General features: G+C 39.7%; 2 protein-coding genes and 1 pseudogene across 2 annotated transcripts; 2 read left to right on the plus strand and 1 right to left on the minus strand.

Annotated features, from left to right (window-relative positions):
• The first annotated feature begins 55,803 nt into the window (after positions 1-55,803).
• NPTN (neuroplastin) lies at positions 55,804-90,823 on the plus strand. Its single transcript, XM_068993384.1, has 9 exons — positions 55,804-55,831; positions 56,375-56,722; positions 61,594-61,765; positions 65,284-65,378; positions 77,857-77,990; positions 81,126-81,399; positions 88,406-88,427; positions 89,246-89,320; positions 89,842-90,823. The coding sequence occupies exons 1-8, from the start codon at positions 55,804-55,806 to the stop codon at positions 89,304-89,306; spliced, it is 1,134 nt and encodes a 377-aa protein (XP_068849485.1). The 3' UTR covers positions 89,307-89,320; positions 89,842-90,823.
• A 111-nt stretch (positions 90,824-90,934) lies between these two features.
• Positions 90,935-202,244, minus strand: REC114 (REC114 meiotic recombination protein). Its single transcript, XM_068993397.1, has 6 exons — positions 202,086-202,244; positions 171,137-171,226; positions 109,143-109,226; positions 100,826-101,014; positions 93,720-93,797; positions 90,935-91,099 (listed from the first exon to the last, which is right to left on the minus strand). The coding sequence occupies exons 1-6, from the start codon at positions 202,242-202,244 to the stop codon at positions 90,935-90,937; spliced, it is 765 nt and encodes a 254-aa protein (XP_068849498.1).
• Positions 179,582-179,844, plus strand: LOC138074241 (small ubiquitin-related modifier 1-like; annotated as a pseudogene).
• Positions 202,245-203,217: the final 973 nt, after the last annotated feature.

Consider the following 203,217-nt stretch of genomic DNA (forward strand, 5'->3'; position numbering starts at 1 on the left):
ACTCAGCAGTGGCCACAGGCCTGGAAAAGGTCCGTTTTCATTCCAATCCCAAAGAAAGGCAATGCCAAAGAATGCTCAAACTACCGCACACTTGCACTCATCTCACATGCTAGTAAAGTAATGCTCAAAATTCTCCAAGCCAGGCTTCAGCAATACGTGAACCGTGAACTTCCAGATGTTCATGCTAGTTTTAAAAAAGGCAGAGGAACCAGAGATCAAATTGCCAACATCCACTGGATCATGGAAAAAGCAAGAGAGTTGCAGAAAAACATCTATTTCTGCTTTATTGACTATGCCGAAGCCTTTGACTGTGTGGATCACAATGAACTGTGGACAATTCTGAAAGAGATGGAAATACCTGACCACCTGACCTGCCTCTTGAGAAATCTGTATGCAGATCAGGAAGCAACAGTTAGAACTGGACATGGAACAACACACTGGTTCCAAATAGGAAAAGGAGTACGTCATGGCTGTATATTGTCACCCTGCTTATTTAACGTCTATGCAGAGTACCTCATGAGAAACGCTGGACTGGAAGAAGCACAAGCTGGAATCAAGATTGCCGGGAGAAATATCAATAACCTCAGATATGCAGATGACACCACCCTTATGGCAGAAAGTGAAGAGGAACTAAAAAGCCTCTTGATGAAAGTGAAAGAGGAGAGTGAAAAAGTTGGCTTAAAGCTCAACATTCAGAAAACTAAGATCATGGCATCTGGTCCCATCACTTCATGGGAAGTAGATGGGGAAAAAGTGGAAACAGTGTCAGACTTTATTTTTTGGGGCTCTAAAATCACTGCAGATGGTGATTGCAGCCATGAAATTAAAAGACGCTTACTCCTTGGAAGAAAAGTTATGACCAACCTAGATAGCATATTCAAAAGCAGAGACATTCCTTTGCCGACTAAGGTCCATCTAGTTAGTCAAGGCTATGGTTTTTCCAGTGGTCATGTATGGATGTGAGAGTTGGACTGTGAAGTAGGCTGAGTGCCGAAGAATTGATGCTTTTGAACTGTGGTGTTGGAGAAGACTCTTGAGAGTCCCTTGGACTGCAAGGAGATCCAACCAGTCCATTCTGAAGATCAGCCCTGGGTGTTCTTTGGAAGGAATGATGCTAAAGCTGAAACTCCAATACTTTGGCCACCTCATGAGAAGAGTTGACTCATTGGAAAAGACTCTGATGCTGGGAGGGATTAGGGGCAGGAGGAGAAGGGGACGACAGAGGATGAGATGGCTGGATGGCATCACTGACTCGATGGATGTGAGTGTGAATGAACTCCGGGGGTTGGTGTTGGACAGGGAGGCCTGGCGTGCTGCGATTCATGGGGTCACAAAGAGTCGGACACGACTGAGTGACTGAACTGAACTGATTATTATTTCACTCATATGAAATTCTAGGATAGACAAAATTGCCATAATTATAAAAATTGGAATAGTTGCTTATGGAAAGGCAAGAGATTGTGAAGGAGCACAAGGGGACATTCTGAGGTGAACAAATGTCTGTTTCCAACAAAACTGATTAAAGAGTCCATTGAAGATCTATGATTTTCACTAAATATAATTTACACCTCAAAAAACATGCTTATTGAAGGCATTTAAAATTATGAACAAGCCAAGGATGAATAATATCCCCACCTCTGTTCAACCTTAGCATTAGAATAACACAAATTAAAAAGTGAAGAAAGAGATTTAAGGTTTGGAAAAGAGAAAGAATATAATTATTTTCAAAAGATAAATGTGATCATATGCATAGAAAACTCAACAGAATATCCGATAATTTTTTACATTAGTAAACCCAGTTGCAACAGTAACAAAATTTTAAAGTCAGTAGCATTCCTCAATGGCAACCCACTCCAGTACTCTTGCCTGGAAAATCCCATGGACGGAGGAGCCTGGTTGGTTGCGGTCCATGGGGTCGCTATGAGTCGGGCACAACTTAGTGACTTCACTTTCACGCATTGGAGAAGGAAATGGCAACCCACTCCTGTGTTCTTGCCTAGAGAGTCCCAGGGACGGAGGAGCCTGGTGGGTTTCCGTCTATCAGGTCACACAGAGTTGGACATGACTGAAGCGACTTAGCAGTAGCAGCAGCAGCATTCCTCTATATCATTTGTTAACAATCTGACTATGTAATAGAAACTCAGATCACATTCACAGTAGCAATAAGCACTATATAATATTCATAGAAACTAATCTATCAAAGAACATACAGGAAAAGCTTTAAATCTCTAATGAAAGACATAAATGAAGACCAGGATGTTTGGAAAGATATACCATGTTAAAGAGTGGGATATTTTAACACCACAAAGATGTAAATTATCCTTCATATTAACAATAATTTGAGTAGAATTTCTATCAGAAATAATCTAGAAACTTAACAAATTGATTCTGAAATGTATAGGAAAGAATAGAAGATCATAGATAACTAAAAACTTTGAGGAAAAGCACAAATTCTCCCTAATGTGTATTTACATATTATACAAAACTGGAGTGGGTTGCCATTTCCTTCTCCAGTGCATGAAAGTGAAAAGTGAAAGTGACATTCCACCTTTGTAGAACTGGAGTGGAAGCAAATAAATAGTTCAATGGAACAGAAACAGATATCAATAAGTTTTAAATATAACAAAGATGGAATCAGAAATCAGTGAAAAAATAATGAATTTTGAGAATATTGACTCATTTTGTGGATTATGATAAAAGATCTCTATACCTTTAAAAATGAATTATTTAGATATATATAAAATCTAAGCGTGGAAAGTATATATATCACATCTTGTGACCTTGGGATGGGAAACGATTTCTTAAACAAGATCTCCAATGCAGAAAATTTAATCTGGGAAAAATTGATGACTTATCTACATTAGCATAAAGGATTTCTGCTCAGTGAAGGACACCATCGACAAAGTTAACAGTTGAGCAATGGAGAGAAGATCATTTCAACATTTAAAACTGATGAGGTAGCAATATCTTCTAGACCCTACGGACCTCTAACAAGTAACAAGAAAATAATAGGAACCAGAATAAAAATGGAAAAAGTATATGAGATTGGTAGTCATTAGTTCCACTCACCAAATATTTTTCTTTTTTTGTTGTTTGTTTATTTTTTAATTAATTTTTATTGGGGTATAGTTGATTTACATTGTTGCATTAGTTTCTGCTATACAGCAAAGTGAATCAGTTATACACATACATATATCCACTCTATTTAGACACTTTTCCCATATAGGTCATTACAGAGTACTGAGTTTCCTGTGCTATACAGTGGGCTCTTATTCAGTTCAGTCAGTTCAGTCACTCAGTCATGTCTGACTCTTTGAGACCCCATGGACTGCAGCACGCCAGGCTTCCCTGTCCATCATAACTCCCAGAGTTTGCTCAAACTCATGTCCATCGAGTTGGTGATGCCATCCAACCATCTCATCCTCTGTTGTCCCCTTCTCCTGCCTTCAATCTTTCCAGGCATCAGGGTCTTTTCCAATGAGTCAGTTCTTTGCATCAGACGACCAAAGTATTTTTATGTTATCTATTTTTTATATATAGTAGTATATGTGTATCAGTCCCAATACATTTCTGTCAACTTTTACAAAAACCTTCATCTCTTCCTGAACCAATGGGCCCTTAAAAAAAAAACAACTTTCTAATTATTGAAGCAATAGTCATGTGAAGGAGAAGGCAATGGCACCCCACTCCAGTACTCTTCCCTGGAAAATCCCATGGGCGGAGGAGCCTGGTGGGCTGCAGTCCATGGGGTCGCTAAGAGTCGGACACGACTGAGCAATGTCACTTTCACTTTTCACTTTCATGCACTGGAGAAGGAAATGGCAACCCACTCCAGTGTTCTTGCTTGGAGAATCCCAGGGATGGGGGAGCCTGGTGGGCTGCCGTCTATGGGGTTGCACAGAGTCGGACACGACTGAAGTGACCTAGTAGCAGTAGCAGTTATGTGAAAAAAGTTGGAGGATGAAAAACAGATGCAAAGGAGGAAATGACTTCTCAGAGATAAGTCTGGTGAACAGTTTGTCACCAAATATTTCTCATTTTCCTCCTGGGTTTGTGGTACGATTACAGTTTCTTGTCTCCATGAAGTTAGGTGTGACATGTAACTTGCTTAATTTCGGTAAAATTTCTTTGGAAGTGACGAGTGTCACTTCTAAGCAGAAACTTAAAGTCCTTAAATGGTTCTGCAGAAGCAGAGCCGCTGTGCAGTTTACCACATTTTTCCCCCCTTTGGTGTCCTGACAGGCAGTATTAGTGATGGTGGTGATTCCGTTAGCCTGGGTTTCTGAGCGGCTCTGATAAGTGGAGACTCCTGCTGACTCGCAGTGACCCAGAAATACTGCTTTGTAGCTTCAAACTGTTAAGATTTCATGGTTGTCTGTTATATTAGCGTAATTTAGTTTATCCTGACTGATACAGAAGTGGGGTCCTACCAAACAATATTAGCTAAAATTTGTGCAATGACTTAAAACTGGTCAGCAGATGGTGAGGACACTGTGAGCACGTGTTTGAAGATAGCAGTTCGTGTTATTTTGTGGCAAACTATTGGGTAAAATTGCCACCTGCAATAACTTGGAAGGTAGGTCCTTACACCTTATACACTTTTAACCTGAGGGGAAAAGAAGATAGTAGCAAGCATTAGTTTCTGTTGACTGTGTTTGAAATAATCTCAGAAAATAATTGACATGTTTCCAAGCAGGAATGGAAGGAAATTGAGAGGGGCCAGAAAATTGGGCTCTTGTGAAGTTGGAAGTGATAACTGCTTCTCAACCCTAACAAGTAAAAGGAAAATGAGAAGGACTTGAAACGTCAAAAGCCAATTAACAACTCAGCGTTGGGACTTTCCTGGCGGTCCAGTGGCTAAGACTCTGAGCTTCCAACGCAGGGCACCCAGGTTTGATCCCTGGTCAGGAAACTAGATCCTAAATACTGCACTTAAAAAAAAAAAAAAAAGGCTCAGCTTTTGGTCAAGGATCAAGTCAAGTTTATGGCCATTTTATCCAGTCATAAAAACTTTTGAATGGATGAAGATGTCTTAATTTGAGGGTCCAACTACAGGTGAGGTATCCGGTAATTCCTTTTGATTGGACGAAAGAGCTCCCAGGAAAGAGTCTAAATGTGCAGCTCTTCCACAAAAACTGAATACCTTATTTGCAATTAAGTGAAAGGGAAGGGGTGGGAACTGGATGAGAAAGAAAGAATGTAGCAAATCCAAGTTCATTTAGAAAATAACCGTGGATGAGCTCTGTCATATGGAACTGACTGGAATCAAATAAATAACAAGGCTACTGTGTTTTACAGAGCATTGTATTGCCAAAAAAATTTAAGTGTTAACTTTAAAAGTCTGTGACCCTTTGAAACTTAAAATGACCCTAGGGCCTGCAACCATCAATGGACAGGAAATGTGTTGATGCCTACATCAGATAAGGCCAAAGAAGATGATAGAGAGGGAAGAATCTTCCAGAAGGTAGAACCAGGGGTTGCAAAGAATAAAGGACAAGGTAGCTACCCCCATGGAAGGAAATCTGGGTCAAAGCAAGGAACATATGCATCCCCCAAGGAACATATGAATAGAAGGTGGGTATGACTGCATGGAATATACAGTAAACCAAAATATGTTACCCCAACATGCCACTTTGGCAAAAGGACTGAATTGAGCTGAAGTCAGTGGAAAAGAAGCAAATACAAAAATAGTTCCCTGCCCTCTTCCTACTTGCCTTAAAGCAGGATATAAATTTTCAACGGTGTCCCCTCTCCCTTCTTTATGAATAAGAAACAAAAATTAATCACCAGAGGTAACTTTGGACCCTATCAGTCGGGAAACACCAGAGGAATCTACATAATAAATTTACTAACTAGCCTCTGCCTACCTTTAATTCCCTGTATATTTATCTTCCTGCAGTTTGCCCTAAGAAGCCTAAGAAATTTTCTTTGTTCTGTCATTTTTCTATGAATTTATTTTTCTTTGTTGAAGATGCTATATGAGCTGAAATTCTAAGCCCCCTCCCTGAGTTACTCTACCTTGAGTTTCTCCCATGTATATATATGAAATATTTATGGGAATAACCTTCTGTTTGTTTTTCTCTTGTTAATCCGTCTTTTGTTACAGGGGCCCCAGCGAGAACCTAAAAGAGTAGAAGGAAAAAATTTCCCTACTTAACAATGTTTAGACAATTCTCTTAGGTGTGTATCTTATGAAGGGGGAAAAAAAATCTGAATATTTGTTGACTAGAAGGACAGATGATGCTTGGTTACCAAATATTTTCAGTTCTCCTTCTGGACAGTAGGATTGTACTTTCCCATATTCTTGAGGTTAAATGTGGTCATGTAACTAGTCATAGCCAAGAAATGTGAGTGGAAATGGTTTGTATCATTTCCGGGTGGAAGCTCCAGAGCCAATGCATGATTCATCATGTTCTCTTTTCCTCTGGGATAATGACTGGCAGTGTCCAAGATTATGGCTGCTTCAACACCCCTGGTCCCTGAGTGGCTAAGGACTAGAGCTCCCCTGACAATCACTATGGACATGTAGCAAAAACAGAAAATAAACATTTCTTTTTTAAGCCAAAAAGTTTTTTTGAGTAGCATAATCTAGGATATCCTGACTAACAGGCAGTTTGCAGATGGGAAAATCCAAATGGTTAACCTGTAGATGGGAAGAGATGCTCAAGAAACATAAATTAAAACAGCAATGAAATACTACTTCATGTCCCTCCGATGGGCAAAAATTAGAAAGCATAAAAATAGCAAATATTGAAATATATGGGGAAATAAGAATCCCTATGAAGTGTTTGTGGAAGTAGAGAGTTGTAGGTAACCGAGGTATTCAACATGGAAAAATAAATAAACAAATGGAGTGGAGGATTATGATGGGCCGCTAGATTGCACTCTAAAGCATTAATTGTATATTTATAGAATATGGTGGGTATATATTTAACAGTGTTGGCTGAAAAAAGAAACAAATCTTTTTAGTACCATTTATGTAAGTTAAAAATACATAAATGCTTAGTCATTCGTGTCTGACTCGTTGAGACCCTTTGGATTGTAGCCTGCCAGGCTCCTCTGTCTGTGGAATTTTTCAGGTAAGAATTCTGGAGTGGGTTGCCATTTTCCTCCTCTAGGGGAATCTTCCTGACCCAGGGATTGAACCCATGTCTTCTGTGTCTCCTAAATTGCAGGTGGTTTCTTTACTCCCTGAGCCATCAGAGAAGCCCCCAAAATACATGAAGTAAAAATAAATTCTTCCTATAAAGAAGAATAGAAAAAAAAATAAAAAGAATGGGGTTGATGGGACTTCCCTGGTGTTGCAGTGGTTAAGACTCTCTTCTTCCACCGCAGAGGGTGTGGGTTTGACCCCTGGCAGAGGAACTAATGTCTTGCATGCTGCCCGGCATGACCAAAAAATTAAAAAAGAAAAAAGGTTGGAATATTGCATGAAGACCAAAATAAATAATAGTAATAGCACCAATAGCAGTACCAATAGATGGTGATGATGGAATATTGTAGACTGATGATATCTGGTTACTGTGAACTGAGGATTAATTTAGTCCGATGCACCAAAGGCCCACAAAAGCAAAGTTCAATTAATGAAGATAGCATGCAATTGATGGAGAAAGCACAGCAGAGCAAATCACATGCTAAGCAAATATAGCAGTAATTTAAGACATAAGTTAGAGATGTATTTTTCTCAGAGCTTCAAAGAGTTAACAAGGACAGGGAGCATGAGTGGACCATGGGTAACTAATTAAAGGTCTGCCCTGGAAAACTCAGCCAGTCATCATCTCCTCTATATATAGAGCAGCCGGCTGCAGTGTTTGGCCTCAGGATAAAGCCATGATTACCACTCTCTAATCAAATTGGAAAATCTGCCTGAGGGGGACTCCCAGTCGGGTCTTGGGATCAGAGAATCAGATTATGTGGAAGACAAGTGTTTAAATTCACAACATTTAAGGAGGAAAGAAGAAAGAAAATTTAAAATGCAGTCCACTCATGATTAAAATAAAGCACTCACCTTGAGTAAAGTCTTCCCTTTTTTAGCCACTTTATGAACTTTTCTGACTGTTTCTTACCTAGAGCCTTTCACCAATCCTGCAGTGAAGGAGAGATAGCAGTTGTGGAAATATAGCTTCAATTATTAAGAGAATGACTATAAAAAAGCTATATATCAACCTAGTCGTGCATTAAAAATATAAATAGATAATTAAGAATCATTAGACATTAGGAAAACCAACAGCATAGAAGAGAAGGACCAAGATGAACAAATAGGACATTCAACCCTAGAGGAAACAGTTAATTTAGGAAACAGAATTTTAAAAAAATTAAATTACCGTTCTTGAAGATAGTCAAGCAAACTGCATCCATAAAGTAAGAATATGTGGCTATGAAAAGGTAGCAATAGAAGAACAAAACAATATTACTGACATGCATTAAAAAAGAGAAAAACCATTGGGCAAGCATCCAATGTTGTTTTCCATATAAAACATTATTTCATTTCTAAGAAACAGAAATGGGCTTAAGCAATAACGCAACAGAAAGTCTGGATGTAGGGGGTTCCAGAATTAGTTGATTTATTAACTCCGTGATACCATCTGGAGCCCAGGTTCTTTCCATACCTGCGTTCTGCCATCTCTTAGTCTCAAGCTGATAGCAAGATGACTGTCACAATTTTAGATGTTTTCCTGTGTTTCTTTCCTCTTAGGAATAAGAAAATCTTTACCAGAAGCCTTTTATTAATTTATCCTTATGTCTTATTACCCAAAACTGACTCACATTTCTGACCCAATCACTAACAAAATGAAACAGATTATCATTTTTTTTACCTGCTAATATTTAATTAACCAACTTTTCTTTTCTTTTTTTTAATAGAGGAAAATGCTTTACAATGTTGTGTTGGTTTCACCATACGACAATGTGAAACTGTCATAATTATATATATCCCCTCCTTCTGAAGCCTCTCTCACCACCCCACCATCCCATCCCTCTAGGTTGTCACAGAGCACCAGGGTGGGCTCTCTGTGTTATACAGCAGCTTCCCACTAGCTATCTATTTTACACAGGATAGTGTATATATGTTAATGCTACTTTCTCAGTTTGTCCCATCCTCTTCTTCCCCTGCTGTGTACACAAGTCCATTCTCTATATCTGTGTCTCCATTCCATGCCTGCAAATACATTCATCAGTCCTATTTTTCTAGATTCCCTATATATGCGTTAATATACAATATTTTTCTCTTTCTGACTTATTTCACTTTGTACAACAGGCTCTAACTTCATCCACCTCACTGCAATTGACTCAAATTCATTCTTTTTTATGGATGAGTAATATTCCGTTGTATACATGTACCACAACTTCTTTATCCATTCATCTGTCAATGGACATCTATTTGGGTTGCTTCCACATCCTGGCTACTGTAAATAATGTTGCAATGAACATTTGGGGTACATATATCTGTTTGAATTGTGGTTTTCTCAGGGTATATGCCCAGGAGTGGGATTGCTGGGTCATCGTTATTCAGTAGTTAAATTGTGTCTAACTCTTTGTGACCCCATTGATTGCAGTATGCCAGTCTTCCTGGTCCTTTGCTCTGTCCTGGAGTTTGCTCAGATTTATGCCCATTGAGTTGATGATGTTGTCTACCACTCCCTTCTTCTTTTGCCTTCAATCTTTCCTGGCATTAGGGTCTTTACCAACGACTCTGATGTATCAGGCTCTTTGTATCAAGTGGCCAAAGTATTGGAGGTTCAACTTCAGCATCAGTCCTTTCAATGAATATTCAGGGTTGATTTCCTTTAGAATTGACTTGTTTGATCTCCTTGCAGTCCAAGGGACCCTCAAGAGTCTTCTCTGGTGCCACAATTTGAAAGCATCAATTCTTCAATGTTCAGCCTTCTTTATGGTTTGTATTACTGATCTTGTAAAGAAGGAAATATAAGTTGAATACATAGCATGGGACTGAGAGAAGGGAAACAAACATTGTGAGTCCTAAAATTTTCCCAACTTACTGCCCTGATGAAGTTTTCTCAGTGCAGGAAGGGAGAACTCAACCAGAATTGGTATTGCCAAGTTGAAGAAACAGAGATTTGAATTTGGAAAGGCTGTCATGGCTAGAATTTGTGGGGGACTATGCCAAAGCTCTTGACTGTGTGGATCACAATAAACTGTGGAAAATTCTGAAAGAGATGGGAATACCAGACCACCTGACCTGCCTCTTGAGAAACCTGTATGCAGGTCAGGAAGCAACAGTTAGAATTGGACATGAAACAACAGACTGGTTCCAAATGGGAAAAGGAGTACATCAAGGCTGTATATTGTCACCCTGCTTATTTAACTTTTATGCAGAGTACGTCATGAGAAATGCTGGACTGGAAGAAGCACAAGCTGGAATCAAGATTGCTGGGAGAAATATCAATAACCTCAGATATGCAGATGACACCACCCTTATGGCAGAAAGTGAAGAGGAACTAAAAAGCCTCTTGATGAAAGTGAAAGAGGAGAGTGAAAAAGTTGGCTTAAAGCTCAACATTCAGAAAACGAAGATCATGGCATCTGGTCCCATCACTTCATGGGAAATAGATGAGGAAATAGTGGAAACAGTGTCAGACTTTATTTTTTGGGGCTCCAAAATCACTGCAGATGGTGACTGCAGCCATGAAATTAAAAGACGCTTACTCCTTGGAAGAAAAGCTATGACCAACCTAGAAAGCATATTCAAACGCAGAGACATTACTTTGCCGACTAAGGTCCATCTAGTCAAGGCTATGATTTTTCCAGTGGTCCTGTATGGATGTGAGAGTTGGACTGTGAAGAAAGCTGAGCACCAAAGAATTGATGCTTTTGAACTGTGGTGTTGGAGAAGACGCTTGAGAGTCCCTTGGACTGCAAGGAGATCCAACCAGTCCATTCTGAAGGAGATCAGCCCTGGGATTTCTTTGGAAGGAATGATGCTAAAGCTGAAACTCCAATACTTCGGCCACCTCATGCAAAGAGTTGACTCATTGGAAAAGACTCTGATGCTGGGAGGGATTGGGGGCAGGAGGAGAAGGGGATGACAGAGGATGAGATGGCTGGATGGCATCACTGACTCAATGGATGTGAGTCTGAGTGAACTCCGGGAGTTGGTGATGGACAGGGAGGCCTGGTGTGCTGAGATTCATGGGGTCACAAAGAGTCGGACCCGACTGAGCGACTGAACTGAACTGAATACTGGAAAGGAGGAAGTTATGCAAACAGAAAGCTCTAGAGCAGGGAACCCTAAACCTCAGTCTGCAGACCAGTACCGGTCTGAGGCCTGTTAGGACCTGGGCTGCATAGCAGAAGGTGAGTGCTGGGTGAGGGAGTGAAGCTTCATATGCTGCTCCCCATTGCTCTCCATCACTCGCGTTACCACCTGAACACCGTTCCCCAGCTGTCTTCCATAAAACCTGTCCCTGGTACCAAAAAAATTGGGGACTGCTGCTCTAGGATCAGCAGAAGGATACTTGAGACTAGTCTCTGGCTGAGTCTAAGCTGCACATGACTAGGGTGAAATCAGAAGGTTGGGGAAAGAACCACTGGAAAACAATATGCTGAATAGTTCCCGGAGCTCACACACAGCTGGGACTAGTTTTTGTTCTCACCGGCCAGAATGAAAAGACTGTAAAATGAGAGGCATCCTCAGAAGAAGAACACCTTAACAGAGGGTTTTAATAAACCTGGGGAATAAACATCAACTGCTCTGATGTTATGACAACTCAGAAAAGCAAGCCTCAAAAAGATCAAATTGATCCACAATAATTAAAAAAAAATTTTTTTGGATTATAGTTGCTTTACTATGTTGTATTAGTTTCTCTTGTACAGAAAAGTGAGTCAGCTATACATATATAATCCTCTTTTTCAGATTTCTTTCCCATTTAGGTTATTATAGAGTAGGGTTCCTTGCACTATACAGTAGGTTGTCATTAGTTACCAATTTAAACAGAACCCAACATGCTTTAAAAAAAAAAAAAACAACAAAATGCAACATAAAACAAGTTTTCATGTAGCGCATGTAAGGAAAATGACCAGGCAAACAAATTAGCAGGAAAACAATGACACAAAGCCAGGAGAAAAAATGATCGATAGAAACAAACTCAGAAAAGACAGGGGTGATGGAATAGCAGACAAGGACCTTAAAATAGCTATTGTAATACAAAAATAATGAGACAAATGAAAAATATATAAAGACCCAAGGTGAAACCTGCAGGTGAAAAACACAATGATCTGAAGTGAAATCTGTCTAGGATTGGATTAAGAGCAGATTTAATACTGAAGAAGAAAAGAGATCAGCAAATGTGACGACAAAAAGAACAAAAGCTATCCAGAATTAAGCACACAGAGAAAAGAAAAGACTGGGGAAAAAAATGAACAAAGCCTAGTAATCCTATAAGACACTATTAAGGGATCTAAAGTAGGTGTAATCTGAGTTGCAAAGGGAAGGGAGAAAGAAATTTATTAGAAGAAATAATGGCTTATTTTCCAAATTTGATGAAAGCTACAAACCTACAAAGCTAAGAAGCTCAATGAACTCCAAGTATAAAGAAACAAACCCACAAACAGCAAGGCACAATATAATTGAATTCCTGAAGAAACAGTGATAAAGAGAAAATTTTAAGAGCATCCAGAAACAAAAAGACACATATGTTTAGAGGAACAATAGCAAGAATTACAGATTTCTCATCAGAAGCATTGCAAACTAGAACATAGGCAATGACATCTTTCATGGATTGAAAAAAAAACCTGTCAATTTGGAATTTTGTACCTGACAAAAATGCCTTCCAGAAGAGACAAAAGCCTGGAAAATTCATCACCAGCAAATCACCACTGTAACAAATGTTAAAGTTTATTAGGCAGAAAAAAATGATACCAGATGGAAATTTGGATTTTTACATAAGAATGAAGAGTTCTAGAAATGGTAAATATGTCAGTATAAATATAATAAATACTTTTTCTTATTTTTAAGCCTTTTAAAAATGTAACAGACCACTCAAATATATTTTAAAAGTCCATTAAAATTTCTTCTTGTGTTATTTTGAAAGTATAGTGTTCAATTTCCAATTATTTGGAGAATTTTCCAGATATCTTTGTCTCATCCACTTGTAACATATTTCTTTATGGCTTGGTGGCTCAGTTACTAAAGAATCCGCCTGCAATGCAGGAGACGCAGGTTTGATACCTGGGTTGGAAAGATCCCCTGGAGAAGGAAATGGCAACCGATTCCAGTATTTTTGCCTGGAAAATCCCATGTACAGAGGAGCCTGCTGGGCTACAGACCACGGGGTTGCAAGAGTCGGGCACAACTTAGTGACTAAATCACCACCACCACCATACTTTGTATGATTTCAACACTCGTAAATTTGTTGAGATGTGTTTTATAGCCTCAAACATAGGCCATCTTAGTGATGTGTACTTGGAAAGAATGCATATTCTGCTCTTTTAGGTAAAGTGTTGTATGAAAACCATTAGGTCCAGTAGATGGATAGTGTTATACAAGTTTCTATATGCTTATAGATTTTTCTATCTACTTGTTCTATCAATCACTGAAAGAAAAGTGTTGAAACCTCTAACTATAATCTTGGACTTGTCTTTCATGCTTCAGTTTTATCAGATTTTATTTCATGTATTACAAAGCTCTATTTGTATGTACATACCATCTCAGATTATGTGCTCTGGGTGAGGACTCCATTATTATTATGCAATATTTCTATTACTCCTTGGTATTATTTATCCTTCTGAAGTCTATTTTGTCTGATATTAATATAGCCATTCTAATTTTCCTTTAATTTTTGTCTGCATAGGATACTTTTAAAATTCTTTTACTTTAAACTTATCTGTGTCTTTATATTTGAAGTGGTTTTCTTATAGATAGCATATAGGTGGGTCTTGTTTTTTATTCTATTTAATCTGACAATCTCTGTCTTCTAATTGGAGTACATACCTTTAATATAACTATTAATTTGAATGGGTTTTAATCTATCATATTACTATTTGTTTTCTCTTTGACCCATTTTTTTCTTTGTTAATTTTCCTACTTTCTTGCCTTCTTTTGAATTAATTGAGTATATTTTAAGATTCTATTTTATTCTCACTATTGTTTATTAACTCTATCGCTTTTGTTTTTTAGTAGTTACGCCATAAAAGTTTTAGTTGATCACAGATTTCCTCCAAACAATATTATATCACTTCACATGTAAAGTGTGAAAACCTTAAATCAGTATATTCATCTTTCCCCACCCAAACCCTTTATATTATTGTTGTCATACATTTCACTTCTACATAAGCAATAAACCCCAAAATACATTATTATTTTTGCTTTAAATAGTCAATTATATTTTAAAGATATTTAAAAATAAGAAAAAACTTTTTAATATTTACAAGTTTATTATTCCCAAAGGATTTTCTCTATCTAATTTTAAGGCTTGGAATAAATTTATAGGAGTCAAGCCATGGTTTGGTAGAAGGCTATACACATAGATCAGTGGAACACAATAGAAACCAGAAATAGACAACACATATACGGACAACTGATTCACAACAAAGATGCCGAGGTAATTCAGTGGGGATAGGATAGCATTTTTCAACAACTGCCTTAAAAAAAAGAAGTCTTGATCCTTACCTCCTACTATATACAAGAATTAATTCTGAATGGATCATAGACATAAATGCAAGAGCTTAAACTTAAGGCTTCCAGAAGAAAACACAGGAGAAAATCTTTATGTCTTTGGGTTGGGCAAAGATTTCTTAGATAGGGCATTAAAAAATAAACATTAAAAGAATACATTGATAAATCGATTTAATCAAAATTAAAACCTTTTGCTCTTCAAAAGGCACTATTATGAAAATGAAAAGCAGGGTAGAAAATGGAAAAAAAATGTTTGTAAAAAGTACATCTGATTTACGTTTAGAATATATAGAGAATTCTTAGCACTCAATAATAAGAAAACTCAATTAAAAATGGGCAAGATGTTAGTAAACATTTCACCAAAGAAGATAAGTGAATTGTCAATAAGTACATTGAAAGATGTTCAATGTCATTAATCATGAGGGGAATGCAAACTAAAGCCACATGGTTTACCACATACCTATTAGAATGACTAAAACGTAAGAGACTGACCTTGTGAAGTGTTAGTATAAAAGAACCAGAAGTCTCAGATGCCACTGGGAGCATAGTGGTACAACCAACTTTGGACAGCAGTTTGGCAGTTTCTTAAAAATTAATCATACACCTACCATATGATCCAGTCATTCCACACCTAGGCATTTACCCAAGAGAAATAAAAGCATATGTCCAAACAGAGTCTTGCATAAATGTTCATGGAGCTTTATTTGTAATAGGCATTACCTGATAACAACCCAATAGTTCATCAACAGGTGAATGGATAAACCAATTGTGATTTATCTATACTGTGAAATACTACTCACATAAAGAAGGAAGTATTGGGCTTCCCCGGCGGGGCTCAGTGCTAAAGAATCCACTTGCCAATGCAGGAGACACAGATTCAATCCCTGGTCAGGGAAGATCCCACATGATGCGGAGCAACTAAGCCTGTGGGCCCCAACTACTGAGCCTGTGCTCTAGAGGCCATGCACCGCGACTACTGAAGCCAGGGCCCTAGAGCATATGCTCCGCAAAAGGAGAAGCCCCTGGAATGAGAAGCCTGCACTGCAGCTAGAGAGTAGCCCCACTCGCTGCAATGAGAGAAAAGTCTGCACATCAACGAAAACCCAGTGCAGACAAAAATAAAAAGAAAGAAAACTACTGACACATAACAATATGGGTGAATCTTGAAATAATTATGCAGCTGTCAAAAAATAATACATATCATATGGTTCCACTTATATAAAACTCTAAAAGAAGCAAACTTACAGTGACAGAGAGATCAGTGGTTATCTGGGGTAGGTGGGGAGAGATGGGAGAAGGGACTATAAAGAGGCCCATGGAAACTTCTGGGGGAGACAAATGATAGGGATTTCACTGGTGTATAAATATGCCAAAACTTATCAAATGGTATACTTTAATATGTGCAATTTGTTGTCTGTTAATTATACCTTAATAAAACTGTTTGTAACATTTAATGACATGCTTCTTTGTGCCATTTACTATGTTGGTATACTGGTTCATTAGTTGCTAAGTTGTGTCTGACTCTTTCGACCCCATGGACTGTAGCCTGCCAGGCTACTCCATCCATGGAATTCTCCAGGCAAGAATACTGGAGTGGGTAGCCATTGCCTTCTTCAGGGGAACTTCCCAAGCCAGGGATCCAGCTTGGGTCTCCTACATTGCAGGCAGATTCTTTACCATCTGAGTCACCAGGGAAGCCCATATTTACTATTCTAGATACTGGGGAATAAAACAGTAAATAATGCCCCTCCATGAACTCACAGTGGAAAGGGAACATCCTTATTTCTTGTTAGTCAGCTTGATCCTCTTTCTGCAGACTGGTTTCTTACACATGACAGGACTTCCATCCACTGACACCTCAAGTCTCACATCTCATTGTTCCTATCACTGAGGATATAAGTGAGATACTGTCCTTCCTAAATTTTAATCCAAAAATTTCCCAGGGCTTCTGAGTGGCCTTGCTGGAGTCTGGAGAGCTCCCTTGAACAAAACGGGAAAGGGGTCTTGCAAAAAAGAAGTGGTCTGATTAAAGCCATGTGGATCAGAGCATTTCTCAGGAGAAAGGGACAATACTAAGGAGACACGCTGTTACCACTATAATTATTAACATGGAGACACTGGACATGTGTTTCCCAATTCATTCCCAACAGTGGGAAGATCAGGGACCTAGAAGCAACTTGGGCATTCTGATGCTAGCTCTAGTGTTGCAGACTCTATCCCCTTTAAAACCAGAACCTAATAATCCTCCTTTAAAAAAATGTTTAAAAACTTTTTAATGTATTTATTTATTTTTTGGCTGCACTGGGTCTTCGTTGCTGCATGTGGGCTTTCTCTAGTTGTGGCAAGTGGGGGCTACTCTCTAGCTGTGGTGCATGGCCTTCTCATTGCCGCGGCTTCTCCTGTTGCAGAGCAGGAGACTCAATATGCTCTGACTCAATACCTGTGGCCCATGGGCTCTAGCGCTTGGGCTTAGTTGTTCCACAGGATATGGGATCTTCTGGGACCAGGGATCAAATTCTGTGTCCCCTGCATTGCAAGGCAAATTCTGACCACTGGGCCACCAAGGAAGTCCACTTTGTCTTGTAGAGGCCAGTCTCAACGTGTGGTCTCCAAACCTAGAGCACCATCATCACCTGAGTTTGTTAGAAATGCAGATTTTCAGTGCCCCACACCCCCAGACCTACTGACTCTGAACCTCTGAGAGTGAGTGTGATGAGAAAACAGCTATTGTGAACTGTTATCTAAGCGTTTTACAGTATAACAACTGTTTTCACACTTAGACTCTGAACATTAAGATGAGGACTTGAGTTTAGGATCCCCACCATGAGTTCCCACTTTGCTTTTCCTGTTGCCCCTTTTAAAATAACCACTTAGATTTGAGGCCAAGGAAAGTTAGTGACTTCTGCCCCAACCACCTTGTAAGGAGTTTAGTGCTTGCTACCCTGTTCTCTCCTGCTCCTTCTTGTCCTGAGATGGAGAAGTGCCCTTCCTCTCATTCATTTCCCCCCAATCCCTGTTTCTGGAACTTGTGAAGTACTAAATCTTGTACCTTGACTTCCTTTGTGTGAATATATTGAAACTGTGCTTTCAGTCAAAACTATCCAGGATTTTCACTTCCTCAAAGTGGAGCTCAGATACTGAGGGAGCTGCCTGCTGCCCCTGTTTGGGTGGTTAGTGCCTTCTCAGTCACAGGTCATAATCTGCATTTCTTAATTTAATAAGCCAGCGATGACCCCCCTCAAGACAATGGGGCCCAGAAATCTGTGTTTTAAGTCTTGTCATTCTGCTACATACTTAGATTTTTTTCCCCCAAGATTGCATTTGAACACTTGTTCTTAATTTTAGCTGCATATTGGCATCATCTGTGGATTTTTAAAACTGACGCTTGGATCACCCCTCCAGAGGTTCTGAATTGGTGCAGTCTAAGGACTTGGATTTTCTTAGAGTTCCCAGGTGACCTAATGTATATCAAAGTTTGAGAAGCAGGCATTATAGCACATTAGAGCTCATCACACAGCTACACATGCTGGGCCTCACTTCAGATCAATTAAGTTGAAATCTCTGAAGATGGGACCCACATATTTATCTAACTATTTGCACATATGTATATATACTATTGTATTATACAGCCCAGAGATTTTAAATACATATACATAATTATATATATACATATATGTGCGTGTGTATGCTCCATCGTGTCTGACTCATTTATATATATAAAATAAAGGGGGACACAGACTCCTATGTCTGTTTTAGTTGTGTCCATACTTGAGCGGGGATTAAAAGGGGCTTATATATTGACCCCGAAAGCCCATCTTTAACACAAGCTGTTAAGTTGCTGTTAAGTTTCCCTGTCCTGTCCTAGCACTGGTCATCATAGCAGAGGTGGTACCCAAAGTGCCTTCTGAAGAAATGATGAGCAGCCCAAACTCTAGGCCAGGAGATGAGCCAATCTTATGCCAACCTCAGCAGACCTTGCCCAAGGAGATTACTTCATCCTCAGATAAGATTCATGAATCTGAAGAGGGTCATCTTAGGAGAGACTGACTTCTTCAAGACGATGATAGCCACCCTCAGCATTTTCCCTTTGGAGTCAGTCCAAAAGATCTGGGTTCAAATTCTATTTGGTTTTATTACCTGCCAACTGAGGATACTGAATAAGTTGTTCTCCTTTCTGAGCCTTAGTCATCTTGCTTATGAAATGGAGTTTTGGTGACCAAGTAAAATGATGGGATATCGAATGTGGAAACGCCTTGTAAGCTGTGAAAAACTTTAAAAGGGTTTTAAAATGAGCTCATGTTCTAGATGGGGAGATTGGATATGGAGATATGTTAACTCATCACACAAGGTTTGATAACAGTTTTTAATGGTACAGAGAAAGGAAGCACTGAGAGCTGGTCATCCTTGGCAATTGCTGGAGTCTTTTTGGAACAGCAGAGTGGAAGGAGTACTGGACCGAGAGAGAGGAGTCTCAGGTTCTGGGTCCAGCTATGTGACTCATCTATTTACTCATGAGCTAGTCACTAAATACCCCATGAATGGCAAATACTGTGTTAGGTACTGGAGATTCAGTGGTGAATAAGTTGGTCACGGTTTCCTCCTCCTGGAAGTTTAGAAACTGAGACAGGTGTGAGTCAAATAACTGCACAAATAAATGTAAAATCCTAACTGTGATAAGCGATATCAAAAAGAGGCAAATGGAGCAATGGGTGTATATTATACCAAGGTTTAATTGAGTTATGGAGCCCAGAAAAGTCTTCCTTAACAATGGACAGTTTTGTTTTGCACGTTTTTGACTGAGGTATAATTTCAATGAATTTTGACAAATGCACACCCACTGAAATCATCACCCACTTCAAGACATAGAAAATTTCCATCAATGGAAAAATTCCCACATGATCCTTTCCAGTCAGTCTCCCAGGAAAACACTGAAACTGATTCAATTTCTATTAATATACATTAGTTTTGCCTACTGCAGAATTTTATATAAGTAGAATTATACAGTATATACCTTTTTTGGTCTCATTTCTCTCAGTATTACACTTCTGAATTCATCCATATAATGGCATGTATTATTCTTTTAGTATTATTATATTTATTATTATTCTTTTATTAGTCTTTTTTATTATTCATTTTTAAAATTCTTTCTATTGCATGTGGTTCATTCTTTTTTAATTGGTGAATAGTACTCCATTGTATGAATATACCATAGTTTGTTTATCCAGTCACCCTGTTGATGAATGTTTGGATTGTTTCTTGTTTTGGGTATTATGAATGAAGCTGCTATGAACATTCCTGTTTAAATTATTTTGTGAGAATATGTTTTCATTTCTTTTAGACAGTAGGGATACAAGAATAGAATTCCTGGTCATAGATTAGATATATATACTTAATGAGAAGCTGCCAAATAGTTCTCCAAAGTAGTTCTGCTATTTTTGTATGAATACCAGCAGTATATGTATGGGAGTTCCAGTTGCTTTGTATCCCCACCAACATTTGGTACTGTCAGTTTTTAGAAAATTATTATACTTGAGTATGTTTGTAAAGTGGTATCTAATTATGGTTTTAATTTTTCATATTAAGGAGGGATGATTTGAAGCTGACATCTGAAGGATGAGAAGTAGACCAGGTAAAGAGGATGGGGGTTGAGCATTCCAGGCAAAGAGAACAGAATGTATAAAGGTGCCAAGGGAGCAGAGCAATCATAAAGAACACAAAAGGAGTGGGGTGTAGGGTGAGGCTGGTGAGGGGAGTGATGGGAAGTATCAAACCATTCACTTTCAAGGATCATGTGGGTCTGGGTCATGCAGACACCAGCAGTGAGTGACCAGAGTGAACTTAAAAAAAAGGTCACACCAAAAAACTCAGTAATGTCCTGGACCGCATAACACCCTAGAAATTTCCTATTATTCTGGGAAGTAGAGAGGGAGGCTCATTATGACTAAAATTGAACTTCCTGTCTTCTTGGCAGAAAGGTGCTCAGAATGGATTACATTTCATTCAAAGAAGTGAAAGAAACGAGCATTTCTTGCATGTGACCATTGCAGTTGCAAATTCATGCTTACTTCAAATGAAAGAGTAGGATTTCTGGGTGGTGTTGAGTATGCGTTTGAGGTTTGAGACCATGAATTTAAAATGATGTCATTCTCTGTATGATTTTTTTCTCAGGCAACATTCAGCTGCTCAAGCACATGGTGTGAAACCTCATCTCAGAGGTTGCTTAGCCAGGTTGTGGTTTTTCTAGGAAAGAATGTTGGCGATTAAGGTGAGTAAGGAAACAATTATAATGATGAATCTTGGGCTCTAAACTGGACCAGGAGGGAAGTGAAGAATGGACAACGAGAATTTGTGGGATTAATGGATTAGTGGTCTCAATGAGATTGAAGAATGACAGCAAATGAGGTCCTAGAACATGGAACTGAAAGGATAGAAGAGTAAATGGAAAGTGAGATCTATTATATTTTCATATTCCAAAGATGGAGCCTTTTATGGATCACTAAAATGTTGAGGGTGTAACCATGGAAGTGGTGGCTCAGTTGAGAAGGTTTTTGGAGATAAGAGACCAAGGTATTGACTAGATCATAAACATGAATACTGAACTCACCCAGAGTTCAATGATTGTGCTAAGAGTTGGAAGGAGCAGGGGACAAATTACTTTGGTGCGTCAGAAGATGATAGCAATCAAGATGGGCAGGGTGGTATATCTGAATGGAAAGAGCAGATCTTTGCAGAGAAAAGAGTAGGGAAACCAGAGGGAAGTTCAATGTCAAACTCTATTAACACTTGTATCCTTCCAAAGACAATGAACCACACCAAAAACAAATGAATGAACCAACCAATCAACCAAACCAGGAAAGCCTTTCAATTGAGAATGCTCTATCTTGTCACTAAGAGGCACTATCAATACTGGAAAACCAGATCTCCAAGCAGTCCCTGGGATGGGAAAATCTCCTGGAGAAGGGAAAGGCTAGCTACTCCAGTATTTTTGGTCTGGAGAATTCCATGGACTGTGGTCCATGGGGTCACGAAGAGTTGGACATGACTGAGTGACTTTCACTTCACTTCACTTCACTTCAAGCAGTCCCTGGAGGCCAGGAAAATGTGTTTTAGCCTGAGCCCTGAGGACCTCTAAGTCTCTTATGAGATATTACAAGGAGTTCAGCCATCCTCCCACACAGCTGCACATACCTGTAGAGAGAATGTTTATGTGTAATATAAACCTTAAAAAAGAGGAGAAAGTTAAATTCCTTGTTGTTCAGTTGCTCAGCTGTGTCCAATTCTTTGTAACCCCATGGACTTCGGCACACCAGGGTTCCCTGTCCTTCACTATCTCTCGGAATTTGCTCAGACTCATGTCCATCGAGTCAATGATGCCATCCAACATCTCATCCTCTCTCGCCCTCTTCTCCTCCTGTCCTCCATCTTTCCCAAAATTAGAGTTTTTTCTAATGAGTTGGCTCTTCGCATCAGGTAGCCAAAGTATTGGAGCTTCAGCTTCAGCATCAGTCCTAGATTCCTTTAAAAAAGGTACTGAGTTATAAGATTTTTTTTTTCCCCCTAAAAGGAGGTCTGAAATCACAGCTACTATCATGGGATTTGATGACATTTTCTTCCAGGTAAAAAGATTCCTCATAACTGCAGGTTTTTAGAGTTTATGGTAACACTATACTTTAAAATTTTCTTCCTGAATCACTTTTTGTAAGAAGCATGACACAGTGGGAAGAGCAGAGGGGCTGGAGTTAATATTGTAGCAGCCGCAGCAGCAGCAGCAGTAGCAATAGTATTTATCATTATCACCAACATTTGAGTGTTTTCATGAACCAGAAACCGATCTAAACATTGTACATAAATTTAGTCATTTACTGCTCTTAAATCATATGAGTTAAGTATGTATCAATACTATCATTAACATCATTTGACAGATAAATAGGATCCAGAGGGACAGGTCCCTTGTCCAAGCCACAGTTAGTTGATGGTAGTGGTAGTAGTGGGGTGGACTTGTTTTCCCTAACCAGAATAGTCCAAGTTATGCAAGAGAAAACACCTCTGAATCTCAGTAGCTTAAGTCAATAGGAACTACCAGTTTGGCAGGAGGTCTGGGGTTTTCATGCTAACTTAGGAACCCAGGCTGACATAAGCTTCATTTTGACACATGCCAGTGGTCATGATCACTGATCTCCACGCAGGGAAGAGAGTATGCTCTGGTGTCTTCAACTGAAAAGAAATCCTGCTTAAAAATGATGCATGTCACTTTTCACTGGCCTGGTGGAAGCAAGTCACATGCCATTCCCCACTTCAAGAGGGAAAGGAAAGGCACCCCTGCTGTGTTCCTAGAAGGAGGCAAACCAGATTTTTTTGGTAGTAATGATTACCAAAACCATTCAGATCCTGGGTAATTTATGCCTCTCTCAGTCTCAATTTCCCAACCCACTAAACGAGCACCATTGTTCTGTAAGGATTCCTTGTTCAAAGTCTCCCCATCAGATACAGATTTTGATGATGAGGCAGGATGGTTGCATCTCATCAAAACTCCCATCAGCTGAAAATCCTGGTCTCACCAGGAGCCCTGTAGCCCTCCAACCAGAGCTGTCTGCACAATGGCCTTTGTCCAAAGACACATGCCAAGCTTTTTATCACTCACTCACCTGAGGTCTTGAAGGATAATGCTTCATTTAGGTCAACAATACGCCATAGTTGTAGCTTGCTAGAAAGCTCAGGCTGGAACCACCAGGTGTCTGGTTCACACTGAAAGCTTGAGACCACTTTGGCTTGAGTGAAAGTCATGGCGAATGCTCCTTCTTTCAGATTTTTCAAGTTTTCACTTCAAATTGAGTCAGGTCACCAGGACTGCTTACTTGGCCCCTCTCAGTTTCATTCCACAGACACTCCCCCGGATGTCTGCTCTGAGTCAGGGATGAGCTAAGACCCAGAAACTCCTTTAGCAACCAAGGACTGATGATGCTCAGGTTGTACCAAAAATACCCTTAGAAAGGGCATTCCTCAAACTTCCATCCAAACAGTAGTGACACTGCCAGAGCACCCAGCTGGTTCCTTTCCAGTGGGTCGTTTTGCTGTGCAGTCATTTGCGCTCTTCCTCGCTCTTCTAATAAGCTGGGTTGTGAACTTCGTGATAGTAGGGACCACTTTTTCACGTAGGTTTCACGGCACACAGTAAGTACTCAATAAATGTTTGCTGCACAAAAATACTTCTGAAGATATTTCGTATAGTTAATACATGTTGACTTCCTTGTAGAATTTAGTGCCCAAACTGCCTAACGAGCAATTAGTCTAGTTGATTTTCAGGCCTGAGATTCTAGGTAGTTAAAATAAGGCCAAAATGGGGGCGGGGGAATAGAAGGGCGAAGAAAAGGAGGACATTTCACGCAGAGGGAGATGAAGCAGCAGTAAAGCACACGGTAATACCAGGCACGCGGAGTGCACCACTTAGCCTAGAAGGTTAATACAGGGGGTTAAAGTGGGAGGTTGAAGCCAGATGCGAGGAATAGGTCTAAGGTTAAAGTCCAGAAGGAAGTCCAGAAGGAAGAAATAATAGGAGTTTGATAGGGAACAATACGAGTAAGGCCGGTGGTGCATTAAATTTTGCAGCCAAGAGCTCCAACTAATGAAAGGCAGGATGGGCGGAGGAAATATATTCTCAAAGCTTCCTCTTATTTATGGGAGCTCCGACTTCACAGAGGAATCAGCAGAACATAGAATTGTCGGTTCCCCAGGGCCAAGACAGCCGGAGGAGCCCCGCCTCGAACCGTCACGTGGCCAGAAGCGCCCTTGGCACGTGACCCACCTCCCGCTAGGCCAATCAGCCTCTGCAGGGGCGGGGACGCGGAATCCGAGGGGCGGGGGATCGAGTGAGCCTGCCTCTTCTCGCGATCCTTGATGCTGTCGCTCCTCAGCCGCCCACGGCCCGGACCGAAGGTCTCGCGAGGCTTGGGCGCTGCGGCGGTAGGAGGAGGACGGGGAAGGACGGAGCCCTGCCACGGCTGCCTCTCTCGCTCTCTCCCTCGCGCACTCGCCCGCCCCCTCCCTCCCTCCCCTCCCTTCCCCGGCCCCGGCTCCGGCCCCGGCCCATTCGCTGTTCCGTCTTCTGCAGGGAGGATGTCGGGCTCGTCGCTTCCCAGTGCCCTGGCCCTCTCGCTGTTGCTGGTTTCTGGCTCCCTCCTCCCAGGGCCAGGCGCCGCTCAGAACGGTAAGCAGGGCGCCGGGGGCCGGCCGGGCGGGGGCTGAGGGACGGTGGCGGCCGGAGAGGGCATTTCGGGGCCGGAGGAGGTGGCGGAGTCCGGGGAAGGGGGCTGGTCGAAGTCTGAGGTGCTGCGGGCCCGACAGGACCAAATGCCGGTCGCGAGTTCGAAGAGGCGCGCGGGTGTGAGAACCAGAGGCGCCTGTCCGAGAGCTGGGGGCGTCCGATAAGAGCTTGAGGTGTTGCTGATTTAGAGGCTCCTCACCTTGGGGCTCGTCGCTCCGAGTCGGGGAGGGGTCCCCGAAGAAGCCGACCTGAGGAGCTGGAGTAGCGGGGGCGGATGAGGAAGGGGTGCAGTGTTTAAAGAAGGCTGCACAAGACCGACATTTGTCTTTAAGGTGACAGAGAGTGGTATCAGGCTCCACAGATGAACGGGGGTCCCGGGCGCTGGAGTCGTCCAAGGTTCTTCTGGGGCCCTGTAAGACTGGTGACATCCTTAAAAAATAATGAGACGTTGGGGGAAGGGAGTCCTGAAGAATACTGAGCAGAGTACTAGAGCCCTAAGGAGGGGGTAAGGAATCAGGGAGCCTTGGCTGTGGAGGTGGCGGGAAGGTGGGTGGAAAGCCGAGGTAGTGGGTTGACTGCAATAGGGGATCTGGAAAGAGGAGCAGCAGAAGCTGTAAACGAAGTGGGGGAAGAGGGCTGGGTTTGCTAAGGAGGGTGGAGTGTTGGGCATTCTAGGGTAGTGGTTGGGAGAGCAAAAAGGAGTTTCTAAATAAGGAGAGGAAAAACGAGCAGAGGATGGGGAGAAAGGGTTGAAACTGAGGTAGGGGGAATTATTTGTTAGAGAAATAAGGATGCCTGGCTATAGAAATGGAAGTAGGGGAAGACAGAAAATAAGGGAAGGGAGTAAAATGCAGGAAGCCGGGGGTGTAATGTTGGTTTGCAGTGTGGAGGATATATTAGGGAAGGGAGGAGCTGAGTTTTGGCAAGTGCTGTATGATATTGGTTGGGCCTTTCACACAGCTGAAACTGCAGTGGTGGGATTGAGGGCCGGCACTGGAGAGAGGGAGATGGAGGGAAGTGTGTTTTTAAGGTCGAAAAGTTTCAAAACAGAGGAGACATTATTTCTGAGGAACATAAAAGTAGTCCCTGGGATGTGTTCAGGGTACAGTGGAAAGGAGATGATTGAACTGAAGATAATTGAACTGGGTTTTGAACTGAAATCCTTTAGAGAAGATGGATACATGGTGGGGAAGCGTGGTGATGGGGGATCTAGACAAAAAAGATTCTGATTGTTAAAGATATGTGTTAAAATTCAGCTGCTGAATCAATCTTTTAGAGAGGAGATTAGAAGTATTGTGAACCAGTTTCTGCTCTTGTGGAGACAGCCTTTAAGAAATTTCAAGAATATTTTTCTAGGAAAAAAACTGTGAGGTTGAATTCATTCATGACTTTACTGGAAATTCTGTAAAAAACTGTAAAAAAATTCTGAAAAACTGTAAATTCTCTTTGCTAATTCTTTGGTGTTTCTTTGTTGTTATGCTAGAATAGTTTAAAATTACTCTTGTTGGAATAGCTGAAATTAAAATGGCTTTCATTAAAAAATAAAATCAGTGATAAAGCTAATGGAGTTAAGCATTCTAAGGAGAATGCATGCTTAAAATGCTGAAGATTACACTGAAAATATATCAGTCAAGGTCGAAAAAGCATCAGTTAAATGTAAGTGTTTGTTGTACCAAATCATACAAATAAAATCTTGTGTATGCTTCATGGCTTTGAATGATCACTGCAGGGGTCAGGAAGGAAACATTCTTCTATTTCTAGCATTGAATTTGTGAAGCATATTGGGTATTTTACACTTCAAAGCATGAGGCCACTGTGGAAGGCAAGGTAGAGTTAGTCTGATTTGTCTTATCAGTTTTTTGTCTGTGTTACCAATAATTTCAGCTATTCAATTTGTGGGAAAAGCAAGGTTTCATTAGGTACAATAGGCGAGAGATTTTTGATCTTAACATGTTTAATCTCTGCGCTGGCACACAGCTTCTTAGAAAATTTATAATACAGTGAAATTGTAGTTTCTTAGCAACTAAAGCAAGGCTTTTGCATAGGCCTATGAAGACTCATCTGGCTATTCTCAGTGATATGTGTTCTAAATACAGCATAGTGCAGCCTTTTCCTTGAAATGAGCTTGAATTCAGTCACGTGACTCGTGAAGTGAAGCTGAGCTTGTAGTTGACCCAAATGAATGTAAATTTAATTCAAGAAAAAAAGGCTGTTTTTTGAGTTTGAGTCCATATAGGTAAGGATGCCTTTTTATAGCATGTCTGTAAGATTAAAGTTTTCTGTTGGTAATAGCTCTTCAGTAGTCTGACCTCATGTCTTGGGGTTTGTATTTTCTTATAGTGTTTCAGAAGTGGATACTGTGTTCTAGATGAACTTGAAAAGTTGGATTATCTATTTAAAATGATGACTTTAAAAAAGAAACCTCCCCAGACCTTGAAGTATTTCTGGTTTAAGTATGTGGTAGTTTAGGTTGAGTGTAGATGCTTTTCAAAAGGTCTGTTGCATCATTCCTAAAGTGAAGAATTTGAATTAGATGACCCTTAAGGTCTCCTCTAGCTGTGATCCATTGCCAGAGAGATTCAGGGCTTTTCATTCAGATAGGATTTGTTTCCCATCCAGATAGAGACTTGTAGGATCATAGTTTCAAGTAAAATGCTTATTTAAGGTGTCATTTTAAAGGAAGAAGCCTGACCTAAAAAAGAAACTTCCTGGTAAGACTTTGAAAGCTTTAGACTGAAACTAAAATTGAGTTTAGTGTAAACCAGGCAGTATTATATGATGGTCAAGAGCACAGACTTTGGATCCTGATAGACCTGGGTTTGAGCCCCATCTCTTGGACTGAGTGACCTTGAGTAATATGCTTACTACTTCCAAGTCTCAGTTTTATCATCTGTAAAATGGGGTTTATAATAATGCAGTGCCCTAGGGATGATGTGAGAATTAAATGAAACAGTTTTAAAGCACTTGGATTTCTGCCTGGCGTATAATTAGTTTTGGGGGAGTAAATTTTTACTATATGTAACACTTGTTACTATATGTAACATATGTTACTATATGTAACATATGCTACTTTACTATATGTAGCATAACAGTATTATATGTACTAAGTGTAGCATAACAGTACTATATGTACTGTTTGCTTACTATAGTGAGTAAATGTTAGCTGTGTACTGTTATTATCCTTTAGAAATACCATTATTAATTACTTATTTTTCTTTGTGTATATATTGAGCTTTGTTAATGCTGCTCACTGTCATCTTGAATAAAGTTAAATAGGGCATTTGAAGGCCCCAGATTTGTGCTTTTTGCTTATGTAACTTTATTTAGAAAAGTGACCAGCTGTGTTGCGTCTGCATTTGTAGATTCTGGTGAGGAAGTTCATATTTCCATTTCATTGTCTGGGAGATTTCATGTTTTTGTTTTGTTTCAGTGAACTAAATACCTTGTAAATAAGAGAAATAGAATGTAGTGCCTGGACCACAGTGAAGTGTTGGAGGTGTTAGCTGATGAGTGCATGTGAAGTGTGAAAATGTAATATATTCATATTGAAAATATAAAAATAGAGAACACTGTTTAGTGGGAGAAAATGAGTCTAATGAATTTTATTATTAATGATCTAAATTTTAAGAAACCATTTTGCTTGGATGATACTAAATAGTTGTGAACATTGTGTAAAAATGCCAGTATTTGCATGAGATGATTCATGAATCTTTTTCTTTTCTGTCAAGTGCTGTTTGCTTCAGTGGTTTGGCAGTTTTCTCTCCTTGAGTATGTTTTTAGACATTTGCTGTTGATTGTGCATCTCTCCTTTGGGTGAACTAAAATGAGCAATGGAAGACATGGTATCTATGGCAGCTGTGGCACAAATAACATGCCAAATATCAAGCAACAAATCTTAACATAATTAGTCCAAAAAGAGATTTTAAATGACCAGAAGAAATTGTTTGCCTTGAAATTCATTAGCATTTCCTAAGGAGATCATAAGCCTCCAGACCCTCATGCAACTGACAGCAGTGTCACTACTGAAGCAATGAAGCACCCAGGCACGAGAAATTGGTCAGGGGACCAGGGTGGAAAGGCCATGTTACAACATCAGGATCTGTTTCTGGGCTGTTAGTCTTTGCTTTTCAGGGTTCCTGGATTCAAATTAGAAAAGAGATGCAGTTAGGTTTTTGTGTTGCCTGACATAACAGAGCTTATCCTGTTAGTATTCCATGGTTTAAAACAGCAAAAGACAATAAAAGCCTTTACATGTAAATGTGCCCCACAGTCCAAACATTTGGCGTAAATTAAGATTGAAGTTCATTACAGGTCTGGTTTTGTGTGAGTTATGCAAATCCTCATGAAAAATTAGACTGCTTTGTCTTAAAGTAATTCCTTGATTTTTCTCATTAATACAGTTTTGATGGGAAACATTTTCTCTTGTGGAGTATACATTTAGACATTAATAAAAGGCAAAATGTCATTGTGTTGTCTTTATTCATATTTTTAAAATAAAAATAAATATTTAATGGGTCTGCAAAGATAACCAGATATGAGTAGAAAACTGCTCTGGCAGTTTGGACATTGTTTTTCATTTATTTAGGTTGAGCTGTTTTTTCAAAGTTAAGATATTTCATATTTAAAATCTGAAATTTTTGCTGGGTCCATGTAAAGGTATTTTTACAAGACAGTTTGGGAAGAAGATAAGGTGTTCATATCTGTACAAATGAAGCATGTAGAAAAGTAAGGAATGATTGGGATATCACACAGGAGATGTTCAATGAAAGCTTGAATAAAATTTTGCAAAGAAATTTTGGAAAAGAGAATTCTATGAAAAAGTGTCTGAGGCAGTCTCTTTACAGTGAGCACATTCTGGGTGGGATCAAAGGTGGAGAATGAAGTTCTGAGAGAAAAGACAGAAGAAAGGCTATAGTTCTAGTACATGGAAGAAACAGGAAGCAAGAAATGAGAAATGAATCTGATGAGCATCTGGATAAATAGAATCTGTTAGAAAAGACCAGGGTCCTCTGGAGTAAATCTGTACATCAAAATTAAGATATGTAATGATGAAAAATCATCTCCTGAGAACAGTTGACCTTGCTTTCAGTGTGCCTCTTTAAACAAAACACTGTCATTTTACATGAATTTTTATAAATGCCATCGATGATATGGGGCTTAATTTTAAGCACCTTAGATAATGCATTTTTAAATTGTGAGGTTTTGATGGATTTTTTTCCCCTGAATTCCTAATTTTAGTTGATAAGGATTAGCTTTGTAAAGGCAGGAAACCTCTCCAGTAAAACTAGTTGAAAATAAACTATTACATTCTATAAGCTTTTATACAGAAAAGTAAACTTCTCACTGAATTTAAAGTAAAATATTGTAGTGATCTATGTAAAAGCATTATTCCAGAGGTATTGATATGTACATTAAAAAAGTTGAATACACAAGTAAATTTTATGTTTTTCAAGAATTTATTCAAGAGTCAAGATTTGTACAATTCAGGTTTACTGTGTAATCTAAAATCGAAAGTAACCTAAGTTTTTATTGTTTGTTTTTGTATATATGCAAAGACAGATGTTTAATAGTCAAACCTAATTAACTTGAGGTTATTTTTTTCTTATCATTGAGAACTTTTAATTGGTCTGTGTGGAAATGGGGTTTACTAAATGTTTAAAGAGTTCCCCTAAGTATCTAGATTATTTGCATACAGTAAGTTAGTTGTAGATTTATTTGATGTCCCTCAGACATCTACTGGTTGTTTTGTTTCTTGTTTCTGTTGTGTTTCAAATTAAAAAACCCAGTCTTACCTTTTCATTAAAGCTGTATTAAGTTCCTTTTTCTTTTGCATTTCTGAAAACAATTGTGGAATGTTTTAAGACTAACCTTTCCACATCCTGAAACCTTACAGTATAGTAATGGTTTTTTGCAGAAGCATGTCAGTTTGGATGTGCTTTGCTTCCCTTTGCTTTGTCTTGATTTCTATCATTGTTACATCCAAGTATTCCTTCAAACTAACTAGACAGCGAAACAGAATGAGATGACTTGAAGTCACTCTGAATGTGTCAGGATTATACATATTATGTAAAACTATTATTAGAAAACATTAAGTTCTAAATTGTACCAATAATTTTAATCAATTTCAAATGTATACTCATATTCTAGAGATGATTAAATATAAAATACAAGACAGGTCAAGTCCTTTCTGATAGAATACTAACAATGCAGAATGTTTCATATGCTGCTAAGTTGCTAAGTAGCTTCAGTTGTGTCCAACTCTGTGCAACCCCAGAAACGGCAGCCTACTAGGCTCCCCCGTCCCTAGGATTCTCCAGGCAAGAACACTGGAGTGGGTTGCCATTTCCTTCTCCAGTTTCACATGCAATGAAGTGAAGTCGCTCAGTCGTGTCTGACTCTTTGCGACCCCATGGACTGTGGCCTATCAGGCTCCTCTGTCCATGGGATTTTCCAGGCAAGAGTGCTGGAGTGGATTGCCATTTCCTTGCCATTTCCTTCTCCAGGGGAGCTTAAAATCACACAGTTCTATTAACTTTACCATTTAGAAGGCCTAGAGAGAGAATGCTTTGTTTTAATGAAGTTTAGAAACTTACTTTTTTGAAATTAAGGAAAACTGACTTTGAGGCATCCACTGTTTCGAAATCCAACTGCCTGTAAACCTGTTTCAGATGACACTTGTAGTTTATGTTTCAGGGAAGGCAGAATGGTGTATGTTATAGAGATCGCATATTAAACTTGCTGGGAAAATTGCCAGTGTGAATGAAACAATTAAGAAATGAAAATCACTCCCTGGTAGGTAGATATTTTGTGTTTTCTCTGTTGGTTGAAAAGTAGTTGGCTACTGAAGAGGCAATGAAAAGACAGTGAAGCACACTTAACTAATTGTATTTTTATGTTATCATTTGAGGAGCTTTGCTTTCTATTTTTGAATTAATTTCTCCTGTCCCTTATGCATTTTTTAAAGACCTTTAAACCTGTTCATTATAGTTGAATGGGTAAACCCAAGCATTACTTGAATTTCTGAGGAAGTTTGTAGATTGATATTCCTTAGAAACAGTGTCAAAGTCTCAGATTATAAATTTATTCATTATTTTACTATAAATTGGTTAGGTCCATTTCCTTTTTTTTTCTTCTGTACATTTTTGTCAGAATTTCCAACTTGAAAAAGTAGAATGAGTAATGTAATAAATGTCCATATAATCATCATCTAGTGTCAGTAGTTATCAGCCACATCCTTGCTGGTTATTAATTTAAAAATAACCTGAAAAATTAACATTACAAATTAAAATTTTCTAGGTGTTGAAATGTAGTTAAGGATTAGCTTATATTCATAATGTAGAAATAATTTGGTTCATATACAATTATGTTGTAATGACTTTAAACATATAAAACTTTTTAGCAAGACTTTCAAACTTTTGACCCAGATAAATAGGTTTTATTTGTGACTATATGTAGAAATATGTAATGTTTTGTGAAACAATACCTTTCCTTATGCTGTAATATATTTAAAGGAAATTATTGTTACATTCTAAATTGATTTCATAATTCATTAACAGGCTTTGAGATTCATGTTTGAAAGACAGAGCATTGTCACGTATGGAGTAGTTTTATTTACATATACCATGTACTGTGGAGCAATATGATTTTTATAAGCATAATAAGGATTTTCACAAGGCATTTATCTGTAATATCAACATGTACTGTTATTAGTCATTATTAGTAAAGAGAATACAGCATTAACAATACATTACCCATTACTTACATAATATTGATTCTTCCATCCCATTTGAATTTCCAAAAAAGGGAAGGCTATAATAATTTGAATATCATGTTTAGTTGTCCTTTCTTTTAAATTAGAGCTAATAGTCATTATTCCCTAGCCCTACCTTTGAGTTATTGGTTGAGTACAAGACTGGAACGCTGCTGTTTTTTCCGAGCTGAATGCTTACTCTGATGCTGTTGTTTGAGGCACATTTCTGGTGAGTACAGAGTAACTTGAACACTGGCCAAGGGAAGGAAGGGAGAGGGAAGCAGAACCATCACTGAAGAATTATTTGCCTTTCATGTAAGATACTAGAGTAGCAAGTTTATTTTCTTGTCTTTAGATATCACTGCTACTTGAAGGAAAAAAAGGCAAGATGTCTTGTCCTGTGTTGCCAACTACTTTTGAAGTAATTTTCAATCCATAGACTGAATGAAAATGTTAAATTTAAATTAGGGTTTTTCAATTTTATAAGTTTAACAGGTTGGAAGCCATTGTGGACCAAGTAGAAAAAAATAGCTAAGCAGCTACAGCATTGAAATTATATCATTAATCCTGAATCTCAAATAATTCATCAAGAAGGATGAAATAAATGGCTTTAATGCAAACCAGAAAGGGCTGCTACCTGGAAAAGAGCAAGTATCAAGAGGTTTCAAGTAACGTGCAGTGAAATGTCATTGAATTACTCTTAGACCAATAAGATAGTGATCACGTATCAAAATTATGGTTTCTATTTTCTTACTAGGATTGAAGTCCAAATAGTTATCAACACATTCCAACCACATTTAGGAAAAGATGCAGATAGTTTTACGCTGATGGTAGCATAAGACAGGAGAAAAACCTGAAGGAGCTAAATTTAGGAAAAGGGAGCACTAGGGGGATGTGATTATCTATTAATACCTTCAAGGTAGCAGTGTAAATGAAGTAAGGGAATTAGGTAGTCTCCAAAGATGGATGGGCTGTATCAAAGAGCAGTGGCTTAGACCACTGGGAAGAAAAAGCATAGGTTTAGTATTAAGAAGATGATTTAAATGCAACTAGCAGAATAGAGTTATTTGCACTCACTTATAATCAGAGCCATTATAAGTAGGGCAAAGAATGGGTTGATAGGGACCTCATAAAATAGAATATCTCTTTTTGTTATATCTAGTACTTGTTTAGGAGCTCAGTAGGAGAAAAAAAAACCTCTATGGGAATGAATAGGCAATGAGATGGATTTTGAAGAAAGGTTTTTTTTTTTTTGGCCATGCCCTTTGGCTTGGGGTAATGTCTCCTCCACCTGGAACTGAACATAGGCCTTCTGTGGTGAAAATACAAGAGTCCTAACCCCTGGCCTGCCAGGGAATTCCCTTTCCAGAAGTTTTTAAGGGTCAAAAATTAGTTTGTTTCTAGCTCTAAATTTCTGTGATTATGATTCAAGAAAAAGAGTAGATTAATTTTGGAATCCATTAAAGCAGCTTTTAAGACCTGCTGGTAATACTTTAAACAGAATTCTGTTTATTATCCTTCGTAAGCAACTTCTTTTTGTTTAGTTATTAAAAAACTGAAATTTTCCCAATGTCTGTTTAAAACATAGAAGCATAAGCTTCATAAGAGTTCATTCATTAGACTGGAGCCTAGTAAAAGTTTAACCTTTGGCTCTTAGAAATTAGGTCCATTTTAGCTGTTAAGAAAGGCTTATCAGGAAGTGAGCACTTCAGATTAATTCTTAAGGCTTTATCAGTCAAAATACTGCTGTGATAGAAACCCCAGCCTGTTTTATGAGTGGAGACGGTGGTGCAATACTTTGGTGGAGATGGGAGCTCATTTTAATTATCTGAAGGAGTGTAGGGTTGCCAGATCAAAATGCGGGATGCCCAGTTATATTTGAATTTCAGAAAAATAATGAGGAATTTTTATTTGGCTCATCTGGTGATCCTAGAAGAATGTCTTTTTTGCTATTTTTACCTTCCATTTAGAACTTAATAAAGAGTCTTGTAATTTGATAAGTTTTTGTGTAGTAAAGTAGTATTAGAATCACTCAGTCGTGTCCAACTCTTTGGAGTTCCACAGACTGTAAAGATCCCCAGGCTCCTCTGTCCATGGAATTGTCCAGGCAATAATCCTGGAGTAGATTGCTATTCCCTTCTCCAGAGGATCTTCCCGACCCAGAGATCAAACCTGGGTCTCCTGCATTGCAGGCAGATTCTTTACCATTTGATCTACAGGAAAGACCTGTGTTGTGTATTCAAAGAAACCTTTAAAAAGTAGATTTAATATGAGCAAAATCATGTTACATTGCAAATTCTGTATGAGTAAATGTAGTTTGAAAAGTGAAAGTGAAGTTGCTTAGTCATATCCGACTCTTTGTGACCCTATGGACTGTAGCCTACCAGGCTCCTCCCTCCTTGGGATTCTCCAGGCAAGAGTTCTCGAGTGGGTTGCCATTTCCTTCTCCAGGGGAATCTTCCCGACCCAGGGATCGAACCCCGGTCTCCTGCATTCCAGGCAGACGCTTTAACCTCTGAGCCACTGTTACCTCACATTTCTATATATATTTTTTCAATTCTATCTTATATTTGACAGTTTTTCATTTATTTTTTTAAAAATTAAAGCTATTTTAAGGTGAGGTGAGGGTCTCAGGCTTTTTTTTTCCCGCAGTTCCCCTTTTCTCTTCTTACCTAAGTGAAAAGTGAAAGTCACTAAGTAGTGTCTGACTCTTTGTGACCCCACGGACTATACATGTAGTCCACGAAATTCTCCAGGCCAGAATACTGGAGTGGGTAGCCTTTTGCTTCTCCAGGGATCTTCCTAACCCAGGGATCAAACCCAGCTCTCCATCATTGCAGGTGGATTCTTTACCAGCTGAGCCACCAGGGAAGCCCAAGATTACTGGAGTGGGTAGTCTGTCCCTTCTCCCGCAGATCTTCCTGACTCAGGAATGGAACCGGGGTCTCCTGCATTCAAGAAATACAATCATTGACCTTCCCTAGTAGAGGGGGATAATTCAGTGAAAAGGCCAGTCTGGTAACAATCATCTGAAAATGCGTATTTTATGATATGATAGAGTCATAACCAAACCTGAAATAATCTGGCCCTTTTCACTAGAACTTTATTTTCCTCTTCACTTTGCTATGAACTATTCAAGAATCAGCTGGCAGATTCTTTACCAGATGAGCTACCAGGGAAGCCCCTCCTTAGCTAGAGTATTTTAGAATTTAGGACACTATTGTTTGAGGGTATATGATAAAGATGGGGCTCTTCGTTCAAAGATTGTCCCTTCCAGTTTTTCCTTAGAGTTTTGGAACATATTTGCTTTCTTGTCTTGGAAGAAGAAAAGAAATGAATGAAGATATGACTGCCCACACCCTTTTCTTCTTAGTGGGTTCAGAATAATTTTTAACTTGCTTAATTATAACCACCTGATTTAGAGAATTAGGGAACGTGTATGTGGGATGTAATTTTTCTATAGTTAAATTTCAGTACTAAGAAAAAATCATGGTTTCATGAGCTTTATTATAAAGTCTTCTGACTGGAGATGTGTTGCTGTGTATCAGTCTTTCAGTATAAGAGATCTACTTCCTGTCCTTTTGTTGTGGTCTGGGATGAGGTGGCTATAAGAATGATAAGAATTGAACAGTACTAGCCTCCAGGGTTAATGATACTAAGTATTAGGTAGTATAAAGATCATCATAACTATTCTTATACATATTTATTTGAAATATATTTAAGGTAGTTTAACAAAGTATTAAAAATAATCCATGGTTTTATGAAACTAGAACATTAGTATATTTTAAATTTGATGCCTAAACTGAGTTGGAGACCATAGTACTGGGTAAGTGAATTGATAATCTGAACATTAGTATATTTTAAATTTGATGCCTAAACTGAGTTGGAGACCATAGTACTGGGTAAGTAAATTGATAATCTGTCACTGTTGTAAATGAGAAATGTAAATAAAACCTATTAGATTGCCTTCTGGGACAGTGTAGTTGAATGGAAAAGGGTGCTCAATTTGGCAGTAGCTCTGGATTCTACTTCTGTTTAAGTTCCTGTGGTTTCTCTTTTTAAAATTAGTATAATACTTAATCTGTAGGGGTTTTATGAGATAAGCTAGTAATATATGGAAAATGCTTTATAAACTGGTTTACTGTAGCGAGTCACATAGGGATAGCTTTGAATGATAAGACAGGTACTTTTAAGTTGTTTACTTTTAATATGCTAACTACAACTCTTGTAGTTTCATAGCAAAGTGAAGAGGAAAATAAAGTTCTAGTGAAAAGGGCCAGATTTCAGGTTTGGTTATGACTCTTATCATATCATAAAATATGGGTTTTTAGATGATTGTTACCAGACTGGCCTTTTCACTGAATTATCCCCCTCTACTAGGGAAGGTCAATATTGAATTTCTTATAATCCTTGATAAACTTCCCAGGTGGTGCAGTGGTAAAGAATCCTGCCAGTGCAGTAGATGCAAGAGACACAGGTTCGATCTTTGAGTCAGGAAGATCCCCTGGAGTAGGAAATGGCAACTCACTCTTGTATTCTGGCCTGGAAATTTTCCATGGACAGAGGAACCTGGCAGGGTACAGTCTTTGTGGTTGCAAAGAGTTGGACATGACTGAGTGACTAAGCATTGAGCAGCCATCCTCACTTTACATAGTAACTTCATTCCTGGAAAATTGATAATGAAAACCGTGCAAGAATACTTTGTGGTGTATTTAGAAAAGAGTTAGATTCTAGGCTAAGACTAAGTGTTCATCTTGAATACCGTTTGAAAGTTGTGTAGAAAGAGGGACAGTTCTTTGTTGTGCAAGATACTTTGTGGGTTATTGAAGATCCTGGTCCCAGCCCAGGCTATTAATGATATGCAAATTATTGTGTTAACCAAAAATACACCTACAACTTTACATGCTTTGTAAAAGTCAGAGCAGCTTCAGTTGAGAACATCTTCATTTTGTGCTTGCACTAAAGTATCCTCTGATAATGGGTTATAGTGCCTAGTTCCTGAGACAACCTCTGGTCAAAACCACACCTCTTCTAGGAATGGAAAGGCAAGGAGAGCAGCTATTGCCTTGTTTTTATTGTCTTTGTTGACATGTATTAAAGCAGGGATGCAAACTTGTTTACCATAGGAGCTAGGCAAGTACTGTTTGCTAAAGTGGAGAATATGATAGATGCTTTGACTGAATACTGGACTTTTAAAAGTACTGTATGGGTCCTACAGTGTAGAACATGGAACTCTGCTCAGTGTTAGGTGGCAACCTGGATGGGAGGGGGGTTAGGAGAGAATGGATACATACATATGTATGAACATGAACCCTGGTAAAGTCTGGGAGATGGTGAGGAACAGGGACACCTGGCTTGCTGCAGTCCATGGGATTGCAAACAGTCGGGCATAACTTAGTGACTGAACAACAGCAGCATATGTATGGCTTAGTGGCTTTGCAGCACCTGAAACTATCACAACATTGTTAATCGGCTATACCCCAATACAAAATAAGGTTCTTAAAAAAAAAATACTGTGCTGGTCAAGTAAGACTGTCAGTGGCCCCCCGTTTTGTGTCCTCTTCACCAAAGAATTATGTTACAGATTTTGAAGCCTAAGAGATTGGATTGGAGTCTTGATTTTTGCTAACTCTCTTACTCTGTTTCCTCATCTATTTATTTGGGATAATACACATCTCACAGCTTAAAATGAATGGCATGCATAAATCAACTGGCATGATAGCTGACACAGGAATGTGCTTGATAAGATTTTCTGTCACTAATAGCCTTCAGTTATCGTGGTTTACTTTTTTAAATTTTATTTTTAATTGAAAGATAATTGCTTTACATTGTTGGTTTCTGCCATACAACAGTGTGAATCAGCCATAGTATACATATGTCCCTTCCCTCTTGAGCCTCCCTCCTACCCCCCCACCCCACCTCCCCTTTCTAGATTGTCACAAAGTATCAGGTTGAGCTCCCTGTGTTATATAGCAACTTCCCATTAGCTTTAATCTTAGCAGAGCAATGATCTTTATTTAGCATATTTATTTTTGAAGTAATGTTGGAGCAGGTAATTTTGATAGTATTATAGTACCTTATTGCACCTTCAAAATTAGATTATGCCATAGAAGTGACATACTTTTATATTTGTTGCTTGAGCTAGAAATTTAGCAACATGGTTTTTACTAGGAAACTGATTGATGATTTTCTTTCATTTGCCCAGTGTCTTGAAAGCTCTACAGTTTCTTGATTAGTGTAAAAAACCTTTAGAGGCATATACGTCTTATTGTATATCTTGTTTTCATACTTTAGCAGCAGAAATTTTTTAAACTTTTATTTTTCTTCAGTGAAGTGAAGTCGCTCAGTTGTGTCCGACTCTTTGTGACCCCATGGACTAGTAGCCTACCAGGCTCCTCCCTCCATGGGATTCTCCAGGCAAGAGTACTGGAGTGGGTTGCCATTTCCTTCTCCAGGGGATCTTCCTGACCTAGGGATCCAACCCGGGTCTCCTGCATTCCAGGCAGACGCTTTAACCTCTGAGCAAATGGTTAAAGCAACACTTGTGCTTTATTTCCTTGTTCCTGTTCTTCTTACTTCTGTTGTTCATCTTTGTTTTCCTCCACAATATTATTTTCAGCCTTATGTTATAGTGATAAGTATGTATTATTTTTTATAAGTTCCCCTCTCCCCACTTGGCAACCCACTCCAGTATTCTTGCCTGGAGAATTCCATGGACAGAGGAGCCTGGCAGGCTACAGTCCATGGGGTTGCCAAGAGTCAGACACGACAGAGCAGCTAGCACACACATCTTAACTTCAGTGTTCTTACCCATTTCTGCTTGGTCCTGTCCTTTCTGGTATTTTCAGTTGTTTCTAGATAAACATTTGGCACTTTTAAACTCTTTGTCCTGTTTTATTTGAATCCCTTTGAGACAGAGGGGTAACAAATTCTATTATACTTCTAATACACAAAATTTTGTTTAGTTGACTGATGTTTTGAGCTGATACATTTGCATACTGACTTCTGGGTATTTTTGCTTTTCCTAGTAGATGTTTACTGAGATTTTTCTAACATGCTTTTTTAACCCCCACAGGGTTGTATAAAGTCCATATTTTTCAGAAACAACCTAGGTAGTCTTTCAGGCCAGTTACAAAGGAAATTAATTCCTGAAGGAACTGGGGACATCAAGGCAGAAGGAACTTCAGGCAGGCAGCTGGTAATGAATATTGATTGTAACCTGTGAGGTACTTGCTGTGGGCTGGTAAATTTTAGTGCTTCCCTGCAAGACTGCCTCTTAACTGTGGAGTGCACATGAAACATTCTGAAATGTCTGCCCATGGAGCATGTAATTTGCTCCTCAGTGGCAGGTAGACATTAAAATTCAATTATGGGTTGGGGGTAGTGTTAGTGGTAATCAGATTTTACAGCTGTAGGATGAAAAGACAAATTTTGATGTGCATTAAAGGAAAAAAAAAATTAGAGTATACAGAGTAGTAAGTGAAAACTGCTCAGAAATAGCCAGAAGTATGAGCTTGCTGGCATTTGTATTTCAGTAACAGGTATGTATATTTTACCAGCTGTTTAAAGTCAGAATGGGAAAGAATTTGAGTGGGACATGTTTTTAGTAGTGTCTTAAGAGTGTCACCTTACCATTCTGCAATACTGTCCATTTGCCACTGAAAAAGCTCAAGAAGTGTATTGTCTTTAACTCGCAAAATACACCATTGGAAAAACCTGACAGGCCCAGTAGTACCAAGTGAACCTGCAGTAACCAGATATATAAGCTTGTGAGCTGTCTCTGCCTAAAAGGTAATGAAGTTTTCATCAGGTTGAAATTTCAGAGAATAAATATAGCTAACTACTGGAGGCAGTATTAGAGGCAGAGAGGCTGACTCTTCCTACCTTGAATAGTGATTAAACAACATTTTGACATGGAATTATTTAACTTAAAAATTTTTTTATTTTTTAAAAAATTTATTTTTTTTAATTAATTAATTTATTTTTTATTTTACTTTATAATACTGTATTGGTTTTGCCATACATTGACATGAATCCACCACGGGTGCACATGAGTTACTAATCCTGAACCCCACTCCCACCTCCCTCCCCATATCATCTCTCTTTTGAAAAAGGAAAGTTACTGGAAAATTAGGAAAGGACTTGCTTAACATAATTTCAAATAATACTTAGGTATTATAGGTAAAATATTAAAGTTCTTCCTTTCACCCCTCGATTCCCATTCCTCAGGATAAGCGCTGTTAGTAGTTTGTTGTGTTTCTTTTCAAAGCTTATCCTTTTAAAAACATGAACATTTACAGGCTGTAGTACTTTGTTGTCATTGTTTAGTCACTAAATTGTGTCCATCTCTTTGCGACCCCATGCACTGTAGCCCGCCAGGCTCTTCTCTCCATGGGATTTCCCAGGCAAGAATACTGGAGTGGATTGCCATGCACTCTTCAGGGGATCTTTCCGACCAGAAATCCAGCCTGGGTCTACTGCATTGCAGGCGAATTCTTTACCACTGAGCCACCTGGGAAGCCCCTGTATTAATTATGTTATAATTCATTTTGATATTTATAGCCTTCATTTTTTAAGTATAGTACTTGGAGTGACAGAGCCTTTCATTTATATTAATGTATGGAGTCTCTAGGATACATCTGTTGTTATTGTCACTGAAGGGAATTATGTTGATGATGACTGAATTCTTGATAAGAAATTGGCTCACTGAGAGGACCTTTCTCATTCCAAACAAGGAAAAGCTTCATTAAATGGAAGAAGAACAATATATTGCTGTATTTTTATACTCAGTCATATTTTTTTGGTGAAAATCTTAAATGTTTATACATTTACTATTTGGCATGTAACTAATTCCTGGGACAACTCTGCTAATTTTTTTTTTTTTTTTAACTCTGCTAATTTTTAATGGAAGCGTACTGTATACAGTTTTGCTATCCCTTTTTAAGAGAAGCATACTGCCTGTGTTTGGGGCAGGAGGTAAGTAATATAACCTGATCCTTCTCATTGTGGAGGTGGAGGTAGTACCTAATTGTGGAGTTATGAGATAATGAAGACTGAAACAAAATGATAAGAGTGTAATTAAGTAATTATGAGAGAATAGTTTTGGATTGTTGACTGAATATTGGGATTTCCAGAGGAATTGAGGAGGGAGCAGATTTTAGTAGATAGAACATTTGTGAACAGGAATCAGGAATTTTGGATTCTAGCAAGGGTTTTCAGCTACATTCTAAGCCTCTTTGGACTATGATATCTAAGTGTTAGATTGGGGTGAGAATTAGATTTAGGAATTTTCAAACTGTAGCAGGTTTTTTCTTTTTTAAAAAATAGAACGTTAATTTTTAATTAGATAAATGTAGAGCTGTTTGGGGGACAAGGAATCCACTAACTGTTCCAAAGAATCCTTAGGACCCAAGGAGCTGGGTTTTAAAATTATTGAAATAGATGACCCCTTTGTGGACCTACTTCTGAAGTTTTTGCACAAGGATGTTTCTTACCTTTGGTTTACAGTCTGCTTGGGCAGTCTTGGTATCTGTGGATACTTTGCAGAGTAGACGATTGAAATATTTTTACTAATACATGTGTCCACAGTTGAAATAAGACCAAAAGAAAGGATGATCCTTTTAAGACAGTCTTATTAGACAGCCATAAGCATAATCATCCTATGCAAAGTGTACTTGATAAAATAATTTTTATTGTAAAGTTTGTAAGCTTCTTTGTGAGAAAGAGCTACCTGTCATTTGTCCTGAGTTTTGAAATCCAAATGCAAATAGGAGAATACAGAGGTGTGCTGTTGAGACTCTGCTTGGAAAAGGATTGAAAGTGCTATTCCTTTTCATCCCTTAATGGGAAGAAAATCTTAGGGGTAGCAACCACCTTGAAGATCTGCCAGTAAGAACTGGAGATCTACCACTAAGTTCCAGTTTACTATTTAGGAGTGCCAGCTTAAAACAGTAAGTCACAGTAATGTCAAATACTTTTTAAGCTCACAGGCCCACACAATTTCCATAGAGATAACAGATAATTGGAGATGGCTGTGTAGTGATAAAAGCCTGAACTGGTAATGTCTATGAGAAAGAAGTAGAACATACTGTGTGATGGTCATTCTAATATAAAATGTTTTTGAATTAAATAATGTATGTAGGATGTTAGTTCTAATTGTTCATAGTAAACAAAACATTTCTATTAATGATAGTTTAATATAGTGTTTTGAACTCTGGAATTGTAACTACCAGAGAATGCATCCTGCCTCTGCACATCTGTAGAATGACAGTACAATCTTAAAGGGTAGTGAATTAAATTGTATGATATACCTTGCCTGGTGCCTGACATATGTGAACATCAGTAAAACTTAGCTCCTGGTAAAATAATTAGGTTTCAGAGATGTTCAGTTATGCGTTTAGTAATCTATTTTGAGTGTTCTTAAAATAGAAAAAAGAATAGTTGGAAAATGTCCTACTCCCTGCCCCTTCCCCACAGATGTTTTTCTTAAAGGTTATCATTTCAAAGAAGGAGATTTCTAGGCTGTTTTTGATTCTAGAAGTACTAGAATCATCAATTCTAGAATTGATGATAGGCAGCATCATTACCTAATTTGAAAAAGAATATGAAAGTTGCAGTCTAACTATAAAGTAAAATCTCAAATGAGAAATCTTTTACACTCAGTTTTTACTTCCTTGCCTACTAGGATTAAAAGATCTTTGATTGTAACTGACTATATTACCTAACATCTTGGGGTGTAACTCAAAGATTGATTCAATGGACATGAGTTTGAGCAAACTCAGGGGGATAGTGAAGGACAGAGACGCCTGGCGTGCTATAGTTAATGGGGTCATAAAGAGTCACACACGACTTAGCAACTAAACAACAAAAAATGAGGATTAATGGATGTATAGCAAGAAAACAAACTGACATTAGGGATTTTTTTTTCTAATAAGAAACTTCTAGGGACTCTCTGATAAATTCAAATATGCCATAGCCTGGTCTCCTAGAATTTATGATTCTGTTGATACTCAGAAAAATGGCTCTGATATGAAAAACTCCGCTAATCTAAGACGGTTTCACTTATTTTGCTGTTCATTAACATAATTACTAGTACATTATAAGTTGTTAATAGGTTAAATTTAATGAAAGAATTTTAAGGTTAATTCTTGGTGAGTGAGAATTGTGTTTCTCACCATTCATTTAACAAATATTATTGAGTGTAATATGTATAGCAAGGTATTGTGGGGATACAAAATTAGAGACATTCTGTGCCGTTGTTGAAGTAGAGAATCTTCTTGGTCGCTTGCCTGTGTTGCTGTCCTTATTTTCCAAAATCACATCTGGTTAATAGTTGCAGAAATATTGAAGTGGACCAGATGCCAGGAAAAAGAACATAAACATTGCTTCAGTTCAGTTCAGTCGCTCAGTCGTCTCTGACTCTTTGCGACCCCATGAACTGTAGCACGCCAGGCCTCCCTGTCCATCACCAACTCCCGGAGTTCACTCAAACTCATGTCCATCAAGTGGGTGATGCTTGCTAAGTCACTTCAGTTGTGTCTGACTCTGTGCATCCCCATAGACGGCAGACCATCAGGCTCCCCCGTCCCTGGGATTCTCCAGGCAAGAACACTGGAGTGGGTTGCCATTTCCTTCTCCGGTGCATGAAAGTGAAAAGTGAAAGTGAAGTCACTCGGTTGTGTCTGACTCTTAGCGACCCCATGGACTGCAGCCTACCAGGTTCCTCCATCCATGGGATTTTCCAGGCAAGAGTGCTGGAGTGGGGTGCCATTGCCTTCTCCATGGTGATGCTTGGACTTGGATAAATTTTGCCACCATCACAATTTTAAGTAATGGGAAAGTTGCAGTTTCAACATATTGTTAATATGGTCCATAGTTAAAGGAGTAAAATTTGTCTGTTTTCATAAATCCTTGTAAAAAAATGTGAAAATAAAACTCAGTTTAGTTCTGTTGAGTATCCGCAAAATTTTAAATTTAGGGATCATTGAGGCCCAGAGTGGGGAAGGAAATTTCCCATTCTGTGCCACTGTTGAAGTGAAGAAACTCTTGCTTGTGTGTTACAGTCCTTATTTTCCAAAATCGTATCTGGTTAATATTTAAAGAAACATTGAGGAGGACTAGAAGGCAGGAAAAAGGACATAAACATCACAAACTTAATGAACTTTATCACAGCATTAAATAGGAACTATAATTCTTGGTTTTTTCTTTTTCACTGGAATCACTTGGTCTATGGCATGTTGGCTTTGTTTCATTTCAGTCTCTGCTGCAGAGTGCAGGATGAGAGTTGGTTTAGCCTTGGGCTTTAGGCTAAGAGTGTACATTTTCCTTTTTTAAAAGTTGAGAAAATTTGTTTGGGATTAAGTGTTAGCTTTTTCAGAGGAAAAGCATTTCCCAGGGTACTCTTTGGAACCAGATAGGTGCTATTTTTATGAAAGGTTAAGGATTCTTTGTTAAGGCATTACATAGTCTACTCAAGTAAAGTCTAATGCTGCTGTGGGAGCTTCTGGCATGGATGCTGTGTCAGAATCTGAGTCCCTGACAGCAGAACCATGAAAAGACCCCTGTTAATCTTCCAAAGCAGAATAATAAATTATTCACGTGAAGTATTGTCCAGATAACAGGATTGTCCAGATAATAGGATTAATTCCTATTTTGGTGTATTTTATCCTAGTAAAAGTACATTACATTCAGTGGTGAATCATTGGAAAGAACTGTTAGTTATGTAGAAAGTTCCATCCTCAGTTCTTTTTCATCCTCTGAGTGATCTTATCCCTTCCCATGGCTTCCACCTAAGCTGATAATTCCCAAGTGTATATTTGTAGCCTCTGATTCTCTCCTGAATACCAGATCCATGTATATTTTTTTATGATAATATCTGAACATCTCACCAGCATAGCCCATCCTGTATGTGTCTCCAAAGCCAATTCTCAGCTTGCCTGCCTTTATTCCATTTATAGTATCACTCTCCACACCATAGTCAGTAGTTTCAGTTAATTCTATCCTGTAAACACGTCTTAAATCCGTCATCTTCTCACCATTTCTACAGCTTCTCTACACTAGTTCAGACTCATTTTTCATTTGGATTAGTGAATGAGTTTCCTAACTCCTTCCCCAGTTTGGATCCATTCTTCATAGAGCCACCAGTCAGATCCGTCATATCACTTATTCTGTTGAAAGAAGTCCAAGCTCTTAGCCTGTAGGATGCTTGTCACTTTCCCTAAATTGTGAGGCCTTGAGGCTATAGATATCTTATTTTTATGAGTAGCATGAACATTTGACAAGTGCTTGGCATGTAAAATCACTCAAAAAATGTTGAATTTTTTTAGCTTTGTTTAGAACTAATTATTTCTACCACTTCTCAATACTGCATTCAAAACTATTTTCTTTTGGCTAGAGCAAGGCCTTGTCCCCCAGCTGACAAGGCTACATTCAGATTTTTATGCCTGAGGTTTCTATGCATATAGCAGCCCTCTCCCCTCAGTAAAATTAGTAACTTCTTTTATGATTTTGTTGTCTTTCACATGTCTGTTATAAAAGTGGCCTTTGCCAATTGTATTGTAATTGTTTTTCTGTCTCATGTTTTACAAAATTAAGTCCCTTTAGGAACAAGGTTTATTTTAGTTGTCCCTGTGCACAGTCCTTGCTAAGTAAGCCCTCAGTAACTTTCTCTCAGCTTACAGATAAGTTGAACAAATATTAGATAAAAGTCATTGTTACGAAGTCATAGTGAGTGACACTTTTTAAGAAACCATTTTGCCCACATTTCTTCTTTTGGTTATGAATCAGACTCATTACTAGGAGAGTCTTTATATGGTTTCAGAAACATCTGTGTGGTTCCTTTGCCCCTATTTTCTTCTGTTTGAAAAAGCTAAAAATTTAGCAGTTTCAGACTCTCTAAGACAGTAGTTGTTGACGTGTGATCTACGAACCAGCAATACCAGCATCACCTGAGAACTTGTTACAAATGCCTATTCCTAAGCCCCATTCCAGATCTGCTGAATCAGAATTTCCAGGGATGGAGCCCAGCAATCTGTGTTTTAACAGGTGATTCTGATGCATGATAGTTTAAAAAATCACTGCTCTAGGATTTTGCCATCTAAAGAAAGTGTTGCCTTTAATATATAATAATAACAAAGTTCCCAGTGTGATTTCTACTATAAACTATTTATACTTTGGAAGTAATTCATCAGCTGGGAAGACTGTAACTGACTATATTGCCTAACATCTTGGGATGTGATTCAAAGATTGAATTTTCCTGTGTGCAAAGTGTTTGATTCTGGCTTCTGGGAATGGCTATTTAAAAGAAGGTAGGAGAGGGACTTTTTACCTCTTCAGTTAAAATATCTTCTAGATATTATCTTCTAGATTAAATTCACACTATCAGCTCCAACTACTTGTGTTTGCTGTCATTCTCATGGGCTATATCAGGATGAAAGAATGAGATAAATGAGATAAATTGTATTATCCTCTGCAAGAATGTGCTGAATTGTGTTATTTTTAATATTTAAATCCTGGTTGTTGGTATGTTGCTATGTTGTCAGGCGCTCACAAGCTCACAAGAAAGTGAGCTCATTATCAAAAGTTGTATTGAATCTGTGATGGTGCTATGCATCCTCAGTTTTGTCTCACTCTTTTAAGACCTCCTGGATTGTAATCCACCAGGCTCCTCTGTCCATGGGATTTCCTAGGCAAGGATACTGGAGCGGCATTTTCTTCTCCAGGGGATCTTCCCTACCCAGGGATCAAACCCGTGTCTCCTGCATTGACAGGCAGATACTTTACCACTGTGCCACCTGGGAAGAGAAACTAGTAAACTAAAAGAAAAATAAATTGTGTAATCTTTACTTAATTACTTTTCTGCAAATTTCACTTGCCTAATACAGAAATTTGCAAAGAAAATAATTAGTGGAGATTACTAATTGCCCATGGCTTTTAGTGGTGTGTGTAAGGATCACATAATGTATTTTTCTCTTAGTTTTACTAGTTTGTTTTTGTTTTTGGCAGTGGCTACAAGTCTTGTGGGATCTTAGTTCCCTGACCAGATATTGAAATCTTAGCAGTGAAAGCATGGAGTCCTAACCACTAGACTGTCAGGGAATGCCCCTCCACTCCCTCCTTGATTTTGAGAATGGTTTATTTCACTGGAGTATTCAGCCTTTCCAGAATATTGTTTTCATTTTGTCTTTAATAAATCCTAAATGAAGGGTCAGTTGAGGCACACTCTTCAAATACTGTTACTGTGTCTCTTCTCCAGAAACATTGTTTCTGGCTTCAAAATTCCATTTCTGTTGGCCCACAGGTAGTTTTCACCATCTCTTGGGCTAAGAGCTTTTGTTAGGGTTTGCTTAAATATGTAAGGGTTTCATTGTTTGAAACCAGACCTTTCATTAAGAATGTTCTTTGAGATACTGCTGGTTTGTACGCATTGTCTGTTTCCTTTGGATGAAACATCTGTGGTTTTTAATGGCTAGCAAAACTAGCTTTTTTCCTTTGTGTATTAACAGTTTAAGTACTGTTTGTAGAGTTAAAAAGTAGATTTTCTGCAGTTCCTGAAAAGATGAGCTTGACAGCAGTTTGTGGCTACTGCATTTTTCCCCTTGGACACATCCTTAGTTGAAAACTAAGGTTATGGTCATTTTGATGTCACAGTCCAAATGGGCCCTTATCTGTATTTAACTTCACTTTCTTTGCTCAAGATTAAGTTAAAATGCCTCTTTCCTCCCTGATGTGAGGAAGAAGTGTTGTTGGTCTCAAGGGAAAGGGAAAGTCGCTCAGTCGTGTCCGACTCTTTGCGACCCCATGGACGGTAGCCTACCAGGCTTCTCAGTCCATGGGATTTTCCAGGCAAGAGTACTGGAGTGGGTTGCCATTTCCTTCTCCAGGGGATCTTCCCGACCCAGGGATCGAACCCAGGTCTCCTGCATTGTAGGCAGACGCTTTACCCACTGAGTCACCAGGGAAGCAGACTGTCTATAATAATGAAGCTGTTTACTGCATTATTAGTAAAGGCATAGATTCAGTGGCTAGAATTTTATGATGGATAGCCTATAAGCAGAGTTTTCAATTTCTTATTGGCCATTTGAGGATATTCTGGGACATATGTGATGTTACTGAGCTCCCTTCCTGGAACATGTTGGATATGCATGAAGAAATGCAGGAGGGGTGAGTTCTGAGCTGATTGTTCTCTCTGCTGTTAAAAATTTCCAATCCTTATTTCTTAGATTTGGTGTCAAGTTCTGTTTTTATAAGACCCTCTTTCTTTTAAACTAGTATTCTAATTTTAAAAAATTTAATGCTGGCAGTCTTACTTTATTTAATGCCCCTTTCTATTTAAAACATGTTGCAATTCTCTGGGTCATTGGTTTTCATACTTTTTTCGTTTGGAAAATTGAAAAATTCAGAAAAAGTGTAATGAACAACTCCCATCCACCTGGGTGAGTCTTTGAGTTCTGTCCCCCCAACTTTTTCAACCCACAGTGTTTTTGAGGTACTTCAGTAGAATACTCAGAAATGATTTAGATTATCCTTTAAATTACAGAGTAGAATGCTTGCATAAAACAGCCATCTTATATTATTATTACATTTTTAGTTCTGTAGGTTACAAAGTAACTTTACTTACATTGTTCATATGAACCTCACCATGACCTTATGAAGAAGGTAGGAATTATTATCCCCATTTTTCAGATGAGGAGACTGAGTTTGAAGAAGTTGAAGAAACCAACCCAGATGTTGTAAACCATGGCTCATATCCTTATAAGGTGAGCTCTCAATTTAAATAGAGAGACCCTTATCTCTCCACACATCCAGTAGCAATACAGTCAAAACTCAGTGTTTAACCTGGTGTCTGGGACATCTCTCCCTATATCATATGCAAATTTTTGTGTGTATTTTCTGGTAAGAGACAAGCCTGTGACTCTTTTTTTAAAAATCATCGTTGTTTAGTCGCTAAGTAATGTCTGACTCTTCGCAACCCCATGGACTGTGGCCCTCCAGACTCCTCTGTCCAGGGGATTTCCCAGGCAAGAATACTGGAGTAGGTTGCCATTTCCTTCTCTAGGAGATCTTTCTGACCGAGGGATGGAACCCACATCTCCTGCATTGCAGACAGATTCTTTACTGCTGAGCCCCCAGGAAAGTCCCTTTTAATCATACTGTGCCTTCTTGTGTGTGTGTGTGTGTGTGTGTGTGTGTCACTGAGTTTTAGTCCCATGGATCTTGATAGGTCATGCTTGTTTAGCTTATGAAAGGGAATTGACAGCAGGACTGAATGAAAATTTGTGTTGAATGAAGAATCAGTCATATTGAATGCCTATTTCTTGTCTAATCTAAAGTAACAACATTTGTAGAACCTACAGATCTCTTCTATATATATCACATGACTTCTACAACTACCTTAAGTGGCATCATTCCCACTTGAAGAAACTGCTCAAAGTTAAGAGAATTTAAGTTGTGGAGGTACTGACTCAAAAGCTGACTCTTACTAAAAAAATAACCTGATACGATCAAAGTCCTGTAACTACCATTTTTGTGAATTTACAGTTTGGTCTGCCTGATATCCAGTATCTTCTCATATATCACTGCCAAGCAGCTTAATTTATAATTAGTAGGCTAATTTACTTTTTGTTTTTTTAAAGGAGAATCTTGTACTGCCTCTTTTTATTCTCATTACTTTAGGGCTTTCCATATTGTTCACATTATCTTAGATTGAATGACTTGTAACTCTGTCATAACATTTGCTAATTCCTTGAGTCCACACTTCTGTTACCACTCCCCTTATTTTTAGTTTGCTCTGAGGATAGGAAGAAATGAAAAATACCCAACTTCTTCATTGCCTTCTGCAATTAATATTTCCATTCTGGTTCTTATTTTTAACCTTAATTTTTAAGGTTAAAATTAATTTTATGCTGTTTATTGATGAAGTTGGATTCTAAGTTGGAGCTCCTTTAAGAGAAAATTTCTACTTCCCAGACTGTTGTTGGAACAGTGCTGAAGGCTGCTGCATATGGCTTGTTTAGCATAATTTCTGTGGAGACATAGAATAATGGCTAACCTTCTTGAGTGCTTACTAGGTGCCAGGTACTTTTTTAAGCTGTATGTCAATTTCAAGTAATCCTCACAATAACTCTTTGAGGTTGCTACTATTATTAGTCCAGCTTACAGATTAGGGAGAAGCTCAGAGGTTAGGTCATTTGCCTAAAGTCATACAATTAGTGACAGCACTTCCAAGTAATCCAGATTTAGAGTTTGCTACTTTTATCCACTAAACTACGTAGTCTCCTATTTCTCAAAACAGAAGGCTGACTAAAATATGCCAAAACAGATTGTTTTAGCCATTTGGGTGCTATAATTTCGGAATAAAGGATGGCCCTGGATTAGAAGCTGGTGAATGGAGAAGATCTTAATTTCTAAGCCTTTGTCATGACTCCTGGATAGAGATAGCTGTGAAAGGAATAGGTGTGACTTTGGAAAATGCTTTGTAATTGCTGCTGTCTCTCACCTGCAGATCAGACTGGTCCATGAAATGAGACCCATATACCTCCTTCCTGCTGTGGAGAATGAGGTTACCCCATTTTCACTCTCAGGGCCTCAGGCCTGCCTTACACTTGGTTTTAACACACAGAATGAGTGCCTGTGGATTTAGGACCTATCTTTGGTGTTGAGGGATAGTGTTAAGGATTAAATTAAGCAGTAAGAATAGGCAGGCTTATTGCAGTTAAGAGTCACTTAGATTTAAAATACCATACCTATAACTGAAGCTAGATACCAGTCTGTCTTGCTCAGAGTCTGTCTTCTTTTTGGGGTGCATGATATGAGTGAATGGGGGAGGGTGAGAGAAGCTCTCTTGTGTCCTTGGCTGTCATTTCCTCTTTTATTGTGAGGCATGAAGGAAAGAACAGCATGAGCCACCCACAGGGAATTAGCAGTGGAGAGGGGCTTGAAGGGAACAGCTTTTTTTTTTAAAGGTGACAAAAACAGGCTAAATTTAAAGGCCCGGCCTTGGCAGTAGTCAGCTGAGAGAGGAATATAAGTGAGTCTTACTGTCTGTTCACTGATAGCCCTGGAGGAAAATGAGAATATTGGCTGTAAAAAAATCACTGATGGTCCCTCGTGTATGGGGCTAGGATAGCATTTTTGCTTCCTTAGGGCATATGTAAAAGCAGTTTTCTTGGGATTAGGCTCAACTTGTTCTTCTGTGTTCCCTTCTTTTTCTCACCCTCTGCTACATATCTACACATTCAGTTTTCCCTGCCAGAGAGCTCCTCCTTTTCTCCGGCTGCTAGCCCCAGCTGTCATCTTCTCGTCCCATCCCCAGTTACACAGTTTTACTTTAGGCTTTTCCTGGTTTTACTGTCTTCATTTTTTAATACTATGCCTGCCACCCTCCTCCACACTCAGCTTCTAGTTCCTCCCTCCCACAAAACTAGTGACCACTCTTTGGCTTCCCTCTTTATCATTGTTGAACTGAAGGAACTGATATTAGTACTTTGTCAAACCTGTTTGAGTTCTGAGCCCAGTTACCTATTGCAGTGGATGGAGATGCTGGTAGAGAGGGGGCCAGAGGTTGTTTTTCTAAAATTAGACTTTTTCCAAAATATTGGATGAGCTTTGACCTGGAAATCAAACAGATGCTTTTCCTGGTCTCCTGACTTTCAGCAGTATGTGCTCTCATGTTGAGGGCATGTATTTGTTTGAAAGCCGTTGGTAATGAAAGGCAGGGCAGTGAGTCAGGCTGTGAGCTGCCTTGCCTCCTGCTGCTGCTGAGAGCTGGTTCTTCTCTTCTCCTGAATTGGAGCTAATTTTGGATGGATAATGAGGTAGATGGTTGCTAATAACTTTGCCTCGCTGTGATTCCACAGTACTGTATAGAGAGAGCATTGTGTTGTTTTTTTTTTTCCTTTTCCCTACTGCTAGGAGGAGAAATAGATCTGTTTTCATGATTTTTGATGAGTGTTCAGCTATCAAGGAATTCCCTACTTGTTTTATTTAGAGGCAGTGTGTTTTTTTTGGAAAGAATGATACACTAAAAGCTGAAGATCTCTGTTTTGATCCCTGCTCCACTCAGGATTAGCTACCTAAGTGATCTTGATCAAATCATGAACCTATCTCTGCACTTGACCTATGAACCTTGTGAATTTATGGGAACAAAATGAGATGTGATACGTGTGAAAGCACTTTGTAAACTAGTCCATAAATATTTCAGGTGCTGCCGTTTAGTAATTTGGCCACTAACTACAACACTAGAGAAATGCCTTTAATGTCTTTTAATCTCCTTCCTATGAAGCTAGGCTTCTTAAGAGCAGAGTGGTAGAATCATCAGAACTGTGGGGGAAGTCTTGCTTCTGAACCATCTTTTGTTTTCTCACTCTTTTCTACCCTTTCCCACCGTCCCCCCGCCCCCCACTCACTCACATTCGCATAATTGCTTTAGGATTTCTTTGATCCTTGTGCTATTCTGTCTCTGTTCTTTAGTAATTATAATTTTAAGGAGTTAGTCATCATAGTGTGCTGCACGTTCCAGTGGAGGAGTCTTGACTTTTCATAGGCAGAATTAATTAATTTAAGTGGTGACCAAAATGTCTATAACTTTTCTGGCTCAGGGAGTACACATTGACTGCAGTTGTGGTGTTAAGAGACCGAACTTTGGCTTTGGACACACCTGAATTCCAGTCTAGACTCTTCACTATTAGCTTGTAACTGTGGGGAAAGTACTCAACTTTTTTGGACCTTGGTTTCCACATCTTTTAAGGGGATTATAATTGCATCTGTGCTATGTTGTGAAGATTAAATGAGAGAATATAAAAGTTCTTAGCACATTGTCTAACACATAACACATACTTAGAAAATGTTATCTATTGATATACATGTCTAATAATAATAAAAAATAATAATAGCCCTCAAAGAGAGCACAGATAGATGTCTGTTGTCATTGTTTTAAGAGATTTTTACTTTTGTTTTTAGATAAGTTTGCTTAAATATATATCATTGTTGTTTTTGTTTAGCTGACTCTCTTGCAACCTCATGTACTGTATAGCCCTTCAGGCTCCTCTGTCCATGAGATTTCCCAGTACTGGAGTGGGTTGCCACTCACTTCTCCAGGGGATCTTTCTGACCCAGGGATCGAACCCGTGTCTCCTGCATTGCAGGCAGATTCTCTGTCGCTGAGCCACAAGGGAAGCCCTAAATATATATAATATAATTTACTAGTCGATAATCAAGGAGCATTATCGACTTGGTCCCCTTCCCTGTATACAAGTAGAAAACTAAACTAAATCAGATCAGCACTACGTTAGAAGTAAGTCTTGTCCAGAAGTTGCAGTGTTGGTTTGAGTGACTTTCTTCGTTCTGGGCAGTGGAGAATTGTGTTCAGACTGTTTCTCCACTGTCTTTGAATTGTGGTGTCTTGGGATTTATGATTATTTTGAAATTGGATGGGTTCTTGGTGGTTCTGGACATACTTGCAGGTATTCCTTCTACTTAGCATGGTCAGTAAATTGAACAGGCTTAGATCTGAGCTTGTTTTGAAGCGCAATTCAGAAGAAGGGAGAAAAAAGACAGGAGAAATCCACTAACAACATATTTCTAGAGCATAATTAGGCACATTATCCCATCATTCAAGGGGACACAAACTCCCCCAGTTCACAGAGAATGTGAGAATAAGAGCATTTGTGAATGCCACTTAATGATCAAGAGTATGATTAAAGGAGAATAATACTTTTTTTCTCCTTTCTAGGGATTTACTGATAAACAGTTTGCTCTAGTGATTGAGCCAGTAGTAAAATGAATGAAAAGATAGTGTGAAAGCTAAAACATAGCTCCTTGGTTACCCTTTTATCTGGAAGTGAGCTCAGCTTTGTGTGCAGTGGCTTGATGTCTTCTTTCAGGAATTCTGAAACTTCCCCTGCACCTGAGAATGATATATTTTTGGCTTTTTGGGGCCTCTCATTACTAGTTCCTTTCAGGGAACTGATATCCGGTCTCAAAAGGTAGTTTAGGCATGTCATTTTGAAGGCAGAACAGTTAATCTGAGGCTGTTAATGACTGCTTTCCTATCCTTCCCAGATTCTGAATTTTTTATCAGTTGAAAGACTGGTATGAATTTGGCATTCTTGACCTCTACTTGAGTAAGTGTAGTATTTCCCATAGGGTTCTGAGGTCCATGGTGTAGAGTTTATCTCCAAAGGCAAATATGCTGAGGATATAAACAGAAAAATTTCCACTTAGCAATTTCCATTTTCAGCAACCCCATTATATCCTTGGCTTTTGGTCTGTAGGGAAACTGTTCCATTTAATTCATACTTCTCCTCTGAAATGTTCTTAACCTGATGTTGGTAGATACTGTCCTTACTCTGCTCATTGCAGAGGATCTGGCTTGGGCCCAAGAGAAATTGCCTGGCGACTCACAGTACCCTCTTTTAGCTTCTTGCCTGTACTTTAGATACTGAATTATTAGTACCTTTTAGCCTGAATTGGTAGAAATGCTGAATGGACCCTTGGTGGAATAAATGGGTGAGAGAGAGTATGCTTGCACTGTGATATGGACTCCATCCCAAGTTCTTCCAATAAGTCTGAATTTTTTTTTTTGCTCTCTCTTTGCCATTGCCACCTTATCTTATGCAAGTGTAACCTCAAACAAATTATGGGCAAGTGGAGGTAGACATCAACCTTAAGTTCCTGGGCAATTCCTGGCAATGTTGGTGAGGCCTAGCCTTTACCATAGAGTTTAGTTTAATACATCATTGTACAGTTTTCATTCTTTTTGAGCTGGCCTCTAGGAACCAGGCAACTAAACAATGTGAAGAGAGCCTGTCAGATGCCATGAATTTTTTTGTTTGTTGTTCTGGTTCGGTTTTTGTTTTTGTGTCATGGTTATTTTTAAGACTGACTTTTCAGGAGATTTTTCTGGTTTATAAATTTATGGGATTGTGGAGGGAATAGTCCCTCCAGATGCTGGCAATAAGTTGAGTTACTGTTGGTTCCACTCCTAAGCTGACCCCGATAGTAATTCTCACTCTGAAATACAGACTGTTTTGCTCTCCTGTACCAGAGAGTTTGCTTTCAGATAGAGGCTGCTCCACAAACAACGGGGTTATTTGTTTGCCATGGGCCCATGGAAGAAGAGGATGTGGGAAAGTCTAACCTGAATTCAGGATAGGATCCTGCATGAGTGAGAAATTTGCTAGCCTTTCAGGTGAGATTTGGACTCTGACTCCCAAAAGAAGGTGTCAGTAGGTCATTAACGCTTCTTGTTGTGACCCATAAAAGACATTGCATTTCTAACCAAGTGTTCACCCATCCAAAAGAGAGATCCTGACTTGGCATGTAAACCTATTGCCACTTCCGGTTATCTTTCATCACTTGCCTGAGTTTGAAAAGGTAATGGTTTGTGTTCTATGGAAAGAGACTTCCCTGAGACCTGAGGCTTTCTCATTCCTACCGGCTGGGCCCATTGCTAAAATGCTTTCCAGTGGGCTTGCTTCTGCCTGGCCAGCACCTGGGCTGCCCCAGCTTGTAATTAGCCTGCCTTTGCTTCATAAGCTTCCCAGGGTGGTTCTTCTTCTAAAAGCTTGTATGAAATGCTATTTACTGTCTCTTTATAGTTTAAAAATGAATCCTTTTTGTTCTTTGCAACTCATTTGCTTTTTTTCTTTTCTTTAAATTACTATTAACACCTGTTGATTCTTCTTTTTTTCTGATTGGCCTGTCACTGCATTCCTGCTCCCCCTCCCTCTAGCTGGGTTTGTCAAGTCGCCCATGTCAGAAACTAAGCTCACTGGGGACGCCTTTGAGCTGTACTGTGACGTGGTCGGGAGCCCCACGCCAGAGATCCAGTGGTGGTACGCAGAAGTCAACCGGGCAGAGTCTTTCAGACAGCTGTGGGACGGTGCTCGGAAGCGCCGTGTCACCGTAAACACCGCCTACGGGTCAAACGGCGTGAGTGTGCTGAGAATTACCCGGCTCACCTTGGAGGACTCTGGGACTTACGAGTGCAGGGCCAGCAACGACCCCAAGAGGAATGACTTGAGGCAAAACCCTTCCATAACATGGATTCGAGCCCAGGCTACCATAAGCGTCCTTCAGAGTGAGTCCAGCACCCTACGGTAGCAGTACTGTAGTCACTAGAGGTGGCCCGCTGACCCTTCCCTCTGCTTCCTTTCCCTCTTCCCCAGTATGATCACTCTCCCCACCCCTTGTCTTCGTTTTTTCAAACCCATGACCCTTCTGGTTGTAGTGTATGAAAATATCTGTGGCAACTTTTTTTTTTTTTGTATCTTTGCTGTCCTCTTGACCTCGCTTACCCCCCAACCCTTCTCTGTGTCTCTCTTCTCAGGAACAAAGAACTTGGGGAATCTGTGATTGTCCAAAATCATCTGCATTGGGAAGAGGTGGGGGGAGAACTGGGGAGGCTAACAACAAAAACTCTCGAAACTCGCTAAACCAGGCAGTCGCACCAGGGTAGCGTTGGATTGCTTCTTTCCCTCCCCTTGAATTTTGCAGTAGGGTTCCTGCTATCCTTTTGCTGATTTATTATCTGGTGCCTTTCTATTTTTATTTCTCTCCCCAATCTAACTATTTTTTATTTCTCTGTGCATCTGTTTGAAGCTCTCTGAGTAGCTGCCTTCACCTCTATGGTTTTAAGTTTGTGTCTGCCCAGCCTCTTCCCTCACTGTGACTTGGTGTCATTCTGTCTATGATGGGAATGTTGCCATGGGTGTGGTGTGGTGATGTGTTTTGGTTGTTGGGTGGCATGTAAGCTTGGATATTTCCATAGTTCTAGCTCTTTTTCTTTTCTAAAACAGTGGCATGTGCTTCTCTGATAACAGCCCTCCACTGCAGCAGTATATTCCTCATGGTCCTGCCCATCTAGTCTCCTATTCTCTAAAGAGCAGCAGCCTTAGATTTTCTCCGTATATCTTGCTGTTAGGAACTAGGTGACACTAAGCTGCACAGTATTTTTCTTTTAAATCTCATCATACTGTTTCAAAGTCAGAGTTGGATCTGTTGACAGATAGTTTGATGACTGACTGTTGGCACAGTAGTCAGTGCCACACTATCATCCCAGAGGCTGGCAACCCCAGAAGTAGTTTGGAAGCCATTCATACTGGCCTTTTCTTGTGTCTTGAGAAAAGAAAAAGAGGAAACTAAATTCTAACCCTGTTCCTCTGATTGGTAAGAGTGAGGGGAGCAGTTGACTCAGAACCCTTCTTTTCATCCTGTAGTAGCAGGTACAAGTGAGAAACCAGACACAGGAGCTTTTGTGGCCATCTCTTTCTGAATAGTGTTTACTGCTTGTGTGGTAGGAAGGAGAGGGAGGGAGAAGCTACCACAGAGCCAGTGCTTCTGACCAGGAAGACTTTTAGCCCACATCTGTCCTGCTTGTAATTGAGGAAGCGTTCTCCATTTAATGGAAAGATCCTCTGGGTTTTTCACCTTCTTTTAAGGGACTCAGAGCCCCTAGAGCCAATTCTGGTTTAAAGAACTGACTGACTTAGAGATTAAATAAAAACAGTAAAATACATTTGTGAGGATGTTGGTAATAACACAGGAAGTCATTTGAAATGGGCCTTGAATCTCCTTCTGTGGAAAATAGCAAGTTAGCTGTCCGTTCTTTATGGCAACTCAGGAGAGGCCTGTGAAGAGGACTTCGAGGAGAGGTAGAAGAGGCTGCTGCAGTTGGCACTGTTGAATCAGAGAACCTGCTTCTGGAAAGGGAAAAAGAAAACTTTGTCTATGTGAAAATGGGGGACATTAACCCAGTGATTTTTCTTTTATTTAATAATTTTTTTTCCCCTTGCACGCCTCCTTCTCCTGCCCCCATGCTCCTTTCCTTGTAAAAGCAGAGTTACCCAGATGGCCACAAAGGTCTGCAGAAGTTTGTAGGCATGGACTGGGCTGGGCATTTGGTACTTGTACTTGTAGGAGACTGACTCAAGTGGACTCATAGTTAAAAGGTCACGCCTTGGGGCTGAAAGAAGATGAGTCTTGGGGGTACCTGCCTCTCATTCTCGAGAGTATATAGCAGTCTCCCAGTTTACTTAGAAATAAGTTTCCTAACTTAAGGGTGTCTGCATGTGATTGAACCAAACCCTGGCTAGTTTAGATTCTCCCCAGACTTCCCTATAAATCAGTTAATCCTAGTTAACTGATTCAGAGAGCTAATCATCTTCATTTTGTAAACACCCTGAATTCCACTCTAATTGGACTGTTTTATGATTCAGCATCCTCAATGACATTTGTCTCCAAGGCAAAGTTGAAATTTTCTAAGGATGACCTCCTGGCAGTAGGAGAAGTGTGCCCAGTTTGTAGGTTCTCTCTCTGTCCATAGCATGTTCTACATATGAATGATGACTAGGGTAAGGGTCTCTGAACCAGTGCTTCTAAATAGGAATAAGTGGCAGGTAAGAATTTTGAGCTTCTCCTGAATGTTCATCTCTCTTGTACTGTCATGAGTAATGCTCGACCACCAGTGTTTGATCGGAAATAAAAGCCCCACCTTCATCCTGGTGCAGAATGCAGTTGTGGCACTGTGACCAAAGACCTTGGTCTAGTACCTGTTTCCATACACAGCAATTATAGGAGGGAGGTTATGCCACCCCACAACCCTCCTATGGCGCAGAATCATATTTAAACCTATTAAAATTATCGACTTGCTCCCTGCTGCCTCTCTCCTGGATCTTTAACACCTAAGGGAAAATGTGCTTTCCTTTGCCTTCTGAGAATTCTTGGCAGGAAGTTCACCAGGTTGCTTTCGTCAGCTTCTTAATCTCCCTGAGCTGCAGTGGTCATTTGCATCACCACAGGTAAGAGTAGCATTTACTTTGGCCTCCTTATAATTTAAACATCTTGAAGCTCTGGGCCTCAAAGTTTACCCTTTCTCAGTGCAGTCTGAGAGGAAGAACCAGAAGACAAGTCCCAAATGGGACAGAAAATAAAATTGGATAATAAAAATTCAGTAAAAAACTAAAAGTGTGTTTGGGTTTTAATGTTGCCTTTATATTTTTTAATTTCTGTGGAGTACTGGTTCTCTTTATCTCTTTTGTTTTTGCTTGGTTTTGATTTTCCTGGAATTGTGATGCTTTCTGCTGATGGTGTATGTGCGCCTTCCATTGCAGGGTTTGCAGCTGTTCTGCTCGACTTAAGGCCCAGGGATTTGGCTTCTGTCCAGTGTGGTTTGGAAACCATGGGACACCACTGCGCTAATGTGTTTACATGCATCTGCTTCTGTCTTAGTGGCTGCTATGCCTCCATTATCTGTACATAGAGACCCTGTTTGGTGTTACCGATAAGGACCAGTGCTGATTGGAAGATAACCACTATCCTTTTGCTAAAGTTGGAAAATAATGAGAACCAATTTACTTGAGCAAACTTGAGGATTTGCTTTATTTATCACAAGTTTCTTTGACAATATGAGCTCTACAGTCAGAAATGTTACATTGATTAGGAGGTGCTTGGGCATTACACTTTTCAAATGTCCCATGACTTCTCCATCCTCTCCCCCTTCCTGCACAATGAACAAAGCTTGGTTCAAGTGAAGAGAGAGAGAGAGTTTTGTCTTCAAGAATTATAGAGTCAGCACTATACGTGTATAAAATGGTGTCAGGGAGCTGCTAGAGAGTTGTAGACTGGAAGTAGCCAGGTGCAGGAAAATGAAAAGTTAGTCAAGGATTTCTAGGAGATAATTGGGAAAAAAGTTAAAGAGCAAATAGCTCTGATTGTGGATTGGGAAAGATTTTAACTTTACTTGAGAATGATTGACCTAAAGTAGAAAAAGAACTAACCATGGGAAATGATTAAAAATAATAACAAGAAAAGACGACAAACAGACTTCTTGACTTTAATATAGTGATGGAATTCAAAGTGCTGTAAAGATGAACCTATCAGGAATGGTATTGATACAGTGTGCCTTAAAATATTTCTGCTCAGTGTATTATAACATTTGACACAGGTTATTTTTGTAGATACTAAATGAGTGATCCCAGGTTATTTAAGCCCAGGTAGAACCTGAAGATGAAGTATATAACTTTCTCTAGGGTGGAGTTATGGGGGTACTTTTGGCTTGGAGGGGGAGGGATAAAGAATTTGGTCAGATGTGTTTTCTAGGCCCAGCTTTGTCATTAATAATAATTGTGGCCTTGCACAAGTCATTTTTACCTTTTTAGCACTTCAAGAGTGGGATTCATTGAACCCGAAGAGCCTTTCAGCTCTAAAATTCTAGGAGCCCATAATACCAGCATATACTACATTCTAGTTATGATTATCTTAGAATGAAAAATATTTTAAAGTGCAATTCAGAAAATATTTTGTTTTTGGAGTAAAATATGGGCTGGAGAGAAGAACTGATGGTTCCTTAGGAATTTTCTCTCGGCAAAATTTGGAAAATGCAATAGACTTTCAGCAGGAAATTTGCCTTTAAGACCTATATTGTCTTTTTCTGCATAATTAATGGCCATGTCTGGTTTGCCATAGATTTATCAGATTTAAATGTGGGAAAGCCATACATGTATTACCTAATTGTAACTATTACTGTTTCAAGGCCTAGTGACTCCGTAGGAAGTTTATTAGTTATCTAAATGATACTGCCTTTGTCTTCAGAATTGCAAGGTGGAGCCTGATTTTTTAATTGAAGCCGAATTGGTTGGTGGTTCTTATCTCAAAAAATGATGGTATTCAAACGCGTAAGTGAATTGTTGCCAGTACAAGCATCCATAATACTCCCATTCTTTTCACGTCTAGGCCAGCTGGTCTTCAGGCTGTTGTCTGCGCTAGTGATCATTTGCTTATAATCATTGTTTTTCCTTTATTGACTTCCTCCAAAGTGGTAAAGTGAAATTCCTCATGTGGTCCTGTCTGCCCTCCCTCTTCTAGTCTCCCCAACCTACCCCATCCTACTCTCAGGCCAGGGCTATGGAGAATGGAACTATGGCTCCCTATCATTGTGCACTCTTATTACAGAACCAAGGATTGTCACCAGTGAAGAAGTCATTATTCGAGAAAGCCCTGCGCCCTCTGTTACCCTGCAGTGTAACCTCACCTCCAACTCTCACACCCTTACATACAGCTACTGGACAAAGAATGGGGTAGAACTGACTGCCACTCGTAAGAATGCCAGCAACATGGAATACAGGTGAGAGGCGCTAGCATCTCCTGGGAAGATGAGAGGGTACATGGTTGAATTTACTTCACATTCATAACCTGTAATTAAGCTATGTGGGAGAGCCATGATATATATGGTCCTCCTCTAGAGAGTCTAATCCAGAGTATATCTGGGGTGAGGCTAGAATTTCCATGGATTTCCAAGTAATTTTTAATGAGCAACCAGGTTTGAGAGCCATAAAAGATCTCTTCCTTATGATAACAGCAACTGAGGGCATCAGGAGTGATTTGCTTGGGGTAGTAATGCTAGTCAATAAAAAAGCCACAATTAGAATGCAGGTCTCTTGACTTAATCCAGTGGTTTGAAGAATCAGACTGAAATCTGATCTAGGATTCTTAGAGCAAGATTACCATAAGTATTCCTCCCACTGAGTAGATTTCCTAGTGAGTTAGCTTTTAGGAGTGTTTATTATGACCATAACCTCATCAGGCCCGGTGGATATAGGGCTCATTAGTGATCTGGAAAAGGATGGTACCCTGTAATTGCCCTTTGGTGAAAGGGGGATATTTGCTGGCTGAAGTTATCCAGCACCCAACGATTTGGTACATTTTGAAATATCTAGAACACATGGCACCTCACCTTTCAGGATAGTTTGTTCCTAGTTGAAAAGGATCAGCTAATCCTGTTTGGCAGGATGATGCAGTGCGACTAAAGAGTGTACTGGAGTGAGACCAGGATAACCTTTGTACCCAGTGATAGCAAGGATATTCTGCAGTATTTTGCAGATTTGAGATCATTTCATATCCCTTACGGAGAAGGCAATGGCAACCTACTCCAGTACTCTTGCCTGGAAGACCCTATGGATGGAGGAGCCTGGTGGGCTGCAGTCCATGGGGTCGCAAAGTTGGGCACGACTGAGCGACTTCACTTTCACTTTTCTGGCAACCCACTCCAGTATTCTTGCCTGGAAAATCCCAGAGACGGGGAGCCTGGTGGGCTGCTGTCTATGGGGTCGCACAGAGTTGGACATGACTGAAGCGACTTAGCAGCAGCAACAGCAGCAGCAGCAGCAGCATATCCCTTAAATAATTGACTCACATTAATTTGTGGATCCTCTTCCTCTTTTTTCAGGTAAGAAAACTGGGACTCAAAGAGTAATAACGCTTAACTCCTTTCAAGGACACATACTGTGTCTAATAAGTTGCAGAACCAAGCCTAGGTTCCAGGTCTTCTGACTCTTTAGAATCTAGATCATTTGGGATTTTTGTTTGTTTTTCTATTGTACTATACCATTTTGTAGCAAGGTAGTTAATCTGTTTTCCACTGTAGTTTCTTCTGATATAAAATTGGAAATATAGCCTGAGATATGTCCTCATAGTTTGGAAAAGGTTAATTGAATAGCAATATTGGTTGGAATAAAAGGCATCTATTCTTGGTCTGTCCATTAGTTTTGCAAGTTTGTTTTTTTTAATAATGCTTCTTTAAAGATACCAGATATCCAATCATATTTCTGTTGGGTCTTGCACTGTTACCCCTATTTGAGCTGTAACTTTGTATAAAGGTTGAACCTGATTTTATAGAATGCCTCTTTTTTTCTCAGCCTATTTGAGGCTTTCCAGGGTGTTCTGCATTGTCATGAGTGTTTTGGGAAATTTGTAGAGTAACAACTCACATTTTGTAGAGTAACAGCTGAAGAGACCTTTGGGCCACCTCATAAGTCAGCCATAGAGCCCATCACAAACCGTGCTTGTGCTTAGCCTGCAGGGGACATTTTTGATTATTTCAGTTGCTTCCCAATAGCTAGTTGAAGGAAATGTTGTGAGGAGATTTTGAGCCCACTGGCATGGCCCATAGTTTGGGAGTCATCTTCTCAACTTAGTACAATAAATCTAAACCCTGAAGATATTGCTGCTGCTGCTGCTGCTTCTCCTCCCCCCCCTCCTAACTCTGGGAACATTACTAAGAGCAACTGACTTGCGTCTGTTTTCTTTTTGGGAGCATATTGATGTAAGAATAGTCATTTGTATCAATTTGAGAAGACTATTGACGGCTCCTCTTAGAATCTTATGCTGCTATGGGTATGCTAAGACAGTCTTGTGAATGGGCTGGGTCTCTCCTCATCCATAGTCTCTTAACTTGTTTCTTTTTTGAGATGAACAGTAAGATGGATAAAAGCGTTTGGCCAGTGTTTTGAGGTTAGGAGTTTTTCAAACATTAACTAGTGCAGTGGAGATTTGGTTATCACAAGTATCATGTTTTAACCGTTGAGAAGAGTAGGAGTGAAACAATATTTATATTCTCATCTGGAAGCTGATGTTTCTTTGTTTTCTGTAATTACACACTAGCCTTTCTGCACATGTTTGGGGGGGTGGTGTATGTAGGTCAGTGTGCAGTTAGCTGATAAGCTGACTTTCAGGACCAAGAAAGCTTGTTTAGGATCACCCTTTAGAATTCAGAAGAAGTACTGTTATCATCACACACACTTCTCACAGTCCTTCCTTTCACTCTGCTTAACTTGGTCTGGATCTGTGCGTAGTTGTTCACTCTTGTTTGTGTTAATTCATTTTTCTACTATATTCTAGGCACTAGGTTATGTGCTGGGTATAGAATTGTGCACCAAATTAACAATGCCTGTCCACGTAGGACTTGGTCTATTGAGAAAACAGGCATTCATCAAGCAATCACATAAATAATTAGACATTGTGATAAGTGCTGTGAAGGGTTATAGTGTAGTATGAGAGAATGTCAGGGAGAGGGATGTCATTTAGATTGGGGGTGGGAGGAAATGACATGTAAGCCGAGACTCATGGGAAAGGAGTTAGGGAGATGAAGAATAATGGGACTAGCTTTCTATAGAACAGAGCATCTTTTGTCAGAGTTCTGAGCTAGGAACAAGTTCAGCACATTGAAAAACTGAAAAGAGACCTGCAGGGCTAGAAAGTGGCTGAGATGACACTAGGGAAGGGCCAGATCATGCAAAGCCCTGGAGTTCTAGCTGTACCCAAAAGAGTTGAGGTGCATCTCTGTGGCTGATGCTCTGAAGGCAGATTATTTTCCCCCCACTGATCCTATTCTGTTATTAGACTTACTGAAAAGCATGCTACTAAAATACAGGGTAGGAAGAACAGTACCACTAAAACAAACTCTTCAGGAAAGTGCAGAAACAGATGCTTTCTTTCTGCTCTTATTTATTTGACTGGAACTACAAGGTGTGCAAGAACTTTTTGATGATGGGCCCATCTTTTGTATCTTAAGTATAGATTTTAGTACTTTGTTACAGCTCTTTTGATTACTTTTTTTGTAGTATATTTCTCCAATAGACTGAAATATCTTAAGGTTAGGAACCATCTCTGTATTCCTGGCATCTAGTAAGGAGTAAATCATTAGTACACAGAGGGAGGTTTTTGCTTATAGTTAGGAGGAAGTGAGTTGCATGCAGGGGCACAATTTGGAGAGCAGGGTCCCTGGTTGCCCCTTTCATTCTCCTTTTATTGTGTATTTTGACTGTTCCCAGCTTCCTCACTTGATTTTTCTTCTCATCTCTGCAGGATCAATAAACCGAGAGCTGAGGATTCAGGCGAATACCACTGTGTATATCAGTTTCTCAGTGCTCCTAAGGCAAATGCCACCATTGAAGTAAAAGGTACAACCCAACAGAGGCTGCGGTGTGAGCCTCTCACTCTTCTTCTGAGACACTATCTCGGCTTGGGCTTCCAGTCTTCAAGCTTTTCTTGTTTTCATTATTGGAGGCAGTATATAATGTTATGGTTAGGACTGAAGGCTCAGGAGCTCAGCTGCCTGGGTTTAAATCCAAACCCCATCATCTAGCTGCATGACTGTGGCAAGTTATTTAACTTCTCTATGCTTCTGTTGTCCTCTTTTGTAAAACCTACCACATGGCACATGGGTTGGTTAGAGGGAATAAATAAGTTGAAGTTGCTGTTTTTGTAGTTCAAAAAATACTTCAGTGTTGGCAGCTTCATATGGTTCATCCTTAGGTAAAGCTCTTAGAATAGTGCCTTTAAGTATTATTGTGTAGTTGTGCCAGCAGGATTTGGCAAAGTACAGTGTGCAGGGTGAACATAAACTATTTGTAGGTAATTCATTAGAATTTTAATAGAACCTCTGGGTGCCTGGCATCTAAAGATGAGATTGTAGTTGGAAGTTGCACAGAAGGCCAGTAGAACTGTAAGACTTAGAGCTAACTAACATTTAACCTGACTTTTCTGTATTATTTCAAAGAAACAACTGAAACCCAGAAAAGTGAAAACCGCTGGTTCTGTGTCATACCATCAGTTTGCGGCAACACTATGATAGCATGGAACCCAAGTCTTGACTCCCATCGCCATGTTTTTCCATTTTATAAAATGACCATGGAGAGGCAGAGCTACTGTTTGAGGTCAGACTGAAGAGATGAGGGTATTTTCCAGGCCTTTTCATTTTTGCTTAGAAAGGACACAAACTTCTTGTCTAAATCTATAGGGTGATCTCTAGAAACTGGATGGATTAATTTAGGAAATGGAATGGCCTATATATAGCAGGTATTCAGATTTTCCTTAAAATAGTTGGAAGACTAAAAATTTGGACTCAAAAAAAAAAAAAGCTTGGACACAGTCAGTTTCTATTACATGGTGTTACTAAATGAAAGTAGCGTCTTGTTGACACTTGCCCTGACTTGTGCCCTTGTTGACGTAAGGATGGGCAGTGCCTCTGGTGGCTAGATTGAATTCTAAACGCCTGCAGGGATTGAGTCACAGTGGCATGGTTACAGCCCACACAGACCAGAGAACCTAGGATTAGATTAACTCCGTGGCTTTTCTTTGAGAGATCTGGGTTTATCTCTGTTTTTAAAGAATGCCATATTTGTTCAACATAGGATGAAGGTGTGAGAAAACATTTTCTCTAAACCAGCTAAGGGCCCTTCCCCACCCAGATGAGCTGAGCTACATGGGTAGATGTTTGACTCCTTTGACTCCTCCGTAAGAGAGTTAAGGCCCTGCAGCATTCCAGACTGAGCCTTTGGCACAAAGTTCAAGTGCAGAGGAAACAGATCAGGACAGGTGAGGGAGGGAAAGTGGTGTGTCTAGTTAATCAAGCTCTCCAAGCCTAAAGAATAAATTACATACAATTGCAAGTCTTGACTAACTCTGATCATATTGATTAGGAGTTAATGATTTGTGCAGCCCTTTCAAGAGTGGAGAGAGGTTATTTTTCCGTTGGTTGGATGCTTGAGAAGGTGGGGTTCAGATGCCCCAGAGGCATATTGCCTCACATTCTGTTTGGCAGGGAAGTGGTCTGGAAGCTGCAGGCAGGAGTGTCTTCTGAGGAAGTTAGAGCATACACAGTATCTCACCATAGTGAAGGCATGTACTGTGCTTTATTGCATTTGTACTGTGTAATAGTCCTGTGAGGAGAATTGGGCAGGTGGTATTAACATCCTAATTTTAAAGAAGTAGACCTTAAGAGAATTCTGTTTTATATAATGCTAAAACATATTCTGTAACTAGCTTGGGCAGATATGTTAGTCTGTTAAGAAAACACATATGGAATTCTAGTTATTCTCTCTTCCTACTCACCCCTGACACCTGGATGGAAAACAGCTGAACACTTAATGTCTTTTGGGTTAGAGATAGTTTGGTCTGGTAAAGCCTGAACATTTGACTTTTCTTGTGTAGGTTTAAAAAGGTTTTCCATAGACCCAGGATCATATTTGAAACTAGCTCCTGATTGTGGTTGGGGTAGAAAATTGCCTTAAATTTAGAGTAGTGTGTGTGTTATTCTCAAAACATTTTCATGTGAACTCTTGTGTTTTTTTTTTTTCTCAGTTCCACTAGGGTGGGATAAGAGACAGTTATCTTTTTATAGCTATAATGATTTATAAAAACTCTACTAAGTAATAGGCAAGAGGTGGTGGTACTCAAGAACAGAGAAATTCAGGGCATTTTCAGGAAATGTAAGTGACCTCTGCCAGAAGGAGATTCATAATCTTCATTTGTGGTTTTAACTAAATTGGCATTTAAGGGCAATATAATTCAGCCCATACGTATATATTTTGTTAGCACTTACTCTACGCTCAGACCCCTTCTTCCCTATCTGGCTTTCCCTGCAGTTGAGAGCTTCCCAAGGTGGTGTTTGGCCTCAGCTCTGTGGGGAGTTAAGGACTTAGACTAGCCAGGGACAAGGCATTGTATGTCACCTGACCAAATCTTGAGTTACTTGTTATGTACAAAAGGAAAGGCTGAAGGAACCACAGGGAGGGACACATATCTGGAAACAGACCTGAGGTGGCAGTGCTTTTCTACCCTAATCTGTAGATGCCTCTTGAGAAAGGAATTTTGGGGATGATTGTATATACATGTAGTAGGGAAGGCCTTGCACCTGAAGTAGAGTTTGTTCTTTCTCTTTTTTCAAAGGACAAGCATGAGGCACAGTGTAAACAAGAAGATACTATTACTGTTGAGGATTACATTTCTTAGGTATTTGGCAGGTGACCCGAGCAGATGCTGGGGGAGGAAGATGGAGCAGGGCTGGCCAGGGGGAGAGGGAACAGTGATGACTAGACCTTGTAGGATGACCTCTGTCCCATAAACAGCCTGTCTTGGGATCTTCTCCTTCCTTTTTGAGCCTTTGGACTCCTCAGAGTCTTCTGTCTTCCAGAGACTCCACACCGTACCCATACAGCATTTGTGAATGAATAAATATTGAATTTTCTGTCCCTGAAAGTTTTCAGCTTTTCTAGCCCTTATTCCCTCTCTTTTCATCTTACTTGTTTTTCTGAAATTAAAAAATGTGCTCACAAAAACAAGTTAAAATTTTCTATGTAGTTTACAAAGTTGAAAAAATACCTCTCATGACTCCCAGACCCTGTCCTCACCCTTTAATCTTTTTGATTAATCCAACAAACAAGGAGTTTGAGTATTATTGCTGTTTTTGGAAAAGGATTTTGGTGGTCTTCAAATTCTCTGCAACAGACATGCCATCACCTCTTGTGAAAGGTCCATCCCAGCACCAAGAAGGTTTGGGTCTGTTGTCTTACTAAGCCCATCATTATGTCTCGCTGCTCATCGGGCATTTTAAATGCATTCAATCTTTTGGTGACAATGAGAGCCAAGATTGATCTTGTTTTTCTTGTCCCTACTCATTAGCTTTCTTTCTGTTTGAATCTTATGACTAAATCTTAGGGTTTCTGTGAGTGACCTTGTCCTGACTCCCTGCTTCTTATTCTGTTGCATGGACTTATGACTGATATATCAAAGTTCAAACTGGCCGAGGCAGACTGTATGGTGATGGTGACAAATATTATTAAGAGTAATAATAACATCTCTCACATTTGTACAGCACTTTCAGCATGCAGACTGTTTTTGTGCTCATTTGTTTGTTTGATGGGCAGCTAGTTCATCTTCTAGGTGAAGATGCTTTGAGGTTGTGTCACGGTTAAGTTCAAGCTCATGTCAAAGCTGGTTGTGTCAGAATTGCCCTGACTTGAAAAGTCTCTGAAAGCAGAGCTGCTTGAACATTTTGGACATCAGCCATAGCCCAAATAACCATACCTGTTCCTTCTTTTCCTCTCTTCAGGGTGCTACCCTGACCTACTTCATTGTTATAAGAATAAGAACAGCTAACATTACTGCTTGCTTACTGTGTGCTAAGTACTGTGCCAAGTACATTACTTGTCCCGCTCCTCTCTTGTAGTCTTCACAACACTCTGAGGTAAATGCCATTATTCTCTCTACTTTCCAGGTGAGAAAATTGAGGCTCAAGGGCATTGAATGACTTGCTCAGTGTGACAGAGTCAACCAGTGGAGCCAGCGTCCTCACTCAAGCACTCTCATGCCACAGCACACGTTCCTAAGCATTACGCCATACTGCTGTGTTCAGAACATATTAAATAACAGTGAAAGGTATTGACTGAGAGAAGAAATGGGTTCTAATCCTGACCTGCTATTAAAAACTTGCCATGACCCTGACTAGTCACATTCCTTTTTTGGGCCTCAGACTCTCCAAGTATATGATGTAGTAGGCTGAGGTAGATGATCTTGAAGGTTCTATAAGGCTCTAAAGGTCTGTGGTTTCCTTATATGGACACAGATGAGAAGCTGGGTTAGTGAAGGAAGTGATTTCTAAGCTTCTTTTCCTAATGGTAGTGACTGTCAGGTTTTTAACCTTGCAGCTGTCACCTCAGTGCCCCCTGTACTTCCAAACATACATCTCCCTGTCTCAGACACTCCCTCTAATCCCCTCAGACACTGAGGCCAGGAAAAGTGTTAGAGCAGCGGTTTACAAAGATGATTTTAAGGTATATGAAATGTGGCCTAGGCATCAGGCTTAGTAAAAGCACTCCAGGTGATTAGAGTGTCTTAGTGGAGACTTCAGTGCCTCCTACCCAGTGGTTTCACCTGCAGGAAAAGGAAGAGCCTCATCCGCAGAAGGCAGCACTAGACCCAGACTGCTCTAGACTTCACAGTCAGTGATGAATCTGCTCTGCATAATCGTTGAGCCAAAAAGCCAACATCTTTCTTGCTTCTGTCTCGGCCATCTTGTATTGCTTCTTGGGCTTGGCCCTTGGCTAGCAGTAAATCTTAACTCTCCGCCTACCTTCAGCCAAACTTCTATTTTTGCCTATAAATTTTGAGGTGTTTCTGGGATTTGATAGGTTGCCTGAAGGAAGCAGAGAGACCATCATCAGTGTGTTGTATGGTGCGACACTGTGCAGTATCTTTTAAGGATGGAGTTTCTCTGAAAATGAGTTGCAAGATTATGAATTTGCTTTGAAAAATGAGCACTAAATGAGCAGTGCAGGTAAGGGGCCCCATACCTTGATCCTTATCTCAGCTCTGTTGTGTTAACTGTATTTAACCTTTGGTTCAGTTCAGTCACTCGGTCATGTCCGACTCTTTGCGATCCCATGGACTGTAGCATGCCAGGCTTCCCTGTTCATCACCAACTCCCGGAGCTTACTCAAACTTAGGTCCATCAGGTCAGTGATGCCATCCAACCATCTCATCCTCTGTCGTCCTCTTTTCTTCCTGCCTTCAATCTTTCCCAGCATCAGGGTCTTTTCCGACGAGTCAGTTCTTCGCTTCAGCTAAAAATACCTCCGTTGCCTAAGTTGACACATCTGTACATCCACCAGCCTAGCAGAGAAGCTGGATGTTTTTCTCTAAAGGCCTGCAGCTTAGGCAGCAGAAGGTACTGAGGAACATGCGTTTGTCCTCAGCCAAAGGCCCAGATAATGAGATTGGGTCAGGTATTGGTGGGTAACTTAAGCCTTGGAACCCCAGTGTTGCCATTCATCAGGACCCTGGAAGGGTCCATCCAATAATCCATGGGATTTAGAGTATGTAGCTAATAAGGCCAGATCATGAGTTAATTTCCAAATGGGCCTGTGATCTCTTTTCAAGATCCATTACTTCTTTGCTACCTAATCTGTGCCTTCCTGAAAAGGTAAAGTGAAGTAAGCAGTATTTGCTCTGTTCAACTCCTCAGATCTACCTGCAGACCAACAGGACCCGCTTAAGTAGTTCCTTATTAAATGGCAAGCCTATATAAGGCGAGGCACCATAATCAATATAAATAGGCCATTATTCCGTATGATTTGTCAGTATCTGACATGAGTAAACTTTATTAGAGCTATAAACGAGAGTCCTGTTTATATCAGCAAACAGGGAGAAGACGTAATATTCAGCATTTCTTTGATTTCTTAGAACTCATAACACCTGCCTTAGCCTAAACTTCCCTTGACTGAAAATGAAGTTTAAATATTTATTTTTGACACTGGGCTCCAATAGTGTGCTAGATTGATAGAGAGATGTAAAGTAATCCTCATAAGACCTCTGTGAATTGTGAGTATTTTATTCCCATTTTACAGAAGTAAATACTGAACCTCAAAGGATTTTAAATGACCCACCTTGGGTTACTCAGTGAGTAATAAAGCCTCAATAAAGCCACATTTCTCTGCTTGAAGTCCAAGACGCTTTACATTATAATATATAAAGTACAGTAGTTAAATTATAGCAAATAGATCAGTCCCTCCTTGGGTCTAGAGTGTTCTAATACATCTGCAAGCAAAGAAAACATTTGGGCAGTTTGCTTTGCAGTTACCAGTAATGCATGTTGTATATTTTTATTTTTTGTGGACTCTGTTCTAGTTTGGTTTATTTCCCGTCCTGTTTGGTAAAGAACAAAGAACATGGCCTCTGGAATCAGACATCCCTGAATTTGGATTTTGGCTTTACTTTTTATTAGCAGTATAATTTTAGATCTTAAATAACTTTACCAAACTTGAGTTTTCTAATCTATAAAAATGGGGTAATATCTGCATCATTGGGTGATTATATTAATCTGTTGCTGATTAATACTGAGAAGGCAATGGCACCCCACTCCAGTACTCTTGCCTGGAAAATCCCATGGCAACCCACTCCTGTGTTCTTGCCTGGAAAATCCCAGGGACGGCAGAGCCTGGTGGGGTCACACAGAGTTGGACACGACAAGCGACTTAGCAGCAGCAGCTGCTGCATAATAAGTTATCCCCAAAATAATTAGCTTAAAACAATAAATATTTATTACCTCACAGTTTATGTGGGTCAGGAATTCTGGAGCACATTAGTGGGGTGGTTCTGACTCAGGGTCTCTCAAGTTGTTGGCTGGGGCTGGAGGATTGTTTCCTAGATGACTGCCTCAGTGACTGTGCAGAAGGCCTTAATTCCTCACTATGTGGGCCTCTCCATGGCCTGTCGAGTGTCTTCCCAGTATGGCAGCTAACCTCCCCCAGAGTGTGTGACCAGGAGAAAGAGAGCAACAGCATATGTGTGCACAGAAAGCCACTTTGTATTTTCTGAACTAGTTTCCAAAGTTGTACGCATTTTAATATATATACATACATATATAAAAAACATTTTATAAATATATGTATGTATAACATATGCTATATTTTATTCTTTAGAATCAGGTCACTAAGTCCAGCCTACACTCAAGGGGAGGGAAATTAGGCTCCACCTCTTAAAGGGAAGAAAATCAAATAATTTCTGAACTATTTAAGAGGTAGACTCTGGGCCCTAAGAGTCCCCTTCTTTGACCGCTGCTGACATGTGTTCTGAGAGTTCAGTTACCTTTCTTGCTGTTAGTCTGCCATCTAGCTCTAACTAGATGGTGGGGCAAGAACAGGCTTTCTGATTGAGCAGCTCCCCTAAAGAACAGAGAGAAGTGACCTACTTCATTGACCCAAAGGCTGAAGTGATAGTTGTTATAATCATTCCTTATAAGGGTAAAGTGATATAACCTGCATTAATTTCCTATCTGCTTAGTATACTAGTGATACTTGAACCAATCCAAGGGTGAATAATCAGGGCATTTTTCTTTTGAGTACATTAGGAAGAGGGGATATTATTCCTAAACTTCATTGAGTTCTTTGTTGAGTTGAGAAAGCAGCAGTAGATCTAACTATGAAAACTTGCAGGCTTTACTATGTAAACATGGCCAACAAAGGGTGGGGGGGGGTGCACATTAAAATTCCTATTGTCTCTGTATCTGATAGCCTTTAAGGGACCTTCCCATCCATAAACAGAAGCCTCTGTAGAATCTGGAAGTAGATGAATGAAAAGAGGGTGTGGTGTTTTCAACCTGAGCACCAAGGCGGGAGTGAAAGACCAAAACCCAGGTCTTGGTCTTCAAGAGTAGTAGCTTTTTAGAGACTGTATAGCCATAAACCAACTCAGGTTTTAGCCTTCTAAGTGGTTCTTATGTATAATCTTGGGGATGAGTCTCCAAGGCAAAATCTGAGGTTGCTGAATTCACAGCACTATTGGAATTAGTCAGGTAACTGAAAGTGAGAGTCACTCAGTCATGTCTGACTCTTTGTGACCCCATTGACTATCGAGTCCATGGAATTCTCCAGGCCAAAATACTGGAGTGGGTAGCCTATCCTTTCTCCAGCAACTCTTCCCGACTCAGGAATCAAACTGAGGTCTGCTGCGTTGCAGGCGGATTCTTTATCAACTGTCCTAACAGGGAAGTACTTAACTGGGCCAGAGTAAATAGAGTGGAGTATTCTCTGTGGGGCAAAGGAGAATGAAAGTGGGAAAAAAACATCACATGTAAACTGATTTCTGAAAGTTATATCTCGACCATTTTCCTGAGCTCTGGACTTGATATGCAGCTGCCTACTTGACAACTTCACTTAGATGTTAAATAAGTCCTAAACTTAACATTTCCTAAACTTTGAACTCCTGGTTTTTTACTACCATCATTGCTCTATCCCTAAGCAAAACAAAATAAAAACAAACCACCAACAAAAAAATACCCATGCTAATTCTTCTGTAGTCTTCCTCATCTCAGTAACTGGAAATTCTATTCTTGAAGTTACTCAGACCAGAAACCTTAAGGTCATGCTTGCCTCCTTTTTCTCTCACTTTCTACATTCAGTCCATTAACAAATATATTAACTTATAAAATATCCAGAATTTCTCACTTTGACAGCTGCTGCCCTTATCCAAACCTTCCCCTCCCCCTTTCTGGATTGCTTTCAGAACCTCCTAATTGATCTTATTTCCTCTATCCTCTCTCTACAATTGTCCACATAGTAGCCAGAGGGAGCCTGTTAAAACATACAGATAATTTCATACCTACACTTAGTATTCACCAGTGGCTTCCCAGCTGACAGAGTAAATGCCAAAGTAATTTCATCGTCCTACAAAGTCCTATCCAATCTAGGCTCTATTCTCTGATTTAATCTCTTACCATCATCCCCTTGGTTACTGTTTCAGCCAATTCCTCCATGCTGTTCGTTACACATAACAAGCACACTTCTGCCCCCAAAGCTTTTGCCTTTCCCTCTACTTGGAGTGTTCTTCCTGCAGATACATGTGGCTTACTCCTTTATTTTTTTCGTGACTCTGCTAAAATTCACCTCATCAGAAAGGCCTTCCCCTGCCACTTTGTGACAAATTTGGCATATAATGAGTGCTCAACAAATGTTTGTCCAATGAATGAAACATACTAGAGGTACAGTTGCCAGGGTCCAGCCCCGGTGGATCCAGAGAATTCGAAGTGGGGATGGCGTTGGCGAGGAAAACTTGTTTGTTTATTAATATAAGATTAGATTAGGAAGAAATAGTGTAGTAGGAAAATTAAGTGGAGAAAGAAGGCTGAATAACTTGGCTTATGGGGAAGGCCAGTAAAGTTCCAGACAAGGAGCTTGCACCATCTACGTTGGGCCACCGGCGCCCACTTGAATATTGGGGGGTGCCCTGCCTTGGGCTCCCCCTCGCATGGATCTTAAAAGCCAGGACAAGTAAGTAGACATGGTGAGCCGCTCCGCTCCAGGTGGGAATTCAGCCTGAAATTAGAGTAAAGAGACACGGGGGAAACCAGTCCAGCGACTGGCCCCGTCCTCTGTTGTTCAGAAGGCCTTTTATACCTTAGATAAAATGTGGAGATCAATGGGTAACACAAAGTTATGCAGCGTTAGCAGTCCAGACTCTTTATCAAAACCAGGCTTTTCTCTCTGCATACCTAATTGTATACACAAGTCTTAGGTGATTTACATCATCTTCTGGCCAAAAAGGGCCAGTTAACATTTTACAGCCTTTTTTCTGATAAGGGTTTGTTAACTAGAAGACTTATTTGTGTTGATCTTCCCAAAGTCTGGTGCCACTCTCAGAAAGCTCTAAATAAAGTTACATTCTTACATAGCAAGGACATAAGAGGAGTGCAGTGATATGTAACAAAGAGAAGTAATTAACCCAAAAGTCTAGTGTTGCTAACATCAAAACTACTATATATCTTCTTCCATATCTCGTTTACATTGATTAACATCCTCCCAGGTGCCTAAAAGATAAAGAATATGGAGGCCTGGCAGCAGTCATTGAGTCAACAGTGAAAACCCTCTACCAATATGATTTTTAACTCTTTAGAAAAGGCTCTGTATCTTTAAGATGCTTTAAGCTTTGTGCCTATTGGTTGGGGGGCTGTAAGCAATTCACAAGCTGTAAGAGGTCCGGGGGAACCTGTTAGGCAAGCTAGAGAGCTATCAGAGGGGTTTAATTGAAACATCCCTTTCAAATGCAGAAGGCTAAAGCCCTGATTTGACTTTTTCCAGAGAATATTAGAAGTGTGGAAAAGCAGGCAGACTCTTATTTTTGGGGGGGGGGGGGTGGATGCTCAGGAAATTCCAGGGGGAAAACCTGAGGTCTGATTAGCCTTGCCATCAGAGCTCTGCCGCATGACCTTGTCACGGGTGGAATTCCTCACTCTGGCTCCTGGCATACAGTGTGATAGCTCTTCTGTTTATTGTGTCTCCCTGCTCCCCCATGGTGGTGTGTTAGTATGCTGTGGAGCTTGCTCCTTGGTGTGCTTGTTGCTGCTGCTGCTAAGTCGCTTCAGTCGTGTCCGACTCTGCGACCCCATAGATGGCAGCCCACCAGGCTCCCCTGTCCCTGGGATTCTCCAGGCAAGAACACTGGAGTGGGTTGCCATTTCCTTCTCCAATGCATGAAAGTAAAAAGTGAAAGTGAAGTCGCTAAGGTGTGTCCAACTCTTAGCGACCCCATGGACTGCAGCCTACCAGGGTCCTCCGTCCATGGGATTTTCCAGGCAAGAGTACTGGAGTGGGTTGCCATTGCCTACTTTTAAGAGGTTCTTAATATTTACTGACTGCAGAAAGCTCTGAGGAAGAGTGACCAGGTTAAACATTAGGCCTGAGAGGTGACTGATTGACTGGGAGAAAATTGGCATGTTGAGAACTTGAGCCAGCCTGACTCATTCCCTTCTGTAGTGAGGAATTGTGCCTGGGAAAACAAAAAGACATTTCCTTTATAATACCTATCTGGAAAACACCTCATACTGAGTGGTAATGACTAGGCTTTCATTTGTCAGGTTGTAGAGGTGGCTTGGGGCCTTGATCGTTCTTTTCCTATCCAGGTGCCTCAGGAGGTGGTCTAGAAAGCACAGTCTGAGAGGAGCAGGACATTGGATTATTTTTAAGCCGAGAAAAACCAAGCCAGTCAGAAGGAAAACATGAGATTCAGCCCATGGTATAAATAGACAGGCTTTTACAGTCTCAAAATGACATCTGTCTGTCTATGCAAGACACTGAATGTAGGCAGGGGCTAGAAATAACTCCATCTGATAATGGGTATAAAATTCAAGCATAGAATAATTAAATAACTCTCAAAACTGGAATTTGGACCAGGCCTATTGATTCTCTTTCCCATTTTGGCCAACAAAGTGATGTCTGGCCTACTTTGAGTTTTATTGCTTTCGGATTAGTAGAACTGATGTGGTAAGGTGGGAATTTATAGTTAAGGTCAAAGAAGGCCAAATTCAAAGAATTAGCTCTCATCTCAGGCTTCTTGGGTCCTTGAACTTTTTCTAATATTTAAGCCACATATGCTGTTTATTTCTTCCTAAATGATCATGAAAAGCAGAGACCAACAGCTTCCAGCCTGTCTGGAAATTTCCCCAAGATTTGGTTCATTGAGAGAATTGCAAATCAGGTGTATAAATCAGATTCTTAAGTTGTTAAAACAACCTCATGAGACACTGGTTGAATTTCCTGTTCATTTCTTTCTTCTCTTGTGAAAACTAGTTTGCTGGATTTCCTCTTTTCTGGGAGAGCCTTGGCTATTGATATTCTTGGGTAGCTTCTCTAAGCATTCATCATTTATTGTTTTTATATACCTTACAATAGGACTTGATTTTAGGTGTTTGATCTCAGGGCTCTCTCATTTCCTTAACATAATGTATAGCATTTGGTATAATACATAATTACTGCTCATGCAGGTGTTGTGAGAAAAAACCATGACTGGTAGAGAAGATAATAACTTTCTGTTTGCATTTCTTTAAAGGATGGCTTAATTTATGCAGTTGCACCTATATTGTCTTCCAGTAGGTTGTAGAACCACCCATACATATAGTAATCCTGGTACCTGCTTTGGCGGGTGGGAGGTCAGGGCATGGGATTGGTTCCATTGCTCTGTTCTGACCTGAAATGCATGTTATCAAAGCTGAATATAAGGGTGGGTCTAAAGACCGACTAAGAAGCAGGGCTCTGAGCCAGCAGTTGGGGCTTTGTATCTTGTTCAGCATAGGCTCCCATGGTAACTGTATTCAACACTTTCTCACAGCTGCTCCTGACATCACTGGCCATAAACGGAGTGAGAACAAGAATGAAGGGCAGGATGCCATGATGTACTGCAAGTCAGTTGGCTACCCCCACCCAGAGTGGACATGGCACAAGAAGGAGAATGGTATGCTCGTGGTGAGTAGGAGGCAGCCCTGGTCCTCTATATGTGGGTGTCTGTGGTTGCTGGAGTTTCTCCTGGGGTGCTCCAGACATCTGGACAAGTTTCTGCAACCTGCCATACCAGCTGCCATGGCTTGGGTCACCCTTTCTGGGGTCATGGTTATATCACAAATTTGAAGGGCACTAATAGTCTCTGCTTAGCATGGAATCCCTTCCCTACCTATGAATTTATTAAAGCTTTCCGGTAAAAGGCTTGGCTCTTTGCCTTCAAGATAAGACACCAAGAAGAGCTAACCCCAGTCTTAAAATTTTACTATTATTCTAGTCCATTTATCCTAGATAAAATATTGTTCTTGAAGTGGTCTTAATGTATTTTTCTTGATTTTTGGGAAAGGTAAGGCAATAAGAGCAGTTAATAGTATTATATATTCCTGAAACATATTAAATTACTGATTAGGAATTGAGACAATCTAAGGAGGCCCACTGGCAGCCTTAGACATTGGAAATCTGACAGTATCTGCTCCAGAAAAGGTCAAAGGAAGAATCTTTTCCAATCTATGGGATGACTACTGATGATATTGGGAGAGTCAAAACTTCAGACTTTTGATTAATGCTTGACCAGTCTCCTGTTCTCTCAGATGGGATGTCATACATTCTTCTCCAGGCTTTGTATGCCTAGAACTCTACTTTTCAGGCATCCTCTTTGATTGTCAGTCTTCAGAATCAGAAGGGACTCTAGAGATCATGTAATCCAGGTTCTTCAGAAAGATTATAAATATTAACCAGGGTAAATTGGTGGCAGAGCCACAAAAGTTCCTTGCACATGATAGTACTTTAAAAATACCCTTTGAAACTATAAGCAAGGTGAAAAGACAGCTCTCAGAATGGGAGAAAATAGGAAATGAAACAACTAATAAAGATGAATAAATTAATCTCCAAAATATACATGGCAACTTACACAGCTCAGTATCAGAAAAACAACCCAATCAAAAAGTGGGCAGAAAAACTAAACAGACATTTCTCCAAAGAAGACATAAAGATGGCTAAAGAACACATGAAAAGGTGCTCAACCTTGCTTATTACCAAAGAAATGCAAATCAAAACTACATTGAGGTGTCATCTCACACTGGTCAGAATGGCCATCATCAAAAAAGTCTACAAGCAGTAAATGCTGGGGAGGGTGTGGAGAAAAGAGAACCCTCTTGCACTGTTCGTGGGGATGCAAATTGATACAGGCACAATGGAAAACAGTATGGAGATTGCTTAAAAAACTAGGATTAAAACTATCATATGACCCAGTAATCCCACTACTGGGCATGTACCCTCAGGAAACCATAATTGAAAAAGACACATGTACTCCAGTGTTCATTGCAGCACTATTTACAATAGCTAAGACATGGAAGCAACCTAGATGTCCATCAACAGATGAATGGATAAAGAAATTGTGGTACATATACACAATGGAATATTACTCAGCTATAAAAAGAAACACATTTGAATCAGTTCTAATGAGGTGGATGAACCTAGAGCCTATTATACAGAGTGCAGTCAGTCAGAAAGAGAAAGACAAATATCATATATTAACACATATATATGGAATCTAGAAAGATGATACTGATGATCCTATCTGCAGGACAGCAGTGGAAACACAGACATAAAGAACAGACTTATGGTCACAGAGAGGGAGGGAGAGGGTGGGATGACTTGAGAGAGTAGTATTGAAATACATACATTATGTAAAATAGATAGCCAGTGTGAATTTGCTGTATGATGCAGGAAATCCAAAGGCTGGTGGTCTGTGACAACCTAGAGGGGGTAGGATCCAGAGGGAGTTGGGAGGACGGTTTAAGAGGGAGGAGACGTGTATACCAATGACTGATTCATGCTGATGTATGGCAGAAACCGTCACAATATTGTAAAGTAACTATCCTCCAGTTGAAAATAAAATAAAATTTTAAAAACCCTTTGAAGGCTTGTGGACCAAAGATCGTAAGTGAGAAATGTGGAATTAGTGAAGGAGTAGAGCAGGAGTTAGAGGAGTTGGCAGCTTTTCAAATCCTAGGGTTGAAGTTTCACAGAATAACTCTTAATTTTGAAGGCTATGAATTTCTCATTTTAGCCAAACCCATACTTAAATGTAGACATGATTTATGCTATAGCTAGATATCATTCTGGGGATTATATTTACCTTTCTCCTCTACTGTTTCTGATTACCCTTTAGTTGCTGCATGTGAACTGACACAAGAGTCAGATTTTTCCCCTGCTAGTATCCCATGAGATCAGAGCTGCAAACCTGTCCTAGCTCCACCCAAACCCCTGGTCATACTCTCACCCCTGCCTTCCCACACATGCCTGCATTCCTGTCTTGCTTGGTCAGCTCTCCTCTCCCACAGTCTAGTTTAAATGTTAGCTCTTCTCCAACTTTCCTTGACTCTTTCCAGCAGTGTCCACTCAGTGCAGTGTGGCTCTATGGCGCTTCTTACACGTTCCTGGAACCATCCCTTTGGAAGTCTGCTTCCCTCTGGAGGTCATTTTTATGTCATGCTTTCCCTTTCTCACCTTCCTCTTAGGTTGGATATAAAACATGTAGCATATATTAGTAAATAATCTCTTTCTTTTAACCTTGTAATTCTGAAAGGATGTTGAAGTTATGAATTTCCTCCATTCTGACTAGTAGCAAGTTATTAGCATTGTTTCTAGAGGAAGTTTAGGGAAACTTTCCAGAATTCAGCAGGTGTGAAGTAGATGTGCTGAATCTGAAGTCATTAAATAGGCCTGATGTTACCAGATACATACCTGACCACAGAGCTCACACCCTTTCTCCATCCTCTTTCTGGTTAGAGTTCTTATCTGGTGTTTGGAGCAACATCTAGATTAAGTCGCCTTTTCTGGGTCTGCAGGAAGGATGTCCCTTCATTAAAATTGGCGAAGTCCTGATTCTGCTAGAAGCTTATTGATTGGTTGTTGTTGAGATTGAAGGGAAGTCAGTGATCAAGTAGTCAAAGTTCCTTGGACAAAAATGACCCTAGACACTGCTCCCTGATCCCGTTCAGTGTTTTGCTAAGGATGGAAAATAGACTCACCCTGTGTTGGGCACTAATTCACCTACTCTGATCTTTGTGTGTTCTCATTTTTTCTGCTCCTGAGTAGGATATTGTCAATACCTCTGGCCGCTTCATCATCATCAACAGGGAAAATTACACTGAGCTGAGCATCACTAACCTCCAGATCACAGAAGACCCTGGCGAGTATGAATGTAATGCTACCAACTCCATTGGCTCTGCCTCCGTTGTCACCATCCTCAGGGTACGGAGCCACCTGGCCCCACTCTGGCCTTTCTTGGGAATTCTGGCAGAAATCATCATCCTTGTGGTGATCATTGTTGTATATGAAAAGAGGAAGAGGCCAGATGAAGTTCCTGACGGTAAGAGCATCCCTACAAAATAGCTGTAATGTTGGGCCTGGTTCCTTGGGGGTGGTTTCCAAGCACCCAGAGAGGACTATAAGGATGTTGGGATTCAGTCCCAAAAGGAGAGAAGGAAAAATTCTTATACTGGTTCCTTATCCCCCTACCCCTAAGATTAGCCACTTTGAACTATAATTATTAGCTCTGTCCTTCCATGTGGGTGTTCTCGAACCCCAGTCCCTTCTGCCCTTCAGGCCCCTTGTGGGGAATGGGCAGTTGTCAGTCTCTTTGTTCAGCTCTGTCCTCCTCCAATACAGATCATCAGGCAGATTGAGCTTGAGGAGAATCCAAGTCAAGCCTAGAAGCCACCCCAAGATCGCAGGCCACCTGGCCTTTTCAGGCAGATTTAAGGTATCTGATTGGTTGTCACATGGTTGCCTGGTATAGTCCCTATAGGTAACTGCACCAGTCCAGTCAAACTGTTCTTGGGGAAAGCCATGGGAACAGTTCACCCTTTGGTTCCCTTGGTTGGCCCCTTCAGAAGGTTTTCAAGGTTCCTGGTGAAGCAGGCTCCTGCCATTTGGCTTTTTTGTCTGTCTCACAAAGAATGGTGGAGAGCATCTGACGCATCACCACCCCCAGTTAGAACAAATAGGTAAGCAGTACCGCCTGGCATCCCTGCCCAAGGTGGCACTCTCAGGCTGGCCCAGGGTCAAGAAGGGATTGAATAATAGCAGCAGAACTACAGCTGATTGTTAGCCATTGGAAAGAGCAAGAATCTTACATTGATAGACATAGAGTCAGAAAAGGTTCTGGAAGTTTTTATGTTTTTTGTTATGGATGTTTCATTTCTAACTCTGTGATTGTAATTGGCGGGGGAGACTACTGATTAAGACTTGCACCCATAGTACTTCAGATTCCTAACTAGCTCCGCAGCTCCATCCTCTAGCCCTATAACATCATCAGCAAAAACAAATAATTGACCAGCCAACCATGATCACACTTGCCTGTCACTGATTGGACTGGAAGAGTGTGCCCCTAGGCTGAGCTGAGGCCAGCTTTGGGTGACGGGGAGGTTGTCAACTCCAGTCTGGCTGTTCTGGGCCCATGCTTGTGTACTGGAGTGCTGTGCCCTGCCCCAGAGAGTTGTCTGTGTTCTCGTGGCTGGCCAGCAGGATGCACTGCCTGCCACGTGTGTCAGTGGGGAATGCTGAGGGAAGTCTGGTGCTCCCTTAGAAAGAGTGCAGCCCTGAAGGCAGGACAGTGGCTTCAGGTTCTCTGGAAGGACATGTCTGAGTGCAGCAGCCACCTCCCCTTCTTTTCCTCTTTGCTCAGCAGCTCCTCAGTCTCTCTGCTTGTACTCAGTAGAGGGAGGATTGTAGTGAGGTTGGTGACAAGGTTTTTTGTTGGAACTAACAGTGTATTTGGATTTCCATCCAAGTGTACATTTAGCAATGAACTAGATGGAGGAATGGGATGGACTCAGCTGGAAGCAGACAGGCCTTTGTAAATTCCTGGGCTTGTTCTGTGCAACTAAGAGTTTCCTGGGATTTTTTACTTTCCTTCTCTTGGGTCCACAGAACTGCTATTCTGTGAAGTAAAACTGCTTTCTTAGGCTTATTGTGTATGAGTAATGCTTGTTTCTCAAAATTTCTCTTTATTACAAAGTAGGACTTCCAAAGCAGATATATGTTTAGATCTGAGAGTAAAGGGGAAGAGTTGCCTGTCAGTGTGTTTTCAGTGTTGGCTTACTAGGAGTGGTTTTGTCTCACTCCTGAAAAGAGGTTTTTCATTCCCTCTGAATGGTTTTGCTTTGTTAAATATTACCTTTCTTGGCTTCTGTTTTGGAAAGGTTGAGCTGCAAAAAGTCAGTAGAAAAAGGTAAAAATGAGCTTCAAAACTTGATTTTTTAACTTTTAAGGCAAGGCTGGCTGCCCCTCTGTTGGCAGAGTGACACATTGGCTTAGCCTGTCCCTGTCAGAGATTCTAGTCGTTTTTGCAGGAAGCCATTTCACTTACCAGGTTGCTGTCCCAGCATGTATGGAAGACCTCAGTGCTAACCTGAGGAATGGTTAGCGTTGATTCTGACAACTGCAAGCACCTGCCCAAGGTAGCAGCTATCTTTTTTTAAAGAGCTCTGTGGCTGTTGAACACAAATGGGGATCCGTTTCTAATAAGAGACATCTGTGGCCAGCAAAACTCATGAACAGCTTCCTAAGGGGAAAATACTTCTTTTAAGATAAATTATTATGGAGAATGAATGAATCCTATGTAAAAGAGATGACTGCAGGGTAAGTGCAAAGTAAAACCTTGCTTTAGTGTCTTAGAAAAATGCTGTAACGCAAGCAGCTTTTACTTTGTTGTTGTTGAATTGGGGTGAAAAATCTGGGATACTGGGATTATTGCAATGTTTGCCTTCTTTCCATTCCCCCCCTGATAGCCAGCACAGTCTAGGCTCCATTCTCTGTCATGTCCCTTGCCCTTGCTTGAGCATTTCCATCCCATAGTTTTCTCCATTGTCTTCCTCCCTCTTTTTCTCAGACTTCTCCCTATTCCTGCCCTCCCCTTTTTTCTTTTCTTCTGGAAGTAATTTTTTTTAAAAAGTTCCTCCATGACTTTTCCTTATGCTGTGTCTTTTTCTTCTTTAGCCAGTTTCCCCTCAACTCCTGTGCAATTCACAAGAGCAAACTCACCTCATGTGCTTTCCTCCCATCTGCCCTGCCTCAGATTTACATACAGATATATGCATACACTCCTTTTGGGAATGAATGAAGAGGTACATTATACCTGATACAGATTTGGAATTTTAGAGGTGATAAATTTTTTACCTATCAAATGACCGTTCATAGCTCTGTGTTGACTTATTTATACCATTGTGAAAATTGTGTTTTTTTTTTTTTTAAAGAGGCCTGACATGCTTTTTCTCTGCCAGTGGGTATACTATTCTCAAGATACAGCGATAATGTATTTCTAACTCAACCTTTTTTATATGAAAAAAGTTTATATAAAAGTAGTATTTATATTTGGACAGTTTATGAGTTTTTTGTAACTTAGCACTATATTAGAAAAGCACTAAGGGAATAATACAAAAGTATAGAAACACAAATTTCAACTTACATAGTTCAGCCTGTTTCACTAGAAAAGCAAATACTGCTTTAAATTTCTTACATAGAAAATACTTAGGGTTAAGGTTTAGCAGCTTTAAAGGCCCATGACTTTTTGTCTACTAGAAAAAGTAGAGTATTTTTAGGACATTTTGTAAGTGAAACTTATATCTAAATCCCTTAGGTCCCTATTATGGTATCTTTGAGGATTAGTGCCCCAATAGGTTGTCTTGTACGTAGATTATCTGCTTGTCACCTTTTACTGTCAATATTTTTAATAACAGATGAATCATGGAGCCAAGTGAGGGCTTTGTTTTTTGTTTACTCACCTCCTGACTACATTCTTTGAAAATGTTAAATGATATTTCTCTAAAAAGACTAAATACAACTAGCATCCCTCTAGTCTTCTATCCATCTTACTGCTGGACACATGTTTGGAGCACACCTTCTGTGTTGGTTCCCTGCTGACTGAACCCAGAGGGTGAATAGAGTATGCTTTCAGCTCTCTCCCCAGTACCCTGAGGAGATGGGGAGTGAGCCTGCTCAGCTGTTGGGGCCTTCAGTTCTACTGCACATTTTACTGACCTTGAATGAAAACAGAAGCTGATTTAAGAAAAGTGTTGGCATCAAAAAGAGTCTTCTACATTCACCATTAGGGAGATAACCTTTATAAGCAAGTATAGGCACTTTTCCTTTAAGTTACTGGTACGAAAGATATTTGCAGTTTTGTGGGAACCATTTTTAGTGGCTGTGATGTATCCAAACTCCCTTTGACACTTCAGAATTAAGAGCTAGTCTAATGTGCCAAAATCAATTAGATGATCAAAACATTGGTAGCATATGAAGCTTTACAAAGGCCAGGAATGTTGGGAAAGAAATAGGAATTGTAAAAATGATACATGAAACACGTGTTGTCTCTTAAGCAGGGGTCATCTGAGCCAGTAACAAGTTACCTTATGAAGAAAATATAATAGGACTGAACAAGGAAGCAAATTGGAAGTAATTGTTAATCTTTCTTGGGTTTTGTGCTACTCTTCTGAGATCTTGCAAAATTTAAGTGGTTTTAGAAACCATAAAAACCTCATCCTCAGTGAGATGAGGCAGTGAAAAAGGAGCTTTGACCAATCAACTCATTTTGACATTAAAGCCATCTTTTTTGAGATGGTGGTATATCAAGTAAGCTGCTATTTACTAGGCATCGCAGAGCACCCTTCCAGATTCTGGGGCAATGTAGGCAAAGGGGAGTGAGGGTTCTAGTGCATTCGATCGGGTAGACAACATTTAGCTGAATCAGTGCGTGAAACAGCCCCACCAGGAACTTCACTCATAAGATGGATTCCAGAAGCATCTTGTTTCCATTATCCCCCAGCCCTCTTCCTCATTTAGTCAGTGGCTGTGAGTAATACCCAGCTGGAGAGAGTAGTCATTGTTTAAGTGGCTGTCTTTTGGCCTGAGGGTTTGGGGGTATGTTGATACTTGTCGGTTACTATGACTTCTTTTTTTTCCCCCCTCAATTGCATCAAACCCTTAAAACATGGTGGTAAGTGAGTGATATGCATGCTTTTGGAGTTTGTTTAATCTCCGCTTCAGTCTATACGATGCACAGTTCATAATGTTAACACTTTTCTTCAAGTTTACTTCATTCACTTTCACAACTAATTTGGATTTCAGTTTGCTGTTTAATCCTCATTTACTTTAATTTTCGTACCTTTTTTCTGTAGTTCTGTTCTTTCCCTCTCTGCCAATTTCCCTGTTAGAGGTCAAGTTGTTATTTTGTTTGACCTGTAAAGAGAGAGTGGTACTGCAGATAGTGGTTCAGTTTAGGGAAATGGGAGACTTGAGGCTCTTCATTCCTTGTAAATGTGAAAGTGAATTTGGGGAGAGAGACGAAGGGGCTGTGAGATGTAGACACTGTTGTGAACAGCAGCTGCTCCCACTTGCAGGCATGGTGGCAGCTACACCAGAGCCACTCTTGGTAAAACCCTTTCATGCAGCCCTTTTGCATGTTAATCGGCTTGTTGGGCTGGGAAATGACGTTATTAGTCAGGCACCAGGGTGTACATACATCCACATTACTGAAGAAAGAAAAGCTCATGGTGTGAAGTGCTTGGGTTGGTGTTGACAGTGTCACGCTTTGAAAAGATGAGCTTGGCGGGATCGCGATTTCCTCTCCCCTGCTTTTTTTCTCTTAAAATTGGGAGTAGATTGGTGATATTCTTGAATCAGCTATCTTGCTTTAGAATTTTGTGTTTTCGGGTACACAGCCAGAGCACTGAAAATACTCTACGTCTGCTCCCGTCAGTCCTGCAGTGCTTAGTTACTAGCATGTAGCTGAGCTGGCGTGGCCGGGGCGCTGAGAGCGTTGGGCGATTGCTCTGAGGGAGGATCCAGGCCAGGCTCGTGTGTCTCAGTGCCCGATGCATCTCTGTACAATTCCACCGTATAACAGCGCACAGCTGTCTTGGGTGTCTAAGTCTTAGTGCGTTCTCTGTACTGTTCAATAGTGTGCTGTTTTTAGTAGTAGAATCCTGTGGACACTGGTGTGTCACTAGCCTATTGTTTTGGCTGATAAGTCATTGGTTTGTGGTTAGTTTTGTTTATGTTTTTGTTATTTTTTGTTTTTTTGGTTTTTTTTTTTGAAATCTTTTTTGCTCCAGTCACTGTGTGTGCTGGCGGTGGCTTTGCCTCTCCGTTGCCTCGAAGGAACAGGTGGAGCAATGTCTCCCTCTGACAGACATTACTCCTGACGTGTGCTCCTGCAGATGCCTACACTGAGACTGTAATCTCCATAACTGCTTCATGTGCACCAAGCCCCCTTGTGGAATCCTGCTGAGAGTTTTTCTAGAAGCCTTCAGTTCTGAATCATTTAGTCTACCTGACTTTTGTAAAATAAAAAGAAACTAAGAGCACTTAACTTGTTCCCCCACCTTTATGGGCCTTTAAAAAAATCTTGTGTGTCTGTGTACATATATACACACACACACACACACACACACATATATATACACACACACATATAACCCTGATTAAAGGGAACCAAGTTGCCCTTAGTTGAAACAGGGAAGAAAAACTTGGTAAATCAGAATCAGAAAATACCAATTTAAGAAGGCACCTAAACTCAGATAATATAAGTGTTTTGATTAAAAAAAAAAAAAAAAGATAACTCATGGCTCATCTGGGTTCAGGTTCTGGTTTTGGCCAGGGCACAAGAATGAGCCTGTTTTTCTGTCTGAAGTCTTCTCTAGAGGGATGTCAGCACTACTCAGCTTTCTCTGGTTGGTTACAGAGCATCTTCTGGTCTGCATACGCTTGCTGCTGGCACAGCCCAGCCTGACTGACCCACTATTAGATTGAACTGTTGTGGCTTCCTCTATCTTATTCTCCAGACTCCAGACTCTCGTAAAGATTACAGAACAGCAAGAACAGTGTCCTGTGGGGAAGAGAGGATGTGTGGCTAAACGTATGGCACATACACATCCATATCCATCTTACTTTGCAGGATTGAGTCAAAACTATGCATGCATTCACCACAAGAAAACAAACAGCAGGATTTTACAACTGAAATGTTGGTTTGTCTTCTCATCTATTTAAGAGTGAACCACTGGAACTTGGGGACAAGATGAGTATAATAATATTGCAGCCTATCTGTCCGCTACAGTTGCAGTTTTTCATGACAAGCATTCAAAGTGTTAACTAAAACCATTGAAACAACATACCTGCCATTAAAAACCTGAATCTAGAAATAATAACTCCATGAGTGTTTTGCACCTCCAGATGGAATGGCCTTGAATAAATGCTATGAATAGCCATGTTTGCCACTTGCCGTTTGCTGTTCTGTTAACCCTGATGCAGAGTCTCACAGTTTTCTCCCTTCTTCTCCTCTCTCTCAATGGATTATTAAAACCTGGATACCTGTGTAGATGATGAACCAGCTGGGCCAATGTAAGTACTTTGTTGGACTTTGGTTCAGTAGTTTCTGGTTGGGTTATTTTATATTTACAGTTTAATTAAAGGGCATAGCTAAGATTGTAGGGGAAGACAGTGAATGGAAAGCAATGTTGCAGTGTAGACTTCTTAGCTGGACATGGAGCTGACTGATAGCCCTTTGACTCCCAGGACAGGCTGTACAGTTTTGTTCTTAGTAGCAATATAAAGTGGAATACCATGCAAAAAAAATGTTTAAAATTTTGCATACCCCGTATGTTTAAATTGATACTGTGGGGGAAATAACCATTATATCTGAGGCTTCAGGTTTTGTTCAAGCTAGACTATAGCATGGATAAACTGCCTGGCTCCATTAAATTGTGGGTATTCAAGAGAGACAGAACTACAAATTTTGAATCAGTCCAAGATTTGCAGTCTTTCTTAGAGCTGGGGACTAAGAAGTCGGAGGCAGAAGTGTGCCCAAATTAGTTAAGTGCCAGAGAGCACAGCACTGCCTGTATATAATTAAGAAGAGACGAGACAGTGGTGGTAAGTAGAGAAAAAACTAATCATTCACTTTTGTCATAATTATAGTTTATAAATCAAAGCCCACGTTACCTGGGTATTATCTGCCTTGGGAGTCAAAAGGATTGATTAAGGTTGTAGGCACTTTACACAAGGTGTTATTAATTGTGTATTAATATCGTGCAGTAAAATTTCTTACTATACCAGGGATGGCAGTAAGTGAAAGAATCCCTGTATTTCCATGTGTTATACTTTGAAAAGTTGCTACTGACCTTGAGTTTAACTCTCGTAATGCAATTTTTCCTCCAAAGGAAAACCAACTCTACCAACAATCACAAAGATAAAAACTTGCGCCAGAGAAACACAAATTAAATACTACTTATAATGTAAGTATGGACTTCTAACTTTAGAAGTTTTAAGTTATATTCAAATGAATGTGCCTCTTTTGACTTTATCACAAAGTCTTCAATAGCTGATGTTATGTTGCAAGATCTTTTAGTTGATTTCAGAGCTTCCAATACTGATGGAACAAGTTGTCTGTCCAGTGAAACAACTGGAAAGGAACATTTTCAGCTGAGTTGTAAAAAACATAGATGCTTTTCAGAGTGTGTATGATTTTTCAAAGCATCACCTTACCACTTTACTTCTTTAAAAAGAGGTAAAAGTTAAATTGTCACCTTCTTAGGTGGATTATTCCTGAGGCCAGTTGGTCCCACTTTGCTTCTGGGGGCAAGGCAGAAATGGTGGCCAGGCACAGCTGGGCCGAGTGCCTACTGCTTAGGCACATGGAGATCAGAATTTCACACCACATCCCTGAGCATGCTGTTTGAACCAAAGCTTTATGTGGTGCTTGGTGTACTATTAAGTAATAGTGCATGTTCCCTTTTAATTTCTACTTTCTTCACAGATCTTTAGGTTCCTGAAACTGGTGGCAACATGACCTGCTAAATTTTCTGCTTGGACCTCTTCGGTTCTTTCCCCTTTCAAGTGAGCAGCACCACGATGACTGTCTAAAGCATGCCTTATTTAGCCTCTCCTGTAAGGGTGATCTAGCCAGGTACATTTTAAACAATGCTTCAGTGTAGAAGGTGTAAACTATTTTGGGCTTGATGTGCTGTGAATGTTGCTTTTATTTTTTTGTTAAAATATTTAAATAGAAGTGAAAAGGTGACCGCTGAGGGTCAGATCATGCATGCGCCATTTTTTACTTAATGCAGCTGTTAAATTGGCAAAGCTCTAAAATGCACTGCTGCCATCTAGTGATACATTTTTGTAAAGTACCGCAAAACATACAGATATATACAGTATATAAATATATATATATATATTTATATTTTTTGGGGTGGGAGAAATCCAAAATAAATGCTTGTTTCATTTTTAAGCTGCTGATACTCATTCCTTATTGTATGTTGTCAGATGAGGAAACTGTTCAGTTCTGGTACATAAAGATGAGTAATATAAACTGAAATCTATAATTTTAAGGGCTTAACATGACTGATAAGAAGCTGGAACAGTTCACTGAATGGATATAATGAATTACAGTATATATGTATGATTGCTTTTAAAGTGATTCTTTTTTCTTTTGTTAAATCATGTAAATTCCTAAATCCTTTTGCACTGATGTGTTAAAACCTAATTGTACATTCAATTAAGGCAAACTTTTATAATTTACCTTTCGTTTTCAATGATCTTGAAATGTTAAAGCATGGTATTCTATGCAACTAGTTATTCTTTGAGGTTGACACTGTATTTTTTCATTGACTGAGTGTAGATTTTCACACCCAGCAGGGTTCTCACGCGGTGCGTAATTGGTAGATGCATGTACTTGTGTTTTGTGTAATTGCTGAAGTGCAATGATGTAAAAAAAAAAGTGGATTCACCTGTTTTTAAAAATAAAACTGATAAAAGGTATTGGAATAATACTCTTTATTCTCTATAATCTTAGGAGGAAGCCTTTTTTCCCATTGCTCCCAATTTCTGTAGGTACACAAGACTGTTTGTTAACCACTCAGCCCTGTCAGCTTTTTTAGTTCCTTTTCCACTTCTTCCACAAATGCCGGGAAGTTCTGATCCATGAGGCACAAGCGTAGAAAGGGGCCTAACCCTTCCGCGTTCCATGCAGATTGTTCATAGACAAGTGGCAGCTCCTCTGATGCCATGAGAGACTGTGGAGATTCCAGAAGAGTAGTTTATTAGAGATTACAGGGGAAAGCAACAACAGCCTGAATACTAGAACACAGAAAAACTGCCTTAAGGTAAGATTTGGGAAGTAAGACACCAAAAATTAGTGTTAATTAGCTTTGCAAGTTCCAAGTTCCTTTATATAATGTTTCTAAATATACATACAAAGTGAGATAAACTTGTATCCTTAAGTATTTCAAGTATACTAATAAAGTGATTTGCAAAGATACTGACCGCTTTAATGAAGAGTACAGTGCTGATTAAGTTTGTAGATTGAGAAGTCTATCAATGAATGAACTCCACTTAGTTCATCCTTCCCACCTAATAGGTGGAAGAATGGGTGTGAGCTGTTTATCATATGGAAATTGGATTCTGAATGTAATAAAGGTTACAAACTGACTATCCCAAGGACACAGCTCGCTGTCTTTGGTTCTGTCCATAAGGCTTGACAAATAGAGGCCTGTGTCCGTCGCTACAATCAAGGCAGACCATTTCCATCACCCCCGGAAACTCCCTCGTTGCTGTCCACTCTTACTGTCAAACCCTCAACTCACTCTTAGCAACCATGATCTGTCCTCCACACTGTATATAGTTTTGCCTTTTCCGGAATGCCATATAAATGATGTCATGTAATACTGCACGCTTTTCACATGCTTATTTGTCACCTCTCTGTCTTCTTTGGTAACCTGTAGTATTTTAAAGTCAGTTGACTAAGCTGCCAATATTTAAACATTAGGAGAGTTCAAAGAAAAGTCTGACTGTGCTTGGCAATTTGGAAGATTAGGCAAAAGATGCACCGATTCAGGCAACGAAGACGGCTTCAGCTCCATGTGTGGTCCACCTACTTCTGAGCCTTGACTTAGCCGCCTCATTCACTCCTCATGTTAATTCTACTAGGTAGGTAGGTTTTCTACCCTTTCCATGGATTGCATGGTTTGATGTATATGTATACAGTTGACATTTCTCAAGGAACTATCTATAATAAAAACTGACTTTTCTAAATTCAAACCAGCTTTTCAGACTATCTAAAGGTAGAAAGAAGAAAATGAAAGTCAAATGAAGCCTGTTCTCCAGCGAGAGCCACTATTAACATGGTAGTGTATCTCCTTCCAAACTTATTTTGTGTGTATGTCTTTACTACAATAAAGTCAAATCATGTGTGCTGTTTTGTAGCCTTTAAAAAACAATGTACTATGAATATCTTCCACTGTCAACAGATTCAGACAGACATCACTTTTTATTGGCTATATTTTATCCCACTTATGGTTATGGCCCTTTTTAACCACTCAGTATCCCATTAGTGGATAATTGTTTCCTATTTTGTTACTGTTAAAATTACTGACAAACATCTTTGTATATTTGTGTAGATGAAATGGTATTATAGGTAATAAGATACTGAATTTTATCTACATTGCTAAATTGCTTTCAAAGAATTTTACCAATTTATATTCAAAGAGTGACTTGTTTAGAAGGTTATAGCAAACAAGTAACATATCTGAGCTTCTAGCCTGATGCTTTTTCTTTATACATGATTCTTCTATATAATGTAAATAAACTGGGCCAAGGTTCATCTTTTGTAACAACTGATACTGCCTGAGTAAGGATATCACACCCTGCTCTGCTCAGGCTTTTCTGTGGCTTAGTCACTCTGATTCAGTTAACCTATAACCCTGGTGGAGAAACAAGGTTACAAACTGGGAACTATGAAGTCTGCCCTACTTCTGGACAATGAGGTTTGTAAATTTTTTCTGTCATAGTTGCTGACTTACTAAAAGAAATAGACATGAATTCTTAATTTAGTCTTAATTTTCAAGTTTTAAAATCTGTGATTGCCCATTTATTTTACCTGAGTGGTGTGCCAGGTGGAGAAAACAACCCATTATCTTCTTTCTTACACCACTGTTAGCACAGTGTAACAGATAAAGTAGAAAGGAGATTTATGGAAATTGTATATTGATGAATTCCATGCAGAATTTTAGGGAAAGCATAAACAGTTGGCTGAGAACCTGCTGTCACACACAGCAGGGAATGCAGTGAGGAGACCAGCCTCAGGAACCCTGAGCCTAAATGAATAGTTCTGCAAGAGTGTTTGGTAACAGCAAAATTCAAGTGGAGAGGCCATGTCCAAAAGCAGTTCTTTGGTAACAGAGTGGAGTCTTCCTGGGGCTCCATACATCCTTAACCTGAGATCCTCACACTGAAGATCTGCCCCCACAGAAACCATGGTTGATCCGACTTAAAATTCATATTGCTAGTTGTCTTAAAAGAGTTTCCAAATTTCATTTCCAAAGTTAAACTGAAATTCTTAGCTTTATTCCTCTTTTAGGAAGGTGGTGAATAAATTTTTTATCTCACGTGTTTAAAGTCTAACATTATAGACTACTTTCTGTCTTTTATTTCCTCAGGAAGATAGTTCTTCAGTATGTGCCATCATGTTTAATCTCACAAGTATAGGTGGAAATAGCCTGTCTCTGTCTTTTATCATCTACTATAGTAACATTTTAAGTTACTGTTCTAGAACAGTCGATTGAACAGAGGGATACAAAATTCTTCAGGATCACTGTTTTTCCTGACATGAAAACTGAATATGGAAATAGGCCCTACCTGAGCTAACCAGGCCACTGAGGTCCTTCCTCCTGGACTGCTTGTGCCAGCTGGTACCCACTGCTGCTGCTCTGAGTTCTGCAGTGAAACAACGTGCAGTTAGGAGACTGGCTGAACATAATCATAAATACCATAGGCCACTGAAGAAGTGGAACACATGCATTAATGTTAAAAGAAAATCAGTAAAGGTTCTAAAGTCATTGTTGGTGTAGTCTGTCCTGGTTTAAGCTTGGCTGTTATCTGATTTACCACAGCAGAGATACAGAGATAAAATTTGAGGCGCCTGCCCTGTGCCTGGCATTCCTTATGTCTCACAGGTTGGTAACGCCTTTTCCTGCCTGACACCGTGGTATACTTCTGTCTTAAGAGGCCCATCCCAGGACCATGTGCTGGTACTGGAGGGCAGTGGATATTGCCTAGCTTCTGATAATCAAGATTTGTCACCTTCTATAAATTATTACTCGGGTAATATACATGTTCCTTGTAGAAAAGCAAAATGGGGGCAGGGGAAACACTATAGTTGCAAGATAACCATATCTTGTAACTTTTTAAAAAATCTCATTTTAGACATTCTGAGGTTATGAATAAGTTCTTCTGTTAGTAAAATTCCTAGATATATTCATTCAACAATGTTTGTGTCTACTGTGTCGACATTGGGATGAAAAAAGGAAGGGAGCCACAGAAAACAAGGTAGAGGTCTGGCCCGCAAGAACCCACAACCCAGTAAGAATCTAACAAGTAAAACAACTTGCATGCAACTGAGGAAGTGCTGGCATGGAGGGGAGAATAAGACTTCAGGCTTGCAGTGGAGGGCAGTACAGGAAGGGTGTGTGTGCTAACAAGCATGAGGGGTAGGAATGCTCCAGAGGCCGAGCTACTTCTTATGGGAGGGGCTGTTCTTGAGTGGAACTCAGGATGTTTTCTAGGAAAACAGAATGAACAAGGTGTAGGAGAAAGACTGGAAGCATAAGAGGCTGCTTCTACCTTAAAAAAGCTTCTCCAAGAGCCCCACCACCCTTCCTTCGTAGCCATGTGTCTGCAGGCTTAGTTGCGTTCTGGATAGCAGTGGCACTTAAAGTACTAATCTGCAGACAGTTGTGAGCTGGTGGTATCACACAGGGAGAATCCAAGACCCTCCCTGGAAGATGTGTATCAGCAGTTATGTTCTGACTGCCAAAGTAAATGTCCTGCTAATTTCAGTGGGTGTTAGCAGAAATGTGTATCTGGAGGCATCAAAAATGGGGCGGTGGGACAGAGAGGAAGAACAAAGGAAAGAAAACTAGTCAGGAATACTAAATGAGCTAAAAGGTAAGGGGCTTTACTGAGTTTGGAATCCTTGGGCAAACCCCATTTTCCTTCATCCAGAAAAGTCCGATTCCACTGCCTAGTGTTTCTTCCAGCTCTGAAGTTTTCCTAGGAGACATCAGTTCAGCTCACACCATGTTTTTCAAACAACTAGGAAAGACTAACCAAAATTCATACGCCACTGATCTACAGCCAAATGTGATGGAAGCAGTGGAAGTCAGTGGGATGGCTCTAAGGACTGGACAGTCCTCCACCTAAGTGCACACAGATGGCAGGTTCTATGCACACAGGAATGAGCCCTTGGCCGCCACCTCCTGGACTTCTAGTGCTAACAGAGGAAGAGCTAGGAACTGTCGTAGGCTGGGTTGCCTCAGAAGCCCTCAGGTTGAGAAACACCTGGTTAGGCCACAATTAGCAAAATTACAAGGCAGAGGCAAGCCAGGAAGTGACTCAAGAACCTGAAATAAAAAGATACGGAATTACCTCTCATTTGAAAAAAAAAAAATTATTTTAGACAAAAGTAATACAGTTACTGGGAAAAAGACACCTGAATGAGGAGGCCTCTTAAAGCTTGGCCAGAGCTTGCACCTCTGGAGCTGGATTCTGAAAAAGGGAGCATGATACCAAACTTGAACAGCGGCAGCTAAGGGCAAGCCTCAGGAGTTTTCGTCTCCTGCTCTGCAGCCTCAGACACTTCATCTCACGATGGCCCTACTGACTGGTGAGTGCTGACCCTTGATAATAAAAGACTGGTATGCTTATTTGTTCACCTGCAAAGCAAGACAGATCTGATAACAGGACTGGCAGTAATAATGAATCATCTTAAGTATTTGCCAGGAATTGTCCTAGGTGCTTTATAGACAGAATTTCGGTCTCACTACATGGTAAGGGACTTGCATGAGAACACATAGCTACTAACAGGGCAAGGATTCAAACCTAAATCCATTTGGATTCCAAAGCCTATGGTCTTTTGTACAACACTCTACATCTCATCTACCCAGAACACCAAACTACAGATCCAAGGAGGCCTTGAATACAGAATCAAGAAAAGACATGAACATTTTCTAGCCACTCTGGGGATATTTCTACCTCAGTATTTGGGATGAGCTTAAATAGAGAGCCAGGGCCTTCTTCATCTGCCACTGTAGTTAACGACCCACAGCCTACTTTAAGGTACTGTCTCAGTTTTTCTTTTCATATTTAGATAGTTGTATTTAGGTTCTACCCTGATGTGTGTATGTCTTTACTATATGTATGTCATGTATATCATTACTTATGGGGCATTCTGGACCTAGTTTCCAAATTCTGGGACCCTGTTTGGTTCCTGTTGCACCCCATGCATGCACTGGGTACTATAATCTCAGTCTAATAGCTGGTCAGTGACACCTACAAAGAAAGGTGATCTATTTAAGGGGTAAAGGATCGTTTAGCAACAAAGTATCATAATAAGCCATATCATTCCATTTTAGAGAGGGGATTCTTAATAGAGGCTGATGAGGCAAAATGTTTTAAATTAGATCCACGGTTTGTAAGAAAACCAGCTTTAGTGTTAAGACATGTTCACAAAAAGTCATGCAGAAACAAATGAACGGGAAGAATTCTTAAACATTAAAATATGATATGGCAAACTAAATATAATCACAGGGAAACCACACAGTACTTGTTTAAAGAAAAACATTTTATGATAAATAATATAAAATCTGTTTGCCCCAGATACGCTATGAAAAGAAAGTTGGTGATAAAACAGTAAAAATGAATTGTCTTGGCCCAGTTAGTTTAAGGGGAACTTTCAGGATGAAGTAATGGAAAGCCAGGTTTGGAAAGTCATTGCTCAAAATAGAAAATAAAAAACCCAGCCTGAAACTGGAATTTCATCCTAAGAGCAGAGGTAGCTTATGCTAGCAGCATGTGGGACTATGCCAACGAAATGCTTGAAGATGTACCTGCAGGAGAAATTCTGTAACTGATTCTCAAAAAGTTTTATCACAAGACTCCTTTACATTCCTACAAACTACTGAGGCCCTCAGACAGCTTTTGAGTTACATCTATCTGATATTTATATGTCAGGAATTAAAACAAGTTTTAAATATTCATTTAAAACTAAAAATCTATTATATGTTAGTATTAAAAACATTTTAATGAAAATAACTTTCCTAACAAAAATGTAACTTTTGCTATTCTCTTTTAATATCTAGCTGGACTCTCATATTTACTTCTGCACTCAATCTGACAACATGTTGTTTTGGTTGAAGTACATAAAATCTGGCTTCATACAGATATATAGATGGGAAAAGTTATTTTTTAAAAATGTTTTTCAGCTAACTGTGGATACTCTTTGACATCAAAATTCAACAAGTGATAGTTTCTTAAAGGCTAGTTTCAACACAGAATCTTAAATCATAGCAATGAACTTTTTATACTCGTCATATTAAAATCCTTTGGTCTGCGGAATCTCTGGACTGGTTTCCATAGCAGTTGTGCCGGTTTACATTCCCACCAACAGTGCGCCAAGGGTCCCCTTTTCTCCATGCCTTGTCTTTTTGACAAGAGCCATTGTGATAGGTAGGTGTGAGGATATCTCATTGCGGTTTTGATTTGCATTTCCCTGATGATAAGTGACGCTAGCATCTTTTCACATGTCTGTTAGCTATCTGTATGTCTTTGGAAAAATGTCTATTCAGGCCTTCCATTCTTTTGAATATTTTGAATAGTAACCCTTTATCAGATATACCATTTGTAAATATCTTCTCCCACTTAGTAGGCAGCCTTCTTAATTTTGTTAATAGCTTCCCTTGCTGTGCAACAGTGATCACAAAAAACAGTGATTTTTCTTTTAGTTTTGCTTTTATTTCCCTTGCTTGAGGAGATCCATAAAAATATTGCCAAGATGTCAAAAAGTGTACTGCCTATGTTTTCTAGGAATTTTATGGTTTCAGGCCTTACATTTAAGTCTTTAATCCCTTTTGATTTTTGTATGATTTTATATGGTATGAGAAAGTCCAGTTTTCCCCAACACTATTTATTGAAGAGAAATTAAAAAAAAACCAACAACAAACAGGACTAGCATATGATACAGTAATCCCACTTCTGGGTATTTTTCCAAAGAAAATGAAAATACTCAAAAAGATATTTGCACCCCTGTGTTCACTGCAGCAATATTCAAAGTAGCCAGGATGTGGGAGCAGATTAACCCTAAGTTATCTATTGATAGATGACTGGATAAAGAGAATGTGGTATTATTCAGCCATAAAAAAGATTCTTGTCACTTGTGACAAAATGGATGGACTTAGAAGGTATTATGCTAAGTGAAGTAAATCAGAGAAAGACAAGTACTGTATGATTTCACTTATATGTGGAAATTAAAAGGCATGGATAAACAACTAGAGTCTATAGATAACAGAATAAACAGGAGAGGGGGATGGGACAGTAAAATAGAGAAACAGGTGAGGGAAGTTAACAGGCACAAAAACAAACAGAATTCAGTGACAGAGCTCACACTTTGGATCTTTCACCCATGCGTGGTTTTGTAGCACCATGTATTTGCCACTTGAAAAATACTGGTTCACTGGGTTGTACAGGTCTTCCACGTGTTGCAACATTTTGTGATGTAGTTATTTAAAAAATCATGTTCATTACCCGTATCATCAAGAAAGTCTCCTGGGTTAGGAAGCTGTGAAGCTCAAGTGGCAGGTACAAGTTTTCCAAGATTCTAATTTTCACTTGGAAAGGTTATTTCATCATTGTCAATAAATACTATCAATTGTTTTCTTGAAGTACTTTTCTTGTAGTTACTTGAAGTAACTACATTCACTTGAGAAAATGTCCACCAGCCACCCAAATCTAAATAATCATAGTTCATCTGTTGTTAAGTAATAATGGTGTTCCATAAAGAGAAGCTGGTTCAGTACCCAGTGCTGTCATACAGGTGCTTTCCTAGGAGGAAGCCATCGTGCTTCAGAACGCAGATGGTTTTGTTAGTTGGTTCTTATTGCAGTGACAGTGAAGAAAGAACATGACTACTGGTATGGCTAGCTGCCACTGCCTTGATCTATGCTAAGGTGAGAGCAGCTTTGCTCACACTGTTTCTGTCCCATTAAATAACAAGTATCAATACAGGAAAAGGACAAATAATATGTGAATATTATGGCAAAAATAATGAGGACTTTGTGGATTCCTGAAAAGGTCTCAGGGAAGGGTCCGTGGATCATACTCTGAGAACCACTGTACTATAGTAACACCCACGATATACCTGAGACTCCCAGCTAATCTAATTTCTAGCCTTATACATAACTACAGTGAGAATCAACCCTGAATTTTAAAAAAAAATCTCAGTGTCTTCTCTGGAATAATGTCTATTCAAGTCCTCTGCCCACTTTTTAATCAGACTGTTTTATTTGATACTGAGTTGTATGAGTTCTTGTTATTTTGGGTATTAACCCTCTACTGAATGTATCATTTGCAAATACCTTCTCCCACTCACTAGGTTGTCTTTTTGTTCTGTTGATGATTTTCTTTACTATGCAAAGCTTTTTAGTTGGATTTAGTCCCATTTGTTTATTTTTTGCTTTTGTTGCCCTTGCCTGAGGCAAATTGAAAAGATGCTCAACATCACTCATCATCAGGGAACTGCAAACCAAACCACAAGATAGTACCTCACAACTGTCAGAATGGCCGTCATCAGAAAGACAAGAAATAAGTGTTGGTGAGGATGTGGAGAAAAGGGAACCCTTGTGCACTGCTGGTGGGAATGTAAATTGGTACCTATTATGGAAAACAGTATGGTGGTTTCTCTAAAAATTAAAAACAATTATCATATGATCTAATAGTTCCACTTCTGGGTATTTATCCAAAGAAAACAGAAACTAATTCAAAAAGATATGTCCCCCTTATGTTTACTGCAGCATTGTTTACAGTGGCCAAGATAGAGAAACAACTAAGTGTTTGTCAATAAATGACTGGGTAAAGATGAGGTATGTGTGTGTATATGTATACACACACACTGGAATATATACAAAAATGAGGTGTGTGTATATATATGTATATAGGGTGGGCCAAAAAGTTCATTTGGGTTTTTCCCTATGATATCACAGAAAAACCTGCATGAACTTTTTGGCCCACCCAGTATATACACAATAAAATATGTAGTATCTAAAAACAAATATAAAATGACTCGTAAACACAGAGAACAAACATGGCTGCAGACCTGGCGGGATAGGCAAACCAGGTGACTGAGATTATGAAGCACAGACTTCCAGTTACAAATGAATGGGCTTCCCTAGTGGTCCAGGGGTTAAGCATCTCCCTGCCGATTCCAGGGACATGGGTACGGTCCCTGGTCTGGGATCCCACATGCGGCGGAGCAACTAAGCTCATGTGCCACAACTACTGAAGCCCACACGCCTAGAGGCTGTGCTCTGCAACCAGAGAAAACAAAAGCCCGCAGAGCAATGAAGACCCAGTGCAGCCAGAAATAAGTAAGTCTTTTTTAAAAAAATTAAAAAAAAATGAGTCATAGGGATATAATGTACAGCACAGGGAATATAGTCAGTAATACTGCAATGCTTTTGTGTGGCGACAGATGGTAACTAGATGTTGCGATCATTTTGTAATGTATAAAAATATCAAATCACTATATTGTATACCTGAAACTAACACCATAATTATATGTATGTCAATACAAGTAAGTCAACCTTAGATATCTTTAGGCTACAGTGTGGTGGACTTGGCAAATCCCACTGTGGTTTTGGCCCCCACAGGGCATTCCCTTCTCAGGTTTTTCATCCGCCTGCTTGCGTACTTACGCCATACTGTGGCAGGATGCTCTGCACACAGCCCTCCCCTTGGCCAGGGCTTGGCCTGAACTGGCTGATTCCGTCGGGCACCTGGACGGTGATGTACTGGGCTAGGTTCTGCACGCAGCTGTAGCAGTGTTCCAGTGCCTGTTCTCTGGAGCTTCCACTAAACTGTACCCGGAACATACGACTCTTGTTCTGTGTGATAAATCAAAAGTTATCCTCAGCAACCCTCATCCTGTCACTTTACTTTTATTTACTGTGGGGTCTTCCCTTTGTTTGCAGGGGAAGGGGTGTCAATAAGGTAGCAGTTACCCTAGATTGTTGATGTGGGCATACAAAAGACAATAATTAGTTTTCTTTTCCCTTTTGGGAGCTGTGCCTCATAATATATTCATTTCCTTCAAGGGACTGACATCAGCAAAAATGGAAAAGCCCATCGTAAAGAAGGTCAATATACTGACTGCAGTAAAAGATCCATGTTTCATCTTACTCTGGAACAAAGATTGCATACCGTCTAATTGCTTAGGTGGAGAATCAGTGAAGCTAACAGTCCTGGCTGAACAAAAATTTCCAAACCTGAGTATATAGAAGAGCTAGCCAGAGAGATACCACATTAAACAAGCCAGTGAATCTGAAAAACAAAACTGGGTATCTGGGGACAGGCAAACGCTAACAGCCAATGTATCTCATTAATTTGCAGTGCCCTTTTATCCTTAAAGAGGCCAGACTTACTACACATCACACAGACAAATCAATCACGTGCTGCCTTTAATTAGCTGTATGATTTATATCCCCTGGCAAACCAGCAAATGTGGGAGAAATGCAATTGAAATTTTCAAGTGTGGCAACTACATCAAATTTATTTTACTGTAAGTTTAAAAATAGAACTAAATTGTATCAATAACAACAATAAACCTATTATTTTAACAGAAGTAGTTTCCTTTTTTTCTAGTCTGATATCTTGTCTAGTTTTAGAAGACTAAGCTTATCCAAAAGCCACCCAAAATAGGTGATACGTATTGTGTACCTTTATTCAATTTCTTCTGTAAAGAAATTTGGATGCTAGCATAGTAATAGCATTTTGTATTTTTTAAATACACAAATCACATTGCTAACTGGAAAATGTTTCTAACTATAGTTAACAAAATCCTGAAAGTTGCTGTAAGCAGAAATCCTTGATTTTCTTGTTCACAATTTACACGATTTAAATTTTTAGATAAAACCATCAAGCAAAGCCACATCTTTAGGATACAGAAAACTTGGCATGGCTAGGCAGTGGTAAGGTGTCATGTCCATCGACACTGCTGCCCCTTCACTGCCTCTCTTGGGTTCTCTTCATTTTTTAATTCATTAAATTTCTTCCCCTGAGTATAAAGGTAATCCATTATCATTGCCCCCTCCAACAATGAAAAAATATGAATACTTTTGAGTATTGCCTATTCATTTCCTTAGCCATTTTTCTCTTGGATGAATAATCCCCAAATTATCAAGAGTCTTTGAAAGCTACCTTTCCTGAAGGGATGGGGAAGAACTGATAAAGAGAACTCCACATTGAGTTTTTGCTAATTCTATGGATCTTCTGTGAAACTGAGCTTTCTTGTTTACAATTAATTAGCTATTTCCACCTCTCCCTAGTTTAGACTGTAAACAGGGACATCTATATGTAGCACCTTTGTATCAGCTATTTCCATGATGATTCTGTAATCAACCTTTTGAGAAGTAATCACATAAAACACTGCTAGATAGGATAGAAAACTATATACAAGAACTAGAAAACTATATACAAGAACTAGAAAACTATATGCAGAACAGATCATTATTAAGTATATAAGCAGGGCAAAAATCTCAGACCACTTGTCTGGAGGTATCTATCTATGTGAGTGTACACAACAATGAGTTTGGACAGTTAGTGTTTCTTTGGAATGTAGTTCCAGGAAATGACAAGGAAAGTTGTATGTCTGATAGCGTAACTGTTGATTTGCTCTATGTTCCTTCTATAAAATTCTCAGACAGAATTTGAACTTATCATCTGAAACCAGAAATACCACTTCAGTACATGTGGACCCAAGATAAAGCCAAGGTACGTCAGGAGAAATCTGAACATGAGCTACATCTTCATCCCACATCCTCAGCATCAAAACACCACAACAGAAAACCTGCCACTTGGTCAACCAAAGGACTCCTAGGTTTAAAATCTGGAGGCGATTTCTTTTTATGCCAGAATTAAAAGTCAGAAAGAGCTCCTTGTGAAATGAAAGTCTTTCATGCATACATAATAGCCACGAACTGTCCCAAATAGACCATCTCTGGTGTCTATCATCTAAGGAAACTACTGGCCATGCCACATGGCTTGTGAGGTCTTTAGTTTCCCAGCCAGGGATTAAACCTGGGCCCTCAGTGGTGAAAGCACAGAGTCCTAACCACTGGAAAGCCAGGGAGTCCCCAGAATTACTATATTTTAAGTGCCTTCAAGAAAATTATAGAGTTACCAAGGGAACATTTCATGCAAAGATGGGCACAATAAAGGACAGAAATGGTATGGACCTAACAAAAGCAGAAGATATTAAGAGGTGGCAAGAACACACAGAACTGTACCAAAAAAAGCCTTTGATGACCCAGATAACCATGATGGTGTGGTCATTCACCTGGAACCAGACATCCTGGAATGTGAAGTCAAGTGAGGCTTCAGTTCAGTTGCTCAGTTGTGTCCGACTCTGCGACCCCATGAATCACAGCACACCAGGCCTCCCTGTCCATCACCAACTCCCGGAGTTCACTCAAACTTACATCCATCGAGTCGGTGATGCCATCCATCCATCTCATCCTCTGTCATCCCCTTTTCCTCCTGCCCCCAATCCCTCCCAGCATCAGTCTTTTCCAATGAGTCAACTCTTCGCATGAGATGGCCAGAGTACTGGAGTTTCAGCTTTAGCATCAGTCCTTCCAAAGAACACCCAGGGCTGATCTTTAGAGTGGACTTAGGAAGCATTATTATGAATAAAGCTAATGGAAGTGATGGAATTCCAGCTGAGCTATTTCCAATACTAAAAGATGATGCTGTGAAACTGCTGCATTCAATATGCTAGCAAATTTGGAAACGTGAGCAATGGGCACAGGACTGGAAAAGGTCAGTTTTCATTCCAATCATAAGAAGGGCCGTGCCAAAGAATGTTCAAACTACTGCACAAATGCGCTCATTTCCCATGCTAGCAAGGTAATGCTCAAAATCCTTCAAGTCCAGCTTCAGCAGTACGTGAACCAAAAATTCCCAGATGTACAAGCTGGATTTAGAAAAGACAGAAGAACCAGAGATCAAATTGCCAACATCCACTGTGTTATAGAAAAAGCAAGCTAATTCCAGAAAAACATCTGCTTCATTGACTACACTAAAGCCGTTGACTGTCAAATCAAAACAAACTGGAAAATTCTGAGAGTTGGGAATACCAGACCATGTTACCTGCCTCCTGAGAAACCTGTACACAGGTCAAGAGGCAACAGTTAGAGCCAGACATGGAATAGCTGGTTCAAAATTGGGAAAGGAGTACGCCAAGGCTGTATATTAATCACCCTGCTTATTTATTTCACAGTACATCATGTGAAATGCTGGGCTGAATGAATCACAAGCTGGAATCAAGATTGCCAGGAGAAATATCAATAATCTCAGATATGCAGATGACACCACCTTAATGGCAGAAAGCAAAGAGGAACTAAAGAGCCACTTGATGAAGGTGAGAGAGGAGAGCAAAAAAGCTGGCTTGAAACTCAACATTCAAAAAACAAGGATCATGGCACCCAGTCCCATCACCAGCAAACAGGTGCAGAAAAAATGGAAACAGTGATAGACTTTATTTTCTTGGGTTCCCAAATCACTGCAGATAGTGACTGCAGCCATCAAGTTAAAAGACGCTTGCTCCTTGGAGGAAAAGCTATGACAGAACTAGACAGTGTATTAAAAAGTAAGACATCAGACATCACTTTGCTGACACAGGCCCACATAGTTGAAGCTATGGTTTTTCCAGTAGTCATGTACAGATGTGAGAGTTGGACCATAAAGAATGCTGAGCACCAAAAGAATTGATGCTTTTGAACTGTGGTGCTGGAGGAGACTCTTATGAGTCCCTTGGATAGCAAGGAGATCAAACCATCAATCCTAGAGGAAATCAACCCTGAATATTCATTTGAAGGGGTGATGTTGAAGCTGAATCTCAATACTTTGGCCAACTCACTGGAATAGACCTTAATGCCAGGAAAGATTGAGGGCATGAGGAATAGGGTGTGAAAGAGGATGAGATAGTTGGATGGCATTGACTCAATGGACATGAGTTTGGGCAAACTCCAGGAGATAGTAAAGGACAGGGAAGCCTGACGTCCATGGGGTAGCAAAGAGTTGGACACAACTTAGTGGCTGAAGAACAACAACAAAAGTGGTGACTTATATGTTAAAGCGTTCCCACCCTCCTTCAAAATACTTCAGTTCTTACAACTAATAGAAAACTCCGTGAAGAAACAAACGTTAAGGATAAGTGCTTATCTCTTTACACTTATCTTCATGTACACACAAGAAAATGAGGCTTCACCTTCTGGGAAGCATTGGGCCCATTAAATACTGACTCACAAGTGTGAATGGCATCTCCATGCAGAGATCTTAAGCTGCAGGCTCTGTAGCTAATGTATCAGGGTATCAGCAACACGAAGACATGGGCCCAGTCAGCACCACGTAGGAAGACAGCCGAGGAGATGTGAGAATCCTCACGAACGTGGCCATGTCTTCCTGCTGGTTTTAGATTCATCACCCAGATCTGTAAGAATTTCCCATCATCACTAGGACCCCAGCTGGAGCAGTTTACCCCACCACTAGCAGTGAATTCCTCTAAGTAGAAATTGGGGGTGGGGGAGCATGGAAAAAGGACTTCAACGTTTTCTTTGACCCTTTGTTTTGAAACCAAGAGGTGATACTCAAGGCTGAGGCCAGAGAGAACCATGAAAATATTCTTTGATGAGTTATTGGAGGTGAGTCACAACAGTGGTTTAGGATTATTCCTTTGAATCAGTCTTTTCACATAAGGAATTAAATGTTGACTGTTAGCCAATCAGCCAAGATCATTTTGATTACAATTACTGAAAAAAAAGAAGCCCATATTACAAACAGGCAGATCTTTTACAATCTACTTATTTCAGCCAAAGAGAAAAGAAACATAATCTTTACTGCCCCTTGAATTTATGTTAAATTTCTGTTAAAGGAACAAATATAAATATTTCTATTTATCAATTTATAGAAAAATGTTTGTTTTGCAATACTTGTAACTACAAGTTATCCAAGTTAAGAAACAAAAAAGTTGTGTACCCTTTGCCAAATAAGGCAAAAATAACAGTGTGTTGGCTCAGTATTAATATATCAAAGGATTAAAAAAAGTGAAACAAATAATGATCTTGATAGGAGTTAAAATTTAATATGTAATCCTGATAAAAGTTTCAGTAAATAAACTATAGTTGAAGGATATCTTCCTAACACGGTAAAGAATATCCAATCAACAGGCAGAAATATTGTTAACATCTACACACTTGTTCCCATTCAAGTCAGCAAGATGGCAAGGATGACTGTATAATTGTCAAATTACAGTGTTCTGGAAGATCTAGATAATCGAGTAAGGTGAGAAAAACAGTAAGTATAAACTATGGGAAGAAAATTATCCTTGTTTGCAGATTATAAAATTACTTTCCTAGAAATTAAATTACCAGAGCTAATAGCAGTTTAGTAAGGAGGCTAAATTTAAAATAATTCAGAAAAAATCTGGTACTAGACAGCTAGAAATATCTTTGGATAAAGAATACCATTCCAATAACAACAGGCAAAAGGATCCTAAACTTGAATATTTAAAAATCTACATATAAAGTATATGGTATATATATAATCACTTTTAAAATTATATAACTACACAAAATACATGCATTTAACATGTAATCTCTACACATAGAGAGTAAAGACTTTGAAGAGAAAAATTAGGCAAAAGCAGTAGACGGTGATTCACAGAAATACAGATGGCTGCTAACAAACACACACAAAAATATTCATTCTCACTAGTTACCAAAGAAATGAAAATTAAAGGAAGATGCTCATTTTTGCTTATCAAATTAGAAATTAGCTTTTAAATTTAAATTATATCACCCTGTTGGAGAGGACTTGGACAAATAGGCATTTTTACAGATCGTCAGTGCTGTAGAAACAGGAACGACCTATCCAGAGGGCACATCTGCGAAATACACATTCATACTTCTAGTACTTTCATCTCAAGAACTCTGTAAATAAATCCTAATGAAAATCAAAACATTTTTACAATACTGAAAAATCAGGAATTTGTTAACCGATTCATGGGGCATCCAAACAATAAAAATACTAGGTAGTCACGGAAAATCATGTCTCAAAGACTAAGACATGCCTTGGTATAATGTTCCAGATACAATGTTAGGAAAGCAGGATACAAAGCCCTCTGTAAACCACAATCTCCAAATTATAAATTATCTGTATGGCAGACACTGTTCACGGCCATGAGGCAATCCATACCAGAGGCTGGATAAGCCAAACATTCATTGGCTAATCTTGGCAGATCGGGATGACCACATTACACTGTTCTGGTCCCTGAGACAGAAGCAGACATCTTTCAGGGACTATGGGAGGTAGAGAGCCTTACAGGGAAGTTTATGCTTTCCTTATAAAAGGAACAAATGAAGCTGGTTTCCCACGAATGGAAATATGACAGAGCTGTAGTAGCCATTTTGAAAATGTGAAGGCAAGGCCAAGGGAATTGCAAAGGCATTGACTTTGGTACAGCGGAGCTGCTGAGGCAACTGCCAGCAACTGCCTGCTTCTGGCTTTTCTATTTAGTGAAAAAAATAACCCTTTATTTTGCAGGGTGGGGCCATTACACTTGGAATTTTAGTCACATGCATCGGAACGTTATTCTGACTGATACAATATATATGCCTAGAAAAAACTTAGAAACGTTAGTGATTTTTTTTGAGCAAATTATTTTCCCCTTTACAGTTATTTTTAAAAATTTTAATAACAAAAAAAATTAAAACTCAAATATCAGACACGTGGCATAATATAACTTTTTAGAAGACACATACATTCATTCAACGTGACACCATTGATAGGAGTCAGGAGACCAATGGGTGGTCCAGTTTTCTGATAGCTAGTTGGCTACTGGCTTATGTTGAATTCAGTCCCCTCACATGTAAAATGAAAACGGGCTCCTGAATGTTTTGAGTATGTGCTTCAGACCCCTTTGGCAGTCAGATGAAGCCAGAGGACCCCTTCTCAGAAAAATGTTTTTAATCACATAAAATATATGAGTTCAAAGGAAAACCAATTATACTGAAGTATACTTAGATAATTCATCACACTGTTAACACTAATTTATACTCTAATAAGATACATGCTTCCTTATTAGCGTACTCAATAAAAAGATCCAGCAGCAGGACTAACCACCACCATAACACTGGGGTGTGATGAGCATAAATGCCATTGAAGATATCTGAAACAGCTAAAAAGCGACACGAAGACATTTGATTTCTACTGGTGCAAGTGTGGTCTGATGCCAACAAGCACTGTTGAACGGAATTATACATTTCAGTTAAAAGTCAGTGAAAATCCATGCGGTTCATGGACCCTCTGAATTCTCTGGGGATCCTCTGGAGTGGCTTGTGCTCTTAAAGACCTCTTTCAACTCTCAGTTTATGAGCCCAATAAAAATTAGGATCTTTTACCTGAACTTCAGTTATTATCTAGTCAGTGAATGTTAACAGATTGGTTTTTACAGTTATTTCTGAAAGAAAATAATACAGGCGATTAGTTTTCATGTTGCTTTCATGAGGATCATTCTTTAATACAGCCAAGAAAGCAAACAAAAAGGAATTTTATTATTTAGTATTAAAGAGAGAAAAATGAAAAGACATTCAGTGAAGCATTTGAAAGCACACCACCTTTAAAATCTAAATAGCAAGACAAACAATGATGTAACTCCACCTTCTCCCAATTTGTTCAGGGAGATGGAGAATGGTCGCAGAGCTCTGTCAGGCAGGTGTTGACAGATCAATCACAGCCTGGTTCTTCAGCGCCATCCCCTTATTAACTATGCTTCTGCCTCTCGATAGTCCTTGTTTCATGTTTTGCTCAGAATGCAAACCTTTCTTAAACAAATGTGTCCTTCCCAGTACCATTTCACCTGCAAAGAGAAGCTCCTGCACCCACTCCCATACTCACTTAGCAGATGAGAAGTGTATGAACAGTTGCTTAAAAACAGTTCGCCACACAGAATCTTACCTTTATTGTTGTTCCAAACAACAGACAATCCATGCGTCTTACAATCTTCAACCAGTTCTTACTACCGATGAGTGAAAACCCCTCCTGAAACAAAATAATTAAGCAAAATTAGCAACAGAAGCAAAAGAGACATGAAGAATAGTTGTGATGCTGCTCCTTCGTATTAGAAAGTTGTCTAGTTATTTTATAACAAGCACAATAGAAATGACTCAATATCACCAACTGCCAAGGATGGCCCTTCCAATGAGTCCCAGTATCTCAGTGCTCTTCCTGAATCATGATCAACATTAACAGTCTCAGCTTGTATTGCTTTTCTTAACCTTTTCATATTGAAAATCAACAAACCATTAAAGATATTTGCTACAAAATACAATGTTACACCTCTAGGATTTGGCAAAATACAAGTTTATAATTCCTGGAAGCCAAAGGTTTCCATTAAACTGATTCATTAAGTTATCTGCCACATCCCCAACTATATAGTGAGATTTCTCTTCATGAGAATCTTTTTTTTTTTTGGATTTTTTTTAAAATTTTTATTTTTACTTTATTTTACTTTACAATACTGTATTGGTTTTGCCTTACATTGACATGAATCCATCACGGGTGTACATGCGTTCCCAAACATGAACCCCCCTCCCACCTCCCTCCCCATAACATCTCTGTGGGTCATCCCCATGCACCAGCCCCAAGCATGCTGTATCCTGCGTCAGACATAGACTGGCAATTCAATTCTTACATGATAGTATACATGTTACAATACCATTCTCCCAAATCATCCCACCCTCTCCCTCTCCCTCTGAGTCCAAAAGTTCGTTATACACATCTGTGTCTTTTTTGCCGTCTTGCATACAGGGTCGTCATTGCCATCTTTCTAAATTCCATATATATGTGTTAGTATACTGTATTGGTGTTTTTCTTTCTGGCTTACTTCACTCTGTATAATCGGCTCCAGTTTCATCCATCTCATCAGAACTGATTCAAATGTATTCTTTTTAATGGCTGAGTAATACTCCATTGTGTATATGTACCACAGCTTTCTTATCCATTCCTCTGCTGATGGACATCTAGGTTGTTTCCATGTCCTGGCTATTATAAACAGTGCTGCAATGAACATTGTGGTACATGTGTCTCTTTCAATTCTGGTTTCCTCGGTGTGTATGCCCTGCAGTGGGATTGCTGGGTCATACGGTAGTTCTATTTGCAATTTTTTAAGGAATCTCCACACTGTTCTCCAAAGTGGCTGTACTAGTTTGCATTCCCACCAACAGTGTAGGAGGGTTCCCTTTTCTCCACACCCTCTCCAGCATTTATTGCTTGCAGATTTTTGGATCGCAGACATTCTGACTGGTGTGAAGTGGTACCTCACTGTGGTTTTGATTTGCATTACTCTAATAATGAGTGATGTTGAGCATCTTTTCATGTGTTTGTTAGCCATCTGTATGTTTTCTTTGGAGAAATGTCTATTTAGTTCTTTGGCCCATTTTTTGATTGGGTCGTTTATTTTTCTGGAATTGAGCTGCCTAAGTTGCTTGTATATTTTTGAGATTAATTGTTTGTCAGTTGCTTCATTTGCTATTATTTTCTCCCATTCAGAAGGCTGTCTTTTCACCTTGCTTATATTTTCCTTTGTTGTGCAGAAGCTTTTAATTTTAATTAGATCCCATTTGTTTATTTTTGCTTTTATTTCCAGTATTCTGGGAGGTGGATCATAGAGGATCCTGCTGTGAACTTCATGAGAATCTTATTTTCAGATTCCTATGAATGGAAAAATGGAAGCAATTTGGTTTGGGATGCTGAATGTCTAGTTATTCATTTCAATCTGAAAAGAAAACAAAAAAGGCAGAGCAGGAGAGGGAGGGCACATAAATCTCAAGGGAGGGACAACTGCTGGATCCTAAAGGTGTAAAGATAGACTTTTCTGTAGCTTACTAATAATGTAAATAGAATGGGCTGCCTAATGACTATGGCTGCTCATGAGAAGTGCTTAGCATTTAGTACTAGCAACTCACTCGGGGAACTGATAAACCGACAGTATACAGAATCGAGCAACTGCATTTGCCTTAGTGTTAGTCCACCACAGCCAGTGGGGGCGCTGGAGGGACGCGAGATGTCTACAGCTCTTTATAAAAAAGGTTTCTGAACTCATCAAATCTCCCTTCCTAGATTTGGATATGATGAAAGCTACAACCTGCAAAGAAATTTGTTGTTCAGGAAAACAGTAGGTTAATTTCTTGACTTTTTTTTAAAGGAGAAAAAAAGAGACCATTCTAAAATGTTGATTCTAAGAATTCTATCATTAATAGGAGTCTTTTTTTTTTGGTAATGAAAAAACAAGTTAGGCAAACCATTTGTGATTTCTTTTTAAAACTCTCTCAGAATCAGCAAAAAGAAACGTATTCATTATTACCTCCAACATGTAGAAACTGCTGTTTAAAATGGAAGCATGTGGGAAACTGGTGCACACTGCTAGGAGGAGTGCACACTGGTACAGCCTTATGGAGGGTATGGCGTTATCAGAATTATGAATGCTTCTACTCTTCAACCCAGCAGCCTCTGCTGGACTGAGGATTCCCTTCACAGATCAGTTTGCACATGTGAAGTGATGCATGGATGGGGTTAAGCATTTCCATACTTTTAATGGTGAAAGATTGGAAACAACTCAGGTATACATCAACAGTGGACTGGTTAAATAAAGTATGATACTCTATGCAATGCCATACTAAACAACTGTAAAAAAACCCATGATGCTCTATATCAGTGCTGTCCAGTGGAAGTATAATTTGAACCACCTATGTAATTTTAAACTGTCTACTAGCTACATTTTAAAGACATAAATAAACTGGTAAAATTTTAGTATTTAATTTAATACATCAAAATGGAGTAGGGAATAGCAACCCACTCCAGTATTCTTGGCCTGGAGAGTCCCATGGACAGAGGAGCCTGGTGGGCTACAGTTCATGGGGTCATAAAGAGTCAGACATGACTGAGTGACAATATATCAAAACATGATCAAACACTGTAAAACATTATTAAGATAGTTTATGTTCTCTTTTTTTTGGTACTAAGTCTTTGAAATTCAGTACGTGATTCACACTTATACCACATCTCAGCTGAGATGCTGTATTTTAAATGGCTAATGAGAAATGCAATCCTACCAAATCAACAGAGTTTAGTGGGAAAATATTTTACAGTGCTTTAATTTTTAAACCTAAATTTTAAATTAAAGTTAAAATTCTGTTTTTCAGCTGCACCAGTCACATTTCAAGTGCTCAGTAGCCACAGCTGGCCTACAGCTCCCTTCCTGGACAGTGCAGGTCTTTATGTGTTGATCTGTGAGGTACACTGTTCTGCTGGAAAGCAAGCTACAGAACAATGTCCATGATGTGATATCTTTGTATAAGGAAAGGAGGGAACATACAAGGTATACTCTTATTATCTGCTTGCATCTACATTTTAAAAGGGCTTCCCTGGTGACTCAGTCATAAAGAATCTGCCTGCCAATGCAGGTGTCTGGATCTGATCCCTGAGTCAGGGAGAAGGAAATGGCAACCTACTGCAGTATTCTTGCCTGGAAAATTCTAGGGGCAGCGAAGGCTGGCAGGCTACCATCCACGGGAACGCAAAAGAGTCAGTCACAGCTTAGCGACTGAACAGTAACAACAACATTATAAAAACTGGAAGGATGAGTACACAAGAGACTAATAAAAATCATTATCTGTAGGGAGTGAGAGTGAGCAGTAGGGATGGGGCAGAGGTTGAAGTAAGATTTTTTACTATGTATCTTTTTATATTGTTTTGACTTTTCAACCACATTAAGCCTCCTATGCATGCATGTGGGAATATTTGGGTAAACAAGAATTCCCATTCCAATATGGCATAAACTCAAGGAAGAGATGAAAGCAGGACCTAAATAAATCCCTCTATGGGAACCCTGTACTATCTTTACAATTATTCTGTAAATCCAAAGCTATTCTAGAATAAAAAGTTTATTAGAAAATAGATGAGCGGGCCCTGGCCCTGGCCTGACTTCCTCTAGTCCTCTGACTTCCTCCCTCTAGTCCACTGTGGACCCCTGAGACTTCACTTGGCTAGCTCACACACCCCTCCATGCTCAGCCAGGTTGGGAGAGTTTTCTCCACAGACACTGCCGTTCCATGCGGCTGCCTCCACGTGTGGCATCACACATCCCAGTCACCACCCCGAGTGATCAACCTGGCATCCCACTGGGCTCCTTTCCTCACTGTTCCCTCAACACCAGCCAATGCCCAGGTCTCAGAGAGCCAATCCCCAAACAGCTTTCTCATCCCACCACCCTCCTAACGTACGCTGTCTCTGCTGCATCAGGCTGCTCCTCACACACTGATTTTGTTGTAGAGCTTGTTCCTGAAGTGGCCTTCCTTTTTCACTGGTCTTTTAAAACCCCACTTTATCCCAACTAAACCCCACAAGGCAAAGCTGGCTGACCTCTCAGAATTCTGTGCTCTCTCAGGATCTTGTACTTACCATGCTATACTGTAATTAGTTACATTTCTTTGTCCCTGATAAGAACGAGGAGGAATCCCTAGGCAGTGCAAGGCAGGTTCTAGAATGTGTCTTGCGGCTGCTGCTGCTAAGTCACTTCAGTCGTGTCTGACTCCGTGCGACCCCATAGATGGCAGCCCACCAGGCTCCCCCGTCCCTGGGATTCTCCAGGCAAGAACACTGGAGTGAGTTGCCATTTTCTTCTCCAATGCATGAAAGTGAAAAGTGAAAGTGACATCGCTCAGTCGTGTCCGACTCTTAGCAACCCCATGGACTGCAGCCCACCAGGCTCCTTGGTCCATGGGATTTTCCAGGCAACAGTACTGTGTCTTACTACCCCTTGAATCCTTGGGAACTATTGCAATGTTTAGCAAATGTCACTAGATTAGCTCCTGCAGCCCCTCAGTTCAGGACTCGGGAGTGGCTGTGCCGGAACAGGTATGGCCTTCCTCCCTGACAACACCTTTGAGATGAGCCATCTTATGGCTCTCACTCTTCAGCTTAGTCACACCACCCTTCCTTAGAACTCCACACATCTCTTCCCTCTGCCTCTTCTCCCCGACTTTTTAACCAGGTTAACCTCTAACCACTGTTCATTTCACCCTAACCCAAATCTCAGTTGGGTAACCCAGGACACTTTACAATAGCACCAGACTTTTTTCTTTCATAGCTCTTACCAGTTTGTGTGTATGTGTGTGTGTGTTGATTGTTTAACGTCTATTTTTTCACTAGACTATTAGCCCAGACAGGCAGGGGCTATGTTTGTTTTGCTTACTATTATACATACAATGGGAAACCTTGGTGGCTCAGAAGTAAAGAATATGCCTGCTAAGGCAGGAGACTCGTGTTCAATCCCTGGGTAGGGAAGCTCCCCTGGAGAAGAAAATGGCAACCCACTCCAGTATTCCTGCCTGGAGAATCCCATGGACAGAGGAACCTGGAGGGTTATAGTCCATGGGGTTGCAAAGAATCGGACGTGACTTAGTAACTTAACAATCACAACAGCAATACATATAACACTCATTATAATCTCTGACACTTAAAAGATGATTCAGCAAGTTTTACTGAATGAAATAATGAAATTTCATGAAAATCAACAAAATATTTCATGCCAATGTAGTTTCTTGGGAATGAGATCCACAAATTTATTACCTGTCCAATGATGTAGAACATTTTGCTTTTTTTAAAATTTACACGTCATCTTATTCAAGATTCAGAAAGAGCTTTTTCATTCTAATGTTTTGGGATTTAGTAAAAAGAAGTCTGTATACCTAACTACTTGTCATTCATACATTCCTACATTTTAACAGTTGATCTCCTTATCTTTGAAAATCCACCTCTTGGAATCTCCTTTAAGGAGATGGCTCCTCTGTGCCACCTTGTCTAACTTTCTCAGTTAAGTGACTTGCTCTCTGCTCCCACAGCATATTGTACCTGCTCCTACTGAAACACACACCGTCTCTGAGCTCCTGCTATGGCCAGCCACTGTGCTAGGGTTTAAAAAAGACCCAGAAGCTGCCCAAAAGGAAGGGAGGATACATCACACTCACCCACGGAGCTCGCCTGGGATGCTGTCCCCCCACCCAGCCAAAGGAACCCACTGTTAACTGATGAGTCTGCCAAATGCCCTGAAAGTGCTGGGGTAGAAAAATGGTTTGGAATTGATAACAGGAAGGAAGAGAAGTGGAATACTCTAGGAAACACCAAATTTATTATAAGACAAAAAGAACAGAAGCCAATATCCAGAACTCGAGACTAGGATGAGGAGTCTGGAAGCTTAGAGGAGTAAGACTTTCTAGTGAAGAAGGTCAGGTGATGTCCAGGGATAGCATAAAAATAAGGGCTGAAAATCTGCACTGAAACCAGCAGTCAGGAGGTGCTGTGTACCATAATGTCTGTGTGCCTGTCTGTCATTCTGTCTCTCCCCTTCTAGTTCCCCCTTTATTGAAAACTCTGAAGAACATTCATCTTTGTATCTTGCATATCTGTTGAATAAAAAAGAATGCCAATCGCTGACACCCCCTATTTCCTCCAGTCATACTTTGACCCATCCCCTCATGCTGTCCAGCTCTGCAGTCTCCTTGAGGTGCAGTGGCCAGAACACCACACGACTCCAAGGTGGGGGTCACACTGCACTTTTATATAAAGAGAGCCTCAGGCTTTGACTTTCAAGTATTATCAATTATGAACTTCATTTCTAGATTTTAGTTATCCATGTTCTCCTTGGTCCCTGTCATTATAAGTAAGAGTTACAAGTTATTATAAAGATAAACCAAAATGATCACAATAAACTGTGGAAAATTCTCAAAGAGATGGGAATGCCAGACCACCTAGCCTGCCTCTTGAGAAACCTATATGCAGGTCAGAAGCAACAGTTAGAACTGGACATGGAACAACAGACTGGTTCCAAATAGGAAAAAAAAGAGTACATCAAGGCTGTATATTGTCACCCTGCTTATTTAACTTATATGCAGAATACATCATGGGAAATGCTGGGCTGGAGGAAGCACAAGCTGGAATCAAGATTGCCGGGAGAAATATCAATAACCTCAGGTATGCAGATGACACCACCCTTATAGCAGAAAGTGAAGAGGAGCTAAAAAGCCTCTTGATGAAAGTGAAAGAGGAGAGCGAAAAAGTTGGCTTAAAGTTCAACATTCAGTAAACTAAGATCATGGCATCTGGTCCCATCACTTCATGGCAAATAGATGGGGAAACAATGGAAAAAGTGTCAGACTTTATTTTTCTGGGCTCTAAAATCACTGCAGATGGCGACTGCAGCCATGAAATTAAAAGACACTTACTCCTTGGAAGGAAAGTTACGACCAACCTAGACAGCATATTCAAAAGCAGAGACATTCCTTTGCCGACTAAGGTCCGTCTAGTCAAGGCTATGGTTTTTCCAGTAGTCATGTATGGATGTGAGAGTTGGACTCTCAAGAAAGCTGAGTGCAGAAGAATTGATGCTTTTGAGCTGTGGTGTTGGAGAAGACTCTTGAGAGTCCCTTGGACTGCAAGGAGATCCAACCAGTCCATCCTAAAGGAGATCAGTCCTGGGTGTTCACTGGCAGGACTGATGTTGAAGCTGAAACTCCAATACTTTGGCCACCTGATGCGATGAGCTGACTCATTTGAAAAGACCCTGATACTGGGAAAGATTGAGGGCAGGAGGAGAAGGGGACAACAGAGGATGAGACGGTTGGATGGCATCACCGACTTGATGGACATGGGTTTGGGTGGACTCCGGGAATTGTGATGGACAGGGAGGTCTGGCGTGCTGCAGTTCATGGGGTCACAAAGAGTCGGACACAACTGAGTGACTGAACTGAACTGAAACCAAAATGAAGCCAACGAAGTAAGAGAGAAAAGGATGTAAATAAATGGACGCAGAGATTAGATGTAGACAGGGCTGGTGGGGAAAACTACCTGTGTCCTCACCGTAACCAAGCCTGTTTCCCTTGGTGTTGATACTGTCACTGAGCCACTTTCTCTAGTGCTTTAGAAACCTCTCAGGTCTGACTTCACCTACTAGTTTGAGCAAGCAAGTCAAGAGGGTATCATAGTGGTCGCTGGCATTTAGCTAGGTAAATTAGCTTTAAAACCATGCTAGATATGATTGTAAGGGTCCTAAAGAAAACACAGCATTTAACTTTTATGGAAATAACAAGAGAAAGTGCTCACATTATGAGAGGAAAAGAGCACAGGAGAATATGGTTACAAAAATAACTTGATGACTAACCAATTCACAATACAAGTGAGTGCCCAAGCCCAGGGTACCAAAAGGTACCATGAATGTGAAGCACTGAGGTGCCAGGTGGCTTATTTGAAAAGGAGACTCTGACTTAGCCATCATGATTGTTTTTCTGACTCACTTTCCTTGGCGCTCAGGGTTTGCGAGGTTCAAATTACACTGAAAACAGGAAAGAAAATATCCATGATAAGGGAGCTGCTACAGAATATGAAGGTGATGTGCAGAATGAAGAAAGAAAGCAAAAGAATTGGATTTTTTAATCTTAAAATGTCAATAATCACAACCAATTGCTATTTATTAAGCAAATAAAGAACAAAAAATAAGTAACAAAAAAATAATTTATAGTTGGTATGAGGATAGATTTTGATCTTAGATTTGAATATGGACATTTTTCACTACATTTAGAAATACACAATACTGTACTTGGAGAAGAAATAATTGTCTTACTTGGAAAGAACTACACCACACTTACCATGAGGATAAACATAACCCTATCTCAGTTCAAACACACACCCATTCACTAACCTGCCTCAATTTAGAGTTATATTTCCCTGATTTGTAAGAGGTGTATAAACAGTCTGGCTTCATGCTGAAATACAGGCTGTTTTGAAGGTGTAAGATAAATAAATATTAATGAATAATGTCAACAAAACAAAGACCACATTTTAGAATGTTTAACATCTAGAAATCACAATATGCCATGAAAAGTCACAATCTGTTCCAAAAATATTTATTAAGGATCTAACATGTGCCAGTTATGTACCAGATTCTATGATTCCAAGTCAAATAACACATGGCCCCCGCCCCCAGGGACCAATAGTTTGAGGAAATCAATCAAATGAACCATTCAGCAGGAACAAGCAAAACAAACGTGGCAAGTTCATGTGTGCAGAAGCGCAGAAAAGAGGCATTAGGTGATGAGGCCAGAGGAAATAACCCCTTAAGTGATTTTTAAGAGACTTTTATTTTGAAATAATTTAAGTTTGCAAAATAGATTTTCGAACATTTATGACAGTGCAGAAAACAGTGTAATGAGCTACCACGCACCCATCTTCCAGTCACCGTTTTCATAATATGGTCAACCTTATTTCACAACTCCATAATACCGTCAAATGTCTTTATCACTGTTCATGTTTCTGATTTTATTTTACACTGCTTCATTTTTTTGAATAGGGGTCCAAATATGATCTACATACTGTGACGATTAATGTCTCGTAAGTCTGGTAACCCACTGATTCTTTCATCTCTTTTTTTCTCCTTACTTTTTTTTGAAGAAACTGGGTCATTAATCCTCTAAATGAGAAGGAAATGGCAACCCACTCCAGTACTCTTGCCTGGAGAATCCCACGGACAGAGGAGCTTGGTGGGCTACAGTCCAGGAATTGCAGAGCCGGACACGACTGGGCGACTTCACTTTCTGAGAAGATTCAGGGCTTCCGTGGTGGTTCAGATGGTCAAGAGTCTGCTGCAACTCAGGAGACCTAGGTTTGAAGGGAATGGCTACCCACTCTAGTATTCTTGCCTGGAAAATGCCATGGACAGAGAAGCCTGGTGGGCTACACAGTCCATGGGGTCACAAACAACTGGACACTAACTAAGCGACTAACACTAACACTAAGCTAACACTAACACTAACACTAAGCGACTAACACTTTGAGAAGATTCAAAACCTATGATGCCATGTCTGGCCAAGACGGAATATGAGAGTCAAAAATTATACTTCTCTCATAAACAACTAGAAACCCGGACAAACGACTGGCAACAACTGTGGTCAGACAATGGAAAACAGGTAGTGCAGGACTGTGATACTTGATAAAAAGGTAACAAATGAAGTGAGCCCTAAACAAAGGGAGGCATATACATGTTCTTAGACTAGATTATGACAGTGTTAAGATTTAACTCTCTCCAAGGTGACATACAGACTTAAGGAAATCCCAGTTAAAACCTTGTAGAAATTTATAGATCTGACTCTAAAATTCACATGAACACACAAAAGACACAGAATAAGCTTGAAAATGGCAGAATTGAAGGATTTACACAACTAGTTTCAAGAGCTCTATAAAATTAGGGTAATCAAGACGGTACGGTTTTGGCATAAGAATAGGCATGTCATGTCACAGAACAGACTCCAGAAACAGACCCTCACATACATGGGCAATTAATTTCAATAAAAGTGCCACATTAGTTCAATAAAGACAGTACAGTCTTTTAAACAAATGAAAATAAATTTTAAAAAACCAAAAAATTAAAAATAGAACTCCCATATGATCCAGGAACCTTACTTCTGGAAAAAAAAATGGTATTGGGACAAGTAAATTATTCATATGGGGGAAAATACCTTTGACCCTTACCTCACACCATGTATAAAAATTAACTGAAAATAAATTCAGGCCTAATAAATAAATTACAGGCAAAGATTTATTTTATAGGACACAGAAAGTATGAACCATGAGGCAACATTTCATAAACTGAACTGAAAAATTTAAATCTTTAGCTCCTCCAAAGACAATATTAAGAAGATGAAAAAGTAAGCCATAGTATGGGTGAAAATGTTCACAGTACATACATCAAATAAAGGTCTTAAAATTCAGAATATATATATTTTAAAAACCTCTGACAGAATACCCAGAGAAAAACCATAATTCCAAAACACACATCTACCCCAGTGTTCACAGCGGCACTGTTTACAATAGCCAGGACGTGGAAGCAGCCTACATGTCCATCAGCAGAGGATACATGCATACAGAGGGATATTACTCAGCCATAAAATGGTATGAAACTGGGCTATTTGTAGAGACATGAAGGAACCTAGGAAGTGTCATACAGAGTGAAGTAAGTCAGAAAGAGAAAAACAAATACATCTTAACACATATATGTCAAATCTAGAAAAATGGTATAGATGATCTTATTTGCAAAGTAGGAACAGAGACACAGACGTAGAGAACAAATACACGGACATCAAGGGGGAGGCGGGGGTGGGAAGAACTGGGAGACTGAGCCTTAACACACATACACTTGGCACTAGGTATAAAATAACCAGCGAGAACAGACTGTGTAGCACAGGGAACTCTACCTGATGTTCTGTGGGGGCCTGGATGGCAGGAAGCCCAACAGGGAGGAGATCCACGTACACCTACGGTTGTCATTCTGCTACACAGCAGGAACTAACACACACTGTAAAGCAACTAGACTCCAAAAAAAATTATTTAAAAAATAAAAACTTCTGACAAACAACTCAACAGGTAAAAGGTAAAATTGATAAAAAGACAACAAATGAAGTGTTCCCTTTTGATCATCCCAATACGAAAGAGGAGGTATTAATGGCTAATAAACACCTTAAAATATGCTCGACATTCATTATCAGAGAAATGTCAATTAAAATCACAATGAGATACCATTACAAACCCAACAGGTAAGCAGAAATTAAAAAGATTAACAACACCAAGTGTTGCCTAGCATAAGAAGCAGCTGGAATGCTCATGCATTGCTGGTCAATTTATAATGGTACACAACTACTTTGGAAAACAATCTGGCAGTTCCTTATAAAGTATAAAACAAACTTACCATACTATCCAGCAATTTCACTCTTAGGAATTTTCCCAGGGAAAAGAAAATACATATCTACACAAAACCTTATACACCGAAAAAAAAAGGAAACTTTTACAGTAATGTTCATGATAGCTTTATTCATAAAAGCCTCAAATTAGAAACAACTCAAATGTCCAGGAACATGTAATTGGATAATCTATAGAATATACATAAGATGGAATACAGCTCTGCAATAAGAGAGAATGAGCTACAATAACATGGGTGAATCTCAAAAACATATTATGTGAAAAAAGCCAGACACGTAAGAGTTCGTATTATATGATTCTGATTATGTGAAACTCTAGAAAATACAAATTTAATCTGTATTTTCTACAGAAAGCAGATAGGTCAGTAATTACGTAGGATTAGATGTAGGGGATATTTACAGAAAAGTTTTCTCCTTTTAAGGGTCATAAAAATGTTCTACATATTGACTGTGGAGGTAGAAGTTATCCAAAGGCCTTTTACTGTATATAAGGGGAGGGGAGACTGTGCTGCCAACATCTTCCCAGGATCCTGTGCTAACTTCTGAAGGATAAGTCTAAATTACTGGATTAAGAAGAGGTAGTACAACACGAGCAAAGATAGAGGCAATAAATAACTTAGGATTCAGCAAGTACAAACTGCTCCATATATGGCTGAAGGAATGTGTGCATAGATTACAACACCAAGATAGAGGCTGGGAAGACAGGCAGAGTCTTTGAAAGGGGCCTTTTCTGCTGAGTCGAAAAGTTTAATCTATCAAAATGTTCACATAATTCTTCTAGTTTCTGTCAACATGGTGAAATACATTGATTTTTTAAAATATTAAGCTATCCTTGCATACTTGAAAAAACCTACTTTTGGCTGGTGCACTGGGATGACCCTGGGGGATGTGATGGGGATGTTTGGCAAAAACCACTACAATATTGTAAAGGAATTAGCCTCCAATTAAAATGAATTAATTTTAAAAAGAGAAAAAACCTACTTTGTTGTAACATATTATCCTTTTATGTATTCAATTTGCTAATGTTACATTAAAGACTTTTACATTCACAAAAAGGTAAGAGAGATTCTCCTGTAATATATTTCTGTAAATTATTCTTTTGATATCTTTCTTATAAGAAAAATTAGGAACTTCCTTCTTCTGTTGTCTGCAAGAGTTTGTATGAGACTAGTATTAGTTCTTCCTTAAATGTCTGAAAGAATTTGCCAGAAAAATGATGGGCCTTGAGGTTTTCTTCATGGGAACGTCTTAAATAATGGAATTTGTTTTCTTAATAAATACTGTATTACTTAAATTTTCTATTCTTTTTTTTCTGTTCTGGTAAGTTGTATTTTTCAAGAAATTTATACATTTCATCCAAACAACCAAATTGCATGATATAAAGATGTTAAAAGTATCTTCTTTTAATTTCTTTAATGTTTAATGCTCTTCAAGTGGTATCCCCCTTTTCATTTTTAATATTACATTTTCTCTAGTTTTTAAAAAATCAGTCTTTGTTAGGGCTCATCAATTTTGTTAATCTTTAAAGCACTTATTTTTGGCTTTGTTGGTTATTTTTCTGTATTTGCTTTCTAATTCATTGATTTCTTCTGTTTCTTCCCTTCTGTTTTCTTTACACTTGACGTGCTATTTTTCCAACAATTTAAGCTCTAAGTTTAAATCACTGATTTTCAGTCTTTCATCTTTTCTTATCATGTAGATTAGATCTGATAAACAAAGTGCCTGAAGAATTATGGATAGAGGCGTGTACAGGAAGCAGTGATCAAGACGATCCCCAAGAAAAAGAAATGCAAAAAGGCAAAATGGTTGTCTGAGGAGGCATCAAAAATAGCTGAAAAAAGAAGAAAAGTGAAAGGCAAAGGAGAAAAGGAAAGATATGTCCATTTGAATGCAGCGTTCCAAAGAATAGCAAGGAGAGATAAGAAAGTGATCCTCAGTGATCCTCAGTGATCAATGCAAAGAAATAGAGGAAAAGAACAGAATGGGAAAGACTAGAGATCTCTTCAAGAAAATCAGAGATACCAAGGGAACATTTCATGCAAAGATGGGCACAATAATGGACAGAAATGGTATGGCCTAACAGAAGCAGAAGATACTAAGAAGAGGTGGCAAGAATACACAGAAGAACTATACAAAAAAGATCTTCACGACCCAGATAACCACGATGGTGTGATCACTCACCTAGAGCCAGACATCCTGGAATGCGAAGTCAAGTGGACCTTAGGAAGCATCACTATGAATAAAGGTAGTGGAGGTGATGGAATTCCAGTTGAGCTATTTCAAGTCCTAAAAGATGATGCTGTGAAAGTGCTGCACTCAATATGCCAACAAATTTGGAAAACTCAGCAGTGGCCACAGGACTGGAAAAGGTCAGTTTTCATTCCAATCCCAAAGAAAGGCAATGCCAAAGAATGTTCAAACTACTGCACAGTTGCACTCATCTCATACGCTAGTAAAGTAATGCTCAAAATTCTTCAGGCCAGGCTTCAGCAATATATGAACCATGAACTCGCAGGTGTTCAAGCTGGATTTAGAAAAGGCAAAGGAACCAGAGATAAAATTGCCAACATCTGTTGGATCATTGAAAAAGCAAGAGAGTTCCAGAAAAACATCTATTTCTGCTTTCTTGACTATGTCAAAGCCTTTGACTGTGTGGATCACAAAGAACTGTGGAAAATTCTTGAGACAGGAATACCAGACCACCTGACCTGCCTCCTAAGAAATTTGTATGCAGGTCAAGAAGCAACAGTTAGAACTGGACATGGAACAGTGGACTGGTTCCAAACCGGGAAACAAGTACATCAAGGCTGTATATTGTCACCCTGCTTATTTAACTTATATGCAGAGTACATCATGCAAAATGTCGGGCTGGATGAAGCATAAGCTGGAATCAAGATTGCCGGGAGAAATATCAACAACCTCAGATATGCAGATGACACCACCCTTATGACAGAAAGCAAAGAAGAACTAAAGAACCTCTTGATGAAAGTAAAAGAGGAGAGTAAAAAAGCTGGCTTAAAGCTCAACATTCAAAAAACAAAGATCATGGCATCTGGTTCCATCACTTCATGGCAAATAGATGAGGAAACAATGGAACAGTGACAGAATTTATTTTCTTGGGCTCCAAAATGACTGCAGATGGTGACTGCAGCCATGAAATTAAAAGATTCTTGCTCCTTGGAAGAAAAGCTATGACCAACGTAGACAGCATAATAAAAAAGCAAAGACGTTACCTTGCCAACAAAGGTCCATACAGTCAAAGGTATGGTTTCTCCAGTAGTTATGTATAGATGTGAGAGTTGGACTATACAGAAAGCTGAGTGCCGAAGAATTGATGCTTTTGAACTGCAGTGTTGGAGAAGACTCTTGAGAGTCCCTTGGACAGAAAGGAGATGAAACCAGTCAATCCTAAGGGAAATCAGTCCTGAATATTCATTGGAAGGACTGATGCTGAAGCTGCAGCTCCAATACTTTGGCCACCTGATGTGAAGAAGTGACTCATTAGAAAAGACCCTGATGCTGGGAAAGATTTGAGGCAGTAGGAGAAGAGGATGACAGAGGATAAGATGGTTGGATGGCATTACTGAATCGACGGACATGAGTCTGAGCAAGCTCCAGGTGTTGGTGATGGACAGGGAAGCCTGGCGTGCTGCAGTCCATGGGGTCACAGAGTTGCACAGGACTGAGCAAGTGAACTGACTGACTAATCATGGAGAGCTGGGCCGTAAAGAAGGCTGAGCGCTGAAGAACTGATGCTTTCTAACTGTAGTACTGGAGAAGACTCTTGAGAGTCCCCTGGACGGCAAGGAGATCAAACCAGTCAATCCTAAAGGAAATCAACGCTGAATGTTCGAAAAGCCGACTCACTGAAAAGACCCTGATGCTAGGAAAGATTGAAGGCAGGAGGAGAAGGGGATGACAGAGGGTGAGATGGTTGGATGGCATCATCGACTCAATGGACATGAGTTTGAGCAAGCTCCAGGAGATAGTGAAGGACAGGGAAGCATGGCATGCTGCATTCTGTGGCATCACAGAATCGGACATAACTGAGCAACTGAACAATATAGTTTTATAATGACTACAAAATGTCCTCTAAGCACTCCTTAGACTAACAAATACTTGACTTTGGCACTTGTATTATGGGGCTTCCCTAGTAGCTCAGAGGTTAAAGCATCTGCCTGCAAAGCGGGAGACCCGGGTTCGATCCCTGGGTTGGGAACAAAATGTCCTCTAAGCACTCCTTAGACTAACAAGTAGTTGACTTTGGCACTTGTATTATACATACTTTAAAATGTGCATGCAATCATTTTGGGTACAGTGTTGTATGTATGTTGATTAGGTCAAGACTGTTCATTGTTTTATACTCCGTGCTTAATGACTTTTGTCTGCTCCACTGTTTGCTATTAAGAGAGGTATATTAAAATTTCCCACCAAGACTGGATTTGTCTACTTTTTCTTAAGTATTTTTTTTGTACGTTAAGAAACTTTTAAAGTTTATCCCAGTCATTTACCTCTGCTAAGAAGACTTTCTTTACACCTTGTGCACACTGTCGCTGCAGCACACACCCCTCTGTCCTATGTAGCTTTCCGGTCCATGAGACCCTTGAGAGTGAGGCCCACATGCACATTTCTATCTCTCAGCTCAAGAATAACATTCACATGCTTGAAGAGGGTCAAAAGCTACAAATTTCCAGCTATGAAACAAGTCATGAAGATGCAATGTATACCACGGTAACCACAGTTAATAATATTCTATAGTATGTTTGAAAGTTGCTAAGATAGTAGATCTTGAAAGTTCGCATCAGAAGAAAAAATAATTTAACTGTGTAAGATGACAGATGCTTAACCAGATTATTGTGGTGATCATTTCTCAGTGTATACAAACATCAAATCAGTACGTCATATACCTGAAACTAATAAAATGTTAATGCAATTACACCTCAGTAAAAGTAAAATTTTAAAAAAGAGTGATATTCAGTAGGCATTTATTGCTGAATGAGTAAAAATGTCCAATGACATAAAAGAAGGCATGGATTGATTTCTTATAAACAAATATAATGATGAATTACAGACTCCTGGGAACTAGATTTGAAGTACTCTTTTAAAAAAGGTAGTTACAGATAACACAACACAACTGAACTACATAAGGCTAGGAAAATGAGGGTAAGTGGGTCATACAAATCTATCAAAGCCACTGCAGAGTAAAGCTACCATTTGGTTCAGAGGTATATCCAGCACAAAATGGAACAAGGTGGTAGTGGTGGCATGCTACGCACAGCTTCTGATAAATTGAACCCCTAACATTTCCATGGCTTTGGCTATATGCACCAATCCTTACTGCAAAACGTCCTTAAGACTTCCTTAAGGAAATCTATATAATTTGCTGAATTAGTCGATATGTCTTTAAATTTTTTTAAATTGTGACAAAACATACATAAAACCATCACAATCATTTTTAAGTGTATGGTCAAGTGGTACTAAGTACATTCACACTGTTGTACAGCATATCCCCAGAACCTTCTCATCTTACAGAACTGAAATTCTGCACCCTTTAAACAATAGACCCTTCTTTCCCCCTCCCCTGGGAAACCACCATTTTCCTTTCTGTCTCCATAAATTTGACTACCCTGAGGACCTCACAGAAGTGGAATCATATAGTGTTTGTGTTATTGGGACAGGAGTGTTTCACTTAGCATAATGTCTGAGGTTTATTCCTGTTGTAGCATGTGCCAGACTTCCCTTCCTTCCTAAGGATGAATATTATTCCATTGTTGGATACACCACATTTTCGTTTATCCACTAATTTGTTGACGGATACATGGGTTGCTTCCACCTTCGGCCTATCTACTGTGAATAATGCTGATAAAACATGGGTGCACAAATATCTCTGAGACCCCCTGCTTTCAATTCTTTCAGATATGTACCCAGAAGTGGAACCGCTGGGTCACAGGTTGTTGCTGTTGTTCAGTCGCTCAGTCCTGTCCGACTCTTTGCAACACCACGGGCTGCAGCACGCCAGGCTTCCCTGTTCTTCACTCTCTCCCAGAGCTTGCTCAAACTCAAGTCCATCAGGTCAGTAATATCATCCAACCATCTCATCCTCTGTCATCTCCTTCTCCTCCTGCCTTCAATCTTTCCCAGCATTAGGGTCTTTTCTAATGAGTCAGCTCTTCGAATTAGGTGGCTAAAGTATTTGAGGTTCAGCTTCAGCATCAGTCCTTCCAATGAATATTCAGGACTGATTCCCTTTAGGATTGACTGGTTTGATCTCCTTGCAGTCCAGGGACTCTCAAGAATCTTCTCCAACACCACAGTGCAAAGGCATGAATTCTTTGGCGTTCAACTTTCTTTATGGTCCAACTCTCACATTCAAACACGACTACTGGAAAAACCATAGCTTTGAGTACACATACGGACCTTTGTCGGCAAAGTACTATCTCTGCTTTTGAATATGCTATCTAGGTTTGTCATAGCTGTTTTTCAAGGAGCAAGTGTCTTTTAATTTCATGGTTGCAGTCACCATTTTACAGCCCTGCACCAGGGTTCCAATTTCTCCAAATCCTAATAAACATTTATTATTTTCTGTTTGTTGTTTTATAGTGTCATCCTGACTTATGTGAGGTGATTGTCCTCATGGTTTTGATCTGCATTTCTCTAATGACTGGTGATATTAAACATCTACTCAAATACTTGCTGAAGGTTAGTTATTATTCAGCTTCCCAAACGGGTAGCAGTACATGGAGCAAAAATAATTACCTTTCTCTAGCCATAAGAATCAGACCCAGGGGCCCTTTCTATAAGCTATAGTAACAGAGAGATCTAGTCATCCTTTACGCCGAGAAGTTGCCTACAAAATACACTGCAGAAGCAGTTATTCCAATATATTGAGCCAAAGGCTTATTTTACAGTTGAAGTAGATGTCTGTTGTTTCCACCTGCCCAGCATACCGTCTTCCTTCTTCAGGGAACACATCTTGATCTTCCTTTGGGAAATCACCTTATTTATAACCCATGTGATTCAGACAAGACTGACTTTCTTATCTGGCCCAGATCCAGGGGTGAGAGGTGACTCAGGACTTACCTGTCAGCATATCTAATTGCTTCTGACCCAGGTGGTTAGTTTATGGATAAGCCTGTGATATAAATGAGAAAAATCCAAGTAAACCCTGAGGTTGTTGCCAAAACTGGGAAAGAGGGATACTCTTTCCATTAGAATTGTAAGGATTACAAAAAGGCCTTAAGTTGCCAGGGACCACCAGGAGAAATCCTTCCTTAGAGGAAAGCAGAGCTGAGAGATAAAGATAGAGACACAGAGATACACAGCTACACAGTTAATGATACTGTTGGAGCCCCTAGATTCAAGGTCCCAGGGGCCACTCCTATCCCTGGACATGAGAATTCCACAGGGCAATAAGTCATTTTGTTTAAAGGAGACTGAGTTGGGTTTCTGTTATTTGCAATGCAAAGACTTTAATTAATACATGGATTACAGCAAACATAATTCTCTTTTTAAGAGTTCAGTTATCTATCCAGACTTTCCTGTCCAACTGTCACACCATTTTCGAAACTCCACATCTTCTTGTTTAACAACACATTAATTAACTCATTTTAAAAATGTTACTGCTACTCAATGTCTTGGCAGTATTCACCATAGCTGACCCCCTTTCCTTTTTGAAATACGGCTGCCTTGGCTTCTGTGACCCCACACTCTCCCAGCTTTCCTCCTATCCCTGACAGCTCCTTCTCTGCCACCTCCTTTGCTATCTTAATCTCCTCAACCTCCTCTTTCCATTGTTCATCTTTTTTTATCCCCTCCCCAGGATATTCTCACCACATCCACAGCCTCAATTACTATTTAAATGCCTGTGATTCCCAAATCTTATCTCTAGTGCAGAACCTCTCTCTGACCTTCAAAGAACCCCTTTAACTGTTAAACAGTAAAGAGAATGTTTATGGAACTGACATCTCTGCTTGAGTGTCTCAAAGACACCTCAAATTCCGACTGTCCAGAACCAGAGCTGTAGTAATCACACACACTCGCTGCCAGCCTGGCTCTCCTCTGGAGTCCCCTAACCAGAACGAAGGATGCCACGTTCAGCTGAGCCAGAAACCTAGACGTTCCCCGTTACTCTCCTCTCTACCCCTGCCATTTCCAATCTGTCACTAGTTATTGATTCTACCTTTAATATCTCAATCAACCCACTGAATCAACTCCAATCATCTGAGTACCAGCCACCATTTTCTTAATTTAGTAACTAGCTTCCTAAAGTATCTTCTGGCCCATCCAGCCGTTTTGCTGCACAACTGTGAGAAGATCATTTTCATTTAAAAAATCACAACTGTCACTCCCCTGCTTAGAATCCTTCAGAAATGTCCTCCTGTAATACAGCAGGATGAGCACAGCCCTTAGCAGGCAGCCATTGCTGTGCCTCATTACTCTGCACCTGTTGCTAGGGAACAAGGTTTGCTCAGCCATTGCTCAGCCTCGGTGGGCCCCACCCGCAAGCAAGCAACCAACCGTCAATGAGCGCTAGTGTCCTGCTCGGCTACTGGTCAGCGCCACAGTGGGCCCTGCCCACTGGCCCCTGTCAATGAGGGACCACTGGGGAAGTGATTCAGTCAAGGCTTAGTGGTGTGGTGGTCATCAGGTGGAGAGTGAGGTAAGAGGCAGATTCAGGTCTTTTCCTGGAGGCCCCTACTGCTCACCCAGCCTTGGGCCAGTGGGTGAGTTGGAGGGCCTGGGGAAGAGACTGGGGACTATATCCTGCAGAGCTCCAGAGCCCTCACTAAGGCCCTCCATTAGCCATGACCCAAGTTTCATCCCTGTCTCTGCGACCTACCAGCAGTGGCCGTCTGCCTGGGCTGCAGTCTGTGATACTGGGGGTCTCCCACTTGCACAGCCCAAGGAGACTGAGGGCCAGTCTGGGTTGGGTGCCTGGCTCCCTCAGGGACAACAGCTGGGCAGGATGTGGGAACCTGGCCCTGAAGGAGCGGCCAGCTGAGCTCTGCCTCCCCTTCGTCAGGACCAGGACCTTGGAGGGTGAAAGCTGTGCCTTGGGACTTTGCCCTTCCTGGTCAGGACAGAGAATAACATTCGTCTGGTAGAGGTTTACAGGAACATCGTTACCCGACCATGACCTGACCTCAAGAAGTCTGCAACAACCAACCAGGCTTCTCCCTCACCTTTGGCTTTGAAAGGGGCTTGCTGAAAGCTTTCAGTAACTTTGGGGTTCTAGGGCATGAGCACTCATCTCCTTGTAGGAATCTTTCTCTGTTCCAAACTCTAACGTTTAGTATTGATGGGCATCATGGTGTGTCAGGCACACAGGCTTGTGAATTTGGTAACACTATTTATCTCAGAATAAAACCCAGCTCTTTTCTATGGTGTGCAAAGGAATAAGTAGGAAGGGTGATGTATATAAACATCTACATATCTAGTTTATAAACAGAAGACTTTTGAAGATCATAAACTGCCAAGAAATCCTAAGGACTATTAAGGACCTGAAATCTCTTAAGACAAAGGTCTAAAGACATGGAAGACACCTCTGCTCTGGTGAAGTTCTCTCAATCCCTGCCCCCAAAAAACTGCTGGGAGCAGTGGAATCCATAGGTGTGGTCTCAGAAAACTATAGCACCTTGGGGGCTTATACAAATCCTTCACAGCATCTCTTTTGCATAAGGCTCAGCCCAGAATGCTGTCTCATTTCCACGGCGTGGGGTAATTCACTCATCAATATATTCTCCAAAGTTTTGCTGGTCTACCTTAGTTTACTTTTTCTTAGGACTCAGCCTGGTAGCAATCTTGTCTCCCTGGGAAATGTTTCTGTATCTCTATTTTAACATAAAAAATACACATATGCATATGTATACATACAGATAGAGTAATATATAATGGAAAACAGTCTAAATGTTAAAAAGCATTTCAAGTAAAGAGTAGATCCTCTTCGAAATGCGGATGGCCAACTGGCATATGAGAAGAGGCTTAGCATTACTAATCATCAGGGAAACAAAACCACCATGAGATATCGCCTCACACCTGTCAGAATAGGTATCATCAAAAAGAGCACACATAACAAATGTTGGTGAGATGCGGAGAAAAAGGAACCCTCATACACTTGGTCTCAGACAGTAAAGCATCTGTCAACAATGTGGGAGACCCAGGTTCGACCCCTGGGTTGGGAAGATCCGCTGGAGAAGAAAATGGCAATCCACTTCAGTACCATTGCCTGGAAAATCCCATGGACAGAGGAGCCTGGTAGGCTACAGTCCATGGGGTCGCAAAGAGTCGGACACGACTGAGTGACTTCATTATTCATTCATACACTTGGTGGGAATGTAAATTAGTACAGCAACTGTAAAAAACAGTATGAAGATTTCTCGAAATAATGAAAGAACTACCATAAGACCCAGCAATTCTACTCCTGGGTGCATATCTCAAAAAAACCCAACAACACTAATTCAAAAAGATACATGCTCCCCAATGTCCACAGGAGCATTATTTACAATCACTAAGATACGGAAGCAATCTAAGTATCCATCAAAAGACAAATGGATAAAGAGAACGTGGTGTATATATACAACATATATATACTACTACAGTACATCCTGCTGCTGCTGCTAAGTCGCTTCAGCCGTGTCTGACTCTGTGCGACCCCACAGACGGCAGCCCACTAGGCTCCCCCGCCCCTGGGAGTCTCCAGGCAAGAACACTGGAGTGGGGTGCCATTTCCTTCTCCAATGGATGCATGCATGCTAAGTCACTTCAATCGTGTCCAACTCTGCGACCCTATGGCAGCAGCCCAACAGGCTCCTCCGTCCACAGGATTCTCCAAGCAAGAAAACTGGAGTGGGTTGCCATTTCCTTCTCCAACAATATATACTACTCGGCCATAAAAAAGAATGAAATTCTGCCATCTGCAGCAACAAGGAAAGGATGGACTTGGACGGTATTATGCTAAGTGAAATAAAGTCAGAGAAAGACAAATACTGCTTGATATCACTTACATGTGTGATCTAAAAGGTACAAGAAAGTGGTGAACATAACAATAAACAGGCAGACACTAAGATACGGAGAACAAACCAACGGCTACTAGTAGGGAGGGGAGGAGGGGTTACACATGGCTCAGGGTTACAAACTATCAAGTACAAGGAGAGCTACAAGGATATACTGTACAACACAGAGCAGAGACAATATTTTATAATAACTATAAATGGAGTATAACCTTCAAAAATTGTGAACCACCATACTGTATACCTATATCATAATATAGTAACTCTAAAGGAAAAGGAAAGTGAAGTCACTCAGTCGTGTCTGACTCTCTGCAACCCCATGGACTGTAGCCTACCAGGCTCCTCCATCTATGGGATTTTCCATGCAAGAGTACTGGAGTGGGTTGCCATTTCCTTCTCCAGGGGATCTTCCCAACCCAGGGATCAAACCTGGGTGTCCTGCATTGCAGGCAGACACTTTACCCTCTAAGCCACCAGGGAAGCCCCTAAAGTATAGTAACTATACTTCAATTAAAAATAATAAATTTAATGAGATTAAAAACTCAGCTCCTCGGTTAAACTAACCACATTCCAAAAGCTGATTCCAAAGGCACATGTGGCTATTACCATATTGGACAGTAAGAATGTTCATCATCAGAAGTATTTCTATTGGACTGTGCTTATCTATGGTAATACTCATTTAAAACCAATTTTGTAAAATGGGAAATTAAAAATTAGTAAGTCCTCTTCTTTTCTCTGTCCTCAGCCACCCACTCCCCCGCCCTGAGTAACCACTGAAACAAAGTCTTTATAAAGCCTCTACATAAATAAGCAGATATACATACATGATATATTTTATCTAAAGTGTACACATACATAGTCTCCATTTCTGTAGATAATCTTTTTATATCCTTTGTCCATTTCAAACAGGGTTATAATTTATTATTAACTGAACTGTTCACATTCTTTATATAATCCAAGAAATGAACACTTGGTCTTAACTTGAGAATTTTTTTTTTTAGTTTGTCATGTATCTTCTTCTTTAAAAAAAAAAAAAAACTTTATGGCCATTTTATCCATGCAGAAAATTTTTATTTTTTTAATACAGCAAAACTTTATCAATTTTTTATAGATTCTGGGTTTCTATATCTGATTTAGAGTGGCCTTCCTTATACCACTTTAAATTTTTTTTGGTTTGGTCATGGATTTTATCCCCTTCATGGATCACTGCCTTGTCATGGTGAAGGGGCTCGTGTAACTCAGGGAAGCTATGGCCCTATAGGGCCACCCCAAGACGGACAGGTCGCAGTAAAGAGGTCGGCCAGAACGTGATCCACTAGAGAAGTGGATGGCAAACCACCCCAGTATACTTGCTGTGAGAACAAGGAGATCAAACCAGTCAATCTTAAAGGAAATCAACCCTGAATCCTCATTGGAAGGATTGAGGCTGAAGCTGAAGCTCCAATATTTTGGTCACCTGATGTGAAGAGTCGACTCATTGGAAAAAACCCTGATGCTGAGGAAGATTGAGAGCAGAAGGAGAAGAGGGTATCAGAGAATGAGAGGACTGGAGGACATCACCGATGCAATGACATGAACTTGGGCAAACTCTGGCAGATGGTGAGGGACAGGAAGGCCAGGCGTGCTGCAGTCCACGAGGTCGCAGAGAGCCGGGCACGGCGAGGAGATGGAGCAACAACAATGAGTTTTCTTGGGCATGCCAAAGTTTCCTACATTTATACAGTCAGTACCTCTTGATCTTTCCCTTGGTAATTTAGAAAATCCTTTCTAAGTTTCTAACTTATGAAGTTAGTACAGAAATTTATATAAGTACCTTCTCTTAAACCTGGATCGCTCTTGATCTCCTAAGTTTGACACGGTCATCGGTTTCTCAGGCATATAATTAAGACAGGATTTACAAAACCCCTTCATTTATTCCCTGGGTCGGGAAGATCCCCTGGAGAAGGAAATGGCGACCCACTCCAGCACTCTTGCCTGGAAAACCCCATGGACAGAGGAGCCTGGTAGCCTACAGTCCATGGGGTCGCAAAAAGTTCAGACATAACTGAGCGACTTCACTTTCTTTCACTTTCATTCATTTACATTTATACCCTCAAAGATTTACTACTGTAACAATGATTCTACAAGTGAATGGATTTAGTTTTGATAAAGAAATAAAATATGGCTGAATTAAACTATAACCAAGTATATCCACATTATTCACTGCTGATATTAATTTCTGATCTAGTTCCTAAAGTACTAACTACAGCACTTCCGTTGAAATCATTCCTAGTGGCACTTCAGCCATGTTGTATCCGCACCACAGGCATTTTTTAAACTTTAAACTTTTAAATTTCACAAGTAGTAGTAATTATAACAGTGCAGTGAGCCAGCTGAGCTAGTATAATGCCACCTCTTGCTATTTCAGTGCAGCTTAGATAATACTAAGTGACATTAAAAACAGAAACAAGACAATGCGGCAGAGCTTTTTCAAAAAGAGAAGGGTCACAATTCAGAGTCCTATTTCTCAGTTCTCTATCTTCCATTATTAGAAAATGTGTGTGACAAAAGACCAAGTGCAGACAGGAAAGCTTTTAGCTTCTAAGAAATAACAAAGCTTTCCTTAACTCTAATTTATGGACCTACTGTAAGTTTTCTGCATAAAAAGACTAAATCAATACAAAAACATTTATTTATGAAAAGAAAAAAAAAACAGCAGTGGGGCATTAATTCTTTTCAGTTTGGAAAGGATGTTCTCTATACAAACCACATTTCTCAAGCATGCCCTCCTCAAATGCTCCATCAGCAGGAATAAAAATAAAAAGAAAGCTTTTTCAAATTAAAGAGTACAACGTTAAAGAGCTACAATAAACAAGATATAATCAGAATTTTTCTATGAACTATAGCCACATTAAGACAGAGAACCAGAGCTGAACACTGGATAAGAAATGGCTCTATTTAGGACAAAGGGCATTGGTTAAAAAATAATAATTGTAAAAGGATCCCAACCAGCTTGCACCAAACAGATGGTCAGAAAATTTATATACACAGCAACAGGAAGAAAAAAAACTATTTTCATAAGAATCTTGGTGGATCTAGCAAATTTGAGATAAATAGGTTAAGTATACATAGTAGGACCTAACCAATAACACATACATATTTAACTGGTAAACAAACTGACCAAATGCTGAATCAAATTATAGAGAAATTTAAAACTTTGATACATGAAGACCACCACAAACAGTGAATGTAGGATCACTCACTCAGGGGCTCCTACTACATTGTAGGAACAGTGCAAGGTAAGTGCAATTAAAAGATAAGTATGACAGTGAGAACTCACATACCAGTGAGCGAGGTAACACGAAGCAGAGAGGGGGCGAAAAGTCATCCTGGAAAACGAGGAGAGCAGACACAGATGCTCAGAGGAGGAAGGAATGTGGCATGACCAAGGAGCACAATGTGATTCAGTTTGGCTACAGAAAGGAATGAAATTTTGTTATAGAAATTTAGACAGCCCAAGGTCCAGGGTTTCTTAATCCAAATTAAAATAGAATACAATAAAAGGTTTATATTCTCTAACAAAATCCATAAGATTTTTTTATGCAGCATATATGTATAATTAATGCTTTTATAAATAACAAAAAGCAATGTAAACAGATCATTCCAGGGCAGCCCAATGTGTAAAATCAGCAGTAATCTGCTCCTCTCCCTGCCTTCCTCCAAAAATATATTTCTGAGGAAGAATTTTAAATGACCAATTTCCAAACTTTGAGGGGAAACAAAGCTAAAGAGCACAAATCTCAAGCAATCTAAAGAAACTCAAGGGAAGGGGAAACAACTGCTAGTTGTGAGCGGGAAGGTAAGGCTAGGATTCTTCCTGCCAAGCAGGACCATGGCTCAGGAAGGTAACCAACGTCAGCAGGCAGCCCAGGGATGAACAGTAAGAAAAGGATAGTATACGGACAACTGGTTATCCATATAGAAAACAACAACAACAACAACTGTGTTCCTACAACACACTATACACAAAAAGAAATTCCAGAAAGACTGAAAAACACATGGATATGAAAATATTTCTGCAGAAGCATTTCTGAAGCAAGATATAATAGCACAAAACACAAACACATTGATAAATCCACCTATGTAAAAACTAGAAACTTACGTGCAGGTAAAGTCACCATTAAATAATCACAATACACCAGTGACACACTTTTCTTGGGGATGGTCTTCATCACAGCCTCCTGTACAAGGTCACGAATCTCCATCCATAGTTTTTCAGGCACTCTGTAATCAGATCTAATCCCTTGAATGTATTTGTCACTTTCACTGTATAATCGTAAGGGATTCGATTTAGGTCATAGCTGAATGGTCTAGTGGTTTTCCCTATTTTCTTCAATTTAAGTCCGAATTTGGCAATAAGGAGTTCATGATCTGAGCCACAGTCAGCTCCTGGTCTTGTCTTTGCTGACTGTATAGAGCTTCTCCATCTTCGGCTACAAAGAAAAACATCTACTTCTGTTTTATTGACCATGCCAAAGCCTTTGACTGTGCGGATCAAAACAAACTGTGGAAAATTCTTAAAGAGATGGGAATACCAGACCACCTGACCTGCCTTCTGAGAAGTCTGTATGCAGGTCAAGAAGCAACAGCTAGAACCGGATATAGAACAATGGACTGGTTCCAAATCAGGAAAGGAGTACATCAAGGCTGTATATTGTCACCCTGCTTATTTAACTTATATGCAGAATACATCATGCAAAATGCCAGGCTGGATGAAGCACAAGCTGGAATCAAGATTGCTGGAGAAATATCAATAACCTCAGATATGCAGATGACACCACCCTTACAGCAGAAAGTGAAGAAGAACTGAACAGGCGGCTCTTGATGAAAGTGAAAGAGGAGAGTGAAAAAGTTGGGTTAAAATTCAACATTCAAAAAACAAAGATCATGGCATGCAGTCCCACCACTTCATGGCAAATAGATGAGGAAACAATGGAAACAGTGACAGACTTTATTTTCTTGGGCTCCAAAATGACTGCAGATGGTGACTGCAGCCATGAAATTAAGACGCTTGCTCCTTGGAAGAAAAGCTATGACCAACCTAGACAACGTATTAAAAAGCAGAGACATTACGTTGCCGACAAAGGTTGTCTAGTCAAAACTATGGTTTTTCCAGTAGTCATGCATGGATGTGAGACTTGGACTATAAAAAAGCTGAGTGCCGAAGAATTGATGCTTTTGAACTGTGGTTTTAGAGAAGACTCTTGAGAGTCCTCTGGACTGCAAGGAGATCCAACCAGTCAATCTTAAAGGAAATAAGTCCCAAATATTCATTGTAAGGATTGATGCTGAAGCTGAAACTCCAATACTTTGGCCACCTGATGTGAAGAGCTGACTCCTTAGAAAAGACCCTGACGCTGGGAAAGATTGAAGGCGGGAGGAGAAGGAGATGACAGAAGATGAGATGGTTGGATGGCATCACTGACTCAATGGATACGAGTTTGGAGCAAGCTCTAGGAATTGGTGATGGACAGGGAAGCCTGGTGTGCTTCAGTCGAAAGGGCTGCAAACAGCTGGACACAACTGAGCAACTGAACTGAACTGAATGACCTGCTGGGAAAAGCAATCTGCAACCCATATACTAGTCCATGTCAAAGGACTAATATCCAGAATATATAGAGGTCTAACATTGATGAGTAAAAACCAAGCAAGCTAATGTGAAAACGGGCATGGTACAAAAAAAAGGCAGTTCACAGATGAGGAATCCTGAGTTGCTAATCTAAAAAAATGCTAAAGCTCACTATAATTAGGAAAATAAAAATTTTAAACATGAGATCCCACTCCACATCTATCAGATAAGCAACACTAAAAGTTTTTTTATTACAGGGCATTTCAAGCACATATGGAAGTAGAGAGAACGGTAGAACAAACAATTCATGCACTCATCCTTCAATCCAACAACAACTCATTCGCAGCCAATTTTATTTAATCTATACCTCAACTGCCAAATCTGAAGTGAATTCCAGGCATTATAGCACTTTTTTTCTATAAATGTTTTTGTTATACCCTTAAAAGATGAGAGAAAATTAAGTCATAACTATTAAGTTGTAATTCACATACAGCAAAATCTACATTTTAACATTTACAGTTCTATGAGCTTGACAAACAACCACAGCAAAATGTCAGGTAGAGGGGACGGCACAGTAGGGCCTCCCCTCTGCTGGCTTCTTTTACTTGCCAAATGCACTCAAGATTCATCTACGCTGCTGTGTGCATCAGCTGAGAAGACTACCTGGATGTACCACAGTTTTGTTTATACATTCAGTGACTGAGAGACTTTGTGTTCTTTCCAGGTTAGGGTGATAAATAAAGCTGCTGTAAGCATTTGTGAACCAATTTTCATGTGAAAACAGGTTTCCATTTCACTTGAGTAAATATCTAAGGGCCTTCAGTTAGGTCATACGGTAAGCACATATTTAACTTTACAAGAAACTGCCAAACTCTTTGCCTAAGCCCTTGCATGATTCTGAATCCCCAGCAGCAAAGTGTGAGAACTCCATCTACTCTGTATCCTTACAAATAGTTCCTATTGTAGTTTTGGTTTGATCTTGGCCATTCTAATAGACATATAATGGCATGTCATTGGAGTTTAAATTTGCATTTCTCTAGTCAATGTAATCGATTTCAGTAAGAACTGATGCAAATGTAGAAAAACATTAGACTGGTTGAAGCTGGGTGCAAGGTGTTTTATTTTTTCCCTACATTTTTTTATTTGAACTATTTTCATAATAAAGTATCTTTAAATAACCCTTAAATCTGTAATTCCTTGTAAATGAGAAAAGCAAAATTACTTCACTTCACTACCAACATATGCCTTGAAGAGATCATCCTTTTTCAAATAATAGTCTTCAAATAGTTTTGGGAGGGAGAGAATGGTAATCTAAATAACTGGCCAGAATTTCACAAAATCAACACAAAGTTAACAGAAATTTTTCAATATTTTTAATTCTCTAACAGATTTTCAGTACTAAAACTTTAAGTGGAATCTAACCTTAATTAGTGGGATAAAATGTTACTGTGGAAATTTAGTCTTCAACTTGCTATTTTCATTTTTTCCATAATATTTGTTTCTTAATAATGACATGGAGTCCACCAAGTATATAGAATGTTACAGTCTGCATGGGCTTCCCAGGCGGCTCAGTGAGTAAAGAACCCACCTGCAATGTAGGAGACACAGGCGATGTGGGTTCAATCCCTGGGCAGGGGAGATCCCCTGGAGGAGGGCGTGGCAACCCACTTCGGTATTCTGGCCTGGAGACTCCCATGCACAGAGGAGCCTGCAGGTGGCAAAGAGTCGGACAGGACTCCAGAGACTGGGCGCACCAGCACGCAGCCACGTGAATCAAAATTACCTTCTCTCCTTCCTAACTTCACTCTCAGTGCAGTACTGCTCACAGCAGAACTCTCCTAAATCCTGAGCGTATTTACAGAATACGACCTTAACAAAACTCATTTCACAAGAAAATACACTCTTCCTGAATTGTATATATTTAAGTATTTACTGCTCCAATGATTACGCTGCATCTTTTCATCTGCTCTCCATTAAATGAAACATTTATTTTGAAAAATAAACCATGAAATCAGCTTTCTTAAAAGGGAATCAATGCTGTCCTTCCTCAATAAGACTGGAAAGACCCACAGGATAAACTTTCATCATTTATTTTAGACCTTTCTATAAATTTTTATGCTTTTTACATTTTCAGCCATAATATGGAAACACAAGGGGTTTCTGTGATGCAGGAGACGCAAGTTCAATCCCTGGGTTGGGAAGATCCCTTGGAGAAGGGAATGGCAACCCATTCCAGAATTCTTGCCTGGAGAATCCCACGGACAGAGGAACCTGGTGGACTACATACAGTCCATGGGGTCGCAAAGAGACGAACACAATGTAGGGACTGAGCATGGCATGGCCCAATTACATCAACTTGGAAGGCTTCTAAGAGCAGAATGGGGAGAACACAGGACAAGAGCAGCTCATGTTGCCAGGGAGGTCATGGAGGCTTCAATGAAGACTGATCGGAAAAAAAAAAGTTGAAAGATTTGCTGTTAGTACTGCAGTTGGGTGATGGATGCATGGGTGTTCATTATACTATCCTCTTTACTTTTGTGTATGTTTGACAATATCTAGAATAAAAAGTTTAACTTATATCTTGAAGCATGAATAACAGCTAATCAGTGAGACAATTAAATAAGAGAATATCAGGCAGAGAAATTTAAAAGGCAAAACAAGAGCGTGTCAGGCAGAGAAATTTAAAAGGCAAAGGTGACAAGTAAAACTACAGTTTCCATGGAATCAAAAGTCATTTGAGGGAGTGCAAGAGTTAAAGACAGAAAATTCAGGCAGGGTCCAGATCATTGAAGTCCTTGCATTCTACCCAAGAATCCTAAGGCAACTGCAAGCCACTGAAGCCACCATAAGGAAGAGAATGATCTGATCAGACTTGGGTTTTAGAATGACTACTCAGAAAACAGTACAGACACTAAATAAGAGATGAGAAGTGATGAGTGGAAGGCTACTGAAATAACCCTGGCAGAAGATACGCAGGGCCTAAAATCTATAATTATTTCAAAATAAACTTTTAATTAAAAAAGAAGAGCAATAATGAGGGCCTAAACTGAGAGAGTGGTAATAAAGATGAAGGGAACACAAGTGTTAAAGATATTTTGTTTTTAAATATAATTTATTAAAAATTATCCAGTCATTCTTTGTCAACCAAGCCGAATGATTCAGCATGAAGGGCTGAATTTGACAGCAACAAACTGAATTTCTGTGTGAATATTTAATATTTCTATTTAAAAATTTTCCACATGGCCTTGCAGCAATTAAAAAATATTTTTCCACAGTACTTCCTCCTCATAAGGGGTTTCAGTTCCACTAAATGAAAGGAATCGGAGTAAACTGACTTAGCAGTGTCAACACCTTCGCAGGTGTTCCATAAGAGCCTGATGTCCTCACTGAAGACCAGGTGAGAACGGCGGTGAGAACGGCAGTGACAACGGGGAGAGCTTGGCTGAGTGCCACCGTGCAAACACGTAAACAGCTAGAAACCAAGTTTCAAAAAAAAAAAGAGATGAAACTCCAAGCTAAAACCAAAAGCTAAGCTAAACCACAAAGTTTGAAGTTCACAGCATTTATTGTTGATTTTGAGGTCTCTGTGGATTTTATAAAACATCCATCCTACAAATAACTGGCACAAAACAGCAACCTTTGATAGCTTCTGCACTTCTTTCTAGCTCTCATAAACACACACATACAGCAAGGTGGCAAGTCTAGTCTCCTGCACAAGAACACAGAAGACGGCAATGGAAACAGCCAATGCCCATTAATATAATCATTTACTGTGATCTCTTTATCTCATTCTGGGTCCATGCCTTTATTTGGCCACATTTGTTAACATGAAATAGAAAAAAAAACACTCCATGGCGTGAAATCTTCTGTTTCCTCAGTTACAAATGTTGAACAAAGTGGAATCTCATTTATCCTTCCTTGACTATTTGCAGTCCAAATACTGCTATTTCTACCCTCTGTTCCCAGCACTAGTAACTGCTGAAGTCAGGAAATCTCATTAGAATTTGCCACCTCACCATGCTCAGGCAAGTCGACCTACTTAGCAGCTTTGTCTACTATTTTTTGCCTGATTGTTTTGACAGGAGGAAATAAAACCTTCATCCCCAAAGACAAAAAATAAAATAAAATCTTAAACCACAAATTTAGCATTCAGTAGATCCTCCAAACACCTAGAGCAAACAGGATGGAGGAATAAATGATCCTGGGCATTTATATATTGATTCAGAAACCAAATAAGAGAAAGTCACATCAAGGACTTCTGCACACAGTATTGTCACCACTATCTAAAAAGACTCACAAAACAAATCCGGGAAAAAAAGCCAAACGTAGTAGCATCCATAACACTTTATGGCTCTGTGGGCTTCATACATCCATTAATAAAGTACATCAGAGGTAAATAACATTTCCAAACCAAATAAAAGTTTGAGGTGCAGGAAAAATTAAGTTAATGTTGTTTTTATAAGCCACGTTTAAGTTGGTGATATATTTTGTTATATGAAACAAGGGAGTTTTCAAAACTAATAGTCAAAGAAATACACTTACTATTGCGTAATATTCTAGGGAATTGAGAAGGTGTTTACTGTACGGCAGAATGTGAGAATCCATGCTGCTTTGTATTTCTATGCTTCATTTCTGGCTTTCTTCTGGTTACCTTCACTCTTGGTCCTCCCTGCAGAAATCGGTGAACAGTCTAAAGGAATTAACTCTCAAGGCTGCCCCTGAAAACAGCCTTTGATCTCTAAATAACCGCAGGCATTTAAAATAATTGACACTATTACCATTTGTATTACCATTGGAAAACTATTTTGTATACAGCAGGGCAGATAGTATTTCCATTTTATGGCTGAAGGGAGTGAGGGCAAGAATAGTTGGATATCTTGCCCAAAGTTGAATTTTACGGCACAAGAGGAAATTTAAAAATCCTGATAGTCTAACTCATAAGGTCGTGTTAGTGACAAAATAAACAGCTATCTACAGAATAAAGTGAATATCCATGAGTCCATACTGATATAATCAAATGAATAAATAAATAAATAAGGGAAAACCTTTTTTAGAAAATAAGGGAATTTCAACTACTAAGTGTAGAAAAAAATCATAAAGTTACCATTTGACAAACACCAGAGAAATAACCACTGCAAGCAAGAATCATCGAAGGATGCTAAAATGAGTGGACACAAGTACGATGAGAAACAGGAAACTTGGGTACCTCAGAATGTCCCTCCAAAAGACATTTATTAATTCTAAAGGGAGAAACAATAATGTTACAATTACATAACAATGGAGAAAGCTGGTAGATACCACCTTAACCAAGTAATCAAGGTTACCATCACCGGTAATGAGACATATCCACGTCATGTACTGTCTAGGATGATGAACTGAGAAAGGTCAAACATCTCTGTCTTTCAGAGACATTCAACATAATAACTGTCCAGTAGAAGTCATAAATGACAAGACTGAAGAACTGTCCCAGACTAGAGGAGCTCAAGGAGACATGACAACTAAATGCAATGTGGGATCTTGGGTTAGACCCTGGGCCAATGAAAGGACGGTGGGACAGCTGGCGAAATAAGAACGAGATCTGTTAATTAACGGTGTTGTGCCAAGGTCAACTGCCTGCTTTTGGTCACTGTCCTATGTTAAATGTGGGCTTCCCAGGTGGCTCAGTGGTAAAGAATCTGCCTGCTAATGCAGGAGATGCAGGCTCAATTCCTGGGTCACAAAAATCCCCTGGAGAAGGAAACGGCAACCCACTCCAGTATACTTGCCTAGCAAATCCCATGGACAGAGGGCTACAGTTCATGTGGTCGAAAAAGAGTTGGACACGACTTAGTGACTAAACAACAAATGTTAAATGTTAAGGGGAAGCTGGGTGAAAGGTATATGGGAATTCCATGTAGAATTTCTGCAACTTTTTTGCAAGTCTGAAATTATTTCCAAATAAAAAGATTTCTTTTTAAGATTATGGTGCTGGTGCTTATAATCTAAACCTCATCATTTGGAACTGACTGCATTTTCTTGGCTTCAAGTATATAAATTTGTGCCTCCTTAACAAGTTCCACCATGAAATTAAAAGATGCTTACTCCTTGGAAGGAAAGTTATGACCAACCTAGACAACATATTCAAAAGCAGAGACATTACTTTGCCAACAAAGGTCCATCTAGTCAAGGCTATGGTTTTTCCAGTGGTCATGTGTGGATGTGAGAGTTGGACTGTGAAGAAAGCTGAGCGCTAAAGAATTGATGCTTTTGAACTGTGGTATTGGAGAAGACTCTTGAGAGTCCCTTGGACTGCAAGGAGATCCAACCAGTCCATTCTAAAGGAGATCAGTCCTGGGTGTTCTTTGGAAGGACTGATGCTAAAAGCTGAAACTCCAGTACTTTGGCCACCTCATGTGAAGAGTTGACTCATTGGAAAAGACTCTGATGCTGGGAGGGATTGGGGGCAGGAGGAGAAGGGGACGACAGAGGATGAGATGGCTGGATGGCATCACCGACTCGATGGACGTGAGTTTGAGTGAACTCTGGGAGTTGGTGATGGACAGGGAGGTCTGGCGTGCTGCGATTCAAGGGGTCGCAAAGAGTCGAACACAACTGAGCGACTGAACTGAACAAGTTCCACCAAAGTATTAAACATTCACAAGTATTAAACTGCTTTAAAGGTTTAAAAAGAAGAGTTTAAGTATTAACAGTAACAGTCAAAGTAAAATCTGCTCATTGTTTCTTTGCTAATATTGCTGTTAAGTCACTCAGTTGTGTCCAACTCTCTGTGACCCCATAGACTGCAGCCTGCCAGACTTCTCTGCCCATAGGATTTTCCAGGCAAGAATTGGAGTGGGTTGCCATGCCCTCCTCCAGGGGATCTTCCCAACCCAAGAATCAAACCAGGGTCTCCTGCATTGCAGGCAGATTCTTTACCAGCTGAACTACCAGGGAAACCCAGCTACTAGGGAAGCTAATATTAGTGATCTAAAAAATTACTAGATATTAGGAAATGGTCTCCAATAATAATAATAAAAGATTTGCTATTTTAAAGGAATCCAAGTAAAGTTGATTCCATTGAAACTAGTGTAGACTTGAACAATGTGGGGGAAAAAAATTTATACCAAAGATGTGTTTTCAGAAAGACTAAATTCTATAATGTCTTAACAAGATAAGGAAATCCAAAAGCCTAGCTGAGAACTATGACCAAACTCATGCCACATAATTTGATAAGAGGGTAATAGGGACATATAAGAATTACTTTGTTACATTCAAAAATGATAAGAAGGAAACTTTTTAAAGCCTTTTTTTTTGGTACTGTAAAAGAAAATTTAAGACCATGGTATTTACAATGGTCTGTTTGAAGTTATGACATTGATAGTAAAACATATTACAGATATCTGGCGAGCTACACATTAATGGAGGCTTTCAATATTATGCAATAAAAATCGACCAGAATTTAGTCCCCAAGAGGCACTTTTCCTTCCAAACTACAAACCTTATAAACTAAATGGGAGCTCTAAAAATAAAGACACAATCTATGAAATCGGGCAAATTTGACTCTGAGATATTAGGAAATGAAAAAAGGAGGAGGGGAAGGCACTTGGGTTTTAAGTGCCAAAGTAACTCTTTGTGAGTAGCTAATGTTTTTCAAAAGTATTATTCCCAACTTATGACTCACTTTAGAGAAAAGATGAGAAAAAGAGGAAATGGTCAGTATTAATGGCTTCGTATGCTTAGGATTTTCATACTAAATATAAAATAGAAGCACTTAAAAAAATTGTCAGTAATTAGTCTCTGAAGAAAGGATAAAAAATACATAGAAAGACCACAATGATGTGCTACAGAACAAAGGTATAATTATAGTTTTAAAAGCAAAGCAGGCTAGATAAGGCTTTAAATTCCCTATCAGAGTCATTACCATATCAGTGAAGCTAGAGATACACACTCACTTCCCACAAAACACTTAGTATAACAAAGTAGCCCAGGTTTAGGTCAAAGATCACCCAATTAGAGTGCCTCATTTGTCAGATCCACTACAGTAAGCAGATTACCTTTATCTGCATAGATGCTCTTGATTTGTATTTGGATACTCTAGCCACTGACAACCCACTCCAGTGTTCTTGCCTGGAGAATCCCAGGGACGGGGGAGCCCGGTGGGCTGCCGTCTATGGGGTCACAAAGAGTCGGACACGACTGAAGTGACTTAGCAGTAGCAGCAGCAGCCCACTGACAATAGATCAACCAACTGCTAAGACATAAGCTCATCTGAAATACCATGAACAACCAAATCTTGCAGAAAAATGCAAAGGAGAAAAGGTATACTTTGGCAGAATACTGTTTTAGTCAGAAAAAATTAGAAAAATAACCTAAAAGGTTTTATACTTCTAGGGATGAGAGCCTCTTGAATATAGGCATTTAACTCACACTTTCACCCCAGCACATTTAAAATGCCAAAACAAGTCTAAAATAGGAGAGAACTACATCAACGCTGGACGCTAGGAATGGATGCCAATTCACATGACGAAACTGTTGAAGAATTTCTGTAAGACATGTTAGATAGATTTGGATGGAAGAACAATGTCAAGAGTCAACTAGTGACTTATCTTCCTGAAAAGAAGTGCTGTGACTCAGAGAGAAAGCAGAAGCAATACCGGCAAAAACACCATTAAGAAGGACAAGAGCTAGGGAAAAGGTGGTCCATAGGGAAAAAATAAGAATCCCTCCAGTTGGAATCCATTTTACCACCACCAACCAAGGGCACCGGAATCAAGTGCCCCAGGACGTGTACAGCAGTACACCGAATGATGATCTGGGCAATTTAAGAATCTCTCCCATGAACAGTGGGCAGAAGCAGCAGGAAGGTGGATGAGTAATTATAGCATACCACCGTACAAAACACCCATTGTGGGGGAAAAAAATCGAGGGAAAAAAAATCGAGAAACAGAAGTAAGTTTTAATTAAAACTGCCTGTGTGAAATTTAACAGATATTCCTAAAAACTGTCTTTTTTTTTGAGACAAGAGATGAAAGATCCGATAGTGGAATAACAAGCTGAGGTTTGGCTAAGACTAAGACAAAAGTCAGTGAGAGTTGGAAGAAATAAGTCATAAGAAGAAGAAAAATGTGATCACAGTGCACTGGGATGACCCAGAGAGATGATATGGGGAGGGTGACGGAAGAGGGGCTCAGGGTTGGGAACTCATGTACACCTGTGGTGGATTCATGTCAATGTATGGCAAAACCAGTACAGCCTTGTAAAGTAAAAAAATAAAATTAAAAAAAAGAGAGTAATCAAAAGCATAAAAGGGGAATAAAAACATAGTAACAGAAGCAAGAACTGTATCAATGATAACCTAATAGAAAAATGAGAGGATTTCAACAGATAGTTGACAAAAGATAATATCCAGATGACCAATTAACGTAAGAAAAAACATACAATTCCATTTGTAATAAGAAAAATACAAATTCAATCCAAAATGAGATATCACTACACACCTACTCAAATTGCCAAAATTAAAAAAAAAATACCAAGTTTTGTCAAGAACGTGGAGTGCTTTCATACATTATTAGTGGGAGTGTAAACTGGCATAATCACCTTGGGAAGCTCTTTGGCAGTACCTCCCAAGGCTTAATGTAGGCATACTCTCTGAATGTTCACTCTGAGGATGTCCATGGACTAGTAACAAGGCATCACCTAGGAATTTGTTAGAAATACCCAAATCTCAGACCACACCCCAAACCTGCTGATTCATATTCAGCATTTTACTAAGAGTTCGGGTAATTATTATGAACATTAAAGTTTGAGAAGTGTTCTGTAACTCATCCATTTTGCTTCAAACTCATCCCTTTTGCTCCTGGTCATATAAGTCAGTCAGTCGAGTTGTTCAGTCGTGTCCGATTCTTGGAGACCTCATGAACCACAGCACGCCAGGCCTCCCTGTCCATCACCAACTCCCGGAGTTTGCCCAGACTCATGTTCACTGAGGTAGTGATGCTATCTAACCATCTCATTCTCTGTCGTCCCCTTCTCCTCCTGCCTTCAATCTTTCCTAATATCAGGGTCTTTTCAAATGAGTCAGCTCTTTGCATCAGGTGGCCAAAATCAATATTGAAGTATCAGCTTCAACATCTGTCCTTCCAATGAACACACAGGGCCGATTTCCTTTAAGATGGACTGGTTGGATCTCTTTGCAGTCCAAGGGACTCTGAAGAGTCTTCTCCAACAAGTGTTCACCAAAAGAGATATACTAAGATGTTCACAGCAGTATACTTCTAACAGCTAAAAATTGGAAGTAACTCAAACATCAACAATACAACTTCTAAGCAAATTGTGATATATTCCAAAAGGAGCGTGAACAATCTATAAATGCAAACAATAACAAGGACAAGTCTCATATATATAATAAAGAGTGAAAGAACCCAGACAGAGGAGAGTCCTGTACTGTTCACTTTATACAAAGTCCAAAAATAGGCAAAAGTCATCTGTTCTGTTAGAGGTCAGAATGGTGGTTAGCCTTTGGGAAAGTGGTGGTCTATAATAGTGACTGGAAGGGAACACAAGAGAGGTTGGGGGCTTCTCAAAATGCTCTGTTTCTTAGGTACAAATTTCCAGTTATAAAATAAATAAGTGACGGGGATGTAACATACAGCATGGTGACTACAGTTGAACAATACTGTACTGAGAATGTGAAAGTTGCTAAGAGTTGCTATCTTAAAAGTTCTTATCATAAGGAAAAAATTTTATAACCATGTAGAGTGAGAGATATTAGCTAGACGTATTGTGGTGATTATTAGACAATACATACCAGTGTATGTATTGTATGTATGACAATACATACCAACATTATGTTGCATACCTGAAACTGATTTATTGTTACAATGTCAACTATACCTCAATAAAATGTTTTGTTTCTTAACCTGGCAAACAAGCACATGAAAGATGTGCTTCATTAGTCATCCAGAAAATGAGAATTAAACCACAATGACATACCATTACCCAGACACTAGAATACCTAAAGCTATAAAAATTGATAATACAAAGTGCTTGCCAGCAAGAGTACAGAATAACATGGACTATCAAACAGACCTGTTGGGAAAGCAAAACCATGCAGTCACTTTGAGGAAGAGTAGAGCAGTTTCTTATGAAGTTAGATACTCACTCACCATGCAACCTAGCAATTTCATTCTCAGGTTTTACCCACGGGAAATGAAAACATATGTCCACACAAAGACTTCATGTATATAAATGTTCACTGCAGCTTTACTCATAATTGCCCCAAACCAGTAATAACCCAATATCCATCAACAGGTGAATGGATAAACGAATGTGACACCACTCATAAAATGACATTCTCATCAGCAACAAGAGAGGACATGATACACACAACAGCATGGACAAGACTTGGAAACGCTGTGTTGTACAAAAGAAGCCAGACACAAAAGAGTACGTACTATATAGTTCTGTTTATATCGATTGTTAGCAAAGGCAAAACTAATCTGTAGTGACAGAAAGCAGAGGAAAAAGACAAAACAGTTGCCTGGGGCTAGGGGTGACAGGGTATGAAAAAGCTCCTGGCGATGAAAGAAATGTTTCGTATCATGACTCTGGTGGTGGTGTATGCTGTTGTCTACACTGATCAACACTCAATGAACTCCGTCAGTACATTTAATATGTGTAAGTTACATTCCAACAAAACTCATTTTCAAAAAAGCCAATGACAAATCAAGAAAAAACATTTCAACATACATTTAAAGATAGAATATTCTTACTCTAGAGAGATAATGCCAATAATACCAACAACAAAACCCTAGTAACTCAATAAATAATGTGGATTTCCAGGATGCTGAAAAACTTACAGAAACACCTGAGGACTGACAGCTTTCAACTTTAGAAAATGATTTAGATGTGAACCCAATGCTTGGAAACATCCCTTTAGTCAGAAGCTAATGGATACATTTTTCTGGAATGGTAACAGGAATCCCTGCTTTCTTCAATTTAAGCCTGAATTTTGTAGTAAGGAGCTCATGAGATGAGCCACAGTCAGCTCCACGTCTTCTTTTACTGAATAACTATGGACAAAGGTTTGTAACACTGTATAGGAGGCAGGGACCAAAACCTTCCCCCGAAAAAAGAAATGCAAGAAGGTAAAGTGACTATCTGAGGAGGCTTTACAAACAACTGAAGAAGAAAAGTGAAAGGCAAGGGAGAAAGGGAAAGGCATACCCAACTGGATGCGGAGTTTCAGAGAAAAGCAAGGAGAGATAAGAAGGCCTTCTTAAATGAACACTGCAAAGAAAGAGCAGAAAACAACAGAATGGGAAAGACTAGTGGTCTCTCCAAGAAAACGGAATATCAAGCAAACAATTCATGAAAGGATGGATACAATAAAGGACAGAAATGGTAAGGACCTAACAGAAGCAGACGCTATTAAGAAGAGGTGGTAAGAGCACACAGAAGAACTATATAAAAATGTCTTAATAATTTAGCTAACCATGATGGTGTGGTCACTCAGCTAGAGTCAGACATCATGGAGTATGAAGTCAAGTAGGCCTTAGGAAGCGTTACTATGAACAAAGCTACTGGAGGTGATGGGATTCCAGTTGAGCTATTTAAAATCCTAAAAGATGATACTATTAAAGTGCTGCACTCAATATGTCAGCAAACTGGAAAATTCAGCAGTGGCTACAGGACTGGAAAAGGTCAGTTTTCATTCCAATTCCAAAGAAGGGCAATGCCAAAGACTGTTGGAACTACCATATAATTGTTCTCATTTCACATGCTAGCAAAGTTATGCTCAAAATCCTTCAAGTTAGGCTTCAGCAGTATGTGAACTAAGAACTTCCAGATGCACAAGCTGGGTTTCCAAGAGGCAGAGAAATTAAACAGCCAACATTCATTGGATCATGGAGAAAGCAAGAGCCCCACATAAATGTCTACCTCTGCTCCACTGACTGCGGTAAGGCCCTTGACTACGTGGATCAAAACAAACAGTGGAAAATGTTTAAACAGATGGGAGTACTAGATAGACCTCCTGAGAAACCTGTACGCAGGTCAAGAAACAACAGTTAGAACTGGACATGAACAACTGACTGGTTCCAAATCGGGAAAGGAGTACATCAAGGCTGTATAATGTCACCCTGCTTATTTAACTTATATGCAGAGTACACCATGCAAAATGCTGGGCTGGATGAATCGCAAGCTGGAATCAAGACTGCCGGGAGAAATATTAACAACCTCAGATATGCAGATGATACCTCTTTAATGGCAGAAAGCAAAGAGGAACTAAAGAGTCATTTGATAAAGGTGAAAGAAGAGAGTGACAAAGCTGGCTTAAAACTCAACATTCAAAAAACTAAGATCATGGCATCTGGTTCCATCACTTCATGGCAAATAGAAGGGTAAAAAATGGAAGAAGTGACAGGTTTTATTTTCTTGGGATCCAAAATCACTGCAGATGGTGACTGCAGCCACGAAATTAAAAGACGCTTGCTCACTGGAAGGAGAGCTATGATGAACCTAGACAGGGTATTAAAAATCAGAGACATCACTTTGCCAACCAAGGTCCGTATAGTCAAAGCTGTGGTTTTTCCAGTAGTCATGTACAGATGTGAGAGTTGGACCGTAAAGAAGGCTGAGCGCCAAAGAATTGATGCTTTCAAACTGTGGTGTTAGAGAAGACTCTTGAGAATCCCTTGGACTGCAGGAAGATCAAACCAGTCAATCCTAAAGGAAATCAACCCTGAATATTCACTGGAAGGGCTGTTGCTGAAGCTCCAATACTTTGGCCACCTCATGGATAGATAGCATCACTGACTCAATGGACATGAATTTGAACAAAATTCAAGAGATAGTGGAGGACAGAGGAGCCTGGAATGCTATAGTCCACGGGGTTGCAAAGAGTTGATCATGACTTGGTGACTGAACATCAACATGAATCCCAAGTATAAAAAGGTTATGGCTTAGGAAAAAAGAGGTTTTTCCAGAGCCTGGCAAAAATGGTGTCATCAGACAACAGGGTCAGGGAATGCTCTGCTGAGATTCACTGTATCTACTGCTGCCATGAGTGGTCACCTTGCTTTTAATAAGATTCTACTGCCTTTGCCAATTAATTAAGGAAATTAATGTAACTCCACTATGTATAAATGTGCTTTCTCCCTCCATTCATCTGAAATACATCAGTTGGCATCAGAAGTGAGACTGGACTGGCAGACATACCACCACCCTCGTTTAAAGTTTGGAAGGAATATTGGGAAGACAAGTGAAGAAAATATGGGCAGAGACAAGAGAGATGAGAGCACTTATGTGAGTTTTTCCCTGCAGTAGTCACGGAGTGGAGTTCACAGACTGTTCTCTTTACCTCTGAAAAGTTGAGCCCAATGAATAATCGAAAAGAGGAAAGACAAGATAGTCTAAGGCCTAATTCACCTGGCACCTCACTAAGGTGGGGAGGATGATCACAGATCCCCAAAGGAAGCTGAAAAGCCAAGGGATGTGGAAGAGATTCGCTCTCACGTGGCTCTGGGATGCGTAGTCAGCAACTCTTCAGACCAGGAATGCATAAGAGCTGAAATGCATTTAATGGGGGAAAGTACAAAAACAGAGCAGCAAAATGCTTTATTAACTCTTGCTAGCCCAACTCTTTCTGCAGGAGAAAACACACAAAAACCTGGTATTAATTGATGCCAGTAGTTTTAAAAGTGAGATGTGGGTAATAATAAAATTAGGGAGGACTTTGTCTTCCTTGATCCTTCCTGAAGAAGTGACCAAAGACTGGTTCTAATTTAAAGAATTTACTTGATTTTAAAAGTTTGTGCCAAATTTTTCCTCTCAGGAAACTTTGAAATTAAGACTGTGATTTGGACAAATATTTTTAAAAATTAATTTATTTAATTGGAGGCTAATTACTTTACAGTATTGTAGTGGTTTTTGCCATACATTGACATGAATCAGCCACGGGTGTACATGTGCTCCCCATCCTGAACCCCTCTCCCACCTCCCTCCCCATCCCATCCCTCAGGGTCATCCCAGTGCACCGGTTCTGAGCACCCCGTCTCATGCATCGAATCTGGACTGGCGATCTCTTTCCATATGGTAATATACATGTTTCAGTGGTATCCTCTCAAATCATCCCACCCTCGCCTTCTCCTACAGAGTCTAAAAGTCTGTCCTTTACATCTGTGTCTCTTTTGCCATCTCGCATATAGGGTCATCATTACCATCTTTCTAAATTCCATATATATGTGTTAGTATGCTGTTTTGGTGTTTTTCTTTCTGACTTACTTCACTCTGTATAATCGGCTCAAGTTTCATCCACCTCATTAGAACTGATTCAAATGCATTCTTTTAAATAGCTGAGTAATATTCCATTGTGTGTATGTAGCACAGCTTTCTTATCCATTCATCTGCTGACGGACATCTAGGTTGCTTCCATGTCCTGGCTATTATAAACAGTGCTGCAATGAACATTGGGGTACATGTGTCTCTTTCATTTCTGGTTTCTTTGGTGTGTATGCCCAGCAGTGGGATTGCTGAGTCGTATGGCAGTTCTATTTCCAGTTTTTTAAGGAATCACAACACTGTTCTCCATAGTGGCTGTACTAGTTTGCATTCCCACCAACAGTGTAAGAGGGTTCCCTTTTCTCTGTACCCTCTCCAGCATTTATTGTTTGTAGACTTTTTGATAGCAGCCATTCTGACCGGCGTGAGATGGTACCTCATTGTGCTTTTGATTTGCATTTTTCTGATAATGAGTGATATTGAGCATCTTTTCATGTGTCTGTTAGCCATCTGTATGTCTTCTTTGGAGAAATGTCTGTTTAGTTCTTTGGACCATTTTTTGATTGGGTCGTTTATTTTTCTGGAATTGAGCTGCATGAGCTGCTTGTATATTTTTGAGATTAATTCTTTGTCAGTTTCTTTGTTTGCTATTATTTTCTCCCATTCTGCAGGCTGTCTTTTCACCTTGCTTATAGTTTCCTTCGTTGTGCAAAAGCTTTCAAGTTTAATTAGGCCCTATTTGTTTATTTTTGCTTTTATTTCCATTACTCTGGAAGGTGGGTCATAGAGGATCCTGTTGTGATTTATGTCAGAGTGTTTTTTGCCTTTGTTTTCCTCTAGGAGCTTTATAGTTTCTGGTCTTACATTTAGATCTTTAATCATTTTGAGTTTATTTTTGTGTATGGTGTTAGAAAGTGTTCTAGTTTCATTCTTTTACAAGTGGTTGACCAGTTTTCCCAGCACCACTTATTAAAGAGATTGGACAAATATTTTGTAATATTAACTGAGTTAAAATTAATGCTTGACAGTTCCAGAGCTCACTTAAATAGGAATATAACATTTTCACTGGTTAACAATCTATTCCTTTGGGAAGAATATTTTAGCTAAATGTGAAAAGTAAGATAAACCAAAAACTATGAACCCCATTTCCAGGATGACCTGTATTTCCCAAGAAAACAGAATTAAAATTGTCTCAAGGCCATTTAACTTCTCGTTACAGACATAATTTTGTTTAGGTGAAGACACTTGGGCTGGATCAGAACCAACTGAGATAAAAGGGAATGCCTGGAAACAGAGGCTAAAGTAAGTATTAGAGAATAATTTCCCCCATTTGGCTATCTTTGCTTCCCTGATAGCTCAGTAGGTAAAGAATCAGCCTGCAGTGCAGGAGATCCCAGTTCAATTCCTTGGTCGGGAAGATCCCCTGGAGAAGGGATAGGCTACCCACTCCAGTATTCTTGGGCTTCCCTTGTGTTTCAGCTGGTAAAGAAACCGCCTGCAATGTGGGAGACCTGGATTCAATACCTGGGTTGGGAAGATCCCCTGGAGAAGGGAAAGGCTACCCACTCCAATCTGGTCTGGAGAATTCCATGGACTGTATAGTCCATGGGTTCGCAAACAGTTGGACATGACTGAGTGACTTTCACTTTGGCTATCTTTTAAGAATCTTAGCTTAAGACTCTGGATTCTGCAACTTCTGAGTTGAGAAGGGAGATGCTGATAAAAGGCAGATCCTTATAGATTTATAATTGTAAACAGAATAGGTTTTTAAAATTTTATTTGACTTATTATTTATCTGTTTAGCTGTGCTGGGTCTTCAGGGCTGCGCATGGGCTTTCTCTAGTTGTGGTGAGTGGAGACTACTCTCTGGCCATGGTGCACAGGCTTTTCACTGGGGTGGCTTCTCTTGTTGCGGGGCATGGGCAACTGGGTGCACAGGCTTCAGTAGTTGTGCACGGGCTTAGCTGCCCCATGGTATGTGGGATATTCCTGGACCAGGGATCGAACCCATGTCCCCTCCACTGGCAGGTAAATTCTTTGCCACTGGATCACCAGGGAAGTCCAGAATATGTTTTTAAATGTAGAGAACTAAAAAAAAAACAAAAACAAACAAACAAAAAAATAAATGTAGAGAACTATTCCAAAAGAAGTTATGAAGTCCACATTAAAAAAAAGGGGTTGAGAGAAAGGAAACAGATGGCAGCTCACTGAAGGGTAAGTTCACTATGATCAGTAACTCCAGCACCTGGACAGGAGGAGCCAAGCAGCACTGAGAGGGTAGCGAAGAAGCAGGTGGCAAGAGCAGTCTTATACTTAAGGGTGGCTGCATGAGCACGGTACAGAACCCTGTGCCCCAGAAAAGCCACACCTCCACGTCCCTAGCCTTAAAAAGGCCCACAGGGCTCATCCTGCCCTCAATGCAAGCTGAAAGAAGAAGAAAATCATGTGGAACCTAGCAAAAAACAAAAATAAAAAACACCTGCATTCACCAGCTTAACTGTGTGTGTGTGTGTGTGTGTGTGTGTGTGTGTGTGTGTGTGTGTGTGTGTGTGTGTGTGTGTGTGTGTGTCTGTGTGTCTGTGTGTGTGTGTGTGTGTGTGTGTGTGTGTGTGTGTGTGTGTGTGTGTGTGTGTGTGTGTGTGTGTGTGTGTGTGTGTGTGTGTGTGTGTGTTTGGAGACGTATCATAGTTTTAAAAACTTAATCCCACAGTTAGTTCAACAATAACAAAAACCCAATCAGAAAACAGGCAAAGATCAGAATAAGCGTTTCTCCTAAGAAGACATATGAATTGCAAGCTAGCAAATGAAAAGATGTTCAATATCACCAATTATTAAGGAAATGCAATGAGGTATGACCTTACACCCATTATAATGGCTACTGTTAAAAATAACTGAAAAGGGGGAGACTAAGAAGACAACAGGAAAAAATATCAATGAAACTAAGAGCTGGTTCTTTGAAAAGACACACCAAATCAACAAACCTGTAGCTGGCTTCAACACTCAACAAGAAAAAGAAGACTCAAAGAAAATGAGAAATGAAAGAAGAGACAACTGACACCAGGGAGATACAAAGGGTCATAAGAACTACATTTGAGCAATGTAACGCACAATTAGATGCCAACAACCTGGGCAACCTAGACGAGAATTCCTAGACAACCTACCAATACTGAGTCATGAAAAACAGAAAATCTAAACAAATCAGCTACTAGTGAGATCAAACCAGTAATTAAAAACCGCTTAAAAAATAATCCATCAGGATCAGATGGCTTCACTGGTGAATTCTATCAAACATTTAAAGAATTAATTTCAAACCTTCTCAAACTCGTCCAGAAAATAGAAGAGGTTCCAAAAATCAAAAAGGCAACATTTGCAGACTCATTTTATGAGGCTAGCATTATCCTGCTACCAAAACCAGACAAGGATGCCACAAGAAAGGAAAGTCACAGGCTACTATCCCCGATGAATGGAGATGTAAACATCCTCAACAAAACATTAGCAAGCCTAATTCAATAATATGTTAAAAGGATCATACATCACAATCAAGGGGGATTTATTTTAGGGATGCAAGGATGGTTCAACATCTGCAAAGCAATGGGATACACCACATTAAAATGAAGGATAAAAATCAACAGATCATCTTAACATATCCAGAAAAAGTACTTGACAAAATTCAACATCCATTTACGACTTAAAAAAAAAACTCAACGAAGTGGGTATAGAAAGAATATTCTTCAACGTAATAAAGGGCAAATATAACAAACCCACAGCTAACATCACACTCAATGATAAAAGCTGAAAACTTTCCAACTAAGGTTAGGAACAACACAAGGGTGCCCGCTCTTTAGCCACTTTTATTCAACATAGTATAGTAAGTTCCCTACTTATGAACACATTCTGTTCTGAGAGTACCTTTGTAAGTCCAACAAAGTTAGCCTAGATACCCAACTAACACAATCAGCTCAATCGTATTGCACTATAATAGGTTTAAAATACTTTTCACAGAAATAATACATAAAAAAACAAACACAAAAATTAAAAAAGAAATGTAATCTTATAGTACATTGAAAAGTACAGCAGCACAGTACAACAGCTGGCACAGGGAGCATCAAGTGGACAGGCAAGAAGAGTTACTGACTGGAGGAACGAGAGGAGGTGGGAGACGGCAGGGCTGAAGGATCCTCAGCTCTAGGAGATGGGGGCGGGGCAAGCTGCAATTTCACTCATACCTGATGTTGATGGAACACACATGTGCATCTTTGGAAGTTCACAACTTGAAGGTTCATATGCAGGGGACTTACTATAGTGGAAGTCCTAGCCAGATCAGTTAGGCAACAAAAAGAAAAAGGCATTCATCTTGGAAAGGAAGAAGTAAAATTATCTCTGTTTGCAGATGACATGATATTGTACAGAAAACCCTCAAGACTCCACCAAAAAACTGTTAGGACTAACAAATTAATCCAATAAAGCTAGGGGATACAATATCAGCATATAAAAATCTGCTGCATTTCTATACACTAATAATAAACTACCAGAAAGAGAAATTACAAAACTCATTTACAATTGCATCGAAAAGAATAAAATACCTAGGAATAAATTTAACCAAGGAGGTTAAAGACATGTATACTGAAAACTGTAAGACATAATGAAAAAGAAGACACAAATAAATGGAAAGAGTCCATGCTCATGGATTGGAAGAACTAAGTGTTAAAATGTCCACAGTACCCAAAGCAATCTACATATTCAATGCAATCCCTGTCAAAATTCTAGTGGCACTTTTTACGTAAGTAGAACAAACAATCTCCAAATTTTAATGAAACCACAAAATACCCTGAATAGCCAAAGCAATCTTGAGAAAGAAGGTCAAAGCTAGAGGCACCATGTACCCTGATTTTGAACTATATTACAAAGCTATAATAATTAAACAGTATGATATTGGCATAAAAAAAGATACATAGATCAATGAAACAGAATAGTAAGCTCAGAAACAAACCCAGCATATACAATCAACTAATTTACCACAAATGAGCCAAGAATACACAATGGGGAAAGGACAATCCCTTAATAAACGATGTTGGGAAAACTGGACAGCCACATGGAAAAGAATGAAACTGGACCATTATCTTACACCATAAACAAAAAATAACTTAAAATGGATTAAAGACTTGAATATAAGGCCTGATACCATAAAACTCTAAGAAGAAAACAGATATTTATAGTAAGCTCCTTGACAAAGGTCTTGGTGATAATTTTTTGAATCTGACATCAAAAGCAAAAGCAACAAAAGTAAAAATAAACAAGTAGGGCTACATCATCAAACTAAAAAGCTTCTTCATAACAAAGGAAACCATCAACAAAATGAAAAGGTAACATACTAATAGGAGAAAATATTTGCAAATCATATATCTGATAAAGGTTAATACCCAAACATAAAGAACTCCTACAACTCAACAGCAAAAAACCCCAAACAATCTAATTAAGAAATAAGCAGAGATCTGAACAGAAATATTTCCCAAGAGGACATACAGATGGCCAGCAGGCATATTAAAAGATGCTCAACATCACTTATCATTCAGTTAGTTCAGTTCAGTCACTCAGTCATGTCCGACTCTTTGCGACCCCATGAATCGCAGCACGCCAGGCCTCCCTGTCCATCACCATCTCCCGGAGTTCACTCAGACTCACATCCATTGAGTCAGTGATGCCATCCAGCCATCTCATCCTTGGTTGTCCCCTTCTCCTCCTGCCCCCAATCCCTCCCAGCATCAGAGTCTTTTCCAATGAGTCAACTCTTCACATGAGGTGGCCAAAGTACTGGAGTTTCAGCTTTAGCATCATTCCCTCCAAAGAAATCCCAGGGCTGCTCTCCTTCAGAATGGACTGGTTGGATCTCCTTGCAGTCCAAGAGACTCTCAAGAGTCTTCTCCAACACCACAGTTCAAAAGCATCAATTCTTCGGCGCTCAGCCTTCTTCACAGTCCAACTCTCACATCCACACATGACCACAGGAAAAACCACAGCCTTGACTAGATGGACCTTAGTTGGCAAAGTAATGTCTCTGCTTTTGAATATACTAGCTAGGTTGGTCATAACTTTTCTTCCAAGGAGTGAGCATCTTTTAATTTCATGGCTGCAATCACCATCTGCAGTGATTTTATCATTAGGAAAATGCAAATCAAAATCACAATGAGGTATCAACTCATACCTGTTAGAATGTCTATAATGAAAAAGCCAAGAAATAACAAGTATTAGCAGTGATGTGGAGAAAAGGAAACCTTTGTGCACTGTTGGTGGAAGTGTGAACTGATGAGGAAAACACTATGGAAGTTCCTCAAAAATCTAAAAATAGAACTTTTAAATTAAAGATTAAAAATAGAACCATATGCTTTAGCAATCCCACAAAGTACTTACTTGAAGAAAATTAAAATTCTATCTTGAAAAAAATATATGTACCCCATGTTCACTGCAGCATTATTTTTAACAGCCAAGATATGGAAACAATCTCAAGTGCCATCAATGAATGAATAAAGATGTGGTTTACATATACAAAGGACTATTATTCAATCCATAAAAAAATGAAATCTTGTCATCTGCCAACGTGAAAGCACCTTGAGGGCATCATGCTAAGTGAATTAATTCAGACCAAGACAAATACTGTATGATCTTACTTATACATGGAATCTAAAAATAAAAACAAAGGAACAAGCTTATAGATACAGCAACTAAATCAGCAATTGCCAGGGTTGGGGTCAGGAGTGGGAGAAATGGTAAAAGGGATCAAAAGACTGAAACTTCTTGTTATAAAATAAGTTAAGTCCTGGGGATGCTGACTGATGTTGAAGCTGAAACTCCAATACTCTGGCCACCTGATGCGAAGAACTGATTCATCTGAAAAGACCCTGATGCTGGGGAAGATTGAAGGCAGGAGGAGAAGGGGACGACAGAGGATGAGATAGTTGGATGGCATCACTGACTCAATGGACGTGAGTTGGAGTAAACTCTGGGAGTTGGTGATGGACAAGGAGGCCTGGCGTGCTGCAGTCCATGGGGTCACAAAGAGTTGGACACAACTGAGTGACTGAACTGAACTGAACTGAAGTCCTGGGGATGTAAGGTATACCAAGGTGACTATAGTTAATAATACAGACAGTTGCCAACTTATGATGATTCAGTTTAACAATTAGACTTTATGATGGTACAAAAGCAATATAAATCCAGTAAAACTACTTTGAATTTTGATCTTCCCCCCATGCTATCAATATGCTGTACAGTACTCTCTCGTGATGCCTGGCAGCGACAGTGAGCTGTAGCTCCCCCAAATACTACCTGATCATGAGGATAAACAACCAATACACTTAAAATCATTCCGTTTTTCACTTTCAGTGCAGAATTCAATAAATTACATGAGATATTCAACACTTTACAAAATACGCTTTGTGTTAGATGATTTTCACAAGCTGTTCAGTTTGGTTCAGTCACTCAATTCTTGTCCGACTCTGCGCCCCCATGAATCGCAGCATGCCAGGCCTCCCTGTCCATCACCATCTCCCAGAGTTCACTCAAACTCATATCCATTGAGTCGGTGATGCCATCCAGCCATCTCATCCTCTGTCATCCCCTTCTCCTCCTGCCCCCAATCCCTCCCAGCATCAGAGTCTTTTCCAATGAGTCAACTCTTCACATGAGGTGGCCAAAGTACTGGAGTTTCAGCTTTAGCATCAGTCCTTCCAAAGAACACCCAGGGGTGATCTCCTTTAGAATGGACTGGTTGGATCTCCTTGCAGTCCAAGGGACTCTCAAGAGTCTTCTCCAACACCACAGTTCAAAAGCATCAATTCTTTGGTGCTCAGCTTTCTTCACAGTCCAACTCTCACATCCATACATGACCACTGGAAAAACCATAGACTTGACTATATGGACCTTTGTTGGCAAAGTAATGTCTCTGCTTTTCAATATGCTATCTAGGTTGGTCATAACTTTCCTTCCAAGGAGTAAGCTGTAGGCAAATGTAAATGTTCTCAGTACATTTAAGATAGACTAGGTGCTGCTGCTGCTAAGTCGCTTCAGTCGTGTCTGACTCTGTGTGACCCCATAGATGGCAGCCCACCAGGCTCCCTCGTCCCTGGGATTCTCCAGGCAAGAACAATGGAGTGGGTTGCCATTTCCTTCTCCAATGCAACAAAGTGAAAAGTGAAAGTGAAGTCACTCAGTCATGTCTGACTCTTAGCGACCCCATGGACTGCAGCCTACCAGGCTCCTCCTTCCATGGGATTTTCCAGGCAAGAGTACTGGAGTGGGGTGCCCTTGCCTTCTCCCATAGGCTAGACTAAGCTACTGAAATTAAAAGATCCTTGCTCCTTGGAAGAAAGCTATGACTCCTTGGAAGAAAAAATATGACAAACCTAGACAGCATATTAAAAAGCAGAGACGTTACTTTGCCGACAAAGGTCCATATAGTCAAAACTATGGTTTTTCCAGTAGTTGTATATGGATGTGAAAGTAGGACCATAAAGAAGGCTGAGTGCCAAATAATTGACGCTTTCAAACTGTGTGGAGAAGACTCTTGAGAGTCCCTTGGACAGCAAGGAGATCAAACCAGTCATTCCTAAACCCTGAATATTTATTGGAAGGACTGATGTTGAAGCTCCAATACTTTGGCCACCTGATGCAAAGAGCCAATTCACTGGGTAAGACCAATGCTGGGAAAGACTGAAGGCAGGAGAAGAGGCAACAGAGGATGAGATGGTTAGATGGCATCACTGACTCAATGGACGTCAATTTAAGCAAGCTACAGGAGATGGTGAAGGGCGGGGAAGCCTGGTGTGCTTCAGTCCATGGGGTCACAAAGAGTTGGAATGACTGAGTGACTGAACAACAACAACAAGGCTAAGCCATAATGTTTAGTAGGCTACGTGATTAAATCAATTTTTGAATGAATATTTTAAATTTATGATGGATTTATCAGGACATAATCACATATTAAGGAAGATGTGTGCTATATTGCATATTCAAAAGTTGCTATAAGAGAACAGATCTTACAAGTTCTCTTCATAAGAAAAAAAATTTGTTAACTATGGAAGGTGATGGATGTTAACTAGATTATTGTGGTGATCATTTTGCAAGGTACAAAATATCGAACCACTGTACGCCTGAAACTAATAATGGTATATGTCAATTATATACTACAATTAAAAAAAAAAAAGAAAATAACAACCATAAGTGAGGATGTAGAGATACTGGAACCTTTGTGCACTCTTGATGGGAGTGTAAAATAGGGTAGCCACTGTGGGAAAAAAGTATGGTAGTTTCTCAAAAAATAGAATTACTCTATGTTCCATTAACCCTTCTGGGTATATACCCAAAAGAACTGAAATCAGAGTCTCAAAGAGATATTTAAACACCCATGTTCATAGCACCATTACTCACAATAGGCAAAAGGTGGAAACAAACCTAGTGTCCATCAACAGAAGAATGGATAAACAGCACGTGGTATATACATGCAATGGAACATTATTCAGCCTTAAGAAAGAAGGAAATTCTGACACAGACTTTAACTAAATGAATCTTGAGGACACTGTACTCAGTGACATAAGCCAGTCACAAAAAGACAAACACGGTATGATTCTACACACATGAGGTAACTAAAGTAGTCACATTCAGAGACAGAAAGTAGCCTGTCTGTTGCCAGGGGCTAAGCTGGGAGAGAGGCGAAAGGAGTTATTTAATAAGTACAGAGTTTCAGTTTTTCAAGATGAATTCTGGAGATATTCTGAATTGGCGATGACTGCACAAAACGTGAATGTACTTCATGTATACTTAACAATGGTGAAGATGTTAAGTTTCATGTGTGTGTATTTTATCAGGATTAAAAACAAAGTTTAAAAGCCCACAATATATAAGAGAGAATCTGTTCAAAATCCAAGACTGACTGGAAAGGGGAATCCAGTTGAACTTGGGCCATGGTAGACTGAAGATGGAGCCAATGTCTCCCAGCCCTTTGGTTGTACCAACCCTTTGAAATAAATAACAACAGAATGGCCTAGTGGTGGTTCTGAATGGAGCTTTTTGGCAATAATGTTCTTACATGGATGCAGGTGCTAATTTAACAGGCAAAATGGAAACCTATGGTACTACTGTACCAAGCTACAGTTTAATCTGAAGCATTAAGTTCCCATGGACCTCACAGGAGGTGGCAAAGAACTATGAAGTTTAAGGGAAATCAAATCTAAATAGCTGCCCAAGTCCAAGCAGAGAGCTCAAAGCCTGTTTGGATTTCTATAAAATAACATCACAGAGGGAGCTGTTACCGGGCCTGAGCAATTAATCTTTCTGAAAAAAGTGAGTTTGTACTTTTTTGGGGGGAGGAGTTGTGCAGCTTCTACAAAATTTGATAGTATAAATACAGTGCATTTTAATCCATGCCAATAATTAGATTCTCATACTAAAAAGGAAGTGGCTAAAACTTTCCATGGCTATCCTGTCCCTACCTTTTATGGGAAAAATTCTAAAAATATATCACAATCCAGATTAGTATGAAGAGAGAGGGCATGTAAATGTAATACCAACACAAAACTGCAAATGAAATGTGCTATAATCTGAAAATGTTTCCTCTTCTATGTGTTGGTTCTTGTGGAACCCAGAAAATATTGACTACACTGCATAAACTGACAAAACTATCCTTTGATTTAGGGGCAAAATGTTTTTTAAATGTTGTGGTTCAGTTGCTAAGTTGTGTCTGACTCTTTGCAACACCCCCTCCATGGACTGCAGCACACCAGCCTTCTCTGTCCTTCACTATCTCCCAGAGTTTGCTACAATTCATGTCCATTGAGTTGGTAATGCTATTTAACCATCTCATCCTCTGCTGCCCTCTTCTCCTTTTGCCTTCAATCTTTCTCAGCATCAAGATTTTTTCCAAAAAGTTTTTTAAAATGTGTGTTATTATTTTTATACACACATATACCTAAGTAAAAATAAAATTTCTATAATAAACATTGATCTGTAACAGCTAAATATTTTTAAAGTTTTTAACATCAACAGAACTAAAAAGAGGAAATAAACTTCTCAATAGATACAGAAACATCATTCAACAAAATTCAACCCCTATTCATGATTGAAAACTCTCAGCAACCTAAAACAGAAGGTAACTTCCCCAGTCTCATAAAGGGTTACTGACAAAAACCCTACAGCTAACACTATACTTACTGGTGAAGACTGAATGCTTTTCTCCCAAGACCAGGAACAAGACAAGGGTATCAACTGTCACTATTTCCATTCAGCATCATAATGGATATCCTAGCCAGTGCTAGGGGGCACTGGGGGCAAATAGCAGGGAGGGGGGCAGAGTATGTAGACTGAAAGGAGGACAGACAACAGATCACCTATGTAGACAAAACTACAAAACACCTACAAAAAAGCTGAAGAATAAATGACTTCAGCAAGATCACAGGATAAGGTGAACATGAAAAAATTCAAATATATTTTTGCTCATTAGCAACAAATTATTAGATATTCAGATTTTTAAAAATTCTATTTTAACCTAACTATAAAGTATTTGTGGACAAATTTAGCTAAATATGTCATAAGACCTATTGTGAAAACTACAAATTCACTGCCGAGAGAGTTTATGAATAAATGGAATAAATAAAAGATATAAATAAATGGAGAGTTATAACATGTTCATGGGTCAGAAGACTCTATTAAGATGTCAGTTCTCCCCAAGATGATTTATAGATTCAAAGGAATTCCAATCAAAAACCCAGCAGGTTTTTTTGCAGGAAGGCTGACTCCAAAATTTAAATGGAAATGCAAATAACAGAACAACTTAGAGAAAGAACACGGAGGAATTACTCTACCAATTTCAAAAATTACAACAAAGCTCAAGTAATCAAGACAGTATGTTATTAGAGTAAGAACAGACATTTAGGTCAATAGAAGAGAAAAGAAAGTTTGGAAATAGACCCACACATACACAGCAAACTGATTTTTAAAAATGGTGCCAAGGTAATTTCAATGACAAATAGACTTTGCAACAAATGATGCTGGGACAATTGTTATATTAACCCAGACCCTTATCCCTCACAATATATTAAAAATTAATTCAGAGGTTCCAGAAGTAGGTTCCCTAAAATCCATTATTATGTTCCATAACAGTAATGTTTTCAATACCATATTGCTTTAATTGAAGAGAAGAAAGGATTCTATACAAAAATAATAATAAACATTAATGTTATGAAATGTTACAAAAAATCATAGTGGGCTATAGGTCTAAATGTAAGGGCTAAAATCATAAAATTTCCAGAAGAAAACATAGAAAAATATCATTACAATTTCAGAGTAGATGGAAATTTCTTACATAGCATACAAAGAGAATAAAACAGGACTTCATTAAAATTTTAGGCTTTGGCTCATCAAAAGACACTGTTAAGAAATGAAAAGGTAAGCCACAGACTGGATGAAATATTTGCAGAACACATTTCTGATAAAACAGCTATAATCAGAATAAGAACTGAGAAATGCAAATCAAAACTACCATGAGATATCACCTCACACCAGTCAGAATGGCCACTGTCAAAAAATCTAAAAACAATGAATGCTGGAGAGGGTGGGGAGAAAAGGGGACCCTCTGACACCATTGGTGAGAACATAAATTGGTATATCCACCATGGAGAGCAGTATGGAGGTTCCTTGGGAAACTAAAAATTGAGCTACCGAACGATCTAGCAATCCCACTCCTGAACATATATCCAGAGAACATGGTTTGAAAGGATCACACGCAGCATAATGTTCACTGCAGCACTGATTACAATGGCCAAGACCAGGAAGCAACCCTGCGTCCCTGACAGATAAAGAGGATGTGGAACATATCACACAACGGAATAAAAGAATGAAAATCAGCCACTAAAAGAAGAAACCACACTATCTGCAGCAACACGGATGGTGGACCTGGAGAGAATCATGCTAAGCGAAGCCAGACAAAGACAAACACCACATGATATCACTTACATGCAGAATGTGGAAGAAATGAATGATACATGTGAAGTTGTTTACAAAACATGAACATACTCACAGACTAAGGAACAAACTTACTGTTGCCAGGGGCAACTCTGGCAGGGACAGACAGATTGGGAGTCTGGGATTGGCCTGTCCTCACTACTGCACTTAGAACAGATAACCAACAAGCACCTACTGCACAGCACAGGGGACGCTGCTCAATATTGTATAACAACCTAAACTGGGAAAAGAATCTGAGAAAAGAATAGATAACATATATGTATAACTGAGTAACTTTGCTGTACACTTGAAACTAACACAACATTGTTAATCACCTATCTCCAATATAAAAATGTTTAAAAAGAAATGTGAAAAAAGGAAAAAATAAGAACTTATAACTCAAATATGAAAAGACAATTCAATTAAACATGGGAGTAAGAAACAAGACACTTTAATAAAATACACAAATGGTAAATACACACAAAAAGATGGTCAATATCATTAGCCTTTAAGGAAATTAAAATTAAAAGCATCATGAGATACTACTACATATGTACAAGAACAGTTAAATGGTTAAACTTGACAATACCAAGTGTCAGTGAGGACATGGAACAACCAGAACCCTCATACACTGCTTGTAGGAATGCAACCCTGAAAAACAGCTTTGCAGTTTCTTATAAACACAGATGTACCATAAGATCCAGCAACAGTTCCTCTCTTGGGAATTTACTAAAGAAAAATGAAACAAAAGGCGGTATGCAAATGTTTATACCAGCATCATTCATAATAGTAAAAAAAATGGAAACAACCCAATGTCTATCAAAAATTGAATGGATAAACAAATTAGGCTTATCCACATAACAGAATACTATTCAGTAATGAAAAGAATGAACGATATGGATGACTCTCAAAAGTATTACACTAAGTGGAAGAAACTGGACACAAAAGGACTACATATTGTATGATTTTATTTATCTGAAATTCTAGAAAAGGCGAATCTATGGTGACAGAAAGCAGATCAGTGGTTTTACTAGATGCCACTGGTGGGCGGAGAGAACGAACTACCAAGAAGCACAGGGAAACTTTCTGTATTAATTGAAATGTCCTATATCATGACTGTGTGGTGGTTATACAAATACATATGTTCATCAAAACACATCAAACTGAACACTTAAAATTAGTGAATTTTACTTTATGTAAATTATAACTTAATAAAGGTATCTTTTGAAAGTATTTAAAGAAGACTTTTTAAAATATTGTTATACAAATATGTGCAACATGTACCAAACGGTAGACATCTCAACAGTGATGTCTTAGAATTTTATAAACTTGGTCTTGTTACTGCTGTGCAAAAATCATTCCAAGTATGATATAAAGTTTGTAACAACTACAACTATTGGCGCAAAAGAATGGAGCAGAGACAAGAGTAGGATGGGACCCTATGTCTGAGGAAGTCAAAGTGCATCAATGTCACCATTCAGCAAAGATCCATGACACTGAAGGAGAATTAGCTTGTGCTAGACATCCATCAGTTCACCATCTGGAATATCCTACTTTCGAAGTTAAACAAGAAATCTTGTCTCCTGGCAACTGATAGAAGCCCTAATCGCGGCTTATAAAGCACAACTGTCCAAGTAGTGCTAGAATTTTAAAAATAACAAGGAACACAAAGATGCCTTTGCAGGTCATCTCACATTCAAAGATAAAGCTATCTTCCACTAGAGTGACGAGATGAGTTGTCACAGTATACAACTGTGGGATGCTGCCATATTATAACAGAACGTGTAAGGGATTCACTAAAAATTCGTATCTTTTAAATATATTTGACCTATTTATTACTGCTTGTTCCCACTAGAACGATGACACTCCATCATGACAGGGATTTTTGTTTTTGTTGTTCACTGCTGTATCCCTAGCACCTAGAACAATGCCAAGCATACAGTAATTGCTCAATAAACATTTGTTAAATGAATATATTATGTCTACGTAGTCAGTAAATATCTATACAAATTTATTATGTCAATATAGATATCAATCACAGCTAAATGATGTAATAGCCTCCTCTTACATTTCTTTTCTTGTACAATTTCTTTGACTGGAAATTAATAACTATCTTGTTTCTCTACTCATTTTGTTTCTAAATACCAATTCAAACATAAACTTTCAATCTACAAATAATAAATGCTGTAGAGGATGTGGAGAAAAGGGAACACTCCTGCACTGTTGGTGAGAATGTAAAGTGGGACAGCCACTACGGAAAACAGGATAGAGATTCCTTAAAAAACTAAAAATAGTTACCATATGATCCAGCAATCACACTCCTGGGCATATATCCAGAGAAAATGAAAACTTTAATTTGAAAAGATGTATGTACATCAATGGTCATAGCAACACTATTTACAACAGCCAAGACGTGGAAGCAACCTAAACGTCCGTCAACACATGAATGGATAAAGATCCGGTACACCCAATGGGTATTACTTGGCCCATAAAAAGAATGAATTTTTGCCATTTGTAGCAACATGAATAGACGTAGAAGTTATCATACCAAGTGAAGTAAGTCAGATAGAGAAAGACAATTAAATGAATTTATTCACAGAACAGACACAGACTAACAGACACAGAAAACAAACTTATGGTCACCGAAGGTGAAGGGGGAGAGAAGGATAAATTAGGAGCACGAGATTAACATATACACACCACCATATTTAAAACAGAAAAGCAACAAGGATTTACTGTTCAGCACAGGGAACTTCATTCAATATCTTGTAATAACCTATAATGGGAAGATAATCTGAAAAATATATATGTAACTGAGTCACTTTGTCATATACCTGAGACTAACATGATACTGTAAATCAACTGTACTTCAATTTTAAAAAAATGAACCTTCAAACAAGGAGATTTTTATTTTTCCTTTATATATTTTATTCCATAAGTTTTCTATGATATGTCTGTGTTTATGTGTATTCAGAATAAAAAACATTTTAAATGTTAGACATTTTTATAAAATTAGAGCTTTTGGAAAACAAGATTTAAAATGTTAATAAATACATATCCATCAATAATTACTTTAAATTTCAATGAACTAAGTGCTCCAATAAAAGATACAGAGTGGCAGGCTGGATATAAAATAAGCACCTACAATATGTTGCCTACCAGAGACCCATTTTAGGGTGAAGTAAACCCTTAGATTGAAAGTGAGCAAATAGAAAAAGATATATTTCATGCAAACAGAAGTGACAGGAAAGCAGGGGTAGCGATATTCATATCAGACAAAACAGACTTTAAAACAAAGGCCATTAAAAGACTTAAATATCAGATATGACACCATGAAACTCCTAGAAGAGAGCACAGGCAAAATATTCTCTGACATAAATCGTAGCAATGTTTTCTTAGGTCAGTCTCCTAAGGCAATAAAAACAAAAACAAACAAATGGGACCGAATCAATGCATTAAAAAATGAAAATACAACCTATGGAATGGGAGAAAACATTTTCAAATGACGTGACCAACAAGAGTTTAATCTCCAAAATATACCAACAGATAATATAACTCAACAACAACAAAAAACCAAACAACCCAATTTAGAAACAAACATTTCTCCAAAGAAGACAAACAGATAGCCAGACATGTGAAAAAGATGCTCAGCATCACTACTTATGAGAGTAAGGCCAAAGCCAAACTACAATGAAGTATCACTTCACACTGGTCAGAATGGCCATAATTAAAATGTCAACAAATAACGAATGCCAGAGAGAGTGTGGAGTAAAGGGAATCTTCCTGCACTGTTGGTGGGAATGTAAGTTGGTGCAACTACTATGGAAAACAGTATGGAGGTTCCTCAGAAAACTAAAATATAGAACCATATGATCTAGCAATTCTACTAATGAGTACTTGCACCCCTATGTTCATGGCAGCCAAGACATAACAATATTACTCAGCCATACGAAGGGTGAAATTGTGCCATCTGCAGCAACATGGATGAATCTAGAGATTATTATACTAAGTGAAGCAAATCAAATATCATAAATCACTTACATGTTGAATCTAAGATACGATATAAATGAACTTACTTACAAACAGACTCACAGACATAGAAAACAAATCATGGTTACCAAATGGGAAAGATGAGAGGATAAATTAGGAGTTTGGGATTAGCAGATAAAACTACAATATATAAAACAGATAAAGAAGAAAGACTTATTGTATAGCACAGGGAATTATTAGGTTGGTACAAAAGTAACTGCAGTTTTGCACTGCTGAACTTTGCCGTTTGATATTGGAATACATTCTTAAGTAAATGTGGTTATGTTATACATCATTTTAATGTGCATTTCTTGCTTTAAGTTTTTTGCTAATAACTTACTGAAGTGGAAGTGAAAGTGTTAGTCACTTGGTCATGTCTGACTCTTTGCAACTCCACAGACTGTGGCCTGCCAGGCTCCTCTGTCCAAGGAGTTCTCCAGCCAAGAATGCTGGAGTGGGTGGCCTTTCCCTTCTTCAGGGGATCTTCCTGATCCAGGGATTGAACCTGGGTCTCCTGAATTGTAGGCAGATTCCTTACTGTCTGAGCTACCAGGCAAGTATTCTTGCCTGGAGAATTCCCTGGACAGAGGAGTCTAGTGGGCTACAGTCCATGGTGTCGCAGAGTCAGACACGAGTGAGCAACTTTCACTTTTCAGTTACTTATTGTGTTTTTTTTCTATTTATTTTAGACTATAGAAATGATGTAAGACATAAAGCAAATTTGAGCAAAGTTTTCATTAGCGTTCAAAATGGGTTGTAAAGCAATAGAGACAACTTGAAACATCAACAACGCACTTAGCCTGATGCACTGGTGGTTCAAGAAGTTTTGCAAAGGAGATAAGAGCCTTGAAGATGAGAAGCATAGCAGCAGGCCATCGGAAGCCGACAACAACCAACTGAGAGCAAGTCAGTTACTAAACAATTCCTCTGCACATGTTCTCTATCTGGAAAACTCTCCATCCATTTCTCTATAAATCTAACCTGTCTTCAACCCAATCTCTCCAATGAAGAATCCTTTATAATACTGATTAATCTTAACCCTTTGATCCACTTTGACTCCCAAGAAAACCCTAAAATCCCTTTAATGGCAGGAAATATTATGTCTTTTTATTTCTGTTATAGAACATTCAATAATGCTTAATTTGTTGAACCTGATAAATTTCAATGAGACTGAAGAACCTTAAGGATACAAAATTAATGTAAAGCTTACAAAGAAATATATCCATATATGCATATTATAAGCATAAAACCTACCAACAGTGTCTGTCCTTGGGAAATGAAGAAATGCCCCGATATAACTATGGTGAGAACAAGATGCCCAGATTCTTCACTGGAGTCAAAAACCTTGAAAAAGAAAGAGAAAAATGTATTTAAGACGTTTCTGTTAGTTAGTTTTGATAGTTAAAACCAAACTATCTTCTCACAGTGATCTTCCAATCTAAATGTTCCCTTTCCCTCATTTAATCTGTAATCATTCCCCTAAAGTTTCAAGTTTCTCCTCATACAGGGGTTAAAAACCAAGCTTTTAAAAAAATATAACTAAAACCAATATTTTAAAACAACAATACTAAATCAGGAATTGAGAGATATGGAGCCTGAGTCAACCACTTTCGAATTACATTTTAATAAATCATTATCTTTGAGGCTAAATTTCCTTTCTGTAACATGGGACTAATACCTTACAAGTTGTTGTCATACTACAGAGTCTGTTTCTTCAGCCATATACTCCATTTTCATAACCTCTCAAAATCTGGTGTTTTTCTTGAGATGGGATTTAATTTGTAATGTCACTCTTAAAAAAGAGGGTACCCCAAACTGACCATAATACTCTTGGTGTGATTTCATTTTCTCCCATTACTTGCATAATGAAACCTACTATTTCACATTGATCTTGTGTGGGGGTAATCCCACTGAAGTGATCACGTCAACAAAACCTCCTGAAACTTCATCATCTATGTTGGTAAATCACACTTTTATTTTCTTCATCTGAACCTAAACATAAGACCGTGCATTTACTCCCATTATATTTTATATTGCTGGATATATTCAACAGTTGTGGTAGAGAGTTGAGACAATTAAAGCAAAATAACTCATAGATACTCAAGATTTCCTACTGACTTTTCTCTCAGTTCAGTTCAGTTGCTCAGTCATGTCTGATTCTTTGCGACCCCATGGACTGCAGCACGCCAGGCTTCCCTGTCCATCACCAACTCCTGGAGCTTACTCAAACTCATGTCCATTGAGTCGGTGATGCCATCCAACCATTTCATCCTCTGTTGTTTCCTTCTCCTCCCACCTTCAATCTTTCCCAGCATCAGGGTCTTTTCTAGTGAGTCAGTTCTTCGCATCAGTGTTGACCACAGTGTTGGAGTTTCAGCTTCAGCATCAGTCCTTCCAATGAATATTCAGGACTGATTTCCTTTAGGATAGGCTGGTTGGATCTCCTTGCAGTCCAAGGGACTCTTAAGAGTCTTTTCCAACACCACAGTTCAAAAGCATCAATTCTTCACCATCAGCTTTCTTTACAGTCCAACTCTCACATCCATACATGACTACTGGAAAAACCATAGCTTTGACTAGACAGACCTTTGTTGGCAAAGTAATATCTCTGCTTTTTAATATGCTGTCTAGGTTGGTCATAGCTTTCCTTCCAAGGAGCAAGCGTCTTTTAATTTCATGGCTGCAGTCACCATCTGCAGTGATTTTGGAGGCCCCTGAAAATAGAGTCTGTCACTGTTTCCACTGTTTTCCCATCATTTGCCATGAAGTGATGGGACTGGATCCATGATCTTCACTTTCTGTATGTTGAGTTTTAAGCCAACTTTTTCACTCTCTTCTTTCACTTTCATCAAGAGGCTCTTTAGTTCTTCTTCTCTTTCTGCCATAAAGGTGGTGTCATCTGCATATCTGAGGTTATTGCTATTTCTCCCAGCAATCTTGATTCTAGCTGTACTTCATCCAGCCTGGCATTTTGCATGATGTACTCTGCATATCAGTTAAATAAGCAGGGTGACAATATACATACAGCCTTGATGTACTCCTTTCCCGATTTGGAACCACTCTGTCACTCCACATCCACTTCTAACTGTTGCTTCTTAACCTGTATACAGATTTCTCAGGAGGCAGGTCAGGTGGTCTGGTATCCCCATCTCTTGAAGAATTTTCCACAGTTTGTTGTGATCCACACTGTCAAAGGCTTTGGCATAGTCAAGAAAGCAGAAGTAGATGTTTTTCTGGAACTCTCTTGCTTTTTTGATGACCCAGTGGATGTTGGCAATTTAATCTCTGGTTCCTTTACCTTTTCTAAATCCAGCTTGAACATCTGGAAGTTCACAGTTCATGTACTATTGAAGCCTAGCTTGGAGAATTTTGAGCATTACTTGCTAGTGTGTGAGATGAGGGCAATTGTGCAGTAGTTTGAACATTCTTTGGCATTGCCTTTCTCTGGAATTAGAATGAAAACTGACCTTTTCCAGTCCTGTGGCCATTGCTGAGTTTTCCAAATTTGCTTGCATGCTGAGTGTAGCATTTTCACAGTATCATCTTCTAGGATTTGAAATAGCTCAACTGGAATTCCATCACCTCCACCAGCTTTGTTCATAGTGATGTTTCCTAAGGCCCACTTGACTTTGTATTCCAGGATGTCTGGCTCTAGGTGAGTGACCACACCATCGTGGTTATCTGGGTCATGAAGATCTTTTTTGTGTAATTCTTTTGTGTGTGTGTGTGTGTGTGTGTGTGTGTGTGTGTGTGTAATTCTTCTGTGTATTCTTGCCACCTCTTCTTAATATCTTCTGCTTCTGTTAGGTCCATACGATTTCCGTCCTTTATTGTGCCCATCTTTGCATGAAATGTTCCCTTGGTATCTCGAATTTTCATGAAGAGCTCTCTAATCTTTTCCATTCTATTTTTTCCTCTATTTTTTTGATCACTGAGGAAGGCTTTCTTATCTCTCCTTGCTATTCCTTGCAACTCTGCACTCAAATGGGTATATCTTTCCTTTTCTCCTTTGCCTTTTGCTTCTCTTCTTTTCATAACTATTTGCAAGGCCTCCTCAGACAACCATTTTGCCTTTTTGCACTTCTTTTTCTTGGGGATGGTCTTGATCACTGCCTCGTGTACAATGTCAAGAACCTCCGTCCACAGTTCTTCAGGTGCTCTGTCTATCAGATCTAATCCCTTGAATCTATTTGTCACTTCCACTGTATAATCGTAAGGGATTTGATTTATGTCATGCCTGAATGGTCTGGTGGTTTTCCCTACTTTCTTCAATTTAAGTCTGAATTTTGCAATAAGGAGTTCATGATCTGAGCCACAGTCAGATCCCGGTCTTGTTTTTGCTGACTGTATAGAGCTTCTCCATCTTTGGCTGCAAAGAATATAATCAATCTGATTTCTGTATTGATCATCTGGTGGTGTCCATGTGTAGAGTCTTCTCTTATATTGCTGGAAGAGGGTGTTTGACCAGTGCATTATCTTGGCAAAACTCTGTGAGCCTGTGCCCTGCTTCGTTTTATATTCCAGGGGCAAATCTGCCTGTTACTTCAAGTATCTCTTGACTTCCTACTTTTGCATTCCAGTCTCCTATAATGAAAAGGACATCTTTTGGGGTGTTAGTTCTAGAAAGTCTTGTAGGTCTTCATAGAACCATTCAACTTCAGCTTCTTCAGCATTACTGTTTGGGGCATAGACTTGGATTACTGTGATACTGAATGGTTTGCCTTGGAGACAAACAGAGATCATTCTGTCGTTTTTGAGACTGCATCCAAGTACTGCATTTCGGGCTCTTTTGTTCACTATGATGGCTACTCCATTTCTTCTAAGGGATTCTTGCCCACAGTAGTAGATATAATAGTCATCTGAGTTAAACTCATCCATTCCAGTCCATTTTAGTTCGCTGATTCCTAGAATGCGACGTTCACTCTTGCCATCTCCTGTTTGACCACTTCCATTTTGCCTTGATTCATGGACCTAACATTCCAGGTTCCTATGCAATACTGCTCTTTACAGCATCGGACTTTATTCACACCCACAACTGGGTGTTGTTTTTGCTTTGGCTCCATCTCTTCATTCTTTCTGGAGTTATTTCTCCACCGATCTCCAGTAGTATATTGGGCACCTACCAACCTGGGGAGTTCATCTTTCAGTGTCCTATATTTTTGCCTTTTCATGCTGTTCATGGGGTTCTCAAGGCAAGAATACTGAAGTGGTTTGCCATTCCCAGGGGACCATGTTTTGTCAGAACACTCTACCATGACCCGTCCATCTTGGGTGGCCCTACCCAGTATGGCTCAGTTTCACTGAATTAGACAAGGCCGTGATCCATGTGATCAGTTTGGTTAGTTTTCTATGATTGTGATTTTCATCCCATCTGCCCTCTGATGGATAAGGATAAGAGGCTTATGGAAACTTCCTGATGGAGAGACTGATGGGGAAAATTAGACTGTTTTCTAATTCACTTTAAATCTAAATTTAAAAATCAAGTAACATTCTGGATGTCAAAGAAGGTATGCTAAGCCCTGCACTATTTCCCTCAGTGGTTGTTATTCAGCCTCTTTCCCAATATTAGGAATTCAGTTATTTGTATAATGCTCTTCCATCATAGTTTAAACAGACTACCTTGTAATTTTCATGAACACTTAAAACGGCAAGGGTAGCTAGCAATCAAGCATAGCTATTGAAACTGGAGCCTGAAACAAATTCTTTGGGAGGCAATATTCTAACATGACAGTTAAACATTTTTTTTAAAGAACTATAACACATGTCCCCAAAAGTGCTCAGCACTTAAGTGAACAGTTCAATGACGGATGATAAAGCAAACACACAATCACTATTGAGATGGTGGCTCAGACGGTAAAGTCTGCCTGTAATGCAGGAGATGTGGGTTCGATCCCTGGGTGGGGAGGATCCCCTGGAGCAGGAAATGGCCACCCACTCCAATATTCTTGCCTGGAAAATCCCACGGGAGGAGCCTTGCAGGCTACACTCCACGGGGTCGCAAAGAGTCGGACATGACTGAACAACGAACACATACATACGTCCAGAAATTACTCTAGGGCTATCTCCCAATCACTACCTGCTCCCTCTTCCCCCTAAGATAATATTTATCCTGACTTCTAACACCATGGTTTAGTTTTATTTATACGAATGGAATCAGAGAGAATTCTTTTAATGTCTAGCTTCATCCATGTTGCATGTACCTGAGTTCATTATCATTACTGTAAAATACCATTCTATGACTATACCACAATTTATTTTTTCATTATTCTGTTGATCAATATTGTTTTCCAGTGTAAATCGACTGCAAATAATGCTGTTTATAACATTTTTATATATGTTTCTTGTTGGACAGAAATGTTCGTTTATGCAGATGACAATTCTTTCCAAATAATTTTAACATTTTTTTTTTCTCCCCTGACCTTCTAACTTTTACCTCTTTTTTATTTGGCTGTGCCATGCGGCGTGTAGGATCTTAGCTCCTCAAGCAGTAGGAATCACAGTCTTAACCATTGGATCAACAGGAATGTTCCCAAACTTTTACACCTAATTTGGCCACTCAACATCTCTACTTAACAGTCCATCATCTCAAAATTAACAGCCCTTAACTTGACATCCAAATCTTCCCACTCATTCAATATTCACAAACTGTCAAGCAAGTGGCATCTGTTGCCTGTCACCAGAAGTAGAAGGCCAAACACTTCTGCTCACTGTATCGTGGCACTGGAGTCACCACGGAAAACAACAGTCAAGCAGTGGAGGAAACAGCACCTGATCAAGCTCAGTCCTGGAGGCTGGTTTCCCCATGGCCAGCAAATCCCTCTAGGCGGCCATGGAGGGCAGCTGGCCAGTACTCACCCCTCACGGCTGTAGCAAAATGACTCCTCCTCCTCTCCCCAGGGGACAGATACAGCAGTGCAGCTGGCCAGGTGCCATATGATGCTTAAGCAGAACCTAGAAGCACAGGCTCTGAGGACTCTATCTCTTGCTAAGTAAGTGTTCCAGGTCCAAGGCCCACTCTTTATAGCCAAAAGGGGAGGTTGCAAGGCTGCACGCACAAGACATCTACCATGGACCAGACTGCTGTAGGTTTCTGACTCCCCCAGTTTTCCCACCTCCTACCTCAGAATATAATTCTATACTTCCATTTTGTTAGGTCAAACTGTGGAATCATTTTTGAATCCTGTACTTTTTGCATACCCACATCCAAGAACAAGTCCTTCAAAATATGCAGAATCTAACCACTTCTCACAAGTCTGGTCTGAGTTAGCATCATCTCTAGCTGGATTATTATAATAACCTCCTAACTGGCTTTCCAGTTTCTATTCTTGCTCTCCCTTTCCAACACATTTTATTCTCATTACAGTAGCCAGAGTGGTCCTTTTTCTGGCAAGGAATAGAGACTTTATTCAGCAAGCCAGGGATCCAAGAAGATGGTGGACTAATGTCCTAAAGTACCATCTTCCAGAGCGATCCTTTTAATACCTAAGTCAGGTCATGTCATTTCTAGCTCAAAACCCAATAGCAGCTTTCCACCTCTTTCAGAGACTCACGCAGGATGCTCCTCAATCTAGCCCTCCAATATCTCTCTGCTCTCATTGTCCCTTTGGCCATGCTGCTCTGGCTGCACTGGCCTCTTTGCTGCTCCTTGAACCTGCTAGCCACATTCATGATTATAAAGCTCAGGGATTTTACAATTGCTGTTCTATCTGAAATTGTCTCCTCCTAGATCCACGTGACTCATTCTTTGATCTTTTTCAGGCCTTTGCTTAAACATCATATTTTCAAGTAACACCTTTCCTGACCATCCTACCGAAAACTGCCAACAACTCCCTGCCCCATTATCCAAATCAGGTATTAGGTTGGTGCAAAAGTAATTGCAGTTTTGCACAGTTGAACTTTACCATTTGATACTGCAATAATTCTTAAATGTGATTATATTATACATCATTTTAATGCACATTTATCACTGTTTTTTGCTAAAGACTTATTACTTACTGTTCATTTTTTATTTTAAAACTAAGGAAATGATGTTAGACAAAAAGTAAATTCAAGCAATTTTCTTATTTGTGCTCAAAATTGGTCATAAAGCAGTAGGGACAACTTAAAACATCAACAAAGCATTTGGCCCAGGAACTGCTACAGAATGTACAGTGCAGTGGTGGGTCAAGAAGTTTTGCAAAGATGAGAGCCTTGAAGATCAGAGCCTTGAAGATGCCCGGTGGCCGGGCATCAGAAGTTGACAGTGACCAATTGAGAGAATCATAGAAGCTGATCCTCTTACAACTACACAAGAAGTTGCTGAAGAACTCAACGTCAACCATTCTCCAGTCATTAGACATTTGAAGCAAATTGGAAAGATGAAAATGCTTGGTAAGTGGGTGCCTCGTGAGCTCACTGAAAATCAAAATAATCATTGTTTTGAAGTGTCATCTTCTCTTATTCTACACAATAACAACGAACCATTTCTCAAATGGATTGTACTGTGCGATGAAAAGTAGATTTTATATGACAGCTGGCGATGACCAGCTCAATGGCTGGACTAAGAAGTTCCAAAGTATTTCCCAAAGCCAAACTTGAACCAAAAAAGACTGGGGTCACTGTTTGGTGGTCTGCTGCCAGTCTGATCTACGACAGACTGAATTCTGAATCCTGGCGAAACCATAATATCTGAGAGGTATGCTCAGCAAATTGATGAGATACAACGAAAACTTCAGTGCCTGCAGCTGGCACTGGTCAACAGAATGGGTCCAATTCTTCTCCACGAATATGCCCAATCACACCAATTCTTACCAATTCTGGGTTGTTTTTTTTTTTGTATTTACTTATTTATCTGTCTACGTATCTTCTTTAAAAGTAGATGGATATAAGGGATTAAAAACAATATTTAATGAATCCAAAATAAAAGGAATATAAAAGGAAGAACAAATGGGACAAAGACAAAGAAAATACCAAGACTACTTACACCTAACCCTCTCAATGACCACATTAAATGTAAACGGTTCAGACATGTCAATAAAAGACAATCTGAAAACAAGATGAGAAGACAAGGCACAACTATATATGAATATAAACATATAAAAAACAAAAGGGTGAGAAAAATACACACTGCTAACACTGTGGTGTTGGGGAAGGCTCTTGAGAGTCCCTTGGACTGCCAGGAGCTCCAACCAGTCCATCCTAAAGGAGATCAGTCCTGGGTGTTCACTGGAAGGACTGATGTTGAAGCTGAAACTCTTAATACTTTGGCCACCTGATGCAAAGAGCTACCTCATTTGAAAAGACCCTGATGCTGGGAAAGACTGAGGGCAGGAGGAGAAAGGGACGACAGAGGATGAGATGGTTGGATGGCAACACCAACACAATGGACATGAGTTTTGGTAGGCTCTGGGAGTTGGTAATGGACAGGGAGGCCTGGCGTGCTGCCATTCATGGGGTCAAAAGAGTCGGACATGACTGAGTGACTGAACTGAACTGAATACTAGTCAAAAGAAAGCTGGAATAGCTATATTAATTTCAGGCAAGACCATCAAAAGGTATAAAAAAGAGCATCTTATAATGATAAGGAGTCAATTAATCAAGAGACATAATTACCCTAAACATTTACATCACCAATAAGAACTTAAAAATACATGAAGCAGGCAAGGTTCTGCCTACCCAGGCCACTGCTATGCAGAGACAGCAAGGGATGCCACCAGCATCATGTCTGACCAGAAGGCAAAATCTTCAATTGAGGACTTGGGGGATAAGAAGAGAGGAGAACACTTCCAAGTGAAAAATGATGACATATCTCAAGAAACTCAAAGAAGCAACTGTCAAAGACAGGGAATTCACATGAATTCAACTGGGTTTCGTTTGAAGGCCAGAGCACTGGTGATAGTCATACTCCAAAAGACCTGGGATTGAAAGGAGAAGATGTGATTGAAGTTTATCAGGAACAAACAAGGGGTCATTCAATGGTTTAGATATTCTTTTTATTTTTTTTCTTTTCCCTTAAGCCCGATCAAATCTCAGCCCCCGTTCATACTGCACTCTCCTTTTTAAAAACTATATGTGTGCACAGAGAGGCCACCTTTCCCAGAACTGTGGATTTGCAGGCTTGTGATACATAAGATCAACTATTTCAAGTGTTATATGACTTTCCAATCAGTCCTGTGGCATGTGACTGCTTCACTCCCGGTCTATGACTTTCAGTGGGAGACGGAAGTCTTTCAGAGAACTGAACTGCGGAAAAATGACCTTTCTTTAACTTGAACCTACTTTTAACATCTGAGAAAGAAAGAAAGTGAAGTTGCTCAGTCGTGTCCGACTCTTTGTGACCCCATGGACTATAGCCTACCAGGCTCCTCCATCCATGGAATTTTCCAGGCAAGAATGTGGGTTGCCATTTCCTTCTCCAGGGTAACATCTGAGGGTCTAGACCAAAAGAAGCAGAATACCAGGTCTGCCTCAAGATGACAGAGGTGGTGAGAATAATGACTAACTCCAAAGATGGCTTCACTGAAAGAAAGCATTTTAAGATAAAAGAAAAATCTTGTCAAAAGATCTCAGAAAAGTTCTAATTTTCATTAGCAGTTAAAGTTATTCATGCAGAAGTATATATAACAGAACCCTTTATTTATACTTTTTGGCCTGGGATACATAGGTTTTAAATGGACATTATCTGTACCAGCTTCATTAAAATAAAATATTTGTAAAAAACCATAAAAATACATGAAGGAATAATTGATAGAACTGTAAGGAAAAGTAAACAAATCCACAATTACAGTCAGATTTCAACACCCACTCTCAATAACTGACAAGTCCACAGAAAATTAGCAAGCATATAGCAGACTTAAACAACACTACCAACCAACATGACCTGACACTTACACAACACTCCACTCAATAGCAGTGGGCTCCCCTGGTAGCTCGGCTAGTAAAGAATCTGCCTGCAATGCAAGAGACCTGGTTCAACTCCTGGGTCGGGAAGATCCCATGGAGAAGGGATAGGCTACCCACTCCAGTATTCTTGTACTTCTTCGGTGGCTCAAATGGTAAAGAATCCGCCTGCAATGTGGGAGACCTGGGTTTGATTTCTGGATTGGGAAGATCCCCTGGAAGAGGGCATGGCAACCCACTCCAATATTCTTACCTGGAGAATCTCCATGGGCAGAGGAGCTTGTCGGGCTACAGTCCATGGGGTTACAAAGAGTCAGGCACGACAGTAACTAAGCAGAGCAGGGCACCACTCAATATTAGCAAAATATATATTCTTCTCAAGTGTACACAGAGCATTTACAACATAGACCAAACTCTGGGCCATAAAACAAGTCTTAGTAAATTTTAAAGCATGTTCTCCGAGCACAAATTAAGTTAGAAATCAGAAACAGAAAGATCTCTGAAAAGGTTCCCAAATATTTTGGAACTAGACAATGTACTTCTAAATGCTATAAAGTTGGACTATAAAGAAAGCTGAGCGCCGAACAATTATGCTTTTGAACTGTGGTGTTGGTGAAGACTCTTGAGAATCTCTTGGACTGCAAGGAGATCCAACCAGTCCATCCTAAAGGAAATCAGTCCTGGATATTGACTGGAAGCACTGATGCTGAAGCTGAAACTCCAATACTTTGGCCACCTGATGTGAAGAACTGACTCATTGGAAACGACCCTGATACTGGGAAAGATTGAAGGCAGAAGGAGAAGGGGACAACAGAGGATGAGATGGTTGGATGGCATCACTGACTCGATGCACATGAGTTTGAGTAAGCTCTGGGAGTTGGTGATGGACACGGAAGCCTGGCATGCTGCAGTCCATGGGGTCGCAAAGAGTGGGACACAGCTGAGAGACTGAACTGATCTTCTAAATAACCCATGGGTAAATAAGAAATTAACAGAGAAATTAGGAATTATTTTGAACTGAATGTAATTCATCATGTTAATAAACTAAAAAAGAAAAATCACAGGATCACTGCTCAATAAATGAAAGCATATACAAAAGACATTTGACAATATTCAGTATCCATTCCCGAGTTTAAAAAAAAATCAACAAACCAGGAATAGAAGAAACTTCCTCAAGTCGATGAAGGGCATTTATGAAAAAACTATAGTTAGCATCACGCTTAACAGTGAAAGACTAAACGCTTTCTCTCTAAGATAAGGGACAAGAATATCACCACTTCTATTTGACACTGTATTGGAAGTTCTAACCACTGAAATTAGGCAAGAAAAATAAAAAGCACTCAGACTAGAAAGAAAGATGAAAAACTGTCTTAACTATCTTAATTCACACATAAAAAGATCATTTATATAGAAAATCCAATTTACTTCCCTAGAACTAACAAATGAATTTTAGAACAACTACAGGATACAAAATCAATAAATGAAAACTAAATATATACGAACTAGTAAAGCACAACTGGAATCTGGGCTTTTAAAAACATCAACATTTACAACAGCATGAAAAATATGAACTAGTTAGGTCTTAATATAAATATGACAAAAGGAATAAAAGATCTACAAGCTGAAAACTGACAGAAATTTAATATACAGTAAATATATGGAGAGAGACACTGTGTTCACAGGTAGGAAATTTTAATATTGTTAAATGCTGCAAATGCTGACATAGGCAGAATAATAATCCCCACCAAAGCTTCCTGACATTATCCCTGGAATCTCTAAATATCTTATCTTACATGGCAAAGGGGACTTTGCAGATGTGATTAAGGATCTAGAGACAAGAAAGTATTCTGGATTTTCCAGACGGGCCCAATGGAATCCTAACAGTCCCTATAAGGGAAAGGAGGAGGCAGAAGAGTCAAGAGTCAAAGAAGGGAACGTGACTGCTGGCTTTGAAGATGGAAGGGTAGTAGAAGGCAAGGAACTCAGGTAGCCTCTAGAAGCTGGAACAGGGAAGAAACAGTCTCCCCTAAAGCCTCCAGAAGAAATGCAGCCCTGCTGACACCCTAATTTTAGCCTTTTAAGACCTGTTTTAGACTTCTGACCTCCAGAACTGTAAACAAAGTGCAAACAAACAAAGTTTGGGGTTTTTTTTTAAGTCACTAAGTCTGTGGCAATTTGTTACAGCAATAATAAAATTTTAAATTCTTTTGAAGAAATAAACAAGCTGATTCTAGAATTCATGTGGAAACTCAAGGGTCCAAAGAAGAGGCCGTAAACCAAGTGTTTAGGTCAGTCAGTTAACAAGTACCCACTATGTCTTGCTGTCTAAGTGTTTGGGAAAGAAAGGAAAAAAAACATAGAAAGGAATATCCTTGACTGCTTCATTGATTCATCTGCTCATTCAACAAATATTTACTGAGCACCTAACTGACGCTCAGAAGCATTTTTTTAGATGGGCTACATCACTGAACAAAACATTAGCTGCCCTCCTGGATCTAATGCGGGATGAGATGCAGACAAGGTACACACAACAGGAAACAGTCAGTGTCATCAGTGGCATAGTAAGAGTGGGAGGGTGAGAGCTGTCAACCCCGGTGCAGGCAACAAGCGATGCTTTGTTGAGAATTTATAAACAAGAGTGGAACTCACTAAAAAGCAGCTGCTCTTTATTACCGCCCAGTGCTAGCAATTCTAATCAATGTCACTGATGAAATACCCCTCCCTGAAAAACATCTTTTGTCGATCTAAGTTCTAAACAACTGCTGAGTTTAAATAATACATACTGCTGCTGAGTTTAAACAATACATTACCTAAGATTCAAATTTTCAGATTTTTATTATTTATTCTTTAATAAACTTTGTTTCCTACATAGACATTCACCTGGAAAACTCCCAGTTATCAAGTTGGCACGCATATATGCAGACTTAACCACATATATCTGCTCCAAGAGAAGCTCACAAGGCTTTGATATACTTCAGGCTTGCTGCAAAGTTTTTGTCTCAAAGCCTTTCTCAGGATGCACTTCATTTCAACCCTGTGGTACAACATTCTTCTACATTTAAATCATAGATTCAAAATAAACAATGACAGCACAGGGATTTTAAAGACTAGGAAACAAAACCTGAGTTACTAGAAAGCTGTCATTTCATGGAACCTTCTCTTTGGCATTTATATTTGTGTCTAAAATTTTAAAACAACCAAAGTGCAAGCAACAAGATGGACTGTTTTTGTTTGGCAAGTGCAAATTTTAGTTCACACTCAAAATATTTTACTAAATTTGAATAATGCTTTTAATATTAAAATATTACTCTTTAAAAACTGTTAAATGTTTCCAAACTAAATAACAAAAAGAGAATAAAACATATCAGCAATTTTATCATTAGTTGCCTAAATTGTACCTGTGGAGATTTTCAGTTTTACTTTTTAAAATCACTTCTCAAATAAATTAATTACATAAAATATCAGCCTCTAACCAGAGCAGCAAAGTTCAAACATTTAGCTGTTCAATAGATATAAGAACAATTGGCTGAGCATTTGTGCTTTTTTTTCCCTGCCTTATACTATAGTGTGCCTTTCCTTTTCCTTAGTTATCTTACTGCCATGCTTATAAAAATGAATCTCAAAGAATTTTTGCTGTTTGCATAATAATTAATTTTATTTGTGAAATTTTTGTGAAAATAATTTCATCATTTAGGAGAGGAAAGTGTTAAAAATTATCCATTTTGGGCTTCTGATGTTCTAGACACACCACTGAACATAAATAAATAAGTAAATTATCTGGTATATAAGAAAGTGCTAGGCACTAGAGAACAAACAAAGCAGGGTAAGAGGTGGGGGGGTTGTAAAGACAGGGCATGGATGTTACTATATAAATAGGGTAGTCAATGTGGGCATTACTGAGGTGAGGCTTGAGCAAAAAGATCTGAAGATTTCTGGGGATCCCACAGTTACTGTTTTTCATACATTTTGCAATATTTTACCTAAAAGATATTTACAGTATGCTGAGCTTGAAACAGAGAAGGCAATGGCACCCCACTCCAGTACTCTTGCCTAGAATATCCCATGGACGAAGGAGCCCGGTAGGCTGCAGTCCATGGGGTCGCTAAGAGTCGGACGTGACTGAGCAACTTCCCTTTCACTTTTCACTTTTATGCATTGGAGAAAGAAATGGCAACCCACTCCAGTGTTCTTGCCTGGAAAATCCCAGGGACGGGGGAGCCTGATGGGCTTCCGTCTATGGGGTCGCACAGAGTCGGACACGACTGAAGAGACTTAGCAGCAGCAGCAGCAGCAGCAGAACTTGAAAATGTCTAATCTAAGACTTCTAAGAGGTTCAAGAAAAAAATATAATTTGATTGCATTCCTGCAGTCTTCCCTTCCCAAACCCAACCCAAACACCAATTACCTTTCCTTGCTGCTGCTGCTGCTGTTAAGTCGCTTCAGTCATGTCCGACTCTGTGTGACCCCATAGATGGCAGCCCACTAGGCTCCTCTGTCCCTTGGATTCTCCAGGCAAGAATACTGGAGTGGGTTGCCATTTCCTTCTCCAATGCATGAAAGTGGAAAGTGAAAGTGAAGTCGCTCAGTCGTGTCCGACTCTTCGTGACCCCATGGACTGCAGCCTACCAGGCTCCTCCGTCCATGGGATTTTCCAGGCAAGAGTTACTAAAATAAGCATCCAAGTGGGCTAGAAAGGTGGGCTGAGTCTCAGAACCCAGATGAAAAGAGCTGGTGTGTTTTCCCCTGGTTGAGAGTGGAGACCCAAGCCTAAGCAAGTAGCCAGAGGGCAAAGGCAGGAATGCCCCAGTTCTTGGGAGAGAGCTTAACCCACAGAAATTGGTCGATTATGCCAGAAGATAACCTGTGTATTCTGAAATTCCAAGTGCTCTCCCAGCCTCTAAGGAGTCATAGTGGAGCTGGGCAACCTACTCAGCTGAGTTCTTTGTACTCCTCTGCAGAAGACCTAGAAGGTGAGACCCATGCACTTTCCAACATTTAACATGTAACGTATATTGGGCTTGAGCCCCAAAGGTAAGAAGAGGCATAAGTTAAGGAAAATAACAACATATCAAATAGGCTACAGAGACAAAGAACAAACAGAAAACACAGAACACGTGGCTCCTAGCAGTAAAAAAAAAAAGAAAAAAAAACAAAAACTGCAGCAGGAGATCAACAACAACTTGAGCCAAAAAATAATTATTATTATAAATAACATTTAATGAGCCTTGGAGCTAGAAACATGCTTTACAAATATAAAAATTCAGTAGCTTAACTGAAGAACTGGATGGACACTGGTGAGACCAAATTAATGGTCTGAACGATCAAGTAGGAGAAATATTCAGAAACACAGAGCATAACTACAAAGAGAAGAAATCACATGTACAAGATAATGTGGAACAAAGACCCAGCCACAGGAGAACAAATCTTAAAAACAGGAGCTAAAATGGAAGAAGAGAAACAGACGGAGTAAAGGCAATGATTAAACAAATAGCAGAACAATCACCTACCTCTGTTTCATTGACTATGCTACACCCTTTGACTGTGTGGATCACAACAAACTGGAAAATTCTTAAAGAGATGGGAATACCAGAGCAGCTGACCTGCCTCCTGAGAAATGTGTATGCAGGTCAAGAAGCAACAGAACTGGACATGGAACAACAGACTGGTTCCAAATTGGGAAAGCAGTACATCAGGGCTGTATACTGTCACCCTGCTTATTTAACTTATATGCAGAGTACATCATGAGAAACGCTGGGCTGGAAGAAGCACAAGCTGATAACAAGATTGCAGGGAGAAATATCAATAACCAGAGATACAAAGATGACACCACCCTTACAGCAGAAAGCGAAGAGGAACTAAGCAGCCTCTTGATAAAAGTGGAAAAGGAGAGTGAAAAAGCTGGCTTAAAACTCAACATTGAGAAAACAAAGATCATGGCATCCAGTTTCATCACTTCATAGCAAATAGATGGGGAAACAATGGAAACAGTGACAGACTATTTTCTTGGGCTCCAAAATCACTGCAGATGGTGACTGCAGCCATGAAATTAAAAGACACTTGCTCCTTGAAGAAAAGCCGTGACCAACCTAGATAGCATATTCAAAAGCAGAGACATTACTTTGCAGACAAAGGTATTAGAGTCAAAGCTATGGTTTTTCCAGTAGTCAGGCATGGATGTGACATTTGGACCATAAAGAAGGCTGAATGCCCAAGAATTCATGCCTTTGAACTGTGGTGTTGGAGAAGACTCTTGAGAGTCCCTGACAGTAAGGAGATCAAACCAGTCAATCCTAAAGAAAATCAACCCTGAATATTCATTGGAAAGACTGATGCTGAAGCTCCAATACTCTGGCCACCTGATGTGAAGAGCCAATTCGTTAGAAAAGACCCTGATGCTGGGAAAGATTGAAGGCAGGAGGAGAAGGGGACAACAGAGGACGAGATGGTTGGGTGGCCTCACTGACTTAATGGACATGAGTCTGAGCAAGCTCCAGGAGATGGTGAAGGACAGGGAAGCCTGGTGTGCTGCAGTCCCTGGGGCTGCAACGAGTGGTCATGACTGAGAGACTGAACAACAAAAAGACGTTTTGCTGCAACAGCTGCAACTCCAGAGACATGGATGGGCATCACACACTTCCGGGAGGTGCGCCTGCCATGTAGTCTAGCCATAAAACCCCCCAAACAAAAAAACCGAATCTGAATTTTATCAAGCCTCTGGACTCAGCTATCAATTCACAAGACATACAGAGAACTAAGGATCACATTAATTGTACTCCAGAGATGCAGTCACAAAATCATAAAGTCAGAAACTCTTCAGAACTCAGTTTCTTCAACAAATAAATTGCAAGGAAGGAAGAGAGGTAGATCAGGGAAACACAGGAAGAAACCTCAAAGATTAAAACAAATACTAATCAATCACCATGTTTGGTCCTGTTTAAAAGAATTATTAAACTTATGAGACTATTAGAAATTTGAGCACTATTTGATAATATCAAGGAACTGGTTTTTTTTTCTTTTTAGAGTAAAAAATGGTATTATGATTGTGGGGTTTTTTAAGTTTCTATCTTTTAGAGATACAAACTAAAATATTTGATGAAATGGTAAGATGGCTGAGATGTGCTTCAAAATAACAGAATGGGGACTGCCCTGGTGGTCCAGTGGTGAAGACTCCGTGCTCCCAGTACAGAGGGCCCAGGTTCCATCTCTGGTCAGGGAACTAAATCCCATATGCTGCAACTAACACCAGGTACAGTCAAATAAATAAGTAAATATTTTTAAAAATAACATGATGGACATGGAAAGAATATCAATGAAGCTAGATTGACCATGAGTTGGTAACTGTTGAAGCTGTTAATATGGATGTGTGAGTCTACTATTCTATCTACCTTTATTAAAGAAATTCAAGCATAATCAGAAGTTTTACCTAAGGATTTTTTGTTGATTAAGCAGAAGCAAGGGTAAGAAAAGCATTCAGCTTTCATGTAGTAGGGTACTACATGAAGTATCCTAACCCATCCGAGAAATTCCAAATATTATAATGCCTAATACAATCCAGGAATCTGAGAAAAAAAATTACTTATTTATGGCTCTTGAGAAATATTTTTAATGGGTGATAATTTAGCATTTTGCTGAAATGTTCACATTAGCACAACAGAAAATTTTTTAAAAAGCTTTTTTTAATGATAAAGTCTTCACAGAAAAAGATCATTTTAAGGTGTCAGAACATCACATTCATATCTTCTTTTTCTAGTGGCTTAAGATTTAGGACATCAAAACAGTATTTGGTACAGGAAAAAAAAAAAACCAGACACATAAACCAATGGAACACAATAGAGAACCCAGAAATAAACCCATTTATATACAAATCAACTAATACTTGACAAGGGAGCCAAGAATACTCAATGGAGAAAAGACAGTCTCTTCAATAAACGATACTGGGAAAACTGGATACTCACATGTAAAATAATGAAACTAGACCCCTATCTTACATCACTCACAAATTTAACAAATTTAACTCAAAATGAGTTAAAGACTTCAATATAAGACCCGATACCATAAAACTTCTAGAAGAAAACAACGGGAAAAAGCTCCTTGACATTGGTCCCAGCAATGATATTTTTTTGGATATTAAAAAAAGCACAAGCAACAAAAGCAAAAATAAACAACTGAAACTACATCAAACCAACAAACTTCTGTACATCAAAAAATGACCAACAAAATGAAAAGACAAGCTCTGGATGAAAATATTTGCACACCACCTAGCTTACATGGGGCTAATATTAAAAAATATACAAGGAGTTCATACCAATCAATAGCATAAAAGCAATTAATTCAATTTTAAAATGGGAAAAGGACCTGAAAACTCATTTTTCTAAAGAACTAGCTCAAGTCCAACACATACAGGTGCTCAACATCACTAACCATCAGAGAAATAAAATCTAAAACACAATAAGATATCACCTCCTGTTTGTCAGAATGGCTATTAATATTATCAAAAAGACAAAGAGGTAACAAGTGCTGGTAGGATGTAGAGAAAGGGAACCCTTGTGCACTGCTGGTGGGAGTGTAAACTGGGACAGCCACCATGGAAAACGGTATTGAGCTTCCTAAAAAAAAAAGTTAAAAGTAGAACTACCACGTGGTCTAGCAACTCCACTTCTGTGTGGAAGACATCATAAGGAAACAAAATCACTATTTCAAAGAGGTATCTGTACCCCCAGGTTCACTGCAGCATTATTTAATTGTTTAAGTGTCCACCAACAGATGAATGGATTAAAAAAATATGGTGTGGATACACACATACACAGTAGAACATTATTGGGCCATTAAAAAAAAGGAAACAAATCCTGCCATTTGTGACAACATGAATGAACCCTGAGAGTATTATGCTAAGTGAAATAAGTCAGAGAAAGACAAATACTGGATGATATCACAGTGGAATTAAAAAAGAAAAAAAAACAAATTCACAACAACAGGACAGACTGGTGGAAAAAAAGAGGGTGGTGAGCAACATGGGTAGGGGTGGTCAAAAGGTACAAACTTCCAGTTACATGATAAATAAGCTCTGGAGATGTACAACATCATGTCTACAGCTAGCAATACTGTATTGTGTATTTGAAAGTTGCTGACAGATTTTTTTTTAATTTAAAAAATTTATTTATTTTTACTATTTTTTATTTGTATTTTTTTTTAATATAGATTTTTAAAGTTCTCATCACAAGGGAAAAACGTGTCACTATGTGAGGTGATGGAAGTTAACTAAACTTACTGTGGCAATCATTTCACAATATATACATATATAAAATCATTATTTTGTACATCTTAAGTTTATACACTGTTAAATGTCAGTTATATTGCAATAAAACTGAGAAAAGAAAGATTTACATCAACCTGACCTCTGGCTATGCAGTATTTTGCCATCAACACAGTAGCACACACTGAGATACAGAGCGTGCCTATCACAGGCAGGCTTTTCAGGCACAGCTTCTATTAATATATTGGTGAAATGATCAGAGAGTCTTCTATTTTAAATTCATGTATTTGTGCAAGAATGTACTATCGGACTAATCTAAAACTAGCAAAAAGATTAAAAGAAATATATGAAAATATAGAAAAGTACTTCAAATGTACTTAAATTATATTTACATGAAAGGCTACACTGGCCCAAATTGCTGATTTATGCATCATAAAGTATAGAAATGTGTGAAACTGTTAAGCAGACTCACTCTTCGTAGCTAAAGAGCCTCATAAATTATTTCAACAAACTTGTAGGGTTTGTTGCTAATTAAAGTGGTCCTGCTACACACCCATTACCAAACTGTAAAATTCAGTATTTTGGTTTTGATGTTTCACAGAAATGCAAAGTGTTAACAATAACAAAAACACACACAATTATTAAGAGCATAACACCCAAACCAAAAAAATATACCTGGGGAATTTGTTTTTTCTTTAGAATTTAAAAATATGATCTCATGCATTAGAGCAAGAGATGTGATTCCCCTTCTTTCTACCACATATATGCAATGAAATTAATGACTGTAAAATTTTCAAGTGCTTTTAAACCTAGCTATTGAAGTTAACTTGTTCACCTTGATTACTAGCCATAAGTGGAATATATTTACTCAAATACCTACCTTCCAACAGAGGAATAAGATCTTTATGTCCTGATTACTAATCAAGGTCCCTCTGGTTATTGGTCTTTCTATAAAACACAATTATAGGACATTTCTCCAATACATTTAGAAATCCTTGAAAATCTCCCAAACTAATAAATACTATAAAAATCATCAATTATACTAGAAAGTAGGGTTTCCCAGGAGGCGCTAGTGGTAAAGAACCTGCCTGCCAATGCAGGACACATAAGAGACGCAGGTTCCATCCCTGGGTCGGGAAGATCCTCTGGAGGAGGGAATGGCAATCCATTCCGGTGTTCTTGCCTGGAGAATCCCACAGATAGGTGGGCTATGGTCCATAGGGCTGCAAAGAGCTGGATACGACCGAACCAACTTTGGCAGCAGCACACCAGAAAGCAGCATCTCCCGCTGGCACACCTTTCCTAGGTCTCTGCACCTGCCTCGCTATCTTCATAGTGATTATCTTCTATTTACCCACTAACAAGGTTCATTCACAGCTACAACAGTTCCAATATCCAAACTGTTTTTCTAAATCTGAGGTAAAGAAACACTTTATTTCTCAGATGCCATATTGTCATTTTTAGGTGAAAAGCACTCTATATTCCAAATAAGCAGGTACTTGAGCTTAACTGGCTAGATCTTCCAATGAAGTGAAGTCACTCAGTTGTGTCTGACTCTTTGCGACCCCATGGACTGTAGCCTACCAGGCTCCTCTGTCCATGGGATTTTCCAGGCAATAGTCCTGGAGTGGATTGCCATTTCCTTCTCCAGGGGATCTTCCCAACCCAGGGATTGAACCTGGGTCTCCCGCATTGTAGACAGATGCTTTACCATCTGAGCCACCAGGGAAGTCAGATCTTCCAATGGTGATGCCTTAATCATCTCTAAACAGAGCCCTGAACAGTATCCGGCACATAGCAGGCAGGGAACAAATCCTAAATATAAATGAATTTTTATTTTCTTGGACCTCATTTTAAACTATAACTTGAGACTTCTTCAACCACTAAACTGAAAAAATATTCCTCAAAATATTTGCCTAGATAAATTCTACCTTAAATCATGTTTGTGAACAAGCCATAGCCTCTATGAAAACTATGTCTGTTACACAATCAAATTAACTTTTTGTTTTTTAAGGAGAATAGAGTTGGAAATATGTATTTATAATCTGGTACTTTGGAACAAGTGATGATTTTGTCAAAAGAAAAAAAAAAGTTAGAACATCTGTTAGAAGATCCTTCCACAAAAGCCTAAGCAATCTACAATGTATGCTGTATGTGACATACAATTCAATTAAACAACCACAATTATAAAAATTATTTCTGTATCAGTCAGATGTAGGCTAGACTGTGCTGTAGAAATTAACAACTCCCCAAAGAAAAGGTTTTATTTCTCACTCACACTACCCATGCATCCTTCTCCTACCTGTCTTCCCGCCTTACCTCACACTACTTATCATTCTCGCTAGAGGACTTACCCTGACAGGGCAGCCAATACTTGCCATACTGCAGCAAAGAGAAAGAAGATGATGAATCATCCACTGGCTCTTAAAGCTCCTGCACATTCCATAGGCACCTTCTGCTCATCTGCTCACCTTTCACTGGTCAAAACCACTCACATGACACACAACTTCAAAGAGACCAGGGATATGCAATCTTAGTATAATCTGGTGAACAACACTAATGACTACTACTTTTTAAAAAGGCACTATCTGGAATAGAAAGATTTAGGATCAAATCCTTGTTTTGCAACTTTCAGGTACACTTACTTCCTCATCTATAAAATACAAACAGTAATAACTACCTTATAGGGTCATCAGAAGCTTAAATGATATAATGCAAAATCAGACATTTACCAGAATACCTGACCTTGATTCCTTGATTCAATAAAGATTTGGGAGGTGTCTGCCAATCACCTTTACAGGTACTGACATACAGTAATTATGTACTAAATAAGTTTTTTTTGCTTGTTGCTGTTGTTATTAGAAATGCTTTTTGAGTTCCAACCGGGAAGAAGTTGTCATTTCTTAGCTGAGACTTCCAGTTGTTTTCCAATAACCACTTTCTTCCTTATATGCTAAGAGAGCCCCTGATTTTCAGATGGACACATGATCTCACGGAATTCAGACTACATAAGCCAGCTGTTCATACAGTTAAGACAACCACAGGTCTAAGTTCATGCGGCAACTAACCAGAAACTTCCTTACGGGACAGCAGGTATGAACCCTTTGTCTACTTCCTCATCCCTTCCTCCACCAGGCCATATAGAATATCAGTTCTATTGTGGACTAGGAGACCACAGCCATGCATGGCGGAGAACAAAATAGAAGGATTCTCATTTCCTGACACTGTGGAGTATCATACCAGCCCTGTGCTGTTATGTAAATAATAAACTTTCATTTTATTTAATCCATTGTTATTTTGCGTTTTCTGTTATTCACAGCCAATCTCAACACTAACTAATAAAACAACATAATCTGTCAACTTTTTAAAAAAGCAACCTACATCAAAGAATAATAATTCTTGATGACCCCTCTACATCTTCATAAAAGGAGGTACCACTGGAGGAAGCAGCAGTGCACAGTAGAATGGCTTAAAGAAGACAAGAGTTTTAGAAGCAGTTCTTCCACTCCTTTGTAAACCTTTGGCAAGCTATTTAACCTAGCCCAGCTCAGCTTCTTGTGTATAAAAGGGTAATAAGATTTAAACAGAGATCTTAAATGTGAGAACTGGTGGGAAGAGGTTTATGAAATTACTACATAAATTATAAATCATTAAACAATATCAGTATTACTTTATCAACTGTTCCCTCTCCCTCACCTTTCCTTCAGAAGTGGGGCATGAAGACAGACTGCAGTACATAAGAATCACTTAGAGAGCCATCCTCAGAGATTTTGCTTCATTAGGCCTAGTGCAGGAACCATCGATCTGCGTCTTCAACCAGCACCTCAAGGGACCGGTGAAAACAGTCTGCCCACTGCACCTTGAGAAACACCACTTCAGCGACCAGACCCTACTTGTAATCCTGTACTCAAGTGCCCCAATATTTGAAGACTGTGATGCAACTCAAGGATAGTTCCATAGCTTCTCTAGTGCCCACGTAAATGACAAGTACCCGGTAGATAATTCAGTAATTTTTGTTGAATTGATGAACTGAATTGGAAAATGACAAAATGGGGCTGAATCAGATGGCCCACTATGGACGTGCACTTCTGGTCAAACTATTGCATATAACAGGGACCATCTGCCTTCCTGCCCGAAACAACTACAAAGCTGCACGAGGAAACAACAGTTTTTAAGACACTGGATATCAAGTAATAAAGGACATGATTCCTGAGAAATAACAGAAAAAAGGAAGTGAGTCTTACCATTGACCTAGAACACTTCTTGGAGAAAGTTTCCAGCCCAAACTACAAGAAGGAGCACAGGCAGAGCCTTGTCCCTAAGTGGAGAGGACGGAGTCTCAAGTCCAGGAAGGCCAGGGTGAGTTTGCAAGCTGGGATTCGGAGAGTAGAGCGCCACACCGAGAGAGACCCCTCCTCAAATCTTCAGCATATACACATGTGGGAGCAAATGCCCAGAGCCTGGGCAAAGAACCACCTGAAAGGAGTTCAGGAACAATCCTGAGTGCTCACACAGAGCAGGGAATAGGGTCTGTTCTTATCAGCCAGAGAGAGAAACCTCACAATGTGAGGACATTGGGTAGAGCATGTATGTTGAAGAATTTCACCTCAGGAGGGGAAAAAAAAAAAGATCTCCAGATCAAATGCTGCTCTGGTCACACCTGACAAAGCTCAAAAGCAAGACTTGAAAGGATCACACTGCTTCCAAATAACTTATCCTAGCAAAAAGCTCAAGAGTATTTATAGGAATCCAAAAATATCCTGCACCCAATAGGACAAAATTCACATCACGCATCCAATCAAAAATTACCAGGTAGGCAAAGAAGAACTACTACTTCACTATTTTCAAAAATAATTTTCTTGGGGTTTTACTGAATCTTAAATTTTCCTTAAAAAAAAAAAGCTACTATCATTTTTTATCATTTTTCACCCTGTGTGTTAATCTCAAAATTCCTCATCTATATTACTGAACTGCTAGTTCCCATATGAAATATTAACAGTCCTAAGACAAACGGCATAGTGGTTAAAGGGACAAGTTTTAGAGGCATGAAAACCAGGGTGTGAATTCTCTCTGAAGTTCTCTGTGTTCCTGGGAAGTCACTGAACCTCTCTGAGTTTTAGTTCCCTTATCTATAAAATGGTACAATAATATTTGCTTCATAGGACTGCTGTAAGAAATACACCAAAATAAACAATAAATAGTAGCTATCACATCATATTAGAAATATCTTCTCGGGTAGATCAGTCGGTAAAGAATCTGCCTGCAATGCAGGAGACCATCAGCAATGTAGGAGATCCAGGTTCGATCCTGGGTCTGGAAGATACCCTGGAAAAGGAAATGGCAACCCACTCCAGTACTCTTGCCTAAAAAATTCCATGGACAGAGGAACCAGGCAGGCTACAGTCCATGGGGTCACAAGAGTCAGGCGCAACTGTGCAACTAAATCATCACATCATAATTATCACACTATCTTAAGAAAAGTAAGCTACCACACAGTCAAATATTTACTGAGCACCTATCATATGCTAGGTAATATGTAAGCACATGAAATACAAAGAAACAAACGATGCTGTTAAGAGGACCCAAAGTATATCTCATGTTGAATCTGCATTTAAAAGCTCATTTTAAGTACAAACTTCATTTTCTATTTCTTGTTAACTTCTAAGTAGGGCAATTATTTTAAGTTCCTTCTATAAAAACTAAAGGATTTTTCCCCCTTTTGAAAGGAAAAAAGACGGTGTCAGGTTCAACCAATTAGGGCATGTCTGAGAAATCCTTGGAGTGTGGAAAATGTGGTATAACTTTAATTTAAAAGCAACTTGCAATTAACATCACCTTTCAAAATTATTCTCAAATTAGTAGACTAAATTACATTCAACCATAAAATACATAAAACGGACCAATCTGTTATTATTTATGACAATTCTTTCAGAAAGGCTGGGCTAACAGATGTAAGGAATTAAAATCAAGTTCAAGATGTATTTCATTTGCTCATTCCACTTAAATGACAGATGGTTTAAATATTAACCCTATTAATAAAACATTCACATATTCATTATTAATCTTATTGCCTTACCTCATAACCCCACAATTCATTTTTATTAATTTTACTATAGGGTTGCCATTTTATTCAAGGTCTTCTAAACTCCTGCTCTGCAAAGTATGGTCCTTGAACCAATAGCCCGTATCACCTGGAAGTTTGTTAGAACTACAGAATTTCACTGCCCACATCAGACCTACTAAGTCAGGATTTACAAAATGATGGATATGTACACTGACATATGAGCAGCACAGTCCTAAACTGTTGATTTTTAAAATATTTACTTATTTAACTGGACTGGGTCTTAGTTATGGCATGCAGAATCTTCAGTCTTTGGCATGGAACTCTTAGTTGCGGCATGTGAGAGCTAGTTCTCTGACCATGGGTTGAACCTGGGCCCCCTGCATTGGAGCCTGGAGACTTAGCCACTGGTCCACCAAGTAAGTCTCTAAAGTGTTGATTTTTTTCACACTTTTTTCGCAGTATTACAAAAAGTTTATTTGCGCTCTTGCACTGTCAGTGGGAATGTAAATTGATGCAGCCACTATGGAAGGCAGTATAGAGATTCCTTAAAAAACTAGGAATAAAACCACCATGCTGCTAAGTCACTTAAGTCGTGTCCAACTCTGTGCGACCCCATAGACGGCAGCCCACCAGGCTACCCTGTCCCTGGGATTCTCCAGGCAAGAACACTGGAGTGGGTTGCCATTTCCTTCTCCAATACATGAAAGTGAAAAGTCAAAGTGAAGTCGCTCAGTCGTGTCCAACCCTCAGCGATCCCATGGACTGCAGCCTACCAGGCTCCTCCGTCCATGAGATTTTCCAGGCAAGAGTACTGGAGTGTTGCCATTGCCTTCTCCATAAAACCACCATATGACCCAGCAATCCCACTCCTAGGCATATACCCTGAGGAAACCAGGATTGAAAAAGACACATATATCACATTGTTCACTGCAGCACTGTTTACAATAGCTAGAACATGGAAGCAAGAAGAGGCCCATCAACAGATGAATGGATAAAGAAGTTGTGGTACATATTCACAATGGAATACTACTCGGCCATAAAAAGGAATGCATTTGAGTCAGTTCTGATGAGGTGGATGAACCTAGAACTTATTAAACAGAGTGAAATGAATCAGAAAGAGAAAGAGAAATATCATATTCTACTGCACATATAAGGAATCTAGAAAAATGGTACTGAATAATTTATTTACAGGGCAGCAATGGAGAAACAGACAGAGAATAGACTTATGGACATGGGGAGAGGGGAGGTGAGGGTGAGATATATGGAAAGAATAACGTGGAAACTTATATTACCATATGAAAACAGAGAGCCAATAGGAATTTGCTGTATGGCTCAGGAAAGTCAAACAGGGGCTCTGAATCAACCTAGAGGGGTGGAATGGGGAGGGAGGTGCAAAAGGGAGAGGGTATATGTATATCTATGGCTGATTCATGTTGAGGTTTGACAGAAAACAACAAAATTCTGTAAAGCAATTATCCTTCAATTTAAAAAAAAGTTTATTTGCTTCCACACTGTGGTTAACATATCTACAGATAGTAACTTTTCATAAGAATAATTCAATTCAGACAAATAAATCAATATACATATACATTCCATAGTCTATATATAAGATACCTCAGACTTGACCTTACCTCTCAACCGTGACTCCAAGTCTTAGAAGTACTAAACTTGTTGTACTATTCATTTTTTTCTCTTAATCAACATTTTTGCCTTAGCATTGTGCCCATTGTGATGAAAGTCTCCTTTGTCATTAAACAACTATATAGAACAGTAGCAGGAAATCAGATTCTTCCCACAATTTTAGGAAAAAATGAAAAAACTCAAAACAGATTCAACCAAGGTTGAACTTAAAAAGTCCCCTAGAGAAAAAAAGACTAGAATGACTCTATTCTCCAAAATAATATATTTTTATGTTTTACCTAACACACATTTTTTTTTCTTACTGCAGGTACCACATTTTTAAAATAAGAAATTCACATGGGACTTAGTGCAGTACTTTAGATGCCTCATCTTTTATCATTACTATTGCACAATAGGCACAGAACACATAAAATAGAACAAATCTTGTTTTCTCTTTCGTTTTTCCCTCCCAAAATGACAGACCTAGGCTGAAACTGATCACAGCAGGTAGGATGGTTTGGCACAGATTCAAAGGAAAGTACAAATGTTCAGTTTTCAAAAGCACTGCAAAAGCAAACCTCATCTCTTGTCACTGTAGCTGTGGCTTTATGCCAAACGTTTGAAAACTGTTGAAAAGTGTTGCTCCTTATAAGCAATTATGTAGAGCCTTGCAAAGAAGAGGAAAGAAATGTAATAACTCCTTAGAATGGTCTAATGTCCCTGACCTCCAGGTTGCAAGATAGGAGTCTAATAGTTACCCAGTTGCATCTGAGGCTGTGCACCCAACAAAGATGCTTGAGGAGAAAGAATTATAAGGGTGTGAAGAGACGGTATTAAGGAACCTGTTGGACAATTTCAACAATTAATTATGTCCTCAAATGTTTCCATTCTTTCAAGATCCTATTATAGATTAGTGATTCTTTGATTTAACGTTATTCATTCAATTTTGCATTTGCAAGCTATACTACAACTTCCCCTTCATGGATCACAGCTTTGTTATGGAAAAGTGGCTTCCATAACTCAATGAAGATATGAGCCATGCCCTGCAGGACCACCCAAGACAAACAGGTCATAATGAGTACTGACAAAACATGGTCCACTGGAGGAGGAAAAGGCAACCCATTCCAGTATTCTTGCCTGGAGAACCGCATAGACAGTATTAAAGGCAAAAAGATATGCTGGAAGAAAAGACCCTGATGCTGGGAAAGACAGAAGGCAAAAGGAAAAGGGTGGCGGTGGGGGGCAGAGGATGAGATGGTTAGATAGCATCACCGACTCAGTGACATGAATCTGAGCAAATTCCGGGAGAAGGTGAAGGACAAAGGAGCCTGGAGTGCTACAGTCCATGGGGTTGTGAAGAGTCAGACACGACTTAGTGACTGAACCACAACTACTACAATTTCTCAGGATGTGCTCTACAGAATACAACTAAGTATTTAATGCCTTTTTTAATGGTCTTAGCTCTAATAGTCTAGAAACTGGTGAACAATTAATTATGCCCCATCTCTACTCACATTTACAGCCAAATCTCTCAGAAGAACTGTCCACACACATTGGTCACACTTTCGCACTTACCAGTTACTCTTCAAGCCACCCCTATCTGGCTTCCACCCCCTTCATTCTACTGAAACTTCTTTTGGTAAAAACCATTAAGGATCTTCATGTTGCTAAATCCAATGGACACACCTTAGTCATCACTATTCTTCACTCTGCAGCATCAGTCAACAAAGTTAATTGTTCTCTCCCTCCTGTAATAATCTTTTGTAGCTTTGATGGATCTGCCTTTTCCTGGTATCTCCCAACTCTCTGACCCTTGGCAATCTGCTTTAGGGACTCGGTTCCCTCTACTTGTCCTGTTATACCTACCTTGAAGCTTGGTCCTGAAATCTTGTATCATCCCTTAACTATAAATGTCACCTTCATGTTGATGACACATTTACATCTCCAGCCCAGATGTTTTTCCACTCAATAGCTCCACTTGGATGCTGCATAAATGCATTTAAACCCAATACATTTGAAACTGAAGTCTTGGATCTTTCCTTCACTGTTCTTCCTCCAATGTTTCCCAGTTGCTCCTGCCAGAAACCCAGGAGCTCTTTATTCTCACCACTCATATCCAGTCAATCTCCAAGTCCTGTCATTTTGGCCTCCAAAACATAGCTTTAACATGCCTGGTCTCCCCATCTCTACTGCCATTCTCCCTCCCTATCCTCCCACCCTTGCCCTCCTAAGTCATTATCAGCTATTGCCCACCACACTGCAAAAGCATTTTAAGTGATCCTCCTGACTCTACCTGTTGTTACTTAGTCGCTAAGTCATGTCCGACTCTGAGACCCCATGGACTGTAGCCCGCCAGGCTCCTCTGTCCACGGGGATTCTCCAGGCAATAATTCTGGAGAGGGTTGCCATGTTCTCCTCAAGGGGATCTTCCCAACCCAGGGATCAAACCCAGGTCTCCCGCATTGCAGGTGGATTCTTTACCATCTGAGCCACCAGGGAAGCCCAAGAATACTGGAATGGGCAACCTATCCCTTCTCCAGGGGAATCTTCTGAACTCTACTTGTATTCGTCTCCAATTCTGTCTCCACTCTTCAACCAGAGTGATCTTTCAAAGAAGAAAATGCTCCAACTTAAAATCCTTTAGTGACTTCCTATTGGTTTTAGGACATTGTTCATAAGGTACCTGCCTACCTCTCTAGACAACCTCATCCCGTGTTATCTGACCCCTTGTTGTCTAAGCACCAGACTTATTTGTCTGTACATTACACTCTCTGAGGTTGTACAGGTGCAGGGCCTTTGCACATGTTGTATCCTCTACCTGAAATTTTCATTCTCTTTTATTTTTCTCCTACTCACTGCTACCGAAATCATACCAACATACATACACATGCACAATCCAAAACCCCAGGGTCCACATCCAATGGTGAAACCAGACCAAAAGGAAGTGAATGATCATCAACCCGTGGCATTAAAACATATCACCAGGACAAACTAAAACAATAATGATAATATCGGTAAACACTTATATAACTTTATACGAGGCACTGTTTCAGTGATTTATATATATATTAACCTAGAGCTCACAACCATACTACCCATTGGGTACCATTATTATCTCTAATTTAAGATAAGGTAAACAAGGTAATTTCTGCTTTATTGACTATGCCAAAGTCTTTGACTGTGTGGATCACAATCAACTGTGGAAAATTCTGAAAGAGATAAAAATACCAGACCACCTGACCTGCCTCTTGAGAAATCTGTATGCAGGTCAGGAAGCAACAGTTAGAACTGGACATGGAACAACAGACTGGTTCCAAATAAGAAAAGGAGTACGTCAAGGCTGTATATTGTCACCCTGCTTATTTAACTTCTATGCAGAGTACATCATGAGAAACGCTGGGCTGGAAGAAACACAAGCTGGAATCAAGATTGCCGGGAGAAATATCACTAACCTCAGATATGCAGATGATACCACCCTTATGGCAGAAAGTGAAGAGGAACTAAAAAGCCTCTTGATGAAAGTGAAAGAGGAGAGTGAAAAAGTTGGCTTAAAGCTCAACATTCAGAAAACAAAGATCATGGCATTCGGTCCCACTTCATGGGAAATAGATGGGGAAACAGTGGAAACAGTGTCAGACTTCATTTTTGAGGGCTCCAAAATCACTGCAGATGGTGACTGCAGCCATGAAATTAAAAGACGCTTACTACTTGGAAGAAAAGTTATGGCCAACCTAGATAGTATATTCAAAAGCAGAGATATTACTTTGCTGACTAAGGTCCATCTAGTCAAGGTTATGGTTTTTCCAGTGGTCATGTATGGATGTGAGAGCTGGACTGTGAAGAAGGCTGAGTGCCGAAGAATTGATGCTTTTGAACTGTGGTGTTGGAGAAGACTCTTGAGAGTCCCTTGGACTGCAAGGAGATCCAACCAGTCCATCCTGAAGGAGATCAGCCCTGGGATTTCTTTGGAAGGAATGATGCTAAAGCTGAAACTCCAGTACTTTGGCCATCTCATGCGAAGAGCTGACTCATTGGAAAAGACTCTGATGCTAGGAGGGATTGAGGGCAGGAGGAGAAGGGGACGACAGCAGATGAGATGGCTGGATGGCACCACGGACTCGATGGACGTGAGTCTGAGTGAACTCCGGGAGTCGGTGATGGACAGGGAGGCCTGGCGTGCTGTGATTCATGGGGTCGCAAAGAGTCGGACACGACTGAGCGACTGAACTGAACTGAACTGAAACAAGGTAGGGGCTTCCTAGGTGGCTCAGTGGTTAAGAATCCACCTGCCAATGGAGGAGAAACTGCCTCAGGAACCAGGCTGCAGTCGTCCCTCTTTCCCTGCGCCGGGTGAGAGCCTCCCAACCCTTCCCGCCCTCAGGCCTCACCTTCCAGTTCGGGGAAGAAGCCATCCCAGCTTCCTGGCCAGGCCCAGGCGGCTCTCCAGTGCCTGAGGGCATGAAGCGGCCATACCGCTGCAAAGGCCACTGTGCCGCGTCTCCTACTGGTAACCCGAGACCTGCGTGCTCTTTTCCCGCCTCCGCCATGTTTCTCTTCCTGGCTTGGGCAGCCGCAGCACGCCTGTCAATCGGTGCAGCTAACCAATCAGAAAGCGAATTGACCCAAGGCCCACCCTCCCCCAGAGTGGAAGCCAATGGACAAGCCCCAGAGACTCGTGTGGGGGTGGGGCGGATGGGGAGTCGGGGTTGTCCTCTGGTTAAGGGCGTAGCTCTGGACCTTGAGCATCTTCTCATCGTGGAGGGCAAAGTGGTGATGGTAACTTCCACCTTGAAGTGGAACTGTGACGCTTATAAATGGTAGTTGGCCCTCAACTTCTGTCAGGCAGCCCAGGACATCTCTGAGACCTTTCTGATAACTGGGCTTGTGATTTCTACACACTGGGACTAGGCTAGCTCTGTGCGCTATGTGGACAAGTGTGGTCTCCTTTTTCACAGCAGCCTTTAGATGACACAGCCCTGCCCACCTCAACCCCACCAAAACACAGCCCCAATTCCACCCACCAGTCAGGAAACCCATATTCCTGCGGCCCCTAGACATATTCCCTCCAGACGGTCCAGTTCTCTTTGAAAGAGTGGAGCAAATGGGTGGGATGTTGCCAACGATGAAAGGGGAGGCTCAAACAGCAGGTGCAACTCAGTAACAGGTCTGAATGATTTATAATCAACAAAGCACTTCTACATCTGTTATTTGTTCTCTCAACAACCTTGTGGTAAATTAAAGCAAAACAGAGATTATTACCCTCATGCAATAGATAGAGATGCAAAATAATGTCCTGAGAGTAGAAGCAGTTTGTGCAGCCGGTGAAGAACTGTGGACTCTGCAATCTCTCCTTGAGTCCACCCCACTTGCAGAGAATTTGGGTATCTATGCAGGCTGGGTCCGGAGAAGGCACTGGCAACCCACTCCAGTACTCTTGCCTGAAAATCCCATGGGCGGAGGAGCCTGGTAGGCTACAGTCCATGGCGTTGCTAAGAGTAGGACATGACTGAGTGACTTCTC

This window comes from Capricornis sumatraensis, chromosome 2, assembly GCF_032405125.1.
Source record: "Capricornis sumatraensis isolate serow.1 chromosome 2, serow.2, whole genome shotgun sequence".
Classification (NCBI taxonomy): domain Eukaryota; kingdom Metazoa; phylum Chordata; class Mammalia; order Artiodactyla; family Bovidae; genus Capricornis; species Capricornis sumatraensis.

Excerpts from the sequence above, each read along its gene's own strand:
- NPTN (XM_068993384.1), top strand. The coding sequence starts at position 55,804 with ATGAGTGAGAAATTTGCTAGCCTTTCAG. Across the intron at positions 55,832-56,374 it reads GAAATTTGCTAGCCTTTCAG|CTGGGTTTGTCAAGTCGCCC; the intron begins GTGAGATTTGGA and ends CCCTCCCTCTAG. Across the intron at positions 65,379-77,856 it reads TGCCACCATTGAAGTAAAAG|CTGCTCCTGACATCACTGGC; the intron begins GTACAACCCAAC and ends ACTTTCTCACAG.
- REC114 (XM_068993397.1), bottom strand. The coding sequence starts at position 202,244 with ATGGCGGAGGCGGGAAAAGAGCACGCAGGTCTCGGGTTACCAGTAGGA. Across the intron at positions 171,227-202,085 it reads CTTCTTCCCCGAACTGGAAG|GTTTTTGACTCCAGTGAAGA; the intron begins GTGAGGCCTGAG and ends TTCTTTTTCAAG. Across the intron at positions 101,015-109,142 it reads TGTTTGGAACAACAATAAAG|AACAAGAGTCGTATGTTCCG; the intron begins GTAAGATTCTGT and ends TTTATCACACAG.